The sequence below is a fragment of the Pseudomassariella vexata genome (genome assembly GCF_002105095.1).
Source record: "Pseudomassariella vexata strain CBS 129021 chromosome Unknown BCR38scaffold_15, whole genome shotgun sequence".
Classification (NCBI taxonomy): Eukaryota; Fungi; Ascomycota; class Sordariomycetes; order Amphisphaeriales; family Pseudomassariaceae; genus Pseudomassariella; species Pseudomassariella vexata.
The window spans coordinates 569582-841265 of record NW_024467970.1 but is presented as its reverse complement, the minus strand read 5'-3'; the positions used below and the strand labels follow the sequence as shown (position 1 = coordinate 841265).

Genomic DNA, 271684 nt, shown 5'->3' with positions numbered 1-271684 from the left:
CTGCATTCGTCGAAAAGTACTCGGTGGCGCACCAACGCCGACTGTTTTCGCTTTGTACGTCGACTTTGATCCTCGACATGGTGGCCGTTGGCCATCATGTTTGTCAAGCATTTCTATTAAGATTGGCATGGTTTGACTGAGTTAGTGGTGTCGCTAGCTAGTTACCTAGTCAATAAGAAAACTCGTACAATCCCTTTCCTTAGCCCTCACAGACCCAGCGAACGACATAAAGCAAATCAAAGCAAGCAAATCAAACATACCTCGCCTATATATTTGCAAATACAAACCGTATAGCCAGGTTTTCTTTTTTTTATTTACTTGAGTTTGAAAGTCTATCGAACTCCGATACATCTAGTCGTGAAGGGCTTCATGTAATGTAAGTGGGGCGCGGACCGTACTAGAGTAAATTGGATTTCTAGATACTAAAGCCTAAGTAGCCTTTAATACGCTATGACTTCAAGTAGGAATATCTATACGCTCAGAACAGTACAGTGTCTAATGTCCCTTAATTCTGCTACTTGGATAATATGAATTAAAAATGCCCAAATTACTTCATATAAGGTGTTATTATGGTAACGCGAAGCTAGGGTAGCTTGTAGGAGGGCTAGTAGCGTTAGTTATAGCTGTGGCCCACTTGATTGAGGTCGCCCAAGCGGTGGAAGGGGATGATAGCTTCCAGTTTGTTGTTGCTGATATGGGTAAGTCCGTCCCATGGATTATTGGCCACCTCGAGCGCCTTTTATACAACCTCGAGTTCTTTGTTCTTGAGAAATAGTTAACAGCCCAGCAACGCAGGTCATATGGCTTGCTGTTTTCTCCTCATGTCAAAGAATTCGAGGGTGTATAAAAGGCGCTCGAGGTGGTCCATGGTCTATGGGACAGACTTGCCCATATCAACAACACCATGGCGGATATGTTTGTCTTTGAACGTTTTTGTAGCATTGTGTGGGTAATTAATTGGCCCTGCGACAGACGGTCTAATCATCTGTCGCAGCAAGCCAATCTCAACTGCGGAATATCATGATGCCCGAACGCGGAAAAAGCGCTTAGAATGCTTCCAGAGTCAACATGGTTTGCAGGCAGAATGAATTACATGCAATTGAAGAGGCTGGGGAAAATAAGGAACCGACGCCCGTGACATATTGTCGTACTGTATAATGGGATTTGGATTCTACGCCTAAGCAGCCTGCAGCCCCAACTTACTTCACAAACACCTCATTCTTAACATGCCAAACCGTCATCCCCTTAGACCCCGCCATCCCCCTCAACAACCCAACCTTCTCCTTAAACACCTCAGTTTTGCGAAACGCCATATGCGCCTCAATGCTCTCCCATCCTAACACTAAGACCAGCGCACGACACATCTCACCCTTCCACTCCACCTCCTCGAGCGCAAACCCATGCGCGCACTCCCCACTCCCCCCCGTCGCCACAAGTGCTTCCTTCGTCTCATCAATAAACTGCTGCACAGCAATCAACGCGTCCTGCTGCATCTGCAGGGTAAACTCGTCTCCCGTGGGGAAATACGCGTGTGCCACTTCGGCAACGGCCGACTTGCCCGCCGCGCTGGTCGAGGCAATGGAGACGAAGTTGTCCAGGACCGTGGGCGGGGACGGGTCAAAGGGCACGTGGTAAGGTGCCGGAGGTGCGGTGATTAGAGGGGCGATGTTGGCCAGGAAAGAACCGTAACCCGGGCTTTGCACGAAGAGCTCGTGGGATGAGACATCCTCCCAGTCGACAAAGAGGACGAGTTTAGCGGCGTCTTCATGTTGCTTGGAGTAGCGCACTCGGCGGCAGCCCGGTTGCTCTAGGAGGGTCTTCCGCATTGGTTCGAGGGGCGCTAGATCGGCGCCGGGCTCCATTGCGAAGATGACTACTTCTGTGACAAACACCATGGTGCAGAATTTAACAGAAATAGCAGCGTGACTTTATTGTTGATAGTTGGGCAGTGGACGCTGAACTCCTGTAAAATTTCGGTAGTGGTGTAAGGTCCTGGTGTGTTTCCTGGAATGAGTTGTTGAAGTTGCCTGCAGTGTTTGCGTCACAAATGCGGAAGGTGCGCCCCCACCCTGAGCGCCTGAAACTACAGCCTGGGCCCCACTTCGGCATCGATGATTTGGGGGTCATTCGCCGCATTCATGCAGGCTGTCTGTTACATTGAAAGTTGTGATTAATCCCAAATAATCCAAGATATGAAATCTACAGTCTATCATTTTAGGCGGCTCAAGCCAATGCTGCTCTTCGGATCGACGTGGTCGGTAGTCTTGCTCTCAATGATATTCTGGGAACGGCATAACTCGAAAGAAGCCCCGAGGTGATTAAAAACGCATATACCGAGGTGCAATATGCCTATCATGAATCTTGTTTGATTCTGAATTTTTGACCTCTCTGTGGCCATAGCTATTGGTGTTGGGAGCGATAGTGTATATCTAAATCGTACATCGCAGTTTGCTTACCTACATATCGATAAACGCGTTTTCTTCAAAGGATATCTAAGGAAGTATTATATCCTATTGTCGTCATTCATGCCGAGTATGAATTTTGCATTTCTAAAGTGTCTGTGTTGTTACCAGATTTGATTCGTGACTGCACGTCAAATGTCGTCCTCACCTTTGCGCCATTGGTCTCAAGTAACCTCGTCAAAGTCTGAGTGCTAGACAGGGAGTAAGAATCCAGCACTCGGCCGTTCACCTGGTTCAATGGAAATACTTGTACTGTCCAGCTCTCTCGGCCTATTCTGAAGCTTGAGAAGTAAATATCATCTACCGTTGGACCGTACCAAACTATCTCCATCTAAGCCACCGAGGTCGTCAATGTCAATGCAGAAGACCATGCCACAAACGCCAATACGAACAAACAGCTAACTTGAGAGAACGTCTTGTCGGAAACTCCAGCTCCCATTCATTGACTCTTGAAAATAACAACCTGTACCGTAATGTCGTCACGGACATATCTGCTAAACGGCGGACCAAACACCAGTGTTCCAGCAACCATCTCATGGTTATTACCACCCAGTGCATTTCTCACCAGGTGAACCGCCGCATTGTCGTCTTGTATCGTAGTCCTCTCTTCCCTAAACTTGATCGGATTCTCCGTCTCCCAGCTATACCTCTGCAAGTCGAACGGAGCATATTGTTTCTCCGGTCCTTGGGACAGGGGCTTCCCCTTTGCCCTCCAGTCTAACCACTGGATAATCAACCCAACTGCCTGCTCACTAGACAATCGGTCCCACAGCCCATCCGAAGCCATGATGAGGAAGGTTGGCTGCTCGGTATTGATCTTGGTTGACGTGACAACCGGCTCAGCGATAAGATATGGCGGTGTCTTGATCGGATACTTGGCGTTGAGAGCAGGTGCATTATACGCGCTCGTAACTTCCTTCTGGAACTCATTAGTCCACTTCCAACGCCCGTCTCCCAGAGCCCGCGTCACCATGAGTCCGAGCATTCGGCCGTTTTTGCAGATACCCTCCTCCCCGGGGTGTTCGGCGTTGATGCGTGCGATCTCGGCTTCATTCGCTCCAGTCTGGTCGACAGAGAGCGGGACGGTCTCCCATGTTCCATCGGCCCCTTTCCGCCCCAGCACAGCTCGGGAGTCGCCTGCGCATGCAACGTGGAGGGTTTTCGTGTCGGGGTCGAACAACGAGAGCAGGGCGCATGAGCCGGCGTAACCGATTGCAAGTTTCATGACCTTATCCTGGTACGACTCGTCATTTCGCACGGCCTCGATGGCGCCATTGATGATGGCATCGTCCAGTGCGACAAACGCGTTCTTGATGGCCGACTGAACGGCCTCCACTGGTGCATTCTCTGATTCTTGGACCCTAGGACTAATCGATCGGGTGACATCTTGTAATGAATGCCTTACGAACGGCAGAAGCTGCTTCGTCAAATGCTCCGCCGTCTGCGACCCCGCATGCCCATCAAATACACCCCACGCCATCCAATTGCCTCCTCCACCGCCCGCGAGCGGCGAAGGAAACATGCCGTGCACGAAAAAGTCCTCGGTTGGGCCATTAGATGCGATGCGTACGCCATCATACTGCTCGAAGCCCGAACCGTTGGCCCCGCGCCGGGTGTACGCCCCTTTGTCTTGGTTTAAGATGCGCGAGACCTCGGCCTCGTCCGGGCCGGGCTTGACGGCGAGCTTATTCGTAGGTGCATCCTGAGCGCTTGTGAGAAGCGGTACTTCCTGGGCGTCAGTGTCGGCGAGCCAGAAAGTAGCGTAGCCAGCCCCGATGAATGCGCCTACTCCTGCGACGATAGCCAGGTAGCTTGGGCTGGTGGCTTGAAGCGAAGGCCTAGTCGCGTCATGTCGTTTGGCTTCCGGGATGGTGCGTGTGCTGTAGAGGCGAGGCGGGATGCTGGTTCTGGTACTGCAAGTACTTACACGACAGGTTACGCGTATGCTGGCGCAGGACCGGAGGCGAGGCAGGGTGGTGCAAGTGAACATAGTGTGCGATATCCAGGTTGATGTGCTCGACGATGTCTCCACTTCAGTCTCCGGCAAGCAACGAAGACGAATGAAAATCGAGCTTGCACTTCCCCAACCAAGCCGTTTCAAACTTGGGAAATCTAGGGAATGACAAACTTCCTTTTGACGACCCGGCTTCGTGTTATGGAAAGCAATGCATTAAATGTTGTCAGACGTGAGGTGCAGCTTTGCGGGATTCATGATGTCGCACCGGGGGTTGAATTCATTAGGCCCAATCAGTTTCATCACGGCAACCACTTCCCCGTAGGGTTCCGCATCCCCGTCGGACAAGCTTCAACTAGCCTGATGCTTGATAAGGGTTAATACACGCTTTCAAGCACGGACAGGCAATATACAACGTGGTTTTCTTCTAGAAACACTGCTGGTTTCAATCTGAATGGGTTCAGGCGATGCTAGATCGCATGGGACTTCAAGACAGCGACCCTCGTCCTCGGCTCTTAGCACAGCGGTTTGTATTGCTGTAAAGAGAGGAGCTCGTCCAAGGTTATCAACGTAACCAAGCCTCAGTAGTATAAGGATATACACGCCGTGAAGCGCATCCTCATACTTCCCCTTTACCCCTAAAGAAACCACTCATCTTACCCATCAACTGGCCCAACCCCTGCTTCTCGCTCCCTTCCACCACGCCCCCTCGAATCCAACCTGGCAACTTCCACCTAATTCTCTCATTCCCGAATCGCCTATCCACCAGCACAATGGCCGCATAGTCGCCCTTGTGCCTAATCGCACGCCCAATACTTTGATTCACAGCGCGCATGCAGGCATTTTCGTAAAAGTCGCGAGATGCCTGCTTCGCCAGGGATACCGCCTCTGATCTCGACAATGCAGGTTGAGCCGAGGCATCGTCGTTCACCGGAGCAGTGAGACGCGACATAGTGGTCGATTCGATATACTCAATTCTGGCTTTCCAGTCCGGTGAGTTAATGTTGGGATAAGGTAGCCCCACGATGATGACGCATCGACCTAGACGGTCCGAGAAGTTGATGCCCTCGCTCATCTTCCCACCCACTACACTGAGTAATAGTGCTCCCTTGGTTGTTGCGGCTTTCACTCCTAGCTTGACCGGGGGTGTCGACTTTCCCGAGTCTCCATCGCCAAGAATAGCCTCGCTGTACTGCTTCAGCGTCTCATCACTAGATCCACCTTTCGTCTCCCTGAACACCGACTTCTTGCCCTGGAGGCGGTCCCAGATCGAAGCTGGTTGTTGCGGGTCTAGAGCAGACCAAGCAGCGACAACCTCGTCTAGATACCCGTAGCTTGGGAAAAACACGACAACGCCGTCTGGCACGGCGCCGCACACATTCAGGATGGCAAGCCCAAGCTCATGGATCATGGACCGGTCACTTCGCTTTTGGAAGCTGAATTCATACTCGATGCTTTTGGGCCTGTTCGAAGTGAGGGTCCATACGCATAGACTGGAGCTGGGAATGACGTGCCCGCAGCTCAGCGTCGTGACCTTGCTTTTTGGCAGGTTTGGAAACAAGTGGGCGGTGTAGTCCTCGAATGGCGACATGGTGCCGCCTGCCAGAATAACCGCGTGGGCAGATGATGTAATGGATGAGAAAGCGTGGGTTGGTGAGAGGAGGAGGTAGGAGAGCTTGATGTCAAGATTTTGATCTTTGCCGCTAGTCTTGTGGTAGAAGATGCGGCCTTCCGAACTCAGGTTCGTGAGAGTAACGATAAAAGATAGAAGGGTGTGAAGTACCGGAGTTGAGGACACTGGGTGTGTCGTGCCGCTGCCTGCACCCTCTTCAACGTGCGTTGCGTACCCCTCAATCTTGTAGGTTAGCTTGGAGTCCTGGATGTATTGGATTAGTTTGTAAAGATTAATTTGATCAATCCCTTTAGTCCTGAGCAAAGCATTCGAGTCGACAATTCCTTGATCGGCCTATGGTAAATCAGTAGTTGACTTCATGCACAGGGGGTTTGAAAGGGGCGAACCTTCTGCTTCAGCGCTCCCTCCAACCATTCACTCAGCCCATCAACAACCCTGGCTACCTGAGCTACCATGATGCGATTCTCGCCCTTTAACTTCTTGCCAAACCTCTTGACATATACTCCAAGCATCTGCCTTCCACGCTTCAGTTCACCGAGACCTATCTCTGCGGCATGCACATTCGCCACAGCATCCATGATATTGTGGGCTTCGTCAATGATGACCACATTCCCCTCCAGCTTGATGCCCAGTGCATCTCTAGCAGTCTTCTGCAAGAGCAGCGGATAGGGAAGTGTGACGATCTCGGCACCAGCAATGGCAGTTCTCGAGGCATAGTAAGGACACACCGAGAGTTTCTTGCCCAGTTCAAACAAGTCCTCAATATCGGGGAGCGTCGCCAGAGCACCATCTCGGAACTGGTGTGTTTGAGCCAAGTTTTCGGCATTTGGCACGAATTGGCATTTGCTCTTCGACCTGGGCTGCTGCAACTCGGAACATCTGTCGTTTATTGCCGACAGAGATCCGAGCTTGGAGACAGCTGGGTTGATGCAGAGGCGTTGACGGGACGAAAGGGGCAGATGCTTGATCGCTTCGGGGTCAGATGCGGCGTCTCCAGAAAGCAGAGAGTCTGGTATTGACGGTGGGAAGGCCGGTCGTCGCAATTCTGAGATGAATTGTGTCAACTGCGAATGTGTCCTCGAGGTATAGTATATCTGCATTTGAAATCAACATGCCATTCACTCACTCGGCGAGTTATCTGGGGAGCACACCTTGATTTCCTGGTGTCCTGACTCATTGGCATCGTCCTGGGCTTTGATCCCTCCCATCCCGAGCTTCTCCATCAAAGCCCTTGTCTCTCTACTATAGCCTAGACCCCCATCACTTTCCGGCCTGTCGTCATCTCGATCATCGAGCAGCCATTCATCTTCACCCAGACTGTCAGAAGCACTGCCTTTGATGCTGTTGTCAAGCTTCCGCCGCTTAATACCACGCATTTCAAGGGCCTTCTCCTTAGCACGGATTTGTTCCAGTCGAGCTTCTCTTTCCTGCCATGTCTTCACAAGTTCTTCCCTCTTGCTCTTGAGCATCTGATTGATAATCCAATCTGGCTCATCTTTGATGTTCTTTGCAGCATCGGTTATTGAATACTCTAAGCTAGCCTTTTTGTGGTTTCGCAGCCACGTCACAGCCGCGCATATCAGAGAAAGAGATTTGCCCTGCTAAAGTCAGCCACGAGTAAGCAGTGGTCAAGTGCTGGGCCTACTGTGCCGGTTGGACTTTCAAGTATCCCTACTTGGCTGTTGCCTTTCTCTAGAACACCGTAGACTGTCCCCATGAATTGCTCTTGCACATCGTAGGGCGTGTATGGGTGGTGAAAGTCAATCTTCTGAATGCCATCTGCAACTTGATCTAGACTCGTTGGCCCAGACCTTTCGGTGCCTTCGGCCATTTTTGTACGTGGAAACCTGTGATAATTTTCGCAGTCCTCGCCCATGCGTCACAAGTACTGCACAACAGGCCCGGTCATGAACTTCATGTCTCATAACAGTTGCTTCGAGTAGAGGTGCACCAACGATGCATGCGGTTCACTTGAATCGACCATGAAAGGGAAAGTCAGACTTCGTCAAGGTCATAATTCGGATACCTTGACAGGAATAGATTTAGAAGAAAATAAGATGCGATTCTGAACCTTTGTCACTGTCAACTGGAAGTTGTGGAAAACGGAAGGGCAACAAGAGCACAGGGAGGTCTAGTACAAAATAGACTCAAAGGCAGACAATGAAACCGTCTTACTCTGGATGTGCCCTTGCCTTGGCCGTTCAATTTATTGCGTTCTGTGAGGATCGAGGCTCCGGATATGCGTGACTATGAGCGCGAAAGGCCTTACAATCTCATCGATCGTGTTGGCTGGCAATCAAAGTTGCGGTCGGTTGGTTGCACATTTGAATTGAAGTGGTTCATTGTTAATGTGGCTGATGTGCCTGCCATGTGTGGCCATACTTTCAGACCCAGTTTGAGAATCCATGCTCAAGCCACGCTATCACCCGAAGCCCTTCTCGGTTGTGTTAGTGCGAAAACTCCTGTTCCACACTGACAAGTTTTTTCCCCACCCCACACAAAAGTGCGAACCCGTGAATTGATTGCAGAATCATCAACTACACATCAACCAGTTCACCAGCCGCCATCATGCCGACCAGACTCAGCAAGGTACGCTCCTCAAATAGCTGGCTGAATGATTTGATAAACTGCTAACGTTGACTATAGACGCGCAAACAGTAGGTGGTTCTCATTTCCTAATGGAGAGGCTACCTCTGAGGCCCATTCATCGATCGTTCCTGCTCTCGTAGCGCCGGCTGGATCATGTCAATCTTCATTGAAGGAAGCACGCACAACAAGCTTGCGAACGCAAGAGGAGGGTCACAAAGTTTGCGCGGCTGACATCAATCGAACGAAGACATGCAACCAAGCCAAGTGCGCGACGAGGAAGGGACGATGGTGGACAGGGAAAAATACCCATGATACATGTTGTCTGGGCGCATCAAGAATTTTGCAATGGATGCTGACATGAGTTTCAAGCCGTGGCCATGTCTCCGCAGGCAAGGGTCGCGTAGGCAAGCACCGCAAGCATCCTGGTGGTCGTGGTTTGGTGCGTCTAGTCTATATTCCTCCTACGCTAAGACAAAACTGATTATAGTCAATCGTCATAGGCCGGTGGTCAGCACCACCACCGTACCAACATGGACAAGTACCATCCCGGTTACTTCGGTAAAGTGTATGCAGCCTTCAGATCCTTATTTCATCTTTCCTCTCCGGTCTGTCTAGTACAAAGATCGCCCAATTGAGCCTGGTTGGCATTGGGCACTTTGTTCGCGGACCATAACCCAGAACTTCTATATTACCACAGGACATTCGTCGTACAGGATCACTGATTTGTTATGATAGTGGTATGCGCTTCTTCCACAAGCAACAGAACCCATTCTGGAAGCCCGTCGTCAACTTGGACAAGGTGCGTCCCCTCGACAAGCATAGCTTGGACATGATAGTACGAGTTTATAACTGACAATTACAATAGCTCTGGTCTCTCGTCCCCGAGGAGACTCGCGATGCCTACCTGAAGGGCGAGAAGAAGGACACCGTTCCCGTCATCGACCTCCTCCCTCTCGGCTACTCCAAGGTTCTCGGCAAGGGCCGCCTTCCCCAAGTCCCCATCGTTGTGCGCGCACGATGGGTCTCTAAGCTTGCGGAGAAGAAGATCACCGAAGCTGGTGGTGTCGTTGAGCTGGTTGCATAAATTATCCAGGCTTTCTAGCAAACAGAATCGGATACCTCGTGCCTGACGGTTTGCATAAGCTGTATTGGGATCTCAAAGTGCCGAGCAGTGCGAAGCTGAGATCTAAGAGTATCACAAGGGATGGCATAGGGATGGCATGATTGACACGGCAGTCACAAAAAGGAGTTCATATGAATAAAACTGCTTTTCACCGTGTAATGAATATTTCCACTGTGGTACGTGAATGATGACGATCATGTATGAGGGTGACCTCGATTCATGAGTTCGAAAGTTCACTGAGCTGTCAAAATGGCACCAGCGTTTCGAAGCTCGTACCTGTTCGGGTTCTTCAAAGTGTCCGATTGTCCATTCCCGAGTGGTGATTATGTACTCACCAGGTCACTTCCGCAAGTCGGGCGTTCCGACATATACTGGATACCTCAAGTCTTGTCCTGGAAGTCCTGGAGGTTCCGGATCGGCCGGATCGGGCGGAATAGGCGGAACGGAAGTATGAGGCCTGAAATTGAAGATTACGTCGATATTTGAGAGCTAGCTTGGAGCAGCGTAACAATTCAGTAAGACACAATTGGGAGCCCGCCGGCGATGATGTCTGGGATATTTCTGTGATCATTCCATGTTATGATGTTATGAACTTGGTAAGTACATCGAGAGGCTGCTTGTAAAGCCTGCGAAATGTAGCCGCCACCGTCCAACTACTAACTTCACAAGTTCACGAGTCATGCAGGATAGTGTCTAAGCGCCTAGGAACTTTATCTAAATTTGGACAAAGACCTCGAATGATGTTGTGCTTCAATAGAAGAGAATCGTTTGTTAAATCTCCAACTTATTGTTAAAGCCACAATTCAGCTTGAGTAGAAATGGACAAGGCAATATCCCGTGTTTTAATGTTGATTTTCTCGGGTCAGGCGACACTTCCAGTTGTTATCTTTGACAAGTCATCTGTATCTATGCTCTAGCATGTGACATCACAGCCCACAGACTGAAGCCTGAGGAACCACTCAACCAAGAGGCACAGAGCTGCAGGCAACAAGCCGGGGTCCAAGTCGAGTCAGCCTGCCGACCTCCGAAGCTCAAGGCTCACCGGCTCACAGGCTCCTTGAAGGTCAACTGGCATCGGGGTGGATCCCTGATAGTGCCATCGACCAAACAAACGTCGCGTCATCTGGCGTTTCTTTCTAGTTGTTATCGATAACGAACCCTCCTAAGCTTGTCGTCTCGATACCACCCTCAACATCCGTACCTCTACTGTATTCTCCAATTTTGGGTATGCAACCATCATATCTACCTCTTTACCCAATCAAGACCTATTCGCCCAATTTGGTCATCCGGGCTGTCTAGTTTCGAGCTGTCTAAACGGCTCGTGTTCCGGTCTGACCCTTCGACCCTCGTGCCGTCCACCTCCCCCGTGTCTTGTGCCCGTTTCCCATTTCCATGTGCATCTCTTGACTGCCAGCCTTATCCCACGGCTCGAGATCATTCGCCAGCCTGACACTTTTCAGCGCCCATTCCGAGGTCCTAGAGCCAGAAAGCTGCGGGCTTGCCTCGGGAGACTCTGCAGGTGAGTCGAGCCGGCTCTGCTGCAGTCTTCCATGCTACCTGCATCTGTCGTATCACAGCAACAGCGAAACCAAGCTAACGACATCTAGCAACCTACAGCTCAAATAGAAACTGGTGGGACGATCGGCCAGGCTACCAGACCATACTTTTAGGCAGATAACAGCCTACGCCCCCACCGACATGGCGCCTTTACCTCCCGACATCAACCATGATGAAGGCGCCGCGCGAAGACATCTGAGCAAGAAATTGCAAAAAAAACGCAAAGAGGGCTATCATCCGACCATGGAAATACCTGATCGGTTCAAGGACGGCGACGATGGCGAGGAAGATGTGGTCCCAACCCACCAGGGAACTCAGATGTTCATGAATATGAACCAATCCATCTTCGGATTAATTGCCGCCGCTGGCTCGACCGTCAACTTCAACGATCGCTTCGAGGGCCAGTCAAGTGACGAAGACGACGGCGATGACGACGACCATAGCAGACTTTCGAAGGGAAAAGAGCGTGAAGATATAGCCCAGACACAGGTTCTTAAGAGGGACATGAGCAACAAGGACAAGAATGGAAAACACAGACGTCGGATTTCTGGCCAAGTGCTGCGTTCGCTGCCTCAGCTCCCCAAATTGACCGCAAGGTCAAAATCTAAATCTTCCAAACTCAAAGGCCCATCTTTAACCTCCGCATTCAAGGGCGACGGCTCAAGCTCACCGAACCTCGAATCGGCCCGCTCGCCCACCGTTGAAGTCACCAAAGCTGATCGCGAAGGACGGCTTGCGCCAGTCCTGAGCAGAATCTTGGAAGCGCAGGCTGAGATGTCGTCAAGGCCAAGCTTCGATCTGGAAAGATTGTCCGGGGACCATCGGAGAGGCGGCGAAGCCACCAATGCCGGTCCCAGCGCACTTGCCCAGAAATTGAAGGAGATATTTGAGTTTGACCATGCCGAGGAAGTCATAGAGGGTACATGTCTTGTTCCCGGAATCCCCACCTAATGCTAATGAATTAATGGAACAGAATACCCCTGTTGGTTGCTCCAGAGTGTACTCTTACAAGGGTACATGTACATCACCGCCAAACACATTTGCTTCTACGCCTATCTTCCCAAGAAAGCTGTAAGATCAGTCTTTTATGCACATATCAACCTACTAACCTTTATCGCAGCATGAGGTCGTCAAATCGGGCTACTTATCGAAGAGCGGCAAGCGGAATCCCAAGTACCACCGTTACTGGTTCCGATTGAAGGGCGATGTGCTCAACTACTACCGCGATGCATCAAATCTATACTTCCCACATGGGCAGATCGACCTGAGATATGCCATCTCAGCCAATGTCACTGACAAGGATAAAGACGCGCTGCATTTTAGTGTAGTTACACATCACAGAACATACCAGTTCCGTGCCGATAGCGCACCCAGTGCCAAAGAATGGGTCAAAAGTCTCCAACGCGTTATCTTCAGGTCTCACAACGACGGCGACAGTGTGAAGATTTCTCTACCTATTGCCAACGTCATGGATATCGAAGACAGTCAGATTGTCGAGTTCGCCGACACTTGCAAAGTTCGAGTCATTGACAATGACGAGACTTACGCCATAGATGAGGTTTGTGATTCGCCCACTCGAAACTTATACCTATCGACTAACACCAACAGTACTTTTTCTCTTTCTTCAGCTTCGGCAAAGAAGCAATCAACGTTCTCAAGATTCTCATCGAAGATGCCGCCGGCCAGGAAAAACCTGCTGGTGAGTTGGGCGTTCCACCACAAATAGCTGAACGCGATACGTCTTCAAAGCGGAGTTCCGTGAGCGCTTCACGAACCCAAGGTTCCGCTGGCGGTGGTGACCTCAAGTCGTCCAAGCTTCGAGAGAATGTCAGAGCGACATTAGTCCCCATGTCGCCCACGAGTCCGCGAGAGCATCAAAGTCCCCGAGCAAGCGGTGAATTTGGGAGGGCCAGCTTCGATGCGTTTCGCCAGTTGCGGCGGAGTAGTGTCGACCTTGACAGCCTAGTTGCTCGGGATGTCTCTCCCCGCCGAAGTTTTAGTATGAATCGGTCGCGCAGCATAGCTCGCGGTCATCAACCACAGATACCACCCGAGAAACAAGGATCATCCGATTCATATGTTCAGTCAGTCGAGGATCCGAGCTTTTCTAACCTCATGACATCGTCTAGCGACGACCCGTCAGCCAGCCAAATTCTCAGAGGCAGCGAGGTTTTCCATCCGACTCTCCAGCGCCGCTCTACATCTCTCTCTTGGTCGTCGCGGCGTGATAGGGCAGCCGAGCGCCACGATCATCGACACGATGCGCTACAAGCCTATCACGAGCGACATGGTGCAACCATCGGCCATCTTGCTAATCCAGGGGCTGGTGAAAAGTACAGCCTGGACCAGACTCTGCCGCCAACGCCGACGCTCCAAAACCTGGCGAAAATGGGCTCGTATCCTCTTCAGCGTGCAGGGCTCTTCGCAGACTACCTCAATCAGACTAGCCGACGCATGGGAAATCTTCTTGCGGCCGAATCTATGGGTTATGTGGAGAAGGTATCTGGCATGTGGAAAGGGGGCCGCAAACACTACGATTCCCCCAGTGGCCTCAAGACGGACGACGAGCTAGATGATGAGACATGTGACGAAGAAGGGGAGGCAAAACTACAGACGGCTATGGAACGATTCCGGGAACATTTTGCCCTGCCTGAGATGGAAAAGCTCCAGGCCACCTATTTCGGCTACATGATCAGAGTGCTACCGCTTTACGGCAAGATTTACATCAGCGATCGAAATTTCTGCTTCCGATCGCTTTTGCCTGGCACGCGCACAAAATTGATCCTGCCTATCAAAGACATTGAAACCATCGACAAAGAAAAGGGGTTCAGGTTTGGCTATTCGGGTCTCGTTGTTGTCATCCGGGGGCATGAGGAGTTATTCTTTGAGTTCGGCCAGGCCAAGGACCGCGATGATTGCGCCATCACCATGCTTCGACACCTCGAAGCTGCTCGATATCTCAGGGATGGACTTGCGACTGATGGAGGTGTCGACGCAAATGAGGAGACTGAACAGATACAGGACGCCATGGCTGAACGTGATGCGCTTAGTCAGGCCCGGCTGCGGGAGAACCCCGAGCATGAGATCAAACTTCCGCAGCAAGCCTCCATCCTCAGTGACTCGTCACCCACAATCCTCTTTGATGATCCTAAGGCCTCCTTCCTCAACTTCAAGCCATCCAAGAAGCTGACCATTACCTGTCTTACTATTGGTTCGAGAGGTGACGTCCAGCCCTACATCGCCCTCTGTAAAGGACTTATTTCGGAAGGTCATTATGCCAGGATTGCCACACATAGTGAGTTCAAGGACTGGATCGAGGGCCACGGCATCACATTCGCACCTGTGGGCGGCGACCCCGAGGAGCTCATGCGCATTTGCATCGAAAATGGAACCTTCACTTTCTCCTTCCTCAGGGAGGCCAACTCCAAGTTCCGCGGATGGCTAGATGAGCTGCTTGTTTCTGCCTGGACGGCATGTCAAGGTTCTGATGTGCTGATTGAATCACCTTCGGCTATGGCTGGCATACATATTGCCGAGGCTCTTCAAATCCCCTACTTCAGAGCTTTCACAATGCCATGGACCAGGACACGTGCATACCCGCATGCATTCATCATGCCAGAGCACAAGATGGGGGGGGCATACAATTACATCACATACGTCATGTTCGACAATGTATTTTGGAAAGCCACGGCTGGACAGATAAACCGGTGGCGAAAGAAGACGCTTGACATTCGCCCCACGAGTCTGGAGGCTATGAAGGTCAACAAAGTGCCGTTCTTGTACAACTTCAGTGCGAGTGTGGTGCCGCCGCCCCTGGACTGGGCTGATTGGATTCGAGTTACCGGTTACTGGTTTTTGGATGAAGGAGCCGAGGGCTGGACGCCGCCCCGGGACCTCGCCGACTTCATCGAGCAAGCCAGAAAGGACAAAAAAAAGTTGGTATACGTGGGCTTTGGCTCCATTATTGTACCGGATCCGGCCAAAATGACACAAGAGGTGATTGATGCTGTGCTCAAGGCAGACGTCCGGTGTGTCCTCTCTAAAGGTTGGTCCGACCGTCTTCCCAAGGAAGCCAAGAACGCTTCAAGTGCCGAATCCACAGAAACACAGGCAAAAGAGCCTGAGCTCCCGCCCGAGATTTTCCAGATCAAGTCGGCGCCGCATGACTGGCTTTTCGCCAGAATAGACGCTGCGGCACACCATGGTGGCTCCGGGACGACGGGTGCCAGCCTCAGGGCTGGAATCCCGACCATTGTCAGACCCTTCTTTGGCGATCAGTTCTTCTTCGGTGCAAGAATTGAGGATTTGGGTGTGGGTATTTGCCTGAAGAAATGGGGCACCAACAGCTTCGCCAGGGCCCTCTGGGAGGCGTGTAATAGTGAGCGGATGATTGTAAAGGCTAGGGTACTTGGGGAGGCCATTCGTAATGTAAGTCTTCACTTCCAACTCGTGTCCGCTTCGCGGTTTCCGCCAGCTCGAGGCACCAAATCAGAAAGGCAATATTGACACTAGGCTCTCCACACAGGACAAGGGCGTCGAGACAGCCATCCAATCCATATATCGCGACCTAGATTACGCCAAATCGCTCATCATGGCCAAGGTTGGCAAGCATCCTTCCCACTCTGCTCATCCTTCCTCCTCTTCGAACGTGGACAACACTTCGAATCCAGAAGAGGACGAGGAAGAAGAGGAAGAGAGCTGGACCTTTGTCGGGGGGGATGAGATTGACCCTGAGCTGGTCGTCAAGAAGAGCGCTCTTGGTGAGATGGAAGCCGCCATATCCGGCAGTGCTGGCCGAGCTCTTGGTAGCCGTGTACTCAGTGGTATGGGTAATGGGGGAAGCAGCAGTAGTAGCAGAACGCCAGCTCCGAGGGCAGGGTCCTAGTCGGGCTCTTGCACGGTTAGTTAGGGAGCTGGCCGGGGCTGGAATTCCGAGGTCCAGAAGGGGCGGGCTAAGGAAGATGAAGAATATGGATCTGTGGAATCGAGGAGAGCGGCCAGTGAGGCTGAAGTGGAAATGCAACCCAAAAGAATGGCGAAGTGGATGCTTGGGTTCTGGACCAGGTTATGGAAGGGCGTCGCGGAAGCTCGCTGGTACTGGAGAAAGTCGGATGAGATCGTGACTGATCAGCGAAAGAAGCGCGCATCCATTGGAGGATGATGTATGGGGGTGAGGCGATGCAAGCTACGCGTGTGGTTCTTCTTTTGGTTGGCAGACTTGCATTGCCCTGCGCATAGATTGGTTGCAGGCTGAGACGTTGTCGAGTTGTTGGTCAGAAGTGGAATTAGGATGGGCTATGGGGTGGTGTCTGGATCTTCTAGGGTTGAACCCAATCACGTGCGGGTTTTCCTCGACGGTTGATGATGAATAGTAGAAAGATGTTGGGGCATGAGGCACGGGGCAACCGGAGTTGGAATGGTGGTTCAGCTTACTAAGAGGTCATAAGGGGGGTTTGTCTTAACACAGTGGGTCGAGCGTCTCCTATGATTTGTCTAGTGTAGAACTGGACTAGGAATGTCCCATGGTATCGTTAGAGGGTTATGCATACATAATATTTATTGTCAAGAATTCGATTTATGGTCCGACGGGGAAATGTTGTCAAGCGTATGATGGTCAAAGCCGTTGCACTAGCGTAGTAAGGTGGATGGTTCTCCTTCGCTGCGGGTCAAAAGGTGGACTGGTGGGACTGACAGATGGAGTACAGTATGCATCGGGTGAAATCACCAGTCACATGTGAAGTGGAGTTGGTAGGATTTTGGATGGTAAACTGACCCGGCGGCCGGCGGCTTGTGTTTGATGGTTTCTCTTTTTTTTTTGTTTTATCACAACTAGCCGTGATCATGCGATGTGCAAATACAGAAATTAGTTGGTTTATTCAGCTTCCGCGACTACATCATTACATCCATTATATTTCATCAATCCCCAGCGTTTACACGCTAACATAATTCTTGACACCAGCACCCCGATCCTACAACTTCATGTCCCACTTCATGTCCCATCAGTGTCAGACAGTCTGCTTGAGTGGAAACTCGTCACCAGATGTCCGCTCACTCGCGTGATCCGTCCTGGAACCGAGCGGGGTGAAGAGGTCGGTATTGGAGAAAGCCCTGTCGCCTGTCGAGGTCTCGAAGTTTCGTTTAGCTGACCGGCTACCGCCCCCACCGATGGTGACAAGCTCGGAGCCACTGCGGTTTTGGTAATCTTTTGCTCCCGTTCCGCGGCTGGCCGCCAAGGAGAAGCCGCTGGTGACCTTGGCAAGTAGCGGACGGAGGGTGGGCAGACAGGCGCTAATGACGCCGCAGGCGGTCTCAACCACGCACCATGTACATGCTGTTGCTAGGGTCCCTTTATGATAGTTAGTATATGAGACGCGGTGCGAACCGGTTAGTCGTCTGGCTCAAGGGAAAACTAACAGGTCGTGTCGGCGATTTCAAATTGCATAATTGTGCTAAAGCGATAGATACTCGCGAATAAGACGCTATGTGCCGAGTAGTTAGTCGGGCAATGGTCACTAATACGGATTAGGACGCCAGGTAACATCAGACTTACAAACTACCCAATAAGAAGGCAAAACACAACGACAGCTTCTGTATAAGCTTGGCTTGTAACTTCCATACCTGACCAATGGGCATGCACAGAATAGCCACATCAGTTAAGATATTGGGAATAGCATTCCCAATAAATGAGGCCTTGAGGTCGATACATTTCCCTTCGCTCCATGGCAGCCAGGCTTTGGACACTGGGGTACATTGGAAGATGCAGACGAAGACTATGGCGATCCACCAGCCGATGACGACGAAGGCGATAGCAGCAGCGCTGATTTTGAATTGCTTGGAGGGGAAGATTCGCAGGTACATTTGCAAGATCGAGAGCTTGATAAGCATCACGCCCGTGACGTAGATGCACTCAAACGCTAACAAGAGCTTGAAAAATACGACAAGGTCGGCGAGCGGCACCTCGGAGGCATGGCGGCCAAGACCATAGGATATCACTGTGTGGGAATGTTGGTTAGCAAGAGAAAGCAAATAGATTAAGGTCTATATTCTTCAGACTTACTAGCATAATTTAATGAGCCCGTAATAAAAACTACCACCTGCATGCCACTAAGTCGTTAGTCGGATGTGGACCACATGCATTATGCGAACACCTCAGTAATGAAACTACGAACCAAACCGGCAACCAGCATCCAATCATCTGCGCCGTATGCATAGGATGTGATGCGACGGGCCCAAAATCGAAGGCCGACGAATGCAGTGGCAAGTACGAGTAAACAGGTCGTCGCGACGTTAAGTTCGGGTCCTCGATCTGCGGATTCTGCCGTGGCTGTTGTAGTGGATGCAGCGGCGGCATCTCTGCGCGGGGTGAAAATAAGCGACATCTTGCTATAGTCACCGGTTCTGCAAGCCCCAATAATAGTGCTTTCACCTTTGGTGATTGAATGAGTGGTTATCGTCGTCGTGTGTCTCGATTATAATAAGGAAAGGAATCGTGGTGGATATATTCCGGAGCAGCTTTGTGACCACAGGTAGGAAAATAAACAACAGCATGATTTAATAGAGACATTAGATTGGACATCGTGATAAAGGAGGAGGAAAAATACGCTTTGAACAAGGATATTCCCGTCCAAACCAGGAATGCGACAAGCCAAGCCTTTCAAGTTCGAAATCACGTTGAGGACCCTCAACGCGGGAGGCTACCGGACACCTGCAGAATTCGTAACGAAAGGCCAGGATTGGGGGTTAATAGGACTATTGTCTTGAGCCGGAGATGTACTGGGGCCAACTACGAGATAAGAATGACGGTCAGGTACTAAAACCTAACAGTTGTATGTATTATGGGGAAACAAGGAAGACCCCCCCCCCCCTCTTCCACCGGCCGGGGAACCTCTTTCTGACAACCGTTGGGGGCTCGACCGTTCTTGATCTACGACCCATCTAGTGTATGACCGAGCCTTCAAACTGCCTATGAGGATCGACCGTTTGAGTGATTACTGAAAACATGACTCGTGCCAGGGAACATCGTGTCTTGCATACGAGACAAATGCCTTGGCTATTTCCGACTCTCGAGTCTCGACTAAAGTTGGAGAGCAATTTGGAGCATTTGGGCATCTTGGTTCACGACGACAACTCCACTCAAGTCCAAAGAGCCTGAAAAGTAATTGGGAATAATGCAAAATCTAAAGGTGGCATGGTATACCCGCACATCAGAGCTGCACATACCAGCGACCCATGACCAATCCACTCCATCATCTCGTGATTCCACAGTATTGGGACGAACACATCTCGCCCGCATTTTGGTCCATATGATAGATCAGATTCCAAGTAATATTTTGGCGGGGTATCGTGACGTATCACATACCACGTCAGCTGCGCTCTATCTATTCGAACAGCTAGGTGCGTGCGGTTAGTTTCTGCTCAGGCCGTGCGCCCTTGGATACCAATTACGGAGGCGCGGCCAGCATTCCGGCTCCATATAGTGGATCTTCTCGGAGCTGCTACACACCGGCATACACACGGCACGGGGCAGTCTTCCCAGAAACATGGCGATAGGGGTTACCCGTGTCACACCCCACTTATTTCGGGTTCGCTTGAGCTCACCAACCTAAGCTGGTGCTCACCACCAACTTGGCCAGTTTTTCGACGGATTTCAACCTTCAATTAGAATCTACGTAATAACCGCCAACCAAGGCCTGTCTCGAAGACATCTGTAGGCTGTAATTGGCCTGTCTATCGACGTCTTCTAGCTTCTTTTGCGGCATCAGAAAAGCTCTTTTTGGCTACTCTACGTAGTCCTTCATGATACTTGGCGAGAACTCTCTGTGCTTTAGCTACCTCATCTTCAACCTTCCTCTTCACCATCTCTCTACCTTCTGCAACGGATAAAACTCCACCAGATTGAAGATGATAGTTCTTCGTAACGCGCCGTTGTTTTGATATACGTTCGGCGTACTTAGTACGGCTAAGATCGCGCTTAGTCTGTATAAGCTCGGTCGCATTAACGAGGGACCCTTTAACAAAGCGACTAAGTCGATAGGCTAGATCTGGACTAATACCAAGCTCTGGATCAGTAAGACAGTTCGTAATCTTGCTAGCTACTTTATTAATTTGTCGAAAAGTAGTAGGTGTGCCTTCATATGACGAAGATGAAGGGGCTGGTGGTGATGGCGTCTTTGGTATACGTTCTTCAATCTCTTGTAGTATTGGATGAGGGTAAAATGGATATATACCGGTTTTCTTGAAGGCTGACTGGATCGTACTCGCTTTGAAGGTCTTTTTGCGTACATCTTCGATAATTGAGAGGAACTCTAGCTTGGTTATATTGGTACATCCATCCCGTACTAGCTGATCGAGGGACTTCGCATGCCAGTGCTTATATGGCTGAAAAACAACCAAATCTAGTGGCTGTAAGAGATGAGTAAGATGGGGGGGCCAAGCCGAAGGGTATAATATCGTGGTCGTTGCAGTACTGGATAAACTGCTTCGTATGGTGGCTGCTGTGGCCGTCTAAGATCAATAGTCGCTTTCGACCTTTCTGCGTTTTCTTAGAGTGTTGTTCAAGTGCATAAGCCACTCGAGAGAGATCTCGTCATTCGAATAGCTTGTATCGACCGGCCGTAGCTTCGTATCTGGATGAAGGTCTTGCGCATACCACTGAGCCGAGTGGATAGTCCCCGTGAGTATGAGGAAAGCTGGTATTACGTCGCCAGCAGCAGAGATAGCTTCAATAGCTGTCGCTGTCTCTCTATTTTCTGGTAGGCCGAAGTAATGAGCCCTCTTGCGCTTAGTGATGATAAGTTGATCCTTACCAACACCAATCCGGAAGCCAGTCTCGTCCATATTCCAGAGATCAGAGGGATCGATTCCTTCTTTCCGGAGGACTCTCTCAAGCCGTGTAAAATACTCTCGTATAGTGTCGAGGTTTTCAGCAGTCTGGCGGTTTGAATGGAGCTTCCGCTGGGAAGCGTGGAAGTAGCTATGGCGCTTGAGGAAACGTGTAGTCCAGTTTGATCCGACTGTTGTTGGTGGCTGATTTGGTAGAACCTTGACTCTCTCACGTAATATCGTATTTGCAGCGTCGGTAACGAATTCTACGCGAACCGCAAGATTTATCCTATCAAGGCGGTCGATGTAATTACAGAGGGCCTTTTCTTCGGCTTCAGATAGTAGTTTGTTGAGTCCTCCGTGGTTCTTAGTCTTCCCAGCTTGCTTGACGCGGTATCGGAGGGTCTCGCGTTTTACGCCGCTTTCTCGCGCAATCTTGGCAATTTTGGCTTGAGGATGCTCTTGCATGTAGAGGACGGCTTCCCTTAGCTATGAGTCCATTGCGATTGGAAAAGCTAATGAATTGACGAAGATAGGATAGGTTGAAGTTGAAAGTGTCGAAAAACTGGCCAAGTTGGTGGTGAGCACCAACTTAGGTTGGTGAGCTCAAGCGAATCCGAAATAAGTGGGGTGTGGCACGGGTATCTCCTTCCTCCAATCCCAGAACCCTGACCTGGATCGAAGTGTGAAGCAAGCAAAATGTAAACCCCGAGGCGCATAGCTCCACACTGCGTTGGTGCACATGGATTTCCCTGGATTTCCCTGGATCTGCGATATTAATCGTCTTCTCCTTTGGCTGCTAGGCCGAAGCTGATGATTAGGACCACGTACTCGTAGATTTACTGCCATGTCGAGTCTTTCCCTCTTATAAGCGAACAGGCCCCTCGGGTTAGACTGCCTTTTTGCACGTTTCCAGTCATTATAGAACCTAGCCAGGTTCGGAATCACTCACCAATCCGATATCATACCTTTTTCTGACACTCATTCACGCACAATATACTCACTTGAGACTAATACCATGTCTTCTTTTGCCGAAAACCCCACCATTATCTTTGCCACGGGTGCTTGGCATACCACCCAATGTTTTGACCTTGTACGAGAGAAGCTCACCAAGGTCAACTGGCCTACGGAAGCCGTATCCTACCCTTCAGTCGGAGCTGAGCCTCCAACTAAGGGACTAGCCGATGACGCGGCCGCCGTCCGGGCCACCATCGAGAAGCTTGCCGGTGAGGGGAAGCAGGTAGTTCTTGTTGTCCACTCTTACGGAGGCCTGGTCGGCGCTAATGCCGTCGAGGGACTTGGGTTTGCTGAGCGCCAGGCCAAGGGGGAGAAGGGTGGTGTCATCTTATTTGTGTACCTCGCCGCCTTCGTCACGCCCATGGGCGGATCCATTAAACAGATGCTGGGCGGCCAATTCTTGCCGTGGATGAACTTCCAGGTAAAGACATAACTATTCTCTCTCACAATTTACTTGGCATAATGACTTACATTTTTTTTCTTGATTGTAGGGCGACACCGGGTATGTCCACGCCGATGACCCCAAGCAGATATTTTACCACGACGTGGAGGGCGAGCAGCTCGAGCAGGCTTTGTCCACACTCAAGCACCAGTCCGCCCCCGTCTTCACCGATGTCGTGAGCTACGAGCCATGGCACAAGATCGAGTGCTTGTACATGATCTGCGAGGAGGACAAGGCGCTGCCTGCCTTTATCCAAGAGGGGATGGCCAAGTCGCTTGGTGAGAGCTCGCAGACCGTTCGCATCAAGGCCTCCCACTCGCCTTTCTTGTCCCAGCCTGATGCTGTTGTTGACGGGCTTGTTTCTTCGACCAAGGTTGTGTTGGAGAGGATCTAGCTGGGAACGGAATGGGAGTTTGGAGTATTTTGTTAGAAAGTGAAACACTCTAAACTCCGATGTGTGCTGTTCCATTGTGGCGTACTGCGAGTTTGTAAACTGAAACACTGAAGGACTGCTATACTAAACATTTTCACTGTTAAATTAGCGACAACAGCTTTTCAGTCAAAGGTCTATCTAGACTTTCAAGAAACGAAAACAACATGTATTTGAGGAAAATGTCCTCCGGTGGTTTCATGTCTTCTAACAAAAAGGGATTTGTGGGTATGATAAAGTCTATACTTCCATACTTGGTGTATCCTGTTATAGAATGGTTACGTCATAGATTTTCCATCTGTATATAAATACTAGAGAAGTATTACTTGAGCTTGTTTTGTCTTTAGTGATTGATATACATACAAATACTATTCTAACCTCATTCTTCCGTATTGCCCTGCTACTCAAGAAGGGCCGAAACGTACGGACGTAGGGGCGTGGTCTAGAAACTCACTACCCGGACTGAAATCGGTTATCCCGGGCCCACTAACCCTTAAGCCGGTTAGATAAATGTCTATTACTACGGTATCAGGCCAAAGTTTTCACCCCCTTGACAAGTACCAGTGGACCACTGTCAAGGTAACGCTATACTGATTCTTTCCTAGCCTACTCATGGTAACGAAAAGGTACTTCCACCTCTGATTCCAACTTGCTGTTAACGCGTCCTAATTATCGCGTATTCAGCAACTACAATGGGGACTAAACACCTTACAGAAGCGGATCGCCAACGAATTCGAACCCTATATTTCGACGGTGGGAAATCGAAAGCCGAAATTCACACTACTACAACGTTTTCTCTTAATCATATTCAGACAGCTATGAAGGTCCCTTCAAGCCAGGTAGCGAAGAGGTGGCGCGTGCCTAGGTGGGGGGCACGGTACAAACACGCAATAGAAAACTTACCCATGATACCATAGTACGGTACTCTATATTTCTAGGCAGATCTATACTGCGATAGGCCATTCAGAGTAACGTTAAAAAATAGCGTTAACTACCTGATCCTCTGTAACACTACAGCGGGTATTTTGACCGCTTAGAGCCTAGTGCTTGCAGAGGATCAGTGAAACGAGCATCGTAGCATTGCACGGCTCACGGCAATCCGCCCTGCCGATACGGGGTTGCATATCACCTAGGGCAAAAGGCAGAATATTATAACTTATTGAATCTGCTAAATCATGGCTAAATTCGCTTACAAATTGTTTACATAGAGGCTCTGATACTTATAAGTGAAGTTGAACGAGCTTTGTGGTGTTGAATGCTGATTCATTACCCAAAGGGTGGTGTGGGATGGTAACAACTCGACAGAAACAGCTGCGAAGATGCTCGTCCACTTGCGATGCGTGCTTGAAATACTTGAAACGGGTGTTTGAGGAATATTTTCAACCTTCAACTGCGGGAAACGCAAGGGTTAGTGACAGCGAATTGCTACGAAAGATGAAATACCCTTTCGAGAAAGCCAGCCATGATAAATTGAGGATGCAACTATAAGAATTTCGAACTGAGACCTATGGTGCCCTGTAGTTAATTGAAATGTTAGTATATGGGGTAAATGATGCACAGAAACTACAGATTCATCGAGATTACAGTCGGGGCCTGCGCAGTGATGCTGCTTCTGGAGTCCAGCAGGATCACATCTGCGGTCGATGGTGCGGGAGACGGGTCGATAGCCGTATTCCTGTAATCGAGTCCGTTCTACTTCAAACCCTTGAGAATGGCGTGAAAATAGAGAACTCTCTCCAGTCCCCGGTAGAACAATTTGAGACCAATTTCACAATGGGATTCCAGCATCCAAGGAATGACGAATCAGCTCGGAGATAGTAACGAAGCAAACACACAGTTGCTACACAACATCAGCTAGGCACTGGAACAGCAGAACAGAATATTTCATGGAATTCAGTCCGTGATGGTGTAGTAATAACCCAGCACTGCCCTGGCTAGATCCCGATCCGTGGAACTGACCCAGAAACGAGCAATGACTTCGAATTGAAACATCCTATATTCTGGCGCTTTCCTTCGAAGAAGTCTCCTTGATTCTGCATATTCTTACTCCACTATATTTAGGACTTCCCTCAGGCAACCACAACTACACTTACTATCCGGGCTATTACCTAGCTTAAACTGTTAGGACTTGAAATAGCCTATTGTAGTGGGGCCAGGCCGGCCATCAGGGCAAATGGGTGACATGGGGCAGGGAGGACTTCTTTTCCTTCGCTTTAAAGGGACACTGAGACCGGGGACCACATCCCTCGAGATAGTTCCCATCATCATCATCTTCTTCTCATTTTTCCTTTTCTAGTCAGTCAGTCAATCTTGAGCTCATTCATTTTCACACATACATGCACTCAGACGTAGCTTTCACCAATCCATCATTCTGCTCTTATCTTAGCCTTGACAACTACAGGAGCCTTCATATTGTTCTGATCAGGCCAATTCGGTGCTAGTGACAGCTTCAATTCGACCCCCAGAGCCAGGTGTCCTGTCTGTGAATTGTCCCGTCGCCAGTCGCAGAGGCACATCCGACCAACAGATGAGATCTGTTGATACTGGAGCCGTCTTTTTAGTGTGTTAGGTGGTGGGTATATCCTACTGACTGCCCGACCCCGTTTCACTATACCTGTCTTAGGCTGGATATATGTCGTGTAGGTAGCTCTAGGAGTAGTAGGATCTAGGGAGTATTTAGTAGAGAGTTTAGGGGAGTTTCGGGTCATTCTCCTATAGGGAGAGCCTAGTCCTCGAGTTTACTTCCCTAACTCCTCTCTTAAAGTCTCTTTTTTCCACATGTTCTTCCACATCCCTAATACCTTAGCTCTACCCTCTCTCTTTAGATAAAGACTCTTTTCTTCAGAGAGTCTGCGATTTCGTTTCCTTATATCCCCACATGACTAGGACACCAGCATATATATACTATAGTAGGGGTCCTGCTGAGTATCTCTCTCGCTTTAAGGGCGTGTTCACTATAGCCTTGCAACTTCTGGACAGCTGCTTGGCTATCTGAGAAGATGTAGCAAGTACTAGGTTGTGGATTCCTAGCTATTATCTCGGCATCTGCGACTTCCATGTGCTGTATCTTACAAGTCGCACGAAGAGAGTTATGCCATTCAAATGTTATATTTCTAATCGACGTATAAACGTGAAATCGTGGTGGACCACGTGATTTATGGCTGGACGCCTCACTGGCAAGTATTGCCCAATTTCATACTTGGAGCGACTGTTTTTCTAAAAGAGCCGGCGTTTTTGTTCGTGCGTTTATGCACCAAACGTATGCGGGACTTTTCAACAGCAGTAGACCTAGAACTCGAGACTCAAGCTTTTATTTCTGGAGCACTAGAGATATTTGTTAGTAGAAAGGCATGGCCTACCGGCTACTTCCTAGTAGATACTACCTTCTATCTGTGAGTTCTACTACCTCCCTACCAAGCAACGTATGTTGACCCACTACAGGGAGCTATTAGTAGCTTCAATGATATGCGGGCTTTCAATTTAAACGCCGAGGTGATCATGGTGTATTCGGAAGATCTGAGATATTTTTGCACTACTTGCTCCTCTCGATGGTAAGCCGCTGGCCCTGTAAGTGATGCTTCTATTTCACCATGCCAAACCTGGCATCGAGATTTGTTGTGGAAATGGTTTTCTATCAAAATCTACCGAGCAAGCTTCCAGATCCAGGTTGATTTAGCTTAGCGGTATCCGTGTGTCGAGTCATTATACGACCTTGTCTGGGTTTGCCGACCCCAGAGATCGGTCAGAGATCGAGACGTCGCTTGTACGGTCACCCGGGCATGGCAGGTGGCAACGTATCTGTCATTAGAGTCAATGACAGAGAAGGCACGTATATAACCCGCTAATGATGCACCCCTACAGGAATACTCGGATTCTGAGGACTCGATATTAATATTAATAGAATTAGAATCTAACAAGTTGAGTAAAATAGAGGATTACATAATAGTGCGCTATACTTAATTTAGTAGAAATTGAGGGATTCAACCCTCAGATGATGACTCTGTACAAATCCTGTATTGGTTACGATGCTCGATGCGCAGTGTGATGTGTGTATTGACTGCTCGGAGTGCTCTGTAAGAAGTTACATCTAAGGTAGGTAGGCAGGTGCCGACCTTTTTATCTACACAAGCGATTTCACTGCCTTAGGCACCACCTCAGGCACCACCTCAGGCACACATATGGCGCTCAATCCCACAGAAATCAGTAAATTGTGTAGTTAGTAATTACAGAGCAATACCATGTTAAAATATCGTGAAGCTAGCGATTCTAGGTAAGGTAGGCCATGGAGTGGCCGCAGATGGGTGGGTTGGCTTACTTAGTATATTACGAAAGCTTATAAAATCAATTTTTTGTTGGAGCTGTTTCTAACTCGTTCGTCCCACATCCAGAAGATATTGGTTTCACTCAGCCTGGACGAGTATACCACTCCGAATATATTAATGCGCACTTTTCTCAGAAATTATACGACGCTGGTTTCCTAGAGCTAAATTTGACGTTGAAGAAGAAAACGCCACTGATATCGACGTGTGTTGCGTCCGTCGGTTCTGAGAGGCATTGCAGCTATGCTGGACCTAATCAGCTGGCGTGAGTAATACGGAGCCGATATCCATGCCCCTATCCCCAAGCTTGAAAGCAGTGAGACACAAAGATCGGTTAGCTTCGCTGATACTTGATACGAAGTCATGCATCGGATGGCGTTTTTTCTTGGATACAACCGGGGAGAATTCCCGGAGGAACCCATACAACGGCAGCATATTGACTGCTTATACGCGATACTCCTCGACGCAACTTGGGATTCATTTTTGTGCTTTTTTTAACACAAGGCTTTTTTGAAATTAAGGATCTATGGCAGCTTCCATTTTTGCGGGCCACTGCGTCAAGGGAGATGCCAAGCTTTTGACAAATTACGGGATGTAGCCTTCCCCCGAAGACATGCTGGTTCGTGTACATGCTGTGGGCAATAACGTATTTCACCCCCATTCCGACACTCTATAAAACAAAACACCACGAATAACACTGCAATTTCAAACAACCACCACAAATTCAATTCTGAACAACTATACAATCGCTTTCGACAGTAGATACATTAGATATTTCTGAACCCGAATCATCAACAAGAGCTTCATTAGATACTTCCCTCATCCGCCGTACGTCCTCAATCCTTGCGAATTTCGCGTTTGGACTTATTTGCACCTTCTTTTTTTTCCGTGGCTCCATAAGCTCCAATCGCTGTTTCAAGCCCTCAATTTGTAATTCTGCGCTTACTAATAGATAATCCTTCTCATCAAACCCTTTTTTCATCTTTCTAAATAGTTGGCGTTGTGTAGTCATGTTAGTTTGTTGGAGTCGATTGAACTCCCTAAACTGGCGCTCGATATCTACGCTCTTCTTTGGCGTTGACCATACAAAATTGCCCTCTGAAGGCGTCTGGAGCGTTTTCTGGACTTGCTGGGTTGTAATAAGAATGTCTGGACCTTGGTGACGTGTGCGGTTGCTATTTTCAAGCAGAAGAGGGCTAGTAAGGGGCCTAGCGACATTTAGGGGCCATAGACCACTTGTACGCCAACCAGACTTGATATTTTGAGCCGTTAGGGCCCTCTGGCGTGCTCTGGCGTAACAGCGCATAAAATTCCGCTTGCCAATAGGTGCTGAATCAGTTAATAGGGTTAAAAACCCGACCTCCTTGCGATATGCCGTTTTCATAGCTGAGAACACCCCAACATCGAGGGGCTGAAGGACATGAGATGAGTGTGGGGGTAAAAATAATAAGTATATGTTGTTTTGATACCAAAGAGACATAAAAGTATCAGTTGTGTGACTACCGTGACCATCCAAAATAAGTAAACGAGTGTCTGAAGGGTCCTGAGGAAGCGTAAGGGGTATAAAAACGTCTTCAAGCCATTTGATAGCTATCGTATTGTCTGTCCAGCCCTTGGGGGATGCCTTGAAGCGCCAGTCCTTGAAGTCCTGAAGATTTTTATCAGGAAACCACTGCTCTTGGACGTCCTTGCCCTTGAAAATAACCAGGGGGGGTAAGGTATTGCCGAGGGCATCCACACATTCCAAAATTGACGTCCACGCCCTCGAACCAGGCTGTTTCTGGTGTATTGCGCGTAAGGTAGCGCTCCCGACAACTAGCCCAGAGCCCCCTTGACCCTCCATAAGGCCATGCTCATCCATATTATACCTGCATTGCGGCTTAATCGCTTGAATTGCAGGAATACGTAATTTTGAAGCAAACCAGGCTTGGATTACCTCGGTAGACGCGCCATCGATACGCTGAGAGTCGATACGGCGTTGCTTTTTAGTCTTTAGTGCTGGGTGACGCTTTAGAAAGGCTTCCAGCCAATTCTTGCCGAGTGGTTGGTGGTCACCTTTGAGGGCTAGGACGCGCTGCGCGAGCTCCTTGATTTGCGCGTGCGTTGGGGCTAGTCCAAGGGCTTCCTGGACCAAAACCCAGTCTGCTAAGTGTTTTTCTTGCACTGGAGATAGCCTCTGCTGGCTAGCAGAGGCCTCGCGACTTGATTCAGCGCCTTGAAGTCTGTCGATAAGTGTAGTCCTTGGTATACCCCAATCCAGGCCAGCGCGTCGCACAGATTTACCATTTGCGACGTCTAGAACGGCGGCAGCGAGGTCTTCTTCCGTATATGAAGGCATTGATAGCAGATCAGATCGAATATTTGGAATAAAGTCAATTGAAGCAAAAGTGGTTGAGAAATAAAAGGATAATGTAAATAGCGGTGTGGTTATTGTTGGTGTTTACAGGGGTGTCGGAATGGGGGTGAAATACGTTACAGGCAAGAGGGTTGTATTGGTGATGACGAGGATGATGATGATGAGACTAAGTCCCAAAGGCTGCAGTTACGGAAGGGCTATCTATGGGCAATTGGCTCAAGCGCTGCACCCAGCACATAGGCAGTGTGACTGGGGCACGCAATACATGCATCGCTGGAAACTCAGTATTTGGACAGGGATGTCCAGGCACAGTATTGAGTCTGAAATCATTCATCTGGCAACTTTTGAGGCACTCGGCATGAAGCTTTCCTGCCATGAATATAGCGATGCGGGTCCGTATTTGCCGCTCATCTGCCTGATCGACCCGCAAGAAGTCGCGGAACTGACGACGGAGTTCACTGACGAGTTCCAAGGAGAACACAAGCCACGAACCATATTCCTCACAGGCTACTGGCTGAGGTGAATGAGACAGTTGATATAAGAGAAGGAAGAAACATCGGAGGATCCATTGCGTGAGATTAGGGACACTGGTGTTATTCGGAGGAGGTTTGACTCAATCGTTGCACAAACTATCTTTGGCGTGAGACTAGCTTTCCTATAGAGGTACAGGCCAGTATATACCCTTCAAGTAGTTGAACGAAATTATTATCAGTATGGTAGATGGAGTGATAACTTACCCGTACTCGAGGGGGAAAAAAGCTTAAGTATATAGCATGCTTCCAGGAATATTACCGAAGTTTCCGCATCAATCGGTTATACGAAGATGTCGCGCTGCTCTGGAAACGGCGAGGCAACTTTGGTAGCCCCCGTTCTCATGTGAAACTAATCGACTTCAAAGAGTCGTAAGTCAGCCCGTAAAGCTTGCGTGTTCTCGAAAACCTTTACTTCGCGATCCTTGGGTCTCATTCCCCTCCTCCTTCCGGCCAGGCCGTCACAGAAACTCCAAATAATTCTCAACAAAGACACGCGTTGCGAAAAATAAATAAAATTTGGATCATCTACTATAAAATATGTCATGTTATAATACACTCAAAATCACAGTAATCTTACCCGATACAACCGAAATTAGCTCCATACCCACGAAACACCAAGCTTTCCAATTGCCAATCTTCCGAACATGTTATATATGTTTTGAGCTATAGATCGCGTAGAGTAGCTCAATTTCAGCGTCCGTGAACTGATCTGAGATCCACTTAAGACCAATCACAGTCCGTTCATTACAAGAACTTGCGCAATCCTCGCCGGGAAGAAACAATAGTGTAATAGCCTCCATTCGTGACCTGGACCCCTCGTGCAAACACTTTTAAAGAGGCTTGTAAAAGTCCTGACAAGCGTGTGGCAAGGCGGTCGTGAACCGGGTTCGCTCCTACCATTTCTTGCCGATCGCTACCCGCAGTTTAGCGTTTGAGTGTAACCCTACAGGCTACTGTACATTGGACGAAAATATGTGGTGCATTATAGGCCAGGTCATCTTCAATGTTTAAAGATGTCTTGAAAGGAGCCTCATTAAAAAAATTCTCCGACATGAATCACAATATCGGTTTACTATTTTCTCTGGTATCATCATCATCAGATGGAATAAAGACACGGGTATCAGTCAAGCTTGATTCCAATAGGCTCATCAGCATATCTTCGCCGTTATTAGTTGTAAAACCTTGGCAATTCTTAACACTTCATCGTCGTAAGCCAGAAGCTCCATTACAATCGAGCCCCTGACAGGACGCGTGTTGAAGTGACCGAATCAGGGAATCGCAAGGGCCGATCGCACACCCCCAGGGTGCCGCGCGGTCCATGCCCGCTGGGATCAGCTTGCAGTCCGAACTGCTGCTCGAGGGGCATGGTGGCCGTCGCAAGACTAGGATTTGCCCACCGAATAAGGAAGAAGATGTGCCCGTGGCACTGGAAACGGGCCCTTTGAACAGAGATGTTTCTTGTCGCTGGAGGGGACGGGGTCGTTGGGAAGTGGGAATGTTTCGGTTGTAAAAGACAGCTCCTGATTGGATGGATACTGTTTTGATCCGCTGCTTGATTGCTATTGGAGATCGCTTGATTGTTTCTCTTGACCAGTTGATCAATATCCATTGGCTTGCGAATCGTGTTTTCGCGCTTATAGAATGACTATCGCCAAACCAGACGAGGTCCTCACTCAAAAAGCCAAGTCGGCCCCACGCCACAAGCTCGGCGGCAACAATGACCGACGTGGCGACTTACTAGAACCCCGTGTAATACTCATCCGGAAAGGAAACAGCGCGAGTGCATGGATGAGAGCAACTGTCAAGTTGCCGTGGAGTAGATTAGTGAAATGTCCGATCGCATGCGACACAGGACCATCATCTCCCAATCGCAACAGTTGTGGAAACACGACTTTCACCACCAACGGTTGTGATACACATACCTCCTGTTCATACCATGGCTTGTTACAGCCAACGCACTGAAGATCCGCAGAGACTCTCTCTCAACAGTCAAGACAAGAAGCACTGACCTCAAACCGAGCAGCCCACATACCCATGGACCAACCACGTAAGCTTATGTGTGTATGGCAGTTGGTAGGGGTTCAGTGTGACAGGGCAAGCGGAAACATCAGCTTATGAACGACGAAACAAATGTTGGAGAACTCCTAGACGCCGGTCGATGTTTGGTGGTTGTGTACGGTGTCCCAACTGCTTTCGAAGGTATAAATAAGTAGATCGTCCATTCAGTCGTTCTGTTGAAGATAGACCAGAGACCAGTATCGTTCCCATTTCTTTTGATAATAAGGCAGCAGGACTTGCTTTTCGTTTCGATTCCTTCATTACTTTTTTCATTGTTCGCTCGTTATCGGAATTCCCATAGTTTTGTCCGTTGACTCCCGTTCGCATCAAATTCACAAGAAGCCTAACGTCCTTTATCATGCGTCTCATTCAGATCCCCGTCGTAGCGTCCCTCATATCGCTCTTCAGCGCAGTCACTGCCTCTGAGCCAACTGCTGTACCACTTCGCAGACAAACATCTTGCCCGTCAGTATGGACAGACGTCGCCGCCGACATGAAAACCAGCTTCATCGTCGATGGAGCTTGTACAGATGATGCCCGGGCCGCCATCCGCCTCTCGTTTCATGACTGCTTCCCGGCAGGATCATGTGATGGGTCCATCATCCTGGCAGATGAATGCTCTACTCGGGGTGAAAACTCACAGATGACGGGTATCTGCACTACCCTTGGAGAGATGGCAACGCAGTATAACGTGAGCACCGCCGACATAATCCAACTTGGGACAGGTAAGTCCATTCCAGTCCACCCAACGGGCCAGAGTCGATCATAATGCCTACGCGAGGAGAAATGGACTGATTTTCTTCCACAACAGCGCTTGGCATAGCCTCCTGCATGGGGCCCGCCATCTCGTTTAAGGTAGGCCGCACCGACTCGAGTACGGCGAGTCCAACAGGCCAAATGCCTGGGGCCAACGATAACGCTACCTCGATAACGGCAGCTTTCGTAGCCAAGGGCTTTACAGCTACAGAGCTGGTTGCTCTGATCGGAGCCCATACCGCCGCGAAGGACCTTAACGATGTTGCCCTCGACACCACCGAAGCCCAGTGGGACAACACGTTTTACAGCGACACTATCGACGGAAGTGCTCCAACCACTCTGAACAGCGACAAGTTCCTGAGCAACTCTTCGGGAACGAGTGCTACATGGAGCAAGTTCGCAAGCAGCGCTTCGGATTGGGAGGCTGCTTTTGTGCCGGCGTGAGTAACTGCCCCTTTGTGATATTTCGTGAGATTTAGAACTCTATGCTAACACAGGGTACAGCATGGAGAAGATGAGCTTGCTGGGAAATGATGAGGCGAGCATGATCGACTGCTCTAGCGTCATCACAGACACCGTATCCACGACCTCTACCACCGCCGAGACTGTCAACGCTGCGGTGAATGGCACAGCAGGGACCGCAGCAACAAGCTCTGGGACTAGCCAGGTTGTTATGAAAAATTCGTGGGCCGCGCTTGTGATTCCATATTTACTGCTGGCGTTGCTGTAGAGGATGCGCAGGAAGGACTCGCGGGGCTAGGACGACACGTATGTTTTAATATGAATTGAATTGCATAAAGGGTATTTCGGCGCTGGGGTTTGATCAGCATTTTAAAAGGGGATCAAAAGGGGTGTCATAAACGTACCTCTAGAAGATAGGTCATTAATGCGAACACCTATTATGTCCATCGTTTCTGCAGAACCAGAATTGGATATAACTAACATCCACCTGTAAGGAGTCGATGTCGGATATCTCTTGAGTATTGGGAAGGCCGGGATGATACTCAAACCAACTCTCTTCTCCCATTCACCATAACACCCTTTCTTATCTGGCAATTGATATTAGCGAACAAAGTTTGTGTGACTGATGTCTCATAGTATAGGATCAAGGCTAGTGATGGAGCGAAACCCGATCATCAATAAGGCCAACATCGCCGTTGTCCTTTCTGACCCAAATGATTTGGCGCCAGCTTCGGGTTCATGCATTAATCTTTCGATTTTGTGGAACTTGCCGACGCTCTATAAACCCTTAGAAGAAGAAGTATTGCTGACCAGTTCAGCGGGTCTGGAGAGGCCGAAAGCAAGGGGCTTGTTCGCTGCCGAATAACGGTCAGCTCGAACCTACCTGAGCTGGATAGGGAAAACCGCTAGTTTGTTGTGGTATTTGAAGGCAGCGTTGCTCATCTGAGAAGTCTGCGACAAGTCGACACTCATACTCTACTTCTGCAGAATACCACAGGCTCGTAGGGGTTCAATCAACATGACAGCCGCGATAGAGCTAAGTAGGAGCCTGTTGAGAAAATCAAATGTCGATACGTGACCGAACATCCATAACTGGAAGTATTTGAGTCCCTCGCATCTTCTGTATTGCGACCAAGATCAAATAAGGAAGCCATCGACTGATAATCCAAAATGCCCTTCACGAGTAAGTGTCATCGACTCGTCGAACTCAATTTCACAAAGCAGAATTTGGTGCCAAATATCTGGGTCCAAGGTAGTAGATACGACCTCCAGGCTCATACGAGCTGGAAAAAGAAGAGATAACAAACAATTTCAACCTTTGAAGCGTAAATTGGGGATGATGACCTTGATAGATCTGGCCAGTGGAGTGACAGGAGAATTTGGAAGCTGGTTTGGAAGCTGGCACAATTTGGTTGGACCAACTTAAAGAGTTTGGCGACTTCAGCCACTCACCCGCCACAATTCGCACTCCAGAAATGCTTTAATGGCCTGCAAGCGGACAGCTCCGAGCTCAGGTGACGCCACTGCAGACTGCAGTCGCAAAGGTACAAAAAGGCCCCTCCATCCCCAGAGCTTCGTGGTTGCTTTTTGGGAGCCCGTCTCCAAAGACGGGGGAATCGCTATAACAGATGTGCACTCGTCCAATCATCCCCAAACTTCGCATCACACAAAAACGTTGCAAACATCTACACAAGCTCATCGAGACTACCCACTCGACGACAACCAATCGTGAGCCTTTTGCGTGTTGCGAAAGACCTCTTGGCCTCAGTCTCAAACCACAAAACACAGGGGCCAGACCCCAGCACGAGCTCTACAGCCGAACTACCGACAGGAGCTGAGCTCTGCACACCCACACGCACAATTCGTCCTTGACCTCTGCACCAGCTCGGCCCACCGAACTCACACCGCTTGCCGCAATCGGGTTGCAGCCAACTCGGCGCAGGGCAACTTGCGACGCCGACAACCAATCCACACCTACTCCATTTTTTAAGCCGCGCCGCATTCGACCTCAAGTCGCGCTACCTCAAGCAAGACATCAATATTCTCAAACGACTTTAGCTGTAGATACGTCCTCTGGATCCAAGACGGTCTCCCCGTTCACCAATCATCACCGAAGAATATCTTTCAACGGGTGCGATGGGATTTGCTAGAGCTGATAAGCTCAACCCCAAAACAACATCACAGTTTTCGTCATTGATAGAGGGCGCGCGCCGTAGTAAGTAGAATCATCATCTTCACTTGCAAGACCATTGAAGATATATTTATGTGCTTGGATCTCATCACCCATCAGGCCTTGTCTGCCTTGTATGAATGCACCTTGTCTGCTGGTATGCCCAAGTCTTAACCCGTTTCTTCGGTCTGAGGATGCGGACAAAGAAAATCAAACCCCCTTTTGGCATTTCAACGCTCCGTACCAGTTGCATGGCACCCCATTATGAATACGATGTGCTGACCGATTCAACCTTCAGACCAATTACGAAAACCAACTCAACCGATCCTTCGCCACCTCGCTCAGTATGGTGTCGAAGACATTCCGACTGGGGCCCAAACTGCGCTACCCCATTACCATATCCAAGTTCATCAAAAACAAGGGCGACGACGTCAAGAAGCAAGAGACGATTTTACAGTACACATTCCGATTTGAACGCACTGTGGGCGACCCGGCCCTTAACGAGGAGCGAACCGTACAAGAGACAGGCTGGGCTGATTGGGATTGTCCCACAGATGGTACAATATCACAATGGAAGGTTAAAGTAGGCGACGTCATTGAAAAGGACCAGGTACTGGTCACCATTGATGAATTGTGTCCTCACGACCAACAATATGCCGGACTTTGCGTGCTGTGTGGAAAGGATATGAAGGAAGCCAGTTGGGCCACCGACACACTCGATACAGACCGCGCTACTATAGCCATGGTACACGACAACGTTGCGCTCACCGTCAGCGCGGCCCAGGCGACGCGCGCCGAGTTGAACCTTCAGCAGCGACTACTTGAGCAACGCAAATTGAGTCTGGTAGTGGATCTCGACCAGACCATTATTCACGCATGCATCGAACCGACGGTTGGCGAATGGCAAACTGACCCGTCCAACCCAAACTACGAAGCAGTCAAAGACGTGCGCAGCTTCCAGCTAGACGACGGTCCCCGCGGTCTCACCAGCGGATGCTGGTATTACATCAAGCTTCGACCCGGGCTGGCTAGTTTCCTGCAACGCATGTCCGAGCTATTCGAGATGCATGTGTATACCATGGGAACAAGGGCATACGCCGAGCAGATTGCTAACATTGTTGACCCGGATAAGAAGCTTTTTGGGCACCGTGTGATCAGCCGCGACGAGAACGGCAGTATGACGGAGAAGAGCCTGCAACGGCTATTCCCCGTAAGCACAAACATGGTGGTGGTAATCGATGATCGTGCCGATGTTTGGCCCAGGAACAGGCCCAATCTGATCAAAGTCACCCCATACGATTTCTTCAAGGGCATTGGGGATATCAACTCGAGCTTTCTACCCAAGCGTGAGGATATAATAACACCAGCACCGGCGGTGGTTCCTATACACAAAAATGGCCCCGAAAGCCAAAATCCCAACGCGCTAGACAGCAAAATGGCGGAACACGAGAGAGTCCTTGCAAACGGCGGCGATGAGAATGTGATACTCCAGCTGCAAGCCGAGGAGCAGGAGCGCGAATTGGAGAAACAACTCAAAGAGCGGCCGTTGCTACATCTGCAGAAGAAACTTGACAAAGAAGAATTGGAAGGATTAGATGATGGGCTAAGCATCGAAACTACTAACCAAAATGGAAGTGTCCACTCGGAATCACCTTCACAATCCCGTCATAACCTTCTGCGCGACGACGACCAAGAACTTATTCACCTGGAGAAGCACCTATCCGAGTTACACCGAAGCTTCTATGAACAATACGATGCACGCCGCGAAGGTCGTCGTCATAGATCTACCGACATTGAACCTGAAACCATTCCTGATGTGGGTTCTGTATTGGAACGGCTTAAGTCTCGCGTGTTACGTGGCTGCTCGATTGTGTTGTCAGGTCTCGTGCCGCTGGGTATTGATATACACCGTTCTGAAATCGGGCTTCAAGCCACCTCCTTCGGCGCGAATTTAAGGACGAAAGTTAGTGACAAGGTCACTCATCTTGTGATTTCTAGCTCGCGGCCAAGAACTCACAAGGTCCGGCTAGCTGCTAGAATCCCCAAGATCCGGATTGTCAACCAGGACTGGCTTGCGGGGAGCCTGCAGCAGTGGAGGAAGTTGAACGAGCGGGACTTCGCGGTCGAGGTGCATCCTGCAGACCGCGCTGGCTCGCAAGAAAAATCACGGGCACCACCGCGGATCACGATCGTGGCCAATGGCAAACCGGTAGCGGAAAACAGCACCGACGACATGGAGGATATTGACGCAGACGACGACTCGGCCATCAACACAAACTCCAGCGCTGACGAAGAGGAAGATGGTGGGCTCGATGACATGGACGGCGTGTTGCCTGCGGAGCTGGGGGAAGATGGCAAGAGCCCCGTTGACGAGCTCAGCAAGATCGTATGGAGTGACGTGGACAAAGAATTGGCCGATTATCTGGGCAGTGAATTCGATTCGGATTCAGAAAAGGGATCCGAGTGTGAATACAATACCGACGATCAGTCGACCGATACGGAGAGTGTTAACAAAAATGGTAAGGGCAGGAAACGAAAACTAGACGACGGGGAGGATGGCGAGGGAGCAGAGGGAGGCAGCGCCCTGGCTAAGAAACAGCGGCGGGCTAAAGCTCGCACGACCGGACTTCGTAATGTGAAGAACGCAAGAGACGTGGCAGGGGCGGGAGAAGGGGAGGGCAATAGGAACGGCAGCGGGCTGCCCACGCCGATGGGGACAGGAGATGAGGAAGATAGCGGGCCCGCTGTAGAGGCAGAGGGCGACAAAGGTGACGAGGATGACGATGATGATGATGTGGATGAGCTCGAAGCGGAGCTCGAGGCTGAGCTGAAAGCTGCCTCCGCCGAAGAAAATGGCTGAAACTAGAGGGAGTGGTTGTGTGATGTACGTGGCCTTTTGCTTGGTGTTGTAGGGCCAGGCGATAAAGAGCGACATGGTTATTCAAGTTTATTTGAATCTGGACTTTATGGGCAAGGCCGGTGCATAGCGTTTCTGAATAGTATTTGAGACATCTTCTATAACTTATGTTCAGTCCATACACCTACTTCTGAGCCTTTGTTCGTGTTGTTGATAGTTGGTTTGTTTGTGATCCTCCTACTCAGGGTATGCACCTTTTCCTACAATACCTCGGCAGACCTCATTGGTTGGACATTGCTCTTTCTCACCGAGTTTACCGGGAAACAGTGTCACGTGCCAGAACGTCCAAGCTTCGCCTACTGACCTCACTTCGAAGCTCCCACCTTGGGTGTCGAAAGGTCTTCTTCCGTCAATGGCGCAGGGCCCTTAACATCGACCGACCATCCTTTATCCCGCCATTTCAACATCGCCGGGCGATCAATTGGACAGCTTGGCACCCACAACCGAACGAAACCAAAACGCGACCGGACAATCAGACGCAATGCCGCAGGATATGCCCCCCGTCGGGGGCTACGGGCCAGTGCAGTACAAGGTTCGTGGACTTCGTTTCTTTTGGAGGGCTGTTACTTTCTGGCGAGCGAGAAGCCGGGAGAAAAGGATGTTCGATTGAGGTCGCGGTCTGTGATGGGTTGCGCCTGGAAGATTGGGTTGGGAAGAGGCGGGAAGTGAAGGGCGATGGTGCGATGGAAGGTGCTCGACAAGACTATCTTAGCGATTGAGCGATGCGGCCACTGCAAGAGAAATGGTGGAAATAAATAATACGGCCGTTCTATGAGGTCGAGGCTCGCAGAGCATGTTGCTGCATCGGTTACATGCCTAACCTCGGTCGCTTTGCGCATCAGTTGGAATTGGATTTATGGCGGCACCAGTACATACTGCGATCAGCAAAGTATGAGGCTGCCATAGGTGAAATACAGCCGCTGACTTCATCACTCTCTCACAGCGCAACCTGGCCGCCCCTGGTTTCCGACCGGCCACCCTCCTCCTCGGCATGGGGGCCGTCTGCATATACGGCTTTTACAAGCTGGGAACGGGTATCAAGGAGCAGAAGTAAGTTCTAGGAGACTGCCGGATTGCGCCTTCCGAAATGGACGAGATACTGATTCGTTGGTAAAGTGAACTCGCCCGCGAGAAGATGTGGTCCCGCATCCACTTGATTCCCCTCCTGCAGGCAGAGGAGGACCGTGACCTGGTGAGACGGCACTTGGCGGATCAGGCGCGCGAGAAGGAGCTGTTGGGCGAGAACTTCAAGGTGTATAATTCGGATCGGTGGGTTTTCCCTGTTCCTTACAAATAGTTCTTCGGCTATGATTTTCAGATGCTAACATGGTTTTGTAGATACGTGAGACCGACGTATGCTGCCATACCCAACAACACCACGAAGTGAGAGAAAGCTGGATTTGAAGTGTTGCGGTGAAGAAAAGTGGACAAGACCCGTTGCCAATACTGGAAGGGAACAGGAGAAATTGTACATATGTTAAAGAGCTAAAGCATAACTACTTCGCAAGATTCATCTTGCTTTCATCCATTCTTACGACGGAGATTTTCCATATACTGATAGGAAATCCGTGGTCTCTTCGTTCGGCTTGTTATTCGAAATATCAAATTCGTCCCCTTCCAAGCATATCTCCTAAGTTCTCGATCAACGGCGAGATCCGCTACCTGGAGCCAAGATAGTCCAGCACAGTTGGATGTTTGTTTTGACTTAACGCCCAAAAAATGCTACATGCGGCCGCTCCAATGCGCTCGAGGTGCATCTTCCGGGACTACGGGGTTTCTCGAGTCTAAACACACACTAATTATTTCCGATTATAATGAGTGGCAATTTGCTTCTCATCAAACGCCTCGATTGTCTAATTGTTAAGTAATCAATGACGATCGAAAAGGCGACCGCAGAAGGGTCTGGTCTGTCGATATCCTGCAAGGTGCTCCGAGCGATTAATGGGTTCATCCGCTCGACACAATGCAATGATACTAGCGTTATCTGGACTCGAGTTCGACCTAGTCCTTCTAGCATGCGAGCCCAATCTTCTAGAAAGTCATATTGGATGAAATAGGGGTCGCATATTACTGGCCCATCCTCTCGCGCCATAATGGCTTGGGTTTTGTTGCCTCGCGTGTATCAAATTGGGCTTTGGGCATCCCGAAGTCCATCTTCTAGAAATCTTAACTTGCCAACTAGCCAACTAGTCTGCAGCATGACCCAAAAGCGCCACCAGGAGAGTCGCATTGACTGTATAGGTCTGCTAATGTTACGCAGGGCCACGCTGCCAATTTCCTCATATTTTGTTAGGAGCATCTAGATCTGATGACACTATCGCACGGTGATTACAAAGGATTTGGATTCTGTTGTGGGGATAGTGATACCGGTTAAACGGAAAAGAAGCTTCCCAAATCCAAGGCCGACGCTCGTTTTGTGGCTGACCCTCGTCGAATTGCATCGTATCTTTATGTATGCCGAGACCTCGGCTACCTCCAGAATCTTGGAATATATATAGCACGACGTATTCTCGTCGATATTCGATTCTTTCTTTCCTCATCAACAATCCCTTTCAACAGATAATACTCCCTTTCAATCTTTGACTCTCTACTAGAAAATTTCCATTCATTCACAGATCTGATAGCAGACGTCGAACACTCATTATTGCATCCATAGAACGACAACACAATCATTCTACCATTAAAAATAACATTCTCTTCAAAATGAAGTTCACCACCACCACTCTCCTTGCTATCATGGCCGCTTCGGCCACCGCCTCCCCCCTCCCCGGTTACAAGGGCGGAGCCGGCGGCAGCACCGGCGGCAGCACCGGCGGCAGCACCGGCGGCGGTATCAGTGGTGGCCTGTCCCTCGACCATATCAAGGGCCTTCTTGGCAGCAAGGGTGGTCACTCATCTGGCGGACTCGGCCAGCTCAAGGGTGTTCTTGGAGGCTTCGGAGGTGCTGGGGGTTCTGGAGGTGCCGGTGCTGGAGCCGGAGCCGGAGCCGAAGCTGGAGCTGGAGGCATGCTTTCAAGTTTCATTGGTGGAGGAAAGGGTGGCCTAGGTGGACTAGGTGGTGGCAGTGGAAAGGGTGGCCTAGGGGGTCTAGTTGGTGGTAATGGAAAGGGTGGCCTTGGGTATTTTGACTTTTCTGGCCTCGGTGGGTAAAAAATTGCTAACCTGCATTTAGGGGCCTCCTTGGTGGCTTCGCGGGAGGTAGCGGAGATGCTGGCGGGTAAGTCTCCAAACTCTTCTGTTGTTATTCAGTTTCCGCCGGTGGATACAGTCTTTACTAATTTTGATTATAGTTCTGTTGGTGGAGGTGCTGGTGGGTATGTTTCCAGATTCTCTTTGTTAAACTCTTGCATGATTAGGCGACACGAAAAGTTTATCCTGACCTTACTTATAGCTCTGTTGGCGGTGGCGTTGGTGGCGATGCCGGCGGGAGTCTTGATGGAGGTGCTGGCGGGTAAGTTTCAAGATCTTGGCGGATATGAAAGTATGTATTGATCCATATTGCAGCTCTGTTGGCGGAGGTGCTGGCGGGAATGTTGGTGGAGGCGCTGGCGGGTAGGTTTCAAAATTCTTTCCGGGGACGTGGGCCCGATTGGTCTACCAAAGAGTCTTTGCTGATCTTTGTTACAGCTCTGTCGGCGGAGGTGCTGGCGGGAATGTCGGTGGAGGCGCTGGCGGGTAAGTTTCAAGATTTGCCGCGTGGACACAACGCCGGGACTGGCGGATGCGAACAGTCTTCGCTGATCTTATTATAGCTCTGTTGGCGGAGGTGTTGGCGGAAATGTTGATGGAGATGTTGGCGGGTAGGTTTCAAGATTTCTCCGTTCACTGCCCAAACTGGCCTAGCGAAGAGTATGCTTACCCTTATTACAGCTCTGTTGGTGGAGGTGTTGACGGAAATGTTGGCGGAGGTGCTGGCGGGTAAGTCTCAAAAACCTTTGCGTGGATATTATACTGTCCAGACTGGTGGATGTGAAGAGTCTTTGCTGACCTTTACTATAGTTCCGTCGGCGGAGATGCTGGCGGAAATGTTGGTGGAGGTGCTGGCGGGTAGGTTTCAAAGTGCTTTTCACTTCTCTATCCAAACTGGCCGCGTGAAGAGTTTGTGTTGACCTTTATTACAGTTCTATCGGCGGAGGAGCTGGAGGGAGCGTTGGTGGAGGCGCTGGCGGGTATGTTTCCAAATCTAAACTCCTGCATGATTTGGTAATACGAAGAATGTATCCTAATTCTACTTACAGATCTGTTGGCGGAGGTGTTGGTGCGGGAGGCGAAGGTGATGGGGAGGGCTCAGGAGCTGGAGAAGGTGAGGGTCAGGGTCAAGGACAAACTGGTGGCAATGATAATGAGAACTACACTGCTTAAGGGCACCTATGGGTAAAGTGTCGATTCATCTGATGTGTTAATTCCAAATGTTGCAAATGGATGAATATGCTTGGAGATGGTTATGGTTTGACGTTTGCAAGGTTGTTTAGATTAGATTAATATGTTGGATTCTTTTCACTTCTAAATTAAGGGATTTCGTTTTACCACATTGTGGATACGAGAGTATACGAAAGAGATGTATGTGCAAATTCTGTTTTCCAATCCAACAGCAGATTACTATCTAGCCTTTTGTTCAACGCCATTCAAATGAATACATGTTCCGCCACGTATATGCATCACTATAACGACTTTCCATCAACTTTTTGAATGAATACAACCCATGCAGATCTTATCACGCCCCACCAATAGTGATTGCCAGCTCCTGAGGGCTGGGTCCAGAAACAACACCAGCAGCATTCTCGCCATCTGGATTGACATCATCATATGCGAAGGCATAACCTCGACCACCCACCAAATAATTGTGCACAATACGGCTGTAGTGGTTGGTTGGCGTCTCTTTGTAGTACGTGTCCTTACCTACTGCCGAGCTGGGCTGCACATCACCACCGTCTAGGAGCAGTGTTGAGCGCTGGAACGCGGCACAGAGACGGGGTACGACGGCTTTATGGATATCGTTATCACTAATTGACGTTCATTAACCTTCCGTTTCGTAAAATATAGGACATACAGTTTGAGCATCAACATACTCTTGAGTCATTGCAAAAGGCCCTGAGTTGCAGCCCCAAATGTCACCAACGGTAGGGCGTGCATAACTGCGAGGTCAGGTACAATTGTCAGTTAATTTCTGAAGGCAGACTTACGCGCGGTTGTCATTGGTGCAAGTGAGCTGGTCACCGTTGGCGCGGCAAGTGGTGTTTCCCGCGTTCTGCGTGTCGAAAACAAGGTCCTGGTTGGTATACTGATCCCAGACCTTGTTAGCGTAGTCGGTGTAATCTGTTCTATGTTAGCAACACCGCATTCCGGCGTGTGACGTGTGTCTCTCTGGCGCGCCACAGATCAACGCAAGGCTACTCACTAATCATCCGTCAGCGAATTTTCATGATACGGTGCTAATCACCCAAGTGAGGCACCCAAGTGAGGAATGGGATACTTACCAATCTTGCATAGCACCGGAATTGATGGTAGCATACATATTGGGCGATAGAACGCGAAGTGGGTTACCACTTGCGTCAGAAACACACATTTTATCCCATGGTTGACCGTCAGCGGCTTGCGTCTTCATGTCGTTGCAAATGCTTGAAACGGCATTCTTGGCGAGACCTTCGACCTAAAAAGTCTGGATTAGCAGTTATGTCGCTAAGGAAGCGAGAAGGTGATCTGAAATATGCGACACAGATTATACCACAATATATCTGGCGCAGCCAAAGTGCTTCTCTGCCGGGAGCTACTCACGGTTTGAACCTCACCGCTACCAAGCGTTAAGGACATTCCCAAAAGTAGGCCGACCCAATCGACGAAAGAGATGTTGGCGTAAATGCCGCTCTTTTCCGTGTTTGTAAGTTCCACGAAACCCCAGTTGACATCGGCTGAGGGATCATCAGGGTTTACGGCCGAAGGTTCAACGAGCTGGTTTTTTCCGTCAGTTGAAGTCTATGGCGTCAGTTAACGGGTATCCGATCGGATGATTCACTCATTAGTTTACAAGACTACTTATGAACATAGGGGGTTGGCAGGGACATATTTTGAAATCATAAGGGCTAGTTAATGGTGGGTAAAAGGGGCAGAAACGAGTTTGGGTATAGAGGCTGTGTTGGGTTGGGTACTTACAGTGAAGAATTGTAGCTCTCCCACAGCAACCCAAATGCGACCCGCTGAGATAAAATCTGGGATCGTGAGTTCTGTGACATCGCCTGTGAGAGGAAGTGTGACATTCGCGGCGTTGATTTGAACAGGACTTGTGCTTCCTCCAGCATCAGGATGGTACCAGGAGCCGTCTGGTGCGAGCATGACAACGTCTCCCGCAGTATCTTGACCCGTAACATAGGCGTTGAGTTGCCCACCAAGCTTGTTCTTCAGCGACAACTTGAGCGGCGTAGCAGTGACTGCGACAACGGCCATGGCCCAGTGCAAAAGGCCAAGCATTGCAAAGGTATTTAAGAGCGTACAGATGAACGAGTGTCAGGTACGGGTACTGTGGTAAGGCTAGCATAGAGATACAGTGTAATATGGATCAGAGAATTTCTCAAAGAAGACATCACTCCTAATAAACAATATCAAACAGGCAAAGACCTTCGCTGCTCAAGAAAGAGCCACGCAATGGAGCACGCAATATCTCTGTTTTGTCTGACGAAAGATGCTTGAAACCCCAGAAATCTCAGAGAAACACTTCGGTCCATAACTATCCATCGGAAAGACGGCATGGGCTGATCTCGTGAAGCAACCTCCATCTGGTTGAGTCCCTCAACGGCGGCCAAATTCCATCGCCTGGTGGGATCAATGGGGTGGCAGTCAACGGTGCAAAGTATAAACAACGGACGAAGAATCCCTTGCGAGGGAGGCTCCAACTTTATAGATCCTACCACTTAAACTAGGAGATCCAACTTTTCAATCGCAACTCAATTATAAGATTTGTTGCGTATTCATCCAACGCGTCGCTATGCGTGCTAAAACCTGTGACAGGGAATCTAAATCTACATCTACAAACTGCCTTGAAAAATTACGAACCGTGAGATTATGAAGAGTGGCAGGGTCTAAAGGTGTTCCAATGAATTAGTCGGGAGATGAGACCAAACCGGGTTCTCCGAGGAATTCATCGCAAAGTTCCATGAAAGCTCGTGGTCGGTTTGAAGAAAGAAAGGGTGCATCTCTGTTGCGCAATCTTTGGACCATGGACCATTGATATGTATGGTTCCAATGGGACTTGATCCTGAGTTCTGATTGATCTTGTAAATGTCTCTGAGGTGCTCCTCTGCAGGCTGGACATGTTTTAACAATGCCCTCCAGTCACCTAGAATCCCTATTTTGCCGGCCTTCGCAGAATTCTGGATCACCGGAACCTACGTCAGGTTCCGTACCTAGGTGAGCTTGAACTACCGGTTGAAATTCGAGTTGAAGTAGTCCGATCCTGTGGCAAAATTACACGCATCCCCTTGCGCAGTGAAGAACCTCTCGCGGTACGTCTGGAGCTGGCGGATCTCAGTTTCTTTCAACAAGCTGGTGTCGATCCAGTTCGCCAACTCAAGCTCCTCATACGCCAAACCCAGGAAACTCAAGATACTAAAGCACTTTACACCCCAGCATCGAAGTCGTCCTAACCGTCTTAAGCGCATTCAAGGGATATGCGTCCTAGTCTCCTTCAGGAGTAACGGTTCTCTGCGGCTCCATGGTGATTTCGGTCGCCAGCGTACCACTACTGTACCCCCACATACCTACAGCGGTGCGGGCGTTGAATAATCCGCTCTGGTTCAGTACGACTTTGATGCCGAAGAGGACACTGTGGCCGGAAGTCACGCCATTGACGAAGGAGGCGAGATCGGCCTCATAGTCGGATATGACGACGGGGATTCACGCTTTGAGGGCCTTCTCGGGACCCTCGTCATGAATGGGGGCTGTGCTGTTGATATCGTAGGTTGCGGTAGCTTAGAGGGGGCGGAAGACGTTTGAACGGCCGTAGTAAGACGTGGGAAAGTTGTAGGCCACTTGGAAACATAGCAGCTTGTTGTAGTGGCCAATATAGTCGAAGGCCGTCTTGTTAATGAAGAGGATTAGTGAGGAAATGGTGACGCGGCTGTTGCCGTGTGATTCGAGGGTTTTGTCTAGGTATTGGAACTACTAGCTGGCGCTGTTGACGGCGAGAATTATTATTATTAAATACGCCGTAGGCTCGAAGCCCCCGGTACCTCTACAAGTGCTCCCGTATGTCAAACCGTGCCCTAATGACTGGACTAAATACATACGCTGCTACGTAGGTTCGCTCTATTAGCGACTGCGTTACGTCCACCACAATACTATGTTAGTTCTCACCCTACTAACAAAGTCCCCCTGAGAAGATCGATATTATCCGGGCCTAAGCGCTATCCGGCCAGTCCTGAGTAGCCACCTTGTGATAGTCCCGCTGACTACTGGTTTCCCCGTCGCCCTTGCCAGGTCTCTACGTGTATGCAGCGGCCATGGTGCGATAGTGGCCCGTAGGTGCTCTCTCGATTCTTCCAGCAGGCCGCAAAAGAGGATTACGTGCTCTGCCGTCTCGGGGGCCTCTCCACAGCGGCATAACGGCGAGTACACACCGAAGGCTCCTATCTTAAATAAGAAAGCTGATAGTCCTATTTTTCCGGTCCTGATCTGGCATAGGGTAGACGCCTCCGGTCGGTTTAGGTCTGAGTACTTGCCCTGTTTCGGCATTCGCATCGAGGGGCCCTCCTGCTCCTCGGCGATAGCGCGTCGCTGGCGGTCGTGTTGTGCTGCCCCGGAGAGCCATCTCTTCTCCCAGTGGTCTAGGAGGGCGGCCGGGACTTCCTTCGCCTTGCCTATCCACTCGGAGCCCCTAGCCTCCTTCTCTATCGTGTACCCCGCTGGTCTGAGCGATTGTGACGTCCGCTTCCGTCTCGCCGGCGTGTCCTGTCGGAGTATGTGTGACGCTCTCGCGCTCGCGCTCCGAAGCAGGCTCCTTTTGCCGTTATTCCGTAGCCGTTCTTCAAATTTCGCCGCCCGGGCACTGAGATATAGGTCTAGTGGCGGGATAGCTGCCTCTATTTCTAGGTGTCGGACCGGTGTCGCTTTGTAGGCGCCACAGACTATTCGGAGGCACTCATTCTGTATCCCGACTAGGCTCTTAGCTGGCCCCGCTGGTTCCTCGCTTATAGTGTGCCACGCAGCCGCCCCGAAGGCGATCGCGCTGCAAATAACCGACGTGTACAGTAGTCTCGCCCGTATGAGATCGCAGCCCCACGTCATGTTCACTAGCTTTGTTAGGGCTAGCTTCTGAGTCGCCATTTTTGATTTAACCCGTTCGGTATGGGCGTGCCACGTTAATTTGCGGTCAAACCAGACCCCTAGGAACCTTGCCGAGACCTTCGGCGTTACTGTAGCGTTTCCAAAACGGATACTCTGCAGGGAGGGGTCTCGGGTTCTAGTGAAGTGCATCAGCTCACTCTTGTCCGGAGCGAACTCCATCCCGTGCCTGGCGGCCCACCGTTGGCACGTAGCCCAAGCGTCCTCTAGTCGGCGGCAGGTCGTGCCCGTGTCTGTGCTCACGCTGAGTAGGTTCGTATCGTCCGCGAACCCTACGACTAAGAGTAGGGGGTGTTTCTCCGCTAGTTCCTCATATAGCGTCGAGATATATAGGATAAATAGTATCGGGGAGAGTGGCGACCCCTGGGGGACGCCAGCTCGTAGAGGGATCAGCTCTGACTCCTTACCGTCGAACCGGAGGCGTACTGTCCTATCCTCTACGAAGCTGTGTACCCATTCCTGAACCCACTCCGGGTAGCCCTTCCGGGCTAGTATAGAAATCAAACGCCTGTGGTTAACTGTGTCGAACGCCCCCTTAATATCAAGTTGTAGTAGTGTGGCGATCCCTCCGCGCCTCCAAGCTGTATAGGTTACGTCCTCGACTATACGTATCGCTAATTCGGTGGACCGCCCCTTTCGGTTACCCATTTGGCCGTTTGGTAGCAGACCGGCCGTCTCCGCGACGGTAGTGATACGCTGGCATATCACCGCCTCTATCACCTTCCCTATCGTACTAAGCAGCGCTATCGGTCGCCAGCCGCTAGGGGTCTGCTTTTGGGCTGTCGTTTTGTTCGGCTTAGGGATAACGACTACCTTTGTGACGGCGAGAAAGTGGTCTTTGCGGCAGCGGTAGATAATCCCTGCGAGTTCGATGAGGTTGACCTTATCGGTCCAGAATAGATCAGCGGCTGGGCAGATGGGAGTTGCCGTGGAAGAGGTTGCTGAGCCGCTGCATTGGGCCAGAACGACGGTGGAGAGTGCCAGAGCTGGCAGGAAGAAGTGAGTGAGCTTCATAGTGAGGTTATAATACTGAGAAAAGACAATGATTGAAGAAGAATACATATTCTCATACAAGAATCAATGAACTCTATCGTGGGTTGTATAGATGGTATAAATGAAGTGAAGTCTGATGCAGATGAATAGCTTTGCTCCTTGAAAGGATTCAAAGATGCTTTGGATCCTATCTTCAATGCCTAAATAGGGACAGCCCTAATGCACGTGCCTTTGTCAGCAACGGTGACAACTATTGTCACTGATCTGATCACCAAATTCATCATAGACAACGGACCAGAAATTTAACTGGGTGTCATGAGGGCTGTCCGCCTGGAGGCAGCCGCCAAACATGAGGTCGCCGGTGGATGTTATTCTTAGACAAGACAAGCCAAGTCAAGCTTTAGCCGCCAGTCTAGGCGCTGACATGAGCCAGCCATCTGAGTCTTCAGACGAAAATATGATAACTTAAGTTTGTACGTTCTATCATAATCTGGATGAATCTCCCTGGGCTTCATCTGGTCTAATTTTAATAAATTTGCGAGGCAATGACTCAGCGGATATATTTGGGGCCATATATCCTTGCTATACATCCTTGAAATTGGTCAAGTTCACTCAAGTAATAAGCACATGGACTGCCTCTTAGATAAATCAGGACAATCAGGTCATGCGAACTCAAAAGTTTGAAATCGCGAGCTTTCCTGGGGTAAACAGTGGTTCAATTGATTCGTCCGGCCTGAATATGATTTGCGAAACGAGGCAGCATAAGCGAGGCTAGAAAGGGATTGCTTGAGACGGGAGAGCCATCAGACGCGAGTTGCTGATTCAAGCTCTCCCATTATTACAAGGAATTCCCAGACTCACTAAATAAAACATCTATCGAGACCCGAACCACCCAATCCTATTAATGCTTCGCTTCTCAGAGAGTTGATTTGCATAGTGTCGATCGAGTCTATTAGGATACGCAGAACATCCCGAACCCTCCAGCTAGCTCAGACTACTATACGGTATCAATTCGACACGTCTTGTCAAGTTGCCTTTATTTAACTCAAATACGTGCTGTGCTGAAATTGCCTTTCCTGTTGTTGTTGAATTTCCATGACTAATATTTTCCATCTGATGGTGCTGGTTTAGACGGGGATCTCGCCACCGCCATCATGAGAGTGCAACCAATTCTGACGCAAACCATAAGCCTAGCTACTCTGGAAAGACTGCCAATCAACTCTGCTGCTGCGCTACGAGTTCTTCTTTATTGTCCTCAAAGCTGCCGAAGTCATCAGGCTGGATAGTATACCGGAATCAGCAGCAGTCATTGGAAACGTCATTCTTAACACCGAGGTGTTGAGAGCGAAAAGATAAAGAAAACAAAATAAGGTGCTGCCCCAGCTAGGTCCATGTAAAAAAAGATGCTGTGTCTTATATGAAGGTGCGGATACTGAAGTTCGCAAATTTCGAAATAGCTGGTTTCCAGCTGTATAAAATACCTTTTGTATCCTGCACGAAAAAGTCGATCCAATGCCTTTCGTGATAAAGCTAGGTGGAGAAACCTTGGCTCGCAAACTGCAACTTTAGAAATGGGGTTGGGCGCCAATTTTCTGGTCTCGACTTGATAGCGTGGTGGCACTTTTAATAATGCGTCACAGTCCAACGTGTAGGCACTATTAACGTCCCACACCTACATCCGGGACACCCCCACATGTGGGACGCCCTAAAAATGATGCTGTATATTATAACCATTAACTTCAACCTTTTTTTACACTTATTCTAATGCGACTACAATACAGCTTTCACCGTCACTAGGGTTTTCAGACTCGCTAGACTCATCTGTACTATCCTCAATTTCACCAGCCTCGATTTGAGCCTTCCGAATAGCCTTGATATTAGTAAACTTCGAATTTGGGCTCATCTTGACCTTCCTCCGCTTCCTAGCCCTACTAGCCTCAAGCTCTGCCTCTATTACCTCAATCTTTCGCTGTGAGACAGCTAATTGGTAGTCCTTCTCATCAAAGCCCTTTTGAACTTTCTGAAAGAGTAGCCGCTGGGTATTTGGATCACTATCAAGCTTGCTGAATAAGCTGAGTTGATCTTGGAGCTCATCTCTCCTCTTAGGCGTTGACCAGGCTACTTTTGATGTCTCTAACGCCCAGTCCTGACTACTAGAGTGCCCTTTGCAAGTCTGACTAGGCTGTTTGATTGGTGCTGACGTATTCTCAAGGATCAGGGGGCTCATAAGTGGTCTAGCTATGCTCGAAGGCCAGAGACCAGTATATTTCCATTCACTGATAATGTTCTTAGCGGTCAATGCTGCTAGACGTGCCTTTCTATAGCAGAGGAGAAAGTTTCTCTTCCCTACGACAGTAGTAGTATCCCATCGGTCAAGGTAACCAAGCTCCTTCTTATAGGCTGCCTTGAGGGGTCCAAAGACTGACTGATCGAGAGGCTGGAGAACGTGGGATGTGTGTGGCGGCAAGAAAAGCAAGTGTATCTTGTTTATGAAGCAGAGGTACATAAACTCTGTCGTTTCGTGGCTACTATGCCCATCTAGGATAAGTAACCTAGTCTCTTCAGGGTCCTCTGGTTGAGTCAAAGGAATAAAGATCTTTTGTAGCCACTCAATAGCCGTAGACTCTGACGTCCACCCATTCTCTGTTGCTGTAAACCTCCAGGCTTCGTATGGAGTCAAGTCCAGAGGAAACCACTGCTGCTGGACAGACTTCCCCTTGTATATCACAAGTGGGGGTAGTGCAGTACCAGTCGCAGAGATACACTCTATAAGAGATGTCCAAGCTCGAGATCCAGGCTGTTTCTTCCGTATAGAACGAGTCTCAGATGATCCTAGAACAAGATAATTTGATCCTCTACCTTCTAGAATACCTGTCTCATCCATATTGTATCGATTCGAGGCCTTAATAGCTTTGATCTCAGGGATAGCGAGGTATTTGAACCATTGCCTGATCACATTAGCTGAGGCTCCATTAATACGCTGGGAATCGATAGCTCTGCTTCTCTGGACCTTGACTGAAGGGTTCCTCTTGATAAAAGCCTGGACCCAGTTCTTTCCAAGTGGTTCGGTGTCTCCGTGGATCTGTAGGATACGCTCGGCGAAGTCTTTGAGCTGTTGATGGGTTGGTGGGAGGCCTAGGGCGGCCTGGATTCGAACCCATTCAGCCAGATGAGATTCCTGGGCTGAAGAGAGCCTCTGGTAGTCAGCGAAGGCTGTATCTCTTGACTGGGCTCCCTGAATCCGTCGTGAAAGAGTAGACCTTGGGACACCATGCTCATATGCTGCTTTTCGAAGGCTTTGACCGGTAGCTATTGCTTGAAGAGCTCGATAAATATCATCTTCGGTATATTGACTCATATTAGTGTAAAGAAGACGTACGTAAAATTTCGTAACGATTGAATCGATATTGGTAAAGAAAAAAGAGGTTGAAGTTAGAGGCTAGCGGTGTTGATGAGGCATTTTTGGGTGTCCCACATGTGGGGGTGTCCCGGATGCGGGTGTGGGACGTTAACAGATAATGGTCTTCACCCAGTCTTTCATCCTCCTCGTCGCATCCCCAACAACCTCTTTCTCGCCTTCCAACAAGATGAAATCATGTGCCTCGTTGTGCGAAGTCTCAAGCTTTACATTCATCCCCTTGTTCCTGCGCTCCACTACCTTTGCCAACTTAATGCCCTGGTCTCTCAGCACCTCCTGCTCCCCTACCGTAACGTACAAGTTGGTAACCACTGTCCCCAATCTGTCTAGCCAGGACTCATCAACATCCAGAATCAAAGCCCACCCCTGCCCCTGTCGTCTCTCCAGTTCCCATGGCCCCTCCGACAACAGTTGCCGGGGAAGGTCAACGGCAATAACAGGGGGCAGCATATCGATATTTTTGTTGATTCGATGCGACGGCGTATCGGTATCATGGCTCACAAAGGGCGAAACCAAAAACACACCACGCAGGGGCTCGACCAAGTTCACCGGCGGAGTCGTCGGATGGGGCGTCATCAAATGCCCCAGCAATTGCGTTGCCAGGTTTCCACCCGCAGAATCTCCTCCAATGATGATGTCGCCCGGTTTGATCCCCAACCGTAGCATTTCATTGAATGCGGTGGTGGCTTGAATAAGCTGGTGTGGATATCTCGCCGCCGGGATGAGTGTATACTCCAACACGCAAACTGCAACTTCGACGCCCACCTCCTGGCCGGCCACGACGTACGCCTGCCAGCACCACTCCACATGTCCCTGAAGAAGAGGCGTGATGTAACCACCGCCATGGAAGAAAAGAACGAATTTGGTGGCTTTTTTGCGGTCTCCGATCCACATCATGGAGCCGCCGCAGGACGTCAGGGGGTGGACATCGTAGTGCACGCGGTGAAGGATGAATGCGTCGTTTGATTTACCTGCTCTTTGAAGCTTCCTCTTGACCCACTTTGCATATGTTTGCGCTGATGGAGCTACGAGGTTCTGCAACTGGCGCGGCGAGAATCCACCAAGGAAGACGCGGTTGGCGGCACATGTCACGTAGTAGCGGAGGGAAATTCCTCGCTGCCAGGCGAGGAAGAGACAGCGCGTTATGTTGAGCCCAAGTTGGGGAGGTACTATTGTGAATATTTAGCGATGATCGAGCTGAGATAGTTAAGAGGCGGCGGCGTACCCATGAAAACCAGTAGCAGCACCATTCCCAATGTCTCAAGAATTGAGAGGCGCGGTTTTGTCCCGTACATCTGTTTGTAAAAACCAGCTTTGAGATGACAGTTGAATTTAACCTGCTCCAACTAACCATTATGTGCCATGTACTCTCATTAAAGAATCTGGTGTTGGAACTGAATCCCTAGTTTACTACTTATAACACCTTGATTTATCCACTCCGAGGTGTTGACCGGATTAATCAGAGAAAAAAAGCATGCGTACGAAAAAATCTTCCTGATTAGGACAGTCCGGACATGTACATGAAGTAAAATAAAGAATAAGCACCATAGACTATCGGCATAAAAATGTCCGTTCTTGTTTCACGATCACAGGAATGGAACCGGATTGTAACCGACCCGAGGTTCGTCGCCATCGCTATAATGGGAGTAGTAGTCCACGTGGAATCAACCACAATTGCCATTATTCGGACGAGTCCGTGCAATTTATCAATATACTATGTATGGCATGAAAATTACTTCATAGATTGTGTCTATTTATGATCTTGCACGTATATACTCGAGATTTGATTGCGCCAACAGTAGGGAGCATCGCCATCATTGCCACACGCGAAGGTTTCATCGTTTCATCACAGACGTCCTTGCCAGCAGAAGTCGGCAAAAATTATTCAACCCCTACATCCCCAAGCTGCTCGCATTGGTCGTCACCTTCGACACGCACTTCCTGTATAGTTCTCAGGATCTGACCGCAACCAAGTCTATACCTTCCAGACCATGGCCTATCTCCTCCTTGCAACCAGCATGGTACTGTCAGCCAATGACTGCCACAACAAATAATATGCCAACTGGGGCCAGCCTGAGATCAAGAAATCATTGTCGTGACCTGAGGCAGTAACGGCATCGGTGCCTTCGTCTGGCTGTCAAATTCAGAGAAGGCATCCAGAATGATTGCTTCGACTTGTCAGGGAAGAACCAGGAAAAGGGGGTAAGACTCTGAAGGGAGGCAGAAGGTCCATTCCAAAACAGGTCGATTGCAGAGGGTGTACTTTTAGATGGGACAGAGCATCGAACCAATTCTAATTTCCCGATGGACCGAAACGCATGTTGAATGCCAAATCACACGGCCAGCAGAATAGGTACTGCACATGGTGACGTTGGGTTCAATAAGAAAATGCTTGCTACACCCTTGGCTCCATACACGGTTGTATTCAATGTGGAAAGTAGTAGCCAAAACACGTTACCGTGATTTAGCCTCCTTATAATGCCCCGTTTCCACTCAACTCTGAAATTTCTTGTTGTCCACGGTCTATCCTAGCTCCTGAGATTATAACCGGACTCACTGAAATTATACGATTACATTTGGTCAAATCTGCTTCCAAATGCGAACATGATGCTACTTTTGTCATATTCTTGATTTCACTTTGTCAAATTAGCCATGCTGGAGATGCTGAGTCTGAAAGGTACACAACTCGCCCCCTCTATTTTGACTTGGTAATGGAATATCCCAATTTGGGTTCTCTACTGGATATAGAGGTTGGGAACCCTCCTCAAAGTCTTCGAACGATATCAATCACCTGGTATACTACAAGCACTATAACCGTTGTCCCATATCCGTGTGCATTAGTGTCTCAGACCCAAGAACTTTGCACGTTCGGTTCTTGTGAGTCGTGATCTTTGATGTTGGATTGGACTACCAATCAATTGCAGTAAGTTAGTATGGAACTATACAGTACCCTGGGACAGCGATACGGGCTATCTGTGTCAACTCGGTGTGTTTGGGAATGTAACAGGCAACGGTGAGCTTGCTTTCACCTAATTAAGCGAAAACCCTGAAGGGCCAGAGATTACCCCATTCGCTAGCTCAGGGGCCTCGATCCCATCCGCGACACTAGCGAATTACAGCGGTACACCATTACACAGCATTGCCAGCAGTGCACCGACCAGCACCAAACAAGCGTCTGCGGACGCATTGAAGACATGGAGGAACGTTACCGCAAACCAAGAGTCAGTCTCATATTGGACTGCCATCGAGGGCCACACTCGGCATCGGCCTAGGAGTGCCACTCAGTGTATAAATGGCGCGTAGTGCAGTGTGACAAAATAACGAACGGGTGTAGATCCTAGTCCAGGCTGTACCAGTGTAAGACGAGTCAGTCTCGGCAAGAGAAGATAACAAATCGATGACATGACAGATGAAAGGCATCGACGGAAGGTCCGGGTCATTCTGATCGGGGCCACCAAGAGGAATGATCGTTTCCTCCTATCTGCAAACTATCACAGTCAAGTCCACACAGAAAATTCTGCCTCATTACGTCACCAACGCTCCCGGATGTGTTCCGGTGCCACCGCCCCTGAGGTCATGTTAGTGGCCAGGATCGTTCCGCCCAACTACACTGAGCGTATCCTGCTACTCCCATCCCACGTTTCACTACTCAAGAGCGGCTTGGACAAACCAGGCCGGGATCAGCCGATCTAAAGTCGTGCTTGAACATTTTACCACCGAGATTCATCTTGTGCGCTGTCCCAGGAGTCGCGTGCCCTTCCTCAACATCGAGCTACGGACTTAACTTGACCGTGTGGCCAACAGATAAGATCTCTCCGGCAAGATGTCCTTCAGTGTTGAGAAGTGCGAGTGGATCGAGTCGCTGGGTAGATGGAGTCAGCACGTTCTTCATTACAAGACAGACAACGTGTACATCCACCAGTCGCGATTCCTATTCGCAAGATCAGAGCAGTTGATGCAGCCGCGTGAGACTAACGTCCCCGGCTCGATGCAGGTATTCCGCTTCTTGGTATTTGCCACCACCGAGACCGATCTGCGCGGTTTTGACAGCACCGCGATGTATAGGTAGAGAAGTATCACGAAATACTGATGCCTGATTTCGAGGTCAGGTGCAAGCGGCGCATTTTCGACTCGGTGTACCTGAAGAGCCGAATGGAACTTTGATCAACTCCCCCGCTCTGGATATTATGCCGGAAGGCATTTGACCCAAGGAGGGGGTCATTGAGGCATATTTCATTGTCTTGGCGAATGTGCGTTGGTGGAGGCGAGGCATACAATTGCTCCGTGTTGAGCGGATTCCCAATTTCTTCATTTTCCTTGGTAAGTCACGCGTGACCCCTCTTGAGATGACTTGAGACACCTCACTTTGCTTCAAACCCCAACGCCGCCACCGGATGCACAGTGAACCCAGTTCTGCATATTCTCAAGCCATTCTCGACAGCAAGGCGAGCATCGCAGACCTCGAGCGCCAAGCCGAAGAAAACCACGTCGAGTGTATCCAGTGCGGCCCGCAAAGGACAGTCGGTTCTCTCCATGTCAGAGCTCGTACGTGAAGGAAGTTGCAGGCGGTCGCACATGCGCTATCACTGGTCACAGGCTCACTATTGGTACCGTAGCCTGTTCCCCGTCTGGAGTCTGGAGTGACTGGAATCTGACAGGTGCGAAGTCGAGCTTCGGTTAAACTATGTGGTTCAATCTGAGCCCAGCTTGGTCGCTATTGATAACTCGTAACTAAGCAAGAGCGTATCGACCAGCACCTCCATCAGAGAAGCGAAGAAACCAGAGGAATCGTGGCAAGGTTGCAATTAAATTCATCGCTTCCGTCAAACCTCCAGTAACGTAAACCCACGAACACGGAACTACCGAACCCCGCGAAGGGCCTGCTTTGGTTTCAGGCCGGCCTACAACCTCGATGAAGTGGATGCTTTGCGTCGCTGGGGACACGAAGAAGTCTACCTGCAAGAGCTTTCAAGAGCTTCCGCCCAATCTGGTGCCCGCGTGCAGATTCGAGTAGTTACCCTGGCCCAAAGCATCCCCCGTCTGTCCGAAGTTGCGGACGGAAAACAAACGCACCCCAAGTTTCGCAGCACTGTGCCCGGCACCCGTGTAAGTCATTGCCGATGAGCCAATCATAATGCTCGGAGGGTTTCTGCCCCTCCAGTTCTGAGGAGGTCAGGTTGATTCCAGTGCCCCGCTCTTCTACCGTGTTCGTGAGCCGGGGTAAGTAGACTTTCGTCGTTCCCTGCTGTTTATCTTTGTGGACGCCGCCGTGTGGCAACCTTAGCGTGGTCATGTGGCCGACTGGGTTTATTGGGTGTCGTCATATGCCGGGTGTATCTCCGCGATCAACATCCGGGCCAGTCGTGGCTTTCGGCTGTTGACGAAGCATCTTCAGAAGCGACCCTGAGCCCCGCAATTTCCGTTGCTCGATCACTCACTTTCACGCAGTGGCTAGGATGACGCAACAGGTTGATGTTCTAATCTGTGGTGGTGGGTCGGCCGGCCTGTGTGCGGCGTTGTGGCTTGCTCGGTGCGGAATCGACTTCAAGATCTTGGAGCGGCGGCCGGGGCCTCTCAAAATGGGGCAGGCCGACGGGGTACAGTGCCGCACCGTCGAGATGTTTGAGAGCTTTGGCATTTCCGACGAATTGCTCAAGGAGGCCTACCACGTTCTGGAGCTGTCGTTCTGGTCTTCAGATGACACAGGGGCTATCAAGCGAAACCACTATGCGCCAGATTTGGAGCCGGGCTTGAGTCACCAGCCTCATGTCATTCTGAATCAGGCACGGATGAATGCCATCATCACGGATGAGATGCGCCGCTCGTCTTCGTCAGGGCAGGCGAATATTTTGTACGGGTATGATGTGCGCACGGTCCTTGTTGACAGTGCCGTGTCTGGGGACCCTGAAGCATATCCTGTCACTGTCAACGCTACGAAGGATGAATTTCAGCAGATATTTAAAGCGAAGTATGCTCTGGTAAGTGGACTTCCGGCGGACTCGAAGAGACCATCCGACAGTGGCTAATACATGATACAGGGTTGTGACGGAGCGCACAGCCTCGTTCGGAAATCACTAGGATTCAAAATGATTGGCGACAGCACCGATGCCGTCTGGGGTGTCATGGACGTTTACCCACGGACGAATTTCCCAGATATCCGAAAGAAAGCGCTGTTGAACTCTGCCGAGGGTAATTTGATGATCATCCCGCGCGAGGGTGACAGCTTGGTTCGATTTTATATCGAGTTGGGCCAGGTTGACCCGAAAAAGATTTCGCTAGAGGATCTGCAGCTAAGGGCCCGTCTCATATTCAAACCATACACTATGCACATCGTTGAGACCTGCTGGTGGTCTGCGTATGCCATTGGCCAGCGTCGTGCTGACTACTTCACCAAGGATCATCGCGTCTTCTTGACGGGAGACGCCTGCCACACGCACTCTCCCAAGGCGGGACAGGGGATGAATGTCAGTCTCCAGGACGGGTACAACATTGGCTGGAAATTGGCCGCGGTTCTTCATGGTCTGGCCGTGCCAGAGTTGTTGGAGACCTACGTCTCTGAGCGGCAGAAGACTGCCAAAGAGCTGATAGATTTCGATCGTCATTTTCCCAAACTCTTCTCCACGTCATATCGACGAGAGCACGGCATCACGCCCGAACATTTTCGAGAGCAGTTTGTGAAAGCCGGCCGGTACACCGCGGGACAGGCCATCAAATATGACGACTCCATGATAGTGTCTGCGAGTACGAGTGATCACAGTCTTGCCGAGAAACTGACGGTAGGAATGCGGTTTCCAAGTGCGCAGGTAGTGAGGTTCTGTGATGCCCGGGCCTTGCAGTTGGTCAGAGCCTTGCCGGCGACCTCCCAATGGCACATCGTGGTTTTTGCCGGAGATATTCGCCAGGGTACTATATCCACACGGCTGGAACGGGTAATGCGTGGTTTGCAACGTCGAATTTTGCATATTACTACTGACCACTTAATAGCTCTCCAAGGGATTGGATACAATCATCCAAGACTTCACACCATGCAATTCTGATCCAGACAGCGTGATTAATCCTATTCTCGTCATATCAGCGAAACGCACGGAGGTTCAGCAAGAGCAGATACCACACGTCTTCACACCCTTGACGGGCAAGTGGAAAATGACATGTAAGCGCTTCTGGGGGCTGTGGTCGAACGTGGCTGCTTAACCTGGTGCCCAGGTCTCTTCAAGGTTTTCGTCGACGACGAGAGTTATAATTCTGGCCATGGGTATGCGTACGAGGCCTACGGAGTGAGCCCAAGCCGCGGTGCGTTGGTGATAGTGCGCCCAGATCACTGTGAGTGCTTTCCTGTCTTATTAGATCTGAGCTGCTCAAGAAGCTGAGACGCCTAATAGACATTGCCAAGGTATGTTCACTGGAAGACATCGAGGGTGTTCGGCTACTTTTTAAGGGATTCTTGCGTCAGCATAGTCATCACGAAACGGCGTGATATGCCACGACAGGTCAAATCTAGACCTTGAAGAGAATGAGCCAGCGAGGGGAGTTTCCCATGGGCCATGATAGATCTTCCTATAGACTCTAGGTTTCCTCGACAAACAGCAAGAGTACGGATTTGAGATTTATGCTGGATACCATCGTAGCTATGCGGCAACTTATTGTAGCTCAATTCTCCCACCTTGAGACCGCAACTGTTGAGACATCGGTATCGGCATCAGTGGACGCGACGTGGGCGGAAGTTGATCCGAATCGGCTTAAGCTTGTGACTTTGGAGCCAGCCCGTGCGTGCGGCAGCTGTGCCTCCACGTGGGTTGCTCCTTAGAGTCAACGTACTGTGCCTGTCATCCGATGTATGCTATGACCACTTTAGTAAATGCGACTCCAAGCTTCAAAATAGTGTTTCCAAGGTTATCAATAAGCCACTGCCAACCAAGTCCACAACGCAGCTTCCAAGCCCCGTGAGCATTGACGACGTCATAAAATCTTACTGGAAAGGTCTTATCACGTCCAAGCACGTTTATGGCTCGGGTAAATTTTTGTGAAAAAAGCTTGTAAGACTTCTTGTAAAATCAAATCTAGATGCGATGGCAGAAAACTTGTTTGCTCATCTTGCAACCGCCGCTCACTTGGCCTGGAGCAGTGTCTCTATAAAGTCATAAATTTACGGACTGCGAGAAATGATGTGTACATCCCATTTTCGCCTGCCATGTGTCGACTGAATTGGGATTGTCGACCTTTGGTAGATATAGACGCTCCATGATCGCATCCGCCAGCCGCCGGAGGAGACTTTGGCATATCACCGCATTAATATCTATCCCGTCATCTCCAGGTTTCCAGGTTCACATGGCACCAGAACACATCAAGTGGCAAACCCCCGGTAAAAGCAAGCCTCGCATTCCCTTGGCTTACTTGGAGGTTCCGCGAGTGGGTGAAGACATAGGGCGAGTCCGGGCCAGCTCGCCAGCCCACTCCATCCGTTCCGAAGCCACGGGCACAAACTGGCGCCCTTGATGGTCCTTCTTACACGTTCAATCGTGGTTCAGGTGACACCTCTCTCTTCCGCCTTGCGGACTCGCCAATCACCTCGTGCAGAGCTATTTTAAGAGGGTATACCACCTTCACCCTCTCTTCCACCGCCCTGCCTTCGACCAAGCCTGCCGCAGTCTGTAAGAGTCGCGCCCCCAAAACGACAAGACGTCATTGGACTGGGAAGTTCACTGAGGGCAGCGCCTAATAGTATCGAATTCCACTATGGTCTCAATGTAATTTTCATCCATTATTGCCGCTTCTCGGGTCTCTCCCCGGCTGACCAGATCGCGGCCTCCCGAACCTTCTTCCTCCATTCCAAGAGTTTGAAAAACCTGGAATTGCTAGAAGAGAACAGCATAGTCGTGGTACAAACCTTGGGCATCTTACTATTGTTTCTCCAGAGCAAACCCCTTCTCAGTCAGTGCTGGAACGCCGCCGGTATCGTCTGCCGCATCGCTCATGGATTGGGCTTGCACACCTGGTCCGGGGGAGTAGCAACGATCCTGCTGCAGAGCGAAGTACGGAAAACGTGGTATGGATGTGTGGTGATGGATATGTATGGATGCCCCACTCTAGTCCCTGAATGATTCCCGACCTTCAGTCGTCCTTGCTCAACACATACGAAGAATGCTCCACCATTTCCCTGAAGTTCTCACCCGCACGGTCATTCTAACAGTTTAATACAGGCTTGCGAGCGTGACATGCGGCCGGCCCACAAGGATAACGCATCTGTCGACGTTACCTTTACCCCCTTTGGTGACCTCGGTAGAAGCACAGTGACCCTATTGTGCTCCTCCACATCGGGAGTACCTTGCTGTGCAAGATTTCGGAAGAGATTCTTTCGAAGTCTAGGAGCATTGGGTCAACATATCTAGCAACTCTTCCTTTTCAGACCTCAGACTGGACTGCTAAAGTTTGGATAAGACCGCTGATCTTAATGCGCAGCTGTCCACCCACGGGGGAATGGTCACCCGTTCTTGGAAGACGAGGGGATATCGACCAAATAGTACTGCGAATTGCGAATACATCTTGGCCATGCGGAAGATTGTGCGGCATATAGGGTAAACCAACAATGAAGGTGGCACAAGATTTCTGGCTCGTCGCTGACTATGACTATGACCAGGGTTCTTTACCTACAGGTTATGCTAAATCGCCCAAGCTTGACTCAGTTTTTCGATCAAGGAGAACGCCCTTTCTAACGCTGGGGGCTCCGCCAACGACTTCAGACTAAGCGCTCTAGCATCGAACAACGGGCTTTGCTCTGCTTGTGTCGGCGAAGCTATGCTTAGCAGCAGGCATGGGCCTACCTTACTTGGACCAAGAGACACATCAAACCGCGTCGACGGGAGCATGGTGGTGGGAGGATTGTGTGAGACAACCAACCATGGGCAGGCTGCATGAATTAACATGGCTTCAGATTCGTGTAGTGCCGGCCTTGTCCTGGTCGTCTACCGCCTATGCCCATCATTGATGAGTATCCTTGATCAGTCGAGGCTTCAAGAGCCTGGGGGTACTGTCAAGAAATTCCGGGGAAGTTGGCATCTTTCAGCGTTTCCGCGCAGAATTCCCTCAAGCTGCTTCAGGGGACCCACAAAACATCGCCTCTGGACAAGCTGGTGGGTTCACACGCAAACGTTACACCACAATAGTGTACTAAATTGGCAAAGCTGGACACGCAGGCAGCCAAGAGCCAGATGGTAGACCCGGCGCTTAACCATTTTGCCTATCAACCAGGCGCTGAGATGATTATTGACTTCGGCCTGAACTATACCTAGGAGCCCTATGGGTTCGGCATTGGGTTCGGCGGTCTGGACCAGAGAGGCGCACCTCATTTTTCAACCAGGACCAGCCATTGGAGATGATGTCAGCCGAGCAGTAAGTGGCTAAGATCTCGGACACAGTGCCAAATGAGTGCTACCGATGAACGATCGCCCTACCAACGACATCGGATTTCGCAGGGGATAATAATTAACATATCTGACCCATCGCACAACCAGACCTTGCTTGAGGCTTGGTCGCATACAGTACGCAATGGGGAATGTCGTGCGACAAGAAGCAGCCTTGGCTCAACCTTGGGCTCTCGCTACCAAATAACCCGTCAACGTTGTGACGGAGGCACGGTTTGGGGCTCGGATGGTGCGAATAAACGCCAGCTGCGTGTTGGTTCGCAGTGCTGTGTCAGTACCGTACGGTTGGTTTTTTGGGTCGGGTGCATTACCCAGACCATGGCGGGTAGTCAGTCAGCCGGGTGATAGATTACCGAAAGGCAGCGGGCACAAACGTCACGCTGCTGCGATTGTCTCGAGGAGGTGGAACCTTGTCGTGCCCGTATTCAGAGCCAGATGCGACTCACATCGCGTATGGTCGAGAAGAAAGGAGGTAAGGAGATGATGTTGCCGAGGCGCTAGGCCTGACTAAGCGAAAATACACAGTAAGCGATTAAGAATGTTCGAAAGTTAAGCATGTCTACTGCGAGACATCCGACCGTTGGAAAAATTGGTTACACGGTAGCGCACCCCTCTCCCGTTAACGCGCTACCGATAGCGTCGGTCGATTATACCCACAATGCGCATGCGGGGCCGCACCAAACATGCGAGTCTGAACCAACACAATGTATTTCTCGGTAACGGATCTGGCAAGGATGAGAATGAAATGAATAATTCAATTGCATCGTCAGATCGCGACGGGACGACTTGCCGTTTGGATGCATCTGGACTCCACTCGAACACCGGCTTCAAGTCTTGACTTGACGGACCCCTGAAAGAAGAAATACATGTGCATATCCGCACTGACATGAAAACCTTCGCAGTGACGGAAGAAGTACAGATGATGAAATCCTTGGCCGTCTCAGTCTAGAAGAGTCCATGAACTGCCATGAAACAACTTCCGAGGAGGAAGATCGTTGACGGAGTGACGATCTGAAAGGTTACACGACGTCTCCCGCCCAACATTCCAATGTTGAAACGACATTTGCATCTAGATTGCTGCTGCTATTTCGGCTTCAGGCAAACAGGAATAAGGTTTCGACACAAGCTGGCTGTTTGCGGGGACGGACGCTGCAGCCCACTTTTGAGGAACCCCCAACGGACGTGATACGACAATCGACGAAGTTTCTCTCACGCGGTGAGATTCGGGGAGCGGTGAGAAGCGGTGGGATGATTGCAATTAGAGACAGACCTGATTCGCATCTTCACAGCAATGGGATTGTCCTTGAATCTATAATTGTTCGTCAGACCCGCATGCTCACAAGGGGGTTTCCTTACGATCTTTTCTCTGTCCAAGGAGTACCTGCTCGTGTCCTTCCGATTGATATCGGGATACATTTGCCGGTGCGTCCGGCCCGATGTGCAACTTGTCCACTTTCCTCCCCCACACTAGGCCAAACGAGGCCGCCGGCAAGCTCGGATTTGTTTTCGGATCCCCAATAAGCAACTGTTGGCGCGGGCAGACAAGCATCAGCATCAGGTCCAAAAATGGCATGTAAGTACTCCGTAGACAGCGGCTTTGTCGTCATGCACAAGCGCTATGGATGCGGCCCAGCCGCCATCGCAGGTTAATCCCTGACACCCATCCTTCAGGAGACATGGATCGTTAGGGAACATCGCTGTATCGGGTTGTGGGGGTTCTGGAGCCTGCGACCTAGACTTTTCCTTCTTAAACTAGACCAGACCCTTACGCAGGTACTTCATATAGCTTTGAACTACCCGTTGGATTACATACTTTATTGTATCTGCATACGGCTTTTGAGGAAGTTGTTGCACGTTGCGAATGGCCCATCACGGCGGCTCAGATCCCGACGGGGGACAAGACGAAGATATGGAGGGCGGCGATGAGGGCTTCCGCCCGGATAGCGCTGTAGATATTGCTATTTCGTAAGTCACTATCGGTAGCAATCGTTATGGTATGCTAGTTAACTCGCTCTAGGTATGGGACTGGGTCTGTCGACCCTGCCGTCTACGAGTTTATTGAAGAAAATGGTCGGACTTACCACTCGTATAAGGCTGGCCGTATGTAGATGATTCTTACCCGGATAGTTCGAGTTCTGTCGTTGACGTTGGCGTTGTGCTTAAGGTTACCTTTTACCTAACGACGAAGTACGCAATCGCCCCTGGCTTTAGATGAGGATTCCTTCTAATGCAGGCATGATATCGTAGCGGGAATATGAGCGAGAAGGTACTTTCTTCCTGGTGTTGCCCCATTTCCTGTATCAAGAGCTAAACCTATGTGCAGCACTCGAACACCAATTATTCCTACTTGCCATGGACAACGAATATTATTTCTCTCCAGTGGGCGAACTTCACAATGTGTTAGACGTTGGCACTGGAACAGGTATATACGGTTCTCCTGTTAGATTGGTCCACTGCTGACTACCCAAGGTCTGTGGGCAATCGAGATGGGTATGTGCTCTTTCAGGCACAGAATATTGACATGCGAAATAACGTACTTACTCGATTACCTTAGCTGAATTACACCCGTCAGCTCATGTCATCGGCACGGACTTGAGTCCGATACAACCAGATTTGTACACACATGACGACGAGCAGAACACAAAACCAGTCTGAACTAACCCTAAACAGTGTCCCCGTGAACTGCCACTTTGAAATCGACGACGCCGAAGACCAATGGGTCTACCCGCAAAAGTTCGACCTCATCCACTTCCGCTCCTGTGCCTACAACTTCCTACACCCCCAATCCGTGATCCACTCCGCGGCCGATGCCCTGTCCCTCAACGGCTGGGTCGAAGTCCAAGACTACATGTTCCCCCTGCGCTGCGATGACGGCAGCTGGGACGGCACCGCGTTGCAGCGGTGGAGTCACCTTATCTCACAGAGCCTGCTGCGCGCCGGAAGGCCCTTTTACTCGGAGCATTGGGGCGCTATGTTCCGGGCCGCGGGCTTGGTGGATGTCAGGGAGGAGCGCTTCTTCTGGCCGCTTAATGCGTGGCCAAAGGGCGAGGAAAATAAGGATATTGGGCGGATTTGCACGATCAACACGCAGGAGAGTCTTGAGTCGGTGGGGATGGCGATTTTGACGAGGTATGGGGGTATGCCGTTGGACGAAGTAATGAGGTTGACCGAGGAGGCGAAGTGTGTGGTGAGTGATATTAGATGTCATGTGTATCTTCCGGTGTAGGTGGTCCTTTCATCTCTATGTTTTGGGTTCGTTACGTGCTAACTAGGGGTCAAGCACCGTGGTCATGGGCCGGCGGGCGTAGGATAGTTTTCCGGCATGCTTCAGTGGCGGAATGCCAACAAGCCATCGGGTGCAATGTTCATGGTACTTCGTAACTTCGGTCTACAGGACGTAGCGCACGGTATGGGGACTATGCATCAGTATTAGCACCTATGACAATGAAACGAATTAACTGTCATAAGTTGTAAATGATATAAGCTTTGCGTGGTTTTGGGTCACTATTTCTCCGCTCCAGATTCGGCCTATGCCGCACGGAGTCTGGAGTTATTGTCTATTAGAGTTCACGAAGTATGCGCCTGGTTGGGGCATATCGAACTTTGTGCGTCCCATGGTTGCCAACACAGAGAATTCGAGTGGATTTGAAATGGATCCCAGCTTATCTGTCTGTGACAACAAATACTTTTACTGCGGCGAACATTTTGCATAGTATCATTTTTGAATCGTCAATAAACGAACGCGAAATTCGTGCTTTGCTGAGATTACCCGCGGCAGACCAGTAAGAGAGGAATGAGGAGAGGAAACTCAAGTGCACTGGCTCAGCGAATGTCGAGATGGCGACGACGCGGCAACATTGGGCAACCACAAGATGACCGGAACTACTTCGGGGGCTCAGTTAATCGAATGCACAGGGTTATCGATACCAAGACGTTCGGCTTCCTTGTAGAAGCCGATGAGAAATGATTCACGGTACACTCTGGGGCTTTTACGTTCCTGTGTCGCTACTTCGTTCCCTTGATGGAAGGCGAAATGCACGAGGTCCAAAGTAGATACTCGGGAAGACACCGAAGTCGGCACATTTAAATTCCTCACCGAGTTCGCATACTACGGCTACTTTTGCGTCCCCAAACCAGTCCAATCCGGTCTCTGGTCGCACCTCCCAGCAGCATTGGCCCCGACTGGTCCAGCGACCTAGCGGCCTCCGGAAATGGGGCAAAGGTGTGTGATACACATAAAAAGTCCTTGAACGTGCGGATTTATGAATTAATCGGCTAGGAGGGAAATTCGAGTGCTACGTTGCCAACGACTCCATCCTGAGTTTCATTGGCTGTTGAATCACACTCCCGGTTTCTCGACTGGTGTTTTGAGCAAGATCACGATGCGATTCTCATCTCATAAGCCAGCGAACTTGCATATCGCTCCTGCGCAGTGATCGAAGCATTGTTAGGCACCTTTAGGTATTTAGGGGAACCTCTGAAGGGACTTTTCTTGGATAACTGGGGTTGGTTTATCAGGTCGAGAGGTATTACCCTAACAATGGAGTAAATTTGGATAGCTACGTTTTGTTCGTCGATGGTTATACCACTAGTAATTATTGGGCGATGGTATGAGAAAAGGCACACGTTGATTGTATCAGTCGATGAAATTCATCAACAGTACGATACCTTAAGAGGCGACCGTAGACCGGGAGGGCAACATAAGGGAGCGAGCAAGACGGAGATGTGCACATCTAGGCGCTAGTTGGGCAACTAGTACATCCAAGAACATATGAAGTTACATTATTTAAACTTATCACGACACCAATGCCTCATAAACGTGTAATTGCAGTTAAGAATTGCCAGTATCTATGGCATTACCGTTCGGACGTAAGTTAGTTGTGCTTGATCATGACACCAGCAACGTATCCGTGGAGCTACCTGCAGATTCTGTTCCGGTCATAAAATATACCCTACCTCCTGATGGAGGCTATAAGGGAGGAGCTATCCTAAGTCTTGCCAAAGTAGCGAATGAGACAGAAAGTCAATGCAAGTGAGCTTACCGTTCTCCTCTGCAGGAATGTTTGCCTATCTACTGCAGTCACTGCCCACATTCATACTGCTCTCAACAGGCTTGCTAAACCTTCCCTCCAGAATGCCAGCCGAGAATTCCCCGTTGTAAACCAGCACCTTGCTGAATCGGGGCGGTGACAAACTCCTACATGACGCAGGCTGCGAATGACATCAAGAATTTTCGCAAAGAACCATCTGTTGTTGTGCTGTGGAATGCATAGTCATAGGTCCAAGAACACTCCAGCTGACCCCTTCTTGAACTCTCAGTTCGCCAACGTCCGGTGGGCTTGTGGAGGGCAAGCTTCTGCAGATATTCGATGCAGTATCGGTCGCCTAGAATATACAGCTTGCCGTGGACGAAAACTGCGCAAAGTGTCGCTTCCTTCGACGACGCCTTGAAATCGGCTCCGGAGGACGGGTATGGAGCGCTGGTGAAGTTATCTAGAGCAGCGTGTATGCTCAGAGGTGTGTTCGTGTTGTATAAATTAAAATCTTCTTGCAGGGTCTTCGCGGTTTTTCATCTATCCTAGCCGAGTCCACTTCTGTTCCCCTTAAACTGTATTTTCACGGGGGTGACAACCTTGGAAGTTTTTGGCCCATCACCAACTGTGGATATTGGGGGCTCTCCCGTCTTGCCTGCTTGTGCTGACTCGGACTTGGCATATTAACCTGTGTAGCCGAAGTGAGTGAATCAAACAAACGTTCTGACGTCGGTTTCCTCCCACAATACTTGACTGTATTGCGCTTCGAGCATTTCACCGTGAATGAGGTTTCAAAATAAGGAGACAGTTTTGTGATAGCAACAGGATGAATGGAGTATTCTCTCTTCTCGACCCCAACTAGGAACTTGAAGGACTTCGAAGTCAAGATGCTGGCAAATTCGGAACTAATTAGCAATATGTCTGGTTTGGACGTGAGCCCACAGTGCCATACCTGTCCCATTGATTGAGGACGGAGCCCGCGCCCGACAACTTTCTTCACTGTCGATATCGTCATATCAGCCTCGAGGCGCTGCCTCTTAGATGGTGGCATTTGGATCGGGAAGTTGTCCTCGGATCTTTTGATTTTTTAAAACAAGGCAAGGGGAAAAATAGAGAAGGAATATTGTATTGGTTCTCGCCCTATCCTCTTGACTTTGTCGTGCGTTTTGTCGTAGGTGGGTGGATGAGAACGCCAGAGTACCTTAGGTGCCTATGCGAACCTCTTGGCTGGCTCAAGAGAGTACTGCACTCTGAAAGTATTGAATATTCTGAAGTGGCTTCGCTGTATGGACCAGTAGTGTTCTCAAGGGATTTGGGTATCATCATTACGGCTAGCTATCAAACATTCGTTTGCAACTGTAGGATTTCATCATATCTTACTCACTTGCGCTTCGCGCCTGGCTTCCCCCTTTTCCCACCGGGCGTCTTCTTTCTCCCACCTCGCATCTTCTTGCGACCACCTAGTATCCTCCTTCTCCCACCTTGCCTCTTCCTTGGACTCCACGATGAATATCCTCCGCAACTCGAAGAGAACCTCGATCGAGATCAGGATGATAATGACCCATTCGAGCTTGATGCCATGACTTTCGCTGGTCATCTCCCGATAAATCGAGACGAGCTCGTGGGCGTAATCAATCTTCCGGTTCAACACTCCGATTCGAGACCTTACGTCCAAAACGTTCCCCACTCGCTCGTAGTACTCCTCAAGTCTCGCCTCTTTATCCCAGAATGCGTCTGGTAACGAGTCGGTCAATTCCGAGTAGTGGTTGAGCTGGGACCTCAAGGAGCACAACTCTCCCGTCTTTTTCATGATCAACCGCCTGTCTAGCACCACACCTGAGCCGCCAGCTAAAGAGTTGGCCATGGTTCTTGACTCGGACAGGAAGTCGTTCATGTTGTTCTCCAACACAGCCAATTTCGGACTCCTAGCTAACCCACTCGAGAAGGCAATCTTCGCCAGAGTTGTCTCGGCTTTATTGCCGTTCGTAACTTCAGTTTTGGTACCCAGGATGACATCTTCACCCTTCATGTAGCTCGTGTCTCGTGTCTCGTCTTCGGCGTACACCAAATCTTCCAGCTCCAGACGATCAACGTGCGGGAACTCAGCAGCCCGTATAAGCTGTTTCGAGGCTATATTTATGACGGTGTCTATCGGCATAGACCAGGCCACTACCGTTCCCGAGTTGAAGACGAATATATCACCGTTGTTGATTCCTCTGGCATGTATTACGGCGGCTGGATCGAAATCGGTTCCGTCTGGATCTATATCGAAACCGTGGAACCGCAGGATTTCTTCTACCTTATCCATGTCAAAGGACTGTGCTACACACACCGCTTTGATGCTGTGCTGGTAGTCTATCTCGCCCTCCTCCACGATTTCTGCTTCCTGCTTCTTCGCTGCGGCGGCGCTGCGCTTCGACTTCTTCGTCATGGAAGCATGACGCAGATTCTTGGACGCGGATGATCTGGCCGGTTTGCGCTTAGCAGTTGGTGGCTTTGAATCCTGTTGCTGATTCTGCGCAGCTTCGCGAATGCTCTCGGAAGCCACAATTTGGTCATCCTTTGTATTGCTTGCCAATAGCTGGTTCGATGTGAAGAAGTTGCGCCGCCGGGGCAGGGAAGCGAAGGTGCTTTGGTGGAAGTACCGCTTAGGCCGGAGTGCAGATGCGCCAAAGTGAAAGCCTCGCCTTGTAGGTGTGGCGAGCTTTTGCATAGAGCGGCGCATTATTAGCAGCTATGCGCCATTCCAGGCTTGTTGAACGGATAATTCGTTAGGAGAAAGGAATTGCTCCTAAACCTTCCTTCATCAGCTTGGATTCAGTAGATCAGTGGTAGGAGTTCTAAGAAAAAAACATAGATGTCGGGAGAATATTTGTTTGAGCCGATTCGAAGCGATTGACCACTGGCATTGAGAGCGGGAGCTCTTATCGCTATCGCTGCGGATTGCGTGGGGGGGAAAACTGCCGAAGTACAGACCCCCAACTAGGATGTTGAGTGTTCTAAACTTTGTCTGCACAGGCGTGAATTCTGTGCTGCTTGTCTACTGCGCCTGTCACGATCGTTCAACGTTGATGAACTGCACCGATTTCCGCGCAGCTGCCATTATGCTCTCAGATGGAGAGTTTCAATGTTATATTTCCAGACTCTACGAGATTGTCCAGGCCCGCTCTCCCTGAACATCAGAGCTAAAGAGAACTGCAAGTACCTAGCTTCCTCACTTGGCCTCGTCGGATGAATACTAATGCGCTGCTTCGTTCAGTTGACGCACCAGACCAATGACCGGTCCATGTTGTCCTTGACACCGAACCCTCCACGATGACGGCACCATTATCGAGGCTTGCCAAACCCCTAGGCTCGTTATGGACAACCAAGGCTAGCCTCTCGCAAACCCTTTCGCATGTAACGGGCACTGCTCGACGTCGGTTCCCACGCCAGTCTGAATCACCTACACGAATCCTGGCTTTACGAACACAACGCAAACACCCGGTGGCGAGGTCACGTTACGGGGCCATGTTTCGACGGGTGGCAAGGCAGATGAATGAACGGCTTCCTGTCTTGACGCTGCAAAAGCTTCTGAAACTGGAAGACCTTCAGGATGAGAAGGGTCTCGCCGCAATACTGGAACAAGTCGACCCGAATATTTGGAAAGATCGGCTCAACAGCCTCGCAACGAGAGGCTGGTCCGAGGAGCACATTGACCACTGGGTCTGGATTCTGTCGGCAGAAGATGCGGATGCTCGCGTGAGACGCTTTGTTTTCACTGACACTCCACAGCCGGTCTTCTTGCTCATGGTTCTTCTGCAAAACAGCCACTCCTTCCGGTCCTTCGAGTCTCTTAAACTGGTACTGGATTACGTCAACAAGTTCTACTGCAGCCGGGAACGCCCAATCCATGACCTAAGATTGGCGCTCATGCCGTTAACCTTCCTAAGGCTTCTGCGCCGGCTTGTTGGGCATGTTTACAGGATTTGGCCACGGGCCATTGTCCGGTTGGCACAGCTTGCCAAGGACTATATTCAAACCATCCCTCGGCTTGCAGGTGATTATCGAGTCAAAAACGGTAAGGCCTACCGTGATCGCTGTCTCGTCTTCAATTACGCATTGGTGTCATTCAGCCGACCGTCTTACATCGAGCCGCTTTTGCAGAGGGATTTCAACTGGCGGGCACAGAGACTGCTGCTCTCCATGTCCGACGGTTTGGAATCACCGCTTGTCATTGATAAAGCGAGTTACCGGTCGATTCGGAAGGTCATGATTGGCTTGCGCAAATCTCAAGCAGAAAGAGAAGTGGCCATGAGATATGCGAAAACGTGGCCCCCTTATCGACAGGACTTCGATGGACATGATGTTAAGAGAACTCCTGAGGGGGACCAAACACGAAGTGTCAAAGCCGGCGTTCTCATGCAGGAAGCTGGCTATGAGGAAGATGAATACGATAAAGCTCTAGGGGCCCTTGGCGGGTCGACGACGGAGTCGCCAACAATCCAGACCCGAAGCCTCCCCCCAAAGGAGTGGATTGGAGACAAAGAGTCTAACAACTTTTATACACTGTGGGCATCCAAAGTACGCGCAACCCGGAACGCCCGGGAAGCCTGGAAAGCATTCACCTCCTTTTCAGACGTCGAGCCTACAGCTCAGGTGTACGCCGAAATTCTCATGAAACTGAGAGCCCGAGCCGCTACTCCATCTATACATTTGCTGCCTGGTGATGCCAGAGAAAACCTGCCCATACACGACGCCAACTACAGTGAATATGAGCTTGCCAGGCTTTCTCCACCCACTCGGGATGAACTATACAGCCACATGCTGGAGCAAGGCATTCGACCCAATGGCACCTGCCTGACACAGCTCGTTTCACACGCTTCATCTGTGGAAGAGGGACTACACTACCTCTCGGATAGTCCCATCAATTCCACTTCTGTGACACATTTAAGCTTGTTCAAGGTGCCAGCGTTGGAGCATCTACACAAGATTCCTCTGATGGCATTCAACAGCTATATACAGCTCCTCTGTCGGCTCCAACCAGACCGTCGGGGAGCGGAAAGGCTAGGAACGGAGGAGCTCTACCGCATTCGGCATGCAATCCGGCTGGTCAGCATGCGTCTTCGTCCCGATACGACCGAAGGCGCTACGTTCAGGCCTCCTTGGCAGAATATTGCACGAGCATTGGCAAGACCGTATGTCGCCGTCATTAACGGGGCGCAGATCGACAACGACATCGTAGCGTTGAAGATGTTTTTGCATTGTTACGCAGCTGCGCAGAAATGCCATGGTATAGATGGCGAGTTGTTCATATATTTGTGCCGCACGGTCCAAAAATTGGTCCTTTCCTATCTTGAACTATGCAACTCGCCGATTGAAGCCGACTTGCAATCACCGGCAATGAGCGACACGAGGCTTCGTGCGGTACTCGACGAAGCCCAAGGTGTCATGAGGACCACGTTCTCGAAGATGACCATGGTGCCCGTCGAATCTGGTGGTGAGTCCCTTCTCCCCAGCTGTGGGCACGTTATTACGCCGATTCAGCTCCATATGTACATGCGTGCCATGGCTCTGGTGGACGACGTGACGGGCATGGTAAATCTGATGGACTGGATATTTCGAAACAAAGATGTCATTGCTCGTGAAGCACAGCTCCGGGGGAACCGTGGCCACGCTATGATGGCGAAGACGCTTTGCGCATTCGAAGCGTTCGCCGGGCCGAAATTGGATATGGACAAGCGCGTTGAGCTGGATGCGCGGATGAATGACATCACGGAAGTTGACCCGTCTTGGAGGTGGCCAACGGCAGAGGAAATTGAGGACTACATCGATTTGGACCAGCGGGGAGGATCACAGAGACTTCACCAAAAGATCATTGCCCAGTGGTGGCAGCAAGATGCCGGTAGAAAAGAATCCGGACAGGAACAGAGGACGGCGGCCGGGTAAAGCATAGAGCAATGTTGTACATTACATGAAGATACCCGGGTTACAACCACATTAGACGAGTGAAACAACTTACCGATTCAAGATCGAAATATCGTCAGCGCTGGGAACGGGGAACATGATTGTGTGAATTCCCATAGTCGCTTGGTCGAATTGCATTGCGGCCAAATTAGAAGACGCCACGAGAGAGGGTAGCATGGGATCGACGGGAAAGGGAAAGCGCAGTCCGAAGTTCTAAAGTTGGGACGATTGGGACCATGTAACGCGTCGAACTGCCATTCAATTGGCCAATAGCGCAATTCCGAGCCCACCCTTCGGTCCTCGAACCCGTCGCGCCTTCACTGCAGTCACGCGCTTTCTTCCGCCGCTAGAGTCGCATGATAGTTGTATGTCGAAGTCGTATTGTAGACTTTGCTGGCTTTGAACTCTCATATCGACTTAATCTCTTTTGGTGCCATTCATCACTTTACTGAGCTGAGCGCCCGTTCACCCCGCAATTTTACGAAAGTAGTTTTGCGATCGGCCCTGCTTATGCCTAGTAGGTCCAGTCGCACAAGTCGACGGATACTCAGCATTAATATTTTTTCTCCGCCGAACTCATCGCTCACACTTTCCATGGAACTTTTAAGAGGACGGTGATTTGAGGGTGGGCTCTGCTGACCTTCTGAGGTTCGGTCTTGGTAGGAAGGCTGCGTGTGATCCTCATTTTGGGGCTTCCATGCAAATGGACGGTCATGATTTGTTTAATCAGAGGCCTTTGCCGTCCAATGAGGACCTCAGTCCGTCTTCTGACGCCTCTGATAACTTTAGAGCCACCGCAATTGCACTATGGGATCCGGAGCCGGACGATTTCGACGAGGGTGCATACATTTCACCAGGCCCGCTTGAAGAATCTACTGTCGGATACCATGTTGGAGGCTCAAGTCCAGACGGTGGTGAAGACTTCTTTCTTGACATTTCACCAGTGCAAAATGATGGGATCTACGACGTCCTGAGAGGAAATGCCGACGCCGCTTCAATTGCCACCGAGGATGAATACTGTCCAGCAAGCTTCAACCTCCCCGAGCAAGTGATCAATGGAATGTTCGACGGCACGTCCGCCACGTCAAGCCACTATGATTTGCAATGGGATCTGGGAGTCCGCTTGGACAATGTGCCCTCATTAGGGTGTGGTGATTCAGATGCTGAGGACATAGAGGTAGTATCGGCAAGCGCGAGTGACGTACAGCGGAGCTCAGAATATCGGCATCCTCTGTCAAAAAACGTGGTCGTCGCGCTCCCGGAACCAACCATGACAGATCCGAAGTCACTCTATGGTGAATTCGTCCCCCCTGCTCCACTGGCGGACGAGATGAGTGCGGTGACCTGCCTCCTCAATATCATGAGCCAGCAAGGTGGAGATGACGAGGACTTCATCGAATTTGAGCTTTCAGACTTCAGCATATACATCAATACAAAATATTACCTGACCGAATTTCGCCCGTTGCACCACCTGGCCACCCGAACCGCCTCCGACAAGTTCTGTTTCGACGGGGTACTCAGCTCTGGTGAGACCAAGTTCTACCTGAAGAACGTGCCTTTCCGTGAGCTACCCATTGGCAGCTACGGTACCGAAGAACATACTATCGGCGGCCAGATTTGGATCCGTTCCGAGCTGAACAAAACCCGGAATATTTATTACAAGCTTGGGAAGCCTTCTGTGGAATACGAGAGATTCTACACACCTTTCCTCTGGATTGCCGACCTGGCAAAACACGTTGTCGACTATCTTAAGCATCTTCACGATCAAAGACGCCGAGCTACATTGCATGACTTCCGCGCAAGATTCAGTATTTTCCTGTTTGGGAAGCACAGCAGATCTGCGACTTTCCGGAGATGGCATTCAGCTCACAGCAATGGCGATTTCCGGACTGCCGTCGCAGCCAATATCGGGTTCATCTGGAAAGAAGCCGTGGGGGTATTCCATGCCGATGGCAAAGCTCATGATTTGTGGAAGGAACTTCCTCGATCGGAATCGCAAGAAGGTCATCTGTATAAGCCTAACCTTGGCCCGATTCCGATTTCTTCGAAAAGCTCCGATTCCTCATCTGATAGTGTCGAGTTGAGAGATTCTCCAGCACCAAAGAAGAAGGAGACAGCTTCCAACTCCGAGAAGGTTGCGGATACCATCGTGACCCCTTATATCCATAACTTATTCAGCCATATGAACTTTCACGACATCATGAAATCTGTAACTCCAGTCGATGTGATTGAAGACCTACGGAAAAGCATGATTCAGCGAACAGGCTTGCAGCACCAACCTATCATCATCCGATCACGGAGCCAGCAAAAGAATCGCAAGGAGCTCATAACCTCGATACAATCAGGCGACGTGATATCAACTTTGTGGGATAGTGTAAACACAGAAACAAATTGGAAATCACCCAAATCGGACCACCACGAAACAGTCCAAGTATGGTACTGCGTGGTTCAAAAAGTCCATGAGTCCAACAAACACCGCCGATCTTTCAGTGTGATCTGGCTTTACCATCCATCAGAGACCGCTTGCCACGTTATGAAATACCCATGGGTCAATGAGCTGTTCATGTCCAATTTATGTAATTGCGACGATCGTCGGATTGATGAAGATGAGGTCATTTCAACTCATGACGTTGAGTGGTTCGGCAGCCCATCAACAAGCTCGGAGTTTTTCGTGCGGCAGACATGGATCTCTCATGAACGCTGTTATACCGCCCTCAAGGAGGATCACATGGTTTGGGGAGACCGCATGGTGTGCCAACACCATAAGTCTGACACAGATGCTTCCTACCAAATCGGTGACACAGTTCTCGTCCAAGGCAGACAATTTTTGGATATTTATGAAATCGAAGCACTTTTTGCTGAAAGGACCAAGAAATTCGCAAGAGTTCGCAGGCTTTTGCGGCGGAAAGATGTGGATAGAACGGCAAAGACGTGTCCGCCAAACGAATTGATTTACTCCAAACAATTAGTTGAAATCGCAGCGGAACGCATAGTTCGTCGGTGCATGGTAAGAATATTTGGAGTGGACGAGCGTATTCCGGCGCCATACGACCGCAACGGTACTGGCGATGCCTTTTACATCACCCACGAAGAGATGCCCTCCTATGAAGACAAGTCACCGCATTATGTTCCTCTAGATCCCGAAACCTTCCGCTCATCGAGACGCCTCCGCGAAGGATTCGATGCCAAAAGCACGCCGAAAGACTACAAATTACGGGGTCTAGAGCTCTTTTGCGGAGGTGGAAATTTTGGACGCGGCCTTGAAGAAGGTGGTGGTATAGAAATGAAATGGGCCAACGATATCTGGTGGAATGCAATCCATACATACATGGCCAATAGCAAACCTGATGCATGCACACCGTATTACGGTTCGGTGGACAATTTTCTGCACCGGGCTCTTGCTGGCAAACGCGATGTACCAAAGCCTGGAGATGTTCAGTTCATTTCCGGTGGATCTCCTTGTCAGGGGTTTTCGTTGCTAACAAGCGACAAAACCACCGACAAACAACGGAAGAACCAGTCACTTGTCGCTTCATTGGCCTCATTCATCGATTTGCACCGCCCACAATATGGACTGATAGAGAACGTTTCCATGATGGTTGCGCCGAAATCCAGGGGCAAAGAGTGCGTTTTTACTCAACTGGTATGTGCCATTGTCGGTTTGGGCTACCAGGCTCGGATCCTCTACCTCGACGCCTGGACTTTTGGTGCACCGCAGTCGCAGAACCGGATTTTCCTTAGTTTCGCAGCTCCTGGGGTCAAATTGCCCATGCCGCCTGCTCCGTCCCATTCACATCCGCCAGGAACGAAATTAAGTCCAGTGGGTGAGTTATCTAACGGTCTTCCCTATGGTGAGATGACTGATGAGCCCGTATTGTTCAAATTTGTCAGTGCGGTCGAAGCCGTTAATGACCTTCCAAGCATTCAAGAAGGTATGCCAGCCTATTGCATTGGCTTTCCAGACCATCGCATCTCTGCGAGTTATACGCTTAGAGCTCGAAGACAGCTAGCGCAAGTTCCCACTCAGCCATGGGGTATGAATTACTCTAAGGCCTATTTTGGATATTGGGAAGACAAGGGGGAAACCTACGACAGTGATCAGGGTGACAGCGAGGAAGATGGTGGCAGCGGTGGCGGCGGCAGCAGATTTGTGCCCGGTACGATATCAGCCAAAGACTGCGCTCGCATCTTCCCTTCTTCGAGAGAAGTCAGGATGCAGAAAGACTCCAAGGGTTGGGGTCGAGTCATACCTAATCGCCTGTTTCCAACCATCACGACCAGTTGTAAAATATGCGATGCCCGGACCGGCAACCTGAGCCACTGGGAGCAGCCACGGCCGCTGTCTGTGCTGGAGGCTCGGAGAGCGCAGGGTTTCCTGGACCACGAAGTGATAACTGGTAACCCCCGTGACCAATGGCATATAGTGGGAAACAGCGTTTCACGACACGTTGCTCTGGCACTGGGTTTGGTCATTCGCGAGGCTTGGTTTGAAACGCTCCACGGTGGAGCCGTGAAAGCAGCGGTCGTTGATTCCCAAGGGCTCACTGTGGCACGGGCAGCAGAGGTCAGGTCAAGTCAGCGAATTGAACTTGAACTGACATCGACAGCTTCAACAAGCTTCAGCCCTGCAGAGCCTCAAGACTTATCGGACAAATCGAAAGAAGCGGTATCGGTGTCAACACGTGCTACGAGCGTGATTGACTTGACTGGGCCAGAGGGGCATCATAGCTGCGAGGCCGTTATCCTGCCAACCCTTCATCCTGCCAAAACCGATCAAGATGCTACCGCCCCGGACAAGCATCAGTCAGATGGCAGTGCCGAGACTGCTCCCCAGAGCATCACAACAGGCCGAAGTCGCAATGGTATATCACGTGGTGACTTGAGCTTTTTGAGTACCTCTTTGATGATCACCACCCCAGGCGGTGAGCGCTCAAGACGCTCACAGACGAGTCTTCCAGCAGCGCACAACCTCGTGGCATCATCAAGTGCTCCTAAACTGCTGGATAAGGCCGTGTTGAACGTGGCGAGTGCCGCGAGAAGACGGACAGTGTCTGTCGATATCAGCAATGGCCTGAAGCGCCCGTCGCCTTCGTTATCTGTTAGGGCTTCAGCTAAGCGACAGCGTCTTGGTGGCAAACGGGCATAACGACGTGAATTGGAAGCCAATCAGCGCCATAAAACTGAGGTCGTAGGGGCTTCTGGGGTTTGTGGGGGGGGGGGGTGTTTCAAGTGGTGTTTTGGGGCATAACAGAGAGGTGCTGCCCAGGAGGTTGAGACGCTCGCATAAAGAGGAGGTGTCCATTCACGAAAATCTGGGCGTATGTTCACGTCATCAAATCTCCAATTGATCGTAGAAGGCAAAGGGGGGGCTTGCAGGAAATCGGAGGAGCATGTTGAAGGAAGCAGCGTCTATATACAGCATAACTTAGAAGCATTGGCGAGTTTGCACTGCACATGGGTTGTTTCCCTCGATGCAGCTCTAGAGAGAATAATATACGCAGAATTCACATTCGCTTAAAATTCAGTCAGAGCAGCAGACACGCGCACCGGGGAGACACATACGAAGCCGCAGAGGAAAAATACAATTTGGAGTCAACGCGCGACACAAGCCGTGACCTGCAGCGCGGGATTGGGACAATACTTTGGGTTACGATCCAAAGAGACGCATGAGCCTACAGGAGTTCCGGGTCCGAGCAGGTGTTCATGTGGCGGCGTGTTTATGTGGCGGTGAGCTTCTCGATCCAGGCTGACAAGGTCTCCGGTGTTGACGAGATTCCGGCTGACGCTCATGCACAGCCCAAAGGGTACATCCACGTTAAAGGGCTGTGCTTTCGACGGGGCGGCAAGTATTTGACACAAGCCTGCAATTTGAGATGAATAAGTACTTTCGGATGTTCGTCCTCCTCGCATCGTAACGTCAACACCGATTGTGGGATATGAGTTTAGACGAACTCGACAGGAATGAGAGTAGTACACACATACACACGCGCGCACACACGATACTCGAAAAGATGCAGTTGGAGCTAACACAGTCCACAGTCCAAGGTGCCACCAGTCGACAAGTGCAACAAGCAGGCAAGCGGATTTTATTGTATATTATTGCCGTCAATAGCCAATAGCTTCAACAAAGGAATTGTGCCTGGATGGACTAACCATGCCATTAAGTAATTCGAAGACAAGCAGCCTCATTGTACCCGGCCCATGCATACACGACTTGGATGGTTCCCAAAGCACCAATCAAGCCACAAATGGCAGATGGTTTGCAGGGTGCCATGCCAGGGGTCCCGCTGCAACGGCGTGTTGGAGACGACCCCACCTACCCTTATTTCCCCTCATCTACCCCAAATTATAATGTCGATCACATATCACCCCACCACCGGATGACGCAGGAGCCCGGGGGTTTCCGGACAAGGTGGATTAGTAGCTTGTGACAGTGATATGTCCATCGACTGAGCTGATTTGTACGGCATAATACCTAAGGAGCTATTCGAGTGACAGACCTCACATATGCGGCTGTACGATATCTCATCTCTATTGCGGGCTTTGGACGTAAGTAACATGATCATGAGGGGGAAATCGTTTTCCTCATTTTGCACTTGCAACGTACAGCAATATGCCCCGCACGTCTGATGGGCTCGACCCCACATCGTCGGGAATCGTATTTCTTTAGGCTAAAGGGATCGCCAACGGCCGTTGCCGGAATCATCATGGCGGAGTAGCCATTATACAAAAGTGGTCCGTTGTGCCGCCAGAATAACCAGGTCAAGATGGGGAGCTTTAACCCCTCAAGATGCGCCCATTGCTTCGTTTTTTGTATATCGGCTTCGCTGTCGCAGAGAACGGGTTGGACGGGTGGCTGCGGTATGCCGCGCTGCCAAGCGACATTCAAAAGAGCCATGCAACCCCCTCGACCATTGTGGTTCTGAACAGCTCTGAGACAAGTCCCGTATACACAGCCGGGAAAGAATTGCAAAAGGGTATTCATGGGATTCTCGGCCATGAATTGGAGGTCACCGGTACAACGAACAATACCAACGCCAGCATTCTTGTCGGCACTACCGAGTCGTTCTCCTCGGTCGGTGGAAATACGACCGAGGTACCCCATCTCAAAGACGATGGGTTCTGGCTTAGCATAGAGAACGCCAACGTCTACATCCTCGGCCAAAACGAGCGCGGCGCTCTGTACGGCACCTTCGAGTATCTCTCCATGTTAGCCCAGCGCAATTTCTCCCAAGTGGCCTACGCCACCAGCCCGAGCGCCCCGATCCGGTGGGTAAACGAATGGGACAACTTGGACGGCAGTATAGAGCGAGGCTTCGCGGGCCCATCCATCTTCTTCCAGAATGGAGGCGTTGTGGATGACCTGGCCCGAGTCTCGCAGTATGCCCGACTCCTGGCTTCGATTCGCGTAAACGGCATCATCGTGAACAATGTCAACGCTAACTTCAACCTGCTCAACGCGTCTAACATGGCGGGTCTAGGCCGCGTCGCCAATGCCATGCGGCCGTATGGAGTGTGCATCGGCATCTCACTTAATTTCGACTCGCCGCGGAACCTGAGCAGTCTGATGACGTCCGATCCTCTTAATCCGGCTGTTATACAATAGTGGAACGATAGAACGGACGAGTTATATGAGCACGTACCCGATCTAGCTGGGTTCCTCGTCAAAGCCAACTCGGAGGACCAGCCCGGACCGCTTACGTACAACCGCACTCTAGCAGATGGGGCTAACCTCTTTGCCCGTGCCTTGAAACCCCATGGGAATGGCATCGTTATGTTGTTCCGTGCGTTTGTGTACGACCACCATCTCAACGAGTCGAATTGGAAGAATGACCGGGCGAATCATGCTGTTGACTTCTTTGGGCATCTTGACGGCCAGTTCGACGATAACGTGTTTATTCAGATCAAATACGGGCCTATCGACTTTCAAGTTCGGGAACCGCCCTCACCGCTGTTCGCCAATTTGCTCGGGACGAATACGGCGATCGAGTTGCAGGTAACGCAGGAGTATCTGGGACAGCAGAGCCACCTTGTTTACTTGCCGCCGCTGTGGAAGACTATCCTCGATTACGATCTTCGCATCGATGGGGAGCCGTCCGTCATGCGTGATATTTTGTCAGGGGGGCGACTGAATAGATCGCTGAGTGGCTATGCAGCTGTTGTTAATGTTGGCACTAATACCACTTGGCTCGGCAGTCATCTGGCCATGTCCAATTTGTATGCATACGGTCGCCTTGCTTGGAATCCGTCGGACGACGAGGTAGCTGTATTGCAAGACTGGACACGACTCACCTTTGGCGCTGGCAAGACCATCGTCGACACCATAACAATGGAGTCCTGGCCAGCATATGAGAACTACACCGGTAATCTCGGTATTCAGACCTTAACGGACATCTTGTATACTCATTTCGGGCCAAATCCAGCATCGCAAGATGACAACAGCTGGGGCCAGTGGACTCGCGCCGATGCAGATACGATTGGTATGGACCGGACGGTATCAAACGGCACCGGATTCTTCAGCCAGTATCCCGCCCAGGTCACCGCCATGTATGAAGATATCAACACGACCCCCAACGAGCTGCTATTGTGGTTCCACCATGTGCCATATACGCAACAGTTGAAATCCGGTAAAACCGTCATCCAACATTTCTACGATGCCCACTACGCCGGAGCGGCGACGGCCCAGATGTTTCCCACGCAATGGGCAGCGTTGGAAGGCCTGGTTGACCACGAGAGGTTCGAAGAGGTCATGTTTCGCTTGGAGTATCAGGCAGGCCGTGCCATTGTCTGGCGCGATGCCATCAATGAGTTCTATTGGAGCAAATCGGGCATCGAAGACGGGGCAGGTCGAGTGGGCAAGCATCCGTGGCGTGTCAAGGCGGAGAAAATGAAGATGAGCGGGTATAAGGCTGTGCCTGTGACGCCCTTTGAAACGGCCTCGGGTCGCACTGCCATCGTGACGACATCCAGCGATGCAGCGGGGACGGTGGAGGTCGAGCTTGGTTATCCTTCTGGCACGTACGACATCGCGGTTAATTACTACGACATCATCGGCGGCCGATCTAGGTATGAGCTTCTGCTCGCGAATAACACGATCGGGCGATGGGAGGGTGATCTTGAGGACATACTGGGGCATACGTTTTCGTCGTTTCTTGATGGGCATGCGGCAACAAGGGTGAGCTTCAGGGACGTAAATATAATTAAGGGTGACATCCTGAAGATTGTCGGACAGCCTGATGGCTTCGAGTTGGCACCGCTGGATTACGTTGCTGTGCTACCGCAGGGTGTCATTGACTAGAGCAGTTGATCCCCCTTGCCCATGGAAGTTCTGCCGACGTTCGTTTCGGGAATAAAGTAGGAACATGGTGATATTATGGCCTGACCAGAGTTACCCGTTGTATGGACAAGTTTGGAGGCTGAAAACAAGCCAAACACTTCGTCAGCACACGCGTGTAGTCGGCCCCAGCGGCGTATCGCTTGCACCACTTCGAAGTCAATCTCATGATGCAACGCCCTCATCGCTATCTGCAGTTAGACGTCGGAGTTAAACCATCCAGAAATCAGTCGAAGCCAAATGGAGTTGATGGAGGAAACTGTCCGATTGGTGATACTTGTTCCACTCTAGCGATTGCCACGTACAACAGAAAAACGCGCCCAGGCACCTTTTACATGTCCAGATTACGTCTTCGTGTAGGCAGATCACGATCTGCGCACTTTTTGTTTTGTGCATGTAGGTTCAAGGTTGATTGAGAAGCTTTTATGGACCGAGCACAGTTACGCAAATACCCGCTAATCGACATCGTCGCGTTCCAGGATGCGAAGCTCTCAACGTGGATGAGTACGAGTCAAGTCTCCGGTCAGGCATCGATGAATGCTCCAAATGGAGCTCTCTTTGGATAATAGGAAACACGCTCACACTCGGCCTAACTTGCCACCCGCAAGTTTCAATGATAGGCTGAACTTTCTTGGAAGTACGATTCAGCCGCCAGTACCATGTTGGTACCATATTGGAAACGAATGGAGAGGGGTTAGCTGCGCGATAATTGGTTGGAACAATGTTTTCTCAGCCGCGAGTGGGTGTCCACATTAGAAGATAAGCCTCCCACCCACTTAGCTACACCCGTCTGCGTCTTAAATTCCCTCCTTTTCATCCTTCACTCAACTCATCGTGCCCTCTATCATCAACTGGTGTCTACGCTCCTCGTTCTTGGGTCCTCATTTTCCCAGCTACGTCCCATACGAGACCCGCGGCATGCTATGCTAAGAGCCCGCTAGCGTGGCCGATAAACAAACTCGATGAGTGTGCAACGTGTCTTTTGAGCTCAACAATGCTGAGTGAGGATATCCGGCGCCCAGAGGATACTCTTTCACCCATTCCATCACATCCGGCGTGTTTTGGCGGCATTCACAACACTCTGGAGGCAGAAGCACTCTCTGTTTGCGGCAAGGCTCAAAGTGCGCCGGAAGATGCTTCCCATGGCTGCCGTCCAAATTCTCCAGCATTGGAATTAGAACATGGGGGTAGTATAGCTTCCCTGCGACAAAGGTAAATATGAGTACCATTTAACAGGTCCAATCTGGACCGATGATCTTAAATTCAGCAAAGCACAACCACCCATTCGCTATTTTTCTTCAAATGCAGCTTGGAGAGCAAACATTGTCCATGAAGCGCCAGCTTTCCAATCTAAGAGACAATCGCCTTCTTGGAGTTCCTCGCCACCAACCTCTAAAGTCTGAATGGGGATGACGACATCATCCAAATTCATAACCAAACCGACAACGATATAAAAGGGACAGACGACAACCAAATGAAAACCCTGATAACGAACCAGCAAGACGTTGCATCACCTCTGCTCGCCCAAATAGTTCTCATAGGATCGGACATGGCATCCACTTATTCCGCTCCCTATGATGGCATTAGGCAATGAGCTGAAATAGCTTGAATGTGTTTGTTGAGGCAACGGAAGCCCAGGGGGACTCTTCGATGAGTCCAACTGCATCAAAGGGTCCACCGCGGACTCTCTCCTCACGATCAGTGTATACTGCCGCGCGAATAACTTACCTTGTTCACAGACTGCGACGCCATTACGATCCCAACCTGTTTTCAGCGCAGCAGCGCGCCGCCGAAGCGAGTTCCGACGTCCTTAACAACGAGCTCACGCTCCTGAGCACGCACTAATGCGACCGAATTATCCATGTCTAACTCGCTTGTAGCTGCTGTGGCTGCATCTACTGCCATGTTGGGCTGCTGGTTGTTGACCGTGTCGCCCAACTTCTGCAGCAGTGCTGAGAGGTCGTGACAACGATCTGCCGGCGCGACGGGTGACATTATATGACCAGCCGCGAACGAGCCGGTTGTCTCGCACTCGAAACTATGCAATCGCATGTCGCACAATGTAGGGTCTTCGCACGGCTTCATGCCGCTACCGGTGCTGGCCCGACGTTAGTTGACGTGAACCACTGACCCGATGGGGCATTGTGTAGATGTGCGAAGAGCGATCAAGATCTTTGGTGCAACGCAGTAGCAGAGATACGAACATACTTAGCCGAGCCCTGGATGGCCTGGTCTGAACGGTGTCCAATCATGGTTGTGGCCCTAAAGCTGGTGAAGGGTCGGGTCGGGTGGATCTCAGGAAGGTACTACCACCTGGATATCGAACTTGGTTAACAGCGACAACAACGACCGACCCCGACAGCGACAGCGATCGACCAGTAGAAGCGACCAAACAAGAATAATGCTATCTGGTAGGGGCTTTTGAACTAGTTTTGTTGGGGCAATCCAAGAGGAGGACTCGACCTTGCGGTGCGCTGCGTTTGGGGAAGAGAAGAACAAGATGATTGCCAAATGAATCGACTGCGACTATAAAGGTGAAGAGAGGTGGATGGTGTGTGTTGCGGCGACCTTGGATGCGAAGTGGTCCGTGTCTAAGCCAGCTTGACCGAAAAGTGCTCGACTTCAATGGTAATCCAAATGCCATAAGGTACATAATACACCACCATGGGGTGTGGGATTGGGCCTGTCATTTGGCTTTTGACTCTCAAAAGCCCTGTCCCAGTTACTATAAGGCGGCTGTATTATACGCCAAGTTTTCCGCACTAAGCAGGGATAGCTTGCACTGTACAGGTAGGTCGAATGGGTGTTCAGAAATCCGGCCCGCAACCATAGTACGCCTCCTACCTTAAGCCCAGATACAAGTAGACAGCTTGAACCATTTTGCCCAGTTTTACAACTTTGACTTGATACTTAAGAGCAATTAGAGATGCTTCCATAACTTGACATCGTACGTGATCTCGCATCGTGATTGTAAAAGTGCATCCCTGCTTAGAGCGGACAGGGGCCGTAGGTAGCACAAGAAATCATTGGTTAGGTTGGATATCTCACGATCAGATGGAATATTCGGGGTAGGCTATATCCCAGAAGAGCTAAATTGCAGTTGTGTTGGGTTGGGCGGAGAGGTCGGGTGCTTCAAACCAGCAGAGGATGCCTGCCAAGGAGGATGCTGTTGCCGTAGTTGGTTAGGCAAGCAAGTATGAGTTTTGTTTTGGAGGACAACGGCGCCGTGGCGTCGATTCTTTTGGCCCCCTGCTAAATCAAGGACAAGCCATCGACACCGCTATCGTCCTAGATGCTCATAAGTACGAGGGAGGTGAGCTCGAGGTACCGACGCAAATGTCAGTTACTTTCCCTGGCTCGTTCGGATGCTTTCGTCCCGAAGTAAACACCAGGTGGAGCTTTCTGAAAGCTCAAGAGCTGTGATGGATATTGGGAAATCGTCCATTCCTTTGGAAAACGCTAGAAGTCGTTCAGAACTCAATTCAACAATTGACTAGGTTGTCTAGGAACTTCTGAGCGCAACGGCGACTAATGCTGACAAGGGTTTCCAGACTGGCGCTAAAGTCTGTGCGCCGTACGGGGAGCTCCCCCAGTAGCAGGCATATGAATTCCCCAATTCAGTGGCCTCCTTCTGTCCTACGTTGACTACATGTAGCGCTTGTTAGATGAATCAAGGGACGTGCCCGCGTCCACCGTCCAGGACTTCAGGCGCTCACAGGTGATACCAAATCTAGGTCTTAGCTCCAGGACTTCAGGAAGGTGCATATCGCTGCCTGCGCAGGATTTGGTAAAGCGATTGAACGCGTGGCCAAGAAAAAAAAAGGCCCTTCGCCTGTCCGTGGCTTGCTCTGGGGTAAGGTCATGCGCAGCAAGCGAGCAAGATCAGCATTGTTTGTCGTCTCTTCAGTATGTGTTGCAGACAGGAGCAAGGCATTCTTAGCCAGACGGGGACCCGCCAAAGTGGGTGCGTCCAGGCCAGAGATCGGATTAGGCGAGCACGGGGAGGAAGGACGACGAAGACTCTTGAGCCCGGCCAAGCCAACTGCCCCACAAACGAGGGAATACAATGCTATTAAGTAACATTGGCATTGCGGGTGAGGGTACGTTCGATCCAATTGCCGAGCTTGATTCGGCTTCGGGTCATGCGTGTTCAATGCGAATTGGTCAACCTATCTGACCAGCCAAACTCCGACGGCATTCCGGTAGCAGCCCGTTGCAGAATGTCACGGTTATGGGCATCTATCATTGAAAGCCCTTGAAACATTTGTCCCTCAAATTGCACAGGGTCAAGGTTGACATCACTACGATCTCTGGCCAAAAGTGTGTGAACGGGCAGGAGTCCGCTTCCGCCGTGCGGATATGTCACGCAATCGCTAGTTATGCTGTCTGCAATACTTGAGGTAATCTGTATTCGCTTGTGGCTATGGGCCCTGGGCCTTTACGGGCGATTATTTCAGGGGCCTTAGTATGTTCAAATATTTGGGTTTGGAAATATCCTCAGTATCGTCCAGTTTGTCAGCTGCGATAACTTTGCTTAATTGTACGGCCCCCTGAGGTGTTCTTATTGGCTGTGCCGCCCTATCGTCACGCCCCGCCACTTCCTCCCTTATACATCAGATACTGATCTATGTGGCACCTGCCTCTGATTGGCTGATTGTACGGGCAAGGGCCCTGGCTAGTGGCCGCTAAATACCGTTGACCCCCCCTCCCAGCCGTGTACCTCGGTCAAAGGTACCCTAGTACGTACATACAAGACCCGGCAACATGGCGTGGTCTCTAGATAAGTCACAGGGACAATCAATCCTAAGCTCCTCCAAATGTCCGTCGGTGAACACGAAAAAGGATGTCCCATTTCAAAGCCGTTAATCTTTTCTGAATACCGAGTGCAGATGTCATATCTCATTTTTGCGCCATTGCGTCTCTGCCCCAGAGGGCCCGTCATTCGGGTTCGCTAGAAGCGATTTGTCGAGCAAACAACCGAATTGCCTGCCGTAATCCAGTACAGACACCAGGCCAAGTAAGGATGAAGAGGTATCTGACAATAGAAATGTGCTGATATGATCGAATTCATCCGTTCTTTCTTTAAGGTTTGTGGGTGTTGGCGCCACTACCCGGTTCGTAGGTGCGCCAAGCATCTACATGCGACAAGCTGTCTACCGCAAATCAAGGCGAGGTTTTTCCCGACCAGGTACAAAACCTAAGTTCTTAGCAATAGTTCAGCAGGTACTTAAAACATAACGCGCTCCGAGGTTTAACATATGTTGAACTTATCCGATAGTAGTACGAAAGTTTTCATTTATGTGGCCTTTTGTCACCGCCGATAGCGGGTAAGATAGAAGGATATCTTTAATTAATATTTAACATAACTATACTTAAGACGACCTCTATTCCTTTAACTCTCTTTTAGATAGAGAGGACGACGAAGTCTTCGTTTTAGATAGGAACCCTAAGCGTACTATTACTAGATAGTTAATAATACTTACATTGAAGTTCAACATATGTTAAGTATCGAAGCGCGTTATGTTTTAAGTACCTGCTGAACTTTTACTAAGACCTTAGGCTTTGTACCTGGTCAGAGCGTTCTTATACCTGGTCAGTTTACGCTCATCAAGGCTGCGGTCTGCCAAGTTGGCTTTATGTCGCGCTTCGTCTACGCTACGTATGCACCTTGGGGACTTTTTATGGAACGTTGACGTTGACGTATGCTTATTTCAAACCTGATTGGTAAGTGGCTCGTTGGTCGTCGTTGCCCCTCTTTTCGTATGGCAACCCGGCGACTTGTCTTGCGGCAATCCCCGCCCTCTGTGTCTCCTTAGATCCCTGGTTCCTGTTCTCGAAGTAATATTAACCCATCTTTTTAGGCATCCACTACTTTGGGCTGTGCGATCTTGGATCGGCGAGCTCGATGGTTTTACGCGGGAAGGCTTGCGGAATCCCAGGTCCAGTTAATCACCAAAGTACATGGTACCGTATTCTGGCAGAACTGCTAGACTCCTCCGTCTGTGCCATTCGTTCTAACCTAACCATGTTTGTCTCTTGGCATGTAGCTACGAACACCAGTGAGGGTTGGCCTCCTCGAAACATAAGTGGTACCTGACGTGAGAGTCTTTGGACCAATCGAACCAACCCTGGTAGAGCCAGTCTGCCCAAGGTTTCATGTCTCATCGTAAGTTCGCCTCCATTTTTCCGATAGCAATTTGATCATAGATAAAAATGATATCTGACGTCCTGAACGTATCTCACCTCATATTACGAACGACGGCATGGGTTTGGCGGTGTCGGTTGGGCCTTGTTAGCGACGCATCCAGGGTGTTGATCCAAGCCGAACTTGTGCAACAGAAGAAGCGAAACCTATCGTAGTTATTCAGCATGTGGAAAGGAGGAAGGTGACGCGGCAGGACTCGCTTTAAGCCAATTTTCTTTGGCAGGCTTGGTTCATTCCAGAGCTTTTGAGCCGCATTTTCGAATTTCTGACTGGAGGCCAAGTACGGGTGCAGGCCGGGGCAGGTGTGGGGAGGGGCAGGGGTGAGGTTTTGCAATGAGCCTAATCTTTCCGGTGTCACGTCTGCCCCTGCAAGTAGCTACACCATTCCGTGTTGGCGTACAGGGATTGTCGATCTCTTTGCTGGTGGGATGACAGGTACGACGACAGACGAGTTAAGACGAAAACAAGGACAACGAGAGGTATGCAGTCCCAGTAGCTTCCCACACCAAGCGCAAAGTACCTTGAATCATCAAACCAACAATGATGTCCAAATGTCAGTTGCGAATCGAGTCTAGCAAGCCCTTGCTACCAACTTTATTGGGAATTGTTCCTGGTAGTCAAAGAAATGCGCGCGCACACATATTGAGATCGAGATGTTGTGTTGCGATGAATGGCTCCAGATGCCTTACTCGGCCAAGGACAAGGAACTAGAAGTGGAGCGGACATGCGCAGCTTGCGCAGCTCTGCCAACTGCTCTAATGCGCAAGACGCTCTCTGTGCATATAGGTTTGGTCTAGTTACTCGTACATTAGTGGTCTCTGAAAGTGTATAACCCTTATACTGTATTTTTCCCGATAACTGCATGATTATCTGGGGCCCGCTGCAAGTTATCATGGGTAACTGGATTCGAGTAGGCGCATATGCCTTCCGGACATTTCTACTTGCAGGACAGTTTAAAGGGGATTCGGGGCGTATAGTAGGTATTGTTAGGGTATGGGGTACGTACCTTATTTTCGGATATTCTCAGACTTTTTTTCCCTAAACGTGCCCTGAATGCGATCCTATATGGCAGAAACATAATGTCCAGAATGTGTATAATACCCTTTAACTGTACAAACAAACGTTTCCCTCCCCACATGGGGCCACCACCATAGCTCTCCGTGCCATTTAAACTTCCCGTAGTGGGTCTAGCAACCCCACATCTCTTCGCCCAGGAACCCCTGATCAGTAGCAATCCCCTAGTCCCCTGTCAACTTACTTACATAATGTAGGTCCTTTCTCCATTCGCGACGCGCTTTCCAAGGAGATCCTATTGCTCCTCACCATCCGACATGTCCCAAAAGTATCGGTGCGCTCGTCATCGCCATCATCAATCAACCACCTCCTCATCCCCTCATGTTCTCAAGTCCCGGACGTCAACGAGTTAACCCGAACTCCGAACTATGACTTCATCAATTACAGTTAGCTCTACTCGCAGGTACTTGGTTAGGTACTCGGGATGGTATCCAGGAACGAAGGTGCAACTTGGGAACAATGCGACAAAACAGTCTCGAAGAGACTGCCTCCCTAGTGGCACCTTCACCATGCGCTACAAGTAGGGGTATTGTTATCCAGGACTTCTGTTATCTTTAGACTGTCCGGAGTCGACGACACGGAACGCATCACCGCTCCCTACGGACCGCCACCGTCGAAGCGAGCCCCAGCCCCTCTGACGTCGTCCATGATATTTTGGGCTCGGCCGCCTGCCTTCACACTGCCGACGTCTGCGACGCCAGCCACTTGTGCCCCGATTGGTGCCGTCGTTGCTCTGCGGGCTAAGATTCATGCGGTCCGCCTGCTGGATGAGTTCAGAATGGTTGCGAATATGAGCCCCCGATTGGGGAGACGATTCTCCGAACGCAACAAAGCGGGAAGGCATGTCGCCGTCTTGCTGTAGGAAGAGATTCATGACTTCCTCGTGCAATGTTGGGTCAGTTGATCACCCAACGACGCAAAGCGACGTAACATGACCAGGATCATGCGAGATGAGATCAAGGTCAGCAGTGAAACCTTGCAAAACATACATTGCAGATTCTTGAACGGCCTCGTCCAAGCGGATTGATGCCATTGCTGTTGCTAGTAGAGTGATGGGCTTGGAACAGCTGCCTCCACGACTCTTGGTGCAGATCTCACTACAGAGACTGCTGTCATGCGATTGTCGATGTGTACGAAGAAATTGGCGAGATGTTGTAAGAGGTAGATCGGAACAAACTTGGTAAGAGATATTAAGAGGTCGACTTGCTGGGCACTGGACGCGCAGATGCTAGTAATTGTGTGATGTGAGAACTCTACGCAGCGTATGTGCTTTCTGGGTAAATCTTGGGTTGGTAAAGCAATTCATGAAACAATCCTTTTGACTATGAATAGCTCGGGGATACAGCAGTTTTAAGCTTAATATAGGAGAACGTGATACTGCTATTGTACGTATGGCGAGTCGCATTGCTAAAAGTTTTGGCGAACAAGAGGGCAGCTCTATTTTATAGGATAGCTATTAGGATAGTATCCAATGGCTTGTGCGACCCTCGCAACATTATGATATATGATGTGCAGGACAGCTAAGTCAGGGTTCTGTTTGCACGGTTTGTGGCTGATAGCAATATGTGCGCCTCGTTAGGTCAGTACAGGGTACTGGTTGAGAAGCACCTTTTGGAGCCTCAACAGCATCAACGGCTTTGCGCTTAGCGAAATGGATTGCAAGACTGAATTTCGTTATCAAGGGATTAGGTCAATCAACCACCGAGTGGCGAAGTCTCGACCACCGTTCGTTGTCACTTGTATACTAGTAACGTAATTTTTCCCTTGCTGCCCTCAGCGGGTGTTGACCGAGGACCTGGACTATGGTAAGGCAACCTATCAGGGAGGGCGCCCCGAGTACTTGACCTTCGCCATACTTCATATGGTCAATGCTGCCGCAACCCTCCCTCTTCGTTTGAGCAGGGATTACTGGAGCTACGCCGCTCCCCACTCACACTCATGGTTAAGGTGTGTCATCCGTGTTGCCGCACCCCTCCCTCTTGGTTTGTGCAGGGATTTTTGAGCAGGGGTTTGTATAGTGCGCCCGTTCTCACTCGCACTGTCAGCAACTCACTGCTGGGTACTTTGAGGCGGAAACCTGTCGCATGAATGAGCTGCTGTCAAACATCGTGGTCGAGGCTCTGCCCATCCTGCCCTCGGCCTTTTCCTCGTTTATGTAGGACTGCCGTCGTGGTAACGTCGCTGGACAAGTGTGTGTGGAACTGGAGAAATTTGTAATACGGAACTGAAGACGTTGTAGGCCAGGTGTGAACACATCATGAATATTCCTCTATTCGATGGAGAATAAAATGACCTTGGCCAACTACATACGTTCCCGGTTAATTTTTTATCTACTTTTACAAAGTGACGCATTTGAGCGAGCTACGTAGAAGACTACACCTTCACGGGGATTCTGATTGTTAGTTAAGTACGTGCTAAGAAATACAAATCCAAATTGAGACAAGTGCATGTACATCTATCTACACCCATTTCTCTAGTATATTTTAGTACCCAGAACGTTCTCCACTTTGATCAATAACCGCCTGTAGCTTACGTAGATTGCAGGTGATGGGGGTAGGTAGAATTAGTCACCAGGAGGTACAATCTCTCTTCGGGCCCTCGAGTCGACGGGGGGTACGATACATATGTAAACACCGTGCGCACGGCCGAGATTAAACTGTTTTCCTAGAAGTGGAGATCTAGAGCAAATGTGGAGCTACAAGTCCAGGAATTTACCTTCTCCATAAAACTAACTTTGCTCGATTGGCGCATATGCTGGACATGTCGTGCGCATGGTGTCAACCAACAGTTTTCTGGAAATTCTTTCCACGCTCTCTGAATTTGTACATAGAGCTCTTCAATAGAAAGGCTAAATGTTCTGTTCGGGTGGCAAGAATGGATAAGCAGCGCGATATCAAAGCATCCTAATTCAGACAAGTAGCTTCATCATTATATGCAAATGGGACGACTACGATAAAACTGAGGCTCCAAGGATGTAGAAATATAGAAAGCCCATGCATCAAGACCGTAACAAGACATGCGGTGTGTGCGTTTACGCGTGATGCATCTTGAATGATGATGAAACATTAGGCGGCTCGCTAAAATAGCAGCAACCTGCAAGAGTCGTGCAGTGCCCGAAATTGTGGAAAGTGAGCGGCGGTGAAGTGACAAGGGGGACGGAAGCGGTAATTCGAGGTTGATAGGTTGATCGACTGTCAGGATCGTCTGATAGCGAAGGACCAAACAGGTACACCATACTAGAGCGGGAGGCAGTAAGGGATAATAGAATAGATGGGGTGCAGCAGGCAGCGAGTCATATGACCAACCAACATCTGTATGTCAGTGACAAGCTTTCGGACCTACAGCCGTTTTCCCACCACCTCGGCGGTCCCTAAACAGTGCAATGCGTGCCTGCCTGCCTGCCTGCCTGCCTCGTACCCCTCCACCGCTGAGGCCCCAACTTCCCACACTACCATCTCCTTGCTATGTCGACAAGCGTTATTTTCATTGGATGACAGCTCAAGGTCGGATGGCCCTTCTATCGTGTTTGAGGCGGAAATATAGAGCGCATGTTCATCTAGCCCAGTCGACCTGATTAGCTCGTTCCAGCCGAGGGGCCGGCAGAAGCTTGCTACGCACCAATTCGGCACTCAGGTACATACATAACTGCAGGGAATACGATGCTGCCTGGCTATTTATGTGTCATCTCGACCCATTCGGGCATGATAGTTCTTCATTTGACAATTGCAGGCTCTTGAGTGTGTGTGTGCAACAAGACGGCTGCTACTCAAAGATAGATACGTCAGGCTTTCTTCGACCCACTAATAAGATGTGGATCCAAGCCTCCAGATGTTTTAGCGTTGAGATTTAACTCCCGCAGTGCCACGTGGATCCTCAATGGTGGTGACGGGGCCATCCTCCCACTTGCAAACTCTAATGCACAGACTCTTACTTCAGACCCAGTCGCTAATCCAAGACATCCCAACGGGCCTCGGTGTGTTCGTGTGTTTTCACTCCAAATCTGCTATGATAATGTTGCCCCCTCTCAACAGCGGAAAGAATCAGGGGATAGAGCATCCCTGCCTCGGGACACGCTGAGACAATTTTGAATTTATCGGCGCTATTTTGTTGGGACCTGTTTCGACGGCAATTCCTATGTGGATCGCAATTCTCCCAGTCCCAAGCCGTCCTCCGCGTAATTATGACAACAGCATGGTGACGCCATAATCAGAGAAAGAAAATTTCAAGTCGGGCAAAATGAAGACACATGCCGGCCGTTTCGCAGCCCTCAAATCCGTCCCATGACTGTCCTGTACAACACACCACCCACCAAGAGCCCGGATGTTCTTCCAATCAACTCAGGCTTCAAAGTCCCCTGCCCACTAGCACCACAGCAAAAGCGATCAACAGCTCGTCAGGCCACCCGCGTCTGAATATTCAAGCGTGACCAGACAATGTACACAGGTCGCAGTGTCGTGGCCAACAAGAATCTTCGGGGCGTTTTCTTGTGTAACGGTCTATTTTATTTCCTCTGATCAGCTTGGGGTTACAGAGCACTTCTCATGCTCTGCACGCAGGGTTTTCAGGAAGCGACTTAAATGCATCTTGATTTTTACATGCTTGAGCTCCTCCAGTTTACAACTTTTGGCTGACCAAAAAGTCGAACTACGTCGTCGGCACAGGGGAACCAGAGTCGCTGGCCGGCGGGTGATGCTCTGCAGTGAAAACGTATTTTCTACTCCAATCTCTTCGAAAACTTCGCTGACGCGCCCTCAACGTCTGGAGTATATCATGCCCGGGGATAAGTGGTACGACGTCAACCCGTCTTTACCCTGAACATTGGTTTTTGTATGGATCCTCTTGTGTTCGAGGTTACAAATAGTGTCGAACTGTTCGGCTTGGTAAAACAGCTCATCGAACTCCTTTCGAATCAGGCTAAGCAGTAGCAGATTTCGGGCATTATGAAGGATTTCAGGCTCAGCCCCTAGCTCTAAGATGTCATGTACGAGTCCCGAAAGGTGTTATAGGATCGTCTGGTCGAGGCTATCCCGCTCCTTCATCTCAGACTTTGGAGACGAGTTTGCGCATCCGACATTTCATTCCACTGCTCTCCAGTCAATACCGTCCCACCAATATCTTTTCCGCCATCAATATGGCAATCTTGATCAACTAAACCAATCGCAAAATCGTACCTCGTTAGTCAATATGCTCATTTCGTTAATCACCATCCTGATCACCACCTTCGCAGCCGCTTGTGGTGCCAGCCCATTGACGACGGCCCCCGACTCATATTGCAAAGACCCAGACAGCTACTCATACTGCCTCCGAAGCATGTCGGTGGTCGTGTGCGAAGGTTGCCGCCAAAAACTCCACCGAGATTTCACCCCGTCCCATTGCGAAGAGGTCGACGAGGTGCCCGTTGCGCTGCTCACCCAGCACCACCAACAGACGATTCCTTCAGCATCAAGGATTTTTGACTTGACAATATAGGCATCGAGGATGTTACATTTTCGTGAGCTTCCCTGATAGGTCGATCGTATAGATTGGTTATACTTACTCACTGCTACTGCTAGGCCAAACGATCAAAGGCATTTTCCAAGATTCAGAAGACCTAGATCTCCAGTAGAAATCACTCAAGTCCTAGGAGGAATCCAAACTACAGGGGTGCGAAATTTAGTTCAACACATCATTGCATATCGCTATGAGAAAATAGAGATGCAATAACGTCAGATTGTATACTGGTGTCCTAGAAATTACTCATCCAACCAGTCAGCCAATGATAATAGGTTTATTGTCACATCGAGGCCAGAGGCACCACTCCAACTCGGTTATAATCCCGCCGTTTCGTTCACCTACTCTTCGGCCACTTCCAACTAGCCAAGGTCAAGGTATAACCAAGGAAATGAACCGAACCTAGAAACATGCGCAGTTAGGTTATCAAAATTCGATCTCCTTATGCAAGCATGTTCGATACTAACCGTCCTCGCAGAGAGAAACCCAGGATAGTAGTGAGGCTGAAATAGTTTCGGTCCTAGTCTCTCCAGGGCAGACAGCGTCGTACTCATGGGCCGTTATACGGAGTCAACCTACAGACCAGGCTCCCGCCAAATTGACAATAACAGTCGCACTGTGAGTTTCTTTACATGATTAAAACACATCAGACCAGACTTTGACCACCAAGGATATGGTCCATGTTTGACTTGATACAAGGGGTCAAAAGATTATATGTATACAATGTGCTTGCTAATACATATATCTGAACTGTCTCTGGTAAAGCACCATCCTCTGCTGGTCCCCTTTGTACCTATCCACGGCATTTGCCGGATCTTGGTGATAATCATGTTCGGGATGTACAGCCATGGCACCGATCTTTTTATTCTCGTGCTTGAGAGCGAATCGCATGACAATGGCCAGGAGAATGCAAACAAAACTCAGAACAGCTAGAACAAAATATTAGAGAACTTTGGGGTTTTCAAAAAGGGGACGAGTATTGACTTACCGACTGTGGCTCCTGCGTTGACGTACATAGGGGCAGCCGTAGACGGATAAAGGTAGCTCCCGTAGATGTTCGATGCGTTCCCGATTAGGTTGACAATGGCGATAATCGCAGCACGTTTACTCAACGGGCGTGGGAAAGTGTTCGATATCCAAGTAAGAACAACCATGAAGCAGCACTGCGCACCCATTGCCATGAGGAACATAGCGAAGAACCGTGGACCGCGCGCCGTGACAGTTATAACCATGACGTTGCCAACGATGGTGACACACATCGGGATAACGATGTGGAGACAGCGCTCCTTGTATCGGGATGCCGAGTAAGCGTTCAGCATGGTCGCGATGAAGGTTGCCACCCAGACGGGGCACGTCAGGAGCAGCGCTGAGGGAGCTGTCAGCTCAAGCTCAGATAGTATGGGAAATACACTTACTGGTAACACTGTCATATCCCAGAGTTTGAACAATACTCGGGAAGAAAAACGTGACAGTCTGCGCCAACAAGACACAATGCTGCATGGCAACGAACATCCATGTGCGGTAGTCGGAAACGGCAAGCCAGACGGCTTGCATCATTGTTGGCTCCTTGGTGTCTTCTTCTTCTTCTCCGATGTCGTTGGCAATTCTCCACATGGCATATGCCCGCTCTTCGTCGGATAACCATTTGGTACTCTGTGGGAAGTCGGGCAGCACGAAACTGCGTTGTGTGTGTTAGACTTATAGGAATAGGAATCTCATTTAGCCGTATATGCTTACAAGGCAATCACTGCCAGGCCAACGGTAACGACACTTTCGATCACGTACAGCCAGCGCCAAGCTCGAAGGCCCGCATGACCTTCCAAGGAATTGAGCACGCCCGCAGCGATCAGGCCACCGAACATATTGGCCAAGGCTGGTCCGGCGTAAAAAGCTGCATAGCGCTTGGAAAGCTCGCTTCGTGTATACCAAGTCGACATCAAGAAGACCGCTCTGAAAAGGGGCTTCAGAGTGAGAAATCGTCTCATAATTGCAATTTGAAACTTACCCGGGGAAGTAGGGTGCCTCTGCAAATCCAAGCAAGAAACGGCAGGCGAACAGACCGCCGTAGCTATTCACGCCAGCTTGGGCCGCGCTGATACCGCCCCAGAGGAACATACCAGCACTGAGTTTCATTGTTAACGAAGGGGGAAGGGCCACTAGGAGAGAAGGGAGTACTCACGGCAGGTAGATTGATGGTTTTACCCGAGTAAGAATGAGGTTGGACGGGAGTTGCTGTATACGTGTAAGAACGTGGCCCAAAGGTGCTAGTAAGTGTGGTGCCGATACTTACCATGACGAGATAGCCCACGAACAAGATTGATGTGCACGTGTTAAATTGGGTTCCAACCAGGCCCAAGTCTGCCTCAAGTCCAGCAAGACGCGCCTGGGCGAGGTTGCTTCGTGGGAATCAGCATAGCTTCTGAGGGATGGTGGGACGAACTCCCTACAAAGCCTACCTTCTGTCGAGATAGCTCATCAAGAACATCAAGCTCAACATGTGGAGAAGCCGAAGATCAATCTTGCGTAGGAGCTTCTTGGTGTACTCCTGATGCCATTCCTCTGGCCTCGAGGCAAAGTCGTACGCTTCGTTGATGCGAGTTCCAACGTGGACTTTTTCGACCTGGTCAATCTCTCCATGCTTCTCGCTCAGGGGCCCTGGGATTATCTTTGGCATCGCAGCGGCTCATGAAGAAGTGGATACCTGAGAGTGTAAGTCGGGGAGACGAACTGAGAGATATCAGGGCAAAAAGCACAAGTCAGTGCATGAGTGTTATAGATGGCAGCGCCCCCTGGGGCCTGGCGTCCAATTCAGCTCGAGTTCGAATCCCGCCTATCGGAAAATTGAACTAGCACGGTCAAAGGCGAAGAAAGCTTGGAAAGGGCTCCTTCTTCTCTGCACAGTTTTCCAGTATACCCCAGCAACTAGGTGGAGATTGTGACTGCGGGGATGCTCACGTCGGAGAGAATGCCGGGATGTACTATGACAGAATGGGTCTACCCCGGACCCCGGACCCCGGAATTGCCCAGACATAAGTACAATGCTTGGCAGGGCCAATATAAAGAAAAAGATGAATATTCGCAACTACTGTTGTATAAACTTAGCCAAGATGGACATCAAGAAGGAGGACTCTAAAATCGAAAAGATGAATGCAGTGACGCACTCCGAAACAGTCACCAAAAATGAAGCTGTCTCAGACTATGACATAATCGCAATGGACTTCATCTCCAAGGATGCTGAGTGGCATGCTTACAAGACGAAGAAGTTGCTATGGAAAGTTGACTTGAGATTGTTGCCATGGTAATTCATACCACCCGCATTTTCACAACCACGCCCATTTTTCACCTCGAAATATCCAAACCCTCACTAATTATGCTCTTAGGCTCATCCTCATGTACACGACCAACTTCCTCGATAGAACAGCATTGGCACAAGCACGGCTGGGGACGCTCGAGCAGAATTTGGGACTGAAAGGCGTCGAGTACAACACCCTTACCTCGATCCTCTTCATCGTGTGTTCTGTCCCTGCACTCTGTGAAGCTTAAATCTAATGCAAATACGACAGGGATACATCGTCTTTCAGTTGCCGTCCAACTTACTCCTGACTAAAGTCCGACCATCATTGTATTTGTGCCTCATGATGGCTATCTGGTGAGAGCCTTGTATGGTGTGCATGTGGAATCGCAACATATTGACAGAAATCCTAGGGGCATGATCTCAGCGTGTCAGTCAGTAACCCGGAGCTTTACCGGCAAAATTGTCTGTCGTCTGTTCCTCGGTGCTGCTGAAGCCCCCTTTTTCTCGTGAGTCTACTCTACAACTCGTATCGAGACGATCAGGATCTAAAGTTCTGATAACCCCGTCCAGAGGGGCAATTTTCCTCATGAGTTCTTGGTATCGCGCAAACGAGCTCACGCATCGAATTTCCATATTATACGCCGGAGTTGCGCTGGCCAACATGTTCGGCGGCTTGATCGCAGCCGGTGTTCTTTCTGATCTGCATATGGCGCACGGTATAGCAGGGTGGAGATGGCTGGTGAGCTCCTCCCCGTGACTTATCATTCTCCCGATATCTTCCTTACACAAGCTGTTCCTGCCGAGCCTTTTAAGCACTTCTTCCCCACCATCGTCCAGTCCCTCGGCTACGGCAACACCCAGACTCTACTCCTAACTGTACCAGTTTGGTTTGCTACGCTGCTAGCGGTGCTGGGTGTATCGTACAACAGCTCGCGCGTGCGCGACCGGGCGTGGCATATCCTGGGCTGCATGCTCGTCGGGGCCGCGGGGAATGTTCTAGTTGTTACGACGAACGGCATCGGTCCGCGCATGTTCGCAATGTACCTAATTCCTATGGGTGTACAGCCCGCTTTCCAAATTATACTGGCGTGGATCACGTCGTCATTTCCCCGGCCGCTGGCGAAGAGGGCCGTGGTGGTGGCTGCGACGGGCATGTTTGGCAATTTGTCGTCAACGTATGGGTCGTACATGTACCCGGCGACGGATGGGCCCAAGTACGTCCCAGCTGGAATTGGATTGGCATGTGTTTGTTGTTTTTGTGGGGGGATGGCGGTGGTGATTCGGGTAGTTTTGAGGAGAATAGGAGATTGGAAAGGGGGGAGTTGAGTGGTGGGGGAATAGAGCTGCCGGGAAGGGTTTATATATATTCGCTAAAGGTGGCCGAAGTGGATCAGCGCTCGAAGGCTCCCATCGAGGCCAACTCTAATACAGTTCCATAACGTCTATTTCGTTTTATTTATATGGGATCTAGGGATATTCGAATCAACCCTATCGTCGGTCATTTACACGTCGCCATCATCAACATGAGCCATGTCTACGTCCTTAGACTCTTCACCTTCGCTCCCTTCAGCATTTTCCTCGTTATTGATTTCCCCATTATCCTCATCTTCTCTGTCATCGTCTTCCCTGTCATTATTTTGCCCGTCTCCCTCTCCCCCATCAGCACCATGAACTCGTGCCCCACTCTCTACTTTGTCTGAGTGCGCGTTAGACTCACCATCAGACTCAGACTCGTCAGCCCTGAAGCCAGGCAAAGACCAGACCTGCCTTATAACTAACCCAATCGAACTCCAGCGCTTATGAGCCGCGTTAATACTCTGATCGCCAAACCACTGTGCCACATCACGCGGGTCGAACCCAGCGTTGATGAAGGCAGAAGTGGCGTTCAAATACTGCTCTTGCAATGTCCCGTCGAGGCGCGAAACAATAGGGAACCCGTTCAGCATGTTTTAGGGCATCAAGTGCCCTAAGGGTCATTCTGAACGGTCTGGACCTCGAGCAAGCATTGGGGTTGCGGTAGTTCTTCGCTATCCACGCACTGTACACGTGTGTGTCGTTCGCTGCCATCCTGAAACCTCTGTTCACAGAATACACAAGTTTGTGTTTTTCCTGTCCTTGTAGACACCTACACCGAGTTCTAAAAACGTCACAGTACCGGGAAAATTCACATGACATCCTTGTTAGGGGACTTTCAGGGACTTGTGCAGTTTAGCATGCCTTTGGCCATCCCCAGCCACAACATTCGACGAACGCTCTCGCGACTCTCGTTTTATTTGCTTTCAGAAACGCCGAGATTCTATTAAAGGGCGTTCTAATGCTATGGGCATGCTAAACCAATATGCCGAAAGCCTGGTGAACTCCATCACCCGTCCTGGCTGAGCATTCAGCAAAGCGGCAGCCATGATCTTGGGCGTAGATATATCCACTCTCGACGGAAACGTCCCTGTTTCTCTTTATAATATCCGCCTTGAGACCAAGAACAGCCGTTGGAAATAGGATGGCATACTAACCACAGCCTCGCTAAGTTGCATCATGCTCTTCATAGTAATGGGCAAATAAAGCCCTCGACGTGATATCATATGCAGATATGACCCCGAAGTAATTGAACAAGTCGGAATACACAGCGAGACCCAGTCCAGGACTCCAAATGAAGTTGATGTGGCTTTCTGATAGCTCATACTGCTTACATAGGAAATGTAGGGGGTGATGGGATATGAAATCCACTGCGAGTCTCATCCCACCATACGGCCACAAAGCAAACCTACCCACCTTGGAGACTTTTCGCGCTCGATTTTACATCCAGAATCGCTTTTATCAAGGGTGTGTGTCTTTCTTAGTAATATGTCGTTTCAATACAGAGAATCAATCGGATACATAAATCATTTCACAGCGACAATACGCTTCTTTGCTCTGCTACTAGCCTTCGTTGCAGCTGGCGGTTCCGGCCCCCAACGCTGAGTCATCCTGATGGGGGCTTTTCCTTTTTGGAGCAATGCAGTCTGTTGGACTAGGAACCTTTCCTGGTTAAGATGAACCAGTCCTGCCATCTTAAGTCAACTCCATACCAGTTCTAAGCTATACTTGTCTAAGTACTGTACTCATCTGAAGTTGTACCGGTAGAATCTCAAAATAGATTGCACAGCGAGGCTACTTGACTGTCTATATATCGCTGATGAGGAAAACGAAGCTGTTCACCACTGCGTTACTGGCTTAGCTAGCTATGTTGGTGGCGGCTGCGTTGGACGCTGTAATGTGATCCGGTTACTTCGGCTGCGGGGCTTGCGACGTAATGCCTGTAGTAGTTAATCTTCTGACTATGACTAGGGCTGTCAGTAACAGTTTGCAAGTACATAAATCATCGCCTTATTGTGTGTGAAGAAGACAGTGAAACACTTCTGGCAGGTATGTCGCTGGGGCACAAGATCCTGGCTTGGCCTGCTGGCGACGTTGAAGCGCTTCCTGCTGTTGATTCTCGCGCTCTTCATCTTTTTGACGGCGTACCTCATCACGGTTTGCGTCTGGTTCGGTATTCAGCCCGCTGACAGCTTTAAAGCTTACGGCAATGATCATGTTGCTATTTGTCCGACTGTCGGTCGCAACCTCGGGCCGCTGGGCTTCTCTAGTTCCTCACGAGTGTAGAACGTCTCCCCACAAGCATATTCAAGATCGTAGTAAATATTATGCCTGCCGGCGGCGTACTCCTCAGGTACTTTCCAGGAAAATGGTATCGATGTTTTTGGTGCTATCTTCGTGCACGGAGGCGACTTGATACATGGGAAAACTAGTCTAATTGAATGCCCTCGAGTCGAAGTGAGCGTGGGATCTGTGACTTAGAAATCACTTGGCGAGGCTGTAGTGATACGAAGAGCCGGATTTAATGAATCCGACACGGAACGCTAGCAATCATGTGTCCGGCATCTCAATTTGGGACTCTATTTAACGGTGCATTAATTAAGTAAGACACAAATTTCATGATACATCTGATTACTCGTCAAGCCTAAAAACGGCGGTTTCACCCACTAATGCAGAGTATGTAACCTAGCTCACCTTCATGGCCTCAAGATCAAGCCAGATCAATTCAAAGCTGCATGGCTCAGGTACATACGAAGTACCTTAAAAAAGTACATGTGAAGTAAAACTCATGGGTCGGGTTCTGGCGCTTTGTACAGGATTATTGACGATCACTGGGCCTGTTCAAGCTGATGAGGGGGACCTTTTGGTTACCAAATGGGGAACCAGTTGAGCTGTGCATGAGGAAGTCGTGTCCTTCCTAGGTCAGGGGCTTGCTGGTATGGTAACAAAGATTTCTTCAGTCATCCGTACACCGTCTATCCAGGTCCACCCCGCTCGCTACCTTACCCTGCGATCAACAATGCCGCATAACACCCGGGGAGCGTAAACGGGATACATATCCCTGAGATGTGCATCTAGCAGGGTCGAGATCCCATGTGTCCAAATACCCAACCCTTACCTGGTATAGTGCGGGGAGGGGGTTCATCTATCAAGACCACGAATATCCATCCTTGGGTAGTTTCAGGCCGCCGAAGCTACAGTAAGGACGCGATGCCAGGTACGACGGCGCTGTTGAACACAGAGACCGGAGACGAGCGAGTGTCTGGACTGTTCCCTACATGTACCCATCACATCGATCGGAATTTGGTTGTTACTAAAGATTCATCCTTTCTGGACACTCTGGGTTTTCAATGGTATGAATCGCTACTTGGTGTTGCAAGGTTGATCGTACTTGCGAGGCCCCAACGGCCCAAATCTTACACTTTGTCCACGCTAATCTGGTAGGCGTGCAGGCTTCCATATCTTATCCAATCCTCCGTGTGTTGTGTGTATCATGCGACACATAGCTCCAATTTGCGTGTGTGGATTTGTTCGTCCATGTGTTGAGTTCAGACTTCTCCCATAACCCCATGCTACACCATCCAAGGCATGGAACGAGGATAAAATATTATTCAGTTCTCCAACAAGCTCATTTAGCATACAAAGAGGATTTGAATTGGCCCCCTGCGAGGCCGGCAAGATCCCGATCGACCAGCCGTCCAGCATCTTGCGGTGTTGTCTTATTCCCACGCTGGTCCTGACCACCAACGCGAACCAATCCGGAAATGTTCTAGTAGGGCGCCTATGGCCGCGCTGGAAGCTTTGAGACAGACCATTTTCTTGACACCACCTTCCTATTTCTGGAATTTGTTAGGATGACCGGTCACTGCTCTAGAAAGTCCCAGTTCCGACAGTGGTGCGTCTTCCGAAAACGATAGATCAGAATCCCAATAACAACACAAACGACAGACTTGCACGGGAAACTTTTATTTTTTTGTTTTGGGTCTTCGTCTGCGCCCTGTCAGCCTGACCCGTCGGCATAAAGGTTCTGTTCACCTGGGGGGCCCCCGCAATCCCCTAAGTACAACCCCAAGCAGTTTGCAACCACCCCCTAGGAATCAGGGTTCAATCAAGGCCGGCCCAGGTCATCGGGAATGTACAGGGCTAGGTGTATCCCAGTTGACACGAACGCAAGCAATCTACGCCGAGCCTGATCTATCAACGATCGACCGCCACTTGCCCATCAACGTAGTATGTCCATGTAAAATAAAACTGGCAACTCTTAATTCTAGAACACATCACGTATCGAAACTCGGAACTTGCGGCCTTTAGAAATTGGCCGTCCCCGCAGCTCGGTGTTTCGTTGGCTAACACAAGCTATCTCAAGACTGGCAACACACAAGCCCAATCTGACATGTTCATGGAGACGATACTGAGAACTTCGAGGCTAGAAGAAATTTAGGGTCTGCCGCCGTGCCGCTACTCATTGTCTTCGGCCACTATTGTTTCAAGACGACGGAAGTGACCACAAAGGATAGCTAATATCCAAGCCACTCATTCATCTGATCTCGCCTGTCTAGTAGCGAATGCGGACTTGGGGCGCAAGCTAGAAGGAGATCGCCTGTGGCTTACTGCGTCACGCAAATGTAAACGGGCGCAGAATAGACGATCGTTGGGGGAGACCATCGGTCAAGAATTTAGTTCCTGGGACCTTACTAGAATTGTTGCTAAGACTTTTACTAAGACTTACCGGTCAAGTACCTGCGGCGGTCAGTAGGCACTCATCCCAAGTTAGCTCGAGTGGTTTCTCAATACTACAACGCATGTCTACATGCCTCCTATCCGTTAATACCTCAGGCTTTAATTTATCACAGTTACTACATAATGTATAAGTTTGAGCCTTGTGGGTTAAATACCTATTATCCTATCAAAGCTCGAATTTACCCTGTTTTGGTAGAGGCGGTTAGTGCTTTACGGCGAGGACCTATATTCTAGTACTCTCCTAGGCCTCTGCAAAGGTTGTTGGACGGAGGGGGGCATATGAGTCGGGTACACTTCCTGATACTGGAAAGAAGCCGCCGTGGGCTATATTGGGCAGGGCTTTTTGCACATGCTTCATGTTGTCCTCGATGATCTGCGGTAGACAAGCCAAGGCACGACTCAGGTACTCCGAATGGACCTGCCATTTGTCGTTGCGAAGCTCAATGGCCTTCGCTCACCCTTGTCATCTGTTGTGTCCGCAATCGTCCATTATTTGTTGATATTCACGATAAGTCGCATGGGTTAATGGTCAAAATATGAGTAAGTAGTGTTCTCAGTACGTCTAGTTTTTCCTTTGTACAAAAGACCCAATTTGAGCGACACAAGTTCGCAGTATACGTATATCATACGATAGCTGGGACAAAATGGCATTCCCATGTTTCAATCTCGATCAAAGCAACTTGACCACATACTAATACCAAGCAAATTCCCTACATCGCTTTGAAAATAATAACAGCAGAGGTGAGAAACTCTATGAGCACACAGGGACTGCGACAGGGACACCGTTGCGGCTGTCTTCTGTGACATCATCGCTAACCTGCCCCATCACCGGTCCATGGTTGTCAAGGTTTTCGACGTCCTTGTCATTACATTCCTCACCCATGCCCATCGCCCCCATATCGTCAACTCCCGATGTGTGAGCTCTGTTGTGAACATCAGTTACACCTTTAGCGAGTCCACAGGCCGCGCCATGATCATTCATTGAAGCGCCAACTAGCTTGTAGTTCCCAAACATATCATCCTCAACTTCCTCGACACTGGAAACTTCGACATGTTCCTGATGATCGGTAGCAACCGTACTGTTCACCGGTTTGTTCGAATCGACCCAATTGACCGCCCTCCCGTTCTCAGCGCCCGTCTCAACCACCTTCCCGTCCCCAGAGGCATGGTCAACTCCCTCCTCCACTTTCAATTTCGTCTCATCTCCAACACCGTCCTCCTTCACCGTCCTTATCATCCCCACTACCCCCTGTTCCCCCCTGCCCCTCCCATCTAACGCCCCAAAACAACTCCCCAACCGCGGCCTCCCCTGCCCCGGTCGAGCACTCTTCTTCCAAGGCGGATGATCCGCCTCAGGACTCGTCGGTAATAAATCCGCCTGCTGCGTGACAGGCACCTTAGCCTGCTTACCCTTATACCACCACCTTCCCCTTGGCCCATGGTCAAGTGCGCTTCTGATGGCGAGCATCTTCTCCCGGACACTCTCCTCCCGCTTGAAGTAGGCCCAGAATTGCGGCGCCACCGATCGAAATAGCCACACATCCATGTTGTGCAGCTGCATTTGCTGAACTTTCCAATCGTTGTGTCGCTCGCGCCAGCGCTCATAATACCATAGATAGAGCCGGAATTCTTTGTCGGTGAAATTTTCCAGACCTTTATCTGAGGGGCGGGGCGGTTCTTGGAGGAGGGGCTTGATGGAGGGACCAGGCAGGAGAGGGTTGATGGAGGGCCAGAGTTGGGGGCCTGCGACGGCTTTGGCGATGTAGAACCATGTTGTGAAGTCGCAGGGATTTTGCAGGGTGAAGTTGACGGAGGAGAAGGGGGTGATGGATAGATCTGAGTCTTCGGGGAGGGCCATTGTTGATGGTTTCTATGGCTTAGGGTAGAAGGCCGCGGTAGTCTATTGAGTGTCTGCTTCGTCGTAGATGGATGACTTTTGAACGTCTGCCTAGCGGTTACGTACATGAACTCTCGCAAAAACGCGTGTAAAGGAAGAACAATGAGACATTAATAATATAGAGGATAGAGGGCAAAGGGCATTTAGGTCATGCCCGAGTAACGGACACTTGATATCTTGACATCATATCTTCGTCTCATCGGCGGCATACTCATTGATGTAATGTGCTGGGATTCGTGCCGTAGTAAAGGCCGCATGAGGCAACTTGTGCAAGCTTCGTCCCTGCGTGTCACATCCCGCAGCGACGTTTCGGTCCGCCGCGTCTAAGGGCCCTATGCCACCAAAGTAATCCTAGGCTGTTCCAGGAAAACACTGGTTCGGTGGGCTGTTCCGCTTGGCCTTGATACGGGAGATGGAATTAGCAATGCCTTTGTCAGCGAGTCCTGGTCATCGAAGCTCGTACGGGCACGATCAAAGAGAACGCCAAATGCCATACCATTGCGTTCCATTCTGGTGGCGTCCGATGTGTGCTCGACCGATATGGGTCAGAATCAGATACTGTCATGTTACATGGCATTCTGAACCGATGAACTAGTCATGTCTGGATTTTAAGGTTGATCTTCGCCCCTTACACCCATCCCGAATCTGCATCTCGTTTCATGGCCGTGCATGCGACTCAGTCTTGCTTTCGTGCTAGCTTAATAAGGTGCAGTTAAAACAAATCGACGTCTTTGAAGTCCAAACGCTCAAAGTTAAATGGGAAATCTAGACTTTGCCCTGTAGAAATTCGATTCGGCGGGTATGGGATTTGTTTAATGCTAAACACGGACAGCTTCAAAAAACCTTCCAGCATGAACTGATTGTCCCAGTCCTGCTTGACCAGCGCGCCACACTTGTAGGGCTCAATGGCAGTATATCCTGACCGTTGAGATCCACAGGAGAGTAAAATGAAGTCACTGCTGTCCTGGAAGTTATACCTGAATCGGGCACAGCATTAACTCAGCCAAATTTGCTTGTTCTGTGCCTATATGCCTGCTAATCACCATTACCAGCCGACCGGCCAAGGTCCCTCCGCACTTTCCAAATCCTGGACCCGACACCACGTTTCTGGCCAGCATGCAGGACTTCAATCCAGGGTATGGATGTCGTAACCGCGTCGGTATTTCCTGTATCGATATCCGCCACCGAGAAGGCAGCGCCTTCACCGTCCCTCGAGTCAATGTCGCTGGCTCCTTGCTCCAATTCTGCTGTCTCGCCTGTGTCCTCATCTCTGGACTTGTAATACAAGTCTTCCGTATATGCCCAGCTGGCAGGATCGAACTTGCCACTTACAAGTACTATATTACCTCCCTTTTCGTTGATCTCCTCGAGCTTCCCCGGCGCTATAGGAGTCAACAGCTGAAGTATTCCCTTTTCGGTGTCAATGCCCCTGACGAGTGCTAACCCGATCGTGTGCGAATGCCTGGGATTCAATGCCGTCTCCTTGCTGATCAATGGTATACCCTCTGGGGTGGCCGTTGCCAGCTTTGACAAGTCATGACTGTCGTCAAGATCCATCTGCATATCAGACGCACTCTCGTCGGCTTCGGCGGAATCAAATGTACCTTCCATCTCATCGTACCTCGCCCCTCGGAAAGCGAGAGCTCTCTCGACTTCAACTACGGCCACAATTGTACCGTTTATAGCTTCCGCAAGCAACTCAGGAGGAGCTTGGTAGCCATAACACAATACTCCAAGTATTCCCGGGTGAAGCCCCGAATAGTTCACCATCCAGGGGGGAATTGTGGTGAGAGGATCTGAATTCCATTGAACCTGGCCACGATTCGTGTTTGCCTCCGCATGGAAATATGACATCAACTGCATAGTACGCAAGTCGGCTGCCGTCCGCGTTGTGTACTGGCAGCTCTGTGATGGGAGCCGAACCAGGGAACTAGCCCGACACGCTTCCTCAAGGCCCTCGATGACTTCAACTGGTCCGGTTTGCGACATGAACATCACCTCCGTTGGTCGTAGTCCCCCTATCAAGGTCGTGATGAGATCCAAGCCAGTCCCTTGTATCCATCCCGGCATATTAACGACAAGAGGGCAGGCACTTAGTCGGTTGCGATAATGCGTCAGGAGATCGATCGCCGCTGCACAATAGAGTTGTGGATCTGAGGCTGGCGAGACGGAGGCAAGTGTATGTGATCGTATCATTCGGGTGCTAGAGCTTGGAATTGGTCGACAAAAAGATGGACCCAGGAGAGGTTCCGTGACATGGACAAGAGTAATCTGACCAGGAACACAGTGTTCGGGCTGCCCAGGGTCTAGATCCAGGACAGCAACGCCAACAGAATGCCGATTCTTAGTACTGTCTGTCACAAGTTGGTTGGTCAAAATTTTGCCAAAGGTTGATTTTCCTGATGATTTTGGTCCTGTGACCATGACGGAAATGGCTTTCGAGCGAGATGCAACTACTAGCCGTTCAATCTCACGATTCCATTCTGGAGGCGAGATCAGAGCGTTGAAGATGGCCCTCTTAGGTCGATCATCAGACGTGAATAGCTATGGAGAGAATCAGTATGTCTATTGCAAAGAGGCAAAAACAGCATACCTACAATCTCGAAAGTGCTCGTGGACTTTTCCCGCTTCCTCTGAGCTTCTGGACTGGATTCCTCATTCCAAAGTCGCTGGAAGTGAGGCGAGAGATTACCAAGCTTCCTCAAGTCATCAACATCAGGATGGTTCTCAAGCTCCAACACTGCCTCATCTGGACATCGTATTACAGGCAATGCATGGCAATGTGGTGCATGAATCCAGTGAATCTTTTCCGATGGCCTCAACACAGCACCACATATCGTGACATCGCCAATGATAACGCGTAACCCATAACTACCTAATATAACGAGGCGCTACGTTCATTAGCATTGTTTCTGTAAAAGAATTCAGGGGCACCAACCTCTCCACTCGATAACTTCAACTGCAATTTGCCTCCAGATTTTTTCTGGAGATTTGACTTGGTTCGTTTGAAAGTTGACAATGGGGCGAAAGGTGTTTGCACTGCTGGTTTATCTGGTGCGTGCAAGTTGATGTCGTTCACTTTTCCTGCAGGCTCTGTTGGTTCGTCTACGTTTGCAACATTCGACAAATTCGTCTCTTGGTCCTTTGATCTGACAGACTTGTCCTGGTCTGCCTTTTCCAACGTTTTCGTCTTCTTCCTCCTGACCCTAACTGCCTTTTCGGGTTTGTCATCGTTAGTGGGAATGACAGTGGCATTTTCTTCATGAAAACCCGGTGTGCTTGGTTGGCGATCCTCTTCTTGGTTCGCTGCCGACGTCTGGGCTCTCTTCTTAAGTCGAGCAAAAGCACTCATAACTGCATGCATGTGAGCTTAACGAAGTTTCAGTGCTCAAACGGGTTAAGGCATACCTTGAGGAGGCTCTGCAGTGTCCAATTTCCGTCTCTTGTTTGAAGCCATCGCGTGAATATAAAAAAAGGTTCACTGCACTAGATTCTCATATATAATTGAGCCAAAATCGCGCCTCCTTCTTGATGAGGCTGAGTTACCGCATGTGTACAAGTACTTGCACCAACAGAAGCTCTTTTTCAAAACCTGCAGGCCCTGGTGTTATGCCTAAAAATGACTTGCCTGAGCCTGCTGTTGTGAATGCGCTGCTGTGGCACGGGCTCCGAGTTTCTCCGGGCTCAGCGGCCCCCACAACGGCCCATACCCTGCCCCGCGTTAATTGAGACGCGCCGTCATGGTGGACCAAACTTTTATTTTTTTTTAGGCGTGTCCAAGTATCGTGAGTCTCGCCGACCCGTATTCACTTTGGTTAAAGCGCACCTCATCCTCCCACAACCCGGCAACCTGGCACCTGCGATGGCACCAAAAAGCTCCATTGGCTCGCTTGCGGCGATGAAGAAGAACATCAACGAAAAAAAGAGCACCCCTGCTATCAAATCCTCGTCCATTCGAGCGCGTGAGCTGCCAGCCAGTTCAAAGAGCAGTGAGTTCGTCGAGGACTCAAGTAGTAGCAGTGGAAGCGATGGCAGCGACAGCGATGACGGTATTGAAGCCGCTCGGAAGAAGCTCGAGGCCAAGAAGGCAACTGCGCTGAAGCCCAAAGTGAACGGAATAAAGGCGGTCCCAGCGACTGCGACCGAGGTACAGACTGCTAAGAAACCCCCCAAGGCCGACTCGGAATCCGACTCCGAGTCAGATACCACAAGCTCCGGTTCAGACTCGGAGTCTGAGAAGAAACCAGCCCCGAAAACAGATGCAAAGAAAAGTAGTACGAATACTTCGGACAGTGGCTCCACTAGCAGCGAGAGCGGCAGTGAGAGCGGCAGTGGGAGCGATAGTGAGAGCGATAGTGACAACGAAGAGGAGTCAGGTGCAAAGGCCCAGTCTGTCGCAAAGACTCAAACTCCGGCGAAACCCACGACAACCAAGCCTGCAGCACAGGCAGCAAAGAGTACTGAAGACAGCGACTCTAGCTCAGAAGACAGTGATGATGAGAATGAGGTGGACCCCAAGGCTATTGCTAGTATCAATGGAGCCTCTGGTGCTAAACAAGCTGGTCAAGTGTAAGTTTTTGCCATTCAGTCAACTCCTGGTTGCCTCCCACTAACATCACTTGGCACAGTGCCCAACCCGCATGGCTCGAGAATTCCGAGTTCATGATTCGCAAAGCCTCGTCAGACAATCCTGGCAAGGAGGTTGCCGACTTCTTCAGCAAGGCCAATCTGGAGGGAAAGCAGGTTTGGTACTTTACTGCACCAGCATCACTACCAATCACTGTTCTCAGAGACATGGAGATCGATATGGCGAAAGCTGCGGCCGGTGGTACCATCATCAAACATCAGGGCGACTCGTATGGCCTGGACCTGGAACCTTATGCTACAAACAACCAAGTCCAAATCCTCATGGCCAACAAGAAAGGTGACAAGTGGTCTACTCGTAAGTTTGCCTCCACCACCTTGCTTGCGTAGCTAACATACTTAGCAGTCTCCCACGGTGTCGACTCGACTGTCCACATTCGTCGCGAAGCTAAGTTCGGGGGCGAGAGCACGGTCAGCGCAACTGCAACAGATGACTATGTGCGCCGACCCAAGCCCATCCGAGAGCAGCCCGAGGGACTCAGGGCCCGCTTTACTCCTATTGGCGTCCCCAATCCGAAGCCGGTCCCATTCACTAGGCCGGCAGTCAAGGCCTCGGCTATAGCGTCTTTGCGGACCAAGCCTGCTGCCGAGTCTTCCTCCGAAAGCGATTCAGATGAGGAGATGACCACCACAGCGGCATTGCCCTTCCAGCCAAAGCCCGTTGCCAACGACAACCTAAAGCGGAAGCAGCCTGTGGATGAGAGCGGCAGTGACGACGATGACACTAGCAGCAGTGATTCTGACGAGGCTGAAACTTTGCCTCCACCAGCTAAGGAGACCAAGCCAGCAGGGCAGCCCGCTAAACGAGCCAAGATGCTGGATTCCAAGTTGTCGGCTGACATGGCCAAGACCACTTTTGCCACCCCGCAAATCCCCAGTTCACAGGCATCGAAAATTACCAATAGGTCAAACACCAAGGATTCGACACCAACTTCAAAGAAGGCAAAGAAGCATGAGCCCCCGTCCAAGGTTACACCTGTTCCTCCCCCGCGAATTGGAATCCCGGGCAAGTAACGCTCGCCGAGTTCTCGCAAGCGGAAAGAATAGCATTGATTGGACTGGACAAGTATTATCGGGGTCCTGATTCCCTGATTCTCGAAAATCATCACCGAGCACTGTGCATCTACCCTAACCCTTAGTGGATTTGACGTCGGGTACACTTGGTTTACATGGTCTTCACTCCCTTCACCCCGAGTTTCTCGGACACAACTTTGGACCCATTCTCGGATACATCCATGGATGGTGTCATCAGATGTGCCATGTCTAGGAATAATGCTCTGCGCTAGCTGCCCCATTGTCTATACGGGCAGGCATCTCAGCGCGTAAATATCATTTTGAGTTGAGAACTCACTTTAATGGATAGATTCCCAAAAATGGCGTTTTAAGGATTTGCGGTATGGCGCCAGCTTGGTCGAAGATGACCCGGAGATACCGGTTGCTTGATAGTCTGTTTGGTTGATACCACAACTAACACTGATTTGCACTAAGCTATTGATTCGTGTATTTCTTCTAGTGATGAAGTCATAATCTTCCATACTCCTCCATACTCCATTAGATGTAACTGAACTGATACAGACTAGGTGATACGTTTCGTTGCCTCTTGCTTTTGTTCCTCGTGCAGCTGAATTCTGATCAACTATTAGATAGATGACATTTCAGGTGTTACTCGAACAGGCCATTGAAGGTGAGGCTCTTCACGATATTTATCAGCGGTAACTCATACTCAACCACAAAGTTGATTTCGATTACTAGTTCGGAATAATCGATTTGTGTGCCTTGTGACAATCTGTTGTTCTCAGCTGACACAATGCAGAATATTCAATGCTGTGGTGCGTGCAGCAGCTGCTACGCAAACAAGCCCTGATCAATTCACCGCCATATGGCTGACGGCATGAACGTGGGATAAGCTGCAGAAGTAATTGTCACTTAGCAGGTTGTTTCCTCTTATCAGACGATGGCAATGCCGGGTTTCCTGCATCTATCATAATTGATTGTCCCCCGGTTGCTGCCACCAACTCACTCAGTGGTTGAAGTAGGTGAATTCTTGGCGAGAGCAAATACTTATTAAGTCGCCACCACCATTCTTTCCATTTAGTAGTCCTTTAGATTTTTTTAAGTACCTACCTACTTACTGACTCGTCATTACTCGAGTGATACTCATACTATTCGCTCTTACACTTGATAACATTTATTGGCATCATAAAAGAAAGAATCGGCCCAAGATGTCTTCATTCACGAGCTTGGTGCTCACCAACTGGCAAGAGCTCGAATTGCTCTGTGCACCATCATCACAACAAGAACAGGCGGTGATCCCAGTGACCAGCCGCAACCTAACCGTTGCGCAGGTTGTGGCCGTCTCGCGAAGACCCTTGTCGTCGCGGGTGCGCTTGACGAACGAAGCACTGGACCTCATTGCTAAGTGCAGCAACATTGTCACCCAGCGGCTGGCCGAGGGCAGCGTCAGTATGCAATTCGACAGTTCTTTACGCCCCCCTCTGGTCTTTCTCAGGAGCAGAAGATGTCTCGGAGAGCTAGCTAGCTAGCCGTCTTGGGGAGCCTTTTGCTCTTGAGATATGACTTAGGACTGGCTGGCATCTGAGTGATGACTCGAATTTTTCTTTTCTTCAAAAGTGGCATATGCTGACATTGTTGCAGTCTACGGTGTGAACACAGGGTTTGGCGGTAGTGCAGACACGCGCACCAAGGATGTGATCGATCTGCAGCAGAGCATTTACTCGCACCTCATGTTTGGGATCCTGGCGGGTACGAGGGCTGGAAAAGACCAGAATTCTGTTGCGGATCTGAACACGTTGGCGCTCAATGATGAAGTGGCAGCTACTTGGATGCCGGAGTCGTGGGCAAGAGCTTCGAGTAAGTCGCTTCTTGTGTGGTCCCCCTTTTGGGGTGTGGAATGAGATGACCTGTGCTGGCTTTCTACTGGCGACGAGTGAGCCCTAATGATGATAGTGGAAAGTGCGGACCATACTGCATTTTTCACTGTAGTCTAGGGGGGGCCTGTTATGACGCGGAGGTTATCTCATTCCCATCCCTTTCGTATCTCCTTACTTCTTACATAGGCGGCAGCCTCGCATTACCCATCATCATTCATTAGAACAGCATCGCTAACCAAAATCCCTACAGTGCTAGTCCGCCTCAACTCCCTTGCAGGTGGCGACTCAGGCATCCGCATCTGCGTCGCTGAAAACCTCGTGCAACTCCTCAACAAAGACATCGTCCCACGCATCCCCCTCCACGGCAGCATCTCCGCCTCGGGCGACCTCAGCCCACTAAGCTACGTCGGCGCCGTCATGCAGGGTAAACCCAACGCGACCGCGTTCGCCGGCGACCGCCGCATTCCCGGCGCACGTAGAGTGGTCCGCGCCGACGTGGCTCTCGCCCAGGCCGGTATAAAACCCACCGACGTCCGCGCCAAAGAAGGCCTCGCCATCGTCAACGGCACAGCTGTCTCGGCGGGCGTCGCCGCTATCGCCCTCCACGAGTCGATCAATCTAGCCGCCCTGGCACAAGTACTAACAGCCATGAGCGTAGAAGCTCTCCTCGGCACCGACGAGAGCTTCGACCCCTTCATCGCCCAGGTACGCCCACACCCGGGCCAGGTCGATTCCGCGCGGAACATCTTCGCCTTCCTGGCTGGCTCGCAGCTTGTCACGCGCAATGATAATGTCCGCGCTGCCGCTGGCGAGCTGAGACAGGACCGATATTCTATTCGGACCGCGAGTCAATGGATCGGCCCCGTGCTCGAGGATTTCATGTTGGCGCATGCGCAGATTTTGTGCGAGCTCAATTCGGTGACGGATAATCCCCTGATTGATGCGTCTCGTGGCCGTATTTTTCATGGGGGAAACTTTCAGGCTAAGGCGATTACATCTGCGGTGGAGAAATTGCGTCAGGGGTTGCAGAGTTTGGGGAGGATGTTGTTTAGTCAGGTGACGGAACTCATCAACCCGGTCACGAATCGCGATTTACCGCCCAACCTTGTAGCTGACGACCCTTCGTGCTCGTACTTATTCAAGGGCGTCGACGTGGGAATGGCAGCGCTGGCGTCCGAGTTGGGATTCCTGGCGAATCCTGTCGGGACCCATGTCCTAGCAGCCGAGATGGGGAACCAGAGCATCAATTCGCTCGCCTTAGTATCTTCGAGATATACCATGGATTCCGTGGCGGTACTGTCGCAGCTGATAGCTTTTCACATCCTGGCGGTGTGTCAGGCGCTGGATTTACGCACGAGAGCACTGAGTCCTGAAGGGAAACAGTCGGTCGAAGGCACGGCGGCTAATCTGGGCAGCGCGAGCAAGCGCGTCTACGAGTTTGTGAGGAAGGAGTTGTGCGTGCCGTTCTTGACCGAGGCGGTGGTTGGGGGCGCGCATGCGGCGAGGCAGAAAGAGGAGTCGGTGGGGACGTTTAACACGGCTGTCTATGAGGCTATCAGATCGGGAAGGCTGTATAGGGTGGTTATCCAGTGCTTTGAGGATGTTGCGACGGCTTCTCCACCGGGTTCGCAGGAAAGCAGGAAGGCTAAGTTGTGAAGGGTGGTTTGATGGAGGGAGAAAATAACACAGGGGCATATTACTTGATGCATGGTAGACAGTAGCACCGGCATACTAGATATGGGACAGCGAATGCATTAACTTCATAGAAATGCCGAGACCTCCCCTCTCAAATCATGCCTCCATATTATACTGCTGGTTCCACGGTAATCAGGGGTACGCAGTTTGTTTCACTTATTGGATGAGTATAATCATGGCTGTAAACATATGATACTAACACTTTGATTCAATTCCTTTTAAGCTCGGCATAGAAACGGCAAGGGCTACCATCGAATCATGTGTGGTTTACCCAGGTGACAGACATCGAAGTCGGCCGACCCTGGGAGAGACAAAATGAGAGCAGACAATCTGGAGTGGGTTTTCACACAAAATTCCAAGATTCTTGGATCGTAAATACCCCCAAGGCCCCATCAGCAAGCATCACAGTTGGCACAAGTAGTGATAGTCAGCCGAGTCTCTCCATCTAAAGAGCTTTTTGGCACGATATTCTTCGTGGACAACCCATCATAACGCCGCAAGCGTATCAATATTCCCTCGGAGTGTTTGGCTGTGTCTATAAGGCATCAATGGCAACTTCCAAGTCGACAGCCGAGCAGAAGGAAGTTGCCGACAATATCTCATTTGTCGCTCTGCCCTCCATTCCCCAGCTTGGTCATCCATGCGACCGTCCAAGCTACCATTCTCGCTATTGTCGGAACATGGCCTACCCAGTATTCTAGGAGAAGCGTTGGCAAGGATTCATGAGCGATGCAGTTCCCTAATATCGTTGGTTCCCAGGTCGCTTCACAGCCCAGCTTCTCCGTGATGACCATACAAGCGTCCCAGATGGGAAACCTTCACTTTTGCGCCCAGTCCGCAATACCCTTAGCTTGTTCAACGTCTTCAAACGAGGAAGCAAAACGAAAGAACGTCCCCAGCCCATCATTTCGGTGTCACATCTAGGTGCGCCGATCCCAGCACTTCGGGGTTGATGCTCAGATCGGCGTTGTCGGACGCATGGAAAATCCAATCATTCCATCGAATGATCAGGATAAGATGTTAGAGGCTAGACGAAACAATGCTAGCTTAAGTATAAGTGAGACGTATTGTAGAGTCAACTGCTTAACGTATAAGTCTAGAGTCTTCTGGTTGGGTAAGAGCCGTGGAGGTATTCATTGGACGTTTTTACTCAGTTTGATGCTGAGGGTATTATTGGACTGATGATGGTGGTAGCAGACGTGAGTTTTTGTTCGGGCGGGAAGCACATATGTCTCTTAAGACACTTGCTCCCAGCTTCGTAGGAGTTCGATAGCCACCCTCGTTCGAGCTATGTGGGGTGAGCGGAGCGTCTGGTACGTGGTGATTGTGGTCGTTAGGTACGTTTCCGATGATAAGTCTTGGAGGCAATTATTTTGGGAGGGTGGTTTATGATAATATTGCGTCAAGGCAAACTCGAATATGGATGTTCTGGTCTCGGTGGGATCCGACCATTGAAGAGAGGTGGGGGGACAAGTGCGGGTTCACAAGCCTATTGACGTATACACTCGCATTGTCACGCAAGATAGTCATGCCGATGAAAGGCATGGTTCGGCCTGTAATTTGCTGTCCCGTTGGGCGTTAGAAACCGGTAGTTGCTTGAGAGTAGCAGCTTGAAGAAGTCGAATTTGCAAGACCTTCCGGGCGGCCTTCGTACACATGTACAATATAACATATGGTTGTTCTTGTTTTCGAGGTATTCTACTGGAAATCGTTAGAAAGTGTAGCAGTGACGAGTAAAGATCGCAGCTGCGACTGTTCATAAAGACAGTGACGCACCGCCTCGTGCCCTTTTAAGGCATCTGAAGACATCCGGTTTGAAAAGTGCGAATGCACAGATGCTGCTTCATTTGGTGCGAAGTGAATTCTTGAAGCCCAGCCCCAATGCAGGAACATTGAACAGCTAGAGTAGGGCGGGATGGAAAACACGAGGCACATAAGTATCCTAGGGGTCCCGGTGGCTTCTCTCATGCCAAGTACCTTTGCTCACCCTACATCTGATTGTCCTTCCACATACCAAACAAATCAGTCAACCATGCATCATCCCCGAAATCCACAATGGTCGGCTCCTCTTGTGTAACTTCCTCGCCAAGACTATCTAACGAGTTTTCTCCTCCGGGATTCCCAATCGCATCGTTCTCTCCGGGAACATGACCCAACGCAGCACCCCAACGTGTAGCCGTAGCTCGCAGTGCGGTCGCGCCCCTGGAAAACAAATCCCTATCCCTCTCACCAACCACTATATGTATGGCACAAGGGACCTGGGCCATTCTATAGGCCACCTCGTTCAGTACGGCCGTCACGTCGAGAGCCTGTCGCACAGCTGCCCGGTCCCAGTCAGGAGCCTCGAGAAGTGACAGCCGATAAAGCACGTGTATCGCATGATTCCAGTGAGTGAATATGGCGAAAGGCATGGTGACGTACTCGTGCAACCCGAAGGATAAGAAGTTGGCTATGCTGAGCTGCACTGCATCGAGACAAGCCTGAAGGACCTCGAGGCGAGGCATGTCAATCGGTTTGGAGAGGTATTGAGAGATTGGCTGGGACCTTATGTTATTAGTAGAGGGAACGGGGAAAGGAGGTGGATTCGTTGCATGAAGGCTAACAGGCATGGTGATGGGGAGAGGGTGAAAGGCGGCGACCTCGTTGATGCAGGATTCGGCATGATGAAAGTGCGACATGATCGCTTCTGTTAATGCGTTAACGTCGAAGCTTGCCTGAGCTCACTCCAACAAGCGGAAAACCTACTGTCTTGAACGAGAGCTGGTCCGAGACTATTTTTCAACTGCTCCAATCTTGCCCGCAGTGCTGTCATATACAGCAAGGGTGGCCCAGAGGATTCGTGTACGTACTGACACGACGATATTCGAGATACTTCCTGGACGATGAGCTTTATCCTCGCGATGGCCACCAAGAATTCGTCGCCGGCATATTCGGGCTGTTCAGCCAGCGACTGTACACACTCGTCCAATTGCGGGCCGCACCGAACCACGTCAACTCTTAAGAAGCTGGAAATGTTGCACACTTGGTTAGACCCTCTCCAACGTACATTTTGGTTGACGTGGCACTTACGCCGAGCTTATGATGAAACACGCAAGGATCGCTCTTCTCTCTTCATGGTTCTGAGTCTTCGGGGGCGGCTTGTGATGCAACTGCGGCGATTGGAGGCAGGAACTCCCAGTTGCTTCTCGGAGACGATCAAGCCGAATATCAGATACTAACGAGTTAGCTACATTGATATAGCTACACAGGAACGATTTCCCCCGTGTTTGATAAGTCGACCTACGTTGTCAGTCAACAAACAAGACCGAGATTAGCAATGCGAAGTGGCAGTCAACTCACCACCCGAGGTATACCAAAACGCCCAGCAGCAAGTCCGCTCCAGGTCGACAAAGACCCTACGTGCTAAGATCTCCCGTATGTTGTGGCCCAGTCTGTTCACCTGCGTGAGTGACCTGCAACATACAGCTCTGATGTTCAGCCATAAAAAGAGCCTTTCGTCTTGCAATCGCTGTGCTGTCATCTCTGGTGGGATGTAGATAAACGGCAAGAATCGCAAATACTGGTGGTGGAAAGTGTTGAGGACTTCTTCGGCTTCGGCTGGTGTAAGCTCAGTTTCCTGCGAACCGGACGTCGAAATCGAGTTCGGGGATGGATGCGAGGTTGAGCTTACAACCATGGTTGATGGCGTCTGAACAGATGGAACATGGCAGCGGGTATTGGCTATGGGAGGTTCAAAGCATTTTTCCACCTGATATGAAGAAACATAGTGGTGGTCTGATGGGTAATTGGTATATCCTATGCTACTTGGCACACCCAAGTCATGGGGTTGCGCAGCTGACTCCGCAGGAGGGCCGGACGGTTGCCTCGTAAGAGTCTGCTGGGACCGAAGCAAGGTCACGAGATCTTCCAACTTCTCCTCGAGCTGAGATGGCCTAGATGCGAGCGGCGGTTTTCGCAAGTTGCGCTTCCGGACCGACGACGAAGGGCGACATTCTTGTCCTCGCCGGGAGCAGCTGCAATCGCAACTGAGTAACACAACATCATCAATGACAGAGGGATGATACCAACCGCATGCAAGCAGCATCCCTACGTCTTATGCATTTGCATTTAGCTTTCGAGCAACCCATACAAGCATGTCCATAGGGGGCTGTCATCTCCTCGGCCACGTGCGTAGGGGTCTCCATGAGTTTACTGGTGGTAGGGGTGGGAAAACCGAAGTCCGCCGAAGTCGAAAGAGGAGCAGCTCTACATAGTGGAAATGTGTCGAAATTGAGTGAAAATACAAGGAGAGGAATTTGATTTTGAAGACAACAAAACACCCGGAATTTGTTGGTTGAAGCCGAGTTTATCAGTCGTGTAAGTGTGAACATTGTCTCTCTAGGGATTCGACTGCGGGGTCCGGAATTCCGCACGTCCAGGGGCTTGAATCCTACGGGATTCGGGCTTCGAGCCGCGAAAGCCGACTGGCTTGTTCATGACTGATCACAGCCTCGATTTTCGTTAAGGCGCAAGCAAATCGCACAATAGAGACATGTGTGGAGACTGTTACCGTGTAAATGAAGCCTTCTCTTGGGAAGAAAGTCGCGATTTCTGTTGGCGCTCTGACAAAGAGATGTAATCGCTTGATGAGTTTCCGGGCCTACCTTGTGTCTACCTCTGAAAATGCGACCAAACCGACAGTCGACGACTTCAACAGGCCAGATACAGGTTCCGGCAAGCATTACAAATATATTTGGAAGCTTATAATTTAAATTGATAAATCATTGGGCTTTCAGAACCATTATGATCTTGTTAAAGCGCAATTGGATAGTAAACCCCCATCACTCCAGTTGTACCTGCTAATACGCGTCATGGAATTATGTTATGGGCAAGTTGTTATTCGAGTAGAAGCGCTGGTAGCCAGGTCTGGTACTGTAACGAGCTGATGTATTCACCTCCATGTTGCCTATGAGATACTCGGAGAACGACATGCGATTTTATAGCACATTTCCAAGCGCGTACGCTACAGACATGATGGCTTCCCTTTTCATAATGGCATGATCTGAGCGAGATGCTAGTTTCGTTTGATTCGCGGGCTTCTGAGTGAGCCGGTCGACGGAACCAACCGAATAAAGAGACGACTAATTCTGATGACATCTGGACTGGTTAGACTCGCGCATTATTGAACTTCAGGTCAGCGGGCCATATAACGTCAACTTTCGCATCACCATTTTGACGTAGACCAGAAGTTGACCACGGCCGTACTTGTGCACCGACACAGAACTACGCTCATTTTGGTTGGTAGTTCCTGCAGAAGATTTGCGTGGTGGGGCTCAGACGCAGCAGCGGAATAACGACGAATCAATATTGGTGGCGCCTCATTTGCCAGCAAATCAGTCGAGAATTAGCTTGGCGCTGGTAAATAATGTAGCTCCGGCTAGACTGGCTTGACCAAAGCAACCCCGAAACGTCGTCTGTTTAGAATCTGCTCTCTGTCTGTAGTAACTCTTTTGCCAGACATTGATCGTCTCCAATCAAGCCTTCCCGGTGAAAAAGTTGGGTTCAATTCGGTCGCGCACATCTTACCCGACTGCGGAATTCGGAGCTCGCCAAGCTCAACTCTCGCATCACTTCCGCATTTGGTTTGCTTCTGAAGGGGTCATTGAAGCACTTTCCAAGATAATATATTACTTTTTACGTTTATGTCGTCCATGTCATTCGTACCCCCTGAGGGGGTTATCCATCCCGATGGCTCTCTAAGATCCTGATATAATTCGTAGATGCCTCGTCTCTCGACCAATGCCCAGAGTTGGGATGTCCATCCATACAGCCTGCCGAAAACGACTGTGTCTGCCGGTGCCGATGCCGATGCCGGCCTCCGGCGACGTGATGCGCCGGGCCAATGAACCAAAACGCCGTGCTTTATGCTTCGCTCCCGTCCCGATGCGTTTATTAAACCCCGAGGGCCTTGAGACCAGAAGTCTACCGTACCACCACGTCCGTCAACTCGGTTTCCCCTGCAGATTTTGCTTCGCTGCTGTACCGGTCACCGGTGGTAGGTATCGGGCTTGAACTGCCGCTAGCAATGGTCGAACCGTCCCAGCCCGAACTGCTACCAAGGGACCACACATCGCTATCATCGGCTCCTTGCGTCTCAAGCAAACCGAGTCCGTATCCATATTCCTCATCCACGGCTTTCCTCATCTCACCAATCTCGACATAGTCATATTCCCATCGGCTCGACTTGTCCGGCTGCTGATGAGGCAGCCATCTTGTTCTGGCAACGAAGAAGATGATGGCAGAAATCAGACTCCCACCGACGAGGTCCACCGCGTAGTGATGGCCCAGGTACATGGTTGCCCACCACAGCCATCCAACGTAGAAGATGAAGAAGGGCCGGAAGCGTGGGAAGCAGTGGCTCATGAATAGAGCGTGGAGAACAGCCGATGCCGCGTGCATGCTGGGGAAAGCACCGAAAGGAACTGGCGCCGTCGAGAAGCTGGTCGTATACATGTCGACCCCGAACAGCGCGTCCACTCGCGCTAATCCCGCCGGGTTACCTGGCATTCCATAGTGTGCAGGCTCCAGACCGTACAGGTTCTCGTACCACGGCGGTGTGCACGGGAAGACCAACGCCATCGTCACGCCGATGATATTCAACCACCCAAAAGACTTGGCGAACACTGGCAGAGTTCGTGGTGCGGCAAAAATGAACATTAGATTGGAGCAAACGGCCGGGTTGAGGAAATGCCCAATGCCATATGGTAACCATGCGAAGAGATCGAGTATCGGGTGAGTATGCGCGGAAAGGATATTGGACAGATTCGCCCCATACAGCACGTTCTCGAGAGCCGGAAGCACCTTGACCCAAATATGCGGACGAACTTCAGTCGGAATGTACCTGTTTTTACGGTCAGTTTCCGCATGTCCCGACGGCGCAGGCAGGACGCAAGCTTACCGGCTGGAAAAGAAATATAGCAGGTACACCCAAATCGGCCAAGACGGGAGAAAAAACTGCCTCGTCGCTGGCATAAGCAACAACAGCACGTATCCAGAGGCTGCGGCAGTCTTGAGTAGAGGTGCTCTCGCTTCGATGACCCACAAGCAGCCAAGCGTAAAGGCCGCCAGAACGACGTATTGCAAGTCGAACAGACTCCATTTATGCCTCCTCAGAGACCTCAAAGATTCTGCTGTCGAAAATGAAGTCTGGAGAGATGCGATTTTGTCCGGTGAGTTGGACGACTTTCGCTTCGAATTACTACGCCGCCGGCCACTTTTGCTTCGCTGCGAGATCGGGTTCAACGACGAAAGATGAAGTGTTTCTGGCCATTTGAGGTGTAGTTTCGGTCTCGTCTGAAGCAGGGTGCTGAAATCCTGCATCGCGGCGGCGAAGCACCAAGCGGCGCTGTCGTAAGCTGCTCTGGGAGCTTTGGAGTTGGCTCACGGGACGACGGGCGCGACTGTCTCCTCGAGGGGAGAGGGAGGGGTCGATGACGTACGAGTACCGGTCGACTGCGTGTGTGGTCTGAGTTTGTTATAAGATCATTTCCAGAGTTTGGTATTTGTTAACCGTCGCTACTGGGTGCAAATCACAGCAGTGAAACCAAAGATCCGGAGAGCTCTATGGCTTCCACGGGGACGAGTGACTTCATATGCGAAAACAAGCACCACAGCGGATAAGACGGGAGCAGGGATGACAGTCAAAATTTCCATGTTAAACGCCCCCTCGATGTTAATTGGTAATCGTTGGTTCTGCGACCTATTACACCAAGTGGAGCAAGAGATGCTTTATCCATGACAACATGCGTCCAGACGACAGGGACTGTAGCGCCAAATCACAAGAGCGACGGGCGGTCAGATACTATGACAAGCATGACAAGTGTTGGTGGGCACGACCTTGTGTGCCCTTTCCCTGCGGATGGGCACAGTCGATTCAAGGTACTCCAACGCGCCCGACCAAAGTACCGATACTTTAAGGTTCCCCAGCAAGTGGGACAGACCTAACAGTTTGTCTCGCACTTTTTCGGAGCCCGCGTATTCGCGAAACAACACGGTCCCGACATCGCCGAGGCTCTTGAGCTTCAACGGTTCAACTTTAAGTGTTTGTCGCCAGTACACCCCTCTGGAATGGCTTTTTCATCAGAAGGTCAGGATTACGCAAGGCCTTTTGGTTTCATGTCCCGTGCCATGTTTTGTCTCCGACGTTGGCGTCCGCGGGCGGCGGACAATTTGAATGGACACGTGCATCTCTCAACGCTCCGCCCAACGGAATACGGCACCTTTCAACCTTATCAGGCCTTACGCCACAATTTGCCCCATACCGGCCTAATAGTGTTCAACCTTACAATATGTCGCTGCCAAGTGCGCGAAGTGATTTCGGTCTTGACTAATGTGATCATGACCACAGCTACGAGGCGAAATGATCGGTGCGCGAGCAGCGAGACCCCCAACGTATGGGCAACAATGGGGATATAATCGAATGGTATGGAGCACGCGACTAATGAACAAATGCGGCACATAGTAGCTGTAACAAGTGTAATTTCAACCACCCAGATTCTTTGTGGGGGTGGCTGTACCAGACACTATGGCCGTTGCGACAGTGATGAATAACGACATCGACGGAAATACCGGATGTTGCGCATCAATATCCCCGGTTATGAATATTTTACCGACCGCAAACATCGTCAGTCAGTCAATTTCGACGAGGCGCGTCTCGCAGAAATTCCGCTCTCGCGGTTGAATATCGCCGCGAGGTGATCGATAGTCTGGGTTCTCGATACTATGGGTTCGGTCGTATCGAACGATGCAGCTTCCAGACGATTTGCCGGGTGGAAAGTCGCGATGCAACCCAGCGATATGGACCCCGACTGCAGTCGGTGTGACCTGCAGGCGTCGGGCGCACGCGACACTAGCCAATTATTTAACACCGATGTCTCCGGCTCATCCGATTCGGATGTCAACAGAGTCGACAGAGTCGTTCACGCACTCCTCGGTAGCCGCGATACTGCTATATTTCACGCGTATGCAGGGCTTGTATCGTGGGCTCGAGAGAAGGTTAGGCTTCGTTCCCGCATGAAATATCAATACGATCTTTCGCACAGACATTGCTAGATCGCAAGCATATCGAAGTTAAATAAATTCGATCCATCATCCACTGGACCATGCTTGGCTTAGCTCGGAGACCTCTTCCTTGCCAGCCACCTGGCAAGCTCCCTCGGGGTTTTCCAATACTCCGCAAAGTAGAGGTACATGCAACTGGCTGCAGCTTGGCTTGTTGTTGCATCGCATCGCATCTCATCCTTCAATCGCAAACCAATGAGTCAATCTTACCAAGAGGACCCTGATGCGCCGATTGCGTCTGGATTCCCTCGACGAAGGACCGCAAGCGCTTGCAGCCTCTTGTCCTTTGTTCAAACGTATGACCGCTATCTCCGTTCTCCGTGGCTCCCGTAAGTTTCCTGACCACACGAGCGATAAAACCACAGCATTATGACCGAACGAACAGCATCGTTTTGGACTGGTAGCTTGCCCATGTCGTTGTTCACAGCCCGCACGGGTTATGAGTCAAGCTTCGTATGATGTCTTGTTGCGTTGCCCAGCAAAGTGAAATCGGTTCCCCGCATCCAACCATCCCATCGATCGGTCTCGGGGTCTAATGTCGTTGCGTCGGGCCCCGTTGCTGCCCGTTGGGAGTCAAATCGTCAGTTGGCGCCGTCGGTCAGCCACTCCGCACCCTGCCGTTGACGCCATCAATCTCCCCTTTAATGAAAACCAAATACATAACAGTTTTTCCAAATCAAAGGTGATGCACCTCATACCTGGTAGATCCTAAAACACAACGAGAGGACGCTTACACAAGTACTTCCAGGCCGTATCTGCTACAGTCGACCGCGAGCAACTTTGTGCGGTCATCCCAGCCATGCAGCTCGGCAACAGTGGAGTGCGATAGCCTAGTAAAGTGCATTACTAGTACTAGAACCCTCCTCCCCCTCTGCTTTGAGTTCAATGGGTTCGGGTTGTTCAGGAGGGAAACGGCTTGAAAATTTCATTCAACGACTCATCCCGGCTACTGATTCGGTAATTGTCAAGCAACCTGGTTTTCCTCTTTCCTCTCGGCCCGTATTCGAATAGTGTTTGCGCAGCCACTTCCATTGTCAATAATAAGGCTTGAACACGCTACGAGATGGGTTAACGGATCCCGAATCCATCTTTGAAGTCTGCGGTGCACGAACAGATCATCCGTCGCTCAAAGCTACTCTCAAAGCCACGATGACTATTGATCGAAACCCTCGTAACAGGTCACACTACTCGACCCATTTTACAAACATTCACTTGGCTTGGAAAGGTTTACAAGTAGTGCTGGGCTGACCGGCCATACCGGCCTGGAAGGATTGTCTTATAACCTGATAATGACCAACGAACCATCCACTCTCCCGAATCCTTCCCGCTCTTGCCATGGACTCCGGACTATCCGACGAGCCGTTCGCTCCGTATTTATCATCCGCTGACTCTCCGTCAGCTCCTGCATGTTACATTTTTACGTGGATGATTCCAACCGCCTGACGATTCCAGTCTGGAATTCAGCGGGGTGTTAGCATAGTAGCTCGGTGCTTCCAGTTTGAAAGGCATGCTTTAGTGACTCCGCCAGCCTGCACGTCTCGGGGCACCCGTTCTGCCATCCACAGACACTCTGCCATGTCAACATCATGGCGGTAGTCACCTTTCACATAAACGTTATCGGCCTCGACTGTAACAGGCTCCCAAAATCTTATTGGAATATACAAGCTTTAACGAAACTTTAGTGCTCAGATCTGGGATCAGCTGATGGTGTGAGGCCCCCGCCACCTCACACATGTAGATGCTATGTATCGCATTTGTGCTAGGTACATGTTATGCTGAGACTCCACGGCGGAATCGTGATTGGCCCAGTTGCGGATTACTTGCTGCTCTCTACCCTACTACTCCAGGTGGTGCGATGCTGCGGGTGACGTGACTGGCTGGACATTTGGCACAACGTCTGACGGATCGTCTACTAGTGTAACGGATATCATCTGAAGATGGCAGATTAAGCCACGGTGCTTTCTGTACATGCGACACGGAGGGACGTTTGTCTAGGTACTTGCCTGTGTCAAGTTGAGTAGGTAGGATTGAGCTGATTGGTTCTCTGTAGTTCGGTATCAAGTTCTTGGAACAGCTCACACATGCCCGCAGACAGCCTCCCCGAAAAGGCCTATGTCCCCATCATCTAAACCAGTCGATGCGATATAAAGCCAATCTGCTTTATATGGACCGATCATTCCACGTTTGTTGCCTGGAAGAGGAGTTCCCCCCTGGTTTCGGTACCGCCACACTTCAACTCATCTCAACCTTTCGCTACCTCACGCATCAATTGGTCGGCTAGAGGAACCGACGGCAACGCCGCTGAAACCGCCTGATACAGATTCTTTCGATTATGAAATGGAGGCCCGACGCCCCTGCATCCAAAGCTGGCCTGTGTAGCACTTGGAGTAGCACTGTTTCGTAAACGGCGGACTTGAAGCCTCCACAAGTCGCATCGGCATGAGAAGAAGAAGCAGAGTAGGCCGAGAGGAAACAAGCGAGCGAGCCAGCTCACTGGTGACCATGTCATTCTCCATTGCTCATACTTGAAAATGGTTTCAAATACAAGTTACATTGTATCGGTTGACGTTTTCTTAGGGTATGTCGGAGGAAAATCAAGGCCACAAAGTGTGGTGTTTCGAAACAATGGCTCTATGGGGCTCCAACCTAGTCTCTTTGACATGCCTCAGCTGGAAGTTACTCGGCCTTGCCGGATGAGGCAACTTTCGCACCGATATTCACCGTATTGCATACTGCCGTTTTCTTGCAGTCTTCTCAAACATGCAAGTATGTATAAACGATGGTATGCATCTAGGAAACCCCATATTACACCGAAGGACACTGCCTGCAAATTGGTAATTTAGACACTTCCAGATGGATGGGAATGATGAGTCAAACACCAGTTGTCACAAATCGAGAATAGGGGCTCTTTCATTTTTACACTTCGGAGAGAGGACTACACGAAGGAAAATCTGCGGAGGACTCTCATCTACACCCCTATGATAAGGTAATGATCGAGGAATCCACTTATAGGCGAGTCTGCATATATAACCGTAGCCTCACGTGTATGCTGTATGGTTATCTACGTTTTCTGGCCGCTACTTGATACTGTGTCCTTATACTTAATCTCCTTTACCATGAATCAAGGAACCGGTCTCACAAGAAAGAAAGAAGTCCTTGGTCTAGACCTCCACAGCTATATAGCCATCACAGGCGTACAAGAACCTATGATCGGGTGTAACTATAGGTCTGTCATGAAAGGAAATAGCAATCAAGGGTAACGAGCACAAAAATATGAGCAGACGCTCTTTGAACCGCGGATTTCTATTCTATATTTCAATTGCAACTTCACCGCACTCGCACATAAAACAATCAGCAGTTAGGTTGAGATGCTTATTTGTATCCGCGTAGAAGTGACGCCCGCATGAAAGCACTCTCTTTCACACGTTCCGACACCCAGCCTTTGAAGATAAATAACTTCAATACAAGGGTCAATCATCGCCTAGGCTTCTATATACGTTCTTCATATGTAGGTTGTTGAAAGAGGTGACCCGCGAACCATGATGAATCACACTCAACAACATCATTGCCATGAAGTGCTATTTCCGGCATTAACCTTGCTGCTACTAGGCCAGCTTCATAGCAACGGCCGCTGTGAGTTGCGTATTAACTCCAATGCCATAAAAATCTAGAATCATTTTATGGCGCCTGAATTCGCCATCCCAGTGGGGTCCCATTTCGTAGTCAAGATCCGCAGACCTCTGACTTGATCGAACAAGCAATACATCCGCTGCAGTATCCGCTGTTTGTCTCCTTTCCAATGTGAATGGTGTCCCTCATATGCATGATCATCGGTGCTGCTCGAAACTAAGTTGCCTCGTCCCCAAGACACACGAGATTGGTGTCGAGCTGGGTAACCTCAGTTATCCGATCCATCCAGGTTCGCGACGCGAAAAAGCTGCCGCAGGAAGTCCCCAATCCGTTTATTTTCGATATCCTGCATTTTCTCTTCGGCATTCCAAAGCCCTTCCTCGAGCTCGCGTACTCTCTGCTCGAGTTCGCGTAGCCGCATTTCGTCCGGCCGGCTCCCCTATCGCCTGCTCTGCCCTGCACTCCACAGGCCCCTGGAAGTCTCAACCACCTTGTTCGCAAGCGTGCCTGGCCGTAGACTAGCGGGCACTCCGGTCGTGGGGCCTACGCCGTCCATCTCCACATCGCCGTCACCTTTGCTGCCGTAGCCCAAGTCATGAGGTCTCATGTCAACACCGCTGTCGCCCTTGACTTGGTTGGATGGTGCTCCACGGCTGGGCTCATTGCTCCTGGCTCCGTCCATGATCTGTGCTTGCATTTGACCCTCGCGGAGTTTGTTAATGGCCCTCACGGTGTCAATAGCAGCATGCAATGTACGGCGCGCATTGAAGTTTTTCTTGACTGTCGGCAATAGGTTCTGGCCCTTGTCGCCGTCAGCGCTTTGGGTGTAGTCTGCAACAAAGGCATGCGAAAGAGCCTCGTGGGCCGTCATACGCTTGTTGGGATCGACTGTCAGACATTTGCTAATGAAGTCCTTGGCATTGCTGCTGACGCCGCGCCAGTACTCGGTGGGCTGAAAGCTGTAGTCGGCGTTGAGAATGGCCTGCATCTCCTCGAAGTCCGAGTCGCGGTCGAACGGCGTGTAGCCACACAGGAGGAAGTAAGTGATGACACCCATAGCCCATACGTCGACGGGCTTGCCGTGTCCCGTCTTCTTGAAGATCTCGGGCGCCATGTAGCCTGGAGTTCCGCAAGTTGTCGTCAGCACGTGAAATTGCTCCTCGTCCATAATGCGACTAAGCCCGAAATCGGCAATTAGCAAGTCGGCGTTGTCCTCAGGTGTGCGGAAGAGCAGGTTCTCTGGCTTGAGATCGCGGTGTACAATGCCATGATCGTGTAGATAGGCGACGGCCGAGAGGGTGGCGCGGATCAGGTCTGCCGCATCCGATTCGTAGTAAGATCCTTTACGGCAAATGCGATCGAACAGCTCGCCACCAAGCGCCAGGTCAGTTACCAGGTACAGGTTGTTCATTGTCTCGAAGTAGTCGACCAGCGTCAGGATGTTCTGGTGGCCCATGGAGACCTTCTTAAGTACCGCGATCTCGTTGCGGACCTATAGTAAGACATTGTGTTAGCGTGATATGCGACTTCTCGCCATGGAAGACCAGGTGGCTTGAGGATTGCGTCGTGAGCAAATGCGTTGGTGAAACTCTGTAGACGATATCCTCCGCCCAGGCACCAAAAGTGACAGCGTACCATATGTTCTCGCCCAGCCATTAGTCGTTTATTGATGACCTTGGCAGCGTAGTAGCGTCCAGTGTCAATGTGTACACATTCCTTGACCACCGAGTATGAACCAGCCCCCAGCGTCTTTCCCACCTTGTATCGACATGGCTGGATCTGGGGACTTGGACGACCCGGCGACCCATTGTTCTGGAGCTCTGGCGTGGTATTCATCGCGATCAATGTCGGAGGTCGAGGCTCACCGACTCGAGGCGAAGAGAAGTTTGCAGTTGTGCGGCGTTATGTCTGTGGCTGATCGGTACCGCGATTTGGGGAAGTCGCCAGCGAAGTGCGCTGCGTTAGTCGGTGCAGGTCGAAGTTCAAACGGGGGTGCGATCGAGTGAGTGCTCAGTTCGTTATTCTACGACGCGATATTGGTGTACAGCTAATAATGCTAGAGCTGCGTCGTCTGATGATAACGGTAATAGCGAACGATGGCGAGTCGGCGAATTGCAGCGGTATTTCTCAATCAATATGTACCCAAATGGGTGAGAGGAGGATCGCCCGGAATCTGACGTAGGACGGTGAGGGAGGCTAGTCAGCCTCTTATCCGAGCGGTGGTGCAATCAAGAGGGCCAGAACAGCAGGTCGAGAGAAGTCGCAATCCGTCGCCAACAAGTCACGGAACGCGCAGAACTGATGGATATTGTTCGTGTCGAGTGTGGAGCAAAGGCACCCTTGAGCACAAGAAACCTTGGAGCCAACAGGGGATCCTGAAAACAAAGAAAAAAGGCAAACCTATCTGTTTCTATTCTGATGAAAATTAAGGATTTCCTGAAAGTCCGCGATCAGCCTGTTGACCCCGCGGACATCGCCAAAGCTTTCATTAGGATGATTGGCTGATTTACAAAAGAGGGGCAAGTCGTCTACGGATTCGCGGCACCCATTCTGTGGGACAGAAAGTCGTTTCAACTCGATATTTATAGATACCCCGAGTATCATGTTAGATTACACTTGCGTGTATCGTAAGGAAATGTATGAACAATTACGGCCCTACTTTTTGTGGTTCAGGCTTTGGCAATTATCTACTATTTACATCTTAATATGAAGCCTTACATGCCATCTTTATCTTTTCGGAACTATACCCGGTTCCCTTGGCAGAGGCCACTTTGTCTGGACCGCCTAGCCTATGAATCCAAGTAACACGCTTCATAGCGACTTACCTCGAATAGTTGTTGAAGGGGTGTGTTTCTTAAAACCCCCTTTTCTGTTCGTTTTATATTTCCCACCTCGATTTCCGTGACACTGATTCTAGAGTAGCCATGCGTTAATTCTTAATATTCCAAGGCTGTTCAAACCGGTACCTACCATCGTACTAAACGCATGAGGGTTACGACAATCATGGCCGTGACGACACATAGCATGACGGAGCTACCATCTGCCAACAAGTGGGCATTCGGCAAGTTCCACGCGATGCCATGGTTTTGCATGATTCTGGCTCCGTCCATGTTTTTAGGTATTGTGAGGACTTTGACTTTCGGATTGGCACTGTAGTCCTTTCCCAGAATCGGATCTCTGGCTAGTTATGGATGCCAGGAACTGGAAGTCCTGAATGCGAAAGTTGGTTGCTTCTCTAAGCTTTGTAGCAAACCTCAGTAACCCCTGTTAACTTGTCACTTTGGCGGCTGTACTGAGCAATAATTCACTCTCAGGGTGTGGCCTACCCCTAAACTGAATCTTATTGGGCCCCGCCATCGCCACATGTATTCCCTGGTTGGCTCTAGGCAACGGGTGAATACAATTGCATAGACCAACAATTACATCAATGAGGCACCTCTAAGCAGTTGTCACTGTAAAGCTGCAGGAAGAGCTGTGCAAGCCTGGGATAGACACCATCGAAGAATCAACCAAACATGGTCTTTATCCGAACTAGTTTTTCGATATTCCCGGGCGTGCTTGTTAACTGTATGCTTGACGCGTGGGTGTGTGAGCGCAAGCCAGAAGCTTGTTGCACCTACTGCCCTCGCACAATAGGCGGTTCTGGTCCTTCATACACTAGTTGGGGTCGCCTGGGTACCACCGTTCATTACAAGATGACTGCAACTCTGGAAGCACTGGTTGTGCTCGCGTAAGTACCAGAGTTGGTAACAAGGCAGCTGAAGTCCCAGACGCATTTGTCATGCGCGTCCAAACAGTATCCCTGGTCACGAGACGGTTGCAGCCCCACATGCACCAGTTGCACTCGCCTAGATATTAAACTTGATCCTGAGACGACAGCATTGTGTGTAAGATATCATGTCAGTTATATTATCACTAGCTGAATGTGTCATAGCTGCGCAAGGCACTACCTAACGTGGATATTATTCAAGCGGTTACAATCGATGCATCCGAGACCACAGTGACTGCCTTGTTCGGATTTAATAGTCTCCAGAGGATCCTTTCCGTGATGCCTTCTTCGCACTATGCTGCTTCTTTGACCTTATTCTGCTTTCATGGAATGCCTTCTCCCTGGGATTTGGTAAGCTTTTGCCTGTAACCTCCCAATGGTGTTGGAAATACTTACAAAGCTTCGTACTTCATCATCTTCTTGTCGCTAGTGGCGCCAGGCACAAGCTTGCGGTAGATCTGCTGTAGCTCCTCTGCCAGCTTCTGAAAGTTTTCGTTTGTGTTTGCCGACCTGCTTCTCTGGGTCTGAGCTTGGATGGTTATTGAGTCATTCCCGCTGGTATAATATTTTGATGACCGCAAGCCGGACTGTAACACTTTTGGAAGACCCTTAGCAAGCTCTTCCACAGGCCACACGGTTGTAGCCTTGCTCTCAGTCCTACAAACAAAGTTAGTGTCTAGCTCTAGCAGGAGGTTGAGACTAAGAGGATGGGCCATACTTATTGACATGCTGTCCGCCAGGCCCACTGGAACGGGAGTAGCTGGTCTGTCCCTTTGGCAAGTTGCTTCCCCGGAACGATGATTGCCACTTTCTGGCTTCGGCTAACTCATCTTGGTCAAATGAAGCGTCGAAGGCTTGATGTCGAATGAAGCGATCAAACGTCAGTGTTCGCCCCAGTACAAAGGCTCCTTGAGATGAAGAGAGATTGCTGGTAATTTTGCGAATCATGGTTTAGAGAAGTAGCGAAAGAATGCAATGCAATAAGCCGGGTTGAGTGAGGAGCTCTTCCAATGGTTCCTCTGTCCTTCGCTCTGAGGCCGCCCATTAATCGAGCCTGCCTTAAATGCGTAATAACCAAAGTACCGTCATGAACACACGAGTATATTCAAGTTCGAGGCAGTGATTCTTCGCGAAATGATAGGATGTCTTGATTGAACTGGCATTGAGAGCTTGCCAAGCTGATGTCAGAACCAAGGCATGTAGGCAACAACTGGCCTTTGACTCTAGGACAGAATTGGGGACTTCTAAGTCGGAGGCTCAGAGCTGGAAGATGCGAAACGGGAGCTGGAAGCAAAACTACAAATCAGACTTCAGAGGAGGTCTATAATGCTCAAGGCGGAGAGGTGCAAGACCGGTGAAAGATGGCAGTTGCCAGTTGTCGAATTGAGTGGAATATATGGCCGACAAGATGCTCTTGAAATTATGGACATATCAGCAGCTCATTCAGTCACTAATAGTGTGGCTGTAATATTCGTGAACATGGTCGTGGCCGAAAGCCCGGCTTCATACTGTTGCCGCGAGTGATCTGAAGTGCTGTGAATCTCTAACCTAGGCATTACAGAGCCTCGTCGGTTAATTGTCGGGAGCATTTATCAAGTCGCGGGCTCGCCCTACTTAAGTGGAATAATGTTGCCATAGGGGCTTTGTTCCTACCTCATTCATTCTTCCCCAGACGTTTTGTACTTGGCAATTTACTTGCAATAGAACAAATCACCGAGGTTGCTGCTGCCCTGAGGAGACCAGGGTCCTAGCTAGGGTAGAATCGCTCTTGCATCTCAGTTGCATAACTACTTAAGTAAGATATGCTCGATTGTTCATATACTGTATATGTAACGCAAGTAATAACAGCTTGGGGGCCCGAGGACTTCTAAAAGATGTGTCTAAGGAACAAGGCGATATTAAAGCAGAACTTCTATTTGATCTGCCATTGGTTTACAACTTTATGGCAATCAACAGATACCTAAGTTATGCAGAGGGTTGCACTGAAACAGACCGCCATCCCTGATTCCTGCTGTCGGCAAAGCCTCGGCGGCTAGCATGTCGTTGAAGGATCTGTGGAGCCTCCTTGTTTGCGGCACATTCGTCATGGACTGACGCTGCGGACGGACAGCTCTCGAGACTACAGTTAAGGTGACCATAGACCCCCCCCAGTTGAGCCGATCATGACCTCACGTGATGTTAAAATACTGGGTCCAGGTGACCATAGTGGGGTAGATAATCCCTCTATTCTCATTAACGTGAATGTACACCGAGCTGGCCACTTTCATGCGCCAACGCGACCGGCCAACTTAATGTTTGATTTTCTCAACAACCAATTATGGCAAAGTCATACAACGAAGCAGACTTAATGCTAGCCCTTCAAGCTCTCCAAAATGACCAAAAACTTAGTCTCGGACAAGCGGTAAAAACGTACCAAGTCCCCCGAAACACCCTCCAAACGCGTAAAAACGGCGTACCTTTCCGACGCGATATTTTGCCCAGTTCACGAACGATGACAGAATTAGAAGAGGAGGTCATTATCAAGCATATACTGGACTTAGATGCACGAGCGTTTCCGCCCCGGATTGCTGATGTGGAAGCAATGGCAAATTCTATCCGCGCGACACGTAACGCAGGGCCCATTGGAACGCGCTGGGCTTCGAGGTTCGTCGCACGTCGCAAAGAGTTGAAAACTCGTTGGAACCGTCCTTACGATTACCAAAGGGCCCAATGCGAAGATCCAAAGCTTATTGCAGATTGGTTTCGGCTTGTTGCGAATGTTATCGCGAAATACGGTATCCAAGAGTCGGACATCTACAACTTCGACGAGACTGAGTTTATGATGGGCAAGATCTCAACCAATATAGTAGTTACGAGCTCCGAACGACGTGCCAGGCCGAAATCAATACAGCAAGGTAACCGGGAATGGGTTACCGTAATCCAAGCGGTCCAGTCTACCGGTTAGGCGCTGCCGCCGTTCATCGTTGTTGTGGGCCGATACCACCTCTCTTCTTGGTACGAAGACGACAACATTCCGAAAGATTGGAGAATTAGACCTAGTCCAAAAGGATGGACGACTAACGAGATCGGTATGGAATTTATTAAACACTTCGATAATTGTACGAAAGATGGAAAGTCCGGGATATATCGATTGTTAGTGTTGGACGGTCACGAGAGCCACGTTTCCGGCGATTTCGAGCTATATTGCAAAGAACACAAAATTGTAACTTTGTGTATGCCTCCGCACTCATCTCACATCCTCCAGCCACTTGACGTGGCCTGTTTCGGTCCATTAAAGCGGGTGTACGGCCAGATGGTAGAGAAATTGATACGCCGGTCACTAACACATATCGCGAAGGAGGACTTCTTTCCTATCTTTCCTATCTTCAAAGACGCCTTCTTTGCAGTTTTCGGCGAAAAAAACGTTCAAGCTGACTTTCGAAGGGCAGGACTTGTTCCATCCAATCCAGAAAGTGTGATTTCAAAGCTGGACGTACGATTACGGACCCCGACGCCTGTTGGCTCCCCAGAAATCGCAACCCGACCGTGGGTATCAAAGACGCCACAGAACCCGATAGAGGCTCATGCACAGTCTACTTTTTTGAAAAAGCGCATCTCCGAGCATCAGAATAGCTCTCCGACGAATATTATCTCAGCTGTCGACCAGTTTGCGAAGGGAGCAAAAATGATAATGCACGAGCTCGCCCTCGTACGGGCCGAGTGCGCTGAGCTTCGAGGGGCAAATAAGATGCTAAGCCGGCGCCGGAGGACTAAAAAATGCAATTACGGGAAGGAGAATCACTTATTTTCCAAGAAGGACAGGACCTAGGGGACTCTAGGGAGTTGGCGACGCAGATACAGCAAGAAGAGCGCCGAAATGGTGGTCGCGCAAAGCGTGTTGAAACGCGCCCGAGGCGCTGTGGTATTTGCAACGGGACTGTACATAATGCGCGAACTTGTAAGATCGCATTGCCATCTTCTGGAGAGGAAGATTCAGAGTAGTTTCAATTGATTTACGGCGTTGTGGTTTTACTATCGTAAAATTTATATGCGAGGTTATGTAAGGGTGGCCAGCTCGGTGTACATTCACGTTATATAAACTACTCGGGCTGTTGGAAGGACCGAGGGAACGATTACGGGCCGCCATCGCACCACGGCCACTATACTCTCGCAGAGACCTCGCAACGGCAACAGGAGAACCAGTGGTTAGTGGGACTATTGTAAGGTGGCTGCTAGGGACGGGTCGGACAGCTTCAAGGCCCAGATAGCATCGATCTTCTCAGGGGGGACTTTGTTGGTAGGTTGAGAACCAACGTAGTATGGTAGTGGACGCAACGCAGTCGCCAATAGGGCGAACCGACGACGCAGCGTATGTATTTAGTCCAACCATTAGGGCACGGTTTGACATACGGGAGTACTAGTAGAGGTACCGGGGGCTTCGAGCCTACGGCGTATTTAATAATAATAATAATAATATAAACTACTATCATTTATAGTATGGTGGCCTTAGCTTACTGCCTCCGCCGAGACGAGAGTAAGCGAGGTAATACGCGGAGGTCTAGGCTAATATAATTTCGCTTTAGAATCGATTTGAAAGTAGTTCCGCATTGATTTACTTGCCCTGACCTCCGTATCGTGCAACTGGGTGGCTCTATAGGCGCGATCGTAAATAGCAACCTCTTCCTGAGCTCGGCCTACTAATTTGCATACCTCTAAATATAGAGCGGGCATTTTGGATAATAGGGAAGATATCTGTAGTAGCTATAGTAAAGATAATGCAGTATAATCGATTAAGAATCGATTTAGAACTAATTATAGAATGATTTCGTTATATTTAGGCTGGAGTTGCTGCGAAAAATCTCTGCGGATTTAAAAAGAAAAGTATGGTCGGTGAAAGAAGCCGACCATAGTCGGTTTTTATCAGGAGCGCCCCATAAATATTTGATTAAAGTGGGGGTTGGTCGGCTGAACTAGGGGGTCTATGGTCACCTTAACTACAACCACCAGCGCTCTCCCATCCGAGCACAACCGATTGATTCTAGAAAATTTCCCTTCCGAAAGATACTTCATCGCTTGACGCCACATAGCCTAGTGTCACAAAACAGACAAGGCGCCCAACCTAGCGTGACGATGCCATTGTTGTATTGCTCCCTGGACATGCATTACTCTCAGTGAAGCAGGAGCACTCCATCAAGCTGTATTACCACACTGCGCCTGGGCCATTGCTTCACCCTCCAGTTTTGCATGTGCCTGGAACCCCTCCATCCACAGATAAAAATTGCTCTCCAGGCCTTGAAGAAAGATATCACAGCCTCGACCACGCAGGAATCGCCAAGTCATTGTTGCCCAACTTGTCTGTCCTCCGCCACGCCAATTTATCCATCTCGCGATCTAGATCTCAAATACGTCTTCCAATTCTTCCACGTCTTCCAAGCCTTCCAGATCACAACACTTGAGAAAACGCAAATTGCGCTGACCCCGCTTGTTGGCTCAACGCAAAAGGCAAATCCAGCCTTACGCCCTACATTCCCGGACGACCCAACATTTTGATTGCCTTGAGCCAGTTGCCCTCATTCTGCATTTCAGTCATTGATCACGACGCCCATTCGACTAAATTGGAGTCCCAATTCCCATCCAGCTGCCACGCCAACCCACAGCAATCCCAGCTGTCCTAAGTCCAAGGCTGACAAGTGTGCCGACACCAAGAGCTCCTCGTGTTCATCACGCAAGAGGTATCCTTCGCCATTTCGACTAGCTTTGCCTACATTGACAAGCTGTGCCAGCGTCGCCCAGCTTCTCAAGTTGAATACTGCAGGGAACCGCGGCAACAGTGAATATCGCCAGACAAGCCATCGTACCCAAGGTTGTCACGAAGTGGGCAACTGCGCCGATACCCATCATCTCGCAGTGGAGATCCATCACGATATTCATCTGCTCTGAGTAGACAACCACGTTTGCTTTGATTGTCCATCAGGCAAACTGTTCCCTTCTGACACCCATCCTACATTTCCACCTAAATTATTCTCCATCCTGCCAAACGCCACACTACCACACCATAACGCGGAACATCTGATTGCTACCTCCGACATCATCCACTTTCAGCCTTGCCTGGAATTGACTTTTGATGACGGACCAACCTGAAGTGGTGGCTTCTGCCGACCTCACACCTGAATCGCCCAAGCCCACAAAACCTGTCAGCTTGTCCTCTCCAGTAGTCACCGCTCTCCAGGACCAAGCCGATACCATTACCACCATGTCACTGTCACCTCCAAACCTTAACGGCATCAGTGTCTCAACAGCCGTCGAGTTGCCCGAGGGTAACAGTGAGCAGCAAGGGTCTGCCGCTGCCATTTCGACACCTGAGGCTGAGTTCGAAGGTTTCCAAAACAACGACGACGACATCTTTAATGAATCCAAAGGCGACAACCAGAACAATGACACGCAGGGAAGTCAGGTAGAAAGCGAAGCCGACGGGGATGATTACGTGAAGAACTTCGATTCGCCTGCGGCTGCGGCAGTGGTTGGCGATGACCAGCAAGATAACGAGACAAGCAATAGCAATGATACGTCTAACACATTGAAGACACATTCTGCCGTCGACGTTTCTGACAATGCTCCCTCATCAAATGCCGCGCAGTCTCTCACAGAGCCAGTTCTCAAGGAGCCAGACGCCCCAAAGCCCCAGGATCAGACTACGCCCACCGCAGAGAGCCACCAGGCTGTCTCGACCGAAGGTATCTCGGAAGCGGTTCGTCCTACTGATGGGCCTACAGATGCCATTGATATCCAAGCTCTGGTTGACAAGATCACAGCCAGCGCAGCTGCATCAGACTCTAGCCAAGCGCATATTGCTGTAGCATCTGAAAATGGGGTAAACACCAATCTGCCCACCACTACCCAATCATCCACTCTGCCACCCCGACCTCCCACGTCGCAACAGTCGGCACCAGGATATGAAGATCTCCGAAAATACCAGCCTGGAGCCTCTCTTCCCAATATGCCATCCAGTCTTTCCGTCGTACCACCTGGTCCTACTGCGCCGTTTCCTTATGCCGCTGCTGGAACTGTGGCCTCTGAGCTACCTAGCAACCTTCCGCCGCATCCCCCAGCTTTGAATGCCAACCCTATGATGGTGAATCAGATGCCTCAATTCAATTACCCTAATCATGTTCCTGTCGCCGACAGCAGTCAGCAATCCTTTGACACGCAGCAACGATTTGATACTTTCATCCAGGAGGAGCGCAAGTATGTCTCGGAAGCCAAGTGGGATAGGTTCCCCGAAGGATCACGGCTGTTCATTGGTATGTCTCACTTGCCCTTGTTTGTTGGCCCCGACTAATAAAACTCAGGTAACTTGTCTAGCGAGCGGGTGTCTAAAAGAGAGGTGTTTGACATCTTCTCCAAATTCGGCCGGCTTGCACAGATTTCCCTCAAGGCTGCCTATGGCTTTGTCCAATACCACGACGTTTTAGAAGGCCAAGCCGCGATGGACAATGCACAAGGCATGGAGGTTAAGGGTCGCAAGATTCGTACGTGATCCCTGTTTACACGTCGCCGCAGGAAACTAACTCAGTCGCAGACCTAGAGTTCTCTCGCCCCCAGAAGAAGGAAAATGACGGCAATCGAAACCGCGGCAACCGAGGAAGGGATGCTGTGCAGCACAACGACCGCGAGCGCTATGATGGCCGCCGCAGGGATGATTACCGAGCACGTTCGCCTTCGCCACGTGGCCATCACCAACGACAGGGCTCATACGGACGAGATCGTGGAGGCCATTGGCAGCAACCCTATGACCGGCATAGAGGGGGTGGTCGCTCTCGATCTCCACCTCAATATAGTGGGGAATACAGACGCCGCAGTCCTGAGCCCTACTACCGCGGTCCACCGATGTCTGAGGCAGATCTTGACATCCCACGCCGGTACCCTGGCGCAGTGCCAGACGTGCAACTTCTTCTCCTACAAGAGGTTGCCCGAGATTTCGTGGACTGGGTCCAGCGCCAGTTTGTCGACCGTGGCCACAAGGTCGATGTCATGTTCCTCAACCCCCGGTTCCCTCGCGAGTTGGTCATTCAACGACAGATTGTTGAAGGCGTCCATGCCGTGTCAGAGCTTGATTATAGAACGCAGCAAGCGGGAAAGATTCCCCTTCAAGTTTTCGACCGATCTGCTGGACAGCATAACGCGAGATTCGACCAATATCAAGATCTAGATCCCAGCATTGCCGCAGAGCTCGTAACCCGCGCGAAAAGTCAAGCTCAATTTCAGCCACCGCCAACGTATGGACATGGCCAGTTTCCTCCACCCTCCTATCAGCCTCCCATACAGTCGCATCAAACATACCCCAGTCAACCTGCTCCGCATAACGGGATGCCAGGTGTGGGTAATCTTGGTTCTATAGACAACTCAGCCGTTCAGCAAGCTCGGTCAGTCTGGCAGGCACCTCCATCAGCCCCGCCAAATGTAAACCCCGATGTGAACGCTATACTGGCTAATTTGGCAGCCAATAGTGGCGCCGCACCTAGTGCTGGACCGCAATATTCTAGTTATGCGCCATATTTCGCTCAAAACGGCGGACCGCAACCTCCCCCCGCTGATGGCTCTAGTAACCCAGCAGATGCCCAACACGTGCAGAACATCATGGCCCAACTTGCTAGATACAAGTGATGCTGAGCCATGAAAGCTGCTGCAGCACCTCCGTATCTTCATTCTGGGAATCATGATGTTCCGCTAGTTATAATGTTTGGGACGCCCTACTAAACCTCGGCCATACCTTTTCTGCACACCAGCACTATACCTTCCGCTTGAGGCACCACTGCCTTATCTCCCACTACACCACTATTTCTTGGTTCTCGCTTTTCTGAACATACACTGGGTTCGCCACCATTGTAGATAGCGAGGCGGCATAGTTGGTAGGAGGCTACTCGTTTTCATGATGGGATGAGGAGCTATCCGGCGCATGATTTCGGCATGCGAATCTTCTGCATCAGCCGGCTTTAGGAACAAGGATACACTATTTGTCCATCTGAGTATTTGCCGTGACTATTGGACCACGTGCGGTTGTATATAACTAGAACTTGTAGTCAATATCATCTGGTCCAGGAAGTGGTACTGGGATGCTGGACAACGGACTTCAGCCGGCGCCGCAATGGTGCGATTTTTACACTCGTGAGATCCCGTTTTTGTGATACCCACCCGTTCTCTCCTTTCCGCTATTGCCCGTTCTGCTCAGTGTCCCGGCACGACGTTAGTTTCTATTGAGCCGATTTGACTTTTACCGCATGCTACACAGGATAGGGAAGAGTCTCGGAAATATTCGTCACCAGTCTTGAACGGGTTCCAGTACTCCATGATGCACCGTGAGTTGAATAGGAGTCCAAGGGGCAGAAAAATGAGCAGTAGCCGTTCATGAAATGCGATTTATCCAATGCTATATAACACAGTTCCAGTTGGACCATGTGGCGACTTTGTCTCAAGCCCGCAGCATACAAGGTTTATTCTGGGGTCCTGGTAGTATAATGTACAATTAGATGGGACTAGACAAGGGACCTTCTTCAGTCCTTGCTCTCTTAATAGTGTTCAAAATCTACGGTGATCCCAGATGGCTGGTCCCGAAATCCAGCGCTGCATGGTAGAGGAGTTTCATCCACAATGTAGAGCTCCCGGAGCTAAGCATACCTACTTCGTCCTGTTGTTTATTTGTGCACATGTTACTGATGTGTGTTATACTGCTCCGTATGTGCAAAATTGTTTCATAGTGGCGTCTTATTATGCCTAAACGTCTGTAGCTGCCCTATGCAGGCTCAGGACCTCATCTCTATGAGTGGTAATACACGTCCCGTCCATCCATCGAGCCGGTGATAGTAATGGTGGACCCCTGTCCACTGCAGTCCTCTTAATGCACTGCCAAGAGTTCCTCTCTCATATCGTACTCATACAACCTTATTTGATGTCTTGTCACCATCCCCAACTTACATATCCTTCTCCAACCCGCATAGTATCTTCCTCACCATCTCCTCGCCGGCCCTCTCATCTCCCTTAGTTGTCTTAGCAATCCAAGACCCCAACATATGCCTCACCTCCTTCAAGCTCTTCCCCTGGACATCTATCCCCCTCGCCTCAGCAGCGAGTACCGCCTCCTCCCCTTCAAGACCATTCACTCCTCCCCCACGCCGAATCATAAAATCATCCTCCACAATCTTCCTCACCGCCCTCGCCGCCCTCGTCGGCGCAAACGGCACATCCATTCCGATCTTATCCCACATCGTTCCGCCCAACCCGAGCGAGCGCGCAATATGCCCCGGCGCCACCTTATCCAGCGCCATGGCATCAGTCAAATCCACGTACCGCAACGCGTGTAGCGACGCCTCCCTCCGCTGTCGTGCATTGGACCGCACTTTTTCTACTTGTGCCGGGATCCGGCACGTGTAAGGCGTCAACTTTGGGAAGACGAGCACGAGGAGCGGTGTGAATTCGCCGCAGATGAAAACCATCAAGCCAAAGATGGGAACGCGGCCGATATCGTGTCTCACGCGCTCCTTCAGCAACATCGCTGCGCGCGTGGGTTGTAGGGTCGTCGTTGCGTCAAGGGCGCCGCCAGTTCCCTTAAGACCAGGCGGGGGTTGTAGAGTTTGCGCCGTTTGGGTCAGCAGCTTGCGGTTGATGAAGATGGCTTTGAGCCCGGTTTTATAGAAGTTTATGTAGGCCTTGCCGCGATTGTAGTGGAAGCTGAAGAAAGAAGTTTGAGGGTCACGGGTTGGTAAGTGGAGGGGAGGGGGTCGTGTCGAGGCCGGGGCATTGAGGGTTTGCGAGAGGGTGATGGTTGAGGAAACGGGGACGGGGGTTGGTGCCGTAGCGTCGAGGGGGACTTTTACGGTTTCGGCTTCCGAGGGCTTGGAGGCTTTGGACGCGGGTCGTTGGTGAGGAGGGGAGGTTCGTTGTGGGGATACAGCAGCGGCGGCAGAATTCGAGGCATGGCGGCGAGAAGTTGCTGACTGGGCTCGTCGTATTAATTGCGATGATGATGCGACGGGGTAGAGGTGACCCGGAGGTGGTGCCAGCGCCTGTCTGTGAGATCTTATTATGGACGAGGATGGAGTGCGCAATGAGCGCAGTCCAGCATAGAAGCTCATGACAATTCTGGTGAGCTGAAAACTGCTTCAATGTAGTGGATGGTGGAGAATCGAAGGACAGACTGCACGATGCATTTGTGAAGACAGGGTAAGCTGTCGGGATATTTTTGCGAAACGATTGCAAATCAACGACGTCAGCGCAGCTCATTGACCCGAGCTTTTCAGGAGTACGGACATGCCAAATCTGGGGTAGGAGCTTGGCTTCGAGACATCAATAATACCGTCTATAATCTATTGCAGGACAATGATCCTTTCCCCACAGACAACAGTATTCGCATTTGTTGAAGATAGATCCCATCCGGTTTTCTGACATCAGAATTTGCACTTGAGCTCAGAGCATTGCATCCCACATAAGTACTTATCACGAATACGCATGCAGAGCGATCGTGCAATAACGCAAAACCTTGGGGCGTCCACTTGGATCAACATATCATTATACGCGTTCAAATACTTCGGGGACAACTTTGCGGCCTTGTAATGGTTACCATTACGACTTTAAAGGCTTATCATGACTGCCGAAGTAGTTCGGACTCGCATAATGGTTTTGTTGAACCAGGTGAGCGCCCTAAGGAATGTAATGAATTGAATTGGATCGAAGGAACCCTACGACAATATCACCGAAGCAGATATGAATCCATAATTCGCAGGCAACCTCAAATCTTGGCAGTAGGATTCAAGAACCCCGTACACTCAATCTCAACCAAGGCGCCGAATGGCAACTGGTAAACTGCCACGCAAGTACGGCACTGTCACATTGAGGTCAAATTCCGTCTTCACCTCGCAACGGCTCATTCGCAGCACTCACCGGCTTGGTCTCCGTATTGAAGAACTCATCATACGCCTCGTTCATCGCTGCGAAGTTGTCCATCGTGGTTAGAAAGACGTTGACTTTGATGACATTGCTGATTCCGCTGCCCGCCTCGGCGAGAACGGCGGACAGGTTTTTGAGAGCTTGACGCTTGGGGCTCCGGTGTCAGCATATGGGTATTTGGAACCACGACTTGATGGCAAAGAGTGTCATACCGTTTGCTCTTTGACGCCACCATCGACGAGCTTCGAGGTCGCGGGATCCAACCCGATGTTGCCGGAGCAGTACACCATGCCATTGAATTTGACTGCCTGGGAGAATTGCGGCAGAGGCTTGGGCGACTTGCTCGTCCACACGGCTGATATGGGCGCCATGGCGGTGAGACGATCAAGAACAGATGAGAAAAACTAATATACGCGGAGATTGGAGAGCGAGTTCAATTGATGTAGATTATGTATATATGCCAACATCGCCCACGTGTGCCGCCGTCGTTTATCGGCCACATTGCGAATTCGGCGTCCTCCGGACTTTCAGGATAACGGCCAGTACGGAGCTTCGAGCCAAAGGTTTTCAGATTGACAGGGGCCCCTGCCATCGTATGAATGGAGTCTTAGCCCTCGATCATACAGGGCCTTCCGGTGGCCCGTGACGTCTTAGCAAGCCCTAACTTCTTGCTACCGATTTGGCTTGATTCTAGTTGTCAGGATACGGCTAGGCCGAAGGCAATAGTACAGAGTGATGGGGAGTAACGGGCGTCCCTCCTACGTAGCACCGGGTGGTCACTGGCGGTCTCAGGTAGGGGTGCCCACGATGATGCATTGATCTCTACTCTCTCTATCTTCTTCCCGGGCCTCCGCCCCTTACATAGATAGCTAGAACCCGGCGTCGGAGCCGCGGAGCACTAGTTTCTCCGATTGACTTCCATATCGAAGCCTTCTGTAGTAAGCCGGCTAAAGAATGTATTATTACTAGTTAGGTAGATAGATATAACGATAGCGACGATAGTGGCGGGTAAAGACGAGTTTTATCCCTACTACTATTATAACCCATAGATAAGAAGATAATTATAAATAAATCGACTGCTTAATACCTTTAGACTTAATAAATTTCACATGTCCTAGCCTAAAGTGCTTTATAGGCCCAACGAAGCTACCAACTTGTCCATTTTAGGTATGGATACCAGTAGTAGCCGAACTTCCACCCACATAATCAGAAGGTGCTGTGTGGGGTCCATGCCAACCCGAAACCTTTTGGCCAGAAGCTCCGTTGGTAATGCCCTTTCAGCTCCTATTATCTAAGGACCACCACAACGAACCCAGGATAGGACGACGAAACTCATCCGTGTGCGTCGCTCTCTGCGTCAATGCCGCGTGGTCAGTCAGTGTTCTTGGTATAAAAATGGGGATTTCGTCAGTGCGTCTGAGGCTCCGATAGTCAGCTTCCTGCTTCATGATTGAGCTTGCCGTGAGGGCTTGTGCTGGTGGCTTACCTAGGTACTTCAACTGCCTTCTTCAAATTGCTGAAAGATAACATATGATGCTGGTGAACCTAGTGAGGCGGACGATTCAATCGCAGTGCCTGTGGTTGAGATCAATGGGACGCATCGAAGGCCGGCTGAGCCGCCTGTGGCTAGAGATGCCGTGAAGTAATTGATCTTCACATCGTGTATGAAATCCGAATTGCGCCAGGCTGTTGCTCCAAATGCATGACTCTGAAGTTGTAAAGAAAAAGGATTTCGGAAGGGTTGGAGCCGCTGCGTCATCTTACGTAACCGTCCCAGCCCATCTCCACCATAGTTCGCGCAAATTGTTCAACAAACGTTGGGAGAGAACGGGAAGGAGTCGATCAATCGATCTCGATCCCGAAGTGCTGTATATGTGCCACGGCACTCAGAAAATTGCTTTCATGTCGGCGGCTCGAGAAGAGTTTCGTGCGTGGTAGGTGATGGCGAGGCTCAAAAGCGTTGTGACCGCCCAGCATTTTTTGTTTGTTCGGACGAGCTCTGACACTCCAATTGGTGCTAATCGCTGCTTGACGGGGGTGCTGGTCAGGACAAGATGCGAGACGACTCCCATGGAAGGGAACGTCGCCAGGAAGGCTACAGGGTGCCTTCGGACGGCATCCAGGTATAATTCGTGGTACTGGTATGAAGATACCATTGCGCTCTGAGAGAGTTGTTGGTGAGGTAGTCAACTGTGTGTCTCAGATGTTGGGAACGAAGAGAGGCTCCGCTATGCTGGCGTGGATTCTATGATTCGGGATCGGCAATGGTAAGTGTCTATTTGTTGATGTGTCGAACGTCAGAGAAGTTATAAATCTAGATGAAGAGAAGATACAGATTGATTATCTAGATTGCTTCCCGCCTCAGGTTCTACATTGCGGTGTTTCTTTCCAAGTTTGCTTTGATTCCACCTTAGCACGGACCCCATACTACGTTGTACCCTACCGTAATATAGCTTCATGTTCGCCTTCAATACGATCCGCTCTTCCGTTCCACCAGAATAAACGGGTTTGTGGTTTCATCTGAACACGACGTGGCACGACGTGGCTCATTTGTCACGGTGAACTGATATCGAGAATCTAGCTTGGAATGATAGTTCTTGGTTCGGTAAAGTAGGTCGTTGCGCTCGTCGGCCCGTACCTACATGAGCTGATCTAGGTCGAATTGAGGCTCAATGTGTTCCTGGAAGTTCGTAAGCGCGTCGATGCTTCGCAAAGTAGGGCCGAGGTCTGTAGGTCCTCCCCTGTTGCTGAGAGCATATTGTGGATTTCTGGCCACTCCCGTAACGTTCAAACCCCTTTTGGCGGGAGTCGACCTCAGGCAAATTACTGAGCATCAACCCCAATCACACCTCCCAACAGACCACACGTCCAGCGCGATCTGTAGGCACACATTGGACATGGGGAACTCCGGATATTTGTCATGCTTCGTACAAGAGAGTCAGAACATGGCCAACTAACCGCATTGACCTAGAAATGCAACATCGGGATTTCAAGACCAAGGCAACTTTCTACCTGGTTATCTTAACAATTAGCTATTATCATGGGAAGAAATCTTGCTCAAGAGACTACTATCAATTCGTCTGTTCGTGAGGCCAAAAAGCTAATGGAAATGTTCTTTCCCAGAACGCTGCTGCCTACGCGACTGGCCGCCAACTTTTTAACGATGCCCGACGCCGGGGTGGAGGCGTAACAAGTGCCGAAGCCCACGAATAACAGTAGAGACTAGCAAATTTCCACGAGAGCTTGCCTGTCAACTGGATTCTTTACAAGGAACTCTCTAGAAAGGCTCCCTCTAAGCAATTCTTAATAGGCGTCGCCTAGGAGATACTTAAGGCTACTGGCGATCCCTAGCCTTTAGGTAAGAGATAGATCGATCGGTTCCGTAACCGTAATTGGTTAGGCATGTGCGATTATCGATCGCGTACGGCGTAAGTACTCCTACTATAAATCCTAGGAATCCTTTTACGTAAGTATTTCATAGTTGTGACGGTCAACCCTCGCAGACTCACTACAACCAGGTGACTTACAGCTGGAACACCTGCCGTGGCAGTGTGAGATGGGAAGCCAATCATAACCCTTGTAGGAGCCCCGCCAAGCGTGGATGACTTAGTCGCGTTCCCTCAAACCTAAGTTGTCATCTTCTTTCCTTCGCTCCTTAGAGTAGAATCTTCGTCGATAGCACCTAATCGAGGTCTATACCAATGCGATGCAACCCAGGTCGTGACAATAGTAATATTACAATATTTCGAACATTCTATATATATTCTCTTATATGTAGGCTCTTAGCGTAGCAGTAGCCTAGTAGCGTTAGAAATATTAGTTCGTAATACCTAAGCTTTAACGTTAGCTATTGAAACGGAGTCAGGCGGTCCGGCCTGGCCCCACTACACTATAGAGCTAATTTATATATTAAGGTATTAGAGCCCGCTTTTACCAATAATCATATCAGATTCGGTTAGAGAAAGAGTATTATTTTTAAATGTCGTTTATAATAGAGCCTTATTGAATGTTAGGCAACCTTGGTGGGCTTTGCCAAGACCACCAAGGTTACCACGTGACTTAGCCCTTTGGGGACTAAGTCCAACTTTCGTGCTCGATAGCATTAGATAGAATGTCATGCTTTTACAACCTCACAAATATTCGACCACTATTGCGTGTAACAAGTAATTTCAGGATATTTCAAAAGCTAATATATAGGCTAGTAGGGTACTTGATAGCTACTCTATAACTATAACGATGATGCGAGTGTATATAGGGGTAAAATGTATGTATTAGGAAGTTAGCTAGCTAGCAAGCACCCTTGCAGCCCTATCTTATCTTATCTACATAAATTGAGAGATAACGTAGGTCCACAAGCGAACGGGTCACGCCAACTAGCAAAACATGGAATTCAACACGATTTCGCAACCACAACGCCGTAAATCAATTAAAACTACTCAGAATACTCTTGCCCAGATGATTCTATCTCTACCTGACAGGTTCGCGCATTATGCCCGGTCTTCCCGCATACGCCACAGCGCCGTTGCCGTGGCTGGCCACGATTTGATCCAGCGCTATTTCCACGCATTTCCTGCTGTACTGGCTGCGCAACGTCCTTTTGATCTTGAAGATTTTGTACGTCTTGTGAATTAAGTGATCCTCCAAGCCGTACTCGTGTTTTTTGGCCCTGCGCCGCTTGCTAATTAGAGCATTTGCCTCTCGAAGTTCCGCGACCTCAGCTTGGAGTAAAGCCATCTTATGCATAATACTCCGCGCTCCTTTCGAAAACTGATCGATAGCATCGTAAATTGACGTTGGGGAGCTATTTTGATGCCTGGCAATTCGAAATTTAATAAATTCGGATTGCGAAGTAGCCTCGGTTGGGTTGTTTGGCGTCCGAGAAGCCTAAGGAAGGGTTTCCCGCGTAGGGGGCCGGGAGGACGTTGGAGTCTGTAATTTCACATCCAGCTTCTCAATAACAATATCTGGGCTTAAAGGCACAAGCCCAGCCCCTTGAAAGCCTGCACGAATATTGCTTTCGGTCAGGCTCTTCTTGAACGCGTCGCAAAATGCCGGAAGAAAGTCCTCCTTTGTGATATGCGAGTCGCGTAGCAGTCGGTTTGCCATATCTTCAACAGTACTTAGCCGGGGAGGAAATGCTTGCGAATCTAGCTTAATTATCCTTTGAATAATCGTATTTTCTTCTAGTTTTGTTAAATTCCGACCGTTGGCTTCGATATTGCGACGTGATTGACGTTTTTGAAGACGCGCCTGGAGAGTAGTATTCGAGACTTTGTAGATTGTTGCAGCACGTCGGATACTAAGTGTTGAGTCATTTCTGATAGCCTGAGTTGCAAGGAGTAATTGAGATTCTTTTTGAGCAGAATCCATCGAGAATTAATTGCGTGGTAAAGTTAGGAAGTTTAGTTCTATTTTTTGCTATGGGCGTGACCCGTTCGCTTGTGGACTACGTTATCCCATTAACTTTAGTACTTTAGTAGGTGAATCAACTTGCCATGCGACCTTAGAAATGCCATCATTAACACCGGAAGCCATCTCAATCGTGACACATGGGAATCATCCTGTTGAAGCGGTGTTGCGCATGAAAAGCTGACAAAAGCTGACAACCATCGAAGTGAAACAGCGAAAAACCATATATTTACACGAGAACGGTAGTTGAAATCAAGTGATATCATCATCCAAGCCTGTGCATCAAATAACCAGATGTGTAAATCACGCGAACACAGGCTCGAGAGCATTTCGATCGCCGTCGGCGACAAACGGTTGGTCGTTGCCAACGATAAGACCCCATAGGAACCAAGCTTCTTGGTTTGTCAGACATGGCCGCCACGATACACTCGAGCATTCGTTACTCCGAGCACTTACGTGACAGTTGCAAAGCCCTGAGATTCATTCAAGTGGATGAAAAGAGGTCAGCGAAGTGTCACTTCTTACCCACTGGTTCAACCATCAACCTCTCACCTCTCGATAGATACTGATATTTAATAGACGAAGGGCATATCCTACTAAGCGCATGGAAATGCTTCATTTCCCACCAAATAAATGCCATTAACGCCCCTTGATTAGTCATCACACAGCACTCTTGAAGCAATGCCCACTCAATCCTGCATTAGCACGGCGCTCTCGCAACCGGAATCATCAATCCCTGAGTTCAAGGTAGTCTTAATCCAGCAGTAATTATTGGCCGTCCCCTGTTCACCTCTGTACATCCAATTGGCCCCGAGACAGCCCGCGTACTCGGCGCACGCATCTATGCATTCCTCGAAGTCTGTCGCAGTCAAGTTGTGAACGTCCCCACCGACGTAATTCCGGTTACATTCCCGCCGAAACACCTTACCCGTGTCGGCGTGCGTGTACCTCTCACCATCAGCTGCCGGGCACTCAATATGGACACCTCCTGGGCCGCTTGTCGTGACAAACGTTGGATTTGCACTAGCCGACGACCTTGTGGTTGTCGTTGGTGTTGTTGGTCCTGAGCTCGTTATGGTAGTCGTTCGGGTTGGGCTTGGGCTTGTTGTTGCCGACTGAGGAGAGCTTTCATCGAATACCTGTCAGCGCTTATGTCGACGTGGAGGCAAATAGCTTGGCTGCGCATTATACGTACCTGGCACTGTCCGAGTTGTTGTTCCGAGAAGAGGTCAGAACTCCTCCCAAGACGCCCCCCAGAGTTGCAATAGCAACGAAGAAAATGGCGGCGAGCAAGTAGAAGAAAGTTCTCCTCTTAAAACCGCATATTGTCTCGCGCTTCGTCGAAGCTACACTCTTCTCAAGGCCAGCTTCACCTGCTGCTCCATTCTGAAGAGGCCGCTCCACGTCGCTTCGTGTAGCATCGTGATCGCCGTACGGGTTATGTGCGCTTCGGTATGTTGTTGATGGTAATGAGGAGGATGGCCGAGCGGTCAGGACTTGTATGAACTTTTCATCTTGTGGAACGACCTCCGGGAGATCTGATCCAGCGTTCGCAACTTCCAATCCTGGTTGAGATACCCGAGGGCTCGGGGACTGCCAATTCCTGGCTTCTGATGAATAGGGTGAAGGCATCGGACCAGCTTAGGACCTACTGTGTCTATCCGCAGTTCTGAAGCGACTGTGGCAGAAATAGTAAAGCAACTTGAGAATCAGATGCTACACCAGGCCGATCGAGCATCGGAAAAAGCGGAGGTAATGGGAGGAAATATTAGGACCTTGGGCATATCAAACAGCGTTCATTGTGTCGTTCCACTGTCACGGACCCCAAGATTTTCTGTGTATTCGGGTATCACCTACAGGGGCCTGTTGCAATGTTAACAGCTGCATGACCCGTGTAAAGGTTACTTCCACTTTCTAGCTAAGCAGCCATTGGATGACTGGTAGGGCTGAGAATCCTGCAAGTCTTTTCCGGAATCCTTCACCAATTAAAATCCATGACATACTCAGGGGTGGGCGGTTGGCGAGAACCACCGGATTCATCCATACGCTTGTCGTCAGGGCGCAGCGCTGGCTTGTGGGACGTCGAGGATTCAATCACGACCAAACGGGGCAATAATACTGTCAGCGCCAAGCATTATATGCAGAGGCGATCTCTACCCGAAGCGCTGAAGCAGTCTAGTGGTTCAGTTTAGTTTCTCTGTGCAATTCAACACGTCGTGGGTCGGACTCAATGGCCGCGTCTTGAGGAGGTACGGTATTGAATTCATCTCCATGCGACATGGGGGCGTCGGCTAAGGTTTCAGATGATGGTCTTGATGGCGAAAACCAGCAATTGATTGATTAATAATACAACTATTCAGGGACGAGCGGCTCAGTGTTAAATTATTGAAGTGGTCTTTTAGCACACCTCGCGGGCTTCGGGGTCTATGCTGCTGAACGACACGACAGCGAACTGATGCGTTCCCAGAACCGCCAACGCTCTCCAGCTACACAATTGTAACCCTCACGCCCTTACTTCCATCCTTCGTCAAGGGTATGAACATATCGTGATCATATGCCACATCCTCCAGGTCGGTCTCGAACAAGCGCATATGCGGGAAGACCCGTAGCGTGAGCGCCGCTAGCGCGAGGTGGATTTCGCAGAGAGCCAAGCTATCGATCTGAGTCAGAGAGGAAGCTCTATTAAGACTTTGCAGGGGGTTCTGTCCCATCACTTACTTCATGCCTAGGCACATCCTACCGCCTTTCGAAAAGGTGAGCATGGTTTTCTCCAGCTCCCTATTTCGTTCCATGTTCTCGTCAAGCCATCGCTCTGGAATAAAAGAGTGTGAGTGCGGGAAGATCTGCTCGTCGTGGTGCACGAGGACGGCCGACATGCCGATGGCATAACCTCGAGGAATTACATAAGCGACGTCGACAGGCGCCGAACGACCCTTGGGCGTCCACTCGCCGCGGTACAACAGGTTCTCCTCGGTAGGGATGCGAGCGCTGCGGGCTGAAACGCCGTACGACAGGCGCAGGCCCTCCTGGATGACGGCGCCCAGGTAAGGCAGCTTCTCGAGCGTCGGCCAAGCCGGCAAACTCGTCGGGTCATCAATGACTTCGCGCAGCTCCTGTGTCAGGCGCGCGAGCAACTTGGGCTGGGTCAACAGGTGGAAGGTCATTACTGAAAGTGCCCAGCTGGTGGTTTCGGTACCGGCGCCGAGCACCGCCATGGCTTCGTCTGCAAGCCGCTTGAGCGACTTTTCCTCTGGAGGTAGGTCGGAGTTGAGCAAGGAGCCAAAGACGGTTTCACGTTCTTCCAGGATTCCGGCATCGATGTCGGCCTTGGTCTTCTTGATCTGGTTGGGTACCGTGGTGTTAATCGTCGTTAGGAGCAGTGCCACATCCTCAGGCAAATAGTTGATAAAGCTAAGGGTTATTAGTGGCGCTCCTCTCGAAGGATCCGTACGACCATCGGAACTCACAAGTCGGCCGCGAGAGTTAAGTGCTTGAGATGCGGGAAGAAGCGAAACAAGAAGGTGGTCTGCAGAGACGAGTACAGCGGTGCACGGAAGTTGGGCTCCCACGACTTCTGCGCAAGGAAACCGAAACTACTTCCGAAGCAGTAGTCGGAGATGGCGTCCGAGGTGAAGCAACTGTATGCCATGGTGATGTCGATGGGCTGCATCCTGCCAGACTCGGCAAGCAACTTGTTGCACATCCGCTGGACCAGATTCTGGATTTCAGGCTCTAGCCGCGCAATCTGAGCCCTGGAGAAGAACTTGGCGAGCGGCACGCGGCGGACGCGGTGCGCGTCGTGGTCAGAGGTTGCGAAGCCCGAAAGCTCTATGCTAGTTGGTCTGGTTTAGCCTTCGTTGTTACCGGAGTAGCATCAGGGGGCACTTACGTCGAGCCGCTGACCTGATGAGGCGGCTTATCCCGCTTCCGGCCGCCGACGGCGAAGATCTCATCGATGAACTTGGCATCGATGCAGTGCACCTCATGAGGACTGATGCGAACGATGGGGCCTAGACATCACAATCAGTTCCGATCTGCTCGTGGCCTGGGGTACGGTAGTCTTCTTACCATACACTTCATGCATCTTCTGGATCTGTTTGGTATAACAACCAAACTTGATGCAGTCATAGTAGAATTCAGGCAAGTACGTCGCCGCCGCCAGCTTCGGCCCTGGGATGCGGCTCAAGGGGTGGAGAGGCGAGATGTTCCACGCCGCCCGGAGCAACTGATACGCCACCCAGACGCCGACGAGCAAGAGCGCGTTCCGGGCCGTCAAGACGGCGCCCACGGCCTCGCGGGAGGAGGGCACCATCTCCACGAAAGAGTTCTGGATCGTCATGATTTCGATTTGACGAGGCCAGACTTGATTGGCCGGGTCTCTCAAGTTGAAAAAAGATCAGGCCCCGACTTCAAACTGACGAGGAGAGCGGGAAAACAAAGAAACGCACAGGCTGTTGGCCAGCTCCATTGCCTCCGTTATACGTTGCTCAAGCATTGCGGGCATGACAAGATGCGGCCAATAGACCGAGGTGCAAAATCAGCAGCCATTGGCGGGAGCGGAATTCATAACTGCGGGGGACGTATCGCCTGATAATCATTTTCTGTATTACGCACAGGTACTGCGTGGAAGTGGATGCTCTCCAGTCAAGGTGGAACCGAATCTCCCTCTACTTAGATTGGCATTGCCGCCAAGTCTTCATTCATCCGGTCTTTGAAACAGACTCTCAATAATCTGATCAATATGTGTTGAGGGACACACAATAGAAATGAAGTGTATTATGGTGAGGAAAGAAAGCTAGGCTGGTGTTGTTGGTCTGGAACTAAGTACTGGTGGTGGCTGCGCAGGTACCACCTCTGACAATATGCAACGACAGTGTCTTGTTCTGTGTTCCATAGGGCATGTCGTTTCCTCTGACTCCCACTAGGCTCTCAAGAACTTGTTAAGATGAAGGGGTGCTTCCCTAGATCTGCTTGGCATATACTCGTAGGATTGGTTGCCCTGAGGGTGATTGGCCGCTGTAGCATCATGGTATCATTTAATGCAAAGTACGAGGTATATGAGTTCTATTGGATGCACGATTGGGGGGTATGATTCTGCAGCGGAGGATACTAACGGGTAGTGGGTTAGGGTGGTAACTACGCCTGATTTTCATTACCGTATAATCGGAGCTACACGTCGTAGTACCAGCTACCTTTGACTTGTTCTATTGGATGAACAATCTTGTGATAGTAGCATCTTGCAGCTGTCAAGCCGCATACCCAGAAGGTTTATTCAACGCTGTAATGCTGCTATCGACTTGAATTCTTTACTATAGTACACCTCTACCAGCTCTCTGCATGAAATGATAATGCCGCCCTCGTCCCGCCCATACTTCATTAAGCGTGGTGGAAGGGCGACACTAACATGCAGAGGGCTGGTAGAGGTGTACTCAAGGACGATCGTCATAACGGTCCTGTCAAGGACAGAAAACGGGGCGACCCACAATACTACCCAAGACGAGTCAAATCTGAACCGGAAGCGGAAGAGAACCGCATCGCTGGTTTGACAACGGACGACCCGGGGACAGGGACTTGGGAGTTCAGACGTTCCAAATGTCCCCTCTTGTGTTCGAAGATTTGTATTGATTTTTTTTACTCGTGGTTTGGTTTCCTTCTCTTTTCCCTCCTTTGAACTCTTCAGCAACTGGGATAGGGCCATCGTCAAACGCTCATTAACCTTGGGTACTTGAGTAGTTTTGCCCGCATGCATGTCTTACGAGTCAACGCTTCGGGGCTGATCATTCTCCACTATTCGTTCACAGCGGCTAAACTGATATCGGATGATAAAAGGGTCTTCGAGGGCATTGGTCTCCATTCACATCAAACTAATCACCAACAAAGCCTCGATTCTTCCCACTGTTCTCGGGTCACACTTATCCACCCGCCCCGGCTAAGGCTGAAAAGAAGTCTGTGAGTCTTATCAAAAAGTAGAGTCCGGGACGGCCCGGAACACGGCCAAACGGCTTTTCATCCGGTGCTGTTTGATGCAAATGGCCAGCAGAGATATAACCAGTCTTTCTTGCGTCTTTCGCCAAGAACTAGGGCAAACATGTCACTTCAGAACATGACTTGCTCGTCTGTTATTGCAGATCCCAATGTTCAAACTATTTTCGCTAATCTCAGTGTACCGCATTCCTATTCCATACATACTGCAACATCATCCCATGCTGTTCTGGTTCTTGTCTTGATGTGAGCTTCGGTGATAGTTGCTATCCATGGACCTAACAAGATGCAGGACCTGCCGGATACCAAATCTGCTCTCGCAGAAGTTCTGCTACTCCATGATTTTCTCGCGAGCCTTGGTCGTCACTGGTTCAAACCGTGTTCCACATGAGCAGGCCCGTCGTGGAAGTCCCCATCAAAACGGCGGACGACCGGGGAATTGGAACCCAAGTGAAATTTCTGATAGAATCTTCAGCGCTAGGCAGTCCGGGTATCTTTACTACAAAGTCGCTTGCCAGTCGGTTACTCTTCCGCCTGTTGGTGTGGGCGGAGGGGGGCCCAGCTGTGGGACTTTACTGTGTATCCATTTATTCCCTTATATCCACTGTGACAACCAATAGAACTCTTATGTTTGAATGAGTGTCTCCGTCTCATCCGCGGAAGATCCGACCCTTGCAGAGTTCGTCGAGCAATTCTACTCTAGGAACAACCCTTTGGTGTTACTATTGCAAAAGTTATCCAAACCTCGAGTTGATACCGCCCGAGTCCATGGCTCTCAACCATTGCATCCCGCTAGTATGGCTAGGTTGAACGGCAATCTATTGATCTAGTGCTGGTAAGCAATGGTAAACTGCAACCGACCCACGTGGAAATTCCATGAGGATTAGTCCCATGCATATTGCATGCAGCGGCAAGGCGCGGTCTGGGCCGGCATCTGTTACGCGGATGCTACGTAGATCCAGGGGTGCTTTCGCCTCGATTGCAGACTGGCCGGCAGAGAACTCTCAAAGGGTGGCCCGTTGGTCATCCTAGCCTACAAGTTTTGTCCGCAGGGTTCACAACCTGGGGTGAAGAATATCAAAGAAAGATGACCTGTCAAGATAGTATCCGTGGACCAAGGCTCGTGTTTGGCATCGTGTATACATGCAGGATCCCAGTCAAAAGCTCTATATCATACGATGCACTGCCAGCAACCGTCTCTGTAGTTTTTCGATATTGGTTCTGCATTTGCTATAGCCAACCATACGCACGCCAGGTCGTGCCCATACGCGGACAAGATGGCAGATAATGGCACCGACGCGAGTTACATTCCTTTGACAGGACTCTCGCTCGCAATCGTTGTATCCTCTTTAATATGCCTGGTCCTATCGGTGACCGCCGTAGGAATAAGGACATACGTGCGACTCGCAGACAAGTTATTTGGCCTGGATGATAGCTTGGTACTGGCTGGAACAGTAAGACGACACTCAACCACTCTCCCCCTTTATGAGAGCTTGACCTGGAGTACTTTAACTGAACACCTGTCGCAGCTCGTCTACGTTGTCGATGTGGGTCTGGCCTGCGACGCCGCCTTTATGGGCGTCGGCCAACCCGACTCCAAACAGAACGCCTTCTTCGCTGAGGAGAGTAAAAAATACTTTACGATATGGATTCTAGTCTACGTCATCGGCCTTGCCACTATCAAGAGCTCCATCTGCGTCACCATGGCACGCATTGCCGATACGCAAACTTTGTACCGAGTTGCCGTCTATGTCCTGCTCGGTATCACCTGGACCTCGTTTTTAGTCACGTTCATCGGTGTCTTGGTTTTCTGCAGGCCAATAGAGGGGAACTGGAAGGCGTCCTTGGTTCTGTCCGGAGAAGCTACCTGTGCGTCCATGGAGACCATGATTGGACTCAGTCAGACCGCAACGGGAACGACAATTGTGACGGACTTGGCCTGCGCCATATTGCCAGGCCTCATATTGTGGAAAACACAGATGAATTTGCGGCACAAGCTGGCCGTGTTCGCCCTCTTGTCCTTTGCTTCAACGTGAGTGTCAAGCTTCAACATTGCAGGTTTCGAGCAACTGACCATTATTTGCTTGTACTAGGGCGTCTATTATGACCATGATTCGCGCACCCTATATCAATCACTACAATAACCCTGAGGACAATCTCATGTGTCAGTTTGTTATGCCCCTGATATTTACGCTCCCAAATGCTCAACCCCTGAAACTGACGTCGCACTTTCTTGTCTCTAGTCTGGGTCGGCCACATCGTGCTCTTTTCCAACATCGAAACTGGCATCGGCTGTGTCGCGAGCTCCATCCCTGCCGTCCGCAGCTTCATCCTGCGCAAGAATAAACCGACAGAAAGCACGGACCAGACCCCCTCGAGCCGTCCCAAGTCGCTCGTCACATTCGGCAGCGCCCCCATTGCAAGGGGGCAGAATAAATCTCGTGACCGGTTCCGTAACTCGACTGACAAGGGATTGAGCTTCGCCACTGTGCACCACAATCAGAGAGATTGGGAGCGTCTGCATGACGGGGACTCGGATAAGGCGATGCTGGGCGAGGATGAGGTGCCTAGTAATGAGGTTGGAGCTCATACGAATACGATTGAGCTGTCGAATTCGCCTGAGCATGGGAATACGCTTTATGCTAGTAGCAGACAGGAATAACGACTCTGTTCGGCACAGGGGAAAGCGCTCTGTCCAATCAACTTGGTCATAGTCCACATAGCTGGGTAACCAACGGAACTTAACTGCCCCCTTAGTAGTAATTATAACCCGTCTTCGAGAGAACAATACGCCTAAGCTGTGGAAACAAAACGAGTACTACCAACGTATCTCTACTTTCCAGGTTCCTTGTCCAAAACTGTCCACACCACCTTGATCATGTCACGTTTCATGTAAACTTCTATACAACCAGGTCTCCACGCCCCTTCTTTATTCGCCACTCTGACAAGTGTAAACACTAGCGAGAAGCGCAAGTCCAAGTTTATCAAGAATATAATTTTCTGGCCGTGTTACTTTCTATGAAGCCTGGATTCTGTCACATCACCGTTATCATCTTCTCCAACTTGGTGCCTCCATGCGTATTCAAGGCAGTAGTGAGAATCTTTGCATCACTGCCCCATTACTGCGCTGCCATTCCACAAAATTTCAGTGTCCCAAGACCCCCTCGACACTGGGATAGAGGCCACTACCTCAGTGTACCAGCAGATCATCTCCGAACGAAGTGTTCCCTCCAAACCAGAGTAAATCTCTTCTGAGGTTAAGAACTGACGTGTCAACATAGCTGTGTCTATTACCAAAGTCGACCCGCCCATCACGGTTTCTGTGGCGGCCAACAACCCATGCGTGGACGTTTCAGGTACAAGTTGATACCTGAAGACTTATCTCCAGGTGACCTTGGCGGAAAAATGCAACAATATGCCAGACCTTCCTTTGATCTCCATCGATGACAACGCCAACGAGGCGAGTAATGCGAATCAGCTGACGCAGCTAAATGGACCATGGTTCCCGGTAGTCTCGACCCTGGGGATTTCGCCGACTTTAAGACCGACTAACCGCATTGACCACCTTTTTGCATGCACCCCCATTTTGCAGGGAATTTCTACGCCTCAACAACACGACGTCTCTCAATTTACCTCGCAATTGCTCCCTGTCTACGTACAAAATAGCTAATCCAGTGGAGAATAGTCTGGACAATTTTGAGCAGCGAATCGAACGCGCTAAAGAGCTTGTCTATCAGGGCTCTTCCCAGGCCGTAGCAGCTCATCGGTACGGTATCAAGGGGACTACACTGTCCTACCGTATTCGTCACGGTAATTCGCATCGCGACGCCGCCTCCAGGCAACAAAAGTTGACTCCAAAGCAAGAGGAGGTTATCGTGAACTGGATCCTACACGAAGAAGTGTGTGGACGGGCTCCTAGCAAGCGTTATGTGGCCGACTTCGCTGCCGAAATCCTCCTTGCTCAAGGGGATAATAATACACTCGGCCAACACTGGGTGGATCACTTCGTTAGCCGCCATCCACAGATACGTACCAAAATTGGGCGCGTCGTAGATGCTAGCCGAGTTAGAGCGTCCGATTCGAACAAGATCCGAGACTTCTACACCCTCCTCGAACGCTTACGTACGAAGTATCGTATCAAACCCGACAACGAGTATAATATGGATGAGACAGGTGTCCAAGAGGGGGAATCTGGGCATGGTACGGTTATTTGGACGTCTAATTCATGCCGGGTACGCGTATCAAAGTCGGACGCTTCGTCGTGGTGCTCCTGGTTAGAGTACATTTCGCATACCCAACGGGGTACACCTGTCTGTGTATTTTCCGGCAAGAGAGTCCAGGCACAGTGGTTCCCAGACCAAAATATCCCTGCGTGGGAATACACCGCGACGAGTAAGGGCTGGAGTAATAAAGTTATCGCAAATAGGTGGTTAGATCAGGTTTTTCTCCCCGAGACGAAGCCTAGGGGTACCGAATGGCGACTCCTTATCCTCGACGGCCACCAGACACATATTCATGCCGAATTTATGTGGAAAGCCTACTCGAATAGAGTCGCCGTGCTGTATTTACCCTCACACTGCAGTGACGATCTCCAGCCGTGCGATGTCGGGCCGTTCTCACCTTTGAAAACCTACCACCGCCAAGAGTTAAGGGCTTACGCTTCCTACAAGGCTACAGCCCCAATTTACAAGCAACGTATGCTAGAAGCATATCTACGTGCCTCGGAGAGAGCCTTTACTACGGAAAATATTAAATCTGGCTGGCGGAAGACTGGTATATGGCCCCTAGGCTCCGAAGGACTAGTCGACGTATCTTGTGATCCTCCGGAGCCTCATACACCAGATCCTCCGCCTCATATATCACCACCTTTAGTTGCTTTTACTCCTCAGAAAGCGCAGCAACTATCTAGCCAACTATAGTCGATAGAGAAAGCCGAGGGCGGGGTATTGTAAGATTCGTACCCTAGTAGGTGTCACGGTGAGCACAATTGAAGAGTCAAAACACTCTAATGCACTGTATTGACTTAACGATTCTCGACAAGGAAAGAAAGAGAAACTAAAACAGGCTGGCTCACATCTGAGGATCTTCAATCCCGCCTTCAGATGGCCAGTGCTCCTACGGGTCCACAGCTAGTGGGTTTCGTGGCATCGTGACACCGGCCGTCACAGTAGGTAAGGCGGGCAAGGCCCTTACACTCCAGGCCGCCGAGAATACCAAATTACGTATCGAAAACGAGCAACTGTATAAAGAACTCGATAAATACGCTCCAGATATACGCCAGCCCGTCGAGCCAGACCCGAATAAAGTATTCGTTAACTTATCAGCGATCCGAACAGCCCAGGACAAGCGAAATAAGCGAATATGGCCTATTTTACCGGATAAGCAGTTAGAAATTGATACTTTTCTCGAAGGAAGGGTCCCTCTTAAAAAGAGGGCTTATATCAATCTACTTTAGAGTAGTCTATGCTTCGCGTTATGAAGATTAATTACTAATATCCTATGTATATAATAGGTATGTGTATAACTAATCGTTTTCGCCTAGCAGTCCGTCGCGGCTGTATAATCTCCTAAGGACCTTCGAGAGATAGAAAAGGAGGCCGAAAAGAAAGAGTTTATCGTGCCCTTCGTCGGCGAGTTCGCGCTTAAGGCTTTTGGGATCACCGCTCTCACCTGCGCCGCTTTGATCGCTGGTGAGGCGGGTAACACTGGCTTCAACATCAGCAGCATCGTTGAACCCTGGCAAGGCCCTAAATGGTGATAACCTCGCCACCATGAGCTACCGGCTTTTTGCCCAGGCCGCTACTATACAGAAAAATATTTCAAGTTGTACTAAGTAATAAATTAGACCTTAGTATGGGAGTTGGACAATATGGGCCCTGTGGGCCATGTGGGTCCTATACTTGCCACTATCGCCACCTAGAACGGCGACCATCCCCACATACCTCTATTACGAGAAATGTGGCGAGGATAGAACATTCCCTACTTATCTATATGCTTCTACAACTTGTCTGAATTAATCAGCAAGTCTACCATTCATTGACTATATAAAAACCCTTTTGTTTCCATACATAGACCCTCGAAGAGAGGACCAGAGTTAGCTACAATACATACAGGTTAGGCATATGTGCCCTCCTTTTGCTCCTTCAACGGGAACATAAAATCCAAGTGTTATGAGCCCGGTGTGCGTTTAAGCCACTGGAAAACCTTCAAGACATTCTCGTCGATTATCTTTACATAGCAACATGGCTTCTCTCACTCTTTCCGGGAAACTGGACGAACCTTACCAGTACGAGGCCTTCTATTTCAGAGCCAAAGCAGAAGCCCCTCTACTTTGGAACAACATCGATCCGAAACTCCCTGAATACGAGGTCGTGCCCTTGCTAACCAAGCCACTGGTCCCGTCGGTTAGTAAGGTCAAGGCCGGCGCAACCGATATTTCCGACCTCGACGCCGTGGAATTCAACAAATATAGATTTCTAATCGAAATACGCAAGGAGAAGCTTGTTGAATATCAACTTCAGGATGCCCAAGCCCAGAAGTTCGACGCTTGGCTCTTTAACAACGTTGCGGATCGACACCACGCCCTATTCCGTAGCAAGCCAACCCTTCGCGATAAGATGTTAGCCATTAAGGAGTACTTTAAGCCAGGAAGCCAACAGTACAAAATGGAGGTCGATGGCCGCTTTCAGAAGCTATGCCAACCTCTATCCCAAGGGAAGAACATCCAGAGCTGGCTCTCTGAGTGGTGGACGACCTACCTCGAAGCAAGGGAGCTTGGCCTACCCTCCATATCAATGTACCACGCTCACTACGCCTTCGTTACTGCGGTATACCCCGTAGCAAGCGACTTCGCAAGCAACTGGAAGCACGACATCGACAAGGAGCTCCAGAACCCACCAGCGAAGCAAATGGAAGTCGAGTCTATCTACAATGCCTTTGCAAACCACCTCCGTTGGAATAAAACCTTCGGAAACACATACCATACCATCTCAAGAGGCGCTCACGCAGCTACTCCTACCCTAGACGGAAAAGAGCCACCAGCAGCCTCTACAAACGACAAGTCACGTACATGCCTATGTGGTAGTCACCACCGGTATAGCGCCTGTTATTACCTTATCGAGAGCCTTCGCCCCACTGGATGGTCCCCGAACCCGGGCAAGCAGCGAGAGATAGAGGAAAAACTGAAGGATGAGAAGGTTAGAAAGTTGATCGAGAAAATCCAGCTACGAGCGGCCAAAAGAGCCAACAGCAGTAGCAATAACGAGAGCAACGATACCATACCAGGCAAGGCCTGAGGGTACGGCGCTGGCAACAACGCCAGCGCACCCACCAAGCAGTTAAATACTGTCAATACGATCCACGAGGTCTCTGCTTTTACTACAGGCCTCCAGGTAGACTATCCATTGAAACGATCAACCCTTTACGACACTGGAAGCAGCATCCATATATGCAACCAGCATTCCCGATTCAAGAAAATCAGAAGCGCGTCCCCTACAGACAAAATCATCAGTGGAGGTATTCTTCTAGATATCCTCTTATGGGGTGACGTCGAAATCCAAATACGACGACCAGGAGGAAAGTCTATGGTATTTACCCTCGAGAACGTCGCCTACGTCCCCGCCATGCATACAAACCTCGCCTCTGCTAGGTTGTTCAAGAAAGCCGGCATCTATTACGATATGGAACATGAAGCTTTGTATTACATTCGGGCAGGACATCGGAAACCCCTCTGTTACCTTACAGAAAAGTATAACCAGCCGATTCTCGAATACATTCCCTTAACAAACGACAACGCTGCCAACGATGATCTGGAACCATTTATAGCCTCCCAACGCGCGACCTATAGCAGCGCCTTTGCTACCGACGAAGCAGATGTGGAAATTTCCACTGAACCTTCAGAATCCGACTCCGAACAGGTATCTGAATTCTCCGAAGATGAGAGGGTGTCAATACCACTAGAGCCTGCATCTATACCTACAGTAGATACTCCAGGGATGCCGGGTATCGACCTAAGGCCCACAAATCCGTTTGAGCAGAAGCAGGAGCTCCATGGGAACGATTCACGTCGACCTCAAAAACCCCTTGACGGTGACGCTACACTCTGGCATAGACGGATGGCCCATCTTGGCCCCAGAAGCCTAGAGAAGCTTGTGTACGCAGTTACAGGCATAAAGATTAAGGCGCCAACTACGATCCAGTGCGAAGACTGCTCTCTCGCAAAAGGGACACGCCGCATTACACGACATCCCAAAAACCGAGGATTCAAACCCCTGGAACATATGGATATTGATCTCTTCGAATACGAGACAGCCTACGACGGACGAACTAGGGCTCTAATCGGCACTGACCTAGTTACCGGAGTACGGATTACATATACCCTTCGACGGAAAAAGCACGCCTTTCCTGCCCTTACAAGCCTTGTATCCTACATTAAGAGACGGTATGACATTGACGTGAAAACAATTACGTCAGATGGCGAGAAAGCGTTCGGCAAACATTTTCAGGAATGGATCTTGCGTACCGGCATACAGCATAACCAAGCACCACCATATACCAAGGAGCCGGTAGGCGTCGCCGAACGAGCTGGGAGGATAATCAATACCAAAGCGCGTGCCATGATAGTTAGCTCACGGCTACCGCCAAGCCTGTGGCCAGAAGCTGTTGAAACAGCTACATATCTAACAAATCGGACACCACTTAAACGACTAAAGTGGAAAACTCCTATCGAAGTTCTCTCAGAATGGCTTGCCAAACGAGATAATCTCCCGATTCAAGACCACCGCCCTCTAGTCTCTCACCTCGTTGCATGGGGATGCAAGGCTTATCCCCTTACCGAAGACTATCGAGCCGGAAGGAATAAGTTAAAGAAGATGGAGCCTCGGACATATATCGGATACCATGTTGGGTACAAGAACCAGACTGTCTATAAGGTCTGGATCCCGACCAGAAACAAAGTTATATCCATACGAGATGTAACCTTCGATGAACAAGGAGTATACGATCCATCGGAACATTACACACCTCTCCGGATTAGGGAAATCGACGATGAGATCCAGCATATCGAAGTTGAGGCTAGTAATGATGATACAGCCCTGCAAATCGTGCTCGGATACAATGGAACAACTGAGTCCAGCGTTGACGAAGCAGTTAACGACATCTCTAACGCTGAGGGGGTGGACCACCGAGAACCATCAGAGCGAATCGAAGACTCTATTACCGTGGCAGTACCTCCAGAGCTTATAGCCGACAAAGGATTGCTACCAGAACAACTGCCAACACCAGACCCATCACCAGACCCATCGCCAGATTCTCCAATAATACCGCTAGCCCAGCAGCCACGAGCCACTGGACGAGGCTCCCGTATGCTTAACGAGATACGATCAGAGCTAAATCCGAATCTTTTGCCGAATACAACTACAAGAAGCCGTCGAAACCGCCATCAAGCCAATACAGCGGACGTCTTTCAGGCTATCCCCAAAGCTCTCCGCAAATATCACACTTCTAGCCCCCAGTATACACCACTGAACGCAGCCTTTACTACTGCAATCCAGCACAAAAGGCAACATCGGAGAAACCTTCCTCCACCTCCGAAGAACTGGGCCGAAGCACAGTTACACGCTCTCTGGACGAACTGGAAAGAGGCTGCTTTAGCGGAATATAACGCCATTAGCCAAGACTCGTGGGATAAGGTACCGCTATCAGAAGCTACCAGCCATTTCATAATCCCCCTAATGTGGGTATTTACCTACAAATTCGATAAACACGGATACCTCGATCGATACAAAGCACGCCTTGTTGTTAGAGGAGATCTCCAGCCACGATCAGACCTAAACGCATACGCATCGACCCTAGCTGGACGATCCTTCCGGATGCTAATGGCTATTGCTGCAAAATTTGACCTCGAGACGCGGCAATTGGATGCCGTAAACGCCTTTACTCATAGTAAAATCGATGAAGTCGTCTACGTCTACTTCCCAGACGGTTTCAAGCAACGAGGCTACTGTCTACGGCTCAAAAGAGCCCTATACGGTCTCCGTCGTTCACCTCTCCTATGGCAACGCGACCTAGCATCAGGCATGACCGAGTTAGGCCTTAAACAGGTCCCCGAAGAGCCCTGCATCCTTACGAACGGCAAGATTCTAGCCTTCTTCTACGTAGACGACATCTGCCTACTATATCGCAAGCAGGACGAAGCTCAAACCAACCACTTCATTCAACAGCTAATGAACCGCTTCCGACTAAAGGACCTAGGAGAACTTCGCTGGTTCCTAGGCATTCAGATCATAAGGGATCGGACCGAACGAAAGATCTGGCTTTCTCAAACCTCGTATATCGAGAAAATATGTACCCAGTACGATGTTTCCCTTGATCGGAAACGTATCCCCAAAGTACCTTTGTCGCCTTATAGAGACCTCTCTAGATACACTAGACAGGCTAGTCCTATCTCTCGACGAGACTACCAAGCTAAGGTAGGCAGCGTACTATATGCGGCTATAACCACTCGAACGGACTGCGCATTCGCTGCTTCAAAGCTCGCTCAGTTCAATAGCAACCCTTCTCCAGAGCACCACCAGGCTATCGACGACTGCCTTACATATTTGCTATCTACCAGATACTACGCCCTCGAGCTAGGAGGAGACGACACAACTAACGTCCCTCGAAGCTTCATAGTATCCAGCGATGCAGCATTTGCAGACGATCCCCACGATCGCAAAAGCTCTCAAGCCTTTATAATGAAGCTCTTTGGAGGACCCATTGCTTGGCGGGCAAGCAAACAGGATACAGTTACAACCAATACCACAGAATCCGAGTTATTAGCCTTATCACAAACCGCCAAAGAAGCCCTTGCTATGGAGCGACTATTTGCAGCTATAGGTCTCGACCTTCACGAGAAGTTAGTAATAGAATGCGACAATACTCAGACCATTCGCCTAGTTACAGAAGAACTAGCACGCCTATCCACAAAGCTTAAACACGTCGATATACACAACCACTGGCTTCGCGAGGCATATACGACCAAAAGGCTTAACGTATCCTGGACCCCAACGGCTATCATGGCAGCCGACGGTCTTACAAAAGCACTACCTCCGCAAAAACACGACCTATTCGTGCAGATATGCAATCTCAAAAATATACAAGAGCTTATCCAAGCACAGGAGGTTTCAGACGACAATTCCCAGTTAGATTGAACATATCACTATTCAAATCCTATACTACCAAACAGTTAGGACATGTACTTACTTCGGTTTCCAACAAACCAGTTCTACCGCCTTGTTGAGGGGGTGAGTTGGACAATATGGGCCCTGTGGGCCATGTGGGTCCTATACTTGCCACTATCGCCACCTAGAACGGCGACCATCCCCACATACCTCTATTACGAGAAATGTGGCGAGGATAGAACATTCCCTACTTATCTATATGCTTCTACAACTTGTCTGAATTAATCAGCAAGTCTACCATTCATTGACTATATAAAAACCCTTTTGTTTCCATACATAGACCCTCGAAGAGAGGACCAGAGTTAGCTACAATACATACAGGTTAGGCATATGTGCCCTCCTTTTGCTCCTTCAACGGGAACAAAAAATCCAAGTATGGGTCTGTTTTATACCAAATACTTATTGGACTAATTGTGCAAATTGTATTGCATTGAATTAATGATGATCTCTGGAGACCCCCAAAGGAATGAAATGTAGCCAAAAGGGCCTTATATAGGTATAATGAACGATGCCTACCCTGTAGACAGAAATTGTGTGGTACGATAGGTAGTGGTCATATTGGCCTATAACTGATACGTGACCCCATGGGGGATTGCCCTATAGCTAGAGATAAGATAGATAAGAGCTATAAAAGAGCTCTGCCAGGCCAGAATAGCTGACCTGGCGATCATTTCCGAATACAACAATTCACACCCCATATGCACTCGCATCAATAACGTACGGTAGGTGGCTATATGTCCTCGCAAGCTGGCAATTTTGTGTGTAATGGCCTTGAAGGTCCATATTTTCCTTGTATTCTACTAGGAGAGGCTATCGCGTTTATTATTGTGTCAGGTTACTACTATAGCCATTTTCGTATCGAAGCTTCCTGATGAATTTATTGTAGTGGTATTTTCTTACTCAGATCCCGATTAGTAATACGACAAACATGCATTGGTTATCAAAGACAGCTGGACTACCTGTTGAGTTTTACCTCACTGTGAATGAAAGTGACCTTTTGCAATATCTCTGAGGAAAGCCTCAATTATGTACACGATATGTGGGACGTCGTAAAGTTGGACTCACAGTCCTACGCATTCGAATCTATGATAAACTCGTTCTACCTTCCTAATATTCTAGCGCACTGTTAATCTAGTAAACAGTAAGCCAGATATCTATAATTTATCACAAGCCTTGTTTTAGAGTACTATCTAGGAAACTACTATAAACTCTCCTGTAAGAGACAGGACTTCTTTTCTTTTAAGACTGGATAAATATAGCGCGGTAGTTCTTTTAGGTTGTAGCAGCTTTAGCCAGGAGACAGAATATGCCATCTCGGCGGCACCAAACTCACATACCATGCTCTCCGATTATTTCCGCTAAAGCAGCAACAGCTGCGGCCCACTCGCGGAGATGGAAACTGCCAGAGAAGATATTTTCATTCTGAATTAGGCTGTTTCGAAACGTCTTCAACGTCTTCTGGCCGCGTAGACTGGAGTCTTGCGTAAGCCTAGTCGAGATGCGCAGGTACGGAGACCCACAATTGCGCAAGAAGACCTTCCAGTTCTCTCAGGATGATGTCGACTTCAATCAGCTGTTGGGTTGCCTTGACCCGGGATGGAAGGGTGCCGAGAGGACGCTTCCATTGCGACCAAGCAGAGTGTCGGGCATTGAAGAACATGTAAAAGCGGGCTCCGAGCGCCACCTAAATGTGGGTGTCAACGAGAATATCAGTAAGAAATAGAAGAATAACTAGAAGCTAAAGGAGAAGATGTATCGGAAACAAGCAAAGCTTTGGTAAGTGGAGGTACATGGATCTCACCCAGGACAGCTCCGAGCGTCCACCTAAAAATTCCGCAGCTTCAAATCCCGCCGAGCTACTTCTTGAGACGATCCGATGCCGGTATGGACACCAAGAGGGAAGAGATGAACAAACCTCTACAACGTGGCACTCCGGAATGAAGTACGACCTAATTAGTATTCCTTCTTCTCCCTTGTGGTCGTCAGAGAATATGGCAAGGGCGCCACCCGACACGGATCACAGCTTTCCAGTGATATTCCTGGGCAGCACCGCACGGTGAGGGGGCTTGAGTCGAGGCAATTGAGATGATTCGTGCCGCTGAGCTCTCCGAGGAGGACGAGATGCCGAGGCATGGAAAGAAGAAAACTCCTGGATTTCTGAAAGCATTAGAGAGATGGGATAGCACAGTGTATGGAAGAAGTGGAAGAAAGCGACGAGTGCAAGAGGGGGAGACCCAGTGAAGAGGTCCGGATAGCTTGATTCAGGAAGTTGCCAAATTCATAACAGAATGCTCGCCAACTATATAACTGGAAGACCCCATTGAACCCCACCCACATCGTTAAGTTCATGTATAAGAATATGAATGGTCATTTGTAACTAAATGCAGCAAATATGAGGACATGACATACGATAGTACCTCTACTGACGAATGGAGCAATCATATAGTTATAAGCATTCATTATACATGACCAGCCGGCATTTTGCGATTCAAGTTGTTGGACTAATGAAATAATCGGATGAATTCACACGTTGGTGCATCACAGCTGAACCCTAAACCTCCAATTTGCGTAAAGAGGTACCGAAGTAAGTTTGTAGATTATGCCTTGTATGTGTAACGCAAGGGATGATGAGCCCCTTTATTCCTGTAGTTGACGCAAAGTTCGATTAAGATCAACTCATAGCTCGGTTGTTCAAGAAAAGGCAACATAATGAAAGGGACTTGAAGTATCTCAGAGCTAGGACTAAGAAATGTAAAACACATAACGCAAAGTAAAAATAACCTCAAGATTGAGGCAATGCAGTAAACTCGTCTTACTCAAAAGCCTAGCCTCTCTGGTCATGCTAAGCACAGCGACACGATGTGACAACAAGCCTCCCTGATCATCGCGCCTCCCTTCATCGTTTGTCGAAGCCCTGGTAACACTCCCAAGTTAATACCGAAATAGTAAAGTTTGCAACGGTAGCAAACTAGGAGAGCTCTGTTGTACTCGGATGAAGTATGAGCACGTGTTCCAGGACCGGCTTGGTTAGCCACTGCTTCGATAATCTCTCTGCTGCAGAGGTGCAGTTTATGATGCCACAGGAAAAGCGCACTTTTGCGAGTACATCCCTATTCTCCTGCACTTGCTCTAGGCAGTTTAGCGCGACCTGTAACCCTTCGAGAGGGATTTCATTACTTTAATTGCGGTTGCAGGCCGCTTGCCAGACGCCTAGGCAGCCCTGAGGCAAACTAACGAACCTCACCATCCCCTTCCGTTGGATTGGGTTGATTGGTTGCCAAGGTGGTTGCCATAACTAGCCGGAAATTAGATTATCGCCAACCAAGTCTCCAAATTGATACAGCTTGGCAACTAAAATCTGGAGAATTGGTGGGTTGGGTTGGCTGGTTGACGTCAATCCTTGGCAACCAGATTGGAATGGCTGGGTTGTCTCGAGGGTTGGACCGTCCAGGTAGCTTTCCGTAATATTTAGTGGAGTGGCCACATGAACACCGGGGTCTTCTCTGGCGATAGTATTCGGCATTATCGTGGGTGAAAAGAACATATAAACATAAGGCCTCGGAGGCGATGTGTCAATATTGGCGACCTAAGGTAACTAAAGTCGTCAAATAGACGTTATTTCACGCCTCCTGCCTCTCTGCCTAGCTCGTTCGAACCCCAAACCAAACCGCAATATTTTCCTCCATAAAAAGAAAATCTATCAAACCAAAACACAAGAATTGAAATAGCGCAATTTTCTCTGCCCGACATTTCTCGTTGCTGTTGCTTGCAAGTCCACAACCCCCTTCGACTCCTTAAATTTCACCAGCGTACCTTATTATCAACACGAGCAAGCATTCTCGATAGGCCCGAAACTGGGGCTCCCGTAAACAGGATCCGGGTATTCACACCACCATTTGCCGGTTATACACCACAACGTGGCATCTTTGTGTGCGGCACACCAGTCGGGTGGTGTTGAGACACAAGCAGGCGTCGCAGATGCCGTAGTCGAGCTCACTGAGGATGCTTCCGCTTGACGGGTGGGAGTATATGGAGAAGGCTATTGCACATCAGCGTTAAGCAAAGGTCCTGTCGAGTGAATGCTTAACTTACACCATCATCGACTGCAGCGGGCAGCGCATGTGCTGCTTGGAGGGCACCGAAGAATACTAAGGACTTGAAAATATTTTGGTACAACATCTTTGCTTGGTTCGAGGGTTGGTATTTTGCAGAGCATGTAGATAACTTGGACTTCGGGGGTTTTTGACTTGAGTTGACCTAGAGGCACATCAAAGAAAAGTCGAATGATATAGGCCCATTTTATACACAAAACGTAATCTTACTACTCCTTTGAGATATCCTGGCTGTGTTTGCTGGAATACGAGGTTTCTGTCTCCGGGTAATATGGACCTGTTCGGCTTGTCAGGAAGGGGCGCAGCAGTGTTAGTTGCTGACGAACCGTCAAATAGCAAAGACACCAAGGAAGAAATCGAGCATGGGACCTGATATAGTGTGAAGCAAACTGTCAGGTTTGCTGTACTATGTACTGCGAAACAAATTCGGGTCTGGTTCTTATTCATACCCTGCGTCTAATCAGCTCCAATGCACGCAGCCCGGTGCAGTGTAACAATAGCCTTAGCACGGCACACCGGGGATGTAAGTGGTTACACAAAGATATGACTGGGGTTAATACGAGTCTCTTCGTACAAGCAGTCCAGTCTGACAAGCGGTCAACAGACCCAAAGCTTACCCAGGTAGAGTGATTGAGATATTCCAGACTTTGCATCCTTCGCTGTGCCGTTTATTTAGTTCCCGACCTGACCACCATAAACAGCAGATATCTAGGTATCAGAAAGGCTTCCTCGCCACCGAGGTGATAAAAGTAAAAGAAAAAAACACAGCCAGACCCAGCACGAGCCAGGTCTAAAAAAACAGGCAGACATCTAGCGTTATTCGGCTCGGACCGATGTCTCGTTAGACGGAAGGGTTGAGCTCAATCATTGCTGACCAATTAGACACGACAGCTTGCCTTTTCAAGGTATTGACTTTTGTATATAAGCCGGAAACTCAGAAAGCTAAGTATACAATAACCAACAGCAAATCTCGAGTCGTTGTAAATTCCTAGCTCGAAACACCATTGAACCTGTTGCGTTCGCTTACAATGAGATCCCTCTATTTGTTACGGAAAAGACGTGCACAAGCGCTTAAGCGAAAACTGCATTCTTTTTATGTTTGCCCATCAAGTAAGGAGGCTCAGCTTCCTGGGGCTCCAAGATAAATACATACGAAGTTGTGCTGCTAAGACTAAAAGAAAGGAAAAGTAGCTATGGGAATGATTTACTGCCAAGGGGAGTAAAATGAGAAATAGCTGTATCAAACGTCGATTATATATGTGTAAGATGTTATTCAAGTTTATATAAAGTACTCGCTTCAGGTTCAACTGTCAGTAACACTAGCATAGATTCGTTAGATTCGCGTACAATCAAAGCACAAAGAAGTTCTTGCATATCAGTACGTTGAAACAACGACCACAATATACAGATATACAAATACGGAATGATGTTATGAGTGCAGTGACACCAGCCTAATTTATAACAGAAATCGTGTCCATCGATCTGTAGAGATTAAGCTATGCCATCTTCACTTTTGGACATGCCGAGCTTGCAAGTCAAGAGAAGCCGAAATAGACGACCCAGTTCTCGGAACCGGTCCAGATGGAAGGCGGCGCTTTTCGAAGAACCCTCGGGATATGCTCGAAGTCGCGGAACCGCAATTTCTTGCTTGAAGATTTGGTCATTGAGTTGAAACTCCCGAAACTTCACCTCGGGATGAATTGAACTGAAGCAATTGTCAACACATCCTGGGACTAAGCATATATGAAAGCGGGCCACTCGCGATTTCAAAACATCCTTTCATAATTGTTAGTGGGCTACGAGTTTGTTGGAGGGTTGCCTCCTGTGGATTCCAGTTGGTTCTGCTTCTTTGACATGGGGTCGTTCCAAGGGGTCGGGGTCAAGTGACCAGTGATTGACTGGGTCTACAAACTGCAGCCTCGACATGACCGACGTTTAGTAAGCTGATGAATCGGTTAGAAGAGTGATGGCCAAGACCGTGTGGTTGGCTGTCCAGGGAAAGGAGACGCTCGCCGCACGCCCTGCTCGTGATCGCTTTGATCGATCAATAGATCTGGAGCTCAGAGCAACCAGTCGTCGTTTCCTAACTACTGAATCATCCTGGGTCACGTCTTTGGAAATAGAACTTTTGATGCTGCGACCCGATTTCTTGCTCAAGCGCCGAGATAGACTTCGGCGTCTTGAAGTTGGATTCCTTGATAACCTCATCTGGCAGGTATCTTCGATGCTGTGCTTCGGACAAGCATACCCGATAGACACTGTCCGCTTGATAATCTTGTGTTTTTTTGGAGACGAATGCGTGCACCTGTCAACAGCATGCTTGTGGTATAAGCATTGTCAAGTTGCGTATCATTAAAAAATTTGGTAGCTCATATTGCCGCCGGATCATGACCCTGACATGGCCTGAGGCTACGATCCGAACCTCAAGTCTGCCCTGCGGTGAAGTAGAATATCTTGAGAGCAGCAAAGCATCAGCGCAAATCCGTTGTCCTTGCCTTTAAGGTGTCATGGTAAGTGGATCCGGGGGGATAGCCACGCGACGATGGATATGCGATTCGAATCGAGTCATTGACTCATCTTGAATACTCGGCTTGTGGTTCGCTGGACACAGCCCTTGGAGAGGATCACCTCATGCAGGCCAAGACATCGATTTGTCAACGAGGTTCACTTATATGTTAAAAGAGGGGCAACCACACGAGGTCGTCAGACAGTCGCAGAGACCACAGACAAATCGTGATTGTCGTATCGGCTCGCCGCACGGAGGATTGAGAGTAGGAGCGATATGTTGTCTCGGTGTTTCTGGTCTTCTACCTCGACTGCCCAGCAGGAGCCACTTGAGGTTGTTTTTGTGGTTGTGGAGTAGGGGACTAAGAAGGAGGGAGAGTCATTCCAACTTCAAACCCCAACCTTTTATTGTGAGAGCGACTTGAAGCAATGGCTCGGAACAGGTGCTTGAATTCACTAGAACACGATCTAAGCTTGAACTGAATGTGAATCCAGTTCCATCAAGCCAAATTAATTAAACTGAGCTTTTGCGATTGGAAGTCGATGCCTTCGATGCTCATCTGCAGAGGTGTTTTCTCGGGCAGAGACCAAGCAAACCCCATCCTGCGGCAAAGACGTGGTTATTGCCGCTTGCGGACCGCCCCTCCTTCCCTGGCATGGTTTCTGTAACATTCGGTAGTTACTGGACCTTCTCATTCGTCTCTGGATGCGGGACGCGCAACGGAATGTGAGCGACAGCTCATCCGACCATAACTGCGCAGATTCCACTGACAAGACAACTGTACAGGTGTACATCCGCAAATGTTTCGACATTAAGTATTTTACCCCACCGGACGGTAATTGACTCCTCGTCGTCCCACCGCGGCAGCTGCTGACAAATTAGCGGAGGGCCTGTACGAAACTCAAGAATGTTTCTCGGGCCGTCATGATGAAATACGCGAAATCTCCGAGTGGATGAGATGGCTCTTGGTTCAGCTTGACCATGACCGACATGGGGATGAGAACTCGGGTGGGCTTTACAATCTTCATCATCTGAGGCCATGGCGTTTCTCCCGCTGCAGACATATAAATTCCGGATGCGTGACAGCGGTTCTTGTCATCCGATCTTTACACAGACTCCTTGATCTCTAAGTCTCTAGGATGTACAACACACTAACCTCTGCGGCTCTTTTGGGCCTGGCCGCCATAGCCGGGGCCGCAACACGAGCTCGTCGTCGAGACTTTCCGGGCTAGCGCGCTATACCGTCTCGAATGCGACAATGAGGCTTTGACTCTTGACATGAAAGCCAATGAAGCTGTCCCTGAGGCTAGTTCACGATGAAGCGATTGGTCAACTCAGGACGGCATTGGCCGATGACAAAATGGCCATGGCCTGACTCAACCAAAGTACCTCAATAAAGGAGGTCTGCCAACTAGCACAAGATGCCCAGAACCATTACTCGAATTCATCGCCCAAGAAGAAAGAGGCGAAGAAATGGCCTCGCAAGCTTTCTTCGAGGATCAGATACTATGGGACGGCACTGGATGTGATTTCGCAATATCATCCCAAATATCTTTCCCTGGCGTGGGGCACCATGATGATTGTCTTCACTGTGAGAAAGAAGGACCCCCCATTTGATGAGTCGCCGCGCTTATGATGCAACTAGGTTATCCCGAACCACGAGAACATAGTAACGGACCTGTCTAAATCTCTCTTCGAGATCGGGGGGCTACTCGAGCGAATCAAAGCAAATGCGACACTCTATCGACCTGGCGAGATGAAAGACACCATGGCGGTCGTTTTATATACTCTATCTTCAACCCCTTTGAACTGGGCTCTAAGGACATCCTGGAGCAGATCAAAGCATGCATTGAAACCACGGACGGTTTGGCCAACCAAACATAAAGATCCGAAGTCAGGGACATTCATATCGACGTTCAACTTCTCGTATGGAATCTTGACTAAATGCAGTGTCAACTCGATCAGTTCGATCTTCAGGTCGGTCAGCTCTTGCAAGTAGCATCATGTAAAGAGTGCCTATCCGACTCGCTTGATTTGTTGGCTAACCTAATCATAGGTAACAAGTCGGTGACTGAGCGAATCGACAATGGCATGAGAATCGTCATGCCTCAAATACGCGATGTGCACTTCAACAATGTGATGAATTTCTCAAGCCGCGGCCACTGCCCCAAGACATGTTGTATAAGCAGTAGTCCTTGATGCGCCGAGTGTGTAAGGGTTTCAGTCTGAACAACAACCTCGCCCACCTGATCCAGCAAGTGGGAGATTAGATGTCGACCCCCAAGTCCTCCCTCATTGGCCTGCAAGCCAGCCCGCGCGCGGACTCACGAGTCAAGGATATCGCACTACTACTCATCGCGGTACTGCACCTCCAATTTTCTCAAGTTATATGGTACTTGTCGACCTCAGAGCAGAAAAAACATATCCCTTCGATGGTCGAAGTGCTCAAAAGTCTGGTCTACCAAATAGTTCGCATGGACACCGGAATTTTAGCAGAACGCCTGTATACAATCACAGCCGAAAAGCTGAATCCGCAACTCTCGAAAGATGAGTGGCTCTGCTTACTCTACCTGGTGCTGGAACACCAAATCTTTCATTATCGTGGAAGCAGAGGATGTCTTCAGGTGCTCCAAGCAAAGACACGGTTCTACGGATCTATTTCTGAAAGTGTTCCAAAGGATCGTAGATCCGTCTTCTGATTGCAGAATCTCCATCAAACTTCTTGTCGTGAGCTGTGGCGTGGTCGAAAAGGGCCATCTCTTAGGAAACAATAACACGGTCGTGTCGGTTCAGAGGCCGATGCCTGTGCTGCCGAGACTCAGGAACCAAGATATTGGCAGCGGCGGGATATTCAAAACCCCGGCGTGGCAAAAACTGGCGAGAAAATCGCGATGATCGCTTTTTATGGAGTCTTGCATGAGTTATCACAAGAGTTGTGGGAAAAGTTGGGGGCCGGAATGCGCGAGCATCCACAAAATTCACTCTGCGACCAGTTGCCAACCCCTCCCGTTTAACCCGGTCGCACAACCACGGCAACATCTTCGCAGCTGGTTCAAAGTCTGATAACTTCAAGTACATCTAGGCACTAACGTCGGTCCAAAGTGCGCCAGCACAGAACTCGATCGGCATGAAAGTGTCGAACTCGGCTACCATCCTCTCGCGTAATCACTTCTTCGCAACGAGACCTTGCGCCATTCGGGGACAACTCCAGCGGCAATTGAACGTTAGCAAAGCAGCAGCGCTGTAAAATCCGGGTATCGTTCCCCAGATCCTCTACCCCAGGCCGGGCAGCCAGCAGGTCCCCACCTTCTCCAGCCAGGCGCTCGCAGTACTCTTGTATTCCTGTCTCGCCACCACATACTTAGTTGCGGGATTTTATCGCTTCTGGGATGCAGAGCACGGGGTGTTATCCTTCGTAGATGCATCTTTGAAAAGATCGACCAAGTTCTCTTGGGCTGAGATCTCTCGTTGCGAAAAGGGTTGGAGGCCGTGAGACATCGGGAACGTGAAGGGCGGCGCAACCGCGGGGCGTCATGAGCCATCTGAACAGATGTTCAGTCCCTCTGTCACGCATATTGGTGTGATCTTGGGTACTCAGTGAGCTCACTCAACAATTACTCAGGGAAAAGTCCGGCTGGATGAAATGTAACGCTGTCAAATCAATGTGGTTCAATCCATACACACCATCAACGAGACTCATAATGTCGAGTTCCTTGCACATCCGCACCAGCGCTTCCCAGGGGAAGCGGACCTCTAGGGAATGTGAAGACGGTGTCAAACATGGGAATTTGGGTTCATTTCCTCTGGGATCGCAAATCCTGAATGATCACGTATAAACCGAGCACCTCACCATCTTCAAACGGATGGCTCAGAGAAATATATTGAACCCGGAGCGCAGTTGACTGCTCCAGCGGGAAGATGTTTTAGGGCACGCATCATACACCGTCCTGAAATAAGCAACTTAGTCACCTTCTTCGTACCGCGGATCCCTCAACAAGGTACTAACAGCTGTGGTGGCATTAGGCACCGGCACGACTTCATATGTGTCGACGCCGCCCTGAAGTTTCGCAACCTCAGATCGCGCTGTTTTCAGGAGTTCGGGGTAGGTAAAGCGGAGAAAGATATCGGGCCGAGCTTCGGTTTCTCGTTGTCAAAGCCGCTCGTACTCGCGTGCGGGTATTGGGAAGACCCGAAAGGAGCCGTGGTTGAGTGAGTGGGTAGTAGGGGCGAAGCTGAAGTAGAGATCTCGCATATAGTGCCCAAAATCAGGCTATTGGACGAAGAAGAGGAGATGGAAGAGGGTTCATTGGCCATGCCGGCTATACTGGGATGGGTAGGGCTGCTAGATCTTCAAGGGGGTGAGTTGGCTATCGTGCGTTGACTGGTTGAGTGGATAGAACGTCCGGGGGCGGGACAGTCGATAGCGTACCAATCTGCATACTATGGTATCAATAATCGAGTGGGCACCCGATGCAAGGGCTCTTTCATCTGATAAATGATGTATTCGGGCTCATTTCGTTGGCTACTTCAAAGCGAGGAATCCACTCAAAGTACCATGCATGAAACGGGATGTTGGTAAGCAGCGTAATTGGCCATCTTGTGTCAACGCCAACCTTGTCCACTTCGGAACTTTCCAGAAAGATGCCATGGGCATCTTGTGATGACCCGCTGAAATACCGGTCGTAACTACGGAGTCGCCAATCGCGTTTGATTCAGCTGGGAAATATGATGATATCTGAGAGACATGGCCAGCTTCCATGGTTGCACATCAACTGCGAAGGACCAACGACTACGAGGGCCCGAAGGTGAAGCGATATAACCAGGTGACTCGGATTAACTAAATTATATTATGAATTACATGGCTTTGGGAAGTGTTTGCCCCTTTCGAACAACTTACCCAATGACCCCCCCGTCCACCCATTTCATCCAACCTTCGTCCTTGCACAACAAATCCATCGCATCTTTCGATAAACTCAAGAAAAGCTCCTGGCTGTTCGAGTTCGACTTGGCTGGTAGGATCAATGCCGTTCCCAAATTCCAATCGCCGTGTCCGCGCCTGATCGCATCGGGCGTGGTGACAGCAACGCCGGGGATCTTCCACTCGGCGTCAGCCCCAAAATGTCGCCACGTGTTGAAGGCCAGAAATCCAGGCATTCGAGGGTCATGGTTAACGCCGATGGCTCGTGGATCGGGAGCTGCCGAAACCATATCTAGCCTCTCCTGGACGTGTTTTTGATCGATTCTTTCGATGGACTCTTTGATCAGTGGCACAAGCTTTGCAACGTCGTCACCAATCTCCTCAAGATTTTTCATCGAAACCCTGGTGACTGCAGGCAGTGCTGCGTTACCATAATACTCTTTCGCTCTATCTTGGAACGCTCGAGGCCTCCAGTTCACCGAATGCCAAAGCATCGCTTCGTAATTGTCCTGCATTTCGGGAAACAACGGTTTCTCGGCCTGCCGGCGTGCTTTGACGACATGTGCAAAGGTAAGAGCAGCCAGGCAGGTATACGTGGATGGAGGTGCGGCCGAGTTCTGCGTGCGCATGTGTTCTTGAAGCTTTTCGGTTTGGCTCCTCGTGAACACGAATATTTTCCCAACTCGTTCGACATCTTTAACCGGTGTAACATTGGCGCGGAATAAGGGCTGGGTAGGTCCACTGCAGTCAGGGAGGATCGTGTATTCGGGACAAGCAACGATTAGGTCTTCGAACTTTCTAGGATCACTGCCCCGCGCCCCTTGGAAGACGCTGTCCCCAAAGACCTGTTCTGTTGGTTGCGCATCGGCGCGAGTCCGAGCTGCGAAATTTTGAAGGAAGATACGCATACAGTCTGCGTCACATATTGAGTGATGCAGATAAGCTACGAGGAGCAGTCCACCCTTTGCGAAGCGGGCGTGGATCCTCGACACCGGCAACGAGCCCGACTGGACCTCGAGCGTTCCTGGGATTCCGAATTCTTGATCAATAAACAACCTCGGTGGAAACCCCTTGCTTTTGACTTCATCGTATGCAACTTCTGTGTAATCTGAGGTGAAGGGGATGTCGTAATGGGATGCCTGACGCAGGAGCGCAATACCCGGCGGGTGATCACTAGCTTCAATCCGTCCTGCGAATAATGGACACTCTTTGGCGAGGCTCTGCAGGGAAGACTTCAGATGCTGGGAAGCATTCCCTGCTTCATTGTCGTCGAGCGGGAAGCAAAGAGCAACGGTGACATAAACCCTCGGAGCAGCCTGATTCCAAAATGATAGAGGCTTCAAGGACTCACTTTGCCACTGCAGCCCATGATTCTGAGATAGTGAAGTCATATGGGGGCCGGGTGTGGACATTGCAGAAAGGCGCAACATCCGACCAATGACAAATCTTGCTCCGTTGCTCGTAAGCCAGAGGAGCCTCGCGGTATTTCGAGGAAACAGGGGGGGGGCTGTATTTCTGGTGATGGTGGGAATCACGGTGCGTTCCTCTGCGTCTTCGCCGTATTGATATGGATGTATGCTGCAGTGACACGATCGTGTCGTCGACGATGAATCCCGCCGCGACCGGATATTCCTCCAAAGCCCTGATACATTTTCTGCCATGGTGAAGATCAGAAGCTGAAGGCAGACTTCAAGGGTGGGCACATTGCAGAAGTCAGTCTTACCCAATATCAGAGGAGATATTTATGAGCTGTCGATATGGCTGTCAATATGGTTTCAGTGATTAGGCCATGTCCGAACTGAGGATGTTTCCGGAACAGAATGTGGAAGTGTTTATTGAATGATCGGTTTCGTCAAGAAGATAGTCAACATTGGTCTGGTGGTTCCCAAACGGGTTTGCTGCATCTGCAGCCCCTCGTCACTCCACGTAGCCGCCGCATAATGGCTATCTTAAGCTACAGTGGCCATTGAGAAAGACCGGCTGACCAAATTGAAGCGCTGACATTACCTGTCGCAAGGCTGATTTCCGATGCGGTGCTGCCAATGTCATGAGGGATCATCACGCTTGTCAGGCGCCGCAGGCATGAACAGGAGCCGGGGAGAGAAGCCGGATAGAGGAGCCGGGGAGAGGAGCCGGGGAGAAGATCCGGTTTCCTCATTGACAAACAGCACCAAGCCTGCGGTCGATGTCCTATTGCGCGAATCCTTCCCACCCAAGTGCCACCAACACCAAGCCTTTGGGGAAAGATAGGCCTGAACTTGACGAAGTTGGTTTGTTTGCCACATCCAACTCATCAGTGTCATCGCATGCTGCCAGTTCTGACCCAAGCTGAAAGTCCGAGCACTGCTAGTACCGGGCGTTAAAGTCGTCCCCAGCGGCACGATTTTGACCCCCTAGCTAGTCTTCCCGGGCCCTGCAGACGTTGCCACCGCAGTGGACAATATGTGCGCGTACGTCAGTGGCGCGGAACGCGGAATATTGAATGGACATATCGACCTGTAACTGTGGCGGTCGGGTAACGGCTCGACATAGTGGCGGTACGGTACGAGGTGCAGCTTTGGGGAAGCGCAACTAGCACACGGTCGGCAGAAAACCTTCTTGACAAACACCCAGGTAGTGCTAGGCCAGGATGAAGATCGCGCCCAACTGCGGGGGGGGCCAACTGACGGGGTTTATTACTATATCTGACAAGTCACACACTTCCGGCAAACGAGCCATCTGGGCAAGAATGAAGGCGTCACAGGTGAATACATTATGGACGGCTCGAGTGCGAACCCTTATCGGAAGCCACCGCAGCTCATCAGAAGCGGCAATAGCAAGTTGGATAGCGTCTAAGACAGGTGTCGGTACTCATTGCGGATGAGGAATAGCTGCAAGCGGCCAGCAACCAAGATTCCACTCCATGTTTGCGTCTGAAGGTGCTGAAGCAAAGATACGAACCGTCAGACCAGGGGGTTGTTGGCCGATCTCACCTCACTGTCGCTTTGCGCTGTGCGTCGTGCGTGTCAAGCCAGTCGCCAAACAATGATGGGGTCCTGGAGAGTCGCTCGCATCCGGGCATATCCATCATGAATTCTTCTAAGATTTGACTATCACCATCAAACTTGGACACGAAGCACTTGTGACGATGCTGTTGAATTGCAGGGCAGCTTCTCAATATTTCCAAAGTTGCGAGTCTGCAACTGCTCTGGGCTAGCAGAGCTCACCAGAGCAAACATGCCTGTTCCTAGGGATGCCTGTATGAGGGACCCCTGCTTGTCGGGCGAGTTCCCCCTATTCCCCTGTGCACGTAGCGCAAACACTTGCAGGGAACTTCTGCAGCCAACCTTAGAAACCCCCACATATATGGATGCTGAATTTGTTTTCGAAGCGTGCACGCCTGAGAGACAGTGGCATCTTCCTGAAAGTTTGGAGCTGCCACTGTTCATCGTAGAGGCGAACTGCAACCAGCTGGGAATACAAGTACATCTGAGGTTCTGCCATATCGCATCAATGCCGAAAGTGCCATCACCGTCACATGGGCATCTGTGGAGCATTGTAGCAGTGCATCTGCACGACTGCTCAAGGTGAAGAAGAGGTGAAGTTTTGCCTTGCTGCTTGGAACTGCCATTGAATGCTCGGGTTGCACCCTGCACCCTGCACCTTGCACCCTGCAGATTGCTAGACGTCACGTTGTCCGTGCGTACGACGGTCTAGACTTGAACGTAGCACATAGGAGGTGTGATTAATGATCTGACATGATAAGCAGTGACAATGCTGCCGAAGTTGAAGGCTATTCCAACGTTTTCGTACAAAGTCAGAGTATGATTTTGCCAAGATACCCGCTTCATATGACCAGGTGACTGACCATAAGCTATACGATCGACAGCCTATACAACTCCCCTTTGGACCCTTTGGGTCATTTGGGCTCACCGCTAAGTTCCGTCTTCGCTGTCAATTCGGGAGGTAATCTGCGATAGCGCACGCACACAATCTGGTTGTTGATCCAGGACAATTTGTAGAACTGGAATCGAGATTTCGGGCTCGGCTTACTGGCTCAATGCCGTGAAGACAAGCAGAGCAAACAACAAGGTATAGTACTCGTAGAATCGTAGATTAAGAATAAACTGGCCATCTCAAGCACTATGATACACTTACTGGTGGCACTGAACTAAACCCAAAATACTTCAACGAGGCACCTGTAACGTTCGCTGCAAATAGGGATGATTATGTTCTTGTACACAAGATGTAGCGTTCATACTATCTACAACTTTCTTTGAATGAAACAGTGCTTGAGTATCCTAGCGCTCCATTTAAAATTGTTTGTCAAATTGTGGTGAAGCAAGTCCCAGCCGTTTCTGTGGTTTAGTTCTATACTCCCTTGTTGTGGATACATGATGCAAACTGGGTGCTGGCCTCGAGCTCATTTTGACATCGTGGTATCGGCTTAGTCGGCGTGATCCTGAAAATCCGGTAACTGTCATGTATTCCTAAATTTTAATATCTGCAACAGCTTGATGTCACCATTTTCTGTCCCGGCTCTACTTTGACACTGATTCTCGACGCCCGATTTAATCCGGTTTAGGTGACTAGGAGGGGTGGCCGTATCCCATCAAGGGTCCTATAAGCAAGCAGAAGTAGCGTGATAATGGTTATTGCATAGCAACTTCAAATGTCGCAGGGTGGGATGGTCTCATAGGAGAGTTTTCTCAGTTTTCCGCTACAGCCGTTCTGCAAGACCAACTGTTGGCTGGTTTGATCCATGTAAGTCGGGTCTGGATTACGAACCGATCAGCCCTGGTAAGGTATCAAGCGTATAACGAGCGTATAACGAGCACTACGAAGCGTTCTCTCTGCAATTGCAGGACCGCTTGCTCGTGTGCTAATGGACTTCAGCTATAACAAAAGAAAGGCGTCTATTTGGTAGTCTCTGGGTACCTCGAAAGGTCCAGCGAGTGAAGGTGGCCGTGAGGGCTTCTAAGAACAGTATAATGATAAGCGGTATTGCTCTATTCGAGAGATGCTGGCTCGAGGGAGACTTGTGTTCATGAAGGTCCAACCCTATGAAGTTTTAGCATGCCAGGGGTTATGTCTCTATTCAGGTTGTTGAAGAGCCGGAAATCCGATATGTGCATTTTCGGCCAGTTCAAGGATACCGTAAGTCCACTCCTGCATCTCTAGTGAAAAGTTGCTGCATCTCGAAAATAGCGCTCAGTACGTTCATGATCTGGAGGACCAGGCGAGCAGGGTCGTACTCATAATCCCATTTGGTCTTGTCGGGATTATCGGCGGCAAGGCCCAGGGTTTCGTAGTCGTATGATGATAGGCTGGGTTTTCGTGATCTTAACGGATGATTTCAGGATATAATCACGTTCATGCTCTTAAATGGCCAATCGGACCGACTGCGTCTCCAAGAGTGTGTCGAAACTCTCAGGACCTTCGATATGGAGAAGCTCGGCGAGCTGCTGCGTGGATATTGGCATGTTTGCAATGGACAGTGATGTCAAACTCTCTTTTCGTGTCTGATCAGAGCGCTGCGTGGTGCTGACGAGCACTGAAGGGTTGGTTACTGTTGACCGTAGAACGGCTGCTGCTGTATCGCTATTTCAGGGACTTCGTGAAGCGAGGAATTGATTTCGGTCCAATGCAGAGGATAAATCGATGCATGGCGTCCATTATAGTATGACGACCTGCTCACAACGACACGATGCTCTAACTCCCTCGAATATTATACCGCACTTTGAATTACAGGATGTAATTATGATCCTAGCATCTGCAGGAAATACCAACGAGGATATTATAACTGTCTGAGCTCATGTCAACTGATCTCTAAGACAGCACTATTCATAGACAACACATGCCACGAGAGTAAGGGTCACCCACAGCTAATTTTCATACCTTTAGTCAAGTAGTAATGATAAGATTGTGCTTGCTTGGTGCAAACGGAAAGACTGCCCGTAGTAACGGTCCCAGGACACTAACTATCCATGAAACAAGCATATCGAGGTATAAAATTTAACATCAACCCGACGGTTAAATTCTAGGCCAAACCGAGCCAGGTAGCCCTCTGAAAATTCAAATAATTAGAGAGAAAGGTATGTCTAAAAACACCTATATGAGGACTTGTGAAAAAATGATGTTTGAACGACCAGTTGGTCCCCAAGGGTTGTCCATGTTGTAGTTTAACAATTCACCACTTTGAAGCGAATACTAACACCATTCAAGGGGTCAATAGTTCATATTCAAATCATCTCTGTTATACTCTCTACCAGCGGCTGTAACACCTACACACAAGACATGTCTTCTTATATAATCATTGCAAGCCCTTTCCACAGAATTTGCTCACTCCAAAATTCCACTCGTCTAGCACCCCAGCATCCAAAGCAGTTCAGCATACCTAACCCTAATCTCAACAAAACTCCATTGACTAGACCAAACCAACCTGTTCCAACTTCGCAGCCATGACCTGAATCAAGCACAATGAAGTCCAGGAAGGGTACATTTTCCCAATCCGTTTCACATCAAGGAGAGCAACTATGGGATCAGCTCCCATGCATAGGCGGGTAGAAGGACGAAAATGAGTATCCCTGACCTCCTGTGACCAACTGAGCAATATGTGTTTTGCCGTAGGTGTTAGGGTGTATGAAGGGCTAAAAAGAGCGGCCGTTAGTCTGTCTAGCCGTTTGAAGAATAGGAAAAGACACACCCGTCAAATTACTTACCACACCTTGAGAAATTAGGTTTTAGAGATTTGACAATGTGCAGCACAGCGAGCCTAGTTGTAGATTCTCTATTAATGGTGTTGTAACCAATCTAGTAAAAGCTGAGGATGTGGTGCAGGTCGAGTTGAATCTGGGTACCTTCTACGTGACAGAATGACGATGGGCAGAGTCCTTTCGTGATGTATTCATAGTAATGCTGTTTGTCATTCCCTAGGACAAGGGTCATAATGGGCTGAGTACGGCTGAAGATGACAGCGTTCAACAGAGAGGTCAATAGAAATTGAAATAACAGACCCATGAGGAAGACTCTTCTTGCTCAGGTGAGAAGACAGACGAACCCTTGAAAACGCCAATGAAGATCTTCCAAGTCGCTCCCTCTTCGAGAATTTGGCTATGCACAGCAAATGGACAGAGCTTAAAGCAGACTGTCATTGACATCGAGTTAAAACGCATTCAAAACTCTCGTCAGGCAAGGCGAAACCAGCCGAGTGGTATAAAGTTACTTTTTAGAAATTGATATTTCATTATTGTTCATCATGAGAACGAACTACTTGGTCCATTGCCCTCAATCCTCATGTTTCAAACCTTCTCTTTCATCTCGACGTCCTCTTTACCCGAAAACTCCACTCTCTGCATATCCGGAACCCCGGCGTCCTCCCCGTCGAAAATAGTCGCAATCTGCTCTAGACTTCGTCCTCCCGTCTCGGGGTACCAGAAGTACACCGTCACAAGCATGACCAGCAACACAACAACGAATACGATGTAGTACTTCCAGCCGATCGTAGCCAGAGCGATGGGGTTGACAAAGGTATTGAAGAAGATGGCCGTGATAGAGGCAACCCACGTTACCGTGAGACCGCGGGAGCGGAGGCGGAAGGGCCAGATTTCGCAGGGGTAAGCAGTGAGGAAGGGGCTCCTAGAGGGAGGTGGTGTGTTAGCTAAAGACGGCGGAGAAGTGTGGAGGAGATCTTGATCAATGATGCGGGGCGGGGGAAGACTCACAGAGCGATGTCATAACCAGCAAAGAAGACAAACAGGAACGGAATGACGGCGATTCCAGTCTTTGAATTTCCTGTCTCGGCGAATGAGCCCGAGAGAGCCGTGACGAGAACGTAGGAGATCAACATGATGACAGCCGAAGCCATAAACAACGGCCTGCGACCCAGACGATCTACCGAGAGCGCTCCAGCAACAGAAAATATCAGATTCCAGACTTGCAAGCAAGCAGAAATGAGCGTCTGATTCGTGACGCTCGTGACGCCGACGGTGTCGAGTACTAGCGAGAGGTAGTAGCTCACCACGCCGTTGCCAGCCCACTGGGCGAAGATGCCCAGACTGATGGAGATGAACAACCGGTAGCGGTTACCGGGGGTCTTGACCATATCGGCGTAGCTTGCCACGCCATGTGCCTCCTGTTCTGCCTTGATGGTGGTTGTGATCTCGATAAACTCGTAGTTAACGAGCGCGGAGTTTTGGTCGCCGCCAGCGTGGGCTTTAGCGAGGATATTCTTGGCCTCGTCCGGACGGTCGACGGAAATCAGCCACCTTGGGCTCTCGGGAGCCAGCAGGAGTCCGGGAAGGGCTAGTACGGGCAGAAGAAGTTGGAGGAGGGATGGCAGTCTCCACGCCCATTCGCTGGTGTAGTCGCGCGTCGCAAAGGTGACCCACGCCGCTACCGAGCCGCCAACGTACCATCCGCACATGAAGAGGGCGTTGAGGATACCGCGGTGGGGAGGATACGCGATCTCGTTGATCAGAACCGGAACGGCGTTGCCGAAAAGGGCCGAGGCGCATCCGACGAAGAAACGGGCGAGGATGAAGGCCACGTCGTTTGGAGCCGCGCACTGGAGAATGGAGCCGAGGACGAGGAAACTGTATCCAGCGTAGACACCGGGCTTGCGTCCGAACTTGTTGGCCAGCCACGCAGCAATTGGGAAGAATATGCCGGCGCCGAGCCAGTAAATCGCATTGATCCAGCCCAGCCAGGCCCCCGAGGGCTTGCCCATGAAGTTTTCCCATTGGTCAAGGGCCTGGAGACTGTTCATGAGCGATCCATCGTAACCGTTGGCCGAAGCTGCAGAGAACTTGAGGTCAGAAGAAGTTAGTGGAACGGCCGGGAAGCGATTGAGCTCACAGAATAGGACAAGAGACAACAAGCTGAAGTTCAACTTGAGCAGATATCCGCGTTTCCACCACGGTAGTCCGTCATGGGGCAAGACAGCCGTAAGCTCACTGCCCACGGCCTTTTTCGAACCAACATCGCCTCCGAAACCCATGATTGGAGTACACTTCCAAGCTTAACACAGTGGGAAATATTCAGCAACAGAAGGAGCAAGTGTTGCTGACAGCAATGTGCATGACATGAACATGATGCTAGACACATCAAATTCTGAATCGTGCGTAAAGACCCGGGCTTGTTTTATAGACGAGCGAAAATCGTCTGATCCCGTCCGCGTTATGTAAAATCAAGGCGAACTCCACGATTTCTTGTAGCATAGTACGGGGGTAAAGGGCGCCCCGGCCAACGCAAGGGTCAACAAGAGGACTCCCCAGACTCTCCATAATGGGTCACGAGCCAAAATAATGGCTAATGGACCGATAGAATGGGGAAATATGGGACGAAAAGTTCCAAAGCAGGTCTGCCCTCAGACGGCGGAGAAACGGAGAATCAGGGAATTACTCGAGTCAGTTCACTTTGGCCCCTGAACTCCACCCCTGAACTCCGTAATATCGACCTGGACCGATCCAGAAAGACTAGCGATTCGGCATCTCCTGGGATTGGACCAACACGGAGAAATGCCTCGCATTTGCAATGCGGCAGCGGAGAAATTCGGTAGAGCTGGGAATTTCGCATGGTTAATTACAACGCGCAGCTCCTATGATCGTGAAAACAGCATTGAGAACATCCACGCTGTAAAGAAAACACTCTTTCTCGGGCAGAATATGACGTCATTGCATGCTATATTACGAAAACGGCCCCGTTATTGTATTCATGGAAAACAGCCGTCGGAAAGCGATCGCCTCGTTTATCGAGCGCATTTTGAACGACACATAGATTGTGTACTTGCGTTGAAAAGGAAATAGTTCTCCAGTCTGGACGTCCTTACTGCCAGGACAGCTTGATGTTTATCTGAACCTGCGGTTCGGCACACTCCTCAATTCGAATTTTGGACATCTTGAGACGCGGAACACCTGGCAATACAACAAGATGCCGTCCTTAGATGAACCCCCTACGAATGGGCATTCCTGGGAACCCGCAAGTTTCGACGTAGAGTTTGTATTGAAGCGGCTCACTCTAGATGAGAAGATCTCCCTCCTAGCAGGTAAGTGCGCATGCTGGGCGATATCTTCCCAATGAGATCCTGCATGTCGCTGACCACATCAACCCAGGCGAGGACTTCTGGCACACAGTGCCCGTCCCCCGCCTGGGAATCCCTTCGATCCGTCTGTCAGACGGTCCTAATGGAATCCGTGGCACCCGCTTCTTCGGCAGTGTACCTTCGGCATGCCTACCATGCGGCACCGCCATCGGCGCAACCTTCGACCAAGAATTGGCTCGCGACATTGGGCACCTCCTCGCTGACGAGGCGCGGGCCAAAGGCGCGCACGTGGTGCTGGGCCCGACCATCAACATTCAGCGCGCGCCGCTGGGAGGCCGGGGATTTGAGTCCTTCTCGGAAGATCCCCTGCTTTCTGGTATCATTGCCGGAAATTATTGCAAGGGTCTTCAGGAGAAAGGAATAACGGCGACGCTGAAGCACTTCGTCTGCAACGATATGGAGCACGAACGTATGGCAGTCAATTCGATCGTGACTGACCGGGCCTTGCGGGAGATTTACCTGCTCCCGTTCATGATTGCGATTCGAGAGGGTCGGCCCGGGGGTATCATGACTGCGTATAACAAAGTCAATGACCTCCATGCGTCTGAGCACCCAGAACTCTTACAGTCCATCCTGCGAGAGGAGTGGGGCTGGGATGGACTCGTTATGAGTGACTGGTGAGGATCTGGAACCTGACTTGCTGCTATGTCATCAATTAACAGTGTCTCTACAGGTTCGGCACATACAGCACTTCCGAAGCCATCAATGCGGGGCTGGATCTGGAAATGCCGGGCCCATCCAGATGGCGCGGTTCCGCCCTGACGCATGCCGTCACAGCAAACAAAGTGCCGCTGCGAAAATTAGATGAACGCGTCCGTGCCGTTTTGAAAGTAGTCAAGACAGCGATCAGTTCTGGAATCCCACAGAACGCACCAGAGACGTTGCTTAACAGGGAACAGGACCGGCGGCTACTGCGAAAAGCCGGGGCCGAGTCCATTGTGCTTTTGAAAAATGACGATAGCAACTTGCCATTCAAGAAGACCAGCAAGATTGCCGTCATCGGTCCGAACTCGAACATCGCCACGTACTGCGGCGGTGGCTCCGCATCTTTGAATGCGTATGAAGCGATCACACCCCTGGATGGAATCACCGCCCAAGCCGCTGGTGAAGTCATCTGGACTCAGGGTATCTACGGCCATCAGAAGCTGCCCCTGATAGGTAACAAGCTCCGTACTCAAGACGGCCGCACCGGATTTAGTCTCAAGATATACAACGACCCACCCGCATCTGAATCCAGGCGGCTTCTGGAAGAGCGACACGAAACGGATTCGATGGTTTTCTTTCTCGATTACAAGCACCCAGAACTAGAGACAATATGGTACGCGGATGCCAAGGGAACCTTCATACCGGAAGAATCTGGCGTGTATGACTTCGGTCTCTGTCTCCAGGGAACGGGTAGGCTGTATATCGACGGGCAACTTCTTGTCAGCAATTTCGAGAACCAAAGGCCTGGGCCGAGTTTCCTAGGTGCGGGAACCATGGAGGAAACAGGTTCGCAAGAACTCGTTGCTGGACAGGAGTACGAAATTCTTGTGCAGTGGGGATGCGCTAAGACGAGTAAGCTCAAAGCTCCAGGCACCGTCGACTTTGGTCATGGTGGGTTCCGGGTCAGCGGTTGCAAGCGCCTGGACCTGAAAGAAGGCATTGAGGACGCCGTCAAGGTAGCGCGCGATGTTGACCAAGTTGTGCTCTTCGCTGGTTTGAGTGGCGAGTGGGAGTCGGAAGGAGAAGACCGCGAAACGATGGTTCTGCCACCACACACAGACGAACTTATTGCACGGGTGTTGGAAGCAAACCCAAATACCGTTGTGGTAATCCAGAGCGGAACGCCTGTTTCAATGCCCTGGATCACCCAGGCCAAGGCCGTTCTGCACGCATGGTACGGAGGGAACGAAACCGGCAACGCAATCGCCGATGTCATCTTCGGAGATGTGAACCCATCAGGGAAACTGCCTCTCACGTTCCCTCGTCGTCTGAAAGATAACCCGGCGCATCTCAATTATCGTTCTGAAGGAGGTCGCTGCCTCTACGGCGAGGATGTATACGTTGGATATCGATACTACGATGAGGCCGAAATTGAGCCTCTATTCCCATTCGGGCATGGCCTGTCGTACACGACATTCTCCATCTCAAACGTCCGACTCACCACCAGGTCCAGCAACTCCGAGATCAGCTGCACTGTAGATGTGACAAACACCGGCGCGCGAGGTGGAGCGGTTGCCCTGCAGCTCTACATATCTCCCCGCGCAAAGCCAAATCCCACCATACCGAAGCGACCGCTACAGGAGCTCAAGGCTTTCAACAAAGTCCGAGATTTAGCTGTTGGCGAGTCAAGGACGGTTTCAATAACTTTTAACTCGGTCAGAGACACGAGTTATTGGGATGAAACCGCCGGGATGTGGTGCAGTCGTGCCGGCGAGTACAGCGCTCGGGTTGCACTCAGCAGTCGAGATGATAAGGCAGTAGAAGCTGTATTCCAGGTGAGCGAGACAAGGTGGTGGGGTGGTCTGGCACCTTGAACTTGTATACAGAACTAGGCCGGATAAGGATAGGAAAACCTGAGTCTTAATATCCGTGTCGTCTCTGACGTATCATGGTCTGGGCTCATCGACCTAAAGCGATTCGAAAACCTAGATACAATCTTGAGATTTCTTGCGCAGCCATATATGAAATCTGGAAGAACGTAAGTGCTTGTCCACTATAGTTCTTTCCTTCCCTCAGCTACCAATGATCATTTTGGCTTGTTCCGCCATGTGTCGTACCATCCTTGATTCTGTCCGTATCGATCCAGCTTTGTAGGTTTGCCGTGTTCATTTTCTCGCTCTGGTCCAGTCTTGAGAGAATGACAGTTAATTCACGGATGTACTCGCCCGCACGCTTCGCCGCCATTTCGTCCTCATCATACGGACATGCCAGCAGCCCTACAGCAACGTCGCGCACCTTGAACGCAAGGTGAAGACCGTTGGGCTCAAGAGCCGATTCTGGAAGGCCATGCAGCACATGTAACAGCTGCCGACAGATGTCTTCGCGCTGTCTCCAAAGCAATTTTCTCCTATGGGCATTCACATTGTAATCTGAGGCAGTGCTTGCTGCTGCTTCAGCGCTGTCAAGCTGGTCAATTACGATACTCTGCAGCCACAAGTGCGTGACGTGTAAGTTCGCACGCATCGATGCGAACTGTGATTCCACAGCATTCTCGAGCAAATCTGGTGCCACAGCAGTCGGAACTGAATCGCCGTCGTGGGATTCTGTAGTGGGAGTGTGCGCCCATTGTCGCAATGGCGGTGGGATCGTGTTGTCGAGCATGTAACTGAGCTCCTGGAGCCGAGCTGTCAAGTGTGCTATATTCGCACTTACATCTTGCGCCCTCCGGCATTGACAGGACTCTCCGATGTCTCCAGATCTATGCGCTTGTAAAGCTGGCACAAGCGCGGCGCGGAAGACCTTTGAGTGGATGATGAAGCCGCTTGTGAGACAAGTTGTACCGGGTTCGGGAGCAAGTACCGAATCCTCGTGGATCATCTCGTCGTCCACTTCAAGGGGCAAAAGCTCTTCTATGTTTGTTGAAGATAGCCATATAGGGTCAAGAAAGTTGAGCTTCTCCCTCCGAAGGTTCTGCAATTGAGAATGTCTAAGTCTAGGTTAACTGTGGAATTCCTCACGACTGAAGCGGGGAGAACTCACACATAGCCATAAAAAAGAAGCCAGAATCCTTTCTTCCGTAGCTGCTTCTCAATACAGTTAAGGCCTTCATACTCGGATTTTTTATGCAGATGGAGAAGTCGTCCGAGCTGCATGGCTTCAACCTCCATCATGCGCGAGCGGTTCTGTTCCCCAAGCTGGAAGAAGGCAATCGACATCAAATATGCCACAGCGAACTTTTGATAGTTGATCTCGTCGAAGTACGTGGGTCCACGTAGGCCCATCAAGAGGTCGTAACAGCAGTTTATTGTTTCCAGTCGCGAGGTGAAGCGCAGAGGTGGGTTGTGGGTATGGTAGCTGTCGAACCGGGACGGCATAATGCCAACCACGACTGCACAAAGAGCGAATGCCAAGCCCAAGAAGACATCGTCGTGGAGATCTCGGTCCTGATCGAGATCATTACGGAAGGATGGCCGATGGACAACCGGAATCAGGGGGTAAATAAATCGTATGTAGTCCCTCAATATCCGTTTGAAAAGGCGCCGCGAGCAGAGCGCATCCGTTGGATACACAGGTTTAGTTGCCAGCTCGAACGTGGATGAGGTCGATGACTGTGGAGAGAATCCCGGCGCCGCCAGGGCAGCAGGGCCACCACGCGAATTGCTGGCAGGTGAGTATTGAAGAGAAGCTTCTTTGGTTCCCAGCTGCGGGAACCCCAAGCTTCCGGGATTGTTGTTTGAGCCTTCCCGTCGCTCATCCCTTTTAATGGTTCAGTGAGGCTCCGCCTGTTAAGCAAACCCGACCCACATACCTTCTTCTCGGCCCCCGAGTTCTCGTTGGGATGTCGAAGGTGCATGTTACGCTTAATCTCGCACAGCGTTTACATGGCTCGGCTTCAGCCAACACAGGGCTGCTCATCTCGCACCGGACCTTCCTGGTGCGACAAGCGTCGCAGGAACGGCTGGAGATGGTAAGTCTACCATTACGATGACCTAAGTCTACCATCATGTGTACCTATGAATGAACGATCAAGCGGGTGAGAGAGACTGTGTAGCTCCATGCTCTAATAGATGGATGGATGGGGAGGCTAGCGGAATGGAAATGAATTTTGGAGATCTGGGAACCTTTCATCGTAGCCCGAGTCTAATCGGGTTGTTTGGGCAAAGCAAATGCGTACCCCGAGGTCAGGTGCAAGTGGCCCCGCATCAATCACTTGCAGGTTACTGCAGCAGACCGCGACAGCTGGCCGCAATGTGGCAGCTGTCACGGCCCAGGTGCAGTGCTCGTAACAGGACTGAGCCTGCCTGTTTTGAAACAAATATTGTGCCTATTTAGGTGCTTATCAACTCTGCATGATGATTAAGTATTAAAGAATCGGAACCTATCACTGGTTAATATAGCCAATGGTATCGCTAGAAGCGGTGTTCTGTGCTGTTCCAAAGCTTAAAATGAGTCCGAATGAGACCCCATGGGTTACGATAACAATAACAACACGGCAATGTGTCTATGTAAAATCTCAAATCAAATTCCTATTACTAGTCAAAGCCATCAGTTTTATCACTGGATATCCGAAAACTTGGAGATCATCGTCGGGATGCATATATATACTTCAGAAGCATAGCCCTGAGCGGCTACGACTGCCAAGGTTAGTTTGGACAACGCGAGCATAAAGTAAGCTCCAGCTTCAAACCAGCTTCCTATCCATCATTGGTGACGGATGAATGCTCCATACCAGTTGAATCTAAGTTCAAGACATTGAAACAACGGATGAATGCTCCATACCAGTTGAATCTAAGTTCAAGACATTGAAACATTGGCAAAGGGTATAGTGATACTGATTGCTTTCCAATCATACGATAATTACAGCAATACAGTGCGGATCATTGGAAATGGACCGAATAGTTCTACATACATATTTAAAAGTGGAGGCACTCTAACAATTAGATACTTATATACAGCTGTTTGATTTCAGGTCGTCACAAAGCCAACCGTGAACCTACCTCGGATGTATATGACATACGGCGTTAAACCGCGATGTAGTAACCTATAGATGACGTACTTCACGTCATGAAACCATGAGAAATGTTCTAGACACATAATCAGCAATCGTAGACACAAGATGATGATGAGGTGGAAACCCCAATAGAAAGGGGCAAGGCCCAGCTGATTGACTGACCTTCACCTGATCATCTCCACTCATCTCCACATACCTCCTGTCCCAATCTTTGCTACAGTATTGAATTTCATCTCCTGTGCCAACTCCTCTCCCAGGACCCTTTCGACGACTTATAATACCTGATATCACCTCTTATTCCTAATGCTCGCACGGAAACAAAAAATGCTGCCCAGGCCAATGGCTTCTGGGTGCTAGCCAGGGAGCTTACTCTAATGTTGTCGCTTTCACGGTAGCCTACACGAGAAAACCCCTATGGATCTTTCGTAACACCATCCAGGATAAAATCATAGGCAATGCCCTTTTTTTCTTCTGTCTTTTACTTTGCCCATCATTATTCGCTGTAAACTTGTAAGTTGCTGCCTCTTGTCAGCCCCTGAGCCCTAGGTTCATCAACTGCGTCTGGCAAAGCAGCAACCAATGTTGAGGCAACTCCCTTTTCCAACCGAGCCTTCAACTAAGTATACAAAGGATAATTGCAGCAAGTTGCAAGCTGGACTATAAGGTCGCCCCTCCCTCCGACCTTCAGGGCTTCCTTTGGGAGCGATTGTGCTTAGGTGTTTCTCGGTTGTGAAGCCGCTGGTAACGTCGGAAGGCGCTCCTGCAAATATCGATTAGTTTCAAAATCTGCATACGTAACCCAAGAGTTGGTAGTCAGATTCACTGGCCTGTCGATGGACAATAAAAAGCATCTACAACATGTCTGCTTACGTTTAGTGACTTCGAGCCAGGGAAGGTCGTTGAAATGGTGGCAGCCAGCTGGCAGTGATTTGGATCCCGGAACGACCCACTTGCATTTTCTGTGACGCCACGCATGGCCCGTGCACTTTTTGCTCCCGTCGCGATGTCCAGAAAAATTTGGGAGCTTGCCAAAAGTCTAGTTCCTATTGAGCTACATCAACCTATTTTCGAGATACCCAACCAATTCTTCCCATCATCCATCTGGACGGTTCTCTCCCACTGTACTTTTTAATTTTTACGTTGCACACTTCAAAATGATGTCTATGCGAACTATCGCGCGCTCTGCACCCCGGACTCTGACCCGTCTTAGCAGTGCAGCCCTTAGACAATCGGTAGCCAGACCCAGCATCCTGCTCAAGTCAACATTGGCACCCCTCAGATCTTCCCAACTCACATCTTCCTTCTCTACGACACAATTCCGGAGAGCGCCGGCTGGTGAGGTCGACGAGGAGCTGTCGGTGAAGCTAGAGAGCGAGCTCCAGTTCGAGGGCGAGATGAAGGAGAACGAGCAACTGCCCGCAAGCGTCAAGGACTTTCTGGAGAATAGCCCCTTCGAGCTCATTGACACCCCCGGCAAGGAGGATGTCATTCTCAAGCGCAAGTTTGGCAATGAGACGTAAGTTAACGCTCACCAGCCGGACAATTGACCCCCATGCTAATTCCATGCGCAGCATCACCGTTTCCTTCTCCATTTCCGACCTTGCCAACTACGAGCCTGATATGTTCAACGAGGATAACGCTCTTGCCGACGAAGAACTTGAGGGCCCCGAGGCGCGCACCGCCGAGGCAGAAGCCGAGGAGGGTCTCGAGGGCGAGGAGGATGCTGATGCCGCCGTTCCCTGCCGCCTCAACGTTGTGGTAGAGAAGGACGGCAAGGGTGCCCTCAACATCGAAGCCGTTGCTCAGGATGGCCAGATCCTGGTCGAGAACTTCTACTACTACAAGGACGCCAAGCTCGCCCACGGCGAGTCGGCCGAGATCTCCCACCAAGCCCAAGACACCTACCCCGGTCCTCCCTTCGGCAGCCTGGACGAGGACCTTCAGATGCTGATGGAGCGCTACTTGGAGGAGCGTGGTGTTACACAGGCTATGGCCGTCTTTGTGCCCGACTACATGGACACCAAGGAGCAGAAGGAGTACCAGACATGGTTGAAGGATGTCAAGCAATTCATTGACGCTTAAGCGCTTTGGGACATTGGTGCAGAGATTTGAAGGGACTCGATTTGAGTCAACGGTGCGAGGGGGACAAGAAGAGGGTTTGTGCCATAACTGTATGAAGGGGGCTTCTCTTCTGTGTAAATTTCCACTCTCTACGACATGTACGTGTATAATGTGAAAAGCGAAAGATTAATTGGATCTGGCAAAGCCAGGCTAGGACAGAGAAAATTAAACCAGCGGCGTGTACTACCACTCAAAAAAAGTTGTCATTGAATCGTGCTGTGGTTGATGCGCTCCTACACTTGACAGGTGCGTACTATGCGCTCACGCGAACGTCGAACAACGCTGTTAATATCTGATGCAACGTCAGAACTAATGTCTATACCTTACAGCCAGCATTTGATCGACATGATCGATCAGCAGGCGTTGCCGCAGTCAGGCAAACTTACTGCCGAACCGATGTTATTTTTCTCTACTGCCGGCAGCACCGCAGTCTTGTCGACTTTACCCGCACTTAACAGCAAATCTACGAAGCCATGTTTTACCGGATTGTCTTTGCGGGGTGCATCCTCACCAAGACGCTGATTATAAGCACACAAGTTAGTGGCAAGTATAAGTATCCGATGGATGTGTTCCCTCGCTGGAGTAATGGCTGTTGTGACTGAATGAAAAGTAGGAATCGAGCTTCAAGGAGAAACACCCAGATTGTCGCATAAAGGATTGAAGAATGAAGGTCAATACTGGAAAAGGGCTTGCCGCCTTCTGGGCGGTAATGACACTCGGCTCCACGCATGCGCGGTCCGGAGACTGCGATCGCTCATGTCTGGAAGCCTTGATATCGGACTACCTGACTGCTCTGGTAGCCCACGACCCATCCAGCTTGCCCACCACACCGGATGTCAAGTACGTCGAGAACAACCAGGTGCTTCCCCTCGGAACGGGAGAATGGCTCGTCGCCGGCTCGACAGGCAAATACCGGCACACCTTCTCCGACCCGGAGTCCGGCCAAGTTGGGACCATTACTACGATAACCGAGAACGGAGTGGGAACTATCTACATTGTCCGCCTCCAGCTGGACGACGACGGACGGCGTATCAGCGAGATCGAAACGCAAATCACGCGGGATGCGGACGGTGCGGCTCTGTACGAGAAAATGGGCGAGCCCGAATCCGTCTGGCTCCAAGCTGTTACCCCTGAGCAGCGGATCCCCCGCGCAACGCTCATATCGCAAACCAACAAGTACTACAGTGGCATGGAACGCAACGACCCGAACGGCAACTACTCCTTTTTCGACACCGACTGCAACCGGCTCGAAGACGCAGTCCAGACGACCAACATAGACACAGGTGATCCCTACGGACACTCCAACGACACCGTATTCGAATCCTTGGGCTGCGAAGCGCAATTCCAAACGGGCTTCCTGGGCTTCGTGACCAAAATCAGGGAAAGAAGATTTCCCGTCGTGGACGAGGAGCGGCAGGCCGTCTTAGCTATCACGACGCTGGATCATAATGGGACGGTGAGGGAGTTGCCGTCGGCGAATGGGACGAGCCAGCCGATTCCGGCATATTTCGATGTACCCCGAACGCTGCAGGCGGCCGAGGCGTTTCGGTTGAGGGGGCAGGGCAAGTTATGGAGGATTGAGATGACGCTTACCGAGGTGCCGTACGGGATGAGCTCGCCTTTCCACGAGGGGGCGCCTGTGGACGTTGGTGGTGAGGGAACTGAGAAGACGATAGATGGGCCTTGTGGTCGGGCTTGTCTCGAGAAAGAATTGGATCGGGTGCTCGATGCGCTGCTGGCTCATCATCCTGCCACTTTGCCATTGGCAGAGGGCGTGCGATACTCCGAAAACGGACAGTTTATCCCTCTAGGCGACGGGCTTTGGGAGACGCTGGGCGACGTAGCCGTACCCGGCGTCAATGACTACGCAGCCCGCTTCGCCGATCCCTCGACCGGTACAGCCGCCTACTGGGGCCTCACGAGGGAACAGACCACCCCAGGTGTGCTCGCACTGCGAATCAAAGTCGACCGCGGCCAAATCACTGAGATCGAAGCCATAGACGTGCGCGCCGAGTCAACCGGCGCAAGAGGCGGTACCATGACCCTGTTGCGCCCCCCGCTGCCAATAGAGTGGGAGGGCAACAGCCTCGGCAAGCTTGACCCCGCATTCCAGCAGAACAAAACTGCAGGAAGAATGTATCGCTTCTCCACCAATAAACTAATGCATAAGTACTTCGATGGCATGCAGCGGCACTCCGGCCGGCGGGTGCCCTTCGCGCCGGGTTGCACGCGCCGCGATAATGGGGCCCGAGGGAACCTGACGTGCGCTGCGCAGATGGAAGGGTGGGGAGTAGCCCCCAATGGGCTATATCGGGATACGACTGTGGTGCGGGACCGGCGGGTATTGGTTGCGGATGCGGAGAGAGGGGTTGTGCTGGCCGTAGCTATGGTGGATGGCCCCGCTGCTAGGGAGCTGGCTCCAGTGCCTGAGACGGAGAGGGTGCCGAGCACTTTTATGGTTCCGCAGTTGATTAAGGTTGGTAATGGGACGATTGAGAGGGTGGAGGGAATGGTCAAGTGGATGCCGTTCGGGTATACATCAGCTTGGGGGTTGGAGGGACGATCTTGAAAAGGGGCCGGGTGAGAGAGTATTGTATTGCTCCCCAAGATGCATAGCGTGGATGTGTACGATGGTCATCAAACGTTATAAGCCTTTATGCGGACGCCGAAAATTACGTTTCGTCTTCATGAAAGAAAGAGTAGACTTGTTGTAGTGGCCATCGTGCTGATCCCTGAAAGGGTAAAATAGGGAAAACGTTCTGGAGAGGTTCCATATGCCATGATTGACTTCAGTCTCATCGGACCCAATCCCCTGAAGGTGGTAAAAAGTACAGTCAGATTCGAGGTTCGACAATCTTGTAGCTTGATATTCTTGGTGGTATTGGAACACCAAATTGGATGCGAAGTTGGCGATGACAAGTAAGTCCTTGACCGTGTTTTACCGTTTCTGTCCTGATGTGCTGCTTGAGTCATCAATAACGTCGTGTATCGCTCAAGCTGTTGACATTGCGATGCCCTCGGCTGGTGTCACTGCATCATCCTTTAGCTAGTGTGACGTCGGATCACTCCTAGTAGGCTCTTGACAGGTGCTCAAATGGTTGGAAATATCTCTCGGTCACATGGAAGAACGAAGAGTTGAACCCCCATCACCGGTTTCGTAGATAAAAGTACAGCTGTGATAATTGGAAGCGTTGAGGAGAAAATTCTGTGACAGGACGGGAGCAATTGGATGGAGGGACCAGAACATTTGATCTGCGCCAGTTCAGAGCTACTCTGATGTCAGGTAACGCCAGTGTAGTGGAACCATTGATCAGTACCACATCGTGTCAAGCAGTGCGTGTGTAAGGCGACGAGTAACGATACAACATCTAGACATCGAGGGTCCAAAGTAGATAGCCACGCCGCAAAGGCATACTGTATGATACAGGTGTAAAGATATTTACCGCCCAAAAATGCACACTCGGAAAGGAAACCTTGTTCTGCACAACCCTAGGGTAGTGCCATCTATGTCCACAGTGCGTTTTGATGAACCAGATGAATGAAAGTCGGACCAGAGAATGTCGCTGACACTGAATGTTGACTTCCTTGCCCCTTTTGCGCCGAAGATCAACGGTAGCCGACCTGTTGCAAAGCTCTCGGCTGCGAAGCCCTCTCGACGGTTTCCCTGCACTTCCAACATTGATGTGGTGTTGACTTGATAGTATTACCGATTCCTCTGCCACAGCTGCCGAAGACGCTGCTCCGCTTGGCCGAGGAGCATTGCTTCTCCGAGATCAGGACCGTGTCTTCGTGGCCGCAGACGAAGCAGTTTCTCGTATGGGTGATGTATTTGCACATTTCTGTAGAAAAGTCAGATACCATTCTCTCGAGCGAAAGTCCATCAGAAGGTAGAGGGCATACTCGGATAGATCTTGGAAGATGTTGGTTGGGATGGGCCGGTTTGATCACTTGAGGCTCTCGGATCTCATCGACGATTATACGCGAATATGGAAGAGATCGCCAGAGGTAAACGGGACGAAGCATGAAGACCCGACTCCGCCTTTATATATAGAAGAATCACCGGAAGGCTCCGCAGGATATCGACATCGTCTTACTTTTCTGGCAAGTACGACAGTCCTAGACTCCATCGCCGGGCGATGTGTCTCTAGGCCAATCGAAGTTGACAGAGAGCGAGGGGCGTTGGAGTCCCAATATAAGACGCCCTCGAGCGAGAGGATCATGGCCATATGACCATCCCATAGGCCATCTGGGGCATCACAGAACAGACGGACACAAGGTTATCTCGGAGTGTATCAGAAGCCGCGACCACGAGGAGGAACACGGAAACGCACACCTGGCCAATCCCTGGTTGGGATGGTGACGGTGGGAAGGGACAGTTGTGGAATGTCGCACCTTTGACTCAAGGCCATGGCATTTGTTTAAGTAACGGTACGGGCCAGAGCGCAAGGCCCAGATAACGGAACGATCGGAAAATTCGCCCAGGAATCCGGGTCCACCGGGATATATGCCATTATGCAGAAAGATAATACCCCCCAGGGCTGACACTATCGCCCATCGGCTACCTGCTGCCCTCGCCCTCATGTAAATGAGAATATAAGCCAAACAACGTCACCGGCTTCACCGGCCTCGCGGGAAACCATGCGAGTCGATCGGCAATGGCCGCAACGGCTGACCAGGTGTACCACTGCAGGCTGTTTATATTGGTGCATCGAGAAGCGTTAAACTGTCGCGATGCTGTGGCAAGCACGAAATATGTCAGGAAAGCCATTGCATGCCTCAACCTTGTCCAGAACCCTCAACATGCGAACGCAGAAACAGAAGTGGAATAGCAACTGGCTGTGGGAACCGAAGGTGCAACTTGAATAACACAATGCTGTAATGTAGCTGAACTTTAGTCGTGTCATCGCCATGATGCCCCGTGATCTAATAGGAGCACATTGGTGATGGGCCATGGACGGGTTTAGCTCAGTCTCAGCTGTAAGTAACCGTCGTTCACGAATCACATCCATGTGCCGGCGAATATCCCTTGTCCTGTCTTAAAAACGCCTTGCGCCATACGCAATACCCCGAACGCTTGAGTTGAAGATAGAAAGATCAGCCGACGTATGCACGAACTGTCCACACACTGTCGAGCTTGGCGAAGAAGGGTGACATTCTGCGAACTTGCGCTAGTGATCTCCCTTGGGGGGAAAGCTCGAGGGCTTTACATGTCCCCCATTTGCTACCCTCACCCACTGCATGCCAGTCAGGTAGGACCAAGATCCTTCCCAACGATCTAGAAGCTTGGTGTTGTCTTCCGTAGTAAGGTCAGGGACCACTACGAGGCGATTAGCATTCAAGCCACGAGATGAGATATGCCGAGACAGCGGACCACTCACAGAAGCCATTTTCATGTTCCTTGGAGAGTCTCTCTATCTTCATCTTCAGGAGGTCCTCCTTGGTACTTGAAGGTCGACCTGGCCTGCGAGCCTTCTTCAACTCGCTCATTTCTTCATCATACTGATGCACGTAGCTGTATGTGAATTAGCTAGCGCAACATAAGTCTCTCATGAAAAGTTGGGAAGCAGCTTACGCCTTGATGAGTTCTTGAACAATATCCAATTGAAAAGGCTTGTTGTCATTTCGTCTCAAGGCCTCCTGGAAATAAGTGGCACGCTCAACTTTGCAGCTCAGTCAGCGACAAATGCTCCCATCTCAACGAAGTCGAGGATAAAGAAAGGTTGGACCAACTGAATGGCTTATCGGCTCTCTTTCTCGCCGCAGCGAGCTTCTCGAGCTTTACATCTCGGCCGACGGCTCGGTGCAGTCTTTTGGCATCGCGGGAATACTGGTGAACCGCCTCGATGGGGCCCTTTTTCTTCGCAATGGCTTTCCGCGTCTTCTCGAGGCTGGTTTTGGCCATTTTGATATCTTGATGATTCGTAAAAGCTTATGTGATGGTCTTGGTTGGGGTGGGGCGCTGGCAGAATCAGATTGTTAGTCGGTGAAGTCCGTAAACGAGCCGCTGCAAATTTTGGTGGGGCAGGCTTCTCTACACCTTTCTAACCTATACGGAGTACTCGGTACGAAATATACGAAATAGTTAAAGTGTCCCAAATTCGAAGACCCCGCGTTGCTCTGACGATCCACTGTCGACAAGTGCTAACCGAATATGGGTGGGAAGTCGCGCTGGGTCCACGACGCGGTTGCTCTTATCAATTGACCAATGCACCGCGTCCTTTCCACTCGCATGACGGTAATAAGGTGATTAAATGTCCTTGCTGTGACAGGGGCTCTCGGTGCTTTGTGGTCCATTTCGACTTCACGTTCTTTCGTCCTTGGCTTCCAGTTTTGTTACACCGTCCATACTTTGCAGCATCTTGTTCAAACCTGGTTCCTTTGGGCTGCTTTTCGAGTTATTTACAGTCATCATCGTTTCTTGCGCCTCTCTACGCTACGTACTGGCGCATAGCTCATAAATTTCGGGCACCACACCTGAATGTTAGTCCCCAGGTCTCCATCCCTTGGAATTGACCATTGCTGCACCACTGTTCTTCCATCGCCAAAAGCACCACCACTGTACAAGCCTTGCTGGATGGACTTGCGTGCCTTGTAGACTTTCTGTGTTTGCCTAGCCAATTGGCACTTGGGAACATGGGCATTCAAGGTACGTTAGGACTTAGTATTGAATTAGGAATCGTTTAATGACCATGGAACAGGTCTTTTCCCGCTGTTGAAGTCCATCCAACGACCAACCGAACTGAAAAAGTTTGCTGGTGAGACCTTCGCAGTTGATGCCTATGGGTGGTTGCATCGAGGCGCCATTTCATGTGCCATAGAGCTTGCTCAGGACAAGCCGACCCGCAAGTGAGTTATTTCTATTTACATACTGGACTACCCTCATAGTTCCTCTCATCAAACATGGTCTTACCCTAGCTGTAGATATGTCGATTTCGCCATGCACCGAGTTCGAATGGCCAAGCATTTCGGAGTGACTCCTTACCTTGTTTTTGATGGTGATTACTTGCCGAGCAAAGGTTGCACGGAGGACTCGCGTGCGAAGCGCCGTGAGGAGAGCAAAAAGGCGGGTTTGGAGCTGCTCAAAGCTGGCAAGCCGTCTCAAGCCCATCTCGAACTCCAAAAGGCCATTGATGTGACCCCGGAGATGGCCAGGCACCTGATCGAGGAGCTCAAGAAAGCAGGTATTCCTTACGTTGTAGCTCCGTACGAAGCAGATGCCCAAATGGTGTATTTGGAACGGCAGGGGCTAGTCAGTGGCATCATTTCGGAAGACTCGGACTTGCTCGTATTCGGCGCCAAACGACTCCTGTCGAAACTCGATCAACACGGGCAATGTGTTGAGATCAACCGCCGGGACTTTTGTGCCGTCCGTGAGATTTCACTGACAGGGTGGACCGACGCCGAGTTCCGCCACATGGCTATACTGAGTGGATGCGATTATCTTGACAGCATCAACAACATGGGGCTCAAAACTGCGTATCGGATGATTCGAAAGTACAAGACACCAGAAAAAGCCATCAGAATGCTTCAATTCGACGGTAAATATCGCGTACCCGCTGACTACATGGTCCTCTTCCGTCAAGCGGAGCTTACGTTTCTCTATCAACGAGTCTACTGCCCCAAAGCCCAACAACAGGCCTTTTTGACCCCGCCTCCTGCCGACATTAACATTGATGATATGCCATTCATCGGAGCATTTGTCGAGGCTGATTTAGCTCGACAGATTGCCGTTGGCGATGTCAACCCCATCACCAAGCAGAGGATTCAGCTTGCGCCTCTCCCAGAGCCTCGGAAGCGTGCATCTTCGTCGTCGGCCCCGCAACCTGTTACACAGGCCAGTAGCCGCAAACCGCCTAGGAAACCCATTGAAGGGTATTTTCAGGGTGACAGACGCATTCCCCTGGGTGAGATGGATCCCAACTGCTTCTCCGTTGATCCTCAGCGGGTGGCTGGCATGACCGACAATGACCAAAGACCCATCGTGTTTCCCCTACCGAGACCCTATGTTGACAGTAGGAGATCACCGCCTTCACGCCCTGCCCGGTCATATATCACTCGTTCGTCAGCAGCTACCTCACCTCGCATTTTACGCCGCCGGACGGAGCCCATTTCGAATCTACTGCGTGATAACGGAACCTCGTTGGGCTCAACGTCACGCCGACAGACCCTGGGACCTACTGCCAGTTTGGACACAGGAAATGAGGCCGCATTGACGAGTTCCACCCGCCCACCTAAGAAGGCTAGGCTATGCAACGATGCCGTTTCGGACTCGGTACCCGCGAAAGAGATAAGCAAATTCTTCCCCTTGAGTCGTAACAATGCAACATCCCCGAAGAAGACAGATGGATACCTCATGTCGGATGACTCCATAGAAGAGGCATTGAATGGTCTTCCTGACATGGATGGATGGCACGGGCTATCGAAGGCGAAAAAGGAAGTTGTGGTGTTTGAGGAGCGCTCCCAAAATATCCAAGACAATATTTCTAAGGATGACGACAACGAAGGCGCGACGCTCGAGGCGAATGGAACGAGTTCAGCAACAGAGGCAAAGACCTCAGAGACACCCCTCAAATCCACCACAAATATCAGCCGCTTTTCTTTCAGCCAGAGTAATGACAGTTCATCCTCCTTGAACAGCCGCCGAGTTTCGTACACTCGTCCCACGCCTGCATCATCTACACAATCATCTACTACGCGGTCTACGCCGGCGTCTGCAAACTCAACGTTCAGTGCGTCGTCTGCTGCTACAACACCGGCGACCCCTATTATGACCCCTCTACAGCGCATTGGGGCTCAAGCGATCGGCCGCAGCAAGCCGCCATCCACACCAACCTTTGCTGTCCCTCGACCTTTGAAGCGTAGTAGCTTGGGCCGAGCAAACCTGAACTCCATTCCGATCAACCCGGCATTCGTGCCTCTCCCGCCTGTAGACTTAACGGAAGTGGAAGCACTGCATCAACCTGTTGGCAGTGAAGATATGCTAGTCTCGGAGAGTGACGGAGACGATGCTGGTGATGGTGCAGAGGATCTTGAGAACGTGGAGAACCTGGGTAAGGCCAGGAACAAGACCGAGGGGCGAAGGATTGACCTTTCGAGGTTTCTGTTTGCTTAAGACATTATATGGGAAGGACTTGAGATTTTCGTCTCGTCATTTCGGCTCATGAAAGGACACTAATCAGAGGCCACAAAGAGGAAACTTGGTGCGTTTCCACATCATGGTCCAGGTTGCGTGCATGGCGCAGGGGGTGTTCATGCCATGGGTTTAGGCATGGGAAGAATAGATTCGCGGAGTACGGTTGGGCTGTCTATCTGTATACATATACATGACTATTGCTTGGCCCGGGATTGACCAATATATGATACCATTATGTTCTGTGTTGATGGGGTACAATTGTGATAATATTAGCGTGCCAATTTTGGATGTGCTGGACGCAAAAGACAGGTCCAGTTGGCAATCTGTACAAGAGTTTTCGCGTTTCTTGCATCAGTTCATCATGACAACGTCAAGTTGCTCCTATTCCCCCAGTCTAGAGGTCGGGTGGACGCCGTGGTCAGCTGCGACGACTTTCAGCGTTGGTTCGCTTTAAGGTTACCTCGAACCTAACAGCCGAGGATTTAGCGGCAAGGCATCAGTTGCGTCACAGGATCCCTGGAGTCGTGCACTGATAACCGATTACCAGCAGGCACTTGCCTTGTCTGTTTGCTTACTTGCACCAACACCCGATCCCCTTTTCTCCCGTTTGACCAGTTGCGGCGTTAGCCCCTGCATCACTACAATCGTCCTTCCTGCTCCTCTATCTCAAGTATTCCTGAAATTACGCGCTGGTTGCTGCGTCGGCCTGAGACCGTTGTGGCTCGACTCTTCTAAATAACTAGTGAACAAAGTTATATCCATTCCGCCCGCTGTCACCGATTTGGCCAGTGCCCCTCAGTCAAGCCAAATCCCACCCAAACCCAACCTTCCTTCTTTCTCCCGGTGACGCACAACCCACCGCGCCTTTCGACTCAATACCTCTCTCCGCTTTGAGTTTACAAATACGTCGCCACAGCCCTGCTGCTCGTCGACTTGACGGGCAACTTTATTGGTCAAAATTCCTCCCACGACGAGGAAGAGGAAGGCGGCTGAGGCGAAGATCAACCACCCGGCTGCACCCAGCAAGCGGATCGCCTCGGCAGCACCTCCTACACCCGTTACCGGCATGGATTCCGACGAGGACTTCCAGTCCACTGTGAGCAGTGACGACGATGCCATGCAAGACACCGACAACGATGAGATGTCCGGGGTCGAAGGTAATGTTCACTTCCCTCCCATCTACGCCGACTCGGACTAACTCCCTCTGGCCAGATTTTGACGCCTTCGACGACGAACCAGATGAGGAACCTGACTTGGGACCTAACAAGATCCAAAGGAAGCGGATTGCGTACGACATCAGTTTCAAGGTCTACAGCCCCACCGACATCCAAGCCCACCAGGACGAGATGATGGACGAAGTAAATATGATTCTCGAGATGCGGAAAGAGGACGCAGCCATATTGTTACGTCACTTCCGATGGAATAAGGAACGCTTGATGGAGGATTACATGGACAAGCCCTCCAAGGTGCTGGAGGCTGCCGGGCTGGGCTCCAGCACGATCAACCCTCCGCGCCTTGAATTTATCCCCGGATTTACGTGCGACATATGTTACGAGGATGATGATGGGCTGGAGAGCTTCGCCATGAAATGCGGCCATCGATACTGCGTTAACTGCTACCGACAATATTTGACCCAGAAGATTCGGGAAGAAGGCGAAGCAGCTCGGATTCAGTGTCCTTCCGAAGGCTGTGGGAGGATCATGGACGCTCGATCACTCGACTTGCTCGTCACGCCGGACCTTGCGGACCGATACCAAGAGCTGCTAAATCGAACGTACGTCGAGGACAAGGAGATTCTCAAATGGTGCCCAGCGCCGGACTGCGAGAACGCCATCGAGTGCGCCATCAAGAAGAAGGACCTCGACAAGGTCGTACCGACGGTAGCATGTCGATGTGGCCACCGCTTCTGCTTTGGCTGCATCCTGAACGACCACCAGCCGGCGCCTTGCGAGCTGGTCAAGCGCTGGCTAAAGAAGTGCGCAGACGATAGCGAGACGGCCAACTGGATTTCTGCCAATACCAAGGAGTGTCCTAAGTGCAACTCCACTATTGAGAAAAACGGCGGCTGCAACCATATGACGTGCCGCAAGTGCAAGCATGAGTTTTGCTGGATGTGCATGGGGCTGTGGTCGGAACACGGTACCAGCTGGTACAACTGTAACCGATTCGAGGAGAAGAGCGGCACCGACGCTCGAGATGCCCAGGCCAAATCTCGAGTCTCTTTGGAGCGCTATTTGCATTACTACAATCGGTACGCCAACCACGAACAGTCGGCTCGACTGGATAAGGACATATACACCAAGACGGAGAAGAAGATGGTACAACTGCAGACGGCGTCAGGCATGTCGTGGATTGAAGTGCAGTACCTTAACGCGGCCTCGCAAGCTCTCCAGACATGTCGCCAGACATTGAAGTGGACGTACGCCTTTGCTTTTTACCTCGCCCGAAACAATTTGACGGAAATTTTTGAGGATAACCAGAAGGACTTGGAATTATCCGTGGAAGCCCTCTCCGAGATGTTCGAGAAGCCGATTGCGGAGCTCTCGGATCCCAAGTTGAAGGTGGATATCATGGACAAAACATCCTACTGCAACAAGCGACGAGTTATTCTGCTCGAGGACACTGCAGAGAACCTCGCTAACGGTACGTTTGGACCATTCCAGTAGCTTCCTTACTCATCACCGCACAAATCTACACCACACCGCCGTCATTCCATGGCTAAACGCACCAATGTTATTCTGTGAAACGCAGAGTTATTTAACCTGGCGAACATGAGTATGCTAACAAACACCCAACAGGCCGTTGGACCTTTAACGTGGATCTCAAGAGCTTGGCTCCTGTGTCGAGCGGACGCAAGTAGAATTGGCGGCGCTTTGCCCGACGATTCCACCCCTGGCTCCAGCAGAACCCGGCGCCGAGGGTACGAACGGGAGGAATTGTTGGCGTGGTTCAAGTAGGCGATTATGTTCACAGAAGTTCATGAGAGAGTATGGTTATTTTCTAGCGATTGGAAGACTAGCGCAAGTGTGCTGGACGGCTGACCCAGCAGGACAAGGCGTTACTGGACAGGGAGTTATCAGGCCAGCTTTGTACTGTAGGATTGAGCATTTCCGCTATACATGGTGCAAGTAACTTGCTCCCCATTTAGACTTTAAATTTTGCACTTGATTGATGTGCGTCTATCGATCTTTGAACATGTGCAATCCTGGCTGTTTCAATCCACCATTGCTGGTATTGTACAGCAGCTTACAACGAGTGCCTGAGTCAGAGCCCTTGTAGACCTCGTAGATTTACATTGGTACCATACCATGCTCAACTTGGTATACCGTTGGGTGTTTTCAACCCAAGACCTTGTCCGCCATGGAGACTGTGGCCAAATTAGCATATTTTTAATAGCTGGCGTATTTTCGCTGCTGTTCCAACAGTGGCAGGCAAGCCACGACTAACGAAGCTTGAATAGGTCAAAGACAACGGAACAAGCCAGGTAGAAATTACACTCCCGGGCAGATCATCCTTTCTGATCACATCGACAACGTGGTTCCGTACCCGCTTGTTCCGCGTGTCATACGCTGGCACGGACTTGGGCTTCGGACATCAGGCTTCTGTCGGTGTATGTTTCCAACTCATTTACGAGCATCTTCAAACCGTAGCTTGACACGTTTTCTCCAGACCCGCCTGAGGACAATCCCAGAAAGGAGGACGCGTGAAAAGAAAGTAAAGTCAAGTAGGTACTCACCATCAGTGCCCGTGTTATCAGGCTCAACGTGCGCAGACGCCACTTTGCCGTCCTCAACCACCAGGGCGTACCGCTTACCCCGCATGCCGCCGAAGATGGCGGAGCCGTCGAAACCGAGGTCCAAGGCGCGGGTAAAATCTCCCGTTGGGTCGCCCAAGAAGCGGATCTGGATGAGATGTGAGAACGGGGGCATGGGAGTGGAGAAAGGGGAGGAAGGAGAGCTTACACCGGAGTCTTTGACCGGGTCCAGTTGGTCGTGCCATGCCTTCATACTGGGAGGAGGTTAGCGAGGAATGCTCTCATATTCATTACGTTGACATGTTGATGGCAGTTTCAAATGCACCATCGCATCCAGTCAGCTGTGAGTCCCATCAAGTCCAGACTTGCAGTCCAGTCCACGCAACCACTTCCCAACTCGCCACCCACCAACCATCCCCTAGAGAAGAACACTATCTCCAATCAATCAAGCAAGCAAGCAATAAATCGACTTACACAAAAGCATCATTCACACTAACAACAACCACCTTACCCCCATCCATCTGGATCTCCTTCGTGCGGGGATGATTCATATAGCTGGGGATGTGCTTCTGGCTGCATGCGCCCGAGAAGGCGGCAGGCACGCCGATGATGAGACCCCGCTTGACGTTGTTGAATTCCTCGGCTAGGTTGACCTTGTTCCCGGGGGAGTCCTCGCACAGGACCTCGAGGTTGGGCAGCTTGTCGCCGACTTTGACGAAGGCGGCACGCGAGGCGTGGAAGGACCGGGACGCGGCGCCGACGGCTGGTGCGGCCAGGCGCAGCGGGCGGGTGAGGAGAGACATTTTGTGGAGGGGGTATTGGGTGAGAGTATGGCGATGGGGTTTGAGTTGAGGTTGGTTTACGTGAGGTGATGCTAGGTGTGATGAGTATCAAGCGAGCTGAGTTGTTGATAGTGTTGGAGCTAGAGTTGAGGAGGTCCATTTGGGAGCTCGAGCCTATGACGCAACGGCTGCGTTGCTCTTCTTGCAACTTACACCGTCTGACCGCGCGATTCGTGCCGGCTCTTTACAGTGCACTGGAAAGCATGTGTACTGTACGAGTGTGCCACCGTAACATCGTGGGGTAATTGTCCTGAACAGCCCCTCCGTATTTGCTTATCAAGGTAACACCACTGCCGTTAGCAATTCACGTCGCGAATACTCACTTTGAAATGGCTCATGTTGGGTACATACTATACCAGAACTTAGACTTAGTTTCTGCTATTCCCAAGGTATAATGCTTTTGAATATCCATGCTAGCAAAGTGGAGTTCGTGGCTATCCTTTCGGCTGGGAGCTCTATGTACAATGTACTTGCGAACTTCGCACTTGGTGCATCCCCTACATATAACCTGGATTAGGATGATGAAATGATTTGCTACGGCTTGGACGGGGATTACTTGCTTGCTTCCCCATCCATTGATGCGATTGGCAGGGACGCCATGACGGTGTATGGCTTGTCCCTTGCTTCCAAGGTGAGATCAGGTACAGGTGGGCTTGTCGGCTTGTTGAATATGAGGTAACCAGAAGTCAGTTCCGGCTTATTCAAACCCCTTTCATTCATTTCCCGTCATCCTGGTCTTGATTATATCAAACTGGTTCTGTGATCTTCGTCATCGGCTAGTGTGCTTCCAAGGTGAAGTCTCAAATCATTGCCCAGACCCCTCGCCATTTGAGGGAGATTATTTTCACATTATAGTATTGGGGGGCGTGCGATTTTAGACATGATTGTTTTTATTTTAAGCTCAGGAGATTTAGAAAGACCCAATAGTCACTGCGGCCTCAATGCCCCCGCTTGATATTCTCCCCACCGACCATCCAGATATTGCCTGACATTCTTCCCCCAGAAGGCCACAGGAACGCCAACCCCTCCCACGACGAGGATCATAATAGCGAGCTGGATGTTCTCCCATGCGTACCCCTGCGACTTGATCCACAACGGCAGCACAAAGCTCATGGAGAAGCTGACGATGTAGCTGAATCCACCCACACAGACAAGCGCAGCCGCCGACCACTGGGGAAACGATTCAGTGACCCAAAGTACATTCGCAGCGCCCAGTGCCACGAAGCTGAAAGATTTTAGTGCATAAGAGATGTAGATGAGAATCCAGTGTAAGTGGTACTGCGCTGTGAGACCAAAAAGGAGATTGCCTGCCGCACCCGCCAGGACGGGGAGCACAAACGCGGGTAGATAATATTCTGCATGCCGAACCCCACCGTTCCGCCGTGTAAGATGCCGCGTGATATTCTGAATCATGATCCCCGCCGCAGGCCAGACCAAGAAGCTCCCCACGGCGGCGGCAAGATTGACGAGGGCGACAGCCCAGGGGGGGAAGTTGTAAGGCTTGGCAGCCAGGACGTATACGAAGGACTCGCCGATGGACACCATCCCCGCGAAGTTCACGGCATTGAGCAGCATGACCCAGAATACGAGGGGGTTGCACAAGCAGAGGATGACTTGCGGGTAGCATGCCCACATGGCCTTCCACTCGCTTCGTCCGCTCCAAACCTTAATGCGTTGAATGAATCGTTTAAACCAGTGCTTATCGGGCGGGTTGGGCAGGGCTTGCTCGCCGGGGACTGCGTCCCAGTCGTCATAGATGCGGACTTTTTCGGATCCGCTTTGCACCACGATCCGGCCGTCCCAGGCTACAGGGGGTCGGAGGAAGAAAGTTTCTGGGAAGCAGAAGAGAGTCATGACAAATGAAGCGAGACTTGCCATGGACCAGATCCAGTAGAAGGAGCGCCAATCGGTGTCGACCACTTTGATCTGCGGGATTATCGACAGCACCAACAGGGTCAGGCTGCCACCGAGTCCCCAGAACATAGCGATGGCTTGGGGACGCTCGTGGATGAAGGTCATATCGATGACGATACACAACAACTACCGCACCCTGTTAAAACATGTTTATGTACGCACGTTTGGGGTTTGAAGGCATGACTAACCAGACTCAGGATACTGCTTGCCGCCAAACCTTGAACACACATGGCAGCCAAAAGCTGGTAAAAGTTTTGTGCCAAAGCTGCCGATATGGTTGAAATGAACGTCATCAGGGTGCAAAGAAGAAACACCGGCCTCCTGCCGATGGCAAGCGAGAGTGGTACCCATAGAAAGGCGCCAATGCCCAGCATCAGCATCGGGGCGCTCACCAGGACTTCGATGCGGAATAGCGATCTCTCCTAGTGGCGTTGGTTAGTATAGGAAGCTGAAGGAATCAGAAGAGGTGTCGCATACTGCCAATGCCGCATCATGATCGAATGCCCCGTACATAAACGTCGGGGCTTGTATCGCCGCGACACCGACAACGTCATACAGCATGACACTCGCGAAGGCCAACATCCGCTTCCTGGAGCTCCAGCCAAGTGGGTCATTGGGGGAGTCGCTCGGGATCGGAAGACTGAGCATCTGGCCATCAGATGAGATGAGGAACACGCTGCCCGAGAGGTCCATCGACGTGTACTTGGACTCCTTGCTTTCCGTGCTCTCCGTGCTCTCCGTGCTCTCTGTCGACTGCATCGTGACGGACGACTTGATGGACATTGTTGGTCGGGGATATTAGAAACTAAAGAAATAATTAAAAGATCGAATATTCGAGTAGCATGGCCCGAGGACTGCTTCAATGTTGATGCGGCACTTGACCTGTAGTCTCAATGAACGAACGAAGCGATGTCAAAGTGGGATGTGGTTGGCGATGAAGTGGTGATATAGCATACATTTATCCTACAACGCCATGCCATCTCATGAGCATCGCCCGAAACGGCCAAGTGATCATCGCCTCGGCGTTCTCGAGTTTAAGATCAGAGTTCTTAGCTTCATCAACACCATTTCCTCACATCCCGGTGCGAGATTGAGGGAACTGTCCACTTAGACTTTTTTTCCCATCCGCATAGTGGCCAACAGAGTTTGAAATGAAGGTTCATTTTGACGGGAAGCTTAAACTCCCTTCTGTGTGCCTTGCAGCTTGCCAATGTTTCTGCCGCGCTAGCGCTCTCTGTGCAGGGATAGGGCTGTGACAGCACCGCGCTTAGATCCTTATGGGTGACGGATAATCTTGGATTGGTCCTGTCGTTCGAAGAGTCTCGACCTTGTTATTTGGACACCAGATGCCGATGGAGTTTATGTTGAGCTCACATATGCCCAGGACGTTTCCCCAAGTTTTGGATATCCGAACGTCGAGATTGTGTAGGTGATAGGAAAAGAGGGGTGCTGCAAGGATTCATGGCATAGAGATCCCAGTTCGCAGCATAGACGCGACGCTTGGCCGTTTTTACTACAGCTGTAGATCCCCCTCGATAGGTCTAGATGTTTGAGATCCAGATAAACCAGTAGATTAGTGCTCATCCTCGATGGATAACCGAGTGATGAACAAATGCCAAATCCACAAGCTCGCTTTCGCCTTTGGGTTATCATCAAATAAGTCCCCGGCCGGGTACACACAGAATATGAAATTGCAGTATCAAGTGGGTATCGTGAGACCGCACCGTCGGTGTCCTTGGCAGAGTTCGTTGGGTCGCATAAGGTTTGTAGCGTTGTAATAATGTCACGTTCTGTTCGGCCTTCCCGGCCCCCCAAGCTTTGCCACACTCGTATAGCAGCCGCCTTCACAGTTCCAAGCCAGCACCGCCATTATGAACAAATTAAACTCAAAGAGCCTGTCGTTATTGATGAGTTCCATCTCCTCGGGTCGTCTCATTCCCAGAAGCTCATCAAATCCAAGTCGAACCGCAGACTAGTGCCCCATCTGATCACGATCCATGAGCCATTTCGATCCATCTCGATCGAGTCAAGACTCACACGTCTTAATGCAGCGAGACCGATGTCCAGTCGCGGCCGTTTCGGGACCTGACACCACCAGCATGGTCTTTTGCGATCCTCGTTATAACAGAGGTCACAAATAACAAATATGTCAAAGGATGAAACTGGGGAATCGCCTCCACCTGCCGCCTGTCCATGGCATTGCAGTAAGAAACATTGCGACCTCCTCGTCACGTTATCGCCGTCCTCGATGACAAGTTTCAATGCTTTCTTGTTTGTAAGCAGATCCAGGCCAGAAGTGATCGTGTCTTCAATATTATTCCCCCGGGAGAACCAGTCTCGGCCGACCCAGCCGAGACCCACCCAGGCCTCTTGTGAAGGACGAACCTGCAACTCGAACTTTGTTCACCCGGCTGCAATGCTTCGAAGAAATTCTGTGGGCACACGAATCGAGCGTCCAGACGAATGACTCAAAAGACTGAAGTCGTATACAAGTCATATTCTACGCTGTAGCGCAACTACCAAAACTTTTGAGTATTAAAAATAATATTAAATACGCCGTAGGTGTTAACCCTCGGTACCTCTACAAGTACTCCCTTAAGGGGCTATAGATGATATAGCGGGCCCTTAAGCCGCGTCGGGCGGTTATACAGGTAAACTTGTAGCCAAACGACTACTAAACCTCCTGTCCCTCCCTAAGTCTGTGCTACAACCCCTGCCTGAACTACCGATAAGCGTGGTAATGTGGCACTTAAATTCGTCCTCAGGGGTGGGATGCTGCTGATGTGCAGAAGATGCTCGACTATTTTTTTGTCGCGACAAGTCGTAGTATCTGCTAATTGGGGTTCTCGTCGAGCGTATACATCTCAACCATACGCTCAAGTGGATAGACCGTAACGTGGTCTAGACGCTCGCAAGAATCGCGGCGAGAGGGCGTGCTGCGCGCCTTCTATCGTGAGGGGACGGGTTCGCCGACGAGCGTTATCGGATAGGCGAGGTCCGATAAGGGGTCGGATTAACGATTCGAATTCTGGACCGGCTGTCGAGTTATATTCCGCCGACGTAGTGCTTGACGGTCGACTGACTAGGATGCTCGTAATCCTAAACTGCACCAATCTCCCTATTATCGCTAGGTAGGCGAAGTCAACAAGGTGGGCAGCGCGCCGTAAGGGTTGACTAAACCCCCTTGTGTGTCAGCTGCGGGATTCGAACCCGCGACTCGTCACCGACCCAAGTGGGCGAGGCTCAAATCGGGACTTATCTACCAGCGAAGTGACCAACTACACCAGCCGACGAGTATTAAACGCAGACGTGAACTTTCCCCAATCGCAAGCATCATTCTTGTAGCAACGAGCGAACCGTCTCCAATAACGAAGTCTAGACTCAACGCACGAAGCTCGTGTCTCATCCTCGCGAAGGTATCGAACGCCACACCGAAACTGGCACGAACCACGACAGTAATAAGACACGACAGCGAACTCACCATGTGTCGTCGTGTTCAAAATCTCCAGGCTTCTTGATAGATATGCACTATGCTGTATGGTTGCATTTACACCGGAATCAGACCACTGATCAGGAGAGTGAAGACGCCTGGCTAGATTAGAGAACCTAAATGCTATAGACTGATTTGTTGCGCGCAAGACAGGCAAGGGAGCTAGCCGCATTTGTGATGATGGGACTAATTCCCGGGAATCTACAGCTACAGAAGGGCTATTTATGGGCAGTTGGCGGCACCCAGCACACCGGCCGCCACCCCCCTGCTCAACGGCCCACTACGCGACGCGACTCTCTGCATCTCGTCAGACATAATGGTCACGTGATAACAAAGGTCACGTGAGTCACCAGTAGAGTGGAGCTGAGACTACCAGCCACTTGGGGTCAGTGCCGAGGAGCCTTGCGAAGGGGCCCTTTGGACTGGGGCTTCAACACATACTTCTACACAATTGGACTGCGACCGCAAGGTCACAGCCATCCCACAGAGAGGTCAAATTACCGTCATATCAAGGCCACACTGTAAGATAACAGCATCTTCGGTAGGGGGGGAACTCGTCTAAGATAGCCTACTTAGTTAAAGCTGTATCTGTAAATAAGGAGAACGTAGTAGGCGATACGCTAGATTCAAGCTATAATGTTAGGCAACCTTGGTGGGCTTTGCTAAGACCACCAAGGTTACCACGTAACTTAGCCCTTTGGGACTAAGTGCAACCTTCGTGCTCCATAGGACTAGATAGGATGTCATGCTTTTACAACCTCACAAATCTTTGACCACCTTTGCGTGTAACATATAACTAGGAAATAACTAATAGTAGAAGTAAAACCGTAACGTAGACGGAAACTATATGGACATAATAACGCGCAGACTCATGTAATACGGAGAGAGCTATAGCTCGGATTTGGGCTACGAGGCAGTGGCGGCTAACTACGCGCTTGTGACGGTTGTCACGTGATTGACCCACACTGGTCTGAACAGATTGATAAGTGGTTGCAGATATCAAAGTCAGGGACTTTGTTTGGTATTGGTCTCTTTTGGTGAAGACATCTGGTACGGTGGCGTAGTGTCAGGGTACGGCTAGGCCGAAGGCAATAGTACAGAGTGATGGGGAGTAACGGGCGTCCCTCCTACGTAGCACCGGGTGGTCACTGGCGGTCTCAGGTAGGGGTGCCCACGGTGATGCATTGATCTCTGCTCCTTCCCTATCCTACTTCGAGATGGTCCTTATATAGATAGCTAGGCCGCCGCTTGGACCCGGCATAACAGCAGGGTCGACGATGCCAAGGATCTTGACTCTCGTCATCCCAAAGCTTCACATAGATTGTAATCATGACTCGGGAGTCTTTTGTCCGAAACACCCCTCCGGCGCCCCACCGGTGTCTTGCGTTCAGTGTCCTGACACCCACTGGTGCCTATGGCATTCTGTTCTCTGACACGTAGTGGCAAGGATTGCAACCCCTAGCGCGGCGTGACAGCGCTTAGTCAAGTAAAAGGCTTAGCGACTAGCGGTCCTACCGACCTAATTGATAAGGGATAATTTACCTTAGAAGACAATGCGTACGCTAGTTACGAGATAAGCGATGTATAGGTGTCGTAGAGCGATGAGAATTAACTTGGGACTAGTGACTTAGGAATAGGGTTTCTGGGTGTTTTTTTGTCAGGGTACGGCTAGGCCGAAGGCAATAGTACAGAGTGATGGGGAGTAATGGGCGTCCCTCCTACGTAGCACCGGGTGGTCACTGGCGGTCTCAGGTAGGGGTGCCCACGATGATGCATTGATCTCTACTCCTTCCCTATCCTACTTCGAGATGGTCCTTATATAGATAGCTAGGCCGCCGCTTGGACCCGGCGTAGCCGCAGGTTTGGCGATGCCGGGAATCCTGACTCTCGGCATCCCGAAACTTCACATAGATTGTAATCACGACTCGGGAGGCTTTGTCCGAAACACCCCACCGGCACCCCACCGGTGTCCTGCGTTCAGTGTCTCTGACATTTTTCTGTTTTTAGGTGAATTATATAAGCGTGTTCTTGAAGGTATGTAAGAACCTGTGCAGGTAGTCACTCTTGAGGAAGAAGAAGAAAAGGCGAGCGGCCAAGCAAGTAGTAATTGATCTCATTCCCTTCGCCTGTTGAGGTCTTGTTCTGTTCCTCGTGCCTGGTAAGGCCATGGTCCGTACCTGTTGAGGTACTTTTATTGATCAAGACGATCTGTCCCGGCCTGTTAAGGTCCTATTCTGTTCATGCCTGTTGAGGTACTTTTGTTATTCCTTTCACCTCCCGGAAAGTAAGGTCTTGTTGAGGATCTTGTTGTCCGTTGCCATCATCATCACACCTTGAACCTGCTGGCATTTATTGCCCGTCGTCAATAGATGGAAATCAAGCACAGGAGAACAAAATAGGATAAGAAAAGCACCGGCGGCTAATTACGATATGACATGAAGCTTAAGAAGTGAGATACTTGGCCCTGTAGATTTTCATAGTCCCTATACACGCTAGAAGCTCCAAGCTTTTTGTCCAGGGATATGAACAAACGGTATGTTTCCTGTGATAAATATAACGATCCAAGTACCCCAGGTCCCGGAAGACCCATCTCAGCTCAATACTCACCGAAAACTCCTTGTAGGGTAGCTCACTAACCGGTGGCGCAGTGTTCGACCTCGTATGCCTCGTCTCCAGAATCAGGTTCAGCCCCAGGGCTTCGATAGAAGAGATCGTAATACCACGCCGCCTTCTTGACATATTCTTCAGCTTCACGCCTCTTTTCCTCTGCCTCCTCGGCTTCGCGTTTCTTTTTCTCCTCCTCGTGGGTTTTCCTCTCCTCTGCAAGCTTCTTCTCCCTCTCAATACGCTGGCACTCGAGCATTTCCCTCATCGTCAATGCCCATGTCTCCAGTTCTTGGGGGAAGCGAAGGCACCAGAGTGCTATTTCACGCGTGGCTAGTGTGTCTTCGAGGCAGTCGTGACCTTTCTTGCCGACTTGAATGTTCATGCCCAGCAACACCTTGGCGAGCTCTTTGAGACTCCAAATTCGGCGCAGTTTGTCACCATCGCCATGCACGACCTCTGCGGTCTGCAGTGACGTGTCTATAACTTTGCCATGGACAAGACGCAGAATTTTGAGGTCGTTTGTCATGCTGTGGCCGATAAGAATGGTTTCAGAGTCGATGTACTTCAGTAGTTCCTCTCGTGCAGCACGCCAGCCGCGTAGTGACTCCCCATTCTTGTTTGCCCATGACATTGCGGCTGGTGTGATTCCACTGTACCTCGTCCTCCAATTAGAAACTCTGACGTACGGGCAAACAAATTTATTGATGAGTGTCTCCCCAGTAAGGACATCCACAGCACACAGCTGAGCCAATTCGCTAATTTCGGTTGTGTCGTCACCCTCTCGGTGCAAGATCCCGACCATTTCACAGTCCAAAGCAACAACTTTTCGTTTGACTTGAAGCCGGGATCGCGCTGGAGAAGATTGAAAATCAGATTCTTTCATTCCTTTCGGGATAACTATCCGTTCCCTCTCCGACTGGCCTGGAAGGATGAACCTATTGGCCGTTAACCTCCCCCGGGTGTGGCAACGTAGTAGCAGGGCTTCGAAAAGAACTCCTTGGTCGAACTCGGAATAAAGCGTGTATTGGTTTTTTCCATGAGTTTGGTGGTTAATCGGGAGAATTTGCAGAGTAGGATAAGTAATGAATGTAGGCGCAGGGAGGGGCGGCTCCGGCGACGACGCTGCATGTAGTTAATATCGGCATGTTTGACTTGGTTCAAGTTGATACGTACCTTTTTGGGGTTCCTTCTCATTCTGGTCGTTTGCCAGTTGGGAATATGAAAGTGACTCGGTGTCGTCGCGTGAAATTGTAGATAGCGCCCTCGCCATTTGTGGAAGGGTGTTAGATGCTTTTGGCTGTAATGCTGTAGTGCCAGGGTGCATTGCAAGTTCAGTAGTTGAGGGAGTTACACTGCTCGCTTGTGCTTTGGTCCGTCGGCGTGTGGCAGTCCTGATTATTCCAGGTTGAGATGGAACGAGCGAGCTTCGGGTGACGTGAGGGTGTTCTGTATGGTAAACTCGCGGTGCAGAATCAGGTGATGACTTGTTAAGCGCAGAGTTTCTAGTCACTCCCGTTTCATTGGTGCTTGTTATGGCCTTAATCGGTATCCTCTTAGCCGGACTTTCCACATCAGCTTGTTGGTTTCTGACCTTGTGTACCGATATGATGGTTTCAGTAGCACCATCACCCGTGGCTAATGTTGGCGTGGCTATTCTCTGTTGCCGATGTGTTTCAGCAGCTGCTGCTGAATCAGAAGTATCGGTGCTCTCAGGATACGGTTGGTAACTGGGCCGCTGTTGCTCTCTCAATGTGTGGCTTTGAAATAGTGACGTGTTATGACGAGGTGATGACTTCTCATGCTGTTTCAAGGACCTGGGGTGATCAAATAGTTTCTGGCAGAGGTAACAGTGCCGACTACTCATGTGTCTTGTGAGTCCGGCATGCTGAGCTGCACGAGGTCGCGTGGGGAACGAAGCATTGCAGTCTTCGCAACGAAAGGCGTTATTGTGGGAATCCATGTTGGTTATACCGAGCTCTGATGTCGCACTCGAGCCTGAGAGTTATTATGTTGCAGTAATGGAAGGTGCAAATTGTCAATAGTGACTCCCCGTAGGCGTTGCAACTTGCAGGCAAAAAGATGCGGTGAGATATACACTTTACATAGGCATGTGAGTGTCCAAAGTTAGGCAGATGCCATATCTGAGGCAGCTACGTGACCAATGCCAGGAGTTCTGGAATGTGTTGTAGGTAAAGAGCTCCGAGGTTCAGCTGGTCTCAGGTCAGGACTGGTGGCCGATTGGTGTGGTGCTCGACCTATGGGCGTTTGTCAATTTCGTGTGGCTCAGCTACTTGCCTCTTCGGACAAAAACTTTTCGGCGCCTGCCTATCTGCATTGATTTGTTTCCGAACAGCAGAGAAAAATGACTGCGAATCTAGGTAGTTTGCATTATCAAACGTCTCAGAGGCTGACCAAACACTTTTGAGGTCGACAAACAGACGTGGGAAGCAGCATTCCGCGATTAGAAGTTGAATGCGGGGTCTTTTCGGGACGTTAATATGCGGGCAGCCTTGAATACTATGTACAATGTCTGACATGGGGCAGCTGCAGTACAGTCAGGCTCCATAAGTGTAGGGACCACTTTACGCTAACACGAAAATTCGCATAATCTTCTATAATCACTGTATGATTTTGTTCTCGTACGCTTGGGTCTATACGTGTTGCGTCGATAAGACCGACAGCGCAGAACTATCAGAAGCCATAATTCTATGTTTTGGATCGTTGAGTGAACGAGCCATTGGAGCTCTCACGAGTTTCTATCGCGCAAGAAATGGCCTGGGCACCAGCATGTCAGACCACATAACTCGAAGACATGGCATATTGTATCCGATACAACAGCTCAGAGTTTCTTTCCAAGTCGGGTATGGCTTGACAATTATCCAAGGCATGCCTCCCGAGAGATGAGATCCGTCCCTGAATATGTTTACCTGTAAGCTTGGTAGGGTCTTCACACTGTAGCATTGGTCCTAAGACCAAGTAAAGGGGAAGAGAACGCTGGTGACTTCGTCGTAGCCATTACAGGCGTGGATCTGATTCCAGGACGCTTTCCTGCACATTTACACGTGTAACGAACGCTATTCGGGTAAGTAATGGTGGCGAGGTCTTAATTAATAACAAGACGCATGCATAGAGATGATAAACTAATAGTATGTGATACGTAACCCAAGGGGGGTTACCCTGTAGCTATAGATAACATAGCTAGATGAGATACAAGCTATAAAAGAGCTCTGCCAGGCCGAACTGACCTGGCCAACCTTGCCCAATACAACAATTCACACCCCATATGCACTTGCATTAGTATAATAATAGCAGGAGAACGCTGTGCCCGTCTCACACTATTATAGTACTGTATTTATCTTCAGCTATCCGGGCCACAATCCGGGCCCCTTCTGTGCTGAAACGCGGGGGAAAACTCTATACGGATTATGTATGTTCACGCACAGCCGTTACCTGGCTTTAACTGATCATCGACCATGATACGCTGAAGTGGCGAAGGCATGGGGAGACAAAGATGCAGGCGAAGTTCCGAAGTGATGAGGAACGCGTTGAAGCTTTGAGGAAATACTATGGCGTTGATTTGAAGGAGGACGATACGGAGGCTATTAAAGGAACAGTCGGGGAAATTAAACAAAGGTTGTCGGGCCTCCCAGCATTTGAACCCCAACGGCTGCTTTCCAACTTCCGACAACAACAGCCAGTTGACAAATCCTCGGGTGTATCAGCTACTATTAGATATTCAGGAACGAATCCTTTGATGTATCAGCCGCCGTTATTCTCAGACGCATCACTCTCAAAATGTGCAGCCAAGAAGCACACTTTTCTGTACTTTAGGCCCTTGTGGACACCTTCACTCTTCTTCACTATAGAGGACATAGACATTCAATCAGATGCTTTTAATAGCTTGCAACAAGTCCGATAGGCATCTCAGCGGTTCTCGACTCTGTGCCGGAATGACTTGGGCCAAAGGGTTTTGCACATACTTAACACAACTTCTAGAGCTCATTCCGCATACTATATCTTATGTTGTCAAAACTTGGTCTAGCGGAGAAGATCGGGGGGGATAAAGACGCCAACAGCGAAAATCTTGTGAAATCGTTATTTTTATCGCCTAGAATACGCCTTGAACCCGGCGGCGCTACTGAGATTTTCCATGTTGTCAGAGCGCTGGGTGTATGACCCCGGTGGGGAGCCGGTGGGGAGCTGGCCCATGAGTTTATGGGTCACAGAATATTATGGAAGTCTTGGAATGCCGCTGAACCCGAGGGATCCGGGACTGGCAATTCAGCATAAGGCATTTAGCTGTCTATACAAGGGGGCTGTGTTGGAGTAGGAAGAAGGGAAGATCAGAGATCAATGAACTATTCTCGACATACCTACCTGTGACCACCAGTAACCACCCGATGACCAACAGATGAAACGCCTGTTTCTCCCCTTCACTCTGTACGATTGCCTTGCGGCGTAGCCATTCCTGACACATGGATAACATCTGTCAAGTTAACGATGGGCGTATGCGTTGTCATAGGTTTATGTTTCACGTAGGAGGCAGAGTGTTGTCCTCCCTACGCATCTGTTACAACAGCTTGCTTATCTCTGATTTGGAGTTACTTTCCACGAGTTACACTATTGCGCGATGAAAATTGGTGTGTTTACTCTCCATTACAAGCTTGGTGGCTACTTTATACAGTGACTTGCAAGATTGGCTTCCTATTTCGAATGGAATGAAGTTTCGAAACATATACCGTATTAGCCGTTAATGGCGCTTCCGCAGAACGCATTTTCGCTACTTGTACTTGTCAGGTTACGGCCTGGACCGAAGGCGATAGTACAGAGTGAAGGGGAGAAATAGGCGTGTTCCCCTGGTGGTCACCTGGTGATCACTGGTGGTCACTTGATGATGGCAGGTAGGGGTGTCCACAGTAGTTCATTGATCTCTGCCCTCTCTATCTTCCTCCGTCTCGACTCCTTACTTATAGCCAGCCGAGGTTCTCTGTTGGATTCTGGATGTTTGCTTCCGCATGTCTGTGTTCCTCCGACTTCGGCCAATATCTTGGATAGCGGCTCTTTATCTGCAACCAAGCGATTCCCTATCCGCTGCAAACGGCTTCAACAGCTCTCATTCGCCACAAGCGGCTCTCTAGCCGCCACAAACGGCCTCCCGGCTCCTCATTCGCCACAAACGACTTCCTTCCTGGTGGAAGCCGGCCCGCCTCGGATGACACTTGTGGCTCTGACAGTACTCTACCGGTCACAACCTTGAATTTTCATAGTGTACAGCACATTTTAATGTTGATGATTGTTGTTGTTGTTGTTGTTGTTGCAATTCGTGTATTATGTGTGTGTATAGGAAAGAAGGAGGGTAGGCTTCCTGGAGTTAGTCATGTGTACAGCCACAGAGCAACCATAGTTGCTTAGAATCTCATTTGAAGCTGGGGAACTGCCCGGACCCTGGAGAAGACAGAGTGTATCAGAGAGAATTGAGACAAAACACCCTTCTAAGTCCTTCCTTCCTAGCCGAAGTGAAAGACCTAATTTAGTTACGGGTGCTAGCAGTCTAGCAAGTGGCACACAAAATACTATCCTCCGGCCTAATGATGTGCAGCTGATTTGTTGCCTTTGCCCTAGTGCCTGACCTGAAGCGATCTACTGGGTACGAACCACTTACCAGAAATGGACATTGACAGACATATATAGTGACTGCTGTAGAACTGCCGCGCAGACCACCAATGTCTACTTAAATGACTCACCAATATATCATAATCTAATAGATAATTGATCAATTCGCTAAGAGGATGACGGACTAAAGGGATAATATAAGAGGTTATCCTTCTCTAGTGTGACGGTTGTCACGTGATTGACCTACACTGGTCTGAACAGATTGATAAGTGGTTGCAGATACCAAAGTCCCTGACTTTGGTATTGGTCTCTTTTGGTGAAGACATCTGGTACGGTGGCGTAGTGGCAAGGATTGCAACCCCTGGCGCGGCGTGACATCTAGGATCGGGTTGCTTTCCTTAAAGAGGTAAACTAAATCCTAAGTAATCATCGTAGGGCTAAAAGACAAGTTCATGTTGAAGAAAGTTCATAATATGTTGGTTGTCCAACATATCCAACATATCCACCCCTGTAGGTCACGTGACCTATCGGTCCTTTCCTTCCTCCGATGCGGGGTCCCGTGATCCTAGCGTCTGTATCCACCTGGCCTGCCGACGGGCCTATAATGTTGGTTCAGGGCCAACGGTTCGTAACAGACAGGACCATTTAGCTTAGAAAGAGGCCTGTAAGGAGAGAGCCGTTATGGCGGGCCGGTCTCAGCTGACAAGCTGAGTCGGGAGGGATTCGCCCCCGATCCGGTAAAACCCCGGAACCGCCCAGCTTAAGAGGAGAACTCGAGACGCTCCCACCTAATTTAGATTCCTCAAGAATCAGTCTTGCAATATACGCACCCATACACTGGCCCATTCTAGTTGCTCTTTGTACTACCTGACTATTCTATTGCGAGACGTGTGGTATCCTCCTTACAAGGCCTAAAGGAAGAAACAACAAAAAGAGGGTAGAAAAGAGGCAGCTTAACAAAGGTTAAGGCGAAGGAAGCAAAGGCGCTATGGATCAAAACGTAACACTAGCTATATATAATACACCCATTTTTAATCGATATCTTAAATTATAGAAAGATTATTGTAGCAATTAAGTATCGCGTTATAATTTTGTTCGTAACGCGCTTGTGATGAACGTACAAAACATATTAGACTGTTTAAACGGCCGCACGGCTTATACTTTTAAGAACTAGTGAAAAAGATGTGAAAATTTCAACACTCGCGGATGTCATGGAGGATAAAAATTGAACTTGTGCCCTCAGCCAGAATTGAACTGACGACCTCGTCATATCTGAGGATACTAGTGACGCGCTCTACCACTGAGCTATGAGGGCAGGTTTACTGCCAAGTGAGTAATTGGGTCACGTGTTGATGGAAAGATGTGTCCATAAAAGGATATATGGTGTAATGGAGGTGGGTCTTGCACACTTGTCCGCACATCGTCACCTACCATGCTGATGTATCTGGACGTTTCATTATATGGGTCTTCCACAGCACAGGATGTTATCCATGAGATTCCCCTGAAATGTTGTAGCGATTTGGTTGTACTCCAGTTTCGCTGCAAAACTCTCCTCGATCTCGTATATGCTTGTGAGATCGTACCCGTATACCAACATCTATATCTATTAGCCTATCCTTACACTGCGGGTGTTTATCAACTCCATCCTTCAGTTCCACAACTCGCAGGGGTCTCACCTAATCCAAACAACTCGTAGAACCGCACTTCACAACCTGGTACCCCAAATCGACCTTTTAGCCAGGACGCTGAATTCAGTACCCAGGATCTCTAGGACCACTGAGCGTATCAATCTCTCTCACCGCATGCCGATTCTTCACACCACGATAATGCAGCATGTGGCCCTCTTCTATAATATCAACACTATCAACACTATCAATTGAGACAAGCTGCGAATCGCGGTCGACGATTCGGCTTGGGTGAAACCAAATGAGTAGAATGGGGACAATCAACATGGGCAGCCCATCAAGAACGAAGACGTACACCTCACGCGACTGAAGCTTCCCAAATTGTCCCTGGGCGTACTCGGCCACACGGAATATGGACCGGACCATGATGAGAATACTGGCCGCGTATAAGACGTAGATCAATTGCAGCCATGGTATATTGAGTGCCTGTGATTTCGGGGTAGGTCGCTTGTGCATGCGCAGATGGAAGACGAGGGTAACAACCATGAAGAAGCCGAAGAAGAGAATCTGGATGCCCAGGCCACCAAGGATGGTGTTCTCGCCACTTTCGACTTTTTCTTGGGTCTTGGCCATTATGAGCATGCCGCCACCTGTTTTGAGTTGTTGGTGAGTATGCCATCTCACCAATTGGATCAAGTGTAGACATTCAACTTACCGGCGACTTGTGCGCAGAGTGACACCACATCGCCCAGGACAAACACCTTAGCCAACCACTTTGGTGGGATTATTGAGTATGCACCGGCTTCCAGAAGCACGATTATGTGTCCGAGAAGCATGTAGATGGATGCAGCGTAAAGCGTCGGTCCGAGGAGAAGCAGGAGTGACTGGCAGATATATGGATTCGGGGTGAAGTCGGGTGCCTCGGTGGACGAAATGGCTCGGCCAATGTAGCCGATGAATTCATCTGTTTAACCCCCAAGGTCAGTCAATGATCTAAGCAACACGTTTCCCGAGTGAGTTGACTTACAAAGACATCCAAGCAAGAACGGGATGAAGTACCATGTTCTATATTGGAAGAGCTGGTAACAGTGAGCTATGACGCAGAGGCCAAAGAAAATCATAAAGATCACTTCTCCTGGCATGTATGGTGTGTAATGGTAGAACTTGAATCCCGCGAAAGGCTGGCTATTCTGGTCTGTCATGCTTGCGACAAATGAAGATGACTGGCAATTGCGTAACTACGAGGTGGTCACCTGGTTGTATTGAATCGATCTGTATTTCCAAAATCGACAATTTGCCAGAATCCAACATGGTAAATTCAATTTAGTCTATGATTATATGTTCGTTCTTCTCTCATATTGTGGGATTATGATGGCCCAAATGCTTTCGACTTGGTAAAACCGTATTTCTCAATACGCGAAACTAAGTTTGGCAAGTCTAGATGTCTGATACACTTGGGTCCGGCTCAATCGCTGTGGGTTTGAGGCTATGTAGAACATACGCGTATTAGTTGAGCGGGTCTAAGCCATACTATTAGTACCCAGTCAGAAGAAGTTAGTAGACGAGGTTGCCAGATTACTATTTATGGCTGGCGCTTTGGCAGTGTGTTTGAACCTTTTTTCATTAGACGTTGTCCGTTTCCATACAAGAAATTGAGAAGTCAATTTGTTCTCCAGGGTCGTGCCAGTAACAAAATCTGCGACTCAATTGATTATGGGTGCTTCGAAGGAGCTTTGTTGCGATGATGTTGCTTATTCTCAAGACATACTACCAGACTGGCCACATGAGCACGCCATCCTGGAAGTCTTGAATACTGCTATATCTATATTCCAATGTCTCCATATTCCTGCATTACAGCAGCAGAGTCCACATTTATTTTGCAGTTTCACAAATTTACTTTTCTGCTAGCATGGGAGCTCGTTCTGCGTTGTGCTTTTAACGAATTCACTTCATGGTGTAAACACGTCACGGCCACTGCACGATCAGGGTTTGCACAGACCATCTTATTTGGCGAATGTATTCTGCTGATAGCAAGTCCATTATGGCGTATTTCAAGTTCCACAGCTTCTTACAGGGGAGAGGGGGTGGTATACGACAATCCCAACGAGCATCCTCTCATTACGCAGTCCCGGAAGACCTCAACTGAATCATTCCAAGCACTGCCCTCATAACTACAAGAGAGTCGGCGAATACAGATCATATTTGTCATAGCATAAAAATCAAGATGCTGGCAAAAAGCGACATCGGTTGCCTACCATAAGACAGTGGACAAGAAGCCCGCATATGATGCTGCAGGGTTCGTGTGTATATCCCAAACAAGTGCTTCAGCTCCGTGCTACCACCACTACAAGAGGGTAGGCGAGTATATTAGAAAGAAAGACGTACAACTCTACTGTGTATATCCAACGATACATGAAGCATCTACATTGTGTTTCTGTGGCCTATGTTTGCCAATATGCATAATATAACCTGTATTATAGGCGTACCCACAATGGATGTGTTACACCAAATGACCGTCAAAAGACGAGGGGCCCACTCGTGGCAGAATGTGGTCATGATGGCAATTATGAGATCTGACAGGATACTTGTCTCGATATTCCCGTGTCGTTATCTGTGAAGAGATGGGGAGTATACACAACAGTGACGGGATTATTGGTCGAAATAACTGTCTAAAGCACACAGCTTTCTGAAGCATCTATATCTTTCCAATTGGTGTTCCCATCCGTTCAGGGATCTATGGTCCGATACACATCCTGCGTCGTGTCGCCAAGAAGTCAACAGAGGAATGGCTACCTGACTCAATACACTGGATGGAAAGTGACCATACTATTAAAAAGGTAGCAATCACTCGTGACCCAAGAGACAAGCAAGTCGTTTCATTTCATATGCAAAAACTATCGCCTGGGCTAGAGCTATAGGATCTACCATTCATGAACGGGTGTTATCGTCGACAGTAGGACCTGTCAGCGTGCCTTATCGACGATCCTCCTCCCCTGGGCCGTTAGGAACTCACTTCCTATTGCCAAGATATAGTGTGATTCGCATATTAATAGTTTATCCGAGACGCACACTGCAGACGACTGGCTGCTGATCCTTGTATATCGTTACTGATTCAGTTGCGGTATCCGCTTTTGGACGATCCCCGATAGCGTTATCCCTACTGTTCGATTCCAGCTGGAGTGCATTTCGGACGATGTCAGAAACTAATCTTCTTCCCGCATGGCCATGAAAGCTTAGCTCAGCTGAAATATTATGGCGTAGAATGATCGTCCAGTGAAAGTAAGTGTGGATGGCAAAGGAGGAAAAGGGTTGTCAAAAACTGGGGTTACTTGCACTCAAATGACATGCTGCACAAGAATATTGATTTATAACTCTTTTATTCCTTCATAATAATCTTCGGCGAGATGTGACGAATTGGAAAATACTACCGCCTGCCTGTGCCACGGTGGTCTGCCATGCCGCCCAGAGAATGCCATTGAATACCACCTTGCCCGAGGCAGCCTTGAAATTGCCCGCTTGGATCTACTCCAGGTCCGTTTCAAAGACAACGGTGCGTTACTGTTTCCTCGCGCAGTCGAGTCGTCAACACGGCCTGCGGTGCTGAGTGAGCGCTGAAACGTCGTCCGAAACCCATTCTACAACTCGGCCTCCAACGTTCAGTCGCCGGCAAGGTCCCATACCGAGTTTCGCCCGAGGTTGACTGTTTAACACAAACCAACCCTGCTGTTGCTACGCACAGCTGCAAATGCGAGATGAAGCAGATGATGCTATCATGAATATCAACAACATGCACTTCACCAGCTTGAACAACGAGCCGCAATCACCTTCCTATAGGCCGTGCCAAGTGATAGTCATCGCTACTCTAGGGCTGGAAATATCAGGACCCGTGCCAAACACATATTGTCTCGCCAATCAATGTCCCCTATAGGTTTCCCGTTGACTGAACCAGAAGTAACTAACTAGAGGCTGTAATAAAGTTTTGGATTTCTGTATAGAAAACTTAGACCTGATGGCGAGCAGTTGAACCACCGGGTTCAGTCTTGTTCCGAGGATGGTGAAGTTCTGACGAGTTCTATTTGTCGAATGTAGCGAAACTAAGTATGACTGGAGATAGGATGATGTGGATGGAAGTATAAGTTAAGATGATTTACATAAGAACAGAATTATCATCTACTAAATCCAAGTCCAGAAAGTTTTATCATTATTCTTCTAAACACATATGCCATTCAATATACGAAGATTTGGATAGTTAACGTCTTCCCTTTTCGAGACTCACAGAAGAAAGCCCGTGTGTACGCCACTACTATGGGACTCTTCAACGCCAATCGCATCAGGCATGGGCTCGAGACGGACGAGACTCTGTCTACGGTCCGGCGCATGATCGCCTATTACCCCGCCAAGCTGCCGTCGTCTGCTGCGCAATATGCCATTTCCATGGTCCCCATTGTCCAGTGGCTCCCGCGTTACAATGTCAAATGGCTCATCTCGGACTTTATTTCCGGGTTGACCATTGCGGTCATGCTGATTCCTCAGGCTCTGGCGTATGCCAAAATCGCAACGATCCCGGGCGAGTTCGGTTTGTATTCGAGCTGGCTTCCTGCGGCTGTTTATGTATTCATGGGCACATCTAAAGGTAATTTCTGATGAAATTAATTGGACTCACTTGAGCTGGCTAAATAGTGCATACTAGACTTGTCGACTGGACCGACTTCGATTATGGGCTTGCTCACAGCGGAAGTCATTGCTGAACTCACTGTGGAGGGTTACAAACCCGAAGCTATTTCATCAGCTATTGCCATGATGGTTGGAGTGTGTAAGTAATCTTCTTCAACTCTAAGAAATTCACAATGGAATTTGTACTTCACACAATACGGACAATTGGTGACAACCCTAATTCAGATGCGTTGATGCTCGGCTTGTTCAGACTCGGTTTTGTCCTCAATTTCGTCTCCAGCCCCGTGCTCTCCGGCTTCATCTCAGCAGCCGCCCTGAACATCCTCCTCGGCCAAGTCGGGTCCCTAGTTGGACTCGATGTTGGTACTGGTCCCGCAGCAGTCATCCACGACGTCCTCACCCAGATCCCACAGATGGAGCCCCTCACAGTAGCCATCGGATTCGGAGGCATCTTCTTTTTGTGCGCACTGGAATGGTCCGGCAAGAAATGGGGCAAACGAGTCCCCGTCCTCAAGTTCTTGTCCAGCAGCCGTGCCGTCCTGGCCTTGGTCATTTTCACTACCATCAGCTTCGTGGTGAACCGTAACCTCGAGGACCCTGTCTGGGCGCTTAGCAAGGTTAAGGCCTACGGCATCATCCCGCCACGAACCCCTGACACGGAATTGCTCATGAAGGTGGCGGGCAAGAGTATTACCCCTGTCCTTGCATCTTCGCTAGAACATCTCTCTCTTGGTAAGGCGTTTGGGAGGAAGAATAACTACGTCATTGACCAGAGTCAGGAGCTGGTCTATCTTGGAGTGATCAACTCGTGTAATAGCTTCTTTGGTGCTATGTCGGTGGGCGGCGCCATGTCGAGAACGGCAGTCAACTCGGAATGTGGTGTCAGGAGCCCGCTGGGAGGAGCCGTCACGGCTGGATTCATCCTGTTGACCATTTACAAGCTGGCTGGTGTGTTGTTCTGGATTCCGAAGGCTACCCTCTCGGCCATTATTGTAAGTACTAGGTGCCCAGTCCAAGAAGTTTCCGGGGGACCGAGAGCCAACAATGTACCAGATCATGGCAGTAATCCACCTCGTCGGCCCCGTTTCAATATTCACCCGCTTTTGGCACATCTCCTTCGCCGACTTCACCGCCTCCATGCTTGCCTTCTGGATCACCCTTTTCGCCGGCACCGAAACCGGCATCGCCGTCGCCGTCCTCTACAGCATCGGCTATACTCTGGTCCGCTTGACATTTTCCAAGACTTTTCTAACCTCCCGCTCCGCTACGAAGGAATACTCCGTGGGCTCGTCCATCCCACACGCTGGTGCCGTACCGGATAATGTGGTGGTTGTCCATTTTGCAGACGCCGTCTTCTTTCCCAATGCCGAGCGCGTCAAGACCCAGGCCCTCGAATCCATCCAGGCCCGCCACCTGCCCCAGAACCCCGCGGACAAGGATGCCGACGACCGATCGTGGAGCGTCGCTGCCGAGAAGCGGCTCGAGTTCCTGAGGAAGATGGATCACATTACTCCTACTGCTGAGGCGTTGCGAGTCATCGTCCTTGATTTCACTCGTGTCCCATTTCTAGATGTTACTGGTGTGAAGGCACTGCAGGAGTTCAGGGTTGAGATTGAGAAATATCTCGGCTGTGCCGTTGAGCTTCGTTTGGTAGGCATGTCGAAGGAGTTGCGGAGGAAGTTGGAGAGGGCGAAGTGGCCCGTGGTTGATAGTGGGATTCGGTATGATGAACCGTCTAAGGTGGTGGTGACATACGAGACACTGGAGCAGGCGATTTGGGACCCGCGCGATGATATGGAGATTGAGAATGTCAGGGAGACGGTTTGCGAGCAAAAGAGACACATTCCTGCCCCTTGATTTGTAACATTATTTGGGACGCGGGGACGATCGCGGGAATATGGTCCGCTACTTAGCCTGTTTCCTTGGTCTACCGTATCCAACTCGATCAATAACTCATTGGTCGTGTTTAGTTATAATATATGTTTGAGGAATGTTTCTTAGCTATAGAGCTAATTCCATACATTTAATCCTACTTCATGCGAATGGAGAGGCGAGGCTGTTAGAGAGCAGGAGAGAGAGGAATGCAAATAGGAGGCCCAGGGAAATGGGAGCCCCATGGGGCTGGGAAAGCCAACTGCATATCTGTAGAGACAGATTGTCGTGTGTTTGTAGGGATACAGTGAATTTGAATACGACTTGGGAATGATCTAAACAGAGGGTAGAAAAGTGTGAGAAACATGCCTATTATATATAGTGGTTAAGTCGTACCTACCGACTACATGTCACGAATAATAGAATCTTCATTATAAGAACTTGCGAGGACGGCTAGTCTATTATTGTATAAGCCAAACTTGCTGAGCAGATTGATTTAGATATTGGATCAAGCGAGCCGAGCGAGCAAGCTGTGACAGTGCTGTTAAGATAAACCTCCAAACGGGGCGGCACCATAAGACGTGTGCATGATGCCAGTGAGCAGGCTGTGCTGACCATATAGTAAGGCTCACGGAGTAGAAGTTCCGTCACTATACTGTCGAAATTAGTTGGGACTTGGCCAGAATTGCGTCCCTGGAAGGGATTTGTATTTTAGACCACTCGGCTAGTCTAAACGCACGAGCATAGTTGATTGTAGAAGCAACCGCCGCACGGCATACTATTGGTGTAGACCCCCGTCAATCGTAGGACAAGTGAAGAAATACCCTTATCCTGTCAAACGGGCTGAAAATCCGTTTGGCTTGAATAATTCGAGTTGGGCCATTTAGGCAGGTTAAAGATGGCCGGGAAACCAGGACCTTAGGGAAGCTCTCGTTGGGGCTAAATCGTGAATAGTATCCAATAGAACAATTCGTCCAAGCATGCAGTTGGTGGCGCAGACTTTCATGTCATCTTGACTAGTCCCATCATAATGGCATCCATACCCCACTTCATGATATATTCATGCTGTTCTGGGTGACTAAGCTGTGCCCTCAGGCTCTTTTTCATCTTGTGTACTGCCAATCCCCCGTAACCTGGAAGCTGTTTTGCCGCTGTTACTTGCCTTGTGTTGTTGGCCATTTCACATATCCAGCAAGAGACCACCTACACGTTCAGTAAACACATTGATATCACACGCATGACATCATGAACGCAGAAGAACGCAAAGCCGAGTTAGGCGAAGACCTTGTCGAAGCGTGTCATCAAAATCAGCGACAGACAGTGGAAATTTTGGTAGACCAACGCCTAGGTTCAGCGTCAGATCCACAGAAGTTCCTGTCTTATCTCTTGACCGAAGCGGTCGGCTGTAATGCACTCGACGTCGTCGCCTTCTGTCTTGAGCGTGGCACCACTGTTACCATTCCCGTCATGGCCCAAATCGCCGGTGGAAGTTCTGCAGGCTACTCTTTCCCCAGTCACCGCGCGCTCGTCGAGGCCAAAGCCGTTGATATCAATCACTATATACCGTGGTTCGGCGATGTGCTTGGCCTGGCGGCGCAGGACAACAACCTAGAATGGGCCCGGTTTTGCCTCGAACACGGCGCCGATCCGAATATGAACAAGATCGACGAGTACAAACATGTGCTTGCTGCCGTGGCAGAGGAGGGCCATGTGCAGATGGCCGAATTGCTTCTGCAATACGGCGCGAAACTAGAGGGGAGTGGTGCTATCGCCGCTGCGGGAGAGACAGGGCGTAAGGAGATGGTGCGGTTCTTGCTTGAGAAAGGGGCCAGTGTGAACGAGCTTTCGGTGGAATTCGAACAGGAAGAGGGCCACGAGGAGGAGGTTGGAAGTGCACTGCACAAAGCTATTCGAAATGGGCACGTGGAGACTGCTCTGTTTTTAGTCTGTGAAGGCGGCTCTGATCTAGAACTCAAGGACGGACACGGAATGACTGCCAAGGCGCTTGCTGAGAAAGGCCGTTACACGGAATTGCTTGAGCGGATGCGACGCAGGGAGGTGAGGGGTTGACACGACTTGAATGCCGCATCTAACAGAGTTCCTGTCATTTTTCTTGGGAAGCATTGGCCTTACAATGATAGTCAAGTATGTTGAGAATCACACATGGGATTCCAAATTCGGCAGTCTACGTTTATTTTTCATTCCTACCTGGACATTCTGGAAGAGGGAATTGAGGGAGGCCACTCGTAACCTTGGATATACCAGATGGTGTATTGCTGTCTTCGAGGCCAAGGAGCAAAAGGGTTGGTCACAGGCGCCAAGGCCGTCGACTTTGTCATGAAGTCCTTTTCCGTGGCGTTCAACATATACGGACTTACGACAATAGCCGCAAGTCACCTCCTAGTATGAAAACCTGAGACATGCCTTAGGTTGGAGGCGAAGCGGCATCTTGATGCACTGATAAGGGTACTACATCAGGTAGTCTTTGACGACAGGGATTATAGGAGTGCATCAATAGAGACAAACAGTCATGACAATTTCGCGGCTTTTTGTTATCATGAAAGATGCTAATAGTTATTACAACTTGACCTTTGTTGCACCGGGTAATGTACGTCTGGCTTAAGTCTTCGTATAGACATTTCACTTGTCAGAAATGAGTAAGATGCCCAAGAAAGGTAAAGACCGTATACCGTGGACTGTTTGCAGAACGATAGAAATGGTTGCCTGAAGCCCAGAATCATATTTTAAACCCATTTTTAGATGTATTTCTGTTTCCAAGATGTAGGCAACTGTTAACAACTTGAGGAAGATCTTCAGGTTTCAAGGTTTGCATTCTATCATGATGATCGATGGAATTACGGTGGAAAGAACAGGAATAGTCCACTCATCCAGCACCTATTTCACACTGAGATTTGCAGAAAAGCACCAGGTCAGGAATGAAAAAAAGCTGGGTATATGTGAGCTGTTGCGACCACTGCACACTTGCATCATTCCAAGCACCTGACCTATGCAGGCATTTACTTTACTTTAAGTTCTTACCTAGGACGCGGGCACTAGTCCAAAAGAGGCACGTAGCAACTCGTGCGTGTGCTTTGTCTCTCCTGTGGTCTTGGCTGGATTCGTCAAACGGCCCACTATTATCCCAGCAACAGCAACTCCACCATCTTCCCCACGCGACGGAGTACTGCCCGATCTACGAACGCGCTCCATTGCGCACCACCTTAACGCGACAATCCGGCACTTCCGTGTCATCATTACGGATATGGCACCCTCCCAGAAGACGCTTGAGAAAGCGTTGGCCGACGCTGTGCGTGCCGTCTTGAATAGCGAAAATGAACGCGACCAGCTGACAGTCAACTTTGTCCGGAATCGTGTAGAGCAAGAGTTCGGATTGGAGGATAAATTCTTCGCGCAAGGTGACTGGAAGGCGCGCAGCAAGGATATCATCAAGCAGGCTGCCGTAGGCCGGCCCAGCACCTAAGAATGCCTCGCGCCTCACTAACAATTGCCAGGATGAGGCAACCGCCGAACCGGAGCCATCGTCAGAGCCGAAGGATGAGATCACGGTCGATACCAAGAATGGTGTCAAGCGCCAGTCGACTGAAGAACCAAGTCCACCACCGAAGCGCGTGAAGAGGGTTACGGCGCCAAAACGTTCCAAGAAGCAGGAGTCCGAATCAGAGCTCAGTCAGCTGGATGATTCTGAGGAAGAAAAGCCGAAGAAGACGAAGCGAGCTGCACCAAAGAAGAAGAAGCAGGAATCCGAGTCCGAACTCAGCGACGTGGTGGAATCGGAAGAAGAGAAGCCGAAGAAGAAAACCAAGAAGGCAGCGCCAAAGAGGGAAGAATCCGAATCGGAATTGAGCGACCTTGGATCCTCGGAAGACGGCAAACCAGGGGAGAAGGGGAATGGCGCCGTTAAGAAGCAAGACTCGGATTCGGAGCTAAGTGACCTGGGTTCATCAGAAGAAGATACCAAGAAAAAGCAGAAGAAGCAGCCAAAGGCAAAGCAGCCCAAGAAAGCTGCACCGCGCGGCAAGTCTAAGAAAACCGTGATTTCGGATGAGGACGAAGCAAAGATCAAACCAGATGACTCCGCAGATCGGAAGCGAAAGCTCCCTGCACCGAGCAAGAAACCAATGGCAAAACGGGCGAAGATTGAGTCCGACAATGATGAAGTCGATGAGAAGATGCCCATTAAGGATGATTCTGAGGCAGAGGCCAAAGTCAAGACATCAGCCAATCCAGCGAAGGAGTCCACGAGTAAGCAGGAAGATTCTGATGAGGAAAAGAAAGTCGATGTCGAAAACGAAAGCAAAGCCGCTGCCGTTGTTGATGATAGTTCTGAGCTGTCCTCTGTGATCGACGATGAGCCTCCTCCTCCAAAGAAGAGAGGCAAAGCCAAGGAAAGCAAGGGACCGGCCAAAGTGAAGGCATCATCGAGCAAACCAGCACCGAAAGAACTAGACGGCGACGAAGTCGAGATCAAGAAACTACAAGGACAGCTGCTCAAGTGCGGAGTGCGGAAGATATGGGCGTTTGAGCTTAAGGATTATGGTAGTGATAGCGGAGGCAAGATCAAACATCTCAAGAAAATGCTTAAGGAGATCGGCATGGATGGGCGCTTTTCCGAGGCCAAGGCGAAGGAGATCAAAGAAAGGAGAGAACTGATGGCCGACTTGGAAGCTGTGCAGGAGATGAACAAGAATTGGGGGGTTGGTGGACACAATGGTCGAGCTTCCAGAAGCAAAGCTAAGGCTGCGCAGAGGGAGTCATCGGAGGAAGTAGAGACCGAGGAAGAGGCAGTGGATGCGAAACCTCGCGTTTCCAAGAGAATGGCCGATTTGGCTTTCCTTGGCGACGAGAGCGAGTCTGAGTAGCCCAAATCTCTTGTTGGTCTCCACGACTTGCACCTCATTAATTAATTGAGGTTCACAGAATGAGGAGTGATCCGAGCATGTACATCAAATTGCAAGCGACAAATGCTGTGCCTGGTTGTATTTTGGGGGTGGGTCTATCTGCTGGCATTGAGTCTCTGGGCTATGAGACTGAAGACGGCTACTGAACCCATGAATAACACTCCATTATAAAACTGCAACGTGTCAATCCTTTGGGCTGGAAAGATCTCATTTGATCATGGACCTACAGCTCTCCGTGACACAGCTCGTTCCTCATCATCAGTCCTTGCCTCGATGAAGAGGCGTCGGAGGTTGGGGAAGCTCGCCTGCAGTGGTCAAGTTAGTGTTTTCAACAGGAATGAGATTTGGAAGGAATGGTTTGGGCTTGAAGTGACATTTCTCATGTTGGCTTTCATACACCCGCCACACTTGAACTTAGCAAACATACCATGTACGCACGAACCTGGATGATCCAGCTTCTGAAATGTAGGTAGATGACCTTGGCCGCTGATGTTGTTGATGCGGACGAGCTGGGTAGGCTCTATATCGCCATCAGCGCGGATTACTCTTCGTTTGATCAGTATTTGAGATTGTTAGTAGGAGACGACCTCTGTAGTGGCGAATGGATGCCGTTCTGTAATTGTTCTGGAAACCGGAGCTTGGGCAGATGACCCATCAGCCCCATGAGCAGCTGTGGCTGCGACTTTTAGCGGCGTCGTTGTTAACCAAGTGACCGATTGTCAAGCGGAAACTTCCAGTGCCGCCCAAGGCTGAAAGGTCAAGATAGCGCAGGGGCAGCTTTGGAATTAACACATCGCATCTTCTTGGCAGCCTCTAAGCTCCAGGTGCAATTGACACGAAAGATACTCGAAAGCCGATTCTGACTCTATTACCGACGAACCTACGATAACCCTGAGGAAACGGATGTACTCACGATAGCCCTGAAAGGGCCCCTTCCTCTAAACCTCCAATTAACCACCTTGACCGCTGTGCCGGCCCCTCCTCGAACTTGAGCTGCAACCTGTCAACGGTTACCCCTCCACAACTACACCTCGAACTCGAGTTATAATCCAACGTCGAAAGCAATGGCGGTGAATCGCATTCGTGGGGCCTTTGCCGTGCCTCGAAAGGGCGAAACATTCGAGCTGCGAGCTGGCCTGGTCTCGCAATATGCCTACGAACGGAAGGAGGCTATCCAAAAGACGATTATGGCGATGACGCTGGGCAAGGACGTGTCGGCGCTGTTTCCAGATGTTCTGAAGAATATCGCAACAGGAGACTTGGACCAGAAGAAGCTTGTCTATTTATATCTGATGTAGGTGGTCATTTGCCTTGAATACTTCTCTGGAAGCTGGCTCTAGCCGTCAAAGTACCAATTGTGTTCGCTCCCACGTTCAAAAGCTCATGGAAAGCTTAGGAACTACGCGAAATCACACCCCGACCTATGTATATTGGCCGTCAACACGTTTGTCCAAGATGCGGAGGACCCGAACCCCCTGATTCGGGCCTTGGCCATACGGACTATGGGCTGCATTCGGGTCGACAAGATGGTAGACTATATGGAGGAACCACTGAGGAAGACGTTGAGGGACGAGTCACCATACGTACGGAAAACCGCTGCCATTTGCGTAGCAAAGCTCTTCGACCTGAACCCGACCATGTGTATCGAGAACGGCTTCCTGGAGACGTTGCAGGAGCTGATTGGGGACCCGAATCCCATGGTTGTCGCAAACTCGGTAACGGCCCTCGGTGAGATCACCGAGACTGCGCCCGAGACAAGCGCCTTGATCATCACCCCGGTGACACTGAAGAAGCTCCTCATGGCGCTCAACGAATGCACCGAATGGGTCGAGTGACCATATTGTCAACGCTCACAGCCTACCAGCCGCAAACTACACAAGAGTCGGAGCATATATGCGAAAGGGTTGCGCCTCAGTTCCAGCACGTAAACCCAAGCGTGGTGTTAGCCGCCGTCAAGGTCGTCTTCATCCACATGAAACTGATCAATGCCGACCTGGTGCGACAGTACTTGAAGAAAATGGCACCCCCCTTAGGTTGGTCTTTCACATCTATGTGTCGTTCATGTGCTTACCTATACAGTTACCCTGATCGCATCCGCCCCTGAAGTTCAATATGTGGCTTTGCGGAATATCGATCTCCTGCTGCAAGCCAAGCCAGACATCCTCAGCAAGGAGCTGAGGGTTTTCTTCTGCAAATACAATGACCCGCCCTACGTCAAGCTTCAGAAACTCGAGATTATGGTGAGGATAGCGAACGAAAAGAACTATGAGCAACTTCTGGCCGAGCTGAAGGAGTACGCACTGGAAGTTGACATGGACTTTGTGCGAAGATCAGTGAAGGCGATCGGTCAAGTCGCCATTAAGATCGAGGGCGCAAGCGAGAAATGCGTAAACACCCTACTGGATCTCATCGCCACCAAGGTCAATTACGTCGTGCAGGAGGTTATCGTGGTCATCAAGGACATCCTGCGGAAATATCCCGGCTATGAAGGCGTCATTCCGACACTTTGCAAATATATCGAGGAACTTGACGAGCCAGAGGCGCGAGGGTCATTGATATGGATTGTCGGCGAGTACGCTGAGAAGATCAGCAATGCGGACGAAATTTTGGCCAGTTTCGTGGAAGGATTTATGGAGGAGTTTACACAAACACAACTTCAGATCTTGACAGCCGTTGTGAAGCTGTTCTTGAAGAACCCGAGCAACAACCAGGGGCTGGTGCAGACTGTCCTGCAACAGGCGACGACAGATAACGACAACCCCGATATTCGTGATAGGGCATACGTCTACTGGCGTCTCCTTTCCGGTGACTTGGACATTGCCAAGGTATGTCTATTCACCTTGGTGAAATTTGCATCCACTAACCCAAGCTAGAATATCGTGCTCTCCCAAAAGCCCGCGATCTCCACCACAGTGACATGCCTTCCCTCAGCCCTTCTCGAACAGCTGCTCACCGAGCTATCAACCCTTGCTTCGGTCTACCACAAACTACCAGAGTCTTTTGTTGGCAAGGGCAGATATGGAGCAGATGCTATACAACGCGCCGCTATTGAGGAACAGCGCGAAAACGCCTCCGAGAATCCTATCGCCGCAGGTGCCGTAGCCGCCGCGGCCAACGGCACAGGTGCCCAGGGGAATATCGAGAATCTCCTAGATATCGACTTTGATGGTGGAGCGCCGGCAAGTTTGGAACAAGCCAGTTCTATGGCCACACCAGACCGGGTGGCCAGCCCCGCCGGCCCACAGCAGTCGGGTGGAATGGCGGATATGATGGGATTGTTCGATGCACCAGCGCAACCGAGCAGTAGCAGTAATGACATGATGAATGGATTCGCAGGACTGGACCTAAGTGGGAGCAGTGCACCGCCCCCGGCTTCACAGCAATTGGGCCACGTAGAGCACAAGAACGAGGCGAGTGGAAATGATGATTTGTTGGGTCTTTTCTAGAGGGTGGTGGGCTTGTGTTGAAGTTTGGGCAACTTGCGAGCTGTGAAATAAGAGACATAGCGTAGTTAGATGATAAGGAATGCCCTGACAGATGGCTACATTCAATCATGTGTGACTGCGTTGTTCACTGTGTGTTGTGAATCTCAAGTCCAAGCCAGGATTACGCATTTCCGCAGCACTTAACTCGAAGGCTGAGGGTTTCGAAACAAGTCGTCGGCTATCGTATTCAAGAAGACTCTCGAGGACCATTCACTGCCTGTTGGAGCCGGGGCAAGAGTTTGTGTAGTGCGTTGCTCTACACCAGCCATGACTTTGATTATTCTACTTCTCTGTGAACCAATGCTTCCGGCATAGAGTCTGGTGATCCAATGTGTGTTGGGAGCAAGCAGAAGTCCTCCAAGGTTGTATACTTCTTTTCGGACCAGCGTGGCTCCCAGCGTCCAGCACAGCTCTCTGCTATACGCAGCGTCCAAATGTCCCGAGCCCAATCCAATCCTGAATGCGAAACGCGGCTCACAGCCTCATCCTTTCGCCTGCATCTCGTTTATCTTCCCCGGATATAGGTATCAGCCTGTCCATTATAATGTTCCCACCGGGCACCAAGATGCGACCCGCGACATTCTGCTGGAGACTCTTCCCGACCTAGTCTTCCTCGGTGGTATCCAAGCTTTTTCATTTCCTCATACTCAATCATGCATCCGTACCCTCCACCTTCCCCCTAACCGTCCCATTCATCGGTGGCTTCGAAACCCCACTGTTCTTAGCGTTGTCCCTTTCCCACTCCTCGGGCGTCTGGCATTTTGCGCTCCAGGCGTGGATCGCTGCGATTTCGTCCTTGAGAGCGGCGTTGACGGCGCGGTGACGCTTCAGCGAGTTGAGGCCCGCAAATTGGGGGGATACGATGAGGGAGGTGAAGGATTGGCCGCAGCCGCCTGTTGGAGAGAGGCCGAAGTTAGTTCCATGCAAGTAGTTGTGGTTGGGTTGGGTTGCAATTTGTAATGATGCACCCGCAGGGACGGGTACGGAGAAGGGGATTGAGAAGGATAAAGAAGAACCCACCAGACATATCAGTGACCTCTACATGAGTCGCTTTTAATCGCTCTGTTAGGGCGTTCTTGAGCGACGACTCTGTAATTCCGGAGTCTGCCATGGCGTTGCTTCTAGTGCTAATCGGGGGCTTGAAGGTAGGATGCGAATTCGGCTGATGATGAAATACCCCTCCAAAGGATAAGTGTTAATTTGGGGAATGTTTATTCATTGATAAGGACAAATACGTGGGGCTGAAGCTCGCATCCCAGTGCTTTCAAACAACGATACTGCACAGTTCTAGCCAATTGACGAATTGAGAGTGTTCATGTTCCATTGGAATATATCTCAGCTGCTTCTCTCCTGCATCACTATAGTTGAGTGATGTCCTTGCGTTACTACCGCAATCTCATTACAGCTAGTCAACGTGCATGCCGGCTCGCCTCTTCACAAAGGCCTCTCTTCTCATCAATCCCAATTCACTGCATCTTACCCCGGTTACAGCCAAGAGCAATAAGTACCATGACGACTTCTTCGTTCGCAGACACGGTGGTTTCCGCCATGAGAACTCTGTGAGTTAACTATCTGACATGAGAGCTAGTCTTTCACAAACTTTTGGTCAAGCACGTTTAGTTGCTAACCATGACCAGATTCCCTGAAGTACTTGCAGACAAAGCTTGGGATAACACTGGATTGTTGCTTGGACAGGCTCAACTCTCGGCCACCAAGGATGACACGCCTGGAACAGTGCTACTCACCAATGACCTCACTGCAGCTGTGGTAGATGAAGCCATTCGCGAGAAGGCCAGCATAATTGTTAGCTACCGTAAGCTAGTCTATGGAGCTACCCTCCCCTGTACCCATGCACATATTGATCACATACAGACCCGGTCATCTTCAGAGCCCTCAAGTCATTGACGGCTCAGGATCCTATGCAAGCACAACTTCTTCGCCTAATAGCTTCGGGCATTGCTGTTTACTGCCCCCACACAGCCGTCGATGCTGCCAATGGCGGACTGAACGACTGGCTCTGCGATATCCTAGTCGGAGACCAGCCCGATCTCGTAGCAGGACGTAGCGTCATCGAACCCATTACCCGCACATTGCCGTCAGAGCTTCAGGGCCTTGGCTATGGCCGCAAAGTCCAGCTCAACAAGCCCACAAGCCTGGCGGTTTTGCTCAAAAACCTATCCGCGGGACTTGGAAACCAGCGTTATATGTCTGTTGCGGTGCCTCAAGATTCCGTCGCCGATGTGAACAGAACCCAGAGCATCTCCAGTGTAGCAGTATGTGCTGGCTCCGGAGCGGATATGCTCAAGGATAGTGATGCTCAACTGCTCGTGACTGGTGAAATGAGCCACCATTACGCCCTCCGACACGTGCAGCTTGGACAGACTGTGGTGACAGTTTTCCACAGTAACTCGGAGAGGCAGTATTTGACCCAACGAATGAAGCCGATGCTCGAGAAGGCGCTCGGATCAAGCGGAAAGGTGATTGTCAGCACCACAGACCGAGATCCATTTGAGGTCATCGATGTATCCAAGCTAGCATAGAAACAACGAGGCCACATGTAGGTATTCCGGTAGTATGGTGGGATGCCGCGGTATATGCCTTCGGTCGCGTATCATGGCTCAGGATGGATGAAAATCAGTGAGGAAAGGAATCTCCCCTCCTGTAGATACTTCCAGAGGATTAGCCATAGAATACTGCAAGGGGAGGGCCAGGTTGTCGAATCAGTCTTCATCGTCTTTGGCTGCTCGCCAGTCGGATTGGCTTGGGTCCCCCCTCACTGCAGCATCGCCATCTTCAATACAAGCCTCCACGTCTCCACCCCCCACACCTTGTTCTTTCCACATCTCGAGAAGCTTTCGGGGTGTCTTCCATGCCTGTTTGGCATCCTCTAACCGTCCTTCACTGACAAGGGCTCGTATCCGGTCGGGTGTTTCCAAGACCTTAATTGCCAGCTGTTTCGTCCGTAGCCTTCGCTGTTTCGCCTCGTCTGCCCCCTTGCTTGATTCATTTGGTTCAGGTACAGATTTCCGTAGTTCCTCCCGTATGGCCGAGGCTTGCGAGTAGATCTGAGCAATTGCCGGGTCTAACGTAGACGCCATTGGGTTCAGTGGATCCATATTTGCTCGCATCTGCTTTCAGTCAGCCTTTCCATTCTGCCAATCCGACACTCAACTGCGACACCCACCTTCCGTATCGTCTCAGTGGCTGCGATCAGCTTGCTGTAATTATCATAAACCAATGCCTTCTTCTCCGCATCCAATGCTCGAATCTCCCCCAATATCCTGGTGTATAGCCGTAGTAGCTCCTCCATCCCCTTTTCAGCAAGCGCCTTCTTCACATATGCCTCGGGCTCGAACCCTTCCTTGTCCATCTCGCTGGGTGGCACCTCGGACGCTTCATGGTGTTCGCCCGGCGGGTCTGTGACCTCGACCGACGGGGGGTTGGCCGTATTCGCGCCTTTCCGGAGGTTGTAGTACTCGCGCAGGGCGGCGCGGTTGCGCTTAGAGACTGACTGGGAGGCGCCGGAGACATTGGGGTTGGGAGAGCCCGAGGCGGAACGTGGTACGTCGAGGGAAGGTCGGGCTGAGGACGTGGGCGTGGTTATGTTCTGGGATGAGGGAATGCGCCGTGATAACGCGTCCCGCGGGGAGGCTATTGTTGACATTTTGGGTCAGACCTTGGTTTGGACGTCCTGAGAGGAGACCAAGGGTTTGTGGCAAGGATTGAGAGCCTCTTGGGAGAATATAGGAAAGATTGTGAAACTCCCCCCAGCTGTGACATACGTTGAAGTTCAGGACCCGGTATGCCATACAGGGGGCTGCAGGAGGATCGTCATCTGGAGTTAGTGGTTAGTGGGTCCAGCCACTGTGGCGCGAGCGCAACAGCAGTTGCAGTCAACAGCAAGAGCTACAACAACTTTGACATAAGAAGTGAAAGACTTGAACAAGTTGCAACCGACACGGAAATGGAAAGAGCAGCATCCGCATTTTGCATTCTCCGAGAAACCATGACCAAATCATCCTGCTAATCTCTGCACGGGCTAAGCCTTTACTCAATACTCAATGATACGTGCAACTTGTATTACAACACCGGGACTCCAGCATGAATCGACTCAGCAAGGCAGCTGAAGTCCAGAACGGACTTCATAGTCAAGGTCTACCCTCACCCACTCTTGCCTGGATTCAAAATGCACTTCCCAACCGGGATCCTCTGCCACCCCTACTGGCTCTTATTGCCACGGTCAAAGCACGGCTCATGGCTGCTGACATCACAAACGCCGTCTTGGATTCTTCAGCACCATCTTTCCCTGCCAACATTGCCAACCCAGAAGTCAAAGAAACCAAGCTGGAAAGGGATGTATTAGTTCAGGTACTGGATATTGATAACCTTACCAAGAGTAAATGGGAGCAAGTCGAGGAATTAGAGGCCATTGCTCGAGGAGAGCAAACCACAGGCCGAGAAATGATTCGCCTTCCCACTAACGGTGAGGAAGAAGAAGAACTGGGGTACGGTAGTTTGGCCACGCAGAATCTTTCTACTGCAAGGCCTGGTGGGAGAGGAGGCGCTGCGGGATCCGGGACGCCGAAGAACTCGACGCACCGACTTGTTCTGCAGGACTGCAAGGGGAATAAGGTCTATGGTCTGGAGTTGAAGCGGATTGATAAAATTGGCATCGGCACTCTCAATATTGGCGAGAAAATAATTGTCAAGAAGGGGGCCATCGTTGCGCGAGGGGTTCTCCTCCTTGAGCCGTCGACGTGCGTCATCATGGGTGGTAAGATTGATGCGTGGCAGAAGGCTTGGTTTGATGGACGGTTGACAAGGTTAAAGGAGACTGTTGGGGCCGATATTCGTGGATAATCTGGTCCGTAACATTGTGCTCCCGGCTTGGGTTGTGATGGTCAAGATGCAAGATAGCTTCATCTCGGCATACAAGTCCAACCGGGTGCCCGCACTCAAGCAAATCATCCGCCGCGGCATTACATGGCTCAACGATGTCATAATTCCCTAGAGGTTTTCCTTAGCATACACTTCTTCGCCAATAAAGAATCCACGGCCCAAGAAATGCATAAACGGGGTTGTCTTGCTCAAAGCTGGACCCAGCAAGACTTGATAACACCATCAGACGTACACTTTACTCCCAGAAATGGTATTTCTGTTGTCGGGACAGAGTTTTGCACTGAGGTTTCAATGATCTCATGGATGGGCCAGGAGATTCTCCTGACTTGCGAACCGTGCATGGCTTACTGCACAAAGCATGAGTTGGGCGACAAGGAGGAATAAGACCAGACTCAAATACATGCTCATACTTGGTGGGAAAGAAAATGTGTTATATGTTACAGGCGGCGAGGAAGCGCTTAGATGGCCGCAAGAATATATCTTGATAAGCTTCCACGAGCACTCTTTCATCGCTTGGTGGAAACGACATTATACTTCTCATGCATGGGGATGACGGCTCCGATTCCCAAGAACTTCATGTCATCCACAGCATAGCGATTGCGCTATGGAAGATTGCAGACGTTTCGCTCAGTTCCTGATCATGGCCGTCGGGCCAAAGAACAAACACTGTTATCTGCTACGGTGCCCATCTAAATTAATAGGACCATAACCCATGCCGATACGAATCTCTTGCCAATGTAAAAGCACCAGAATTCACCATGCGTGGTACTCAATCATGACGAGCTTTGAATGGGTTTCAACGTACTAGGTTGTGTGGGGAGTTAGGTTAGCTACACCTAATAGTTCCCAATATCTTCAGACTTCCCTCATGAAGCTCACGGGGTCAGATGCGAATGTCAAGACTACTGCGCCTTTGATCTTGTGTGACAGCTTATTTGGCTTGTTGGTTATTTTCGCTTGATGTGACCGTTTCAGAGTCAAGGAAAGACGAGTATAAAACGTGGATAGATCCGGCTACTGGTTATGTTCCTGGAATGCCTTGAGATTCACCGCTCATGCTTGTAGATACCTGGCAATCGCACGTGATATGGAAAGTATACAAGTTCTCCGTCCCTGGAAAACAACGCCATCATGAATATCATTCAGCGGGTAGATTCACCCCCCATTCCGAATGCCAGATGTGATTTTGAGTCATCAGCCCATCCTTACCATTGATCATAACTAAATTACAAGATAATCATCACCCGAAGATCTTCGAGCAGCCTTTTGGCTTCACCCGTTCCGTTCACTAACCCGCTCAATATTTTTCTTAAGCCTCTACTCTTCCTCTGACAATGCTTGCAACCTCCGCAGTCTGGCCGCTTCTTCCTGCACACGCTTCTGCTCCTCTAACAAGTCGCTAAGGCTTTGATCGTCAATTTCCGCTGGCAGGGATGACGGTGATAGTTCTGGGGGTTCAGAGGCTGCCTTGGGCATTTCAGAAAATGCCGGAGATTTCAGTGGTACTATGTCCTCAGCTGACGATGTTATGACGTTTGAGAATCTTGATCTAAGGGGATGTGTCTTCATCAGTTGTGAATGTGCCCCGCATGCCGTATAATTTGGCTGTTGTGCCGGTTGTCCTTGCCTCTTGCATGTGGTCAACTCTTGATGGGTGCAATTTCGGTTGCGCTTGTTTTTTGGCCCCTCCCAGTTTTACCGGCAGCTGTGTCTGCACCATCGACTAGGACTATGTAACTATATCTGCTCAATACTCAATCAAAAACGACCAGCAGACCTGAGGCTATTGTAAGGATTCATATATTTGAGTAGTATCAAATCAAAGACATTAATATGAATTTATTTCAAAGTGTAAACTCCAAAAACGAAATGAAAAGTAACGAAAAAGAAAGCTACCACGATATCTTCTCTAGGGATTTCGACGTTGATGGATAGAGAAATCCTAGAAATCAAGCCTTCAACAAGAAACTCATACCGTACGATTTCCATTATTCGAAGCAATAGAAGATAAAAGGGTGATCATCACCAGGTTTGAAGGACCATCATTCCGCAACACAGTAATCCCTTCGTCAGCAACGAACGCTCTCTCGTCTTCGATCACATCATTCGAGAGTCAAAATTTGAATCACCGTCGACTTCACTAGTCCTACCAGTTTGTCCTCAGGCTTTGACAACCAAGAAAATCCATTCCTACAATATATCTCTCCAAAATACGTATCACTCAAATACGACCAAACCACCGCCTTAGGAAAAGGTAGCATAATTCACCCACTTATATCACACATTTGTCGTATAACATCGGCCACGAAGACAGGTGCGACACCAACGGATATGCCAACGAGAATGTCTTCGCCGCCGGCACAATCGCATATACCGACAAGTTCTACCTCCACACGGCAGGGCAATTCAACAGATAGGATGAAAAGGACGAGGTCGTGGACGCGATTATTGCCGTTGCGGATAGAGGAAGGATTGCCCCTGACAGACTTGGTCAAATGGTGGGGGGTACGACCAGTGTCATTCTATATGGATACCAGCCCCACTAACAATGAGAAATCGCTGCTTATACTCTGCATTCATTCCCTTACATTATAGGATTGCGGTATTGGGATGATCAACTACCTCGCTCATTTACCAGATTTGGACCTAATTGAATAGGTTTGGAAGGCTCTAAAGGAGCGAAATCATGCCTCCGAGCTTAGTTTCTCGAAATTGAAGCAGATCATATCAGACGAGGCGGTGAGACTCAAGGTAGCTCAATAAGCGAAAGGCAATTGTAATTATTGTTAACTAAAATCTGACTGCACTTGTACCCTGGCGATTTCAGTGAGAATTGGCTGAAATCCTACTTGAAGATCGCGGTGACTGAGAAGTTAGGGTGCGGAAATGGGTCGTGCATCCACCTCAAAGTCCACCCCATGTGTAAGCAGACAAACTGCATTGGTTTCGACCGTTGGGGGGATGGGAAGTTGCATAGGTTATGAAGATTAGAGTTGAGAGGAAGGATGAGGATTATGATTGGTGCTCTAAGATGTTGGGCGTGCTTGGAGAGTTGAGTGGGATTGTGGCAACGGTGCCGGGACTGGTGGTTCGGAGCTATAGTTGGTAGGGGTCGTTCACGTCTGCAGCATACATGTATATTCACGTCGCAATCTAAACTGCGATATATTCGTCACATCTGCTCATGATTAGTTGCGCCGACGACGCTTTCAGGGTATGTCTTTCTAGAAACTGCCGATACTAAGACACACTCCTGCGTATACCAATCATGCCATGACACATAACTCAGAACTTCATTTGGGGGAGGGGGCAGGGGGTGTTTCTCGACTTGTCTAATTCATACGCTTTGCCGCGCATCATGATTTTCTTACTTGGTTGCTGACGACAGCAAAGTCGAAAGTCCGACCTGGATTATTGAATTCCGACGCATCTCGTGTGCTGATCCAATTACGCATGGTCTTTCCAAGTACCTATCTGCGGTCAAGATAGGCTATGCTGACCCTCCAAAGGTGACAGCAATCAACGCTGCAGGCGTACAGCCGTGGTGGTAGCCGTCAATCCAGACATAAACATGGAACAGCCTGTAGGCAAATATGTACTAGGATTCCTTCCAGAGGTGGTTTGTGCGTATCCACCACTACTACTACTACTTGGTTCCAGCCCATCAGCACTACTCTAGCTTACCTAAACACATCACACTTATATCTCTTCGTGTGCCCTAACATTGGGACTCTTGCATCGTACTCCGAGGGTTTCCCAACGACCGTCAAAACCGCGAGATTCACAAAAGCTGAACAAACATCATGCCGTTACCACGAGAGCCATTCACCATCCATGGTGGTTGCAACTGCAAAGCCATCCGATATCGCATATCTGTCCCGCCTCATAAAGACCGAGTCTTGAGCCCTTATTGTACGCCAGGAGGCGACATCGGCGATCATCGTCTACCAGTGACCCAAATATGCCACTGCAATGACTGTCGCCACGCCACCGCGCAGCTTCCGTCGTTCATTCTGATGGCCCTTACCTCAAGCGTTCAGGTGTCTGCAGCCCCAACATTAGCAGACATCGAAGCGCTCGGCAACGAACACACCTGGACTCCGGGCACTGAGATGTTCGACCACACAAACACAGTTCACAAAGAAACATGGTTAGGGCTTTACAAATCAACACCAGTGCGCAGTCGTTGGTTCTGCAAGCGCTGCGGTGTACAGATCGCTTATAACCTTGACGCCGGGTCTGTACCCGAGGAATGGGGATGGCCTGTCATGGTCAACTTTTGCCTAGGCACGGTCGACCGCGAGTATTTAGAGAAGGATTATATGAAGCCGGACCATGCTAATTGGACGGCCCTTGGGATCCCGTGGGTGCGTGACTTGGTCACAAAGGGCCGTGTTGACGAGCATCCGCTGTTCGCGCTGGATCGTGGGATGGGAGATGATATTACGGCGGATGTGGAGGAGCTGGAGGGGCTGGGGCTTACTATCAAGAGTAAGATATCCATTGTGGACAATTAGAACAGAGACAGAGACTCGGGGCGGCGCGGATAATTAGAGCATAGAGACATGAGGGAATTTGTCCAGGCAATAGGTCAGTTTTGTGGCGTTGATTAGGCGTGCGACTTATGAGTAGCAGAGGTGAAGCAGGCCACATAATCGGCTACCTTTGGGTTGGAGCTGGGTTGGCACGGTTGGTGAGAATTGGTGAGACAATGTACCTTTCCTTTTGGCCTCCCCACCGGGTTTAATGTTTACAACCTATCAGTTTCCTGTACTTGCGGAGGCCTTGTTTTGAGACAGCCCTTGCGTTGCTTTCCTATTGTTAACTTAGGATGATTTGATGATGGAACGGGCCGTTAAAAGGAGTAACAGGCTGTGCGGTCGTGGCTCACGCGGCCCCTCAACGTCATCGTAACCAGGCGGTATTGGTAAACTGGAGGGCCGGCCAACTTCCTCAAAGTGGTTTCCGGTCTCGAAGTATGCCATGTTCGGCATCGGTTCTCGCTGGCGCAGGATATACACACAATATACAAGACCACTATAGCATTGTTGCCTTCTTGCGTGGATGAGTACATTTCTCACACGTCTCGCGCGTTTCTTTTTCAAACCGTTCAATCTCTTTCCACAGTGCGGCATATATGAAGAAGCCAAAGCATGCACAAACGGCACGAAAAAAATCGGTACTTTCGGAGTAACTATGCAGGCTGTCCAGATGTGACGTACCACGTTGTCCAATGTAATAGAATAGCTATCGATGTGCTTTCCAGAATCAGATACCGGAACGGGAACGGAAATATTTTTGGCTTGATGAGATAAGTATCGACTTTTGGTAGAATATTTGGTGCAGATAGGCAGTTATTTTGTACGAGGCTTGACCTTTTCATCATAAATCAGGGAAATCGTGACAGTACAGTTGACAAAATCTGCATCATGCTTATACTACGTGGATTTAGGTGACACCAGATTCCGCAGAGGGCGTGGGGATCCAGAACGAAAGATCAAACGCGTAAAAGTTCTTGAGCGAGCCGTGAAAAAGCACAGTTGAGCAAGCCACACATTTTCGAGTGAAATGCTCGGCCTATGAGGCGTGTCTCACCAGTGTACATGTACATCTCGCCTTAAGAAGAAGTTTGCATGTGTGGTTTGGGTCTCATAAGAGATAGGGTCGCTAAGCAGGGTGGCTTGAAAGATGATTTCACAACAGTTGCGGTTGAAACCCCAAATTTAAGATCTCATCGGTAGTTGCCATCTCTATGTTGTTGGACGGGATCCTGATGGGCCACTAGCTTTAGATGAGCTGGTAGAATTCAACTTCGAGCCGTTCCCCCTGTGCCATAAACTCGTACGTTTGGATTATTTACATACACTAAGAGGAGTGGCTATACTCGAGGATGCTGTTTAACTACTTCTTGGTTGATAATCCACGATCACCGGGACCAGATTCATCCACACAATCCCACAAAAGCGCCGTAACAACTCGTCATAGCGTTATTGTGTAAAATGACAATACTGGCGTCGTGTGAGCATGCGTTGGAAGTCTGGCACATGCTTCGCCATGTAGAAGTTGACTGCAGACCCACTTTGACTGGATCATGCGCAGGGGAAGCCAGAACAGAGACGACTACTAACGTGGCCGAGGATGAGGTCTCCCATAGCAAGTGTAAGGACATATCGGCAAAAGTACGTTGGATACTTCCACTCGCAGCATGTCTGAAATCCCGTAGTCTAGAAGGAGAGGTGTTGGTTCTTTGGGTGACGAGCGTTCATATCGGAGTATGCCATCCCCAGATCTTTCGCAATTATCTGACATCTTACGTACCTTTTTATACCCAGTAAAACAACAAGAATGGGATAGCAATTGGACCACAGACCAGGCATCCGAGCAGCAAAACCACTGTATTGTTGATGGGACTAACTCCCAGGATTCTGCAGCTACACAACGACTACATATGGGCAGTTAGTACCTGCGTTGCACCCAGTACACAGCCGGCGCGCCTAGGGCACGTAAAAATAACTGAGAGGATGGGTACTTCCGCTCTGTAGACGACCGCGTTCTGCAGGCAATAAATCTCATACAGCGCACCACCATGCTACGTGCATTGGCTGGCCACTTCAAAGGAGGACAGGTCTTGTAGCAGATAAGGTAAAAGTTCAGGCAAAAGAGCGAGATAATCATAGCAAGATTTGGCCAGGGCTTTTGATGTCTCGGACTCTCCGGTTTGTCTCAGGTTTAGCTGCAGAGAGTTAACCTAAGCACAGCATTGTGACTTCCTAACGGATCAACCTGGCCCCATGCCGCCATTATGGCAAACTAAAATTTGCTAGCAGGATTGTGGAAAAGTCAGCCTCGCAAAATATAGGTTATATTGTCACTATGCATACTGTTGGACGAGTGGGCGATTATCCATTGGAGAATAGGCTAGACGCCCCTACAAGAGAGAAGATGCTCGTTTCTGGCTTCGATTAAAGTTACAGGTGCGCCTCGTCAAGTGTTTGGGTTTGATTCAGAACCACCATCAAGCGTATTTCACAGTTTCTGTGATGCCGCCCCAAGGGGGATTATAGTAGACGCCCCCTATGGAGGCAAGGCCCTTCCTTCTAAGTGTAAGAGGGCGAGAATACTTAGGAAAAAACACACTTGCACTCTGATTTGTACGAAATTTTCGTGTAATCTTTCCCACTTGCAGCCATAGTCGATTGTATTCAGTGAATACCAGCTCTTCAAAAAATTCAGAGCTGACATTGTAGGCGAAGATACGACCAGACTTGCACCATGCAAATGGCTGTGTGGCTGACACCGAGTGGCTAAGGTAGGGTTGATCTTGGAGTGGGGTGGCAATCAACGTTGCTCCAACCATTCCGGGGAAGCTATGCTGGCATCAATCTGCACATGATCTTTATGGAGTCGCAACTTTGCCAGTCGCAGTACTACACTTCAATATGACGGCTAACGAAGACGACGAGCCGTCGTACATTGACTATGAGGCATTCCTGGACCCTGGCTTCAGCCCCTCGTTATTCGCGAACACTCTCGTTCTTGCGACGAACAATTCTAACGACACGCCTCTCGACCTCTCGACCCCACTGTCGAAGGTCCTTTTCGACGCCCAGGAGATAGATTCGCACATTGATCTGCTGACGACCCGCTCCGCAATACCGCTCTTAACGCACACCAAAGAGCAGACCGACTCAAGCACGAAGATCATATCCGAAATTGACAACCAAGTCAAGAGCTTGAATGAGAGCTACAAACAGCTCGAGAAGGAGGTCATACAGAAGCATGCAGAGGCCGACGAGGTGCGGCAAGTCGCAGCTCGGCTATGGGAAACATTGAAACTGGGACGGGCGGTCGGCCGCTGTCTGCAATTGGGTAGGCAACTCGAGGTGCAACACTCAGAAATATCCAGTACGGCCTCTGCTGCAGCCGGTGGAAAGAAGGAGGACCATAGAGCTTTGACTCGCTGCGCACATACGCTGATCTCCCTGCGCGAAGTTCTTGATAGAAACGGGCCAGGCGAGGAAGGGTATGGGCTGAACAGAGTCAATGCGATCCGGAGCCTACAGGACAGCGTCATTGCGCCCATTGAGCGCTCTGTGCGGACCACGTCCGAGCAGATCATACGGGAGTTCGCCATTGGATCTGCCACTGGCACCGCGACGTTTGCGCAGAGCGAGGAGACCAAGGCGCGTACTGTGTCGGCTATGATCACGCTGTACCTCATATCACCAACGGCAGTCGCGAAACATGACAAGTGGACCCCGCAATTGCTTCTTCAAGCGCTGGAGGTTTATCTGCGGAACGCCTTGCAGAGCTCCATCACATCTTTGACTAGGTCTCTGGCCACGCTGCCGTCACTGGATCGGACACTTGCTGAGGTGTCGGCACGTTGTCAGAATATCGTGACGCTGGAGATTATCCTGGACGCCACCAAGGTGCCCACGCACCCCCTCTTGCTGCACCAGAAGCAGAGCTCGGAGAAGTCGAACTTGCTCCAACCGCTCCTGGCATACCTAGAAACGGGCTCGTTGGCGTCGTACTTCTGGCGTTCCATGGCAAGCAGCCTTTCGACAAGGGTGGTGGAGATAGCCAACCGGGGCGGTGTCTCGGCTCGTACATTGAAGTCACGGCGAAATGACGTGGGTGATGCTATCAGGAAATGCGTCATTCGTGGTTGTCAGCCGCCAAGTACGGTCAGTGTCAACAAGGGGAAGGGTGCAAAGGCAGACTCGGAGAAGAGTGGAGGCTGGGATCGTGAGGTTGCGGTTATGGTTGGTAGTGTTGTTGGCAATCTCGGTCGGTGAGGATCTGTTTGCTAGCACTGGCTACGTTGCGTACATCAACTCCAATAGCACACCATGTGGGAAAAAGTTCTCTCTGGTTAGTATGGTTAGGGTAGTGCTCGGCATATTGAAGGTGGTCCGGCGTGCGACAGCGATCGGCATCCAATCAACCTCAGTACGCTCTTCCCATCTGGTAATTGTGCCGGATGAAGCTCCCTCGTGTCTCCAATTAGTCATGAGCTGTTTAAGCCTTATTGAGATTTTCTCGCTCCTCGAAATTGAGTGCCTTCTTCCTCTTGGCGTTGCACTGCTCTCGAATGCTTTCTCCTCTCTCTAGTTCACCCTTGGAGTCAGCTTGGGCGTTTTGCAAGTCCTCATGCTCCTCGTCTGCAGTCTTGATCTTCCTGCCGTTTCGAGCCTTTGCCCAGGCGAAGGTGGCACTACTGCGTGAACTTCCAAATGCCTTGAAGAATGCGGGCGTATCGGTACATCGCTCTGGGGTCGTCGTCCTCTTCAATGTGTCGCAAAAAGACAGGAGCCCGGCCCATCTGAAGTTCAACGTATTGTGGCTTCAGCGCTCGAAGGATTGCGTCATAAGCTCTAGATTATTCGGTTTCTGACAATCTCGTATTTTCGGCCGCTTGCGTCATTGGCTGATAATGCGTTGGAATCTTCATGGCTGTATTCTTGCAGACCATGGATACTAAGGATAGACAGCAACGGGTTAAGGGACCCCGTCATGGTCGACAATGCAGCCCATGATCACCGAGATCTTTCTGGACCCCAGTGGATTATTCTACCTGAATTACGATAGCATGACTAGTTGCGGAGGAACGAAAGAGAACTACTGGATGTTTTGTCGCGGTCGTAGTCGCGGTCATGATAAAAGGTGCCAAAAAGATTGACTGAAAAGAGAAGATTTCCTTAAATTTTCATAAGGGCCAGCTGAAATTGCACACGTGTATTTCATTGTGGTATTGAGGGCTACAACCAAGCGTTGGAGCTATTCGCAATCTTCATATTCGCCGGGCCGTTGAACAATGTGTGCTAGGTTGACTCCGATGATTGTTAGGGGTTTGGGCGGAGTTGCTGATACCCATTCACTGAGTGTACGGATGCTGGCGAAAAATGGGAGAGAAGGAGTAAACAACTTGGCAACCCTAAGTGGTGGCGAAGTGATAGCAGAGTAATTACGACAAGACTGGAGCAAAAAATACCACCTTGAAGAGCACGTCCTGTATTTTTGCGGTTGAGTATTGCAGAGAAGCTACCACGATGACGACAATTAGGGGGAACGAGCAAATGCAGGTTGGTCCTAGACGACTGACACGACGCAGAGTCTACCTATCAGTCACCCCATTGATATTCACAAGGGTCGGAAGGCAATCCCACAAGTCAAAATTAGCCCGAAAGTGGCGACATCTTTTCAGAATTAAGTCGATACTTAAGTAGCTAGACTGTTTATACATGGGCCAAAACCCGGCCTCAAACCAACAAAGGGGGATCATTGACACTGCCCTGAAAGAGAAACCTGTCTTTCTGTAATCAACACCGGATCCCGTCCCTCTAAACCACCGGCTTTGCGGAGGGGAATCAAGCCGTGATCCTTACGGCCGAATGATGTATCCGGGTAAAGCAAAATCCAACGCCACATCCTGGCACATCGCCCGTCCGTTCATCGCTGTACGATTACACCGTCCCTCCCTACTTCAACCGTCTCACAAGGGTGATACCAAGCATCCTAAACCCACCTAGGTTGAAACATGTCGGGTGGAGACAAGATCCCCGGGTAGCGGCGCGCAAACTCCGGAGGAGCCCGTTGCGCGAAATGATCCTAAATTCCTTGCTGAGACGGAGTCGCTCCGTTTTGTGACATACCAGAGGCAGACGGCGTACCCGCCGGGCTACCGTTCATGGCAGGTGGCGCTTGAAGTATGGCCGGCGAGTTTGCCTGTGGTCTTGGACTAGGCGTACTGTGGTTGATCCCACCTGGCATATTGGCTCTAGCAGCTGCCATCCTAGCCGCGTCAGCTCCGAGGCCAATGCCGCCTAGTCCGACTGGTAGTCCGACTGGTAGTCCGACTGGTGCACCAACTTGTTGTCCCTGACCGGGGGGGCCCGGGTTGCGCGCAGCCTCAATGGCAGGTCGTTGAGCTTTGCTCTGCGCATCGAAACGTGCCCTGGCTTGGTTCATAGCTTGCTGAACCTGATTAGCATTCAGCGACGTCTGGAAACCTGCCCCTTGCACATTGTTTTGATTGGGTGTACCCTCTTGCGCCTGAGGCGTGCCGGCTTGGGGAGTATGTCGTTGCTGCGAGTTATTTGTCATATGTGTCTGATTGCCATAAGAAGGGTGTCTCGAAGGTGTCGCATTAAGATTATAACCTTGCTGTGGCATGTACTGCGGTTGTTGGTGAGCAACCTGCGGAGACTGTCGTTGAGGCATTGGAGAAGCGCCATTGGCGTACGAGCTGTATGGCGGATGGGCAGGCGGGCCGCTCTGGTGGTGCTGTTGCGGGTATGAGTGCTGGTGGTAAGTGGGTTGCGAATTTGGAGGGTGGGTTGGGTATCTAGCCGGAGGGTTGTTGGCGCCCCCCATGTTATGGTAAGGCGGTTGTTGCTGGTATTGCGGGCGGCTTTGAGGTGGGGTGGCGGAGTACGGAGTGGACTGGCCGAACGACTGGGCCTTAGCCAGATGTTGCGCGAAGTTGGTATTGGCTGGGTATGAGTTCGGCTGACGGTAACCAGCGTTCGACGGGGGACGCTGGTACGGTGGTTGGGGCATGGTGGGTGGTGGTCGCTGCATGCTGGAAGGCGGACGGGCAGCAGGCGTTTGCGCGCCGTAGAAGCCGGGGCTTGGCATTGCGGCGCGATTGACACCCGAGTACTGAGCCCCATATTGCATATTGCTCGATGAACTCGACGATCGGTGCGTAGGGGGTCGAGGGCCAGGGGTAGTTTGCTGGGCGGCTCTAGATCGTACGGCTACTTCGTCTTCATCCATGAGCCCCTGGTACTCGTCTGCGCGAATTTCCAATTTCGTGCTAATGTTTAGTTCACCCAGCTTGTCGGAATTAAGCCGCGCTACAGCGTATGGTGGCAACATTTGAACAACAAGAGCAAGCTGGGCCTTGAGAGCTTCATACGTCGCTGTTTCTTCCTCGCTTGGCTGCGCAGGAGTGCCATTGGTCAACATATCGCTATGAGCCGGATCGGCGGCGTACCGACTCTGAGTTGTGGTCGAAGACAGCGACAAGTTGCGATTCTTTTGGAATGAAATCAGAGTCTGGATCATGTCGGAGACTTCTTGGAGAACATGGTCGACATCTTTTTCCTCATCGGACTTTTTGGGACAGCACGTCTTCTCAAGAAGACTAGGGTCGATCTTGTTTTCATCCCACGCTTCAATTGCCTCATTGATCAAGTCTTCGTCCAGCTCCACCTGCACATCATCCTGCTTGACGGCGTTCTCAACGTCCTCTTCTGGCAGTTCAGCTCCAATCAGGCGGTCGAAGTTGCGCTTTCCAGTCTTCTGCCACCACATGGTTTGACTGATGAGGCCGGCCGACACCATAGCGGCCGAGTCATCCTTGGAAGGGGCAAAGCTGGAGAAGGCACCGCGGAAGAGGGCTTCCATCTCGGACATCTCAAGGTCTGATGATGACGGCTTGTTGCCAGCCAGACTCAAAGCTCTCTCACGTTGTTTCGTCATGGTCTGCGACGGAGGAGCGGCGTTGCTGTAATTAAGCCACTGACCGGCTGAGATATTTTGGCTGAAGTATGAATTTTGACGGTACTTAGACTTCTCGGTCAACTCCGGATGATGCCAGCCGACTTGTACTCCTTTCGTGGTGCTCTTGGGCGCTTTTGGAGGTTGCAGTGAAGGCAAGTTTCGCGGAGCTGGAAACAGCTCACCCAGAGTCTTGCCCTTCTTGTCCTTTGCCACGCTCGACGCAAACGAGTAAGCCATGGATTTGGCCGTTTTGACGCCGTTAGGTAGACCAAGCTCTCGCAGAGGCTGGATTGCTCCTTGGAGATTGTCGGGTGTAACGACCGGTTGTTGCAGACTAGAATACAACTGTCTCGCTCTTGGAGCTTCGCCGTGTACGGTGAGGACCATGCTGCCGCTTGCGTTCGATTGGAGATTGGTACCCTGGTCGAGAGATGAAAGGAGTTCGGGGTTGTTTATCGAGTGAGGATATGCCATCTCGCGCGAATACAGCTCGTGCGCTTTCTGGTCAAAAGCAAGTGTCCTCGCTATAGCCGCATCGTTCGACTTGGTGTCTTTACCAGGCTCAGACAATCGTAGCTCAGCGACCTGGCTTTTGGCACATGCCTTGATGTCGGTGACAAGGCCTTCCAGGTCGGTATACTCGTCCCTAGCTACCTTGTCGGCAACGCACGGCAAGAACAGCCCATCCTCAGCTCTCTTTCGCTTCGTAGATGGTTCGCCGGCAGAATCCTGATCAGGCAATGGGCGCTTGAGGACGTGGGGTGGTGCATCATAGCTACAAATCGTCCGTCGTTAGTCTATTATCACGAGGAGATGGGTGGCTGGTAGGTTCTGGCAGGGCAGGGTAGCACACGTGCGGGTCGATGAGATATTGACTAACTGTTCGAGAACGACGAAGTAATCGCGAATGGCGGCTTTGTTGCGCTCAGTCAGATGCGACATCGAGATGCCGTTGGTGGTGGTGCTGCCGACTCCGTTTTGGCGCTGCTCAGCTTCATGGTCGCGTTTGCGCTTCATGGCAGATTGCGCGTCGTCGGTCATTTCGACATCGTTAGTGTGCGGTGGTTCGGGCACGCCGTTTGGAAGTGCCACGGCTGGCGAAGCCATTTTTGCGCAGTTGCCTGGGCAGCAAGCTCAAGGTGCCGAATGGGTTTGTCGCGTTTTTGGGGCAGGCTCCGCGTTCGCGAGAAAGGTGCAACTGGTTGTCGACTGGCCTGATGTTGGTGGCACTTGCCGCAAAAAAAGCCTGTCGAGGGAGCAGCAACCACAACACAGGTGGAATCATCCAAATCCACCACGGGAAGTCATCAGTCGCCAAGTACCGATGGGTGCAATTCGCCAGGGACTTGTAGGCGATATTTTCTGATTATTTTCTGATTAAATCCCGGGGACAACAGGAGAGGATGTCAAGAATGCGAGAGTGTGAAGAGATGACCGAAACCAAGGCTAGCCCATCTTTAGACTAGCGTCATCCGCTTTTAGCTTCACGTGAAAAGTGGGTTCATATCCACGCCTCAGGTGCGTACCAGGCAAGCTTGCTTGACAGGAGCTTCTACATTGTCATTCCTGGGTGAACTTGGTCTTAACAAAAGCAGAAAGTTCGAAGTTTGTGCCCTGATACCTTTTGTGGTTGCATTCCTGTTTGTATTGCTATTTGTGCGACATATGTCCCGGGAAACTTACAGTATCGTGTATTGCAGACCTTTTCACTTCTGAGGACGTATGGGCAAACCGATGCCACAAACGAGTATTTCCTATGGCAAACTTTCGCTTGGCTCTTTGCACCTCGAGTATGATGCGTGAAAACTCCATTCTCGGCGCTTCGTGCTATCAGAATGATTCCCCTTGACCACTCACATTCGGCCGATCCTAGTTTAATCATCATGTACTCGAATCAAGTAACCTCTCCATTCCAAATCGGATAAGCTGCTCGCAGTGGTGCTCTGCGATGCGATATTAGCAGGCGGGTCTCGATCTAGAGGGGCCTTTTAATCCTATCATGACTATCACTTTGGATCCCAACGCTAATGCGACTGAATCTTGTCAGCCTTACAAGTGTGGCTACCCCAGATTTATTCCCCAAGACAGCTGAACGGGCCGAGCAGCTATCGTATCAAATTTGCAATGTTTGACGGCTGTGCTACTCAGCGTAGCCGTGCATCGACCAACACTTAGGTATCTAATGGTGAACATCATTCATCAGACGGGCACCCGAGTCCATATGGTTGCACTCAATGGTAGTAGCATGGGCAATGGTAGATCTTTTCCAAAAACTGCCCGCCACGAATGGATGCTCACCAAATCAACTACTTAAGAATTTCCAGTGCTTTACTCCATATTTGATAACGGCTGTTTCCCGCGCTGGGATCAAGATTGTTTGATCGCCATATTGTCCAATGCAGAACTCAACTTTTTTCTGACTATCTAATACATCGCCAGCCAATTCTCCTTGATATTAATCTCAACAGAGGTTTCCTGGGCAAAAGCTGTAAGTCGAGCCGCTGCACAGGTCCACGCGCCGCCTGATTCCATGGAGGCGCGGAAGGTTTATCGAAGCAAGACCAAGGGAAGATCTTGGCCCGGCTTACATCACAGTCCGTTTGAACTATGGGACTTATCCATGCGCTGCTGTATGCCCAACGTTTCTTAGGTTCGCTTAGCCTACGCTGCTTCATTCCCAGACAGGCGCCCTCCCGAAGGAAGCGGCACCAGTATCGACACTTGTCTAACTTGGGTAAGCCCGGATGCGTGGACGTTGCGCGCCGCACACTCGGCGAAGGTCGTACCCCGTTTCCACGTCTAGCCGGCCCGGTGGAGCTGTTCAAGATGGGATGTGTTGCATTGCTGTTCTTCAACCTCAGTATCAAGGTGCCAGCCCTACACCAATCAGCAATACATCATCGTATATCATTTTTGTTACTTCTCTCAAGATCGGACAATTTGACATGACCACCGAATGACTTTGCTGTCCATGCAGCAAGATTCTAAGCTGCCAGATCATGACACCAATTGGCTGTGCCCTTTTGCGTGAGCCAACCAAATGGGCTTGAAACTTGATAGTAAACAGTGGCATCCAATGGTATTGGGCACCAAGATAGACCTTGGCTAGCGATTCAAGTAAGGTACGCCGCGTGTATGTGCCTTCCCATCATTATCTGAATTTCGTTTTTGCTGGTTGATTATGTAGGCGCCGTTCGTCCAACTGATGTTGATCACTATAACTTTTAAACTAGGACAACCACGCCACGACTTCTGGGGTTTTATTGAAAATTTTACCAGAAGTTTCCTGGCCCATGATGTTGCGGCTTTTATATCTCGTTTCCTCTTTCCCCCCAAGCCCGTCAAAATCTTGCAGGTTGGTTCGCCCAATGGAGGCCCCTCAACTTCGTATCGAAGACGTCCAGTACAAAAATTGGCCGCACCTATCCGAATCTTCGGAGGAATTCGTTGATGTTGAAAGCTACAAGTTTGAGAACATGTTCAAAAACCCGGTTCAAGGCCGATACAGCAACGGGGAATGAGAACATAAAATATTAGGAACATATCAAGAGGGAAGGTCTGCGTTGTCTTGAGGAAATGGTCAACACGGCTCCCAGCGATAAGGAGCGGACGCAGTTTAAGCGTGAGCATGAAGGTCTCGCCAATAGCCCGACCCTGGAATACCAAGCAAACTGTGTCTCGGTTGACGGCAGCATAGTAAGCCTGCTACGTATTCAGTACCGTCCAAACAGGACTAAACGCCAAGGAACGAGATCATTTAACCCCCGCTGAGCGCTGATCAGAAAAGACTGATGCAAAGCTTCTATGCGAGTGTTGACTACCGAATATCAATCCAGTCACTTCTGACCCTATTCTGGGTGTATGGGAAGAGGAAAACAGAAAGGTCGAAGGCAATCTGTTGCGTAAGTTTGCCCATGTTTTCCCCAGTGTATATACATATGTGTTCTCATACTGACACAGCTGCAGTTATTGACCCTTTGTTTATCGCAGGAGACTCTACTGTGGACCAAAAATCTGAGCTGACGAAACCACTAGGAAGGGCAATACAGCCAGCTGCGGAGAAGGCAATTTTGAAGATATTCGAGATGCTTGGGGTTGACGGACATACATATGCTCTACCTTCGAAGATCTGGGAAGGCCTTGAGGCGAGCAAGGAAGTGCTGGACACTAACGTTGATAGTTGGCAAAAGACGATCAAGTTTTTCCGTCGGCCGGAGTGACAACTGGGTAGATGATAACCATTTGTCGGATTGTACCAGAAAGATCGGGATGTAACAGTCTGTAAAAGGATTCCTCAAAAGTCTTTGTATCAATTTACACCAGTCCACCAGTGAAGAACACTCACAAATGAACACAAGCCTCGAACAACTTCTGTGGCAGATAAGAAGCACTAACTATAGTCAATTTTTAACTTCGTTGGAGCTAGAAAGCAAAAGAATCATGTTGATGTCTCCTTAAATAGATACAAAATATTGTGTTAAAACTGGTAAAACATACAACACTAGGGATTCGCTGTTGGTCGCCCACCTAACTACGAATCTAGCGGTTTACACTCTTGCATTTAGGAATACCGGTAACCAGAAGAGAATGCTTGCAGCACCAAAAGTGGTAGTGGATATTCCCGAGGCAACACCCTAGTCGGGGATCAGAACCGGAGAATTATTGAAAATGGAAGGAGCACCGTTTTGGAGCACTGATCCTGGAGTACATGGTACCGTATTAAGTCTCCATATTCAAGCGGTACTTCCCTTACATTGCTTACACAAGTGCCGAGTACCTCGTCTTCATCACAGTAGCGCTAATATAAGTAGTGTAGGGAATCGTAACCGCTCATTCATCGTATATGTAGGTGGGAGTTGTCCACATATATTCATTTATATACCTGCACTTACAGCATTGATGAAAAAACGAAGGCGTACCTGCGATTCCCGTAGGTAAGAGTCCGATATAATGGCGACTTACAGAATCTCAAGTGAGTTTAAGTGCTGTCTTATGTAGATATTTCGCATATATTTACCGTGCTTGATATGTAGTTTTCTGTATTTTCATGCCCCTGGCTCGAATCAATCCCTAACGTCCGGATGCATACACACATAGACCCAAAAATCTTCGGCTTATGACTGGATATAGCCTACAGGCTTACCTGACGGGGCCTGTGGCGGCGACTCCAGGACTGATACAGAGCCAACAATTGATCTTTCGAATACACACTCTTGGCGCACATGTACGCATATCCAATCAGAATCAAATTGCCGCGCCATATAATAGGCGTCGAGACCCTAGGTGATATTAGCTAATAGGATGTGCTGCGTATCAGCAGTCAGCGTGGGATTGCATACAGTAAAACAATTGGCTATTTCCACCCCCTGCTCGTGCTCCAGCCCTGCCCTGGAATTACACGTATATCTGACAAATTAGGGATACAAGTGATTCTTGGTGGTACGCCAAGAGTTTCAGCGAGGAGAACGCAAATTTGCAAACCATAGCTATCTATCACAAGGCGACTTGACAAGTTTAAGCATACTTCAAAAGCAGCTGGAAAAATTGTGTAATTGCTCCGTATTATAAGTACCTATCTATATATAGTTAGGACCAACCTACTTCTCTCCCTATAACGTACCCCACAAGCAAGTTGGCCACTTTTTCTTGGCACCGTATGAATAACTTCAATAACTTAACTAAACTAAAAAATAATAATTCAAACTAATCGGAATCCTCTTCCTCATGCGTATCTTTATCATTCTCACAAGTACGAGCATTATGTCCGGGCTCTCCGCAGATCCTACAGCGCCTCATACGACGACGACTTACACGTATATCATCCTGTAGCTGCTGTTCAATATCCCGTTGAGACTGTAAGTCCTGAGCGTCTCGTAAACTAAGAGATCCTCCATCTTGTAGCTGTCGATTTTTAGTCCTTCGACGACGGCTTAGCTCTTGATTGGCCTTCCAAAGTGTAGTAACCTCATGCTCAAGTAAAACTAACCGATGCATAACAGCTGTCGCACCACGTGAAAATTGGTCAATAGCCGTAAGTATTGTCGTCGGGGAGCTATTCTGATGCTGTACGATTCTGTTTTTAACGTATTCAGACTGGGATTGCGCCTCGGTTGGGTTATTTGGAGTCTTTGATTCCCAGATTAAGGGGGCGCCAGACGAGCTCCCAGGAGGTGTAGGCGTATGTAGCTTAATATCCAGCTGTGAAATCACATATTCCGGGTCGTACGGAATAAGTCCTGTCCCCCTGAAACCTGCCTGGATATTCGACTTAGCTATAGTCGTACGATACGCCCTATAGAATGCCGAAAAGAAATCCTCCTTCGAGATATGGGTTATATGCGCCCGTATTAGGTCCTCAATTTCTTGACTAGATTGTCGAGTATCGCGTCGAGATAGTAGTCCGCGTTTTCGGTTAGCTAGAGTTGTACGAGGGACATTGTAGAGTTGGGCAGCGCGTCGGATGCTTAATTCGGGTTTCGATTGAAGCGCCTGACACGCTAGAATCATGTTGCTTTCTTTCCAATTCGATCCCATCTTGTTATGTGTAAAGATGTTAATTAAAAGGCACGCACCGTTGGCCGAGGCGCTGGGGTCCCGTGGTGGTGCCCGCAGGTTAGCAAGGCTTGCGCTGAGACGAAGAGACGACGGCGGGACTACCTCCAGGCAAGGTCGCAGACCAACTGGGACGAATATACAAGAGCCGGCCAAAAACAACGGCTCGAAATCAGCGAAGCGCAGACGCGTAGCTGGCACGAGAAGCTCGAGGGGACGGCGAAGGATCACAAAAGCCTGTGGGCACTGCAGAGGTGGGCTAGGCTACGGAGCTGGGCCCCCCCTGAGGCCCACGGCTTGCCAGATCTCCGGAGGGACGCCGGCGACACGCTTACGGCACGTACACATGATGAGAAGGCAAAATTACTAGCTGAGAGGTTCTTCCCAGACCCGTGTATAGATCTATCGGACCTCGATCGCGGCCTATTACAGACGAGACCAGAGCTGAACGTCCCTAGGGAGGTGACCACAATGGATATCGAGTCTATCATCAAAGGAACGGCTGCTCGGAAGGCTCCCGGCGACGACCTGATCCCCACTGGCCTGCTAAAGGCCTGCGGTGAACCCCTATGGGAGATCCTAGCGGATCTGGCAACAGCTAGCTTTAGGCTGGGGTACTACCCGGAGCGCTTCCGCTCAGCGAGGGTGGTTGTTATCCCTAAGCCTAATAAAACGACAGCTCAGAAGCAGACCCCTGGCGGCTGGCGCCCCATTGCCCTGCTTAGCACGGTAGGGAAGGTAATAGAGACGGCGATGAGCCAGCGTATCACCAAAGTAGCTGAGGCGGCCGGCCTACTACCAAACGGCCAAATGGGTAACCGCGCTGGGAGGTCCACCGAACTGGCAATACGTATAGTTGAGGACGTGGTCTATACGGCGTGGAGACGCGGGGGCATCGCCTCGCTGCTACAGCTAGACATCAAGGGGGCATTCGATACGGTCAATTACAGACGGCTGATTTCCATATTAGCCCGGAAAGGCTACCCGGAGTGGGTTCAGGAGTCGGTACGCAGCTTCGTGGAGGATAGGACGGTACGCCTCCGGTTCGATGGCAAGGAGTCAGAGCCAATCCCCCTACGAGCTGGCGTCCCCCAGGGGTCACCGCTATCCCCGATACTGTTTATATTATACATTTCAACGCTCTACGAGGAGCTAGCGGAGCAGCACCCACTACTTTTAGTAGTCGGGTTCGCGGACGACACGAACCTGCTAAGCGTCGGCACCGATCCAGACACGACCTGCCGCCGGTTGGAGAGCGCATGGGCTACGTGTCAGCGGTGGGCAGTGAGGCACGGGATGGAGTTCGCTCCTGACAAGAGTGAGCTAATGCACTTTACTAGGGCACGAGAGCCCTTGCCGCAAAGTATTCGCCTTGGGGACGCCACAGTGTCGCCGGTAGTCTCAGCGAGGTTCCTAGGAGTCTGGTTCGACCGCAAACTGACGTGGCACGCCCATGTTGAGCGTGTTAAAACAAAAATGGCAACTCAAAAGCTAGCCCTGACAAAGCTAGTCAATATGTCGTGGGGCTGCGATCTTATACGGGCGAGGCTGTTATATACGGTGGTTATCCGTAGCGCGATCGCCTTCGGGGCGACTGCGTGGCATACTATAAGTGAGGAACCGGCAGGGCCAGCTAAGAGCCTGATGGGGATACAGAACGAGTGCCTCCGGGTAGTCTGTGGCGCCCACAAAGCGACGCCGGTTCGCCACCTGGAAGCAGAAGCAGCAATCCCGCCACTAGACCTCTATCTTAGTGCCCGGGCTGCTAAGTTTGAAGAACGGCTACGACTTAGCGGGAAGAGAAATCTGCTTCGCAGCGCGAGCGCTAAAGCGTCACATATACTCCGGCAGGATAGGCCGGCGAAGAGGAAGCAGGCGTCGCAGCTACTCCGACCGGCAGGGTACACTATGGAGAAGGAGGCCCGGGGCTCCGAGTGGATGAGTGAGGAAAAGGAGGTCCCGGCTGCCCTCCTCGACCACTGGAGGAAGAGATGGCTCACCGGAGCAGAGCATCACGATCGCCAGCGACGCGCTATCGCTGAGGAACCGGAGGGCCCTTCGATGCAGATACCGAAAGGGGGCAAGTATTTCGGCCTGAACCGACTGGAGGCGTCTACGCTGTGCCAGATCAGGACGGAAAAAATAGGACTAGCAGCCTTCTTATTCAAGACAGGGGCTTTTGGCGTGTACTCGCCGCTATGCCGCTGTGGCGATGCCCCTGAGACGGCAGAGCACGTAATCCTCTTTTGCGGGCTGTTGGAAGGACCGAGGGAACGATTACGGGCCGCCATCGCACCACGGCCACTATACTCTCGCAGAGACCTCGCAACGGCAACAGGAGAACCAGTAGTTAGTGGGACTATTGTAAGATGGCTGCTAGGGACGGGTCGGACAGCTTCAAGGCCCAGATAGCATCGATCTTCTCAGGGGGGACTTTGTTGGTAGGTTGAGAACCAACGTAGTATGGTAGTGAACGCAACGCAGTCGCCAATAGGGCGAACCGACGACGCAGCGTATGTATTTAGTCCAGCCATTAGGGCACGGTTTGACATACGGGAGTACTAGTAGAGGTACCGGGGGCTTCGAGCCTACGGCGTATTTAATAATAATAATAATAATAATTAAAAGGTTGTTCGTACGGTGCCAAGAAAAAGTGGCCAACTTGCTTGTGGGGTACGTTATGTGCTTCCAATAGGTCTCACAAGAACTTTCATTTGCCTCGCTGCCTGTATTCAGAGCCTTCATTGCTATGTTACGTATCAGCTTAAGCAGATTTCAGATCAGGGCAGGCCCCTCAAGTGTTAGCAGGTACTCGATCAGCAGAAACGCCTTCCGAGCCATCCTGCCTGCCAATTCCCCTTGGCCTCGATCCAGCCAGCTTGAATGCGAAGCTTATTGGCGTCAACAGATCGTGCCTGAACTGCGGGAGGCAGCCGCTACTGAGCCACTTGACATCTATCGCCAAGTCGCACGAACTCAACGATTGCGACACTCCATGTCCGCACACCGGTGAGGAACATGAACTTCAGGTCGTCCTCGTGACATAATCCGGAGAAAGTTGAAATCGAGCCTAGCTCTCCTGGTATGCTGGGTTTCCTGCAGCTGTCGTTCACCCTTGAGGTTTGTACAGCTGCAGTCGAACGGTTTGTGTGCTTCTGAAAGCCCTATTTGGCGAACCTTTTCTTGTGCATCTGGTTCCCCTATGCATGAAAAACGTCAGAGTCAGTTAACCTGATATATCTCTGTTAGGACCAGACTGAAAAGGGACTTAGGGGACGAATGTTAAGAGGTTCCTCTTACGTTGTCTTGAAGTCGTGCTCCCTTTCCATGACTTGCATGATATCGCAGCCTCCAACACTCACGAATACACAGTCTCTCAATCTCAGAGTACATAGCCACCCACTCTGACTCGTAAATTAACGCTGATTGTAGCCCTATCATGATCCAAGTGGCTGACTCTCTCCCAGGCTGCGGAGCTGACATGGGGAGTATCATCTTAGTAGACATGAAGGAGCATTATGTGTTATGATACTGGGCAATTATGTGATGGAAGTGATGATTATGGTGTATCAGAATAGTAAGTTGGCTGTAAGGGGCATCCATTTCTCCGTGAAGGTTTACTCCCATATGCAAGGCTTACTCCGGTTTGTACCCTACAGGCTTACTCCAATTTGTATATTGCAGGCTTACTCGCCATCTAAACGGGTACGGGTAAATTACACTGAAACAGCTGATCCTTGAAATGCGAATATATCATGAAGCACCTCAACCATATCAAACATGTCCGCGGCTTTTTCTCCTATCGATCTCTGGGCACAATCCTGCCGCTCGGGTTCGGAGAATGAAGATCCATCATCATGAGATAGAAAGACGGAGGACTTGCACAAAGCTCAGATACTCATAGCGAAATTCAGCTCAGTAGTCAGCTACGAATTCGAAATGTCCAAAATATAATACAGCTGAGAAACATGGAAGAGCTCGCCGAGTTTCATGAGCTTAATACTCAAATCTCCAAAAGCCAACAATAAGTCTATTAAAGCCGCTAAAGCTCTGACTTAGGTTTTCTCTTCCGGGGACCGGACCCGCGGCCCTGTCTATTCCAGTCCAGTCAGCAGGACCCCAATTGTAAAAGCAACTGCATACCTGCACCATACCCCGTATCAACCGCTGTGTGCAACAGAATCCTCCCCGCCTTATCGCAGATATAAATGGCCGTCTGCTGCGTCACGCCCCAATCGCAAGAGAGCGCTCAAACCGTGAGAGGATCGTCCGCTTCGTCTTCGCGAGCGTACGGGATACCGAGTTCTCTGCAGCCTACGGTCGTATGTGCCAGAATTGTGTGTTACTAGAGCTTATGTAAAACTAGACCATCCCTTAAGCTCGGATAGAAATACCCTGATGCGAGTGCATATGGGGTGTGAATTGTTGTATTGGGAAAGGATGGCCAGGTCAGCTATTCTGGCCTGGCAGAGCTCTTTTATAGCTCTTATCTATCTTATCTCTAGCTATAGGGCAACCCCCCATGGGGTCACGTATCATACCCAGAACAAGGGCGATAGACATCCAAGCATGGTTAGAATTAAGTATACCACAAAACGTAACGTTCAGACCAAGGTTAAGGACTCTAGCGAGACCAAACGTAGCTAGAGGTATTTATACTATCTAACAGTCGACCGAGGAACCGAGGAAAAAGAAATATATAGCAAAAAACATACAACACCAGGGATTCGCTGGTGGTCACCCACCCAACTACTAATCTAGCGGTTTGCAGCTTGTCTATGGGAGAGCGGACGGGATCCCGAATTCTCTGCAGCCTATGGTCGTATGTGCTAGATTAGTGTCCTAAGGCAATTCATGTATGGTGAATATAGGATCAGCACTCCTGGTCCGTCGCATGCATGATTCTACAGCGCTTGCCTTGTCTCTTGTCTTCAACGCCTTCGTTCAGCCTTCATTCAGTGTTTAATTGATCATCCTCAACTAAGCCATGACGATATCTGGTTACTCTGCCACGTTATTTCACCGGAATGCGACTATATAACGTCAGTATGTAATATGTTGCATTGATCTGACATATTACTATATTGACCCTTGACCCCGGAAGTGGATATGCATATTACTATTTTTGATCTGTCTATTGACAGAGAATGACGGCTAGAGGCACAAGCTTATCACACTCTCGTCCACTGTAGAATGCCATGGTTCCCGTCACTTTATCACTATTGTTGAGAGAAGTAGAAATCCATGCCAGAGTTTCGGAGTAGCTAGTAAAACACCACACATTGCAAGCCAGAATTCGGACATGATTGAAGACGCCATTATACTTGGCTCTAGTTTTTTTCTATGATGTTTGGTATCTCTTTACTGCAGTAAGATCATCGTGTTGACGGTTTCTTTTCCATTTCAATAACTCTGGGATGCTCTTGCAACCGCTGTACAGGTCAAAGCAATTTGTAGGAAACCGAGGAGCCATTGTCAAGTCGACTGTCGTGTATACTGTGGCATGGGATATATGACACGACGCTCAATTTTCTACGCATTTGACTTCACGCTATGTCCAACTATCATGACCGGCACCTTGCCCGTGGGTGCGCGGCAGTCCGGTTTTTAGGTTATCCGAAGCGTACTACGTATACCTAAAGGCCGATGAAAAAGTTCAACGCACGTTTACCACAGAAACTTACGTAAGATCTCGCATGTAAGACGATGCAATTCCACTTCATTGTGTTTAGCTTTAGGGTGGTCAGGTAGTCGGGAACATTTTGATGACACGCCGAGTGATAATTTGCAGCTAGAAGCCTCGCAATAGGCACCAGTCTAACTTTTCGTTGCCGTTTGCAATTACGGGATCGACGATGAAGGCCTTTGCTTCTCATCAAATTCATGGTATAAGTAGATCACGTCTACCATAGAATAGTTCCTACTCCATCATCCAACCAAGCACATTTACAACCTTCCATCAAGTCGTCATCAAACATTCTCACCAATAAGTCCTTGCCTTTCTAGGTCATTAAACCAACATCTCGCCACAATGCAGACCGTCATCTTCACCGTCATATTTGCTGCCATGACCGCTTTGGTCTCAGGTCAAACCATCAGCCTTCCATCTGGCGTTTCTTTGCCCTCAGGCGTGTCACTCCCCTCCGGCGTGGTGGTTCAGACTCAGGCGCAAGCCACCACCACTGCCGATAGTGGGAACGGCAACTAGACCTTCACCCTGATTCTATCGCTTTAGAATCTTCGCATCCTACCCACGTCACGGCTTACTCTCTGAGCTATATGATGTGACTTACGCACACTCCTTTGGTCGTTTGGGGCGGTTTGGGGCGGTTTGGGAATGGGGTCAGATTTCAGACATGGGAAGGGGTTTCTTTACTCGGGCATGTGTCAATGATCAGTGGAGGCGGTTGAAGTGTTTGTGTTTGCGAATGCAATCTGTCAATAAATTATTACGTCCGTCCGTGATATTATTCATTTGTGTTTTAGTGATCATAATGGGCGCCCTCTCCCCGACGTGTGATCACCATTAAGTAAGTTACCTGAAGTTTGTCCACCAAGTGCTGCACCGCCCATAAGATACCGTCCTATCTACGCAAACATTTTTATGTAAAACGAACAAACACAAAGACCAATTCCAAAGAATATAACTCATTCCTGTACATTTAGCACTTCACCTAGCCAACTTTACTGTCCCACAACCCCCTTCCCCACCGCCTCCCCAGTCCCCACCACACAATAGTCCGGCTGGCCGAAGTTAATCGCTATCGCCCCTGAATGCGCAGGAAACATACCCATCGTCAGTGTCATGTTTAATTTTGAAGCCCACGGCCCTTTCAACTCGATCGCCTTACCTCAATCATCGCACATGTCCTGGCTGCGGGCCCTATAGTGAGTTTGCCAGCCTCGCCATTCGAGGCGGATGAAGAGGAAGATGCGGCTGAATACGCTAGGTTTCTTCGATGATGTTGTCCCACTGTTGTTTCTGTATGACTGATCAAGGGCCTTCGACGTT

At 50.2% G+C, this 271684-nt stretch overlaps 64 protein-coding genes and 2 non-coding genes across 66 annotated transcripts; 33 read left to right on the top strand and 33 right to left on the bottom strand.

Moving 5' to 3' along the window:
• Positions 1–1110: 1110 nt before the first annotated feature.
• On the bottom strand, positions 1111–2037 carry BCR38DRAFT_446992 (uncharacterized protein). The gene has a single exon (XM_040861127.1). It carries the CDS (start codon positions 1893–1895, stop codon positions 1200–1202), a length of 696 nt encoding a protein of 231 aa, XP_040711722.1. The 5' UTR covers positions 1896–2037; the 3' UTR covers positions 1111–1199.
• Positions 2038–2901: 864 nt separating this feature from the next.
• BCR38DRAFT_460741 (phosphatase 2C-like domain-containing protein) lies at positions 2902–4452 on the bottom strand (the record flags this gene model as incomplete). The annotated part of the gene is made up of 2 exons (XM_040862446.1): positions 2902–4134; positions 4390–4452. 2 exons carry the CDS (start codon positions 4450–4452, stop codon positions 2902–2904), a joined length of 1296 nt encoding a protein of 431 aa, XP_040711721.1.
• A 583-nt stretch (positions 4453–5035) lies between these two features.
• On the bottom strand, positions 5036–7880 carry BCR38DRAFT_413226 (helicase C-terminal domain-containing protein; the record flags this gene model as incomplete). The annotated part of the gene is made up of 4 exons (XM_040858810.1): positions 5036–6382; positions 6436–7143; positions 7201–7647; positions 7695–7880. 4 exons carry the CDS (start codon positions 7878–7880, stop codon positions 5036–5038), a joined length of 2688 nt encoding a protein of 895 aa, XP_040711720.1.
• A 737-nt stretch (positions 7881–8617) lies between these two features.
• Positions 8618–9722, top strand: BCR38DRAFT_489266 (ribosomal protein L18e/L15P; the record flags this gene model as incomplete). Its single annotated transcript, XM_040864375.1, has 6 exons — positions 8618–8638; positions 8696–8706; positions 9008–9077; positions 9139–9203; positions 9374–9437; positions 9504–9722. 6 exons carry the CDS (start codon positions 8618–8620, stop codon positions 9720–9722), a joined length of 450 nt encoding a protein of 149 aa, XP_040711719.1.
• A 1421-nt stretch (positions 9723–11143) lies between these two features.
• On the top strand, positions 11144–16237 carry BCR38DRAFT_71930 (uncharacterized protein). The gene is made up of 6 exons (XM_040865583.1): positions 11144–11280; positions 11369–12237; positions 12292–12389; positions 12439–12876; positions 12927–15746; positions 15844–16237. The coding sequence occupies exons 2-6, from the start codon at positions 11460–11462 to the stop codon at positions 16201–16203; spliced, it is 4494 nt and encodes a 1497-aa protein (XP_040711718.1). The 5' UTR covers positions 11144–11280; positions 11369–11459; the 3' UTR covers positions 16204–16237.
• A 907-nt stretch (positions 16238–17144) lies between these two features.
• On the bottom strand, positions 17145–18697 carry BCR38DRAFT_400002 (uncharacterized protein; the record flags this gene model as incomplete). The annotated part of the gene is made up of 5 exons (XM_040857727.1): positions 17145–17664; positions 17733–17797; positions 17869–18310; positions 18376–18412; positions 18488–18697. 5 exons carry the CDS (start codon positions 18695–18697, stop codon positions 17324–17326), a joined length of 1095 nt encoding a protein of 364 aa, XP_040711717.1. The 3' UTR covers positions 17145–17323.
• Positions 18698–22108: 3411 nt separating this feature from the next.
• Positions 22109–23188, top strand: BCR38DRAFT_376938 (Alpha/beta hydrolase fold-1). Its single transcript, XM_040857357.1, has 2 exons — positions 22109–22578; positions 22649–23188. Exons 1-2 carry the CDS (start codon positions 22159–22161, stop codon positions 22991–22993), a joined length of 765 nt encoding a protein of 254 aa, XP_040711716.1. The 5' UTR covers positions 22109–22158; the 3' UTR covers positions 22994–23188.
• Positions 23189–32743: 9555 nt separating this feature from the next.
• On the top strand, positions 32744–33619 carry BCR38DRAFT_299433 (heme peroxidase; the record flags this gene model as incomplete). The annotated part of the gene is made up of 3 exons (XM_040854535.1): positions 32744–33020; positions 33107–33491; positions 33556–33619. Coding segments are annotated over 3 exons (726 nt in total), but the record flags the coding sequence as incomplete, so codon positions are not given.
• A 2419-nt stretch (positions 33620–36038) lies between these two features.
• Positions 36039–38186, top strand: BCR38DRAFT_311501 (uncharacterized protein; the record flags this gene model as incomplete). Its single annotated transcript, XM_040854658.1, has 1 exon — positions 36039–38186. A coding segment is annotated over one exon (2148 nt), but the record flags the coding sequence as incomplete, so codon positions are not given.
• Positions 38187–38895: 709 nt separating this feature from the next.
• BCR38DRAFT_446962 (GRIM-19 protein) lies at positions 38896–40219 on the top strand. The gene is made up of 4 exons (XM_040861126.1): positions 38896–39132; positions 39544–39650; positions 39717–39869; positions 39939–40219. The coding sequence occupies exons 1-4, from the start codon at positions 39082–39084 to the stop codon at positions 39985–39987; spliced, it is 360 nt and encodes a 119-aa protein (XP_040711713.1). The 5' UTR covers positions 38896–39081; the 3' UTR covers positions 39988–40219.
• A 1186-nt stretch (positions 40220–41405) lies between these two features.
• On the top strand, positions 41406–43190 carry BCR38DRAFT_446958 (uncharacterized protein). Its single transcript, XM_040861125.1, has 11 exons — positions 41406–41719; positions 41773–41817; positions 41891–41914; positions 41992–42051; positions 42105–42152; positions 42228–42275; positions 42353–42400; positions 42471–42518; positions 42600–42647; positions 42722–42769; positions 42839–43190. Exons 1-11 carry the CDS (start codon positions 41607–41609, stop codon positions 42960–42962), a joined length of 654 nt encoding a protein of 217 aa, XP_040711712.1. The 5' UTR covers positions 41406–41606; the 3' UTR covers positions 42963–43190.
• Positions 43191–43314: 124 nt separating this feature from the next.
• BCR38DRAFT_413218 (uncharacterized protein) lies at positions 43315–45041 on the bottom strand (the record flags this gene model as incomplete). Its single annotated transcript, XM_040858809.1, has 6 exons — positions 43315–43603; positions 43670–43735; positions 43784–43916; positions 44145–44250; positions 44376–44549; positions 44751–45041. 6 exons carry the CDS (start codon positions 45039–45041, stop codon positions 43315–43317), a joined length of 1059 nt encoding a protein of 352 aa, XP_040711711.1.
• Positions 45042–52594: 7553 nt separating this feature from the next.
• BCR38DRAFT_413217 (Alpha/Beta hydrolase protein) lies at positions 52595–53698 on the bottom strand (the record flags this gene model as incomplete). Its single annotated transcript, XM_040858808.1, has 4 exons — positions 52595–52655; positions 52709–53513; positions 53570–53639; positions 53696–53698. The coding sequence occupies 4 exons, from the start codon at positions 53696–53698 to the stop codon at positions 52595–52597; spliced, it is 939 nt and encodes a 312-aa protein (XP_040711710.1).
• Positions 53699–57568: 3870 nt separating this feature from the next.
• Positions 57569–60208, top strand: BCR38DRAFT_446937 (FAD binding domain-containing protein). Its single transcript, XM_040861124.1, has 5 exons — positions 57569–58322; positions 58383–59273; positions 59329–59494; positions 59548–59664; positions 59724–60208. Exons 1-5 carry the CDS (start codon positions 57801–57803, stop codon positions 59816–59818), a joined length of 1791 nt encoding a protein of 596 aa, XP_040711709.1. The 5' UTR covers positions 57569–57800; the 3' UTR covers positions 59819–60208.
• Positions 60209–64453: 4245 nt separating this feature from the next.
• Positions 64454–66204, top strand: BCR38DRAFT_71707 (S-adenosyl-L-methionine-dependent methyltransferase). The gene is made up of 9 exons (XM_040865582.1): positions 64454–64727; positions 64780–64862; positions 64927–64949; positions 65010–65028; positions 65086–65184; positions 65232–65252; positions 65317–65377; positions 65433–65984; positions 66043–66204. Exons 1-9 carry the CDS (start codon positions 64624–64626, stop codon positions 66068–66070), a joined length of 990 nt encoding a protein of 329 aa, XP_040711708.1. The 5' UTR covers positions 64454–64623; the 3' UTR covers positions 66071–66204.
• Positions 66205–68841: 2637 nt separating this feature from the next.
• Positions 68842–70648, bottom strand: BCR38DRAFT_446919 (uncharacterized protein). Its single transcript, XM_040861123.1, has one exon. The coding sequence runs from the start codon at positions 70518–70520 to the stop codon at positions 69165–69167; it is 1356 nt and encodes a 451-aa protein (XP_040711707.1). The 5' UTR covers positions 70521–70648; the 3' UTR covers positions 68842–69164.
• A 162-nt stretch (positions 70649–70810) lies between these two features.
• On the top strand, positions 70811–73838 carry BCR38DRAFT_71665 (uncharacterized protein). Its single transcript, XM_040865581.1, has 2 exons — positions 70811–70992; positions 71055–73838. Exon 2 carries the CDS (start codon positions 71111–71113, stop codon positions 73721–73723), a length of 2613 nt encoding a protein of 870 aa, XP_040711706.1. The 5' UTR covers positions 70811–70992; positions 71055–71110; the 3' UTR covers positions 73724–73838.
• Positions 73839–74098: 260 nt separating this feature from the next.
• On the top strand, positions 74099–78935 carry BCR38DRAFT_446916 (uncharacterized protein). Its single transcript, XM_040861122.1, has one exon. The coding sequence runs from the start codon at positions 74439–74441 to the stop codon at positions 78885–78887; it is 4449 nt and encodes a 1482-aa protein (XP_040711705.1). The 5' UTR covers positions 74099–74438; the 3' UTR covers positions 78888–78935.
• Positions 78936–80531: 1596 nt separating this feature from the next.
• Positions 80532–83039, top strand: BCR38DRAFT_460727 (glycoside hydrolase superfamily; the record flags this gene model as incomplete). The annotated part of the gene is made up of 2 exons (XM_040862445.1): positions 80532–81313; positions 81359–83039. The coding sequence occupies 2 exons, from the start codon at positions 80532–80534 to the stop codon at positions 83037–83039; spliced, it is 2463 nt and encodes an 820-aa protein (XP_040711704.1).
• Positions 83040–94861: 11822 nt separating this feature from the next.
• Positions 94862–96193, top strand: BCR38DRAFT_71571 (uncharacterized protein). The gene is made up of 3 exons (XM_040865580.1): positions 94862–95234; positions 95283–95845; positions 95907–96193. The coding sequence occupies exon 2, from the start codon at positions 95329–95331 to the stop codon at positions 95821–95823; it is 495 nt and encodes a 164-aa protein (XP_040711703.1). The 5' UTR covers positions 94862–95234; positions 95283–95328; the 3' UTR covers positions 95824–95845; positions 95907–96193.
• Positions 96194–96576: 383 nt separating this feature from the next.
• BCR38DRAFT_352285 (allantoate permease) lies at positions 96577–98518 on the bottom strand (the record flags this gene model as incomplete). The annotated part of the gene is made up of 8 exons (XM_040856697.1): positions 96577–96773; positions 96833–97210; positions 97260–97522; positions 97582–97794; positions 97850–97966; positions 98024–98076; positions 98135–98240; positions 98301–98518. 8 exons carry the CDS (start codon positions 98516–98518, stop codon positions 96577–96579), a joined length of 1545 nt encoding a protein of 514 aa, XP_040711702.1.
• A 433-nt stretch (positions 98519–98951) lies between these two features.
• BCR38DRAFT_499784 (major facilitator superfamily domain-containing protein) lies at positions 98952–100578 on the top strand (the record flags this gene model as incomplete). The annotated part of the gene is made up of 7 exons (XM_040864803.1): positions 98952–99142; positions 99225–99354; positions 99408–99493; positions 99550–99645; positions 99710–99878; positions 99953–100423; positions 100516–100578. 7 exons carry the CDS (start codon positions 98952–98954, stop codon positions 100576–100578), a joined length of 1206 nt encoding a protein of 401 aa, XP_040711701.1.
• Positions 100579–105983: 5405 nt separating this feature from the next.
• Positions 105984–107090, bottom strand: BCR38DRAFT_499783 (uncharacterized protein; the record flags this gene model as incomplete). The annotated part of the gene is made up of 1 exon (XM_040864802.1): positions 105984–107090. One exon carries the CDS (start codon positions 107088–107090, stop codon positions 105984–105986), a length of 1107 nt encoding a protein of 368 aa, XP_040711700.1.
• A 1074-nt stretch (positions 107091–108164) lies between these two features.
• On the bottom strand, positions 108165–110586 carry BCR38DRAFT_413202 (uncharacterized protein; the record flags this gene model as incomplete). Its single annotated transcript, XM_040858807.1, has 4 exons — positions 108165–109673; positions 109727–110020; positions 110068–110483; positions 110538–110586. The coding sequence occupies 4 exons, from the start codon at positions 110584–110586 to the stop codon at positions 108165–108167; spliced, it is 2268 nt and encodes a 755-aa protein (XP_040711699.1).
• A 285-nt stretch (positions 110587–110871) lies between these two features.
• Positions 110872–112956, top strand: BCR38DRAFT_71539 (DNA-directed RNA polymerase I subunit RPA34.5-domain-containing protein). The gene is made up of 3 exons (XM_040865579.1): positions 110872–111698; positions 111758–112071; positions 112117–112956. Exons 1-3 carry the CDS (start codon positions 110992–110994, stop codon positions 112785–112787), a joined length of 1692 nt encoding a protein of 563 aa, XP_040711698.1. The 5' UTR covers positions 110872–110991; the 3' UTR covers positions 112788–112956.
• Positions 112957–113663: 707 nt separating this feature from the next.
• On the top strand, positions 113664–116389 carry BCR38DRAFT_446902 (L-Aspartase-like protein). The gene is made up of 3 exons (XM_040861121.1): positions 113664–114236; positions 114429–114644; positions 114915–116389. The coding sequence occupies exons 1-3, from the start codon at positions 113996–113998 to the stop codon at positions 116318–116320; spliced, it is 1863 nt and encodes a 620-aa protein (XP_040711697.1). The 5' UTR covers positions 113664–113995; the 3' UTR covers positions 116321–116389.
• A 1958-nt stretch (positions 116390–118347) lies between these two features.
• On the bottom strand, positions 118348–120443 carry BCR38DRAFT_413199 (uncharacterized protein; the record flags this gene model as incomplete). The annotated part of the gene is made up of 5 exons (XM_040858806.1): positions 118348–119045; positions 119105–119164; positions 119213–119364; positions 119429–119585; positions 119699–120443. The coding sequence occupies 5 exons, from the start codon at positions 120441–120443 to the stop codon at positions 118348–118350; spliced, it is 1812 nt and encodes a 603-aa protein (XP_040711696.1).
• A 1877-nt stretch (positions 120444–122320) lies between these two features.
• Positions 122321–123718, bottom strand: BCR38DRAFT_352354 (uncharacterized protein; the record flags this gene model as incomplete). The annotated part of the gene is made up of 2 exons (XM_040856703.1): positions 122321–123239; positions 123297–123718. The coding sequence occupies 2 exons, from the start codon at positions 123716–123718 to the stop codon at positions 122321–122323; spliced, it is 1341 nt and encodes a 446-aa protein (XP_040711695.1).
• A 5809-nt stretch (positions 123719–129527) lies between these two features.
• Positions 129528–130924, bottom strand: BCR38DRAFT_352698 (calmodulin-dependent protein kinase; the record flags this gene model as incomplete). Its single annotated transcript, XM_040856723.1, has 2 exons — positions 129528–130580; positions 130724–130924. The coding sequence occupies 2 exons, from the start codon at positions 130922–130924 to the stop codon at positions 129528–129530; spliced, it is 1254 nt and encodes a 417-aa protein (XP_040711694.1).
• A 770-nt stretch (positions 130925–131694) lies between these two features.
• On the top strand, positions 131695–132522 carry BCR38DRAFT_446888 (uncharacterized protein). Its single transcript, XM_040861120.1, has 2 exons — positions 131695–131959; positions 132011–132522. The coding sequence occupies exon 2, from the start codon at positions 132074–132076 to the stop codon at positions 132242–132244; it is 171 nt and encodes a 56-aa protein (XP_040711693.1). The 5' UTR covers positions 131695–131959; positions 132011–132073; the 3' UTR covers positions 132245–132522.
• A 585-nt stretch (positions 132523–133107) lies between these two features.
• BCR38DRAFT_460719 (uncharacterized protein) lies at positions 133108–133805 on the bottom strand (the record flags this gene model as incomplete). Its single annotated transcript, XM_040862444.1, has 3 exons — positions 133108–133198; positions 133254–133514; positions 133576–133805. 3 exons carry the CDS (start codon positions 133803–133805, stop codon positions 133108–133110), a joined length of 582 nt encoding a protein of 193 aa, XP_040711692.1.
• Positions 133806–138960: 5155 nt separating this feature from the next.
• Positions 138961–141500, top strand: BCR38DRAFT_413194 (uncharacterized protein; the record flags this gene model as incomplete). The annotated part of the gene is made up of 3 exons (XM_040858805.1): positions 138961–140137; positions 140186–140365; positions 140416–141500. 3 exons carry the CDS (start codon positions 138961–138963, stop codon positions 141498–141500), a joined length of 2442 nt encoding a protein of 813 aa, XP_040711691.1.
• Positions 141501–142864: 1364 nt separating this feature from the next.
• BCR38DRAFT_314558 (uncharacterized protein) lies at positions 142865–143743 on the bottom strand (the record flags this gene model as incomplete). The annotated part of the gene is made up of 1 exon (XM_040854684.1): positions 142865–143743. A coding segment is annotated over one exon (879 nt), but the record flags the coding sequence as incomplete, so codon positions are not given.
• An 875-nt stretch (positions 143744–144618) lies between these two features.
• BCR38DRAFT_352198 (Endoribonuclease L-PSP/chorismate mutase-like protein) lies at positions 144619–145147 on the bottom strand (the record flags this gene model as incomplete). The annotated part of the gene is made up of 3 exons (XM_040856692.1): positions 144619–144711; positions 144771–144923; positions 144989–145147. 3 exons carry the CDS (start codon positions 145145–145147, stop codon positions 144619–144621), a joined length of 405 nt encoding a protein of 134 aa, XP_040711689.1.
• A 5259-nt stretch (positions 145148–150406) lies between these two features.
• On the bottom strand, positions 150407–152125 carry BCR38DRAFT_446856 (uncharacterized protein). Its single transcript, XM_040861119.1, has 2 exons — positions 151381–152125; positions 150407–151310 (listed from the first exon to the last, which is right to left on the bottom strand). The coding sequence occupies exons 1-2, from the start codon at positions 151815–151817 to the stop codon at positions 150875–150877; spliced, it is 873 nt and encodes a 290-aa protein (XP_040711688.1). The 5' UTR covers positions 151818–152125; the 3' UTR covers positions 150407–150874.
• A 408-nt stretch (positions 152126–152533) lies between these two features.
• BCR38DRAFT_399950 (cytochrome P450) lies at positions 152534–154987 on the bottom strand. The gene is made up of 5 exons (XM_040857726.1): positions 154254–154987; positions 154075–154195; positions 153653–154018; positions 152904–153596; positions 152534–152837 (listed from the first exon to the last, which is right to left on the bottom strand). The coding sequence occupies exons 1-5, from the start codon at positions 154522–154524 to the stop codon at positions 152672–152674; spliced, it is 1617 nt and encodes a 538-aa protein (XP_040711687.1). The 5' UTR covers positions 154525–154987; the 3' UTR covers positions 152534–152671.
• Positions 154988–157390: 2403 nt separating this feature from the next.
• BCR38DRAFT_527394 (uncharacterized protein) lies at positions 157391–158984 on the top strand. The gene is made up of 4 exons (XM_040865392.1): positions 157391–157621; positions 157697–158199; positions 158261–158331; positions 158411–158984. Exons 1-4 carry the CDS (start codon positions 157445–157447, stop codon positions 158827–158829), a joined length of 1170 nt encoding a protein of 389 aa, XP_040711686.1. The 5' UTR covers positions 157391–157444; the 3' UTR covers positions 158830–158984.
• Positions 158985–168857: 9873 nt separating this feature from the next.
• BCR38DRAFT_446827 (uncharacterized protein) lies at positions 168858–169103 on the bottom strand. The gene has a single exon (XM_040861118.1). The coding sequence runs from the start codon at positions 169044–169046 to the stop codon at positions 168876–168878; it is 171 nt and encodes a 56-aa protein (XP_040711685.1). The 5' UTR covers positions 169047–169103; the 3' UTR covers positions 168858–168875.
• Positions 169104–170846: 1743 nt separating this feature from the next.
• On the bottom strand, positions 170847–171893 carry BCR38DRAFT_446825 (uncharacterized protein). Its single transcript, XM_040861117.1, has 3 exons — positions 171825–171893; positions 171479–171775; positions 170847–171425 (listed from the first exon to the last, which is right to left on the bottom strand). The coding sequence occupies exons 2-3, from the start codon at positions 171563–171565 to the stop codon at positions 171207–171209; spliced, it is 306 nt and encodes a 101-aa protein (XP_040711684.1). The 5' UTR covers positions 171566–171775; positions 171825–171893; the 3' UTR covers positions 170847–171206.
• A 4165-nt stretch (positions 171894–176058) lies between these two features.
• Positions 176059–176806, top strand: BCR38DRAFT_71042 (uncharacterized protein). Its single transcript, XM_040865578.1, has one exon. It carries the CDS (start codon positions 176275–176277, stop codon positions 176701–176703), a length of 429 nt encoding a protein of 142 aa, XP_040711683.1. The 5' UTR covers positions 176059–176274; the 3' UTR covers positions 176704–176806.
• A 2109-nt stretch (positions 176807–178915) lies between these two features.
• On the bottom strand, positions 178916–180256 carry BCR38DRAFT_327092 (transferase family-domain-containing protein; the record flags this gene model as incomplete). Its single annotated transcript, XM_040854822.1, has 1 exon — positions 178916–180256. A coding segment is annotated over one exon (1341 nt), but the record flags the coding sequence as incomplete, so codon positions are not given.
• A 5946-nt stretch (positions 180257–186202) lies between these two features.
• BCR38DRAFT_413186 (general substrate transporter) lies at positions 186203–187899 on the bottom strand (the record flags this gene model as incomplete). The annotated part of the gene is made up of 2 exons (XM_040858804.1): positions 186203–186539; positions 186626–187899. The coding sequence occupies 2 exons, from the start codon at positions 187897–187899 to the stop codon at positions 186203–186205; spliced, it is 1611 nt and encodes a 536-aa protein (XP_040711681.1).
• A 932-nt stretch (positions 187900–188831) lies between these two features.
• Positions 188832–191522, top strand: BCR38DRAFT_352315 (glycoside hydrolase superfamily; the record flags this gene model as incomplete). Its single annotated transcript, XM_040856699.1, has 3 exons — positions 188832–188946; positions 189014–189620; positions 189677–191522. The coding sequence occupies 3 exons, from the start codon at positions 188832–188834 to the stop codon at positions 191520–191522; spliced, it is 2568 nt and encodes an 855-aa protein (XP_040711680.1).
• A 101-nt stretch (positions 191523–191623) lies between these two features.
• BCR38DRAFT_70978 (uncharacterized protein) lies at positions 191624–193797 on the bottom strand. The gene is made up of 3 exons (XM_040865577.1): positions 193457–193797; positions 192688–193404; positions 191624–192634 (listed from the first exon to the last, which is right to left on the bottom strand). Exons 1-3 carry the CDS (start codon positions 193651–193653, stop codon positions 191725–191727), a joined length of 1824 nt encoding a protein of 607 aa, XP_040711679.1. The 5' UTR covers positions 193654–193797; the 3' UTR covers positions 191624–191724.
• A 2016-nt stretch (positions 193798–195813) lies between these two features.
• Positions 195814–196741, top strand: BCR38DRAFT_460704 (mitochondrial glyco protein; the record flags this gene model as incomplete). Its single annotated transcript, XM_040862443.1, has 2 exons — positions 195814–196175; positions 196231–196741. 2 exons carry the CDS (start codon positions 195814–195816, stop codon positions 196739–196741), a joined length of 873 nt encoding a protein of 290 aa, XP_040711678.1.
• Positions 196742–197444: 703 nt separating this feature from the next.
• Positions 197445–199349, top strand: BCR38DRAFT_489222 (uncharacterized protein; the record flags this gene model as incomplete). Its single annotated transcript, XM_040864374.1, has 1 exon — positions 197445–199349. One exon carries the CDS (start codon positions 197445–197447, stop codon positions 199347–199349), a length of 1905 nt encoding a protein of 634 aa, XP_040711677.1.
• A 2305-nt stretch (positions 199350–201654) lies between these two features.
• On the bottom strand, positions 201655–202823 carry BCR38DRAFT_70923 (translation machinery-associated protein 16). Its single transcript, XM_040865576.1, has 4 exons — positions 202511–202823; positions 202353–202440; positions 202159–202292; positions 201655–202097 (listed from the first exon to the last, which is right to left on the bottom strand). Exons 1-4 carry the CDS (start codon positions 202680–202682, stop codon positions 201949–201951), a joined length of 543 nt encoding a protein of 180 aa, XP_040711676.1. The 5' UTR covers positions 202683–202823; the 3' UTR covers positions 201655–201948.
• Positions 202824–203413: 590 nt separating this feature from the next.
• Positions 203414–205892, top strand: BCR38DRAFT_489220 (uncharacterized protein; the record flags this gene model as incomplete). The annotated part of the gene is made up of 3 exons (XM_040864373.1): positions 203414–203426; positions 203479–203626; positions 203702–205892. 3 exons carry the CDS (start codon positions 203414–203416, stop codon positions 205890–205892), a joined length of 2352 nt encoding a protein of 783 aa, XP_040711675.1.
• Positions 205893–206979: 1087 nt separating this feature from the next.
• On the top strand, positions 206980–208773 carry BCR38DRAFT_489219 (IBR domain-containing protein; the record flags this gene model as incomplete). The annotated part of the gene is made up of 3 exons (XM_040864372.1): positions 206980–207070; positions 207126–208556; positions 208712–208773. The coding sequence occupies 3 exons, from the start codon at positions 206980–206982 to the stop codon at positions 208771–208773; spliced, it is 1584 nt and encodes a 527-aa protein (XP_040711674.1).
• Positions 208774–209653: 880 nt separating this feature from the next.
• On the bottom strand, positions 209654–210455 carry BCR38DRAFT_318217 (alkyl hydroperoxide reductase/peroxiredoxin; the record flags this gene model as incomplete). Its single annotated transcript, XM_040854739.1, has 3 exons — positions 209654–209815; positions 209876–209921; positions 210142–210455. Coding segments are annotated over 3 exons (522 nt in total), but the record flags the coding sequence as incomplete, so codon positions are not given.
• A 981-nt stretch (positions 210456–211436) lies between these two features.
• Positions 211437–213116, bottom strand: BCR38DRAFT_352284 (major facilitator superfamily transporter; the record flags this gene model as incomplete). Its single annotated transcript, XM_040856696.1, has 3 exons — positions 211437–212549; positions 212612–212845; positions 212901–213116. The coding sequence occupies 3 exons, from the start codon at positions 213114–213116 to the stop codon at positions 211437–211439; spliced, it is 1563 nt and encodes a 520-aa protein (XP_040711672.1).
• Positions 213117–215612: 2496 nt separating this feature from the next.
• On the bottom strand, positions 215613–215715 carry BCR38DRAFT_t313. Its single transcript has one exon. It is a non-coding gene; the product is annotated as a tRNA-Thr (tRNA).
• Positions 215716–218251: 2536 nt separating this feature from the next.
• On the bottom strand, positions 218252–220973 carry BCR38DRAFT_446794 (uncharacterized protein). Its single transcript, XM_040861116.1, has 3 exons — positions 220112–220973; positions 219694–220057; positions 218252–219642 (listed from the first exon to the last, which is right to left on the bottom strand). Exons 1-3 carry the CDS (start codon positions 220478–220480, stop codon positions 218546–218548), a joined length of 1830 nt encoding a protein of 609 aa, XP_040711671.1. The 5' UTR covers positions 220481–220973; the 3' UTR covers positions 218252–218545.
• A 4369-nt stretch (positions 220974–225342) lies between these two features.
• Positions 225343–226960, bottom strand: BCR38DRAFT_499736 (RTA1 like protein-domain-containing protein; the record flags this gene model as incomplete). Its single annotated transcript, XM_040864801.1, has 4 exons — positions 225343–225363; positions 225933–226408; positions 226474–226722; positions 226786–226960. 4 exons carry the CDS (start codon positions 226958–226960, stop codon positions 225343–225345), a joined length of 921 nt encoding a protein of 306 aa, XP_040711670.1.
• BCR38DRAFT_t312 lies at positions 225368–225448 on the bottom strand. Its single transcript has one exon. It is a non-coding gene; the product is annotated as a tRNA-Thr (tRNA).
• A 3103-nt stretch (positions 226961–230063) lies between the features above and the next one.
• On the top strand, positions 230064–232225 carry BCR38DRAFT_460697 (sulfate permease; the record flags this gene model as incomplete). Its single annotated transcript, XM_040862442.1, has 5 exons — positions 230064–230391; positions 230449–230571; positions 230658–231424; positions 231486–232143; positions 232173–232225. The coding sequence occupies 5 exons, from the start codon at positions 230064–230066 to the stop codon at positions 232223–232225; spliced, it is 1929 nt and encodes a 642-aa protein (XP_040711669.1).
• A 1157-nt stretch (positions 232226–233382) lies between these two features.
• BCR38DRAFT_499732 (ankyrin repeat-containing domain protein) lies at positions 233383–234374 on the top strand (the record flags this gene model as incomplete). Its single annotated transcript, XM_040864800.1, has 1 exon — positions 233383–234374. Exon 1 carries the CDS (start codon positions 233550–233552, stop codon positions 234372–234374), a length of 825 nt encoding a protein of 274 aa, XP_040711668.1. The 5' UTR covers positions 233383–233549.
• Positions 234375–235453: 1079 nt separating this feature from the next.
• BCR38DRAFT_70813 (uncharacterized protein) lies at positions 235454–237440 on the top strand. Its single transcript, XM_040865575.1, has 3 exons — positions 235454–235764; positions 235817–236038; positions 236249–237440. The coding sequence occupies exons 1-3, from the start codon at positions 235567–235569 to the stop codon at positions 237182–237184; spliced, it is 1356 nt and encodes a 451-aa protein (XP_040711667.1). The 5' UTR covers positions 235454–235566; the 3' UTR covers positions 237185–237440.
• Positions 237441–238287: 847 nt separating this feature from the next.
• BCR38DRAFT_489212 (adaptin N terminal region-domain-containing protein) lies at positions 238288–240669 on the top strand (the record flags this gene model as incomplete). Its single annotated transcript, XM_040864371.1, has 5 exons — positions 238288–238517; positions 238620–239049; positions 239088–239256; positions 239303–240048; positions 240097–240669. 5 exons carry the CDS (start codon positions 238288–238290, stop codon positions 240667–240669), a joined length of 2148 nt encoding a protein of 715 aa, XP_040711666.1.
• Positions 240670–241359: 690 nt separating this feature from the next.
• Positions 241360–241819, bottom strand: BCR38DRAFT_413170 (bola domain-containing protein; the record flags this gene model as incomplete). Its single annotated transcript, XM_040858803.1, has 2 exons — positions 241360–241601; positions 241729–241819. 2 exons carry the CDS (start codon positions 241817–241819, stop codon positions 241360–241362), a joined length of 333 nt encoding a protein of 110 aa, XP_040711665.1.
• A 260-nt stretch (positions 241820–242079) lies between these two features.
• Positions 242080–243248, top strand: BCR38DRAFT_352266 (GTP cyclohydrolase 1 type 2/Nif3; the record flags this gene model as incomplete). Its single annotated transcript, XM_040856694.1, has 3 exons — positions 242080–242267; positions 242346–242521; positions 242581–243248. 3 exons carry the CDS (start codon positions 242080–242082, stop codon positions 243246–243248), a joined length of 1032 nt encoding a protein of 343 aa, XP_040711664.1.
• A 180-nt stretch (positions 243249–243428) lies between these two features.
• BCR38DRAFT_352637 (Vps51/Vps67-domain-containing protein) lies at positions 243429–244372 on the bottom strand (the record flags this gene model as incomplete). The annotated part of the gene is made up of 2 exons (XM_040856719.1): positions 243429–243836; positions 243893–244372. 2 exons carry the CDS (start codon positions 244370–244372, stop codon positions 243429–243431), a joined length of 888 nt encoding a protein of 295 aa, XP_040711663.1.
• A 437-nt stretch (positions 244373–244809) lies between these two features.
• On the top strand, positions 244810–245568 carry BCR38DRAFT_352454 (uncharacterized protein; the record flags this gene model as incomplete). Its single annotated transcript, XM_040856708.1, has 1 exon — positions 244810–245568. One exon carries the CDS (start codon positions 244810–244812, stop codon positions 245566–245568), a length of 759 nt encoding a protein of 252 aa, XP_040711662.1.
• A 3842-nt stretch (positions 245569–249410) lies between these two features.
• On the top strand, positions 249411–250124 carry BCR38DRAFT_413166 (uncharacterized protein; the record flags this gene model as incomplete). The annotated part of the gene is made up of 1 exon (XM_040858802.1): positions 249411–250124. One exon carries the CDS (start codon positions 249411–249413, stop codon positions 250122–250124), a length of 714 nt encoding a protein of 237 aa, XP_040711661.1.
• A 2850-nt stretch (positions 250125–252974) lies between these two features.
• BCR38DRAFT_446775 (Golgi transport complex subunit 5-domain-containing protein) lies at positions 252975–254908 on the top strand. The gene has a single exon (XM_040861115.1). The coding sequence runs from the start codon at positions 253047–253049 to the stop codon at positions 254406–254408; it is 1362 nt and encodes a 453-aa protein (XP_040711660.1). The 5' UTR covers positions 252975–253046; the 3' UTR covers positions 254409–254908.
• A 1122-nt stretch (positions 254909–256030) lies between these two features.
• Positions 256031–259534, bottom strand: BCR38DRAFT_70713 (uncharacterized protein). The gene is made up of 2 exons (XM_040865574.1): positions 259001–259534; positions 256031–258895 (listed from the first exon to the last, which is right to left on the bottom strand). Exons 1-2 carry the CDS (start codon positions 259225–259227, stop codon positions 256222–256224), a joined length of 2901 nt encoding a protein of 966 aa, XP_040711659.1. The 5' UTR covers positions 259228–259534; the 3' UTR covers positions 256031–256221.
• Positions 259535–271684: the final 12150 nt, after the last annotated feature.

Bases quoted from the DNA above. Each gene is read 5' to 3' on its own strand.
- BCR38DRAFT_446992 (XM_040861127.1), bottom strand. From the start codon at position 1,895: ATGGTGTTTGTCACAGAAGTAGTCATCTTCGCAATGGAGCCCGGCGCC.
- BCR38DRAFT_71930 (XM_040865583.1), top strand. From the start codon at position 11,460: ATGGCGCCTTTACCTCCCGACATCAACCATGATGAAGGCGCCGCGCGA. The intron at 12,238-12,291 runs GTACATGTCTTG...TTAATGGAACAG, and splicing joins TGCCGAGGAAGTCATAGAGG to AATACCCCTGTTGGTTGCTC. The intron at 15,747-15,843 runs GTAAGTCTTCAC...CTCTCCACACAG, and splicing joins TTGGGGAGGCCATTCGTAAT to GACAAGGGCGTCGAGACAGC.
- BCR38DRAFT_376938 (XM_040857357.1), top strand. From the start codon at position 22,159: ATGTCTTCTTTTGCCGAAAACCCCACCATTATCTTTGCCACGGGTGCT. The intron at 22,579-22,648 runs GTAAAGACATAA...TCTTGATTGTAG, and splicing joins TGCCGTGGATGAACTTCCAG to GGCGACACCGGGTATGTCCA.
- BCR38DRAFT_446962 (XM_040861126.1), top strand. From the start codon at position 39,082: ATGCCGCAGGATATGCCCCCCGTCGGGGGCTACGGGCCAGTGCAGTAC. The intron at 39,133-39,543 runs GTTCGTGGACTT...ACTCTCTCACAG, and splicing joins ACGGGCCAGTGCAGTACAAG to CGCAACCTGGCCGCCCCTGG. The intron at 39,870-39,938 runs GTGGGTTTTCCC...ATGGTTTTGTAG, and splicing joins AAGGTGTATAATTCGGATCG to ATACGTGAGACCGACGTATG.
- BCR38DRAFT_446958 (XM_040861125.1), top strand. From the start codon at position 41,607: ATGCTTTCAAGTTTCATTGGTGGAGGAAAGGGTGGCCTAGGTGGACTA. The intron at 42,401-42,470 runs GTAGGTTTCAAG...CCCTTATTACAG, and splicing joins GTTGATGGAGATGTTGGCGG to CTCTGTTGGTGGAGGTGTTG. The intron at 42,648-42,721 runs GTAGGTTTCAAA...CCTTTATTACAG, and splicing joins GTTGGTGGAGGTGCTGGCGG to TTCTATCGGCGGAGGAGCTG.
- BCR38DRAFT_446937 (XM_040861124.1), top strand. From the start codon at position 57,801: ATGACGCAACAGGTTGATGTTCTAATCTGTGGTGGTGGGTCGGCCGGC. The intron at 58,323-58,382 runs GTAAGTGGACTT...TACATGATACAG, and splicing joins TTAAAGCGAAGTATGCTCTG to GGTTGTGACGGAGCGCACAG. The intron at 59,665-59,723 runs GTGAGTGCTTTC...GACGCCTAATAG, and splicing joins GATAGTGCGCCCAGATCACT to ACATTGCCAAGGTATGTTCA.
- BCR38DRAFT_71707 (XM_040865582.1), top strand. From the start codon at position 64,624: ATGGCCCATCACGGCGGCTCAGATCCCGACGGGGGACAAGACGAAGAT. The intron at 65,185-65,231 runs GTATATACGGTT...TGACTACCCAAG, and splicing joins AGACGTTGGCACTGGAACAG to GTCTGTGGGCAATCGAGATG. The intron at 65,985-66,042 runs GTAGGTGGTCCT...CTAGGGGTCAAG, and splicing joins TGTCATGTGTATCTTCCGGT to CACCGTGGTCATGGGCCGGC.
- BCR38DRAFT_446919 (XM_040861123.1), bottom strand. From the start codon at position 70,520: ATGCGCCGCTCTATGCAAAAGCTCGCCACACCTACAAGGCGAGGCTTT.
- BCR38DRAFT_71665 (XM_040865581.1), top strand. From the start codon at position 71,111: ATGACGGCACCATTATCGAGGCTTGCCAAACCCCTAGGCTCGTTATGG.
- BCR38DRAFT_446916 (XM_040861122.1), top strand. From the start codon at position 74,439: ATGCAAATGGACGGTCATGATTTGTTTAATCAGAGGCCTTTGCCGTCC.
- BCR38DRAFT_71571 (XM_040865580.1), top strand. From the start codon at position 95,329: ATGTCATGTACGAGTCCCGAAAGGTGTTATAGGATCGTCTGGTCGAGG.
- BCR38DRAFT_71539 (XM_040865579.1), top strand. From the start codon at position 110,992: ATGGCACCAAAAAGCTCCATTGGCTCGCTTGCGGCGATGAAGAAGAAC. The intron at 111,699-111,757 runs GTAAGTTTTTGC...CACTTGGCACAG, and splicing joins GCTAAACAAGCTGGTCAAGT to TGCCCAACCCGCATGGCTCG. The intron at 112,072-112,116 runs GTAAGTTTGCCT...TAACATACTTAG, and splicing joins AGGTGACAAGTGGTCTACTC to CAGTCTCCCACGGTGTCGAC.
- BCR38DRAFT_446902 (XM_040861121.1), top strand. From the start codon at position 113,996: ATGTCTTCATTCACGAGCTTGGTGCTCACCAACTGGCAAGAGCTCGAA. The intron at 114,237-114,428 runs GTATGCAATTCG...ACATTGTTGCAG, and splicing joins GCTGGCCGAGGGCAGCGTCA to TCTACGGTGTGAACACAGGG. The intron at 114,645-114,914 runs GTAAGTCGCTTC...AAATCCCTACAG, and splicing joins GTCGTGGGCAAGAGCTTCGA to TGCTAGTCCGCCTCAACTCC.
- BCR38DRAFT_446888 (XM_040861120.1), top strand. From the start codon at position 132,074: ATGAGGGTTACGACAATCATGGCCGTGACGACACATAGCATGACGGAG.
- BCR38DRAFT_446856 (XM_040861119.1), bottom strand. From the start codon at position 151,817: ATGCCTTCACCCTATTCATCAGAAGCCAGGAATTGGCAGTCCCCGAGC. The intron at 151,311-151,380 runs GTACGTATAATG...ATTCGATGAAAG, and splicing joins AACAACTCGGACAGTGCCAG to CTCTCCTCAGTCGGCAACAA.
- BCR38DRAFT_399950 (XM_040857726.1), bottom strand. From the start codon at position 154,524: ATGACGATCCAGAACTCTTTCGTGGAGATGGTGCCCTCCTCCCGCGAG. The intron at 154,019-154,074 runs GTAAGTGCCCCC...CAGACCAACTAG, and splicing joins CATCAGGTCAGCGGCTCGAC to CATAGAGCTTTCGGGCTTCG. The intron at 152,838-152,903 runs GTAAGTGATGGG...TCAGATCGATAG, and splicing joins AGGATGTGCCTAGGCATGAA to CTTGGCTCTCTGCGAAATCC.
- BCR38DRAFT_527394 (XM_040865392.1), top strand. From the start codon at position 157,445: ATGGCAGATAATGGCACCGACGCGAGTTACATTCCTTTGACAGGACTC. The intron at 157,622-157,696 runs GTAAGACGACAC...CACCTGTCGCAG, and splicing joins GCTTGGTACTGGCTGGAACA to CTCGTCTACGTTGTCGATGT. The intron at 158,200-158,260 runs GTGAGTGTCAAG...TGCTTGTACTAG, and splicing joins CTCTTGTCCTTTGCTTCAAC to GGCGTCTATTATGACCATGA.
- BCR38DRAFT_446827 (XM_040861118.1), bottom strand. From the start codon at position 169,046: ATGTTCTTCAATGCCCGACACTCTGCTTGGTCGCAATGGAAGCGTCCT.
- BCR38DRAFT_446825 (XM_040861117.1), bottom strand. From the start codon at position 171,565: ATGTTGTACCAAAATATTTTCAAGTCCTTAGTATTCTTCGGTGCCCTC. The intron at 171,426-171,478 runs GTAAGTTAAGCA...GATGTGCAATAG, and splicing joins CCGCTGCAGTCGATGATGGT to CCTTCTCCATATACTCCCAC.
- BCR38DRAFT_71042 (XM_040865578.1), top strand. From the start codon at position 176,275: ATGTCGACCCCCAAGTCCTCCCTCATTGGCCTGCAAGCCAGCCCGCGC.
- BCR38DRAFT_70978 (XM_040865577.1), bottom strand. From the start codon at position 193,653: ATGATGGTAGACTTAGGTCATCGTAATGGTAGACTTACCATCTCCAGC. The intron at 193,405-193,456 runs GTATGTGGGTCG...AACCATTAAAAG, and splicing joins ACTCGGGGGCCGAGAAGAAG to GGATGAGCGACGGGAAGGCT. The intron at 192,635-192,687 runs GTGAGTTCTCCC...ACCTAGACTTAG, and splicing joins CTTCTTTTTTATGGCTATGT to ACATTCTCAATTGCAGAACC.
- BCR38DRAFT_70923 (XM_040865576.1), bottom strand. From the start codon at position 202,682: ATGGCCAAAACCAGCCTCGAGAAGACGCGGAAAGCCATTGCGAAGAAA. The intron at 202,293-202,352 runs GTAAGCTGCTTC...ATTCACATACAG, and splicing joins GTTCAAGAACTCATCAAGGC to CTACGTGCATCAGTATGATG. The intron at 202,098-202,158 runs GTGAGTGGTCCG...ATCGCCTCGTAG, and splicing joins GGAACATGAAAATGGCTTCT to TGGTCCCTGACCTTACTACG.
- BCR38DRAFT_446794 (XM_040861116.1), bottom strand. From the start codon at position 220,480: ATGGATTCCCACAATAACGCCTTTCGTTGCGAAGACTGCAATGCTTCG. The intron at 220,058-220,111 runs GTCAGAAACCAA...ATACCGATTAAG, and splicing joins CCATCATATCGGTACACAAG to GCCATAACAAGCACCAATGA. The intron at 219,643-219,693 runs GTACGTATCAAC...AACTACATGCAG, and splicing joins TGAGAAGGAACCCCAAAAAG to CGTCGTCGCCGGAGCCGCCC.
- BCR38DRAFT_70813 (XM_040865575.1), top strand. From the start codon at position 235,567: ATGGCACCCTCCCAGAAGACGCTTGAGAAAGCGTTGGCCGACGCTGTG. The intron at 235,765-235,816 runs GTAGGCCGGCCC...AACAATTGCCAG, and splicing joins ATATCATCAAGCAGGCTGCC to GATGAGGCAACCGCCGAACC. The intron at 236,039-236,248 runs GCTGCACCAAAG...TCGGATTCGGAG, and splicing joins AGCCGAAGAAGACGAAGCGA to CTAAGTGACCTGGGTTCATC.
- BCR38DRAFT_446775 (XM_040861115.1), top strand. From the start codon at position 253,047: ATGACGGCTAACGAAGACGACGAGCCGTCGTACATTGACTATGAGGCA.
- BCR38DRAFT_70713 (XM_040865574.1), bottom strand. From the start codon at position 259,227: ATGGCTTCGCCAGCCGTGGCACTTCCAAACGGCGTGCCCGAACCACCG. The intron at 258,896-259,000 runs GTTAGTCAATAT...GACGATTTGTAG, and splicing joins TACTTCGTCGTTCTCGAACA to CTATGATGCACCACCCCACG.